This window comes from Sporothrix brasiliensis (assembly GCF_000820605.1).
Source record: "Sporothrix brasiliensis 5110 chromosome Unknown Cont15, whole genome shotgun sequence".
NCBI classification, from domain to species: Eukaryota; Fungi; Ascomycota; class Sordariomycetes; order Ophiostomatales; family Ophiostomataceae; genus Sporothrix; species Sporothrix brasiliensis.
In genome coordinates, this window is record NW_024467134.1 from 795,072 (window position 1) to 1,038,294 (window position 243,223).

The window sequence follows — 243,223 nt, forward strand, 5'->3', positions numbered from 1 at the left end:
TCTGCTATCCTGCTCGTCGCTTTCCGAGGCGAGTGGTACCTTTGCCCACGGCAAACAACGCCTAGCCTCGCTTTTTGCACGCTCTGTAGCCGAACTTTCGTGGGGTAAGATTACAGACGTACCCGTGCCGCCAGGCAGTTGATTGGATGGCGGCCAATTGGGTAGGCAGGTACGCATGAGTGATGGTCTCGGTCGGTCTTGCCTGTGATCGACAGGCCGCAAACGGTTGGGGAAAGGGCGACCAAGACATCTCTCACTTCTTATATCAGATCAGAGCATCTCGCACCAGAATGAGTACAAGGTCAACATTTTGAAGCAGAAGTCAATTGATAATAGGGAGAGGGAGTACATCGTATTACGACGGAAAATATAAAGATATAGACTGAAGGACGAAAATATGTGGTGCTCCGCGAAAAGGCTAGCCAACCCCACCAAAACTCTGAGCTGCCCACATGCATCGAAGCTCTGCGAACTCTGACACGCCGTCATTCTGTCCTGCACGCTATTGAACACTTGCTCCGTAGTCCGTAGTCTCTTGCCATGTGTCTGCTGGACTTCTCTTCCAGGTCCGCGGATGCTCGCTCTCGCCCGGCCTGGCGTTTCAGAGTCTTGTTTTCCGAGCTTCTTGTTTGTTGACGCTTTCTCTTTTCTTTTCGTCCTCCTCCTTTCGTTTGCCTTCTTCTCATTAGGTTCCCGATTGGCTTTACGGTATCTTTACAGTTTCTCTTGAGCCGCCTGCCCGGTCCATCCCGCTGGTATTGCCGCCGCAAAGCGCTCTGCCGCCTTACATCAACAGGTCTTTTTTCCTTTCCTCTTTGTCGATTTCTTTTGGTTTACCATCTCTTTCCATCTTGTTCTTTCTGGTCTGCTGCCGCCTCTCTTTTATACCAGCCAGAAACGCGCATCCGGTCACGAACTCCGTTCCGCCTGCGTGTGTGCATCGGCCTTTGCCTCGCTGTTTTTCTCTCCCAAACCAAAAGGTCAGTCACAAGGCATTGCAGCCACGCGGTCATTTTTATTTGTATTGTTCTCCAGTTCCACCATTCTGCCGTCTGCACGGAGTCCATTACACTGCGTCACATCCCGCGCCGAGACTACGAGCGATCCCATCAATGAGAGCGAGCCGAAAAAGGAGGGACGAACTTAAGAACCAAAAAAAGGCCGAAAAAGGCAAAATGACCCAAAAAGAATAATACGCGACCCCAGAAGGAGCTCCAGAAAAGTCGACCTCAGAAAATCCCGCGTCCCGTCTCGCAAGTCGCTAAGCAGAGCTAGCCGCCATACCCTCGAATTTGTTGTGGTTGTTTGGTCGAGTGATTGAGCGGCCGAGTGTCTTTTCTGGGGCTTCTTTTTGTGCCTCGTCGCCTCTTTTGTTGCTCGGTCTCTGTTGCTCATGTCGTCTATGTCTCTCGCGAGACCATGTCTGTCTCCTCTCCACTCTCTCGTGCGCTTTCGCTCCTTCTGTTTCGCCACACAAAGCATAATTTAGTACCTCACGCCCATGGTTAATTCCCTCGTCGCTTTTGCCCGTCACAAAAAGTCTTGGCTCGCTTTGCAGTTGGTCTTTTATTTCACTATTTTCACTGGGATTTTTGGAGCCGGTACCAGTGAAACAGTTGGCTTTTTTTTGGTCATCTTGTCCGTTTTTTGTTGGCCCGGCGTTCTGGCTTCTGGGTTTTTTTATTGGCGTGACTCTTCGCCTTTGTCCCGCGACTGTCTGGTCTGCATTCCCTTTGGGAAGCTTGCCCCAAACGAGAGCTTATCTGGTCGCACTTGTGTCGTATTAGCTCCCCCTCTTTCGATTACTTTTTTAGTTTTCACCTCTCCTGCTGCTCTTATCCGTTTACCTTTTTCTCTTTTTCCTTTTTGTTTCTTTCCTTTTCCCGCTTTCTTTCCCCAGCTTCGTTTTAACCATTCCACCTTTCGTTTTACTTACAAATACCTAACAGAGCGCTCCTCTGTTCCCACTGAGCTCGGAGCTTCGTCCAGCGCGAAACCCCGCCGCTCGACCTTACTCGTTTTTTTCCCTTCCCGCAGCGAGCCGTATCGCCAAATCGCAACTATGGCTACCGCACCGGTTCTCGACAGCGCCGCCCACAAGGAGGCCTTTGCGGAAGTCTTTGACGACGATGCCCCGCCCAAGGAGGGCGCCTCCATCCAGCGCATCCGCGCCAACTCCAGCATCATGAAGCTGCGGAAGCTGCTGGTCGCCAACCGTGGCGAGATTCGTGAGTTGCGGCCCGTTCCCAGGCGTGATTAAGTGACAATTGACGGCAATGACTTGCTAACTGTTTTGTAGCTATCCGTGTACGTGTGAACCCGGCGACAACGTCTTTGATCGTGCTGGAAGCTTCACATGTAAAAATCAGATGAGAAACTAACGCGATCCTCTTTTCCCTCGTTTGCAGATCTTCAGAACCGTGAGTAACTGCCTCCTCCCCAGCTCCCACTGCCCGTTACGATGTAGCTGACCATGCCACAGGCCCACGAGCTGTCTCTCCACACCGTGGCCGTCTACAGGTAACGCACCGCCTCTGCAACCCCGCGCTGTGTTCACCGCCGCCTGTGTCCCTTCAGCATGCTAATTGTGTAGTTACGAGGATCGCCTGAGCATGCACAGACAGAGTACGGCCCTCCCTGCTCTACACATCGTATACGTTTCTCACGGGGGCTCTCGCTAACAAAAACAGAGGCCGATGAGGCGTATGTCATTGGCAAGCGCGGCCAGTACACCCCCGTCGGAGCGTACCTGGCCGGCGACGAGATCATCAAGATTGCCGTTCAGCACGACGTCCAGATGATCCACCCCGGCTACGGTTTCCTGTCTGAGAATGCCGAATTCGCCCGCAATGTCGAGAAAGCCGGCCTTATCGTATGTTCACTTGCCGTGTCGCTCTTTCCAGTTTTATTGTGTTTCTGTCGCCTCCGTCGCTCTTTCCTAACTCGCTTAGTTCGTCGGCCCGAGCCCCGACGTCATTGACGCCCTTGGCGACAAGGTGTCTGCTCGCAAGCTCGCCATCGCCGCCAACGTCCCCGTCGTCCCCGGTACCGAGGGCGCCATCGCGACGTTCGAGGAGGCCAAGACCTTCACTGACGAGTACGGCTTCCCCATCATCATCAAGGCTGCCTACGGCGGTGGCGGCCGCGGCATGCGTGTCGTTCGCGAGCAGAGCGAGCTCCAGGAGGCCTTTGAGCGTGCCACGTCCGAGGCCAAGTCCGCCTTTGGCAACGGCACCTGCTTCGTCGAGCGCTTCCTCGACAAGCCCAAGCACATTGAGGTCCAGCTGCTCGGTGACAACCACGGCAACATGGTCCACCTCTACGAGCGCGACTGCTCCGTCCAGCGCCGCCACCAAAAGGTCGTCGAGATCGCCCCCGCCAAGGACCTGCCCGCCGAGACCCGCGACGCCCTCCTGGCCGATGCCGTCCGCCTCGCCAAGTCCGTCAACTACCGCAACGCCGGCACCGCCGAGTTCCTCGTCGACCAGCAGAACCGCTACTACTTCATCGAGATCAACCCCCGCATCCAGGTCGAGCACACCATCACCGAGGAGATTACCGGCATCGACATTGTCGCCGCCCAGATCCAGATCGCCGCCGGCGCCACGCTCGAGCAGCTCGGCCTCACCCAGGACCGCATCTCCACCCGCGGCTTCGCCATCCAGTGCCGTCTCACCACAGAGGACCCGGCCAAGGGTTTCCAGCCCGACACCGGCAAGATCGAGGTCTACCGCTCGGCTGGCGGTAACGGTGTGCGTCTCGACGGTGGCAACGGCTTCGCCGGTGCTGTCATTACGCGTAAGTCTGACAATCGGGCCCCTTTGTCCCCCCTTCGCACCTTCTTCCCTTTGACTTATTGGCTCCTTCCCTTTTTTTATTTGCCATCCTCGGCGCTCCTTCCGTCCACGGTTTTGTTCTGGGCACTCCCGGCCAAAAGACCCACAATTTCCTAGATGCCCCACCTCAAACCGCAGCCGTTCTTTCCACTGCGCAGAATGGCATCGAAGTCGCGATATCTGGGACGTTTTGATTTCTTTCACATCGCGAACCTTCTAGCTAACTCTGATACTAAATGGTAGCTTTCTATGATAGCCTCTTAACCAAATTAATTTGCCACGGGTCTACGTACGAGATTGCGCGCCGCAAGATCCTGCGTGCGCTCGTCGAGTTCCGTATCCGCGGCGTCAAGACCAACATCCCCTTCCTGGCTTCGCTCCTTACGCACCCGAAGTTCATTGATGGCAACTGCTGGACGACCTTCATCGATGATACTCCTGCGCTGTTCGACCTGGTCGGAAGCCAGAACCGTGCCCAGAAGCTCCTGCAGTACCTCGGCGACCTGGCCGTCAACGGCAGCAGCATCAAGGGCCAGGTCGGCGAGCCCAAGCTCAAGTCGGAGATCATCCAGCCAACGCTGCTTGACGACGCCGGAAACGCCATCGACGTGTCGCAGCCTTGCACCAAGGGTTGGCGCCAGATCATTGTCGAGCAGGGCCCCAAGGCCTTCGCCGAGGCCGTCCGCGCCAACAAGGGCTGTCTGATCATGGATACTACCTGGCGCGACGCCCACCAGTCGCTGCTGGCCACGCGCGTGCGCACCGTCGACCTGCTCAACATTGCCAGGGAGACCAGCCACGCGCTGCACAACCTGTACAGTCTGGAGTGCTGGGGCGGCGCCACCTTTGACGTTGCCATGCGCTTCCTGTACGAGGATCCCTGGGACCGCCTGCGCGCCATGCGCAAGCTGATCCCCAACATTCCTTTCCAGATGCTGCTGCGCGGCGCCAACGGCGTCGCCTACTCGTCGCTGCCCGACAACGCCATTGAGCACTTTGTCGAGCACGCCAAAAAGAATGGCGTCGACGTCTTCCGTGTCTTTGACGCGCTCAACGACGTCGACCAGCTCGAGGTCGGCATCAAGGCTGTGCACAAGGCCGGTGGTGTCGTCGAGGGTACCGTGTGTATCTCGGGCGACATGCTCAACCCCAGCAAGAAGTACAACCTGCAGTACTACCTGGCGCTCGTCGACAAGCTCGTCAAGCTCGACATCCACGTCCTGGGCATCAAGGACATGGCGGGTGTGCTCAAGCCCCAGGCCGCCCGTCAGCTGATCGGCTCCATCCGCAAGAACTACCCCGACCTGCCCATCCACGTGCACACCCACGACTCGGCCGGCACCGGTGTCGCCTCCATGGTGGCCTGCGCCGAGGCTGGCGCCGACGCCGTCGACGCTGCCTCCGACAGCCTGTCGGGCATGACGTCGCAGCCCAGCATCAACGCCATCCTGGCGTCGCTCGAGGGCACCGGCCTGGAGCCCGGCCTCAACGTGCACCACGTGCGCGCGCTCGACACCTACTGGGCCCAGCTGCGCCTGCTGTACTCGCCCTTCGAGGCGCACCTGGCCGGCCCCGACCCGGAGGTCTACGAGCACGAGATCCCCGGCGGCCAGCTGACCAACATGATGTTCCAGGCGTCGCAGCTCGGCCTCGGCTCCCAGTGGGCCGAGACCAAGAAGGCTTACGAGCACGCCAACGAGCTGCTCGGCGACATTGTCAAGGTCACGCCCACGTCCAAGGTGGTGGGCGACCTGGCCCAGTTCATGGTCTCCAACAAGCTCGGGCCCGAGGACGTCAAGGCCCGTGCCTCGGAGCTCGACTTCCCCGGCTCGGTCCTCGAGTTCTTTGAGGGCCTCATGGGCCAGCCGTACGGCGGCTTCCCCGAGCCGCTGCGCACGGACGCCCTGCGCGGCCGCCGCAAGCTCGAGAAGCGCCCCGGCCTGTACCTGGAGCCGGTGGACTTTGCCAAGGTGCGCAAGGACCTCGGCAAGAAGTACGGCCCCGTCTCGGAGACGGACGTGGCCTCGTGGGTCATGTACCCCAAGGTCTTTGAGGACTACAAGAAGTTCACCGACAAGTACGGCGACCTGTCGGTGCTGCCGACCAAGTACTTCTTGTCCAAGCCCAGCATTGGCGAGGAGTTCCACGTCGAGCTCGAGCGCGGCAAGGTGCTGATCCTCAAGCTCCTGGCCATTGGCCCCCTGTCTGAGAACACGGGCCAGCGCGAGGTCTTTTACGAGATGAACGGCGAGGTGCGCCAGGTCACCATTGACGACAAGCAGGCCTCGGTCGAAAACGTCAGCCGGCCCAAGGCCGACCCCACGGACTCGAGCCAGGTCGGCGCCCCCATGGCCGGCGTGCTGGTCGAGCTGCGCGTCAAGGAGGGCTCCGAGGTCAAGAAGGGCGACCCGCTCGCCGTCCTCAGCGCCATGAAGATGGTAGGTTGCCCACCCAGACAATCTGTCTTGTCAATTCGCCCCGCTAACAATCCAGGAAATGGTCATCTCTGCGCCGCACAACGGTGCCGTTGCTGGTCTGGTCGTCAAGGAGGGCGACTCCGTCGACGGCTCCGACCTAGTCTGCCGGATAACCAAGGCGTAAGTTCTTGGCTGACGACGGCGGCTTGCGTCCATTTGGGAGGAAAAGTCTATTTAGAGCATACGGCGCTGTGCTGCAGACGGGCTGCAGCAACCATCAGGTAAGGCACCGGGTAGCAGCTACACGCGATGGAGGAAGGCCGCTGGAGGACACCCGCGGGCTACACAATACTTTTGTTCGTTTGATTTTATATGTATTCGCTTTGCGTAGTTTTACCCTGCAATTGATTGCAGTACCATGATTGTCCTAGACGGTGACTGATGCAGAGTAGTAAAGAGAGAAGTCGGGTGGAGCCGCGATAGTTGCATATAAGTCCGACTCGGTACATGCATACGAAGCGTTAAAGTAAAGTGGACCCAATTCTTATCGCTTATCGCTTCCAAAATTTTTGGACGGCAGAAAAAAGCTTCAACGGCAGGCACTAAGAAGAAAAAGTAGCAGGAGCCACCCGCACCACAGGCAGATCGCTCCTGCCCGTTCATCACCAACCGACACCTGCCATGCCTGCCTTTAGAAGAAGCTGAACCACCGCGGCGGCAGCAATTACCCCTGAATAGCTTCATTATCCCCCTTTCCCCCTTCTCCCTTTCTCACCAAACAATCCAACACAACGGGGAGACTCACCGACCACATCGCCCACCATGCCGTCCAAAACGGCGGGCCGCATCGCGAAGGCGCAGCGGACAAAAAAGCCGCCCGGCCAGCAACACCAGAAGAACCATCGCTGGGAGTCCTTCAGCAGCAAAATTGCTCAGCTGCATTCTCTCGATCCGCTCCACAAGGTCCGCCGCCATGACCTCGACGCCGACGCCGCTGGCGACCTGTCCGCGACCACCTCCTACTTCCGCAACGGCCTCGAGCGATGGACCGACCTCAACCTCTCGCGCGGCTTCACGGCCTTCCGCCGCGCGGTGTCGCCCCTCTGCGATAGCCTCGCCCAGATTCTGCACTTTGAGGACCGCATCATGGACCACCTCGCGGCGGCCATTCGTGGAAGCCAAGGCCAGGACGACGGCCGCGAGGCTCTGGAGCCCCTCCTCGACCTGCTGGCCGCGTTCGCGCACGACCTGGGCAGCCGCTTTGTCGCTCGCGGCTACGATGCTCGCGCCTTTGCTCTGCTGGTCGACGTGGCACGGCACAATACTGGCGCCGGAATTGCGCGGTCACACCACCAGCAGAACCACGAACTCGACGCCGCCGTCATCGAGTGGACGTTTACGTGCCTCACGTTTCTGTTCAAGTACCTCTCCAAGCTGCTCGTTGCGGACCTGCGCCCGACCTACGACATCCTGTCTCCTCTCCTTGGACGGCCCGACCTCCGACCTCCGACTGACATGACCTCCTCGTCTACTCCTTCCGAAGCCGCTTCTACGCCGGCTCCATCCTTACCACGAGTGCCCGGGCACATTGCACGGTTCACGGCCGAGGCCCTCAGTTTCCTTGTCCGCATGACGGCGAACCCGTCGCGACGTGACTCGGCAATGCCGTTTATCGTCAACCACATCCGCGACGACTTGCTGCGCGCGACCGAGGCCGCCGCCAGCCAGACCAAACACAGCAACAAGAAGGTCAACACTGTTCAGCTCTACACGCAGGGCATCATGACCCTCTTTGCAGAGTCCACCAAGGGACCTAGTATGACACTGCGGCTGTCTTCGGCCGAATTGTTCGTCGGCATGATTCGTGCCGTCCCCGAGAACGAGCTGGATCCGCAGCAGGCGGCCCGTGGCACGCCCTGGAGCGATGTGTGCTGTGGTGTTCTCACCAGCATCATCCACCATGCAAACCACGATGCCCTGCGGCCCGTGGTTGACGCCATCTTGGCCGATGCAGCGTCGGAAACAAAAAAGGTCGAGGCAGCAGCAAAGTCGAAAAAGGCGACAGTTGTTGCTGCTGCGGGCCCATGGAGACTGTCCATCTTCATTCGCCTATTTGGGATTCTTGCCGGTGTGCGTGGTGGCGCCAAGATCCACGACTGGACAGCCCTCGTTCCTGCTCTGGCCGAGACGCTCGAGGCCATGGCTGTAGCACCCGAATCGCAATGGCCGCCGTCTACGCCGCTGACTGCTGACGAGTCAGCATCGCCCGCCTGGCGCTACATTGTTGCCAATGTCGCCATTGTTTGGAACCACGCACCACCCTCCGACCTCCGTCCCCAGCTCCCCTCTCTCACAAAGTCGCTGCAGCGCGAGCCGCTCGCCCGCTGGTTTGTTCCCTTCTGTGCCTATGCCGCTGAGCTCAATGCCACCAAATTCCACAGCACGTTACAGACACCGTTTCAGGCGTTTGTGTCGGCGCACTGGGCGCATGACGGCAACGAGGACGTCCTCTGCGCCGTCTTGGCCGATATGGTCAACGTCGGTGCCTTCCCCGTCGACCGCGAGCGCCTGCGTCTGCCCCAGTCGTGGCAGGACAGCATTGTGCGCAAGTTTGAGCAGCTCGAGGCCACGCCGTTCCCCGAGCGTGGTGTTTATGGCAAGGACCCGGCCACGTGGCGCGACCACTGCCTGCCCAAGTACGCTGCACTACTGGGCGTGCTCGACACGACGATTGTGCACCCCTCGACGCCCGCGCGCATCTCCGAACTGCTCCTGCGCAAACTTAAGCTGGCACTACGGCCTACCTCTCCACAGCTCGCCAACAACGACGAGACGACGTTTATTGTCACGCAAGGCTTCCGTGCTTACCTGCGCATGGCCAAGACCTTGGCTGGAAAGCCGGATGCCGGTCTGCGGCCATTGTTGCGGGCGGCTGCGCCGCGCTTTGCCCGTCGGACAGGCTTCCTTGAGGCCCTGCTGCAGTACGAACAGCTGGTCCCTGAAGAGCCTGCGGCTCAGGATGAGACAAAGAAGGACAAGAAAAAGTCAGATACGGGGGACGACCAAGTGGAAGAGGATCCCTTCGTCAAGGTCTTGGTTAGTAACCTGTCGGCACCCTCGCACGCGCTGCGCCTGGTCTCGCTTAAGATCCTTGAGCGCATTGGTGACAGCAACACCGCGACCGACTTGGCCACCTTTCCGGAACACGCCAATGCGCTCGCCAACATGTTACAAACCGAGGACGTTGGATTCGCTCCGCACAACGTCCGCAACATCGCCGCCCACCTGCGCAAACTGGCCCAGGTCTACGCCCACGTCACGCCCGGCTCCTGGATCCAAGCTGCCATCCCTGCCTTCCTCTTTGGCATGCTGTCTGTGCCCCTTGCGCCAGTCTGGGACGACGCCGTCAAAGCCATGAAGCAGGTCGCCGAGACCAACAAGGCCGGCGAGGAGGCCATTGCTACGCTCGCCTTTGACTGGCTTGAGGTTGCGTCGTCTTCGTCACGTCGCTCCTCTTACAACGGCCAGGCCGAGAGCAGCAGCAGCACCCACGACAACCATGGTACCCGAAAGGGCACTGCGCCGCGCGCCCCGCCTACCGACTTTGAGTGCTTCAAGCTGGAAAAGCTCAATGACTTGGCGCAGCAGACCGAGACGGTCGTCGCGGACCCCTCGGCTGTTATGCTTCAGGCGTTCCAGGCCAAGCAGGAGGCTGTCCCAGCCTATGCAGGCTATGAGCGCGGCAAGGCCCTCAAGGTCCTTGCCGCATTGCCAGGTGTGGCCGAGAAGCGGTCCCGCAAGCTGGTGCCACACCTCTTGTCTTGGACCGAGGACGTGGGCCCTCGCATCGACGCGACCACGGAAGACGACCACGAAGAGGAAGAGGACGGCAATGCTGAGGATGATGCCGTCTCTGAGGAAGAGAACCAACAAAACGGCACAAACGACGAAGAGATGGACGATGCCGACGACGTGCATGCCGATGTTGACGCCGAGGCCGCCAATAGCGAACTCGGCAGCTGGTCATTCCCCGACAAGAAGGCTCTGATCGTTGTCTTCTCCCTCTTTACCAACTCCCAGGTGCTCTACCAGCACGAAAAGGCCTACGATGCTCTTCTCAAGCTGCTGGCCAACGGCGATATTGAAATCCAGCGTCTTGCCCTCAAAGCCCTTCTCGCTTGGCGCCAGGACAGCGTTGTCAAGTACAAGGAGCAGCTCGACAACCTGCTAGACGAGAGCAAGTTCAAGAACGAGCTGACGCTGCTGATGCAGTCTGACGATGAGAACAGCGCCAATGGCATCTTGCCGGAGCACCGTGCTGACCTGATGCCTGTGCTGCTGCGCTTGCTCTACGGCCGCACGATCTCCAAGAAGGGCGCTGCCAGCGGCCGCCAGGGCCTCCATGCTACGCGTCTATTTGTTATCCGCAACCTGGACGTTGCTGGTGTTGGTGGCTTCCTGCAGGTCGCTCTCGGCAACCTCCACGGTGTGCGCATCCTGGACGGCGAAGGGGAAGAGGCCAACCTCCGTGAAAACATTTTCCCTAGCGCGGGTGGTGTCTCGAGTTTTGACAGCGAGGACGATGCGCTCTTGTCTGCTCGCAAGCAGGTCGGCGTACTTAACATGCTTGAACCTATTATCAACGAGTTGGGCAGCAACGCGACGCCCTTCCTCGATTCACTCGTCAACGCCACGCTCTACTGTTTGATCTGTGCTTGTCGTGGGTTGCAGAATGCGACGTTGGCTGCTGCCGAACAAAACGGTGGCAACGCCGTCGATCTAGACGAGGACGAGGATTCTGCCAAGTCGTCGGCCAACACGTCGCTCATGCGCGCCGCCAAGACAGCTGCACTCCGCTGCCTCTGCGCCCTCTTCCGCAACGCGCCCGACTACAACTGGGTCCCCTTCCGGAACACCATCGTGACCGAGGTCATTAGCCCCGTTATTGACCGCCTGCCACAGGAGACCACTCAGGGCGTGTCGTGGACCTGGAAGCTGCTGTCCACCTGGGCGCAGCTGCCACAGTGCGTCCTGTTCCTGTCGGTTGACGCTCGCGTGCTCCCCAAAATTCTCGAGAGTCTGGCTGCCAAGGCCAAGGATCCTGTCAAGATCCACGCCCTCAGCATCGTAAACAGCCTTGTCCAGCTGGCCGCCACGAACGAGGCCGTCTCCACCGACCTGCTCATGCTCAACATGGACACGGCGCTCATGCGCCTCAGCGCCGTGCTCCGGTCCACGGCCGATGGCGGCACCACAGGCGGCAGCGAGATCAGCCGGGGCCTGCTCGAGGCCTGTGTCGACACCGTCGTCGCACTAGCCCCGATGGTCCAAGCCACGACGCACGTCCGCAGCCTCGTCGACATTGCCACCTGGCTTCTTAACCAACCTTCGCGGCGCGTCAACCCGCGCGTCAAGGGCTCGCTGCTCTTGCTGCTGGAGCGCTTCATCCAGCTGGACAGCGAGAACGGCGCCGAGCCCGACACGACCCTCCAGGACAAGGTCTACGCGACCATCTCTTCGCTCTTTTCCTTCTTCAAGGACCGCGAGAATCGCCAGACGCTGTGCCGCGTGCTGTCCGTCTTTGCTGCCGCACAAACCGGTAAAGGCAAGGCGGCCGTGGCGTACCACCAGCAGCTCCAGACCGTGGCCGACCTGTGCTTTGACCTCAACTCGTACACCGAGAGCCAGCTCGACGAGCCCAACTACGATCGTCGTCTGGCCGCGTTTGGTACCATTGCTCGGCCTGCCGATGGTGCTGTGCCCTTGACCGCGCAGCAATGGCTGCCGATCCTGCACAACATGTTGTTCTTTGTGCGCGTCGACGAGGAGTACGGCATTCTGTCATCCAATGCGGCGGACGGCCTGTGTAAGCTGGTCTCGGATGCTGCGAACATCAAGACGCACCTGCCGAAGGAGGACACCGAGGACGCCAAGGCCCTGACAGGCTATCTGACGTCGCTTGTCCTACCGGCCATCTATGCAGGTGCGCGAGACGCCTCGGAGACCGTTCGCCGCGAGATTGCGCGCACCTTTGGCTTTGTCATTGCGACGTTGCGTGCTTGGCCTCCGGTCGCGGACCTCGCTCCGCTAGTCCCGCTTGGCTCAACCGCGGAAGGCGACGAGGTGGACGGAGCGGAGGGCGACGACGCCAACATGGAGGACACGAGCGACGCTGAGGACGACAAGGAGACCAACCGTGCCTTCTTCAGCAACATCTTGAACCCCACCATCGCCAAGCAGATCCAGGCCATGCAGGTGCTCGAGGGCATCAACACACGTCTGCCGCTGAGCAGCAAGAATGTCAGCCAGTTTTTCATCCCCTTCCTCGAGCACTTTATCTTTGGCCGCGAAGACGGTGTCGACGATCGGGGTCTCGGCGCGCAGGCCACGAATACGATTGCAATGTTGGCCTACTCGCTGGAGTGGAATCAGTACCGCGCGATGTTACGGCGCTTTATCACGTTCATCGAGACCAAGCCTGAACTGCAGAAGCAGGTTGTGCGCCTGCTCGACAAGGTTGTCGACGCAGTGGCTCAGTCTGCGGAGAAGAAGAAGAACGGCGAAGATACGGATACCGCCATGGATGGCGCATCACCGACCACACCGACCGCACGGACTGCCCCTGTTACGCCGATTGTCAAGTGCCGTCTCGCCGCCACTCTCCCCGACGCTCCGAAGCTCTCCGACGATATCCTCAACAACCTCACGCCGTCCCTCGTGGAACACTTGCACGATAAAGATGAGGAGACTGTCAGTGCGCGTGTTCCGGCCGCTATCATTCTTGTCAAGCTGCTCAACCTGCTCCCGTCCGAGACGCGCGATCAGCGGCTGGCTGGTGTGCTAACCGACGTGTGCCACATTCTTCGTAGCAAGAACTGGGACTCGCGCGAAATGGCGCGTGAGACGCTGTCGCGTATTTCCACGATCCTGGGATCTGGCGCTTTTGGGTTCGTGCTCAAGGAGCTGCGCGGCGCCCTCACCCGTGGCTACCAGCTGCACGTGCTTTCGTACACGGTGCACACGCTCCTGCTGGCGGTGATTCCGCAGTTTGCGCAGGGCGATCTCGACTACTGCATCGAGCCCCTCATGGCTGTCATCATGGACGACGTATTTGGCGCTGTCGGCGAGGAGAAGGACGCGGACGAGTACGTCAGCAAGATGAAGGAGGTCAAGAAGAGCAAGAGCCAGGACTCGCTCGAGCTCATTGCCAAGAATACATCCGTCAGCCAACTCGGCGTGCTGGTACAGCCCTTGCACATGCTGATGCTGGAGCGCATCACCAAGCACGTTGCCACCAAGATCGACACGCTGCTGGCGCGCATTGCTGCTGGCCTGGCCCAAAACCCGGCGGTGGCCGAGACGCGCGAGACACTCGTGTTCTGCTACGAGATCGTCCAGGACGTGTACCGCAGCCGCACGCCGGCGGCCCAGGCACAAAAGATTGACCCGCGCATCAAAAAGTTCTTATTCCAGAAGACGGAGCGCAACAATGCGGGCCAGCGCAAGGGGGGCAAGTTCACGTACAAGCTGATCCAGTTTGCCCTCGACGTGCTGCGGACGGTGCTGCGCAAGTACGATTCGCTGCGCACGCCCGAGAACGTATCGGGGTTCATTCCGGTGCTGGGCGACGCGGTCCTTGTCGGCGAGGAGGAGGTCAAGATTGCGGCGTACAAGTTGCTTGTGGTGCTCGTCAAGGTGCCGTTCCCGGACATGACGGCGTTCTCGGGGCTGTACCAGGTGTGCACCAAGGAGGCGATCAAGACGATCAGCACGGCCACGACGACGTCGGGCGACCTCGCCCAGTCGGCACTCAAGCTCGTGTCGGTGGTGCTGCGCAGCCGGCACGACGACGTGCCTGTGCGCAGCGTGTCGGTCGATGCGTTGCTCACGAAACTCAAAGACGACCTGACGAACCCGCTGTACCGCCACGTGACGTTCAACTTTGTGCGCGCCGTGCTCGACCGCAAGATCGAGTCGGCGGTTGTGTACGACACTCTCGACTACATTGGCACCGTGATGATTACCAACGACGACCAGGACACGCGGGATCTGGCGCGGCGGGCCTTCTTCCAGTTCTTGCGCGAGTACCCGCAGCGGCGCAAGCGCTGGGAGCGACAGCTCGAGTTCATCGTGGCCAACTTCAAGTACGAGCGCGAGGGCGGCCGGCTGTCGGCCATGGAGATTGTGTACATGCTGCTCCTCAAGGCCACGGCGGCGCTCGACACACCCGCGGCAGCGGCCAGCGATCCCTTTGTACAGGACATTGTGGGCGCCAGCTTCCTTCCGCTGGTCATGGTGCTTGCCAACGACGAGAGCGCCAAGTGCCGGCGCGTGGCAGGCGCGCAGCTCACAGCGATGCTGTCCATGGCCAAGCGCGACTACGTCAACGAGTTCCTCAAATTGTTCCGCACCTGGCTGGCGGCCGACGCGCGCGCCGACCTGGGCTCGCTCAAGATGGGTCTCGAGCTGTTTGGCGTGTACTTTGCGTCGTTTGGCCAGGACGGCGCCAACAGCGCCAACGGTGACAATAGTGACGGGTCGGGCATCCCGGTGACGGCCCTGCCGTCGCCGGCGCTGTCGACGACGCAGGTGCAGGATATCCAGGCGGTCATTGCGCGCATCACGGCGCTGCTGGCGTCCGACAAGGTGCGCCGCGGCGAGGTGTACAGCAAGCTGCTGACGACGGCGCTCGAGACGGTGCAGACCATGGTGACCAAGTTCCCCGTGCTGGCGCTGGACCGGGCGCTGGCCGAGGATATGTGGAATGGCATTGAGCAGTGCCTGTGGCACGGCACGCACGCGGTACGCATGGCTGCCATGCGGCTGGTCGGGCTGTACCTGGCAGACTTCGCACGGGCCGACAAGGCCGGGGTGGACGTCGAGCCCGGCTCGGCGTTTGCTGGCACCTACGGCATGACCCTAGACGACGAGACCGTGTCACGGCTTGTGCGCGGCAGTCTGAGTGTGCTGTCGGGCAGCAGCGGGGACGATGTGGATCCTGTGGAAGCCGAAGAGGCGGCCAAGATGTTGGTGCGTCTGGGACAGTACCTTCGCCCCGAGGCGGAGGACGATGACGAGAGCGATGCGAGTGACGACGAGGCGGAGGAGGACGACGAGGAGGAGGAGGCTGGTGAGGAAGAGGCCGAGGACGACTCTGATGATGATGAGGGCGAGGTTGTGGGCGACGACGAGGCCGAAGACAAAGAAGAGCAGGCCGCAGCCGCTTCCCAAAAGAGGCGACCCATTGACCGACGCTACGTGCTACTGCGCCTCGCGCGCATTGTCCGCCGCGAGACACCGCCCAAGCTCGCGTCGCTTGTGCCCAAGGCGGCCGCCATGGCTGTGCTGGAAGCCTTCTGCAGCGTGCCGGGACGCAAGGCCAGCCACCCGGCCCACTTCGCGTCGCTGTCGCCCGTCAGTGTGCGGGCGGTCCTGCGGCCGCTGCGCAACCTCACCGACACGTCCATCCCGCCGCCCTTCTCGGCGGACCCGCAGTTTGCGCCCCGCTACGACGACCTCAAGCTGCGCGCGCAGTCGCTCATGGACGCGCTGCAGACACGCCTGGGCACGGCCGCGTACACGCAGCACCTGCTGGCCGTGGGCGCGGCGACGCGCGACCGGCGGCAGCACCGGGCGACGAAGCGCAAGATCGAGGCGGTGGCGCAGCCGGAAAAGCACGGGCGGGACAAGCGCAAGAAGCTGGACAAGAAAAAGGAGCGGCGCAAGGTGCGCAGCCTGGAGCACCGCGGTATGCGGCGAGGTTACTAGATGTGAGACGGCGGCACTATTGACTGGTTTGTGCTTTAACGGCGTTGGGATACCAAAAGGGGATCAAAAGCATATTGGGCATCTTTTTGGTTCTGTTTGCATATAGATTCTAAGACATATATAATTCATCAGCATATTTGCTTTTTCTTTGAGTCGTTGTCAGCTTCATCTGCGTTTTTCTTGCGTCTACACTGCAGAAAGAATTGTGACAGTCTACGTGATAGGTTTTACAAACGAACTGGTGGAGTCGTGATACAAGTTGAGAGGTGTGGCCAATGTGAGGCCGTTCCCTTTGTTGTCTTCACCCGTAGGACATGTCGACACGGCCGTTTTCCTTGCCACAACTGCCGGTAAGTTGTACTGTCTCTTTTCATTTAGATTACGTTCGTCTGTTATTGCTCCGACGGATGAATGGATTTAACAAAAACTGAGAATGCTGGCTATGATACACACCACTTGCAACCCCCATCTGATCACTGCATGGGCGTGGCCATCTTGCTGCTGCTGATGCCTGGCAGCTCAGTGAGCCCTGTGTCGTTAGTAACTGAAAACAAACAAAAAGCAAACAAAAGCAAATACCGACCACATCACTTACATCCATCAATGTGCTCCTGGACGATATCGGGCGCCGAGCACTTGTTCTGCTCCGCAATGGACTGCGTCGTGACGTTCTGGCAGTTGATGTAGCACGGCTCGTCCATGGCCCGCTGCAGCGCGTCGCCTTTCCAGCCAAACATGTAGTCGCCGTGGGTCGCGTAGCCGGTGCGGTCGCCCATGGACCAGACAAAGGGCTGCGGCTCGGTCGCGTTGGCGGGCGGCCAGAGGTCCGGGTCGTTGAAGGCGGACGTGTCCCAGATGGTCTCGTACATGAGCTGGGGGATGCGCACGGGATGGGTGTCGGGGCAGAGGGAGAGAAGAGCGAGCGAGCGGGAGAAAGAAAACATACTCGGCTAAAGCACTCGATTTCCGGGTGCGCATTAAGCATGCTGGCCGGGCCGGGGATAAAGGCTCTTAGTGCGTCGACTTAAAAGAACTAGTGCCACTGAGGAAAGCTTTAATAAAGCAAAATCTTTATAAGAAGTTGTAGCCGGGGATATAATATGCCGGTGTAGACTCGCGCAGATGTAGTCTTTCTGTCCGTCACTAAGTTGATAAGATGCCTTAAGTTGAGTCGTCGTCCTTTTAAAATGGGGGTGTTGAATGTTGAAATGTAGTAGCCTTCGTCTGTCAAAGAGGAAGGAGAGCGGAAGGAGTGCGAGGAAAAAAAGGAACGACAGGGACACACACATACACCTTATCTAAGATGTTTCTCAGTAAAAAGGGGTTGGCTACAATTGCATGTTTTGTTTATTTTTGTGGTACTTTCCGCGTCTTCGTCAGTAACTGCATCCCTCTCGATCCTGCTCGGCTCACTTAAGCTCGGCCCAGCCGGACAATGTACAAATGCCGATAAAAGAAAACCGACGTGACCGCTCGTTTATACAGCAAAGATGAAAAAATGTGTTGATTCTTGCATTTCATTTTACTACATTGTATTTCCACGGCTATGAAATACCAGTTCCGGATGCTTCTCTAAAAATTCTTGCTCTGAGGATAGAAGCTTATGTCCCCACTTCTGTCTCTGTTCAATCCTTCCGAGAATCAGTTCACAGAACTTCTCCTCACCAAACTTTTCTTTATATTCGTCATCGGTATAGCCTCTTGGTGTGGCCTCGGTAACATTGAACGGGTATTGCTGGAGAAAGCTCATGATTGTAGGGTTGAGTTGCATCGAAATACTACTTTTCGATTAGCAAAGTCGGTCAGACACGAAACAGGGAAGTTGCTTACAGCTTGCCCCCATCCCATCGATACATAGACGTAGACACTTCTTGGGAATCAGGTTCGCCGTTGTCTATCAAGACGTAAACTCTGTCGTTGTCGGAACGAAATTGACCAGAAGATCGGATACGGTCCTGGTCTTTGTCAAAAGGACGGTTCCATATGTGAGTACAAATTATATTCGCCAAGGTCAGTCGTCTTTTATCAGGTTCGCCGGGGATAGTCTGAGAACGACATTGTACAAGAATGCGCATCGCCATAGTGGTGTTTTATGGTGTGGAGGAGGTAAAGAAGAAAACGAAACGAAGATTTAAGCGGGGTATGATATTCGCTGATAGGCAGAGAGGTACGTTTTGCCTTAGGCATTATGTTTAAGGAGCTGTGAATGGGCCAATTAGAGACCTCTACTCTTTCTGTAGTGTGACGCATTTTAATATACACTCACGTGACGTAGTGGCTCGACGAGACTTCATGGATTTATGAAGAATTCTATCATATTATACAGCAAGCAATACACCTTCACTTTCGGTCGTTCATTCGACAACGCTCTATTCGCCTCCATGTCGACAGACCATTGATAATACGTCACTGACTCTCTGGGGTGGGGTATGCACGCGTCGGGCACTTCCCATTCATACTTTCTGTGCGGGTAGCCCCATTGCCGCAATTGTCCAAGCCATGCTCGTCGCACTCCTCCCAGTCCTGAAACTCAATGTGGCCACATGTAAGGTATTGAAACCAGACCTGGATGCACATGTTTGCACGAATCTAATTTTTGCTTAGCACGTTGCCTTATTGTATGTATGAACTAAAAAGCTAACACTAGCTTACAATTGGAAGTCTTCGGTGACCACGGACACGAGCAGGTTTGTTTTCTATTCAGGTGCAAGTGAGATGCAAAGATAGAGGCATGGCAACTTTGAGATAGAGAAAACTAGGCGAGATAGGTGTAATAACGCTGTACATATGCTGATAGTTGCAGAAAAAGTTGGATGAAGGTGAAGCCGTTGCGGTGCCTTTACCTTTGCTTATAGGATTTGAAAAGGGATTTGGTGAGTGCCTTTTGGGCTATGCGGGGTTCCTCCCGTTCTAAAAATAGTCTGACCGATGGAAGCTTGCAGAAAGTCATGGAAGTTTTTGACGTCATTTGAAAAATGGCATCTCTCGCCACGTCATCGAAGTCGCAGCTCCTCCTTAAGGGCGCGCCTATCAAGGTGCGCCCATCGACGGTCGCTAGCTCTCGACTGAAAAGTCATATTTCCCCGTTCTGCTGACAATGTGCAAAAGAACGGGCAATTAATTAGCTTGTAGTTTGTTCGGCCGGTCACAACAGCAATCACAAGGCCAACGGACGACGGTTATTGCGATAGAAAACGTTTAATTGCCCTCTTGTTAGTGGGAAGGAGGTACAAAGCCTTCCGCCACCTCTCCTACTCCATATGAGAGCTTTCTCGTTTCTCAGGCTCCAAACTGTGTAAAATAAATATGTATCAGGCCCCAAACTGGGGAGTAAGGCCCATATTACTTGTACGGCGGCAAATGGTTGGCTGGCAAGTCTCGGAGAAATAAGTCGCCGACCCCCTCTTGTTTTGTCTGCCCAATCAAATGTCCTGTTCTCGACAGCCAAAGCGCGGACGAAAACGCGAATAAGAGTGGTAGTTGGCGCTTCACACTACCTTCCTTGAAACGTGAATATTTCTTTCCCACTCCCTTTTCTTATCCCACAATGTACACTCCATCTTGTTTCTTAGCGACGATTCATTTATAGTAAGACGACTACGAAAACGACAGTATCTCGACGACGGGTTACAAGCCGACGCCGAACCCCCAATAAAAAAGACTAAGTGTTATGAGTGATTGTAGGATAGGTCTTCACAATAGATTAGTTGATGAAAAGTATTGGTTTCGAGGGCGAAGGTAGGTGTGTATTGTAACAGAGACTAATTCTTACCCCTTCTTCTTAAAGGGAAGAAGGGAGTCCTCTTATTTAAGGAGAAAGGCTTTTCACTAGCGTGGCGCTAGCGTGTGGCTGGGGACCAGCCACACCGCGCCCCATTATGTAAGCCTAGTCACCTGATTCGTGGCCTTCGGCCACGAATCGATCATGACACTTTCAAGAATCATAATTAAATCGATCTTTTTCGATATCTATAGAACCCGTCATCGACTTGGCATTGTCTTCCGCTATGTATTCCGAATCGACGCGCATTGCCTATCTGGAAACTGCATGTTACCTGCAAAGTCATCTACCATGGTTAGATTAGGGCCAGCGCGTTGCACACTCCCACAGACGGTATCTGGCAGAGTTCCCGCTTTTCTCTCACACAGTCCTTATCTTGTAAATTCGGGATTTCGGCCTGCATGTAGCGTCGGCTGCGAATCTGGGGAAATTCTCCGAGCGTCGAAACAAGGCGAGATAGAGCTGACGGCAGTCGGCATGCCAAGGCCATAATGTTCCTAGTGACACGACGCTGCCGTCGCTTCCGCCATCTGTGCCGAGATCTGCCTCTTGGCACGACGGCCTGCAACGTCAACTTTGATTGTTGCAGTCTGTTTTCCATATGGCCGAGGCACGTTTTGCGCTTTGTCTCACTTTTCTGGTGTCTGCTCTTATCTCTTTCCAGGAGGGCTCCTAGACACTGGTTGAAGCACCCGCCCCCGGCCTTTTGAGCTGACAGTGACATCTCCCAACGGAGACTGTGCAGCCGCGCTCTTCTTGTATCTTTGCATATTTGCCAGTGGGCATGCTCGTCCCGCTGACCAGCCGCTATTGGAATATTTGTTTATTGTTCTGCTATTCAATTGTTGCGGTATATTCGCAGATGCTATTACACGCAATTTGAAAGCCGTTAATCCGGTACACTCTGATGTCCCCTTTTCCCGGCGCAAACCAGCTTGTCAGGTTGTGCGTTGCATCTCTTCCAACCGTTTAGCCGCCAAGCCTGGATACGAGTCGTGCTGAGTACATGAGTGTGTTGTGTACATTGAGGACGGTATTGTTTGCATCATGACATGCGACAGCCATTTTTCTCGCACAATGTGATTCCGAAAATACGTTCCGACATTAAGACACACAGCGCTGTCAACACGGCCCCGGACCATTATCATGACGTGGGTGGTTAAGGGAAGCAACAAGTAGTCCATCGTTATTCCTGCCCACGACATCCATGGATTGCCTGCAGATACTTGCGTGGCATGACTCGTTTGCATGACCACGTAGACGTTCCCTGTGAAACATGACCCAGTGTTTATCTCTTGTTTCCTCCCTAGATTGATAACTGGTAGAATATGCTATTGTCCATGCTATTCTTTTTTAGGCATATCGCCAGCGCCGCTGATCCTCCGCTCTCAGCCGCGTTTTGTTTCCGCGTGTGGTCCTGTCGTCTCAGTGTTTGTCTCTTTCGTCTCTGTTTCTGCTTGGGCTTCCTTATTGCTTCCATGTTTCCCATACACTGCTCCCTAGCTTCCCCTCAGCCAAGTCGCCGAGTACGTCGTTCCTCTTTCATCGAGAGGGGCTTATGAGAGATTGCGGCTCGGTACTTTTACACCATGTCACGTCGATAGTATTCCCTGGACCATCGTTTAGATGCTATGTAGAACCCAGAGGGAGCCGCGCGTCGTTGTCTGTTGCTTGTCTTGAATGGTATTGATTTCATCTCGTCCGGCAGCTCCATCTGGAGATTAATATCGCGACATGGAAAGGCGAACCGTCTGGATGCGGAGGCTGGAAACGGAACGACGGGGTGGTGCGGCTCGAACGAACTTTGTGGGGAAGTCAATGGAGGAGAAACATATTTAGACGTCGATAGACGTAGATACATGTCTGCGAAGGAAAGAATAATACGATGAAAAATAAAAATAAAAATAAAAATAAAAACAATCAACACAACCTACGATATCAGGTTTCTTTTGTTCATCCGCCTGTATTTTAGTATACACACATCCTTCGCCCAACATGGGCTCGCACGAGATCAATGGCCCGCCCCACGAGCCGACCGACGTCTCTCTACCGTCGTCGCTGACTGACTTGTCGGAGAAGAAGGCGGCACAGACGACGGCGGTCGAAGTTGAGGCCGACGGGGACGTCGACGAAGCCGCGGTTGACCATCTAGAGAACGAGCTGTAAGTCGGTGCTACACAACGAACACCAGCAATCCACCACGGACATGGACATCATTTAACACAATGTGCCGCAGGGCCTCGTATGGCGTCAACGAAGACCAGTACGCCGAGGTCAAGCGGCTGGCCGAGTCCTACTCGCTGGAAGACACGCGCGAGCGCATCGTCAAAATCATCCAGATCCACGAGCACGACCCCAACTTCCGGCACGACCTGATTGAGGCGTTCAAGGCGTTTGTCCAGGCGGACGCGCAGCCGCTCGCGCCCTCGCCCTCGCCCTCGCCCTCGCTCTCGCTCTCGCAGATCAAGCTCGAAGTGGCCCTCATCACGTACAACAGCCCGTACCCGCAGGTGCGGGCGGTCGTGGCCAACGAGGACGACCCCAGCATGCCGTCGTCGACGGTGCGCGCGTGGGCCATCGGGCTGTCGTTTGCGGTGCTGCTGGCGTTTGTGAACCAGCTCTTCTCGATCCGGCAGCCGGCCATTGTCGTCGGCGCCACCATTGCGCAGATGCTGGCGTACCCGCTGGGCACGGCGGCGGCGCGCGTGCTGCCGGACTGGGGCGTGGCGGTGGCCGGATCGCGCGTCAGCCTCAACCCGGGGCCGTTCTCGCCCAAGGAGCACATGCTCATCACCATCATGGCGAGCGTCGGCGGTGCGCCGCCCTTTACCGGCCTCATCATCTGGACGCAGTACCTGCCGCAGTTCTTCAACCAGCGGTACGCCGGGCGCTTCGCGTACCAGATCCTGATCGGCCTGGGCACCAACTTTATCGGCTACGGCCTGGCGGGCATCTGCCGGCGCTTCCTCGTGTACCCGAGCTACTGCGTGTGGCCGACGAGCCTCGTGACGATTGCGCTCAACACGGCCTTCCACGGCGACCCAAACCGGAGGGTGCGCCACCGCGGGCCCTGGGGATGGGTGGCGACGGCGTCGCGGCTGCGCGTTTTCTGCGCGGCCTTTGGCTGCATGTTTGCCTACTTTTGGCTGCCCAACGTGCTGTTCCAGGCGCTCAGCGTCTTCAACTGGCTCTCGTGGATCGCGCCCGGCAGCGTGCGCCTCAACAGCGTCGTCGGCTTCAACAACGGCCTCGGCCTCAACCCGTGGCCCACGTTTGACTGGAACATCCTGCACGCCGGCAGCGACCCGCTGGTGCTGCCCTTCTTCACGACGCTCAACAAGTTTGCCGGCAGCTTCGCCTCGCTCTTTGTCATCCTGGGCCTCTGGTACGCCAACGCCTTCAGCGCCGCGTATCTGCCGCTCAACTCGAACCGCGTCTTCGACCACCACGGCGCGCTCTACAACGTGTCGCGCGCCGTCGACGCCGACGGCCTGTTTGACGCCGCCAAGTACGCCGCCTACAGCCCGGCCTTTCTGTCCGCCGGCAACATCAACGTCTACGTCTTCTCGTTTGCCATCTACACCGCCACCCTCGCCTACGCCGTGCTCTACCAGTGGCACGAGATCCGCCTGGGCTTTGCCGCCGTCTTTGACAGCCTCGTCGGCTTCGTCCGCCCGCGCCGCGCCCGCGCCCGCGCCTTCTCCCGCGCCGCGCACTACGAGGACGTCCACAACCGCCTGATGGCCCGCTACCCCGAAGTCCCCGCGTGGTGGTTCGCCGCCGTGCTCGTCCTGGCCACCGTCTGCGGCATCGCCGGCGTCGCCCTGTGGCCCACGCACACGTCGCCCGGCGTCGTCTTCTACGGCCTCGGCCTCTGCGTCGTCTTCATCGTCCCCATCGGCGTCATCCGCGCCATGACCGGCATCGACGTCAGCCTCGGCATCCTCGCCGAGTTCATCGGCGGCGCCCTCGTCCCGGGCAACCAGCTCGCCATGAACTACCTCAAGGCCTACGGCATGGTCACCGCGTCGCACGCCCTCTCCTTTACCAACGACCTCAAGCTCGCCCACTACGTCAAGATCCCGCCGCGCCAGACCTTTTCCGTGCAGATGGCCGCCACGCTCGTGTCTACTTTTGTCTGCACCGCCGTCTTGAACTTTCAGGTACGTTTTTTTGGTCCTCGCCGCGCTCGCTTTCTTTCTTTCCTCGCTGCGCTCGCTTCCTTTCTTTCTTTCATCGCTGCGCTCGCTTCCTTTCTTTCTTTCCTCGCTGCGCTCGCTTTCTTTCTTTCCTCGCTGTGCTCGCTTCCTAGTCATTCCTCGCTACGCTCGTGCTTCGCTCGTGCTTCGCTCGTTCGCTTCGCTCACTCACTCGCCACTCGCTCTAGATGAACAACATCCCCGGCGTCTGCACCATGGACGCCCCCAACCGCTTCACCTGCCCCTGGGTCAACTCCTTCTTCACCGCCTCCGTCCTCTGGGGCACCATCGGCCCCCGCAAAATCTTCGGCCCCGCCGGCCAGTACACCCTGCTGCTGCTCGGCTTCCCCCTCGGCCTCGCCATCGCCCTCGCCTTCTGGGCCGCCAAGCGCCGCTTCCCCCGCCACTCCTGGCTGCGCCAGGCCCACCCCGTCGTCCTGCTGTCCGGCGCCATCCACTGGGCCCCCTTCAACCTCAGCTACGTCTGGCCCGCCGTGCCCTTTGCCTACCTGTCTTGGCAGCACGTCAAGCGCAAGTGGCCCGGCCTCTGGGCCGAGTACAACTTTGTGCTGTCGTCGGCCCTGTCCAGCGGCATCGCCGTCGCCGGCCTCGTCATCTTCTTTGCCATCCAGTGGCCCGGCATCCAGATTTCGTGGTGGGGCAACACCGTCTCCTACCAGGGCTGCGAGAGCAAGCTGGACCCGTGCCGGCTGCGGTACCTGGACAAGGACAAGGCCGACTACTTTGGTCCACGGATCGGGGAGTTCCATTAGGGGGGGAGTTTGTGAAGTTGTCTGTTTTTGATTTTATTTGAATCTTGCACAACACTGATGTATATTTGCTGCATTTTTGCCTCGGTTGGTTGGTCTCTGCTCGGTCTTGTGTGTTTAGTTGTCAATTCTGGATTGTATTGCTCGGAAAAGGTCGTTTTTTTGGTGTCTTGTCTTGTGATATTCCGATTCCCTGTCGTTACAGCCATTGTCTGTATGTTCATTGCCTATAAGCGTACTACTAACAGTGGTTGCATCAACACAATCTCCAGCCCCAAGGCAGCAACAAAAGTGATTGTGCGCACGAATGATGGCTTTGAGGCCGTCCATGCCAAACTCCTCTCAATTTTGATTCTGCATTTCTGCACATTCCCGATTCCGTTTGTTGCATCGCCACGTGATGTGCTGTTTGGAGGGGTTTATTCTGTCTTGGATGCCAGCCCCTCGCTCTGGCATTCATGTTTTGCCCTCCTCTTTCTCTGTTATGAGCTCGCCCTCTTCTTCGCCGAAAGAAATTTTGCATGCAAGGCGAAAACAACAGTTCTTTTTGAGGATTGACTTTACCTAATATCAACTATCACGGCCGGCATATCAACATCCACAATCGGCACTAGGGGACTCAACACCATGTCTGCCTGGTCCTGGCTTTACCTATACCCGGTGGTACGTCTGTGCAGGATCTTTTCTATCCTTGGTGATGCCGTACAGACGATGCTGACTTTGACAGCTTCTCATTCTTCTCTTTGGCGTCGCCATGTAAGTTGCAGCGGCCCATTGTTCTTGACGCATTGACAATACAGTGACTGAGTCTATGCCCCAGCTACGAACATGTCCATGCCACGGCCCTCGCGCTGCCCCTCTCCCCAGCCGTGACCGTCCTCGCCATCGTTCTCCCCGTCGTCAGCTTTGCCAGCACAATCGTTCTGCCGGCGGCCTTGACTGCCGATGACGGGAGCAATAACAACAACAGCAGCAGCGGCCGAGTCCTCGTTTTCGCCCGGCGTCGACCTCTGCTCGTCGCCAGCCTCGTGCAGGCCCTAAATGCCGGCCAGGTTTTGTTGGCGGTTGTCCTGGCCGTCTTGTTCTTGGAGCGCACGGCCCCGTCGGCGGTCCGCGCGTGTGTGGTGGGCACCGCCTGGCAGCACCTGTTTGCCACCAAGAACGCAGCCGTCGTGCGCCGCATCCAGGACGCCCTCGACTGCTGCGGGTTCAACTCGGTGCGGGACCGCGCGTGGCCGTTTGCCGAAGACATTGGCCGCGGCGGCGGAGGAGGTGGCGGCGGCGCGGCGTGTGCCGAGCGCTTTGGTCGGACGCAGGCGTGCGCGGCACCGTGGACGGCGGCTCTAGAGAGAACGTCGGGCGTCGAGGGCGGCGTGGCAGCGGGCGTGCTGCTGCTGCAGGCGGTGCTGTACTTTGCGGCGCCGTGGGTGGCTGCCGCGCTTCGGCAGCGGCAGCGGCAGCAGCAACAGAGCCAGCGACACCGAAACACACAGTCATCGCCGTCGGAGAGCGGCTGGACGCGGCTCTTGCTGCCGTTTGCGGCCGGCGAAGCCTTGCAAAGGGGAAGGAACAACAACGACAACAACGACGGCATTCGCCGGCCGCTCCTGGGCACTGGGCATGGCGACAATGGCCCAGGAGACGGCCACGGCGCACACCCTCCGCCGAATGGAGGTTACGTCTACGACGAAGACAACAACGCGGATGAACAGCCGAATGGGGACGGAGGCGACGCCGGCAATGGCCACGAGAACAACCGCAACGGCGAGACTGTGGACGAAGAGCAAGCTCGTCCGGCTGGCCAAAATGAACAGTCGCCCAGCCAATATGGCAGCATTGCACCGCACGATGCGTGGGGTGCGGAGTGAGTGGTGGGTGGGTATATGTACCAACTCGGAGAGAATGGAAAAGACTGAACGTAGTTTGTAGGATATCATAGGCACAAGTGTGAATTGAGTAGATGGAAACAACGCATTACGGTCGTATGGCCGTATTGACCGTATCAACCGTATAAGCATCTATTGAGGTTATTTATGTGGATGTTTTGCAAATACTACCTTGTCTCAAGCGGCAGTTTATAGTCACTTCCGGCGTCCTTTTTTATTCAGTCTTATTCAATCCACATTTCCTCCCTTCAATAGTTACCACAAACATCACTCCGCCGTAAACAAGCAGCGTTTTTTGTTCTTTCGCGTCTTGTAAAACATTGATTATTATGAGCGCTTAAGCAATATTATACACGACACGCTATATACATTTGCGGACCTTGGCAGTTTCCAAGACGACGACTTGTCCAAATTCATCATCCTGATTCGACAATTCTCCAGCCATTTTCCGAATATTTTCCGCCTCCTTCTTACAGGACAGCAGCAGCACCCAGGACAATCACTAGGGCCGCCGCACTGATGCCCGTCAGGGGCACGTTGTGGCCGCCGGCGTTCTTGTCCGTGCCTGTCGTCGTGGGCGACGCACCGGCCGACGTGCGCGAGCTGGTGTTGTTCGCGCCAGCGCCCGTGGCCGTGGTGCTGCCGTTGCCCGAGACGCCCGTGGCGCTCTTGCGTGCCGCGCTGGCGCGCGACTCGACGCCGCTGGCAATGTCCGTGGCGACGGAGTGCGCAGCCGAGGTGATGTCGCCAAAGACGGAGGTGGCACGGCTGGCGGCGTCGTTGCCGGCCGAGACGGCGTGGCTGGCGACGTCGGTGGCGGCCGAGACAACGCCGTGGGTGATGTCAGTCACGGCCGACGCGACGCCTTTGGTGATGTCGCCGATAATGTCAGCCTGGGCGCCGGAGGCAGCGGCGAGGGCGAAGACGAAGGTGGTGGCGGCACGCATGATGGCGGTTGTGTGGTGAGTGGAGAGGAATTAGAAGTGGTTTGTATTGGAGAGGGTTGGTGTATTCTGTAGACGGAAGAGTCTGAAAAGGTTGTATAGGAGTTGGGCTGGGTATCTTGGTGAAGAGAAAGATGAGAACGCCAAGTTCTGGACAACAGGACGGCCTGTTTATATAGACACGACAATACGGAGTATGCTGTGCTCAACACTGCCAAGTACAGAGATCGGCATAAGAACCATAACGCAAACAAAGTTAAACCACCAGCAGTCCCCCTAATTTCAACAAACAGGGGATCCTTCCGGGGCTTCTCTTGGTTTCCTGGTTTCTGGTTTCTGGTTTCCTGGTTTCTGGTTTCTGGTTTCTGGTTTCCGTCTTTCCGGGTTTCCGGGTTCCTGCTTTCATCTTAGTGCACGGTCTCCTGTTCCTTCTCACCAGTTCCAGGCGGTCTAGGCTGCCTCTGAAACACAACGTCCCGGGGCCTTTTTCTTTTCTTTTTTGGAGACTGTTCCTGCTGTACGACGCCAAGCAGGTTCTTGGAATGAAGTCATATCATTGCTTATTCGTTGCATGGTTTACACTCCAGAAGGCACTGCCAAGGGTCCTTCCCCCCATAATTACCACGTCGCCTGCACGCTAATCTCGCGCGACCACGCTGGAAAGAGTCAAGCTCCAACACGCTGGAGCAGAGCTCGGGTCAATTCAGTGGAGATCGTTTGCAGGGAGTGGGACAGGTGGACACTGTCGAAAAGGAACAACTGCTGGCCTGCGCCTCTTGGCGTGGCTGAGGCAGGAGGGAGACGAAGACATTCACGTACTTCGTAATTCGTAGCACGACCATGTCTGGCAGTGCATCCCAAAATACTCCGTACGACGTATTTCCTCTGCACACTGGCAGAGGACGTGATAACACCACCGACAATATGACTTGTGGCTGAAATTGTACATCGCACGCCGTACGTCGTCTTGCCAAGGACCAACAGTGATGTTGGAGCTGAAGTAATTTGTAGGAAACGGACCCTTGCGAGAGCCAGCACAATGAACTACAGGACGCCTCCTTTCATTACGACGTTGACAGACTTTAGCAGCATGGTGTTGCAGTCCCCAGAGCGTGCAATTGCATCCACGTTGCAGTGAAATCCGCAAGGAACAGAAGGATGCAGAGGGGGAATCGTAGTGCCTCCGTCGTCGTGGCGATCGTTTTGTGTTGTGGATAGTCCTTATTTCACAGTACCAGGTATTGTTCCCAAAACCAGAAAAAAGTGAAAAGTAAAAAAGGTCCGAAAAAGGTCTCTGTGCTGACTTGAAGAGGATGAGACAACAAAGCCCACCGCGTTCAATGCGTGTAAGCTGAGCATCTCACGGTCTCTGGTGAGATAACCTGCAACCCGTAATTACGTAGTAATTACAGCTGTGCACGTCCTTCTGCCGACAGATGTAAGTCTTACTTTTGTTCTGAATGGAAGCAAGACTGCCAAAGACAAAAAGAAAAGAAGAAGCCTCCCACGCAAGCTGCTATTTTTACCGTTTTGATGTCGGACAAGGCTCTCTCAGCTGTTGCTGCATACGCCGACCCAACGGCCTATTATTAGCAAATGTCGGTGCCTGGACTGCCGTTACGCCACAGTCTGCGCCAGCGTCTGCGCTACAGCTGTAGTGGCCGGGCAGTGCTGGTATTACATTTCGCCACAGGGCACTGGCACAAGCCCAGGGCGGTGTCGATGTACACACTGTCATGCGCCTTGGACGACACCATCAGTCCAACGTGGCAACATAACGTGGCCCGAAATGGCCCGAAAACGCGGACTCCATATTTTTTTGCTCCCTGGCTCCCTCGCAGTCCCTACTCGTAGTTTTCGGAGTATCGTCGGCGAGTGATCACGGCGCACTACCGATGAACGAAGTCGAACGTATCGCATCCAACATTTCAACGATGCGTGATAAAATTGCATCGTCTCAAAAGTATGGGCATACACACAAGGGGGACGTGTCCGTGTATCCATGGCAGGTTCAAATAATGCAACAAAATGAACTGCCCGTAGACATTCGCTTGCTGCACAGCGACATCGGCCACGGGGACGTGCGAACAGCGACGTACTCGAGAGTAATGACGATATACTCATCATGTGCTGCTCACACTTCTCTACCACGATGTCTGAATAATGACCTCCACGTTGGCATGGGGGGCCTTCCGACATACAACTGTCATGACAGCCACTCACATCGACGTCGTCAAATGCAAGCCGGAACCAGCCTGGCGCCATTGCCGCTGCTGCCGACGTGCAGACACGCCGATGGTTACGAGGGGGGTCCTGCAGAGACGCATGCTGGGCGCTGCTGCATGGCCGGACCAAGAAACACAGCAAGTATTTTGTGTAAAGACTGCATCGTACAACTGTGGGCACGAGAAGGCTTATGAGTGAGCTGGCCCGGCCGCTAATGCAGCACGATCCTTCATGCCTCTTCCAAATCCTGCATCAACGTCTCGGTCGGATGTCTGTTCGGGCGGGCCCTGGTGCATGATGTCGCGATAGGTTCTCATGGCAATTCAACGTGGCCGAACGCGTTTCAAATGGCTGCCAAAGCTTGTCGACGTCTATGCTTGCATGAATGTGCCATGTCGTCACTTGCGCTGAACAGAGCATGGGTCTGAGGACCGCGTGCATAGTAAGACTTGAACACTTTACTAGTGACGTACGGTGTGTATAGTTTTGGTCTTTATTGGGCAACATGCCTCGGAGTATACTTTGTCGACTTATCCTCGAGTGCCTTTCCAAAACATCTCGTGGATCGTTATCATACGACACAGTCACATCACATGCAGTGTTGACGCGTAAATAGAGTGAATTAAAAGTATTAATCCGACATGTTCATTGCATTCGGAGATGGAAGAGAAGATGGACGAAAGTGAAGCTCCCTTTGATCGTTTATAAACAGGGACACAGACCTGCAGAGGTCTGCCAGGTCTGCCAGGTCCGTCCCTGTTGGGCCCTCTTTGGACATCCGCCCCGTCACAATCTGAAACAATTCGCAAAAAAGACAACCATTACCGGTGGAGGAACAGCAGCGCGGCGCCCAGCAGGACCCAGAGGACCTTGGCCGACACAGCGTCCGCCTTGGTCGCTGCGGCCGTCACGACGGCGGACGGCGACGACTCGGTGGGCACCGTCACAGGGGTCGTGTGTTCGGTCGTCGGCAGAAGCGTCGGGCTTGTGTTGGCAGGCGGCGCCGACTCGTGGGGCTGCGACTCGTGGGGCTGTGACTGCTGCGGCTGCGACTGCTGCGGCTGCGACTCCCCAGGCGGCGGTGGTGCCGACGGGGTCGTTGTCGTTTCGGGGCAGACGGTGGTCGTCGTGACGGTCACGCCGCTGATGACGGTGGTGATGGTGCTGACGCTGCTCGCCGGCGGCGGCGGCGCAAATGCACTCACCGTGGTGTCCGTTTCGGGGCACCACGTCGTGGTGATGGTGACGCCGCTAATCACAGTGGTAATGGTGCTCACACCGGACGTCGGCGGCGGCGGCGGCGCGTTCGTCTCGCTGACAGGGCACGTCGTGATGGTCGTCGTCACGCCGCTGATGACCGTCACAATCGTGACCGTGCTGCTGCTGCTGCTGCCACTGCCGCTGTGCGACGCCGACGAGGTCGGCGGCGGCGTGGCCGTGCCGGGGCTGCCCGACGAGAACGGCGGCGTGTCGCCAACGGCCTCGACGGACCACGACTCGACGGACAGGTCGCCGGCGGTGGTCTCGGCAATGAGGGCGGCCGAGTAGCCGTAATCGTCGAGCACGGCCGTGAACCGGTACGTGGAGCCAGACGTCGGGGATGTTTGCCTGTGCGGATGATTAGCGAGAGAACCGAGAAAAGAAGTGGACATTCATTATAGGTCCCTACACGCTGTACTCGTTTCCGAGATTGTCGCCAATGAGGACGCGCGAGACGACGGCGTTGGGAGGGAAGGTGACTTCGACCGAGTAACTAGAAACGTCAGTAAACGGCAACGAAAGCAACAAGACAACACTTTAACTCAACACAACGGACCTTCCCTCGTCAATGTCGCCGAGCGGAATGATGAGAGTACCCGGCGAGCCATTGTAGGAATCGTAAAAGACGCCGTCGGCCGACGCCGTCGCCGACAGCTCGAGCTGCCGCCGGGTCCGCTTGTTGCAGCCCGGGATGGAGCTCGCCTGCACCTGGGCGCAGCTGTAGTCCGGGTCGATTTGCATAATGTACGGGCAGCCCTTTGTGTAGTGGAGCTCGTCGCGCAAAAAGTTCTTGAGATAGACAAAGCCGCCGGCCGTGTTCTGGAAGCCGAGGATGCAGCCGACGTGCGACTTGGCGCTGCTCTGCGTCGTCGAGGCAAAGGGGTACTCATCGCACGTCAGCTTGGCGCCCTGGTTGACGCCGGAGGCTTTCTTCTGGCCTGGGATGTGTGAGTGGCGATGCTGGTCAAAAGGGAAACGGAAAAAGGAGACGGGAAAACAGAAAACAGAAAACAGAAAACAGAAAACAGAAAACAGAAAACAGAAAACAGAAAACAGAAAACAGAAAACAGAAAACAGAAAACAGAAAACAGAAGCAGAGACGACCTACCCTTGCAGCACTTTCCATCGCCGCAGTCGGTCAGCTTCCGGTTCTTGGCGCCTTGGCCGGGTCCGGCGTAGTTGAGCAGCTGGTGGTCGGTGAGTCCCTGTTTCCGGAGGCCTGCACTTGTCAGCGTTGATCGTACCCATCTGCTCTGCAGTCTGCAGCCTACATACCGACGCAAATGTTGTTGATGAGCTGTTTGTGTCAGTCTGTGGACAAACAAAATGACAAAGTAACAGAATAAAAAAACCAAAGGAGGACAGAACGCACCTCATCCGTCTTGTCCTGAATAAAGGGCATCACGAGAGTCGGCGTGCCCGAGGGGCAGGACAGCGTGCTCGACGACCCGCTGGACACGGTCGAGCTTGACGCGGGGGGGCTCGATACGGGCGGCGACGACGCGGACGGCGAGGACGCGGGGGGCGAGGACGGGGGCGAGGACGGGGGCGAGGACGAGGGGGAAGACGATGACCCGGGGGGAGACGAAGATCCAGCCGGTGACGACGACCCGGGGGGAGACGAAGACGCGGGAGGGGGAGAGGACTCTGGCGGCGGCGACGACTCGGGGGGAGGAGAGGACTCGGGCGGCGGCGACGACGCCGGGGGAGGCGAAGACTCTGGAGGGGGCGAAGACTCGGGAGGAGGGGACGATTCAGGCGGAGGACTTGACTCAGGAGGAGGCGATGACTGCGGCGGGGGAGACGACTCAGGCGGGGGACTCGACTCCGGCGGCGGGTTGGACGACGGCGGCGCCTGCGAGGTCGAAAAGCGAATCGACGACTGCTGGGTCTGGCCGGGCGGCTCCCCGGACGACGTGCTTCCCGTGTCCAGCTCGCAGAAGCCCGGCGCGTCGCTGCAGTCGGAGCCAATGGGGCAGCACCAGTCGTCGCACGACTTCCAGCCGGGCAGGCAGCAGACGCTCTCGTCCAGGCACAGGTAGCCGTCCTCGCAGCAGGCTTCCTCGCCGCAGCACGTCGTGCCGTCGGGGCACGCCGTGGTCGACGGCTCCGGGCAGCAGATGGAGCCCGGGTAGTGGCAGTAGAGCGGGTTGTCGGGGCCGCAGGCCGTGGTGTCGACGGGGCAGCACAGGTCGGGCTGGCAGACGGGCTTGTCCAGCTCGCAGCAGCCGAACTCGGCCTCGCACTGGGGGTGTTAGTCGACGTGGTGTGCGAGAAAGGGGAAGCAACAAAATAGACGACTGCAACAAAGACAACAAAACGGCAAAGACAACGTACGCAAACCGTGTCAATCAGACAGCAGAATTCTCCGCAGAGCTCTAAAGATTTTCGTCAGCAGTCCGTGCCGTTCACATCACTGTTGGGCGTTTGTGTATGCCGCCACACCTTCACCAGGGGGACAGGTCAGTTGACGTGGTGCAAAGCGTCCGGCCGGCGAGCTCGGGTCGCGTATGCTCCCAAACATGTTGGTCCCCTTCCGGCCACCGCCGAGCGGCAGCGTTGCGTTCCGGGGCCTGGCACCGGCCGCGTCTCCCTTGTGGCGGAGGGCGAGGCCATGGCTGGCGAGCAGCAGCAGGGACAAAAAGGACAAAACGAGTGACTTTGCCATGGTGGCGAGTTGGGTTGAACGAGGTGATGTTGACGGCAAGCGTCTGGATATTTCGATATCTCGATATCTCAGCTCAGATACCTCAGATATCTCAGTTCAGACATCTCGGACATCTCAGATATCTGCGATTATGTCGACGGGCAGGCTGCTCTTTTATCTTTGAAACGGGCCTCGGCGGCTGAACGTCTTGCCATTTCTGACAGAGACGAATGCCTCCAAAGTATCCTGTACGATACAAGACACCAGTGTCTCTCATACCCAACGGCACCGCACGATGCTGCACAATGCGCTGTAGATGTTACCCAGCGCAGCGGCAGCGTCTTCTGCCCCAGTCTGCAGCCTTACGCTTAAGGAAAACGAGAGATGGGATCGGCAGACCGTGCAGGTCGACGTAGAACGCGAGAAATACGACAGAGAACAGTCCTGGTCAGCCCTGGATCGACCCTTGCACAACCTTGAGCAACCTCCAACGACCTAGAACAGCCCTGAGTCGACCAGACGAATCCCTGCCATTGTTTTGCCATTGTTTGCTGAGCCCCAGAATGTTCGACGGTCGATGGGCGATCGCGGCGGTTGAATGGTTGCATTTTCTACTTTTCCCCTCTCCACCCCGGCAAGCTGAAAGTTAAAATCTGCCTTGTACCTTGTAACACTCGGTTTATCAAGAACTCTAAATTCCAAGTGCGGCATACGACGGGGCGAATACAGTCATGTGTGGTGAAGAAGAGAAGAAGAGAAGAAGAGAAGAAAAAGAGAAGAAGAGAAGAAAAAGAGAAGAAAAGAAGAACAAAAACAAGGACAGAAAAGCGCTCACGTCCTCTGGCTTCTCAACAAGACCACATCCAAGACAAAACCACATCCAAAAAAACTTGTTCTGCTGCAAAACAACTTGACGTCGCACTGGAACGAGCTGATCCGTCTCGGCACTCTCCCTCTTCCATTCTCGTGTTCCTGGCCGGCCCTGCGCCACATTGCGCCGAACCAGTCAAACTGTCGAGACAACAAGCCCATCGTCTCTCGTGCGTTAGGCCAGAAACAGCTCTCGCTCTTTCACCTCCTTTTCGTCCTTCCCCGCCATGCAGAATGCACCATACGGAGTACACACTACACCATCATGTCCTGTAACCGTCAAATGTTGTCCGTTCGCTTGGCGATGCTGATCTCCACAAAGTCGTCTGCGTGCCCAGCTGCGCTTTGCCTGTCCAGGAAATGGCCGACTGGTCTAAACCAGACGCCCTGGGCCTTGGGTCCAAGACTTTTTGGACTTTTTCGTCTTTCGTATGGGCCAACCAAATCACTCGAAGCTCTGTTTTAGTGGGTGGTCAGACGGCATGCCCCCTGCAACCTTAAATGCGCCTTCCATTGGCCAACATGCAACATGGGACGAGTCATAATGCCCGCAGTTCGTCAACCTTGGTTCAGAAAGGTTGCGGCTCAAGCTGAGAGGAGACTGTCGAAAATGACATTAAAAAAAGGAGTCGGGTCTTGGCTGCACACCTGCAGTGCCAGATCGTCGAAAGTAGAAGTAGAAACAAAAGTTCGTCGTCGCTTCTTTTTTTCTTTCTTCGAATTCTTATTCGACTTCTGTTCGGCTTGGCGTGGCTTTCCACAGACAAGGTCACAGTGCATTCGCCTTGGTTGCCTATTGTGGTATCTTCGCCGTGCCGGCCGACAAACCAGACAAACCTTGGAAGCCTTGTCTGTGAGTCTGTGTTGTCCCTGTCTGCCTGTCGTCCTTGTCCCTTGTCTTGCAAACTCAGCGGACGCGTTCCCAACTGCGCCGCCTTTACGTCTACTTTCTCCTTGTCGACTCGTCTCTGATGTGGCCGTGCATGACACGTCGAGTTCCAAGTTGTGCCCGGCGTTCGTGTCGTGGCTGCACGCAACTGGTCTGGCCTAGATCGGAAATGAAAGGGGAAGCTCTCGCTCAACTTTCGACCGCTGCTGCCTGACTGCGCGACTGCGTGAATGTGGTAAACTAACTGATACCAGGCCACGTAAACTCCAAGAGGTGTTTGTACTCAAGCTAGGTTAGAACACGAGGCGACCTCGATATAAAAGAGTAAAAACGAAGTGAATTTGTGCGTATATTTTAAAACCACCAGAGGGGGAAATAATAACATAAAACAAAAACATAAGCCATAAAATTCAGCCATTTTTAAAAGAATATGAACTAAATGAGGTCTTACTGTGAACATTTACTTCATTTAATAGGTGACTGTGCGGGCTGACGACGTCGCCGTCGCGGTAGGCGTACAGGAAGACGCTGACAGGTGCCGTACTGTTTGCGAAAAGTGAACACATACACCCATACACCCATACACCACCACGACCAGCCAATCGCCCTTACAAAGCATATCGAAAGTCTGCATTGTCGAGCTCCGTGATGTCGCGCATGCCCTTTTCGACGGCGCTCTGCGCGCGTTCTTCGGGCGAGCGCGGGTCGTCGGCGGCGGCGCGGTCGCGTTTCCGGTTGACGGCCCACATGTAGGCATAGAGGACGAGGCCGAAGATGGTCTTGAACGAGAAGCCAATGAGGATCCTGGGGAGGGGGGGGGGGGTTAGCTGGGCGGCACGAGCACGCGGTCTGACACAACAACGAGCAAAAGACAAAAGGGGTGAAGCGAGGGGACGCACGCAATATAGGCCGAGCGGTACAGCGGCGCCTCGGAGGCGCGAAAGGTCTGGGGCCCAATAATGTTGCCGACGCAGTAGCCGACAAAGACAAAGGCGCCCGTCAGCTGCTTCTTGGTGTAGCCGGCGACGTTGCTGCTGACCATGGTGAGGCTGAGGCTGAAGCCGACGGAGATGAACGACAGCAGCCAGACGGCGACGAGGCGGCCCCATTTGTTGCCTGTGCCGTCCGGGCCGGGATCGAGCCCGACCAAGACGCCGGCGGCAACAACGCACACGAGATTGCCAGACAGCATGGCGAGGCAGCGCATGTTGGGCCAGCGGCTGCAGACGTAGCCCGAGGCCAGCAGGGACACAATCTGGACGACGTTGCCGGGGATCTGCATGTACTGCGTCTGCAGCGTGGTGAAGCCAAACGTCTGGAGGACAATGGACGTAAAGGACGACTGGGCCGCGTTGGGGATCTGCGCGGCCACGGACATGAAGAAGAGGATCCACGTCTTGGGGTCGCGCAGCGTCTGCCACAGCTGGTACGCCTTGAAGTGGTGGTTCTTGACGCCCTGGTGGTTGGCGGCGACGCGCTCGACGGCGACGACGGCGGCGCGCCGGTCGAGGAAGCGCGCCGTCGTCGGCAGGTCGGGCATGGCCGCCAGGAACACGACGGCCCAGACGAACGAGACGGCCCCGAAAATCAGAAACACGTACTGCCACTGCGCCAGCCCCGTCGTGATGTGGCCGATGGCGTAGCCCAGCAGCCCGCCGAAGATGCCCGCGACGCCGTTCATGCAGTAGTAGGCCACCAGCCGCAGCGGCTGCTCGTCGCGCGTGTACCACATGGACAGGATGAGCACAAACCCGAGATTGACGACGGCCTCGGTGACGCCCAGCAGAAACCGGTTGGTCGCGATGCCTGTAAAGTTGCGGCACGCCGGCGTCGTGAGCAGCAAAACACTCCAGCCGAGCATGCTGGCGCCGAGGAAGCGGCCGGCCGGGTAGCGCTGGAGAAGGTAGCCGGCCGGATATTGCGCGACCAAGTAGCCTGGCACGTTAGACGAACTCTAGTATAAAAAAAAAAAAACATGAGACCATCAAGGGTAGCGGACCAAAATAGAAAATGGACGCCAGCCACGAATACTGCTGGCCGTGCAGGTGCGTGCCGGCCTGCAGCCCGTAGACGCTGGCAAAGTTGATGCTCGACTTGTCCAGGTACTGCAGCATGTACGAGCCCATGAGCAGCGGCAGGATGTGCCAGTCAATCGCCCGCAGCACGCGCCGCGCCTCGGCCGGATCGACAGACGCCGCGTGTTGCTGGGCGTAGACATCGTATGTCTCGTCAAATTCGTTGGACGACGCGGTGCCAGTGTCGCCGATGGTCTTGCCGCGGTTGACCGTCTCGTCGGGGACGTGGCCGTCGATGACGGTCTCCTTTTTCTCGTCGGCCATGATGTCGGGTGAAGGAGTATGCAGCACTTTTTTTTTTTGCTTTTTACTCTTCATACTTCGTTCCCTTCTTTCATCTTCATCGCCGGGAGGACACACAATATAAACATTGTGGCGTCTGTTCGTCCCGCGACAGTCCCCGCGTGCTGCCAGACTCCTTGGGAATGCAACGTGCACATCGCATGCCGTGATGATGCCATGGCGATAGTTGGACGATTGTGCAGGGCATCCGCCAATGAGACACGCCCGCGATGCCGTGACGGTCTTGGACCCCTGCTCGAGGGCTATCTCCGAGCATCCTACCGACAATACGGAATACGGGATGGGCCTTAGTCTGGACAGGTCGTTATGTAGGCAAGTCGTTGTACCGTATGCCGCTGACAACCCAACTGCCTTATCAACCTGTTGGATGTAAAATGGATTCCATGTTTCAATCAGAGTCATCGACTTGCAAAGTAATTAGACTCGCACCATGGCACGCAAACATAGGGTTGCAGTATGGAAAGATACGACACGGGAATAACACTTTGTTATATGCTCGTGTGGAATTGAGATTTCTTTTTTGGGACTCCGGTAGGTCCCGGTGGCTTAATTTACACGACTTTAAAATAGCAACCAATTTCGGCTTATCTTTGCTACTCATCGGAAATGGGAAGTCGGATGTGCATTCTCAGATATTATTAACCGAGCCTTGTAATGAGACGCATTTGAGACTCTGAAGATACCCAATGGCCGGTCGCGGGCTTTTACTGGACTGCAATTGTTGGTTTCTCTATAGTTTTCTTTTCTTTTTCAATTCATTTATGTTTCGGTCTCGTGAGAATCCCCATTTATATATATATAATTCCAGTGTATTACAGTGCCACTCCATACGCTCCGTTACACAAATGATCGTCAGCTTTCCATCTCATATAATTATGTTCTGTCCATTATAAAAGGTCCACTCTACCATCAACACCTGTCCTGTCGCGTCCCAGTCACCCTTCGGCACGCAGAGTCCTTCAAATCACAGGCGTTGGGTCAGTGCTACTCTCTAGGGAACTTTTGCATCGGCGCCTTTACGCTCGGTCATTTGGAGGACCTCTGTAAGTTTCTTCCCGCCTGCTGGCCACTTGCCTGCTCCATCTTGAGCTGGAATTTCGCCATTCAAGATTTGTGCGCTGGTGAGTTTCGCTCCGTAGAAGTCGGCATTGACGTCGGGTCGTTCCTTGATCACAGTGCCGTCCAGGGTCAGGCCACCGTAGAGGCCCCGTGACTTCGTATATGTCCAGACCGGCTTGATTTCCTTCATGTCTGCTGTGCCACCAATGGGTCCAGCGGCGAGGGCCACCACGCCACCAAAAGACATTTCCGGGTTTGTGTACGCGTCGACGGCGGCGTGTGTGTTCAGCACACACACGCAGTCGTATACATCCACGCCGTACGCGAGACCGACGCCGCCGGACCGCACCGAGAAGGCAGACGGAGGCGACCAGGTCCCGTCTGGAAGACGCGCAAGAACGATGCCCGAGCCCCCAGAACCGGCGAGGTACATGGCGGCCCGGAAGCCTGTGAAGATAGCTAGGCCCTTTGCATTTGCGATAACGTCTGCGGGTATCTTGCCTTTGTCTACCGTCCGCATGGGTTAGTTACAGGATGAGGAAGAAGTCGCTTGAAAGCAGAAGAGTACGTACCAAGAAAGTCATGCAGTATCCGAGCTGCCTTGTCGCACTCTTTTTCGAATCCTGTTGCTTTGAAAACCCCCATGTTGGATGTTGGATGTGTTGTGTCTCGCAAGAAAGGGGTGCGCATGAAGCAAGTTTAGGATGTAGGTAAAATGTATAAGTAAGCTGCATAGTCAATACTGACTTTCGTTGTTGCATGACTACTTAAGAAAAATTAAATGTTATGCATTGCACAGGGTTTTTATATTACTGGTCAACCTCTAAAGAGAGAGCATTGAGAGGCGTATTTGGGTGGGGGATATTGAGGAATGATTCCAAACTCATTGCAATATCTCAATTATGGGTAGCTCTATGTGCGACGGTGACATAACCTTGCATGAACAACCGGCCTGATTCCAAATTGATTATGGTTCATGATTTGTCTGCTTACTTCACGTGACGGTGTCCATTACCAGACTATGGCTATAGAAGGCGGACAGCGGGTCCTCTCTGCCCAATGTGCAGCCTGTTTTTGTTTCTTCTTTGTTAGTTTTTGTCTCTGGTGTGGTTGTTTTGGTGAAAAGAGAATCGGAGATCCATAATGTCGAATAGCTGTTGGACTGTAGTACCAACGTAATTAAGCATTGGACTGTTATTCCTATTGTTGTCTATGTGCTACAGGAAGTATAAAGTTATAGACCCAAACAACCAATTCTATACGTGAGAACCAAAAGCAACTCTAGACTCATCCTGGCGGAGTGAAGCTGAAAAAGAAGGCTGATGCTCACATGTAGAGCGTACAATGACCCCAAACATCAGAGCTACCCCAAATCCGTAACGCGTTATAGCATGCTTGCTCCACCGTCGTCTGAGTCTGACGATTCATCTGATGCACTGCCAGTAACGTGGCGTCCTTCCACGGTGCTCCAAATTTCCTCGTCGTCGTTATAATACGGGCAGAGATGTTCTCGCCCAACCCAAAGTTTTTCAAAGTCGCGCCTGGTATAAAACCGAGAGTAGCGAGCCACACGGGGGTGTTCCCGGCGAAAATCTGCAACGCCTAACCCAAAATCCGCCAGTACAGCATCCCACACGTCTCCCATACGACTGGTTCCAAAATCCGGGTCCAAATAGGCCGCTTCGGAAACGGACACGCCCATGTCATCAGTGGCGAAGGGATTAGCACCGTGGTCAATAAGATACGTCAGGGCAGCCTGCGCCCGCTGCTCATATCCTCCATCCGGATACCAGGAACGTCCAAAGCATGCATGTAGACATGTTCTACCCAACGAATCGCGAGCGGAAAGTTTAGCACCTCTGTCTACCAGGAGCGACAGGCATGCAACGTTGAAATGCCAGGAAGAACAGTGCGCGAGTAAGGGTGTGAAATGGTAGTCGTGCATGCCAACATCGCTCTCGATTGTGAAGAAGCCAGAAGAATTGTCCAAGACAATCTTCATCGATTCCTAAATCGTGCTGTTAGCGCTGGTTACGATGCAGTCTGGCTGAATGCATAGGATTGAGTTACCGGAACGCCTAGTTCCAATACTTCAGCGACGAAATTTCGCTCGCCCCGTCCTTGCTTGTCGACCAGCGGAATCGTGGGATCACAACCAGCCTCCAGAAGCAATTTTCGACATGCTAGAATCGGTCCCAACACGTCATCTCCTATTTCATCATCACTGTAGTCTGTCAATAGTGCTGTTCCTGAACAGTCCCATAGAAAACCTGACGGCCCTGTTCTGCTGGCAACATGATCTATGTCTGCTCCATGTTGGAGCAGAAAGCGACACATTTCTGGCTGGCAGTTTGCATACTTGATCGAGTCAGTACGAATGACATACGCTGGTATCATGTTCAAGAACGCACATGTAAAAGAGAAGCGCCAAATTCGTCCTGATCCCTAAGTGAGGCTGTTCCGAGACGCAACATCTCTTGAAATTCTGCCATGCGGCCTTGGTGTACGAGAGAGAAGACACGGGAGGTACAAGGAAGAATATTGTTGACGAAAAGCCTGGGTATAGCATTGAAGGTTCCTCGGTCGTCGCTGTACTGTCGCACGATTACCTGAAATCCCTGTCGAGGCAGCTCGGATTGGGGAATGAAGCAGATTCGAGTCTCAGTATCTCTGTCGGCAAGAGACGCTCGCCGTCTTGGCTTCTTCCGCTGTCTCAGTTGTCTCTGTTGTTTTTGCCGTGATCTCTCAAGCGACATGATCGATACATTGCCGAGAGAGAGATTGCATGTCCGCATCCTCATATGAACACTGGTGACCGTTCCTGCCCTGTGTGTTGGTTTTCCTAAACGTTCGTTAACATAATTTTACATGAAACACTTCGTCATCATTGTTTATGGCAGCAAGATACTCACCTTTTTCATTGACAGAAACTTTCTGCGAGGAGAGAGCGATTCCCTGGACCGTCTTCAAGTTCTTTCGCAATTGCGCAAGGTCACGCTTGGTGCCTGTCTCGCACCAGTGTTGATATGTCGACACGGACGTCGCAGCCGACGCGAGAAATGCGTCAGACGCCATCGTTTGGAGAAGAGCAACCAAGGCATCGCCAATGTCTGCGGCTTCGTCGAGAGAAAAGACGCCTTGCTTGTTGTGAAGAGCCGTCAAGATGGATGTTATGCTATCCTTTAGCATGGCATACGGCAGGACGTCCTCGGCGGGCATGTCATCAATTGACTGCATGTCCTTTTGGGCGTCGTCGTTTCCTTGGACGTCGTCGGATTGCTGGTTTCCCTGTTCGTCTCGGAGTTCCTCGACACGCGCGCCAACGTCGCGCTCGACAGACAAACGAGAGAGTTGCTCCAGAATCTGGTTGAGCATGTCAATCATCTGATCTCCTTGGACTTTTGATCCCAAACCCAACAAAGCAGCACGAAATGCCTGTCCATTACTGCGCGTCTCGTCTGTCACTTGCGCCATTGTATCGTGAAGGGTTGTCGTCACTGTTTCGCGAACCGTTGCCGCCATGCTCGTGTGGTGCTCAATCACAGCAGCTCGGCTCTCTCCGATGGCCTTCTGTATTGTGCGCCCTTCTCGTTCCACGATGGCAAGCTGATCCCGCACCTCGAACAGCATATCGCTGTAGCACATAGACGGCATCAGCAAAGTTGATCTCTCCATTTTATCGCCCCGGTTTGAGAAAAGACGTACCTTTCTATGGCGTTCAGGTGAAGGCTCAATGCTCCTCTGTGCTCAGCCAATGCCGTACTCATTTTTTCCAAGTCTTTGATTTTGAAGGAAGCCTTGAGCGTCTTCCATTGCCTCTTGACCATTTTCTCCGCACCGCCCACTGCCATCGCCTTGAGCATTTTGTCGTAGGCTTCAATGTCCTTCGCGCATGCTTTGATCTTCATTGCGAGAGTTTCATCTCTCTCATCACTTATGGCGCGAGACCTCGAAAGCCTCTCCAGCGTAGAGAGTAGGCTCTCGATGTGCTTGAGAAGGCGGTTGACCTGTTCTTTTGTGTCTTTGTACGTCGACAGGACGCCACAGCTGAGCTTGATACTCTGGAGAAACAGAACAGCGAGAGGAATGGCGGCCGCCGCGGTGCTGAAGGGATCCATGGCCAAATGAACTGCTGATACGGTCGGTTAGAACTCTTTCAACTTGCGAGTGATAGCAGGGGAGAAGAAAACATTTGATTTCGACGACAGAAGGGATGTCCTCGAAGGACGTGAGTCGCCTTGGTCGGGCGGGGCTTCTTTTGGCCCCCAATGTATTTCTCTCAGCTGGGTCTGCCTTGCAAGGCTCACCGCCAACTTGTATTCTTTCATTTTTGTTATGTTTACAGGGTTTTATGTTTTATTGCATAACTGCAGTTTGGTTGGCTGCGCATGTGACATTCAAGCAGCAATATTGATTGTACAATGGGGCATGGACCTTGTGCAATCTTTGCGCTCTGAAGCGTAGACAGCAGTGACCGCGTCACACTGTGACATTACAAAATATACATATTTCGCAGGCAGCCACTCAATGTGCATGTAGACAACATGTGCCAAATTGCAAAAGTGCATGTCTAAATGATTCGGATGGGAGTCCAAGGCGTGCGGCTATGGACAGGATTGTCGTTTTAAAATTCACGCGCGGGACAACTTTAACTGCACGCAACATTGAGGGTGTACAGAAGTCTGTTGTCACTCATCAGAAGCTTAGGGTCTGGCTGCCTATCACAGTAACATTGTGCCGATTTCCTCAGGCGCATTTGAGCAATATCAGCCAATACATCGTCGCATGCGCTTCTCCCAGTCATGTACTTTATGCTTTCGGGCGCTGCTGGCTACTGTTTGCATCTTCTGGTTCTATTGCATGAGGCTCTTTAATGTTTTTTTCCGAGTAAACTAAAATCAACGTCGAAAGGCACTGTATAAAGGTTGCTATCTTTCCGTAGCTTTCAGCATGGCCCCATGGGTCTATTATTTTCTTCTGCCTGTTGACACACAGCAGATCACATTGCATTTTTTTTCTTTACTTTTGACATACAATCGTTTATGATGACAACCTCGTCTGGAGAGAAGGGATTTTGCATGCACTGTGGCCATTCTATGAACAGTCACACCAGTGCGCGAGATTCGAAATGTAAGAAGTGCAAAAAGCGAATCATCATCTGTCAGACCAACTCCCACGGCACTGGTAATGATACACTTGGTTACCGCATCTGTTTCTTGCCATGCCATTGCGGCGCCGACTTTTATCCGGCCAAGGCTCGGGCCGCTACCCTGTTGCAGCCACACGAGCACCAAGTGGATCATCCAGGGTACCGGCCGCTTGAGAACGAGTCATCCGAAATTTACGATTACGAGGAGAGCTCGGTTACAGGTGCTAGTTTTGTTGGCGGTTCTGGAGCCATGTCAAGTGCGAATGCCTATGACCGCAACGTACGTTTATTTTCTTTCTTTCTTTCTTTCTTTCTTAGGGATAACGGGGATTCGTTGATTAAAAGGAGAGTCTTACAGCATTCTTGAGCGGGCCTGCTGACTGATTATAATTGGTCGTCACACAGGAAATACTACGGGCCCATCGTAAACATCCATCTGACCTGTCTGACGACCCCATTACGACTCATGACAACACTGCTTTACTTTCGACCGCTGAAAGTAAAGGGAAAGAAAAGGTACCGAGCCAAAACGCGTTACAGCATATCCGCCACTTGTCGCACGAATCCATCGACCCGATCTCGCTGGAGGCGATGACGCACGGTTCGGTACCGGAACTAACTAGCTTAATGGCGGAAGCTAGTCTCGGAGACAATACTGGACAAGTTGACGCGATGCCTCAACTATATCCTGACATTGGACAGAGTAGTCCATTTGTGGGCGATTTACCGTACGTGGAGGCCGACAACGACGGGGAGCACATCCGGTTTAGCCTTGCCAGCGGAGAGAAGTACAAGACAAGGCTGGAAAACTGGGAGGAGCGTGTTATGGGTGAAGACATCTACTACTTGTACACGTCCAAGTCAGGCTGGCAAGTTTGGACGGACGATGTCACATATCATCCGATGGAGTCAGGTAGTAAGGACAAGAACAAAGTGCGCAAGGGAAAACACGGAGGAAGAAATTGGAAAAAATGGATCTCGTAACGAGAAAACATCAGAGGCTTTCTTTTGCTAGCATATCAGTTCTTGCAATTTCCATACGTTAGTCAAAGCCTCCCCATCCGCGAATCCACATATGCGACTGGATTCCATTGAAAACCGCCAAGCTCATGTCGTGTTCGCCGCGCATGTCGACCATACAAAAGCTAACCATACGCCGCGTTGCTTCCAAGGACGGCTCAAGCTTAACGACTGCGTTTACTGACCGTGTTGTAATGGTACGGCTCTCCTTTATACACATATCAAGCTGATCCGGCACGTCCTTGACGGTGCGGCCTGTGTCGGCCTGGAAGCCGCGCTGCTCGCTGCATGTGACGCTGTTGTTTTCCTTGATCCACCATACCCATGCGACGTACTGGCGCTGGCAGCCGCGTTCGAGCCAAGGCCAAATGTCCGGTTCGATACATGATTTGCGAACGTGTCCAAAGGGACGCCACGCAAGAGGGATCGAGGCTCTGTCTTGGAGGTTGAAGTTCATCCGGTGCCACAACAGGTCGCTTCTCGCAATCGGCTGCGATGTCGCCTCATCGCCTTCAGCCGTGTCTGTGTCTTCGTAGGGGTCCGGTGGCGGAGCGTGGGAAAAGGCGTGCGGGACGCCGGACCAGGCGAACGCAGTGAGGTCGGGCGTGGCCAGCGAACCGCATCCTTCCTGCTCCTCCAGCCTCTCCAGGTACCGCTCCACCCAGTCGAGGATGTGCGAGTTGCCCAGCATGCTCATGCCCAACCACCAAAGAGCCACGCGCGGCCTACGCAGGGCAAAGACCTGCACGAGCTTCAAGGCGCTGCGTGACGCCAGAACGGGGCGCAGGGCATCCAGCGTGCCGGCCAGCCAGGGACTGACCAGGCGGGCATCGACGCCGGGCTGCCAGAAGACGCTCCAGACGATGGAAGCGACCAACCGCGGGCTGCTACTGAGCGTCATAAAGTAGTTCAAGTCGGTGACATACCGTTGAATGCTTGGCAAGCACGGCACCGACCCCTCGTCTCGGCCGTATCGGTAGTTCTTACGCCTCCGCAGATGTGGCAACGGAAACTGTGGCTGTAGGCCGTAGAGTCTATACAAAGGCAGTGTGAGTGCAGCCATGAATGACGCGGTAATGGGCGAAACCGTCACCACATCATTCGCCTCATCCACCGCGTCAAACCCATAGAGAGCACAAAACTCGGCAAGCAGGATCGAAGCACCGGCTGACGACGGCGGCGCGGTCTCTTGGATGTCGTCGTTGGCGACCACGGCGAAGACGGCATCCCCCGTCCACAACGACGCCCACGGCGGCACCATACGAGCGCCTCTGGCGCGCCAGCCAGGCTGTGGCGACAGAAGTGCACACAGCCATCGGACCAGCTGTGGCGAGACGCTGTCGCCCGTCAGGTTGAGGACCAGCCTGCCCTGCTGTCGCAAGCGCGCCGCGTTGTCCGCACTCTGTGGCTGCAGCGCCTCGGGCGTATACACGACCGTCCGACGCTGAATTTCAAGGAGACGCACCGACAAGATGTACGCCCAGCCGAGTGTAAGGATCAGATGGCCGCGTGACGGTGCAGCCGGTGTATGTGCATGTGCGTCTGCATCGATATCCGACGGGCGGGCCGGTGCAGGCAAGGTACCGAATGTAATGGCCCTCTTGTACCACAAGACAACTTCTTCACGCCGGCCTGCCACCGTTTGCAGGTCCACAGCACTGCCCCGGTCTTTCGTGTCGCGTATGCCCGTTGCGCCGTTTGTTGCGCCCTGGTCCTGTAGGGGGTCCGATATGTGCCACATCGGCTGGCCGGCCAAGAGCAATGTAGACGGCATCTGTCTGGGCAGCGGCGGCACGTCTTGTAGCAAGATGTACGGGTCGTTGAGATGGCACGGGACCGAGCCCGGTGGCAACGCGTCGGCTTCGCAGACAAAACGCTGCCACGTTGCACGGGCCTCGTGAAACATGCGGTCGATGACGGCCGGCGTGGGGATCAATGGATCGCCTTCGGCGCCGATCAGCTCGGTCGGCAGGGAGGACAAGTCCGAACCGACCTCTTCCACGCCATGGTTGTACGCAAAGTCAAACTTGTCTTCCGTCGTCTTGGGCGGCGCCTCATTGGACGCGTCGCCGTCGACCTTGGGCAGAAACGCACCGGTGCGTGTCCAGTGCTCAACTTGGCAGCCGCCCATTCCGTGGAGTTCTTTTCGCTGCATCGCGTATCGCTATATCGATACGAAGGATCTTCAGACGGGCGCCTTGTCGCTGTTAGCATACTTGAGGCAAGAGCCGCCAGATACACCGCCGGATGCACAACAGGGCCGCGTATGGCCGGCTGTCGGCCAAAGTGAGGGCGGATCTGGTTTGTTTGCAAGACGGTTTTTGCACAAAAAATCCCAACTTCTTGCGAGTCAAAATATACATCACGTGATATATCATATGACTTTTCCTGTCGTCACGACATAACATGGACAACGTCCAAGGACAACATTCGTAAATTCGCCAGGAGTCTCAACGGCTTGTATTATGTTTCAAATGTCGTTGGTTACATCAAAACGCAAACTCTACACATTGTACAAATTCCCATCGATCGGCCATTTTGTCAGCTATTGAGCTCATCGCCCTCTGAATTATTGTATTGTTGCATTGTAGTGTATTTTGATCCGAATTTGGTAGAGCACACCTCATATTATTCAATCACTCGTCCTCCATCACATGGGTATTCTTAATGGTACGCTCCTCCGGCACGTTCATGCCTTCCGTGCCCGTGATGCGGCGGTTGACATAATTGTTCAGCAGGGCGTCAATGTCGGTACTGAAGTAGGCCGCGATGATGCCGAGCCCGGAAAAGGCTAGTGAGGCATAGTACACGGTGGAAAAGGTGTCGGCCCAGGCGGTCTTGATGCCGCCGGCAACGGCGTCCTCAATGGCAGCGTTCATGCCGGGCACGGCTTCCAATGCAGGGATGGTGCCGTTGGCGACGGCGGCCAAGGTGGCCTCCAGGGAGCTCGCGGGCAGACCGGCGCCGAGAGCTGCTTCCGTCACGGCCCTGGGCAAGTTGGCGGCCTGGCGGTTGGACAAGATGGCGACATAAACGCTCGCTGTGGGGGAGAGCGTTAGCAGGAAGCAAGAAGAGAGAACAAGAAAAAGGGGGACCGAGGGGTGACGTACTCGCGACGGTGCCAATGAGCTGCTTCATGGACCCGAGGAAGCCGTTGGCCAAGCCGAGGTCGCCAGGCTCTGTAACAAGGCCGTTGGCGACGGCGGCGATGATGTCCATCCATCCGGCGAAAAATGCGGCCATGGTTGTAAACTGGCGAAGGGGGTAGATGTTAGATCGTTGCCAGAGGTAGGAACAGAGTTTACGGACAACCCGCGACGTACCGCAATGGCGTAGTTGTCGCCTTTATGGGTGGTGCCACCAAGGGCAGCAAGGAACGCGAACAACACCGACGTCGAGATGAGGAGCTGCAGTCTCGTGTTTCCAAAGAATCTCAACAGGATACCAAAGAAGGCCATGCCGACAATCAAGCCCAAGCCAGACGTGAGCTGCAATGGTCAGTAATAACGTAAGAGTCGGTGTAAAGTAGATCATGGAATGGACGGCTACGTACCGACATCCATCCGATTTTGATATTGTCCGTCGTAAACGTGTATTGGATTTGCTGAGGCCAGAGAATCGCCAGAGCAAAGTAGGCCATCTGCCCAACACAAGCGACACCCACCATGGCGAGGTAGTTGCGGTTTTTCAAGAGCTTGATGGGCAGGATTGGCTGTTCCAGGGGCATATACGTTTCTTTAACGGGGGTGTCAGTTCCAAATGCCCACCAACTTGATATGTTCCTACCGTTGTTTTGTACGTAACCTACCATAAAGGGCAAAGACGATAATCAACACGCAGCCAACGACCAGAGGCCCCAAAACATGGGCGTCGGACCACGGGTACGTGCTGCCGCCCCAGTTCAGACCCAGCAGGATCAGGACGCACAGGCCGGTGAAGATGAAGATGCCGCCGTAGTCGAGCTTGCGGAGCTCCGTTTTCCAGGTCCAGTTCGTGTGCAAATGCGTCAAGGCCGGCGGGAAGTAGCAGACGGCCAGGAGGAGGAGCGTGGTCGCGTTGAAGACGACGTTGATCATGTACACCCAGCGCCAGCCCCAGGCGCTGTACTGGACCAAGTGGCGGGCAATGACCGACCCGAAGCCGGCAAACGGCAGTGTCAAGACGGTAATGCACGCCTGCGCGACGCCGCGGTGCTTGTTCGGCACCAGCTCGTGGATGAGAAAGGGGAACGAGAGCTGCGTGGTCGTGGCGACGCCGTAGAGGGTGGCGCCGGCCACGAGCACGTGGATGGACGAGGCCGTGGCGCACACGGCCGACCCCACGACGCCAAACACCTGGCCGCCGATCAAGAAGTGGCGGCGGCCCAGGATGTCGCTGAGGCGGCCCATGACGAGCACGCCGACGCAGCTCACGACCGTGCTGGCATGGCTGATCCAGATGTAGGCCGGCGAGTGGCCGAGGTCCTCGTTGATGACGGTAAGTGCGCTGGCCTAGAGCGAATGCGACTTAGATAGCGAACAATAAAACGAAAAAAAAAGGAGCGTCGACAACGTACCGGCAAGTTAAAGTTTGTAAAGAGCGACGACGCGAGGAGGACGACACTAAAGGCAGAGCCCAGGAAGCGGTAGGACAGCCAGTACTTGGCCGGGATGTCGTCGAACTGGACACCGCGAGCGGCTGGTGCTTCGTGGTCGCCGTCAGACGATGCAATCTTGCTCTTGTCCATGTCGATGTTGTCGTGGCCCGCGGCCTTTTCGCCTATTTCGACCTGCGCAGGATCCGTCGTCATGATTGTGTGGCTCGTCTCTGCGGCATGCTTCTTTTGTGAACGGTTGCCGTCTCTGGAGTTCGAGACACCGGACGTGCAAAAGGAGAAAATGGTCAACGGATGAATGCCAATCTCCTATATACCTGCAAAGAGTCGGGTAAGGGGCACCAACGCAGTGGATGTGTAATTACGGCGTACGGAGTGCTCGGTAGCGTTGCTCAACTAAACACATCCCCAAATTCCTCAACTCCTGACCTCCTGAAAGCGTCGACGCAACACCTGCCCAACACGGAGGAAAGAATGGAAGTGGACGGGCGGAGTTGACTTACCCCAGTCGATGCCCAGTCTTGCCCAGCGTTGCCCAGACATGCCCAGACATGCCCAGACCTCAAGACGTGCCCAGAATTATCCAAATGTGCTCACACCACAGCAAGCGAGAAAACAAGCCTGCGGCGCGGCTGTTGACTCCCGATGGTGTTGAATGGAATTTCTTGACTCTGTGCAAGCTTTCGCGGGGCCTAAAATACGTCGACAAAGTTGACATAGGCAGTTTATATGCGCCGACCATCGACGTTAGCGTGCTTAGTATGTTGAACGAGACAACACGAACAGGAGACCACAAGGCTACGAGGCCACCATACGGCTGGTATTGTTGATGCACGCGGTAAAGACTGCACAAAACTGTGCGTCAGCTCTGCCGCCGTCTTCCTGTGACCCGTTTCCCGGTAATGAACTTGACGAGGGTGCGACTCACCGTTATGACTATTCCCTACTTGCCGACGTTGTTGTCTCTCAGACGCGTCTCGTGTGTAATTTGATTCTGCACGTTAACGTTTGCTGCTAGAAGAGAAGCATATAACTTTCATACACCAAATTACCAGGCAATGGGCTTCATTGCCGTAACGGCGGATGATGGACTCTAGCCATCATCATCTCGATTATGAACCATGTCCTCGAGTCGCTTTTCGACGACAGCGATCCACGGGTAGTTTTCCCTATCTTTCTCGCTGATGGTGGCACCTTTCTCCAGTAATTGCAGCGCGATATCATCATACTCCGCCACTGTGGCCCAAAACAGCGCCGTGTGGCCGTCCTTGCCTTTCACCTCGGTGTCGGCCCCTCTCTCGAGCAACAGCTGTGTCACAGCAGGATGATTATTTATGACAGCCAAGCACAGCGCCGTCTGGCTCTGCACGGTTATCCCGTTGATGTCGGCACCTTTCTCCAGCAGCAGTCGCGCGAGAACTTCCTTCCCTTTCCTGGAGGCGATTATCAAAGGTGTCGAGCCATGTACGTCCTTCGCCTTGACGTTGACGCCATTCTCGAGCAACAGCCGCACCGCCTCCTCGGACCCACACAAAATCGCTTCCATTAATGGCGTAAACTTTGTGGTGTTGTCTGGCTTATCGATGTCGGCGCCCTTCTCAAGCAGGAAACGGATCATGTCCGCGTGCCCAGACCTGGCCGCCAACAATAGCGGCGTTCGCCCATATTGGTCCCAGGCGTTCACGTCACCTCCCTGGTCGACAAGCAGCTGTACAACCGAAGGATGCCCCAGCTGCGATGCTAATAGAATGCCACTGACCGTATCAATCGTCAAGCCAAGGCCAAGCCAGTCCGCGAACGGATCAAAGATTTCGGTCCAGATCGTACGGCTCCTTGACTTTTCGCCACAAACAGCCGCAGCGAGCAGCACGATGGCCGCATCGTCGGCGGCATCGGCATTGCGGAAGTGGCCCGGCCAGTTCTCCGCCGCGTAAGTTAAGAAAGTGATGCGGGCCGGAATCAATTTTGACGTTTCGCGCTCTACAAAGTTGAAAATGTTGAGAAACTGCAGACAAATCTCGGCAAGTACCATGTGTGCCTGGCGCATAGTGATCGAATGCTGCCACTGTAGCCCCGGCACGGTCGGTACAGGTACAGACGACGACACGGACAGGAGAAACTCCCGGGCGGTTTGGTGGAGGAAATTCACGCGGCCATGGTGAATGGAGACAAACAGGCCACACCAATCGCGGAGACGTGATTGGAAGTCCGCTTCGGTCTCCAGCTCCAAGTCGGCGAGCGCCGTCTCCTGGCCGGTGGTGTTCATGGCAACGTTCATTTCGGCGAGCGTCAGGGGCCGGACCGCGGCCAGGATGACGCTCAGGGCCTTTCTCACCATCGGCTCGTCCTTGGACTTGTTGAGAATCTGCTCGTAGGCCTGGTTGACGCTCTCGGGCAGCTCCTGCAGCGCAGCGACGACGCCGCGCGACGTCCTCTTGAACCCGGCCTCGAGGCTGTCAAAGGCAAGATGCACCCAGAGATAGGTGCGGTGCTCGATGCTGAGCAATCGTGTCTCCAGCGCCGACTTGACGTCGGGGGACAGCTGCTTCTTTTTGGCCAGCTGCTCGACGCGGTAGTGGATGACGTGGTTGACCTCGTGGCTGATGGTTTCCGACGCCTCCTCGCCCGGGATGCGAATGTGCGGGAACGCGTCCGACAGGCTCCAAAATTCGTCGACAATCTGGTCGTAGGGGCGGCTGGTCAAGAGCATCTTGAACTTGGCATGGGACGACTGGGTATCGTGTAGCAGAGTCTCCAAACTCCGCATCAGGCCGTCGAACTGGGACGCGGCACATTCATCCAACGCATCGAGAACAACAATGACCGGCCCGGCGTGTGGGTCGCGTACCGCGTTTCCCAGGATCGCCCAAAGATCCTTCTCAAACTTGTTCAGATGGTGGCCGTGTATTCTGTACAGCGGTATGGCATGCAGCAGAAGATGTGGCTTCTGGGAGAAGAGCTGGTACAGAAGAGCACAGAGGGCCTGGCGGGACGTGTTCTGGTCTTGGTCTTTGAAGAAATAGTAGCAGATTGTACTGTTCACGCTGTTCGCGGCGTCCGGGGACTGCACGTTCTGCAATTGCTCTGCCAGCCCCCGGTCAATCAGATACTTGGCGAGCACCGACTTGCCGCACCCGGGATCGGCCGAGACGAGCAGCGGGCCAGAATCTTGCGCCAGCCACTGCCGGAAGTGCTCGTGCTGGAGGACCCACTGACACGTGCCCTCGACCAGGTCTTCCACGCGGTCCTTGTACCACTCGTACGTCGCATCGTCGGCGTTGGTGAGGCAAAACAGCTCACGGCACGCAATCTGCTCGTCCGACAGCCGCTGGCGCACGGTGTCCTCCCGGATGTCCGTCTCGAGCTGCAGCTGCTGCTGCAAGACAGAGAGTTGCTCCGACAGAAGCGAGCCCATCACGTCGAGGGCCTGTCGACTTGTCTCGTTGAGTGCGGCCAGCTCGCTTTGTGTCGCCTCTGCGTCCTGGTGTCCCACCAATTCCGTGATCTGGCTCACGTCTTTGCGGATCGTCTCGCCGCGCGCCTCGATGTCGAGCATCATCTGCGTCCAGTCTTGGGGCAGAACCATGTCTTTGGCGTAGGTCTTGAGGTGGTTGGCGTAGAACCGCAGCACGCTGCTGATTTGGAACTCGAGAATCTGCCGGTACAGGTCGACGATGTTGCTGTCCACCTGCTGCATTAACCCACGCATATCAACATCGCCCCGTGCGTTGGCAGCCAGGCGGTGTACCAGAGGCTCCAGCTCGACATAGTACCGCATACGGGCGGTGACTGTCTTGAATCCGTGCTGGTTGGCCTCTGCAGCTGTTGTGGGGTTTGTGAGGAGCGGGAGAACGAGGCAGACGGCCGCCCACGCAATAGATGCCTGCGGTGATGCCTGGACGGCCTCGCCCACCCAGTCTTTGGCCCACAGCAAGAACTTGGAGGCCTGGGCAATCTGCTCTTTGAGGACAAAGTCATGACCGGCAATCGTGTATTTCGTAGTCTTCTCGTCCATACGCTTTAGGCCTCCATCAATAACGGTGGTCAGTTGGGCTTGGCGCAGAGAACGCGAACTGTCTTGTGGGGCAGCATCCGATGCAAGATCTGTACACATCGATAAGTCAATTTGTACGACACACGGCGACTCCCAGCGTATGTGGTGAAACGTACTCGCTGTCTGTACCTCCTTGGCGAGGAGCTTCTCATACTCCGTGACCAATTGTTGCTTGTCTTTTTTGAGGACTTCGTACGCGCGATCCCAAAGCGATTGTGATCGGCAGTTCGTTTCCGTCGCTTGGATTGCGGGTGTAGCGTGCAGTTCCTCATGATGAACAGCAGAGGTCAGCTTGTCTTCGTTGCCGTTGACGGGAAAAGTGGAGACAGCGGGTGCGGCATCGGCTTCCGGTCGAGCTAACCGACCGTGGTGTTCGGGCCGGTCCCGCTGTTCCCGCTCGCCGTCCTTTCGGTGCCGCCACCAGCCTCGCACCTTCTTGCGAAACCCTAAAGGTTCCACGGTCTTTTCGTCCGAGTTTGCATTTGCGTCCGCAGGCTTGAGCTGATGCGCGGGACCTGGCTCGTGGCGGTCGTCGTTTTTGGAAGATGGCATGTCAAGTGTGTTTTGTTGGTTTGAGACCTCCACTACTTGTGGAACATTTCACAATCGCCGCTTCGCCGCCCTGGGAGAGAGAAGGCAAATCCCGCCTTTGGATGCAAGTGCGACAATGCGCCATATGCCTAATTCCGCTGGCGATTAATGCTGTGACCTGCCGAGAGGCAAAAATGCGCGCAAGATGAGATCTCGGGCGGCTACCCTTGACGAGGGGAAGTTTGTGGCTACGAGAGGTGGGGCATTGTTAGGGACCGTTCCGTTGCGGCTGTGCCCAGCAAATGGGAGCTCATTCAGCTTGTGGAGAGTAGGAGACTTTGCAAGAAGCACTTCCATAGCATTTTCCATGAAAGACTCCTTTGATGCATCTATTTCAAATTTCCGTTTTACAATGAACAATATATAAGGATGATGACTCTGTATTTTTTTATGTATTTTGTAAATATTCAAACCGAAACCAAAAAGAACGAGTGAAGAATAAAATATGCCCTAATTTCCTTCCACTGCCAAGAGTCGGTTCATCCTTGCTGGTATAGTTCTATCTCTGAAAATTAATTAGGTCCCTGGGGTCAATAATAGACAAAAACAACTCATAGACTTCACTTACAAAATTTTGATGCCGTCTTTTATGTCAGCTGTGTTTGGTGGGTGGGTTGGAGTCCTGCCACCATTGCGAGACCGTGGTAATGTTGACTAGACAATGGCAAGATGCGTCATCCATCATTTGGTTTTTCCGCTGCCGCCGCATGCGTGACATTCAACGGTCGTTTTGCCATCACAGTCATCACAACGGCGGTCGGGGTCGTCACCATCCTCCCCTGATCCATGACAACGAGAACACTCTATTATTTTGTGTCCATTACAGAGGCGGCATTCATCGCCCTCATCGTCGCCCTCGTTCATGACGCAACTGCCGTACAGAGCTCACAACGCCGGCCATTGTTTGGTGGGTGGTTGATAAAGGTATTTATCAGAAGGTGTTTCACTATCGATGTCGTACTGCTGGATCGGTTTTGAGATGTGGTGGGAGAAGTTGATGTGTGTGGACAGGACCAAAACACATCATCGACGATGGAATGATACAGTATCTTATACACAGAATCTGCGGTCACTGATTTCATTCTTGTTTTACAGTCAGTCGGAGCTTTACATAGCAAATACGCCTCGAAATAGAACTCATTGATCATAATAGGAACAGGTTTGATGTCTATTTCCGAATATGGAAGTGGACAATCAGCTCATATTTACATCTCAAATGTCATGGACATGTGGCCACAGTGTCGTCGTTTCTTGATATCCCGTTCCCATTTTAGACCTCTGTCAAAGGAGTAGCATGCAGTGCGCTTCTACACGTAACCAATTCCGTCAGCCCCCCAAGGGTCGGGCCCTAAAACCGTACCGAGCCGCGCGTTGTTGTGACTATTCATAAGTCGGGTGAAAGCGTTGCTCATCTCCCTGACACGACAGCAAGGTGAACTATGAAAAACGGCCATCAAAGATCTTCCAAAATTATATACAAAACCTATGTCACAACAAACAAGGCAAGGGGGTCTTCACCACCAAGAAAGACGTCTCTGTGAGTACCCCATTGCGTCATAATTTATTCTTGACAGGCAACTATGCCCAAGTCAGACTTGTCCAGCACCCACATGCATTAATGTACGTCTTAGGTCTCGTACATCTACAAATACCATCGTAAAGCAGCCGATAAATCCATCTAGATATCATCACTGGACGCCACGTACCAACGGCGGCGGTCTGGGCCCAGCCACCGTAGACAACTGCCCACCAGCGCCGGCTCAGAACTAGATCCGGCCCCTCGGGGTCTTGGCCTCGAGACATGCGGTGAGGGCCACTTCCTCGTCAGCGTGGACACCGAGGCTCAGCTGTATTTCGGCGCCAAAGCCAGTGCCCAGCGGCCGAGGTTACGATCCGTAATGCTCCGTACCTCATGCCGCGACCAAGGCCTTGATCTTGTCAGCGTTTCTGTCGACATGTACCGCGCCTTGGTTTCGTTTGCAATGCTGAAAGTCAAGTTGTCGAACATTGATTGCGTTGACTCAAGAAAGCATTCAGTAAACAAACCAAATAAGGCCGCGGGGGGGTATTCAATGATTGTAGTGGGGGAAACTGTAGCTAGGCTAGGCCTAGGCAGGGCATTCCCTTGTAAGTCGGATGTGTAGGCTATGACTGTGTGTGCAGTGGAAAAATGAAATGTGGCGGGCGGTTCGCCAAGGGCTTTAACTGCCGACCTGGAGCGAAACAACACGGTTTGAATTGCTTCCCCATTTTAACTTATGCTTTTTATATGTTTTAGTATTATTTTTATTCTTGCCATCTTCAAACACCACGGTGAGCAATTAGATCGGCGATTCGCAAACAAACGATCCATTTGCAGGTTCATACAGAACGAGTAGCCATTTCACATACAGAGCTCACGGTATTTCATCGTCGGCAGCCGGAGCAGCCCCGTCCAACACAAATCAATGGCACCTTGGCTTCCCATTATTGCCTATTGAGCCTGGGTTGGGCAGTGGCACAATGGGCTTCGGTGGTGGCGGCGGCGGCTTGGACGGAGCGGTCATTTTGTCTGTTTCGGATAGTTTGACAGATTGGTCGTTTTTCGGGGAGGCAGACAATGCAATTTTGACGGTGTTAAACTTACCAAATACGAAAGGCAATGTAATACGAAGATTCAAGAAAACTAATGAGACGCATGTATCGAATTTGGAAAGTCCTAGGTCCTCGCTATGATTATGATCCATCACCTTGAGTGAATCATCAAATGTGCCACCAGATTGTGAGTTGAGTGAATGAATAATTTTACGATAAACACGGATAACACTACGGTACCTCCTTTCTATTAAGGAGCAAAGTCCAGAGTGATACAACGAAAATAAAGCGTGAGTTTACATGATTCACATTACTTGTTACGGCATATGGATCCAATCAGCCAAACACAGTTTGAAAAAATAAAACAGAAATTGTTGAAAATCGATTTTTTTGACAATTAATTATATAAATATCTACTACGTATACTGCCGACGACCACGACTTGTGTACCGGTGAAGCTAATGACACGTTACTCGAAGCCCGAATCGACGGTGGTGACATGGTTGCCCACTCCACCACCGTCAGTCACTCGGACACCTCGTCGCCCGTCTGCAATGGAAGACTGGTCCAGCGATCCCACGGCGGTCCATCGCCAGGCCAGAGGTCCTGGAACATGGCTTCGTAATTGTCAACGTGCTGCCTCGGGTAGGACCAGTCCGCCTCTAGACATTCCTCGCGTGCGGCTCGCGCCTCCCGCGCTTGGTATTCCCGCACAACAACGTTATTGCTACTCTGGTCGTTTTGGTCCTTTGTTGGCTGGCACACCCACTGTCGCCCGAGGGAATGCAAGGCGTCGTAAAAGAGGGTGTTGAAAATGTGCACCTCCGTCACAAACTGCGGCTCAATGCGGAGATAGCTCAACCGGCGGCGGCCTGGGCCGTGGCCCGCAGGCGGCGAAACGATGTTATAAATGGCCCTCGCGAGCGCCGCGTCCGTGGCGTGGTTGCAGAATATCTCCTTGAGCGACTCGTATGTTGCCAGTTCCCGGGGCGGATGCACGTCGTCGTTGGTCGGCAGGGAGCACCGGAGGTGCAGCAACACGCGCTCCAACCGGGTCAACCTGCCGAGGGCGCGGTAGATGGCCACCTCACGGGGGTCGCCACGCGTGCGCTGTATCTCGACGTAGACCTCCTCCAGGGCCGGGCAGCGGTCCGCTATCAACTCGACAGCGTCTCGTGAAAATGCAAACAGGTCGCGCGCATCGTATGCCCCGTGTGGTGTCACATAATACCCAGCGGCATATGGATGCAGAGAGAGGGTGCGCAGCGAGGAGCCGTGGTGCCGCGTCACAATCTCCACCGTCTCTCTAGTGAAGTGGCCCGACAGACACAGGTAGCGCAGCGGCTTCGCGTGGCTCAAAATCTGGTTGATGGCTGCTTGGTGGGGCCTTGTCGACGAGTGAATACGCATGAGCGACAACATATCGAGGCGTGGGAGGCTTCCGGCCGTGACAAGATTGGCAAGGGCCAGGGTCCTCTCTTCGCTCCAGTCGAGAAGCAGGCACCGCAGGCTGGCCATGTTCTGCGCGCTAAAGATGCTGGGCTCGGCATTGTACTGACAAAGGACGTTTCGGAGAGAGCCCGTGCCGCCCGTGAGCTTCGTCTCCTCGTCTGTTGGGCCCTCCAAGAAAAATCCCCGCCACGCGGGCCGGCCGAGTGCAACGGATTGGTTGAGAGAGAGCCCAGCACCGAGGACCTGCGTTTCGAGCCAGACATTGGCGAGGTTCGGCGCCAGCCCCTGCAGCATCAGGGACACGACCTCGGGCGAGTAGTCCACGGCGCCGTGTGCATCGTATCGACAGAGAGGCGCTCGGATGCTGTAGAGTGCGGGCGACGTCACGAGGGCGAAGTCGTCTGGGCTGATGGCGCGAGGAGTCTCCCTGTCGTACACCAGACTCGGGAGACGAAATCCCAGCACGTGCAGCCGGCAGGGCCGTCTCGCGTCATGCAGTGCGTCCAGGACGCTCCGCGGCACTCTACCGTTCCAGACAAGATCCTTCAGTGCCGGGAGCTCGCGGAGAAACGCCGCCAACGGCAGCCAGTCGTCGTCGTCGTCGTCGTCGTCGTGGTGGATGCCGGGGCCGCGACGAGACGAGAGTGGCGTCCAGCGACAGGGCTGTGCAAAGTGACAGAAAGGAGGGCCGTCGAAGTTGCGCTCGGTGAGCTGCAAATTGGCATCGTCTTCGGCGTGCTTTTGCTCGCTTTGGTCGCTTTGGTCGCTTTGGTCGCTTTGGTCGCTTTGGTCGCTTTGGTCGCTTTGGTCGCTTTGGTCGCCTTCCTCGTCCCCCGGGCGAGTCGTCTCCCGCGGCAGCGCGCCGTCGAATAGAACGCCCCCTACTTTCAATCGATGCACCAGGGCGTAGCGCTCGCCGTGGCCCAGCACAGCTCTGAGGTCCGCCAAGATCGCTTCGAGGTCGTCGAGGTTCGGCACAACGAGCACAATCTGGCTGAATCGTCGCGTTTTCGCCACATCACAGCAGCGGTGGCTGGTGAGAGAAAACGCGCACAGGTCGGATCGATGGTCGGACTCGTCGTCGAGGTAGCCGCAGATGATGTCGAGGATCACGTGCGGGAGGCGCTCAAAGGGCGACAAAGTTGTGCCGGACATTTTGACTCGTCTTGAATTGTTACGCAAAAGATGAAACAAAAAGACATTGGTGGCTGGGTGCACAGTTTTCCCGGTATGTCATTGCACAAACAGCGTCGCATTCGAGGGATCAGGATCCTCTCCGTTTGTCCAAATCCAGACTCGCCAAGACCAAGCGCGTGCTGCATGGATATCATTGGGAAAAGATGAATATAAATAAAAATAAATAAATAATAAGAAATGAATAATAAGAAATAAATAATAAGAAATAAATAATAAGAAATAAATGATAAGAAATAAATAATAAGAAATAAATAATAAGAAATGAATAATAAGAAATAAAATAAAAATATAGACTAATAATACACATACTCCGTATATTAAGAAATATATAATACGTCACCTTTCTCACGTGCAAACGCTTACCAAATCACATCGTACGCATCTATGATGACAGTCGGGGTCGTCCATCAAAAACGTTTTATCAGAACGGCGCAATTTGGGCGCTTCCATGGAATGTGTTATCAGCCTGGTGACAGGACGACGCCGGCCATAGCAGTTGTTACCGAACCGAAGAATAACGAGGAGCGCCAGTAAAGTCCGTGACGGGACTGTTTGGAGCTCCGAAACGGCGGTGACACTGACAGTCGGCGGTGGCGTATGGTGAGAACTTTATTTTTGCTTGGGTGAGGCCAAGAACCAAAGAAAACCAACGCCCCCATACTCTTGCGGCAACCTGCCCAGTCGATCGTCGGCGGCCTTTCCGGTCCAAACTGTCGTTTCACGGTGACTGGTGGACGCATATCTTATGCAGACGCCAATAACGAGGAAACAAAATAAAAGGACATATTCAGTGTCACCAATGTCTTAAAAAACGGAGATAAAAGATAAACGATAAAACTGATCTCCAGGAGATTTGCAACCATGCAGCTGCACGGTTTACGCGAGTGGGCGGTTGCCAAAACGAGAAATTGCCGTAGCTGGCAGGTCGTAATTTATGTGTGAGAGTGGGAGCTTGGGCCCTAGAATGAACAAGGCCCAGCCCAGCGCCACTGCAGCACGTTTCTTGGGTCGTGCAGACGTGTCACTTTGCATTTGTCGGGCCTGTAGCCGCTGTGATGCTGAGATTGATATTTCTGGCACGCTCCCAGTTTTGTCACCGTATCCGCCTACTCCTTTCCTTTATTTCTTCACCCTTGACATATTACCGCGCACCTGTTCGGACCTGCTACGAGCCCGTGGCCCCGAGTGCCCACAACGACGAAAATAAAATAAACACAAACGAACGAAAGAAACAAAAGTCTCCGGAGTACGACAGAAGTCTTACAGCGAGTGCGAACAATTTTGAGGCTGGACTCGACCTGTCAGATCGTGCTTGGATCTTCGTTCCGCCGTCGAGACGCCAAATCTCGACAAGATCGCCCGTTGAACGAGACGAGTAGTTTCACATGCTTCGCGAAGACGCGGCACAAAAGCTAAACGAACGCAAACTGTTTCAGGCCAGATCACAGCCAGTTTGGACCGGCCACGCGGTAACAGCGACCCTAAAAACAAGCCACATACTATTTCGTGCTATCCAGGCCTCTGGTTAGGGGCGGAAACGTGGCGGACATGCGTGGTTGTGGTGTAAGGGGGAAGGACCCGCTGGCAGGCAAGAAAGGGGAAATATAAAATGGAAAAAGGAACATTAACGATCCTGAAAGGCAAAGGTGTCTGGAATCTGGCGTCTGGATCCCATCCAAAACCACAAAATAAAAGACGCCTATTGGCCGGCTCCGACCTGCGACATGCATCGATTGCAGCAAGGAGGCTGCAGTGTAAGCGAACATCGACGTTTGAGGCAATTGTTTGCAGTCGTGTTGTTCAAGACCAGCCTCTAAAGTTTCCGAGTACAAGAAAGCCAACAAGTGGTTGCGGCCATAAGCAGGTCAAGTACGGAGTACCTTTCGTCGAACGCGGAGACATGTTTGCAGAATCAACTGGTATCACATTGTCAGACTGCCGTTGCATTGTTCTATCCTGCGTGATTGACGACGAGACAGGGGTCTTGACATATCAGCTTGGACAAACAACACTCGGGCCGTGGTGTTGTCGCCGTCGTTGATGTTGGTTGTTTGCGTTTGGATTCCGTTTCTCGATTTACCTGATGTCGCCAGGTCTTGGCCGCGTCGTTGGTGAGGCTGCCTTTGGGCCAATTTGGCCGACCGTGGTTCAAACGGCTACTGAAAAGCCAGGCGGAGACCGGGTCTTAATCAGGCCGACTTTGGCAACCCAATTGCAGACGAAGTGCGCCAAAAACGGTATCTTTAGATATGAGCTAACAAGCGTCGCGAACTGACGCGGAACGACACCCAGAACCCGTTTTGTCGCTGGACTGCGGCAGCCGGGTAAAGTAGCCGTCGCTTGGGCAGGGCGGCTGACAGTCGTGCAGTGACCCGGTAAAAAGCACGACTGCGGCAACATACTTGATTCGGGAAACGTACACAATGTCTGTTCGGGAAATCTACACAATGGCTGACATGTCCAGTCACTACATGGCGACAGTTGCAGCTTCGAGACGGTGAAACACGCCCTCAGACCCAAGGCGCAAAGGCACGCGCATAGCAGTGGTTGCGGGAGGAACCGGCTGGTCTTGATGGCACTGCCAGACAACATTGCTTCAGGCTACGAAACACGGCGCAAACAGACACGTTGTGAATAGTTGTAAATAATGCTCAAGGCTCAAGCGCAGCAGCCCCTATAGCGCATAACAACCCATCCCGACGGTCCTATGTTTGGAAGAAGTTTTTTCTTGCAGTCAGCATTCCCTGGGTTTCCGTTTCTCGTCTTTTTCTCGTCCTTTTCTCGTCCTTTTCTCGTCCCTTTTTCGTCCCGTCTTGCCCTTCTCGTTCTCCACGACATCACCCGCATTTTATTCCTCTTTTCCCCCCTTCGCGTAGGTCGATCGCGGGCGCCTTCCCGTGCTTACTTTCTTTTCATTCTCACGATGCATCGTACTTTTTACTCTGCAGTGCTTTTGTATTTTCGTTCGTTTTCTTTCATACTATAGCCATCTGACGGACAGGAATGTTCATCCGTTCCTCTCGCTCAGGCCTTGGCAACGCGCCCGTCCTTGTGTCGCTTTCTGTCGCTCGCTGTCCGTGTCTCACCATTACCAAATATAGGGACGTTGATTCTTTTTAAACTCGCAACCCGTGCAGTGAAATTCCAAAACGACGGGACACCGTCTCGGTCGTGACGTTGGGCCCTGTCTCTGTCTGCTGGCCCTGTCTGCTGGCCCTGTCTTTCGCGCACCTCCCTCTCGGCGACTTTTCTTGTTCTGTCTAGGTCCCTCTGACCACCCTTTGTTCTTTTCGTCTGGTATTCGCTAGCTCGTTTGTCCGGTACCAGAACAACGCCATAATTTGATTTTTGACGGCTGACGGCTGTCCGCCCGTCCAATCAAAGCGGCGGTCACGCATTTGCCTAGCTGGCAACTGGTCGCGCCTCGTCTCGTTCACGGACTTCTACAACTCCCCGATTTCCCATCCAAGCACACGGGCAGTGTTGACTGTCCGACATTCGACCCGCCCCGACGTAGTTCTCTTCCCGCTATCCTTTGGCTGCCTGCCTTGACTTGGCAGCGTGCTTTTCCTGGCCATCGTCCTTCTGACTTTGTCTTCTTCTCCACAGCTCCAGAATTCTCTCGCTTGGCTACCCGTCCGCCACCCCGTCCAGGTCCTAAAAATCTTATTTTTGCAAGTCGGGTCCCCTTTTCCAGGGAACGTGTCGAACTTTGTAGTTCTGGTCAGTGAATGGCCAAGCCGACGTAGAGAACCAGGTTCCCTCCCGCCCTGCAAGATGTGACCGTAATTATGAGTCCAAATGAGTGTTTGCTAGTGAATAGTGACTTGAAACAGCGGCGGCCTGGATTGCAATATGCGCGGAAGCACCGATACACACCTCCAGAGAACTTCAATGGACCCCAACCAGGCACGCGGGACGGACCAACTCAACCAGATCGTCGTAGCGCAACGGAGTCTTATTTTTTTTCTCTTTCTTTTGTTGTCCGTCGCTTTTTCGCTGCCCCCGTTTTGGATGCCCCCCCTAATTATCGGTTTTCATTTCTTCTTTGTTGCGATTGCTTTTATTTATTAAGGGCCACACCCACATCCCCTCATAGTGTCGTGCTTTTGGTCTGTTCTCGTTCGTTCCTCTTTTTTTCCTTGTTCTTCACTTCCTCGCAGTTATTTAATATTGCCCAATACTCAACGGCGTCGCTCTCTCCTTCTTTGTCGCAGTCTGAGCACATCTACGCCAGCGTTGGACAACGCGAACCAGCGTTTCACAAAGTCAACCCATACCAAACCGCGACGCCACGACATGTCCGATAATCTCAAGGCCGCGCCGGCCGCCACGGTCGCCGGCGCTGCCTCGCCGTCCAACTCCCGCGCGCCCTCGACCCTCGCCCCCAGCCGCGCCTCCGTCGACAAGGAGCTCCGCGACGAGAAGCTGCCCCCCACCAGTGGCTCGGGCAGCGCCGACGAGGACGAGGCTGAGGTTGACACCGAGGACCGGGAGTCGGAGAATGTCAATGTCGCGGCCATCCGCGCTGCCGCAGACGCAGACGACGTCGGCAATGCCAACGCCAACGCCCTCAGCAAGGTCGAGACGTCCAAGTCCCACACCGAAGGCGGCCTCGCCGTCGCCAAGACGGTCACCCGCGAAGACGGCTCCGAGTACCCGACCGGCGCGCGTCTCAGCCTGATCATGCTCGCCCTGTGCCTGGCCGTCTTCCTCATGGCCCTCGACAACTCCATCATCGCCACGGCCATTCCCAAGATCACGGACCAGTTCCACTCGCTCAACGACGTCGGCTGGTACGGCTCGGGTAAGTTTCTTTTTTTGTCCTCGCTGCGCTCGCTGTTCCTTTTCTTTTTTTCCTCGCTTCGCTCGCTTTTTTTGTCCTCGCTTCGCTCGCTCTCACTAACAATCCAGCCTACCTCCTGACCACGGCCGCCCTCCAGCTCCTCTTTGGCAAGTTCTACACCTACTTCAGCATCAAGTGGATCTTCCTCGGCGCCATCTTCGTCTTCGAGGTCGGCTCCCTCATCTGCGGCGTCGCCCAGAACTCCGTCACCCTCATCATCGGCCGTGCCGTCGCCGGCCTCGGCTCCTCCGGCATCTTCTCCGGCGCCCTCATCATCCTCGCCTACTCCGTCACCCTCGACAAGCGCCCCATGTACTCGGGCATGATCGGCTCCATGTACGGCATCGCCTCCGTGGCCGGCCCCCTGCTGGGCGGCGTCTTCACCGACAAGGTCACCTGGCGCTGGTGCTTCCTGATCAACCTGCCCATCGGCGCCATCACCCTCGTCGTCATTGGCGTCTTCTTCACCGACCCCGACCGCAAGAACGGCCAGCCCACCGCCGCCCGCGTCTCGACGGCCGACGCCGCCGCTGCCGCCGACGCCCGCGCCAACCGCACCCTGTGGGAGAAGATCCGGCCCTTTGACCCCATCGGCTCCGCCATCTTCATGCCCGCCATCATCTGCCTGCTGCTGGCCCTGCAGTGGGGCGGCACCACCTACGCCTGGAAGAGCGGCCGCATCATTGCGCTGTTTGTCGTCTTTGGCGTGCTGATCCTGGCCTTTTTGGTCGTGCAGTACCGCCAGCAGGACGACGCCACCGTCCCGCCGCGCATCATCAAGAAGCGCTCCGTCTGGGCCGCCGGCTGGTACTCCTTCGCCACCGGCGCTGCCTTCCTGGCGTCCATCTACTACCTGCCCATCTGGTTCCAGGCCGTCCGCGGCGCCTCGGCCGTCAGCTCGGGTCTCATGAACCTGCCCATGCTCATCTCGCTCGTGCTCATGTCCATTGTCGCCGGCGGCGTCGTCACCGTCGTCGGCTACTACACGCCCTTTATGCTGGCCGGCACCGTCCTCATGCCCATCGGCTACGGCCTCATCACCACCTTTGCCCCCGGCATCTCCACCGGCAAGTGGATCGGCTACCAGATCATTGCCGGCGCCGGCGTCGGTCTCGGCATGCAGCAGCCCCTCATGGCCGTCCAGACCGTCCTCGACCTCAAGGACGTCCCCACCGGCACCTCTGTCATTGTCTTTCTGCAGACGCTCGGCGGCGCCCTCTTTGTCTCCATCTGCCAAAACATCTTCACCAACAAGCTCCAGGCCAACGTCCTCCGGCTCGTGCCCGGCCTCGACCCGGCCACCGTCCTGGCCGCCGGCGCCACCGGCATCCAAAAGGTCATTGACCCGGCACAGCTGCCCGGCGTCAAACTGGCCTACAGCGAGGCCCTGACCCAGACCTTTGTCGTCAGCACGGCGCTGGCGGCCATGACGGTGATCGGTTCCGCCGTCATTGAGTGGAAGTCGGTCAAGGGCAAGGCCATCGAGGTCGGCATGGCATAAGTCTGCCCAAAGCCGGTGACGTCTTGACCCTCGTTGTCGTCGTTGTTATGACCTTGCACCAAATACCCCCCTCAAAATTTTTGACTACTTTGTTGTAATTATTATCATGTCTGGCGGTTTCATTATAGAGCGCGTCTACATCTATTTTTGTTCTTCTGTCCTTTATCATAGACCAGGCCTAGGAGCGGGCTGTCAATATTGTTGTTGACCATTTTGCTGCCTTTTTTTCTTTGTTTTCCTTGTTCTTCTGGCGTTGCTGCATACAGGCTTATGGTGGCTCATCTTTGAAGACTGTCCACTTTCTTTTCATTTCTTTTGTTTATTCCGTTTGCTAGTACGTCGTTTGCTCCTGCATTTACTATACAGAGCCGAAAGTAATTGTGAAATTTAACAAATATTACGAAAAAATCAAATGTCAATTCGCCGTGCGGTGAAATCAAAACACGTAATATTTTATTATTTAAAGGAGTGTAATCCAACTATTGTAAGTTCCATAATCGTTATCGTATCCTAATAGGAGTCGTGTCGGCAGTGTGGCCAGTGTCGTGTATATCCATGGGACGTGTACTATTTCATATCCCGAGACCCATCGTATTTCATTGCGTGCCACTCGATGGACACTGGAGTGCGTGTTGTGCTGTTGTACTCCGTGGTTTGGTCGTGGCGTGTTGCTGGATGGTTTTGTTTTGTTTGTAATTTGTGAAACGCCTCAAATGCAGTCGTGAAAGAAAAGAAAACATTAAGTAAATAAACAGAGAAAGAAAGGGAAAAATGAGGAAAGCGTGGGAAAATAAGGGGTGATAAGGTCTTCCAGCCAAGAACCGTCATCGCCAACGAAGAGTAAGAAAGGTGAGATGGAGATGTCCCCCCATCCATCAGGATACGTGATACGAAGGAGCTGCTCAGCCGGTTCACGCCCGCTGGCCCTGCTTCAGGACGTCGGCCGCGATGGCCACGCCGTCCGCCAGCGTGTAGTCCTGCAGCTGCACCCCGGCGCCCAACGAGGCGCCCGTGCCGACGTACACACCGCTGAGATCGGTGTCGGCGTACGAGCCGCCGTGGACGATGCTCGCTCTCTGCACGTAGCCCACGCCGGACACGGTGACGTTGCTGAGCACGGCGCCCTGGGCGTACACGTCGTAACCGGATACATTGACCAGCTCGGCGCCCTGCACGCCGACCTCATACAACACGCTGTCGGCGACGGTCACGTTTTGGAGAAGGGCGAGCTGGACATACGAGTCTTTGACGGAGCCGCCCGTGAAGCGGACGCCGCGGAGGACAGAGCCGCCCTTGACGGTGGCGTCCACCAGCACGGAGTCGGTAATGTTGGCGTCGACAACCGTGACGCCGACCAGCAGACAGTCCGCCACGGCCGTAGCCTGGACGGTCTGGCCGACAATGACACATGCGGTGGACGTGAAGCAGGCGCAGGCCGTGGTCGTTGTGGGCGAGCTGCCGCCGCCGCCGCCACTACCACCACCACCACCACCACCACCACCACCACCGTGGGCTGTGGTCGTCGTGTAAGAACCACCTCCACCGCCACCGCCACCGCCACCGCCACCACCACCGAGGGTAATGGTCGTGGTGTACGTGTGGCCGCTGGAGGTATACGTCGACGTGATGCAGCTCTCCGTCACAGTGCTCGTGCGGATGACAGTTGTGTAGGTCGCGCCACCGGACGTGTATGTCTTGGTGGTGCAGTGGTGGCAGGGGATGGTGAGCGTGGTGGTGTGCGTCTCCGTGTATGTCTGGCCGCCCGACGTGTAGGTCGTGGTGTCGCAGCTGACCGTGGTCTCAATGGTCTCTGTGTTGGTCACGGTTGTGGTCGGTGGAGGGGGCGCCGGAGTGGAGCTGACGGAGACAGACGAGCTGTTGTGGTAGCGCGACGAGATGGAAGAAAACGAGGAAGACGAAACGGACGCCGATGACACCGACGAGGCCGAAGACGCTGAAGAGGCTGACGCCGACGAGCTCGACGCAGAGGCCGAGCCAGAGAGGGAGCTGCTGGCCGACGGCGCGGACGAAGAGCCCGAGACGGACAAAGCCGACGAGGAAGAGGACGCCGGGGCAGAGGAGATGGAGGCAGAGGAGCCGCTGGAGATGCTGCTGGAGATGCTGCTGGCGATGCTGCTGATGATGCTGCTCACCGACGAGGAAACCGAAGAGACGGAAGCCGACGACGCGGAGCTGACAGAGCTGGCAGAGCTGCTGGAGACCACGCTCGAGACACTGCTGGCCGCGCTGGAGATGCTGGCCGCGCTGGAGATGCTCGACACGCTGGCACTGCTGGCCGGCGCTGAGGAAGAAGCTGCGGAGGACGAAGCTGCAGAGGAAGAAGCAGGGGCCGACGACACAGAAGAGGAAGAGGAAGGAGCGGACAACGCAGGGGACGAAGACGAGGCAGGTGCGGACCAGGCCGAAGACGACGACGAGGCAGGAGCAGACCACACTGAACTGCTGCTGGGCGGATGGGGATGGTGATGTTCGGCACCGCGCTTCTCTTGCTCGCCGTAGTAGTTGCTGTACTCCTGGTTGGCTGGGCCGGCGACGGCAACCGCGCCGAAAGCGGCCGAGCTGACCGCGAGGATGGCGGACCAACGCATGCTGAGTGCTGTCAGAGAAGTAGAAAGAGGTATAAAGAGGTTATGAATAGTAAAGGTAGGCGAACGAAGGACGAAACGAGTGTCTTGGAGAACGGAGGATAGACGTAGGAAGATGAGGATGGGGGAATTCCTCTTCCCAGTCACGTCAGAAGGGAAAGGAGGAAGATGAACGAATGGTCATGGGGATGGAGAGAAGACGAGGACAGGAAGAGATCGAGAGGCCGGAACGCACGGAACTCTTATACGTCAGGAGGCATCAAAGATGACTGGAGTATGAATCGTAAGACTGGCCATAGCGAGAGACAACTGGTGTTAACTGGTTTGCATCTAAAAAAAGACACAGAGCAAGGTATGGCGGAGGCCAGAAGATGGAGACGGAGGCTGGACGGTGAGGCTAGAAAGGACGTGCACGAAGGTGCAGAAGACTGGGTTGGAAGCCGTAGAGTCGATGCCAATTGGATACGGCCGATGTCTGCATGTCGTATTCGAAAGAGGAGGCTACTACAGGAAAAAAAAAGAAAAAAGAGAGAAAAAAAAAAGACATCAACCAAGGTCAAACGACATCGGTGCATCCACGTCTCTCCACTTTCACGCAATCCAAAGGTTGTCACCAACAAGCGTTGATGTGTCCCACTCTTTCAGTATGCTCGTATGCTCGTATGCTCGTATGTTCGTATGTATTGAGAACAGAAGCTCAGCTCGCCTTGTATCGTGTTCACCTGGCCTCGTAAAGGCTGTATTTCGGTGAGTTTGATTTTGGGCTGAAATGTAAACTGGTTTCTCTCTACATGAAAAGTCCTCCGAAGACCTGACCTCGTTCTATCGTCGCCACCAAGAACAGCTCCTCCGGTGCATAGGCGTATCATCTTTTTGGACATTCAGAAGTTGGCAAAAGGAACAAGACGACGGAAGTGCTCGTGTCGTAACGGCGATGGTGTCGATGGACTAGATGGGTTACGTAAGAGTGTTGAGTACATATGGATGAGAAGTGCTCTCGGTGGGCAGTGACGGCGGTCAGAAACAAGTAAACAAGACCTTAGACTGGGCAGAGGACATCCGGTGTGGTGAAAGGATCAACCACCGTCGAAGAGGTACCTTTTCTGTTAACCGGCACCCGTTGACAGCACATCATCCAACCCCCACCTCCAACTACTTCCAATGCCAGTCTGCCGTTGCCCGACGAGTCTGATCAACCGACTGGCACCTCTCAACGCTCGTCCGGTAAACAACCTGGTCTGGTACGTGAACATCCTAGTCAGACGTTTGTGGGTTGCGTGAGGTTGGTCATAGATCCAGTGCTCCGTAATGGCCAGCTCCCAACGGCCAGGTTCCAGCGTAAAGTGTGGGCCAGCCACCAGCCCTTTTGTTTTCTTATTCGCCTTGTCTTCTCGATCGCCGCCCTTCCGTCTGTGGGAAGAGAGACGAGAAGCACGGAAGTGGAGACAAACTCGTATCGATCACCGCCTGGGCAGTCCACACTCACAACTACGCAAACTGACAGAGATGGAGAAAAGACATAGGACCTATTTCATCCCGTCGTCTCGTCCTGTCGTCTCGCCAACCGACGTTGAGGAGCTGGCCAATGCCGAAACGGGGACGTTCACTGGCAGTACGACTGTTTATTGTGGAGGTAATGGTGTCTCTCATGGCCGTGCGTTATGATCGTTGGGCGTGGATAGGAAGTGATTTGTTCTCATTTTTCCTTTTTTATTCAGTTGCGTTATGGAGCACGCTCTCCCGAGCGATTCTCACAAGAGCATGTTCCAACGAACGACTGCAGTACTCTGTGTCAGTGTACTTAGGACGACGTACCCAGTACTAAAGTGTCGTGGCAATGACATCTGTCAATCAACGCTTGTCGGCCACGTTGCCGTGTGCACAAAAGTACGCCTTATTACTCCACAAAAGGTCATCAATACGACTGGTATGGGAGGCGACAACGGGACAAAGTACTGGCAGACATCCGTACAAGCTCTCCAGCGTTTTCTACCCGTCAACCCAGAACGCCATAAGCTGAGATGCATGGAATCGGCGATTTTTGCCACTACATTTCTGATTTTCTATTTCTGCTCTCCACCCCCAGTGACATGCGCAGTGTGGGCTGCAATTGCCCGGCCTCTTTCTTGCCTTTTTTTTTTTTTTGGCACAATTCTCCATTACGAGGAAAGCTACTGCACCCTTGGTGGTTTTTCTGCAGCTACTGAGTGGCGGGTGTGATGCTATGGGTTGTTTCTGCGTGCTGACTGGCCGGAACGCCAGGAACAGCTCTGCTGCAGCCACAGCCTGCAGAAGAAGTCGCTGCGTCGATACGAGAAACTCGGAGGTGTCTAGCACACAAGCAGCGTAAAAAATAGAGACAAGAAAAAGAGGCCAGGAAATAGAACAAAAAAGAGGTAAAAGAAACAAGATGTCGGTCTACTAGAGTGTTTGGTAGCCCTTCCAGTGGTTAGATATAAAAGGACGAGCTATTAGGTCTGACAGCCATTCGGCTTGGAGTCAGAAAAGAGACGCTGACAAACCAGTAGCAGAAAGAAACCTCGCAAATCTAGATACCGGTGCAAGTGAGACGCGTAGCAGGGATTATGCCTTAAAGCAAGAGACATGACCTGGTTATGAAGAAGCTGACATTGTCATCGTAATCACAACCAGTGAATAGACCAAAGATAAAAGAAAGTAAACAGGGTCGGACGTGAAATGTCCATTTCCACAATGCGTCGTAAGGCTCTCTGGGCTCCGCGGCTCTTCTCTTTCTCGGCAGAAGAAGTTTTTTTTTTCTTTTTTCTTTTTTTTCGGTTTTCAGCTTCAGCTGGGCTGGGCGTTCTCGTATTTCACACGATGACAGGCCTTCACCTTTGTTTTTAGGTTTGTGCGGGAGAGACATGCATAAAGCGGCGATCCACAGCGCATATCCACCCACCTTGGACAATCTTAGGCCGTGACGACAACACGTCAACCCGTAAATACGACAAGAGACGAGAAAGTCAGTGGGAACTACGAAGTAAACCACAACGCAAAGATACACCAAAACCAGGCCAAGTGGTGAGAATTGGACGATGAGATGGTGGATACGAAAGAAACCACTCAGCGTGTAAGCCTGTGGTTGCATACCGCAGACTACTGACTACAGATGCCATACTGGAGAAAAAAGCTCACAGCCTGGACAATACAGAGTGCAAGATGGACAGGACGGCCGGGAAGAGTGTCTGAAAGACCCTGCCTTGTCTTACACACAACGTTATGCCAACCCCAAGGCACGGTCGGGATCGTCTCCGGAACCGAAAAGGGCTCGTGTTCTTTGGGTTTTCTTCGGATCGAGATTGTTGCGAGCCTGCCACATCTAGCCACGATCTTCACAAGAAGTCAACGACGTAGGTCCAAAATTACTCGACACTCTCACTTACAAAACGGCCAGTAAGATGCTGTTCTCACGCACGCACCCGCGCATTCATCGTCGTTGGTCAGCAGATCTGAGTACCATCCAGACCCAAAAGATGGTGGATGTTGTTTCGTGAGAGTAACGTCGTTCATACTGATGGTACTTTATAACGTCCTGTGACGTCGCGTACAAGGGCTTACCTTTGTGGAATAAATGAAATGGCACACTTTCCCTTATGTAACGGTAGACTTGTGTTGTGCGGCACGGCAGACGACAATTTCGACAGGGCTCCAAGCCACATTTCTTCTCCTACCAGTTGCGGGTATTCTTCTACGGTATGAAGTATTAGATTTGTTTGACGTTGTGACAAACTCTTCATGCTTACGGCACCAGAGAACTGCTGCGTTGGTGTGAAAGGGTGCAACTGTGGATGAAGCAATTAAATTAGAGATGAATTGTTTTTGCAAACCGAGAACGCCAATCTTCCCACCCGTCCGTTTTGGTGTCCCACTAAACCATCGTACAAGAAAGGAAAAAAGAAAACAAAACAAGTACAACCAAAACGTCCATGAGACTATGCCATCAAATCGAACAGAAAACGAGTATGAAACAATGAAAATAGAAAGACACACGCCAAAGTACCCAATCCAGAATCCAAACCCCCCCAGAATATGTTATGTGCCGTACATGCAATGGCAACCGCGGGTGTGCGCGCCGTGCCTTGGGTCTACCGCTTGCGCGTGTCTTTGCCCCGCTTCTTCTTGCTCTTCTTGCGGTCTTTGGGCAGCTCCAGCGCCGTGCCCTCGAGCATCACGCTCATCCACCCTAGCATGTAGTCGTCCACGGTGTGCATGACGCCGCCCCAGGCATTGTTTTCGACGGGCGCGGGTGGCGGCGCCACGATCTTGGCACCCGTGATGGGATCGAACAGCGGGCCGCCGAGACCGAGACCCGCGGGTGTCGCCTGGCGGGCGCTGGAGATGCCCGACGTAGGCACGGGCGTACCAGCGGTCGCGGTCGCGGTCGCTGTGCCTGCGCCGGCCGCGCCGGCCGCGCCGGCTGGTTTCTCGGAGAAGTCGGCGTCGTCTTGCAGAATCTCCTTCTCGGCCAGCCGTGCGGCCGCCACGTCTTCGGTGTCCTCGGCCTGCTCCAGCACGCGGCCCGGCATGGCACCCGCACCCACACCCGCACCCGCACCCGCACCCGCACTCGCGTCGTTGTTGACACCGCCCAGCACGCGGTCCATGGCCGCATTGGCCGCCGCGTTGCTCTCGTGGAACCGCCCGATGATGCCGTCCGTGGTCTCGTTTTGGGCCACGAGCGTCGTGCCGTCCTCCAGGGCGTGCTCCACCACGTCGCCGGCCATGTCCTTGACGGACATCTTGTTGAAGTAGTCGGTGGTGAACTCGCCCTCTTGGATGACGACGTCGTCGAGCATCTGTTTCTGGGAGGCCTTGCGCAAAATGTTGGCCTCGATCGTGTGCTCGCTGATGAGCCGGTAGATGTGCACGTCGCGCGTCTGGCCGATGCGGTGGCAGCGGTCCTGGCACTGCTTGTCCATGGCCGGGTTCCAGTCCTGGTCGTAAAAGATGACGGTGTCGGCGCCCGTCAGGTTGATGCCCAGGCCGCCCGAGCGCGTCGACAAGATAAAGCACAGGATGCGGTTGTCGTGGTTGAAGCGGTCCGTCAGGATCTGGCGCTGCTCGATGCGCGTGGCGCCGTCCAGCCGCAGGTACTTGTGGCCGTGGATGTTGAGGAACTGCTCCAGAATGTCGAGCACCTTGGTCATCTGCGTAAAGATGAGCGCGCGGTGGCCGCCGGCCTGCAGGCGCCGCAGCAGCCGGTCGAGCGCCTGCAGCTTGCCGCAGTCGTACTGCAGGAGCCGCTTGTCCGGGAACTGGATCGTCAGGCGCATGCGGGCCTCGTGCCAGGGGTCCCGCGGCGGCTGGCGCTCCATGAACGGCAGGCGCTTGACGGGCGCCGAGAGCACGAGGTCGTGCTCGGCAAAGGCCGCGGCGCCGCGGCGCCCGAGGAGCACGCCGTTCATGTCGCAGGTGACGACGGCCGGCGTGACGCAGGCAAACTTGGTGATGAGCATCTCCATGGCGGAGGACCGGCGCTCGAGCGGCTGCACCAGATTGTGGAGCAGGAACGAGTCGTTTTCGAACCACGCCATGATCTGTGCCGGGACGCGCGGGCGCGGCCGGAAGGGCCGGCTCTGCACGTCGAGCGTCAGCATGTCCAGGAGAGACTGGCCATACACGGGCCGCTGCTGGCGCCGGAGCGCGTTGACGTAGGCCCCGTGCTGCAGCTCCTCGTAGCGGCGCCAGCGGACGGCGTTTTCGAGGTAGGCAAGGTTCGACTGCACGGTCGCGCCGTCGAGGGCTGGGTACGGCTGCGGCAGGCGTGCGCGCTGGGCCTCCTTGAGGTCCGCCAGCACGCGGTTCGCGGCCAGCTGGTGGATGCGGGCGGCCGTGCCGCCCGAGAGGCTGGTCTCGTGCAGCGTCGGCACCAGGTTGAGAAACTGCAGGCTGACCCGTGCCAGCAGGTGCTGGGCGGTGTCGCGGGGCGGCACATACGCGCGGCGCACCACCTGCTCCGTGGTCGTCTCGTAGGAGGCAGGGATCGAGCGCTGCATGCGGAAGGACGTCATGATGGGCCGGTCGACAAACAGGTCGGGGTGGTTGCACACCTTGCGCAGCTGCATCAGACAGTTGATAATGGACAGGTAGTTGCCCGAGGCGAGGGAGGCGCGCGTGTCGCTGCGGGCCAGGAACCCGTCGTACAGCTCGCGCTGGCGCTTGGACAGGCGGCACAGCTCGACGTGCTCGTACTTGGCCGGCATTTGCTTCTCGACGTCCGCCTTGAGACGCCGCAGCAGATAGGGCCGCAGCACCTTGTGCAGCTTGGCGATGATGGCGCGTGCTTCCTCGTCCATTTCTTCGCGGCCGCTCTCGAGAATCTGCGACTCGGGCTTGTGGAACCAGTCGTGGAACTCGGACAGATCGGCGAAGCCGCCCATGCCGTTCTCGGGCGGCATCAAGAAGAAGAGCAGCGACCAGAGCTCCGTCAGGTTGTTCTGGAGAGGCGTGCCCGTGAGCAGGAGGCGCGCCTGCGTGTTGAATCCCAGCAGAGACTGCCAGCGCTGCGACTTGAAGTTCTTGATGTTGTGGGCTTCGTCCAGGATCATGTAGTGCCAGCGACGGCGCTTGAAGACCTGCTGGTCCTGCACGACGATTTGGTACGACGTGATGCACACGTTCCAGATGTCGTTGTTGTTCCAGCCGATGCGCTTGCGCTTGCGTTCGTCTTGCGAGCCGTAGTACGTGAGGATCTTGAAGGCCGGGCACCACTTTTTGAACTCCATCTCCCAGTTGAGGATGACACTCGTGGGGACAATCACGAGGTGCGGGCCCCACACTTCGTGGTGGCAGGCCAGGTGGGCGAGCAACGCAATGGTCTGGATCGTCTTGCCGAGGCCCATTTCGTCGGCGAGGATGCCGTTGGTGCGGTTGGCGTAGAGGCCGGCGAGCCAGTCGAGGCCGTAGTGCTGGTATTCGCGCAGGTTGCCGCGCAAAAGGAAAGGGATTTCGGTCTTGGGTGCCGCGCCAGAGGCCGTCGGTGCGAGGGACACGCTTCGGCTGACGGCTGATTCTTTGCTATTCAAAGGGGGCGCGTCGGCGTCGGCGTCGGCGTCGGAGTCGGCATCGGCCATGTCCATGTCCATATCCTCGACAGCATCCTTGACAACATCCTCCTCGGGCGTTTTGCTAGCTTCTGCGTCCACCGTCGCGTCCGCGACCGCGTCGGCATCTGTGGACATGGGCGTGTCAAGATCCGACGGCTTCGTGTCGAGCGTACGTGGCGATTGGCTGCGCTCGAAGCTGACAGCCGTTGTCACGGCGTCAGTCTCGGGGCTGGCGGCGGCGGCAGGTTCCGTATCGGCCGGTGCGGGTGCAGGTGCAGGTGCAGGTTCAGGTGCAGGTACAGGTACAGGTTCAGACACCGCAGGCTCTACAGTGTCCACCGTTTCAGAGTCTACCTTGCTGGCGACCGCCGGCGCTTCGTCGTCCGACGACGGCATGTCCACCATGGCGACATCGTCGTCGTCGTCGTCGGCAAACTCGTCAACGGCCTCGTACAGCGGGGCAACAACAGGATGGGTGTCCTCTGTGGCATGTGTGTCGCCGTTGGTGAGAGTCGCAGTGGTGTCGTCGTCTTTGCGCTCCGGCGCTTCTGGCATCCGAGGCACGTCGACCTCCTCTTCTTTGACGGTCGTCGGCTCGGCCTTGAGCTTCTGCAGCTCCGACTTGCCAAACAGCATGCCCAACAGCCCACCTGCCTGCTCGTCCTCATCGGACTCGGTCTCGTTGTCACCGTCGGAACCGCTGGCGCCGTCGCTCTCATCGCCGCCGTCGTCGTCGTCGTCGTCGTCGCTGTCCATCTCGGAGGAGCCAAGATCGTCGTCCATGTCAACAGACTCGTCGCTGGTTTCGTCGTCGTGTATGGAAGCATGGGCGGTGCCGGCGTCGACTTTTGCCGGTTCGTCGGATGCGTCGAGGTCGGGCAGATTGGCGTACTTTTGTCGCAACTGTTCCTGTGTGAGGCCCTCGTCGGAGACATTTGCGTCGTCCTTTCCTTTCGCGTCTGCTCCGGGTTTTTGGTCCTCGTCACCCTCGTCGTCGTCCGATGACGACATATTGCTCTCATCGTCTTCGTCTTCGTCATCCTCGTCGTCGGAGCCAGAGGCAGAGCCGTCCGCGTCGCCCAGTTCAGAGAGCGATCCGAGGGCGTCAAGGTCGTCGTCCAGCATATCGTCGTCGTCGGACAGGGCCTCCGAGTCGTGCTGGGTGCGCCGCGCCTGCAGCTTCTGCTCGGACAGGGCGACGGCCTCTTGCAGCGCCGCCTTGACGCGCCGCTGCTCCTCGGCCTCCCACTCGCGCACGCGGCGCCGGTTGATCTCGAGGCGGACATTCTCCCACGTGCCAAACAGGGCCTTCATGACAATGCGGTACCGCCCCAGCCACATGGCCCGCGCCTCTGCCTCGATCTGCTCGGCCGACTTGGGCTGCCGCCGCACCCACTCGTCGCGGCAGGCCTCCGCGAGGCGCTTGGCCACCGCACGGTGGCGCTGCTGCTCGAGGCTCAGGAGACGGCGGAAGTTGGCGACGGCCTTGACCATGTGGTCGTTGTGCGCCCACTGGCGCGGCGGCTCCTCGGCAGCCTCGGGCTCAAACGCGACGCAGCGCGGCTCCGTGAGGATGCCGCCCGCTTCCGTCTCGCGCTCGATGCGCGCAATGATGGCCGCCTCGCTGGCGGCCATCTCGTCGGTCATGCGGGGATCGTCTTCGGAGGCGAACTGGCCGCCGTCTTCGACGGGGATGGCGTCCGCTGTGGCAAAGTATTCAGGAAGGGTCGGCGCAAGACGCGGCCGCATCTTGGTCTGGTCGGGGTGCACAATGGGGATGGTGAGGGTCCGTGTTCGGAGACGGATGCGGGGCGTCGTGCGTGTGGGCATCTCGAGGGCCGCGGCGTCGCGCTGTGGCCGGGCCTGTCGGCTCGACCGCGAGGGCTGTGTGCGTGTGCCGGCGGCGGCCGGTGCACGCCGTGCATTCGGCGTGGGAGAAGAGCGTCGTGCGCTCCGGGAGGACGTTCGGGGCTCAGCAGCGCGGCGGGAGGACGGCGGTCGAGACGGGGCGGAGGACGGTGTTTGTTGTGATGGGTGTGATCGTGCGGAAGCGGCGGCGGAGGCACGTGTCGTAGTAGAGGGGCGTCGAGATGCTGCCGCAGTCCCCGAAGGCGATGCAGAATTCTGGGAGGACGAGGACGCAGCGTGTCTTGTCGCGTGTCCGTTGGCGGAAGACGATGCGGCTCGTCTGGCTGGAGGGCTTGTTTGGTGGGACTGCACGGCACGGCGCGTGATACGCTTGTCACCGGACTGCAGCTCCAGCGGCACCGTGTTGATGCGGCCCGACTTGCGGCGGCCGCCCTCCTTAAAGGAGGTCACGCCCTCGGCCCCAATCTTCTTCCATGGCGGCGAGATGGGCTTTGGCTTGCGTCCGCCGTTGGTGGCGGGGGCGGCGTGGAGGCGCGTGTCCGCTGGCGTTTGGCGGGGCGTTCATCGCCGTTGGCCTCGGGCGTGTCGTCGGCATCCTCAGAGGCCTTGGCCGGCCCGTTGTCGTTGCCGTGGCCGTTGGTCAGGGGCGATGCGGATGTCCCGTTGCTGCCGTCATGTTGTCCATTGGTTTGGGGAGACCGGGCACTCTTCGCAGGTGCCGGCGTTTCCGGGGCGCCCGACAACGACTCCTCGCCGTCCGATGGTGTCGAGCTCAGGTCGTCAAGTGGGCTGTCGTCGCTGTCGTCGAATTTGAGGATCGGACGGTCGGGGAGCGTTGCTGTCGGGCCCGGCGACGCGGTCTCCTTCATCGTCTGGAAAGGGGCCGAGCCGGGGCGAGGGTCCGCGATCTCGGCCAAAGGGGCATCGATGGCAGAAAAAATGGCGTCTCAGGAAAGCTACGGTGCCATGGAGTCTTGTGTCGAAGCCAGAGCGTTGCAGCGACGTTGTGGCGATGGCACCGCGCGAAAACGTGTACAAATCGAGGTGCGTCTGCAAAAAAAAATCCGAAGCTCAAAAAACGCCAAAACGGCACGAGATGCAGGTGGTGACTTTCGGCCAGGTGCGTCGTTGCTGCGAAAATACAGCCCTTGGCCGCTAAATTATTTGCACTCAGAGCATTCAGAGGGGGACCAGCTAGGGGCTACACGTAAATTTGCTGCTGTGGGGAGGCGCGTTGGGGCTGGACGTGTGAGGGGCGACGAGCTGTCCTGACGCCTGAAGCGTGAGGCGACACGCTGATTGGGCGCGATTCTTATGTAAGCCACCTACAGTCACGCCGTATTTCTCAGGCAGCAAGTTCGTAGCGCACGGACCATCAGAGCCGTCCAAACACTGCACTGGAAGAGTCGATGACCTTGAGCCGAAAACGAGCATCACGGCTTTGCTACGTCTGTAGAGCTTCACACACCAACGACCAGCCAGTTCGATCCCCAGCATTCGGACGAGGTGTGTACTGTTCGAGGCGATACTGGATTACGCAATTGGTTGCCACCGAAGCGGCACGACGGACCAAGGCCGACTCTGCTAACCATCTTTTCGATATTTGCGATATTTGCTCACCAGATGCTGCCCCGTCGAATTGTTCCGGCCACGCCCCTGCGCAGGGCCGCCCTCGCGGCCGCACGGCGCACACTTCTTCCCGCTGTGCAGCAGCGCACCTTTATTCCCGAATCCATCAACGGCCGCCGCGTCATCGATGAAAAGTACCCGGAGCCGCCGCGCCTGACCGAGGCCGAGGACCCGCTGATGAACGGCGGTTTCGTGCAGCCGGCGCCCGTCAAGCGGCAGTTCCGCGACCCGCACGGCGACTGGTGGGACAAGCAGGAGCGCCGCAACTACAACGAGCCGGTGCACGAGGACTACGACCAGCTGGGCATGTTCACGCCCTACGAGTACACGTGGACGACGACGGGCAAGGGCCTGGCACAGATTGGCGCGTTTCTCGCCGTGTTCCTGGCCGTGGTCTACACCGTGAAAGAGACGTACCCGGACCGCGTGACGGTGCCGCGGACGTTTGAGGGTGGTCTGGAGCGGGAGCTGGGCGGCTCCGGTGCCTTGCGGGTAGGTACCGTTCCTGGCTGGTGGCATAGTCGCAACAGCTAACAGAATACAGGCGCGGAGTCCCGAGGACGAGGCGGCGGAGGAGGTATAAAGGAACGAGGATTGCGTCACAACCGACCGACGGCCAACGACTGAGACGTACCGACATCAAGGCTGCGACCACGGATGACTGGACGACCGGACCACGGACGACTCTACAGCGGCAAGGAGGCATTGGCAGGGCAGGCCATACTGTATATACCTGTCATAGATACAGTGATACTGAAAAAGAACAAAAGACTTTTGAAACTGCCGACTGGCCCAGAAGGTGACTTGACTACATGTTGGACACATGCACAAGATGAAAACAGGATGTGGCCGGGAAACCGGACGACTCGAGGACAAAGCTCTTCGGATTGGATTACGCAGTGGGGTAACGGTGAGACGGATGGCGGCCCTAGCTTAGGGTATTCCTATCACTCTGGAGCGAAACCATGGATATGCCGATGATGCCGATGATATGCCGATGATACTACAGCTAGCCACGTGTGCAGATAATACGGCCCCGGACATGACACCCACTTGGGCCGTCATCTTCCGGCACCCGGAGAGAAACGTTTCTGATCTGCTCAACTCTTGCATCTAAGTCTGGGGAAATGGCCACGTCTAGACACTGCCGGGCGTCCGTCTGTCTCTACCCTTGGCTCATTCAGCTGGCATTCCCGGGATCTACTCGACATCGGCATTCTGTTACGACTGTGTTTCCGCCCGCCTTTGTCAACTTTTGCATGTCGTCCTTTTTTTCTCTTGTATGAGTTCTCGTTTCCCCCCTTTCTTGCAGCAACGACGCGACCGGGTTTCCATTATGACCTCTCGTCTCTTGGTCGACCTCGCTTTTTTATTTTATTTTTCGTACTGTTTATCCCGGCAAATTAAGGGGCCAGACCGGGCCTTTTTTTCGCCAACTGCATGCTGGCCTTTGGCTCAGGTGCTTCGTCAACGTTTGTATTTGTGGGTACGAGACAAGAACAAAAGCAGCAAATAAATGTATGGAAAGCACTATAGCAGCAATCTGATAGCCGACACACATTCGTGGAAAAACAAGCCGGCGGCTCGACCAGCCCTCGACAGACCAAAACTCGGCTCGGCAGTGCTCCAGCGCGGGCAATGTCACTCGGATCACCATGTGCCTCTGCCAAGGCCTGGTTGTTTGCTGTGCATGGCATGCATGGCATCCCCGGATCCTTTTCCCCGTATCACACGCAATGGGGTCTCCATGGACTCTCTGCGGACTCGGGACTTTTGTCGTGCATATCCCGCGCGATTTTTGTCCATTTGTTCCTTTCCTTTCCCTGCCCGTGCTTGCTTCCAAAAATACGTCTGACCCACGGCAAGACGATGGAACATCACATGGTGCTATTTTGTTGAAAGTTGACGTAGAGCCGTGTTTGCGACTGTATCTCTTCGAATACGTCAATGACGCTCTGTGGCGTCCCATATCATCGTCACCGCCGATGCTGAGATTTCGTATTGTTTCTGCCATTCATGTGTCTCACATTTTGTATACGTGCAGTTCAGCTAGACAAGAATGAAGTATTCGTCTCTGAAATTTACCAGCACCGTCTGCCATGACGACTCCGAGTGCCGCTCTCGACACAAAATAACTCTCGTGACTGTGCCTTATTTCACCCACTTGTCCTGTCTTCACGCTTTTTATTTTCCCTTGGCCTTGTTTGGACGAGCGGTCAATATAGATTGTTTAGATTATGGGGATGAATGGGGGAATTGGGGGTCGCCACCATTGGTGGACATACGTCCCTCGTTTTTGCCGGTGTGGCTAAAGTAAACAGTCCTCCCTCTCTCTCTCCACGGGGAAGGCAGATGATAGGCAGATCCAAATCGTTGATACCAGAAACGGCCATGTTTACTATGCACCGTCCACGATGCTCTCGCCTGTCTGGCACCACCACGGACATGGCCACCATGCGTGTTCCTTGTGGCCAGGCCTCTTTCATCTATTTTGTTTCCGCCCTTCTTCCCTTTCTCCTTGCCTTCGTCTACGCACCCAATCCTTTGCTTGTTTTGTGCCCGCCCGACAGTGAGCCAATGGGAACAGCAGTAAGTGGACCTCAGACTCTGGCCGGGGTTTCGGCAGTTTGACTACGTCGTGGCAGGGAGAGCAGTGACCGTTGCCTTCTGCTATATTTGCGCATGCCGGCAGTTAGTAGGAGTGAGAGCGTGTCCAAGATGTGCGTCTCTTTCCGAAAACAAGAATAAATGAGATGTGGCAATACGTGACACCAGTATAGCTGTGAAAGACCAGACGAACAAGCAGTCTACTGTACAGGGAAACCAGTATATGTAGACGTATAACAAGAAGAATCCCGCACTTCCCTGCTTTGGTCTTTTTGGCTTCCCTTCTCTCGTTGTTCTGTTGACCCTCGTCTCTCCAACCTCGTCCGTTGTCCGCCAGCGTCATTTTGTCGACACTCCGGTATTATCTTTATTCTTTACTGTCGTTTTGTCTGTCCTTATCACACCCCCGCCTCCATCCGCCATCATGAAGTCGGCTGCCATCACTGCCGTCGTCGGCCTGCTGGCCCAGTCGGCCGCCGCCCAGAACATGCTGCGGTTCGCCTGCTCGCAGCTCGTCGTCGAGCGCACCGACCCCATTGTCAACCCCGGCGAGATCTACACGCCGCACCTGCACCAGATTGTCGGCGGCAACTCGTTCAACGTCACCATGGACCCGGCCAGCCACGATCTGCCGGGCCTGTCGACGTGCACGTCGTGCAACTTCAAGGAGGACCTGTCCAACTACTGGACGGCGGTGCTCTTCTTCAAGGCCAAGAACGGCACGTTCCGGCGGGTGCCGCAGGTGGGCAACGGGGGGCCGCAGGGGCAGCTCGTCAACAAGGGCGGGCTGGACGTGTACTACATTCCGTCGGGCAAGGTGACGGCGTTCAAGCCCGGGTTCCGCATGATTGCGGGCAAGGCGTCCAACACGGACACGAGCAAGGTCAACAAGGGCAACATCTGCCACCGCTGCTGGAAGTCAACCAACGACAACCAGTTCACGGGCGGCGCGCCCTGCACGGGCGCGGACACGGTGGACGTGCCCACGGACCAGTCGTGCAAGATGGTGCGGCAGACCATCATCTTCCCGACGTGCTGGGACGGCAAGAACCTCGACTCGCCCGACCACCAGAGCCACGTCGCCTACAGCGGCGCCGGCGCGTCGGGCGGCGGCGCCTGCCCCAGCTCGCACCCGACCAAGCTGCCGCAGATCATGTACGAGCTCATGTGGAACACGTCGAGCTTCATGGACAAGAGCATCTGGCCCGCGGACGGCTCGAACCCCTTCATCTACTCGATGAACATTGGCGGCGCGGCCGCGCACGGCGACTACGTCTTTGGCTGGAAGGACAAGTCGCTGCAGCTGGCCATGGACCACAACTGCAACCTCAACAAGGACTGCTCCGCCGCCGGCCTGCACGCGCTGTCGCCCGACGTCTACAACGCCTGCACGAAGAAGCAGCAGGCGCCCGAGGACGTCGACGGCTGGCTCAAGGCGCTGCCCATGGGCGAGATGGCGATGAAAGCATGAGCGGAGAGTCTGGAAAGCCGGATCTGGCTCGCGGGTGTAATGGGTTTGATTCTCGGCGAGATCGTTCTGTTGGCGACATCGATTGTGCGTATGTTGTCGAATTTCCTTTTCATTTGTAGCCCATGTTAACAGCACGTCTGGTCATCCTTGTGCATGGACGCCAGATTTCTAGTTAAATATAACTTATCTACGTATGTTCTTGTGTATGATGAATCATTATTTTGTAATCTTGATTATTATTATTTTTCATTTTTGAATTATTACGCTCCCAAAGTCAAAAATAGTTTTCCTTTTTATAAATAAATAAATGGGAGATAACTTGCGAAAGATGGGATTCGTAAACTCTCGTTCTATGTTCCACAGCTGCATGTCTTATTCACATCGTACTACGGTTGCATATGTTCTTATTCATATCGTACTCTCACTAATTATATCCTGTCGTATTGACTGGCAGCTTGCTGGTCTTCCTCTCGCCTCGTTGTTTCCGTCTTGCCAAAACCTCCTTTTTCCCGCCCGCCAATCAATTTACACGGTTAAAGGCGGCACCACCATCGCCACCCATTCTCGAAGCGAAGACACAGATTACTTCCCAATCCGTTATATGCTATTCATTGTCCGCTTCACGTCCATTTGCAGACGGAGCAATGGCTCCATGATTATATTTGGAAGTCGCCGGGGAAGGACACCTTTGCGGTCTCTCCTAGAATTCCTCTTTTTACGTCTTGTTCACACCAAGGCTGCTTCCTCTTGGCAATGAAAGCCAAGATTCTTCTCATTCTTCTCTTCCTTTTTTTGTATGTTGCCTCTTCTGTGCCCGCGGGTTCAGACATCGTGACTTTGGTCCGGCTCGATGCGTCGACGCGTGTGGGGACATCTATACCTGTAATTTGTCTCCTTACGTAGCCCTTTCTTTCGGCTCGCAGTCGGTTCTCGTCCTCTGCCCGTTCATCTATTTGTTCCTCTCTATTTCTTCTACATCTCCACACCACCGCCGGAGTCTGTCGTGTTTTGTCACATGGGACGTCTCCAGCGGCGCAGTCTTTCCTCTCCCCATGTTTTGTCCGCATCTTCCACCTAGTCTACCAATTTGTTGAATCACACCCTCACGACATATGCTCTTACCTTTCATCAGCCAACCCGGTATGTGGCGGGGCGGAGAGCCGCCCGTTCCTATTCGTGAAGTGTACAATGGGTAGTCCGTGGATGTCCGCGTAGGAGCAACGCTGGCGAGGCCTCAAGTCCAATCGTATCCTTATTCGTCCCCTCCATCGTCGCCTCTCGCGTCGATCCGTGTCCGGGATCACGTTGCCTGGGCCGTCCGTTGTGTTCTGTCCTTCCTCTCCTGGTTCGTGGGATTGGCCGTCGTCTCCCCGGACCGCCAAGCTAATAAACCGAGATGAATAAAGAATAAAAGGGCGTCCTCCAGTAGTTGGCGCTGCACTGTTGAATGGTCTTCTTCCTCCCCTGGCTGGGTTCACTAGGCCGACTTGGCTCAACGTTGTCTTCCCACATTAGTGTCATTGAATTGTCTTTACCCGCACTCAATCCACGTCTTTAACCATTTTCATTCAGGTTTTGAGCATAGGACGAGTCCATTCAACCTTTCGTCTTCCTTGTGGTTGTTTCCCTGTGGTTGTCTCCTTGTCTCCTTGTCACCTTGTCACCCTGTATCCTTTCCCTCCCCTCCGTCCATCGTCTCCAACTCTCGTCCCATCTTGTCTGTACCGACAAGATGAAGTTGCGCTTCTGGGGCGTCGCGGCATGCGTGGCCGCATTGCTGTGTGGTATGTAGTCATGCAACAGACACGAGGCGCTCCGTATGCTTACGCTGTTCCCAGACGCCTCTGCTGCCGGCACGACGGCCTACCACGACCCGCAGACCGGTCTCACGTTTGCCGAGTACGCCATGCAGTACAAGATCGGCCACACGCTCGTGTTTCGCGTCGCCGTGCCGACGCAAGTCACGAGTCTGACGGCGTACGACGCCGTCCTGCAGGTCGTCGCGCCCATCGACGCCGGCTGGATCGGGTTTGCCTGGGGCGGCCGCATGATTGGCGACCCGCTGGCCGTGGCCTGGTCCAGCGGCAACGCGGTCGTGCTGTCGTCCCGCCGCGCGAGCGACCACACGGCCGTGCCGGGCGTGTGGACGGGCGCGCAGTACACGGAGCTGAAGGCGGGCACGCACGTCAACGGCACGCACTGGCAGTACACGGCCAAGTGCACGGGGTGCACGTACTACACGAACTCGATGGGCAGCAAGAGCTGGGTGTATGCGACGGGCACGAACCACCTGGCGTTTGCGTATTCGGCCACGCGGCCGGCGAACCCGTCGAGCGCGGGATCGAGCCTGACGATCCACGACGTGACGAACAACTGGGAGCACGACTTTTCGGTGGGCCAGAATGCCGACTTTGCGGATCTGGTGACGAAGAATTCGTAGTCGGCGGCGGTTGGATGGGACTGTACATAAGCAGCGACAGCATTAGAGTATGTGCATTTTGGTTTCTCTGCATTTTTTATTTTATTTCTATTTCTATTTCTATTTCCACCTCCTCTGGTTAAACGATTACCATCGACATATACAATTGGCCGACTCGGCTGCACTGCCGTCGTCTAGCGGCGCTGTTGACTTCAGCTTAGCGGCGAGGAGCGTACATCTGCTCTCCGACCGTCGGACTTCCTCGTCCTCGTCACGTCATTCTCGTCACGTCGTCTCCTCGCTTCCCCTTTTCTTCCTCCCACTTTGTCCCAGCTACCTCTCAGCCTCTCACTTTAACCACCAGCACCGCACCCGCACCCCCCAGCACCGCACCCCAGCTACACCATGTCCATCACCGGCATCATCCACGTCAACCTCGTCGTCCCCCGCGACACCCTCGACGCCGCCCACGCCTTCTACGGCGACACCCTCGGCTTCACCTCCGTGCCCGTCCCGGCCCTCCAGCGCGGCCGCCTGGCGTGGTTCAACATTGTCGACCAGCCGGGCTCGCAGCAGATCCACATTGCCTTTGGCCGCGACGCTGACTTTGAGGGCGACGCCACGGCGTCCTCGCGGCACCCGTGCTTCCAGCTGCCGTCCCAGGAGGCCCTGCAGCAGCTGCAGCAGCGCGTGTGGGCGCACCACCAGGCGGGCACAGCCGGCGCCCCAAAGGCCTGCGACCAGCCGGGCGGCGAGTCATCTGGTAGGCCTGTCCTGTCTGTGGTTCCAGATGTGTGTATTGTTTTATTTCGTATCTTACTAACAAGGACCAGGCGCCAAAGGCGTCGAGTATCCCACGCGGTTCTTTGCGCGCGACTACGCCGGCAACCGGTTGGAATTTAGTCTGTAGACGACGGTTGGAAGAAGCAAATAAAACATTCCAGAATTCAGAGTACTTGTGTCTGTTTTCGTTTCGCTTTCGCTGTTGTCTCGACACAGTGTAATTACAGAGGAATGAATGCGCCGCTGGCACTGTAGCTGAGGCGTGCCGATGCTGGCCGCCTGATTGGCGAACAGGCCCTGTAACGCGCTGTAGTTTGGGGGTTGATTTTGTTTTCTGTACAGTATCCATTGATTCCACCCGCTCCAACAACGACCATCTCTGGCCACAACACCCACGACAACCGCGACCGCCTCGGGTCTTTGGCCACCGACAGTTCCTCTGGACGATCGATCCGACGATCCTAGTCTCCCCGTCTGTTGCTGCCATGCGTCTACGCCTCATCCAGCTGCCGCCGCTGCCGTCGTACCGTTTGGCGGCGGCTGTCCAGGAACTCGTCCGGCGGCAGTTTTTGCATGCAAAGGAGAGTGCAGGAAAGAGGGCGACGCCATCGTCGTCGTCTTCGGCAGAGTCCTCCTCCTCCTCCTCCTCCTCCTCCTCCTCCTCCTCCTCCTCCTCCTCCTCCTCCTCCTCGACCCTCCTCTCCCTCCTTGTCCAACCGCCGCCGCCGACCGTCATCGCCTTTACGCCCCTGCCCACCTACACACTCGGCCGCCGCCAGTCCGAAGCCCAGCTGGAACCGGCCGAGCGCGACCGCCTCACGGCTCCCTTGCGCGTGGACGTGGACGTGGACGCGGACGCGGACGCAGATGCAGACGCGGACGACGGCCGCACATACACCCCCGCCCTCGTCTCGACGCTCCGCGGCGGCCTGACGACCTACCACGGCCCCGGGCAGGCGGTGCTGTGGCCCGTGCTCGACCTCAAGTCGACGCTGTTGGCCGCGCCGCTGACGGTCCGCGCGTACAGTCGGCTGCTGGAGACGACGACGGCGACGGTCTTGAAGCGGCGGTTTGGACTGGAGGCGTACACGACGGGGGACCCGGGGCTGTGGGTGGCGTCGAGACGCGCGGCACGAGACGGCGCGGACGGCGCGGACGAGGCGGACGACACGCACACAGAGGAACGAAAGGTGGCCGCGCTGGGCGTGCACCTTCGCAGGCACATCAGCGCGCTGGGCGTGGCCGTCAACTTGGACACGCCCGTGACGTGGGCGCCGTCGCCGTCGCCGTCGTCGTCGCCCCCTCCATCGTCGTCTCTGTCCTCGGCGGACGCCTCGTCCTCGACGAACCCCTGGACCCGCTTCGACCCCTGTGGCCTCTCCGGCAAAGGCGTCGCCTCCGTCGCCGACGAAGCACGTCTCCGCTTCGGCAGCGTCCCGGCCGCCTGGGACTTGCGGCCGGCGCCCTTTGCGGCGAAATGGGCGGCGGCGCTGGCGATGCAGCTGGGTCTACGGGACCCCGAGGTCGACGTGGCGGACGCTGCTACGGTGCAGCGCATGCTGAGAGATGCACAAGAACTGCTTGCGAGGGGCGTCACCGACGACGAGACATAGACATAGACTGGCGTTGCATTACTTTTGTTTAATTGACATGATACCACTTTCTGTCCATCGATCGTCCTAATCCTCCGCGCGCTCAACTGTCCGGACCTTCTTCGTCGCCTGTTCGGCGGACCCTCCCCGTCGCCTGTCGGCGGACCTTTCCCGTCGCCTGCCCCGGTCGCCTGCTCTGCGGCCTCACTCCCGGCAGGCGCGCCCTGCCATCGCGGCCATCAGCCCGTCCCAGTCCAGCCGCCCCTGCGCCCGCTGCGCCACCAGCGTCCCGTGCCAGCGCCGGTGCGCGTCCTTGAGGCCGGCCAGGGCCACCCACACGGCAAATCCGTCGCCCGGGTCGGCGCCCAGCCGCGCCAGCCGCCGGCGCGTGTCCATCAGCAGGTGCTGGTACGCGGCCAGGCTGTCGCAGGCGGCGCGGTCGGCCGTGCCGAAGCGGGCGACGAGGGCGGCGACGTGCCCTGTCAGGCACGCGCGGCGGGCCATGAAGGCGACGGCGGCGTCGTAGTGGTGGCGGGGGTTTTTGATTTTGGGGTTGTAGCCGGCTGGGGTGGCGCTCTCCGTGGGCGGCGTGGGCGGCGTGGGTGGCGTGGGCGGCGGGCCCTCGCTCTGCGCCGACGGGCTGCTGCGCGGACTCGCTGGCAGACGACCGCTGGCGTCCACATTGTCCCCGGCCGCCGTCGCCCGCTTCCGCTTCTGCTTGTGTTTGCGTTTGCGCTCCTCCTTTGTCGCCTTCCGCTTCCGCTTTCTGTCGTTGCCGGGGGGCCACATGCTGCCCTGCATCGCCAGCAGCCCCGTCAGCACCTCCTCGGCCGAGCACTGGATAATCCCCTTGGCCAGCCTGCGCCGCTCGTCCTACTGAGCATAGGCAAGGCTGTCCGGGTGCGTGGGCTTGACGTCGCCGCCGCCCCCCTCTTCGAGAAATCCGGCCAGACCGTGGTACCGCAGGTTGGCCTGCAGACTGGTCTCCCAGGCGTCCAAAGAGTCGAGGTCGCGCAGCGGCGTGACAAGCGGAACGGTGCCGGCGGCGTTGGAGGCAGGCGTTGGGGGCGACGGTTGCTGCCGGTCGGCGGAGGACGTCGAGCGGGGGGGCGACGAGGACAGCGAGTGCTGCGAAGGCGACGCCACAGAGCGTTGTGCCGACGAATGCTGCGACGAACCGTCCGACTCGCCCGCTCCGCTGGCCGGCGACGACGACGATGACGACGACGACGTCCCGTTGTCCGAACAGACCGACATCACGCTGGGTGGTCTGTCTCCGCTGATCGATTGGTGCGTATTGGGTGGGCTATTTGTTAGCAGCGTACAAGGCAGATGCTGACACGGTCAGGTCAAATACCTCTCCCATGCACTGGGTTTTTCATCGTCGCTTTCGGGCTCCATCTTGACTTTGACGGGCAGCGTAGGTCGAGGTCGATGAGGCCGCACGGGCCGAACGTGCACAACGCGCGGCGAAGACGAGACGGGCAGACCAGGGGCTGTTCCGTACCACTGCTCCATTGAGAATGGTCTGTCTCGCGGTCAAGGAGATGATTAATGTTGTGATGGCGATGGCAGGGAAAGAGAAGGAGCCGTTTTTGATGATTGCGTTGGAGACGAAGCCAAACAGAAATGGGATGTAGAAGAAGAGCGAGTTACCACGAGGAGTGAAATTACATAGTCACGAATGGTTTTGCATTTGTATGCATTTGTATGCATTTGTATGCATTTGTATGCATTTGTATTGCCTGTGCGTCTGTGCTATTGTGCTACTCCTCTTTGGTGTATTCACGCACGTGAAAAATACGCAATTAAATCGCCGTGAAATCAGACACGCCTCAGATTTCACTCAGTTTCACGCGAGAAATACAACTTTCAGGAGAGTCCATCATGTGTAGACGGAATTCGACGGGAACCGTGACTGTAGGTTTTCAGTCGATGCAATCTCAACATGAAATCCGGTACTTTAACACACTTTGTGGTCGTTGGACAAACACATGACATTGTCACGAGTTGTTTTGCCTGAAGTCCTCTTTCTTCTTTTTCTTCTTTTTCTTCTTTTTCTTCCTTTTCTTCTTTTTCTTTTCTTTTTTTTCTTTTTTTTTTTTCGTTCCTTTTCTGCCGACTGTAGGCAGTCGTGCTGTCACCCACATTTCGCTTTACGCCTGCTGGATTTCACTTTACGCCTGGTGGCCTCGCCGCACATGCCTTGCTGCGCCGTACGCCGTCAAGCTCGTTGTCGACGTTTTGTTCATCGCGAGTCACAGGACAGATTTTCCTTTAATGAAATTTGCTGGCTCTGTCTCGCTGTGTTTGCCTCTTCGGGATAGACGCAAGTGGAGCCCATCCGTGTTTTGGGAACGATACTTTAAGTGCTCCGCAAAGGAAGGATCACAACAAAACGAGACTTTCATTTTGCCATACTTTGTATGCATGTTGCCACCGCAGCGTCCGACAAGACCAGGACAACGGGCGCCGTGTGACGTCGAGTTGGATGAGCATGGCAATCGACCTGACCTGTGAGTCTGCGGCTTGAGGCCGGCATTCGAAGCCGACGAAGCGAATTCTTTGCCTCCAGTGTTCAGAGCCCCAAATGCAGCAAGGCCGGAGCCTTATCAAAATGGGTAAGGCAAAGGAACAAGCGAGATGCGCCAAGCGACAAGGGGCCTAGCGCAACGGGTCTCAACTGCAATCTAGCACGTCCGACGCGGTTCGAGCCACCCGAGTCCAGCAGACACGGTGAGGCGCAGTGCACTAACGTCCCCTGGCGCCCCTGGCGTCCACTGAAAGCATGAAAAATTTGCGTGTCATTTGCAAGTCGTCGTAGTTTAAATCTAAAAAAAGGACAGGGGACGGAGAGGACATGTAAGTGAGTGCCTTCTATTTCAGCCCACCACCCATTTCCGCCCGGTACATAATGTACCTTTACTTAACAATCGCATACAAAATGTACATTGAGCCACAACTTAATATCTCCACGACGAAAAGTATGAAAAATATAAAGAAAATAAGAAAATAATATTAAATAAAAACAAAATATTATTACCGATTTTTATATTTTTTAACTTTTTTTAAACAGTTATTTTTAATACTTTATATTAAAAAGTTTTAAATTTTAAATTTTAATCCTTGTCGTACATATAAAAATTTTGTAACTAGTGTAAATTCGCTCCGTTTTACAAATATACTGTAAGTTACACTGTATATTTTTTTACTTTTTAAAATATTAAGACGAATATAAAGGATAATAAAAAATAAAAAATACTATAAATTATAAAATAAATAAACTATTAATATTATATTTAATAAATAATTTTAAGACTTAATAGTGTTGTTATATAAGGAATTTAAAATAAGTACTATTAGTATGTGATTGACACACTAAAGATACTTTGCGTCATGGGCGGTAAGGGGTGGTGGGCTGAAATAGAAGGCACTCACTTACTTTGTGACAAGGGAAAATCCGAGAAAAGAAAACGAGGTTTAAGCTTGTTTACGCCGGGCCCGCTACGATGTGAGAACAGACGAAATACAATAAGCACATGGCAAACTACAGGACAAAATACTTTGCAAGTACGGCTACGGCCATCTCGTATTCGTGGAGGTCGTGGATCTCGTTGCCTCTGCTGCCTCGCCTCGCAGCGCTCAATGCATTGCGAGCCGAGCATCTTTGGCATCGTGGACGCATCGGGAATCCTTTGCGTCGAGGCCGCATCCTGTGGCAAGTGGTCGCGCGGAGATCTCTTTTCACGTCGAATGCCGACATCCGACGAGAAACAGGCAACGGGAGACTGCTGATCGAAGCATGCGACAGGCCGAGACGGCACAGTTGGGTCCTGAAATTAACAGGTCCAGGCAGGCCCAGGCAGGTCCAGGGCAAGGCTAGGCTGGCAGGCAGGTCGACGAGAGCCAAGAACTTGGCGGCCACCGCCTGTGGTATTAGTGCAATTTGGCGACTTTGGCGCTTGTAGGTGCTTGGCGGCCTAGACATGCCCTTTTTTTTCAACCCCTGTCAGTTTTTATCTGCGTTTGATGTCCCCCCTTTTCACCACCTTGTGTGGGCGGCCTTCCTCGTGGTCTTCATAAGATCCTGGCCGTGCGCCTCTGTTTTTCCTTTTCGAGTTTTGATTTTTTCTGGTCTTCTTCCTTCTCGCTTCGTTGTTCGCGTGCTCGTTTCATTTTGATAGTCTTTGTTCGTTTGTTGACATTGTGAACTCTCCGTCACGCGTCCAGTCACTCGCTTTTTGTTTTCCTTCGTTGTTTTGTTTCTTTTCTTTCCCTCTCCGTATTTGTGCAGCCCGCTGCGTCCATTCGCTCGTCGGATCCCGATCTCACTACTTTGTTTTTCTCTTCATCAGCCTTGTCCCTCGCGGTCTACTTCTAACGTTCCACATTCCTGACATCACTGATCCCTGCTCTCGCCATGCCCGACCGCCCGCAGCCGTCCGCCGAGGACATTGCTGGGCCTGCCGGGCCTACCATGCCGCCTCGTACCACGCCCTCGCCCGCGACCACGCCGGCCGGCTCTGTGCCGGCCACGTCGCCGTCGCCCGTCCCTGTCCACCCCGACCTGGAGACGGTGCGCGATGAGGCGCAACCAGCAGGTGAACAGCAGCAGCGGCCCGTCCCCGAGGTCACTGTCGCCGGGCCCTCGTCCGGACCGCAATACGCCACCGCCGGCGGCCGCATCCAGCAGCCGCCACGCAGCTTCAGCCCCGCTGGCGTCAGCGAGAACACGCCCTTTACGGCGTCGTATCCGCCGCACCAGGGGCAGCCATACCAGACATACTACCCGCCCGCAGGTGGCTACTACCCTCCCCAGGCGACCGGTGGCTACCCCTACACGGGTGCCGCTGGTGTCGCTCCCGGCGCAGCAGATGCTGCTCTGGCGGGCGGCGCTGCCGGTGCGGCGGCGGCGGCGGCAGCGGGCGACAACAAGCCCAAGACGTTCACGCAGCGCATGGCCGGCAGCGACGAGCACTGGCAGTGGAAGCTGGCCCTGCGCCTGGTCCTGATTGTCCTCGACATCATCGCCATTGGCGCCGCCGCTGCCGTCACCGCGAGCAACAGCAGCAACGCGTATTACAACTGGTTCTACATTGACGACTCGTACGTCGTGCCGTTCACGCTGATCCCGCTGGGCCTGTCGCTGATCTGGTGCGTCGTGGTGGTGCTGGTGCTGCTGCTGCGCCGCCCGCCGCGCGCCGTGCACCCGGGCATCGCCGTCGGCCTGGACCTGGTCCTGTGGCTGGCCCTCATCTTCACGCTGCTCTTCACCGTGGCCGCGGCGCTGTCCCTGTCCGCGTTCGGCGAGAGCAGCGCGCCGTACATTTATTATGGCTCGAGCGGCGGGTACTCGCTGGCGCCCAACAACTCGTGGGTGTGGACGACGAGCAGCAACTACTACAACTACAACAACCTGGCGCAGGAGACGGGGGATGTTGCCACGGTATCGTTGGTGTCGTTGGTGTCGTCGGCCGCGGCCACGACGTCGGCGGCCTCGGCCGTGTCCGCCGCCGTGTCCGCCGCTGTGTCGGCCACTGCTGCTGCTGCCGCTGCTGCCGCCGCCGTCACGGCCGCGCCTGTCCTGTCGGAGCATGCCAAGCGCCAGCTCGGCCTCTCGTCGTCGGTCTCGTCCGTGTCCGACCCGTTCTCGTATTCGTACGATGACCCCTACACGCATTCCAGCTACGACGACCCCTACACCTACGACGACCCCTACACCTACGACGACCCCTACACCCGCTCCGACTACTACAACCCGTACGGCCCCGACTACACGACCGACTCGGACGGCTACTACATTTATGCCACCGCCACCACCAGCACCGCCACCGCCGCCCGCTACACCCGCACCCGCGACTGCACCCCCGAGTTCACCTCGTGCGCCCAGCAGGACGCCCTCGTCAACAAGCTCTGGCACGACAAGCCGCGCCGCTACGCGCTCGACCTCCTGCTCTGCATCCTCCAGGCCCTCGCCATCGTCCTCCACTTTGCCCTCTTTGTCTGGGCCTGCGTCGACACCCACCGCCGCAACCGCATGCGCCGCACCGACGCCATGACCATGGACGTGCTGCAGGACATGCGCCAGCGGGGCTACGTCATGGTGCCGGCGGCCGACGGCGCGGCCATGGGCGCAGCAGCCGCACCGCCGGCACCGCCGGCACCGGTCGGCGGTCTGCCCGGCCACGACAGCATGTACTACCCGCAGCAGCCTGGTCAGCCTGGGCCACCGGGCCAGCTGGGTGGCTGGCCGTCGTCGCCGCGTGTCGCCGAGAAAACACCAATGTCGCCGACGCGGTATGCCTAGGAGAGAGGGGGAAGAGGACGAGGAGATTTTGTCAGCGATGACGACTACTAATATTTAATTTGCATCTACGTCTATACGGCCGGTTTTCTTGGTTTTTGTGTTCCCGCCTTACTTTTCCTCGTTGATACCATTTTCTAGTATGGTTGTTTGTATTTAGACATGTTGTCTTACGTTCTTTTCTTTTCTACCGTAATGAACAGCGCAGTTCAGCGTTTCTTTGATGTTGTTACTTATCCTCTCCGTGATGTTGTCTGCTGTCCATTTCTTTCTGTTTGCAGGACTCTCGCCCTGTACGCAGCCTCATCTGCGTCATTTGTACTGACTCTGACGGCACGTCAGACAGCCTTGTCGAGATTGGTAAGCGTATTGTGCCGTCGTCAATACAGTCAAGCTTTTCTTCATCTGCCAATTCCGTATCTTACACGTAGACACGGGCTAGAACACTGCCGATCAGCAATTGAGTCACTGGCCGACGCCCTGAACGCCCTAGACGACGCCATTACAGCGCAGCAACAATGCGCCATCGTGAAGGAGCCTGGGGCCTGCAGCGAAGCCCTGATTAGGCAAGTGAAAATTGACGGAAGTGTCTCAAAAGGGAAGGTCCACCAAACAATGAGATCGCCACACTTTGACAATTGGAAGCTGCCCTCCTGCCCTTTCATTCATCCGTATTACGGCCCTTACACCTGTCTTACTAAGCCAAAATGCGACGGAGCTGTGCCCGAAGCTCGAACTGTAGCTTTGGAGGTTTAAGCCTGGAGATGCAATTGTTCTCCGTCGCCGTTCCTGTGTTGTCCGCCCCTCACCAGGTCTGCCGTTGTCATCAACTCGTATTGTTCCTCCCGTCATATCGTCACATTGTCACATTATCCCATTTGCATCCAATCTTGAGCCATTCCGTCTGGGCATAAAAGCCGGCAGTTCCCCCAGACTTGGCAATCGTCGGCACTTTGTAGATACACGCACCCACATTTGCACCAGACCCCACTTCCAACATGTCCGAACAGCTCTTCACCCTCCCCGACGGTCGCACGATTGCCTACCGCGTCTCCGGCGCGCCTGACGGCTATCCCCTCGTCTGGTTCCACGGCACGCCGTCCAGCACGGAACCCCCACCGGCTCTGGAAGCGGCCGCCAAGAAGCAGGGCATCCGCATCATTGCAGCTGCCCGCCCCGGCTACGGCGGTTCCGGCCGCCACCCCGGCCGTCGCGTCGTCGACGCCGTGGCCGACACCCAGGCCCTCAACGACTTCTTGGGCGTCCGGGAGTGCCTGCTCATGGGCTGGAGCGGCGGCGGACCGCATGCGCTCGCCTGTGCGGCGCGTCTCCCGGGCGCCCGGGCCGCCCTGACGATTGCCGGCGTGGGCCCCGCCGACGCGCCGGACCTGGACTTTCTCGCGGGCCAAGGCGACGACAACGTCGAGGAGTTTCGCGCGGCGGCGGCGGGCGAGCCCGCCCTGCGCGCCTTCTGCGACACCATGCGCAGCGAGATCCGCGCCGGCGGGCCCGAGGGCGTGGTGGCCGCGTTCGACACGATCCTGAGCGACGTCGACAAGGCCGCGGCCCAGGACCCGGCCAACGGGCTGCGCGACTACCTCTTCCACGTGCTGAACGACGGCCTCGGCGCCGGCGTCGACGGCTGGATCGACGACGACTTGGAGTTTACGCGGCCCTGGGGCTTTGACCTCGCCGAGATCGACGTCCCCGTCCTGTTGTACCAGGGCAGCGACGACAAGATGGTGCCGTACGCGCACGGCCAGTGGTTTGCCAAGCACCTGCCCGCCGCGTCGCTGCGGGCACACCTGATTGAGGGCGAGGGCCACGTGAGCCTCGTGGCCAAGGGGGCGGAGCTGCTGACGGAGCTGGTCGCGGCGGGAGACGTGAAAGTAGAGCAGTAGGCGGGAGTGAGTGTCGACGATGTGTTGTTTGGACATGCGTCATTCTTCAATGCAAACAAAGATATCTTGCTACACCTCATCAAGGGCCAGGTAATGAAAGTGACATTGCACAAGCTTTGTACAAGCTGGGGGTTTTTGACTACGGGTAGTGACCGTGTTGGCGTCGCTGCAGGTGACATACCAAACGATCGTCCAGTATTTATTTAAAGCGTACATAGATGTGATGCAGCTGGCGCTTCCGGTTGGCAAGCCTGCCGGCTACGCCAAGCTACAGCTCCGGCGTGTCGGCAAAGTGGATGGCCACGTGCTCCGGCCGGGACTCCCCGCCCGCCACCTGCTTACCCAGCGTGCCCAGTGTCTCCTGCTCTTCGGCCGTCAGCTCGACACGGAGCGCGGCCAGGTTCTCCTGCAAGCGCTCCGCCTTGCGCGTGCCGGGGATGGCAAACACGTCGTCGCCCTGCGCCAGCAGCCACGCGAGGCACAGCTGCGCCGTCGTCACGCCCTTTTGCTTGGCCAGCGCGCCCATCTGGGCCACCGTGGCCACGTTCGCGTCGAGGTTCCCCTCCTGGAACCAGGGCAGGCCAAACGCGCGGCGCAGGTCGCCAGCCGCGGCCGAGCGGGCTGGACGCGACGACGGCCACGCCCAGCGCGCGGGGCCGCCGCCAGGATGCCCCGCTTGGGGTCATCGACGGCCTCGATGGCGCGGGCAAACACCGAGTACTCCGTCTGGACGGCCGCGATGGGGTGGACGGCGTGGGCGCGGCGCAGCGAGGCGGCGCTGCAGGCGCCCAGGCCAATGTGCTTGATCTTGCCCTCGTTCTTCAGCGCCACCAGCGCCGCCATCGTTGTTTCAATGGGCGTCTTGCCGTCGAGGCGGTGCACGTAGTACAGATCAATGTACGCCACACCGAGCCTCGTCAGCGACCTGGCCAGCTGCTGCCGCGCGTACGCGGGTGACGAGTCGAAAATGATGTCGGTCGGCACCGTCATGTCGATGCTAAACTTGGTCGCTAGGAAGACGTGGGCGCGCTTCTCGGGGTTGCGCGCGAACCACTGGCCCGGCAGGTCCTCCGAGTCCAGGTACATGTCGGCCGTGTCCCAGAAGCGCTCGCCCATGGCGTAGGCCCGGTCCAAGAAGCCAAGGCGCTCTTCGTCGGAGCCGACGGCGTTGTAGGCGCCGCTGTTGTTCATGCGGCCGAGGCCGAGGCGTGGCAGCATGGGGCCATTCTTGCCAAGCGGACGGGAGGTAATAGATGAAGTCATAGCGTAGGAGAGGATGCAGATTCTGGTTTAAAGGGCAATGGAAGATGTCATTGGTGATGTAGAAGATTGATGGGACGCCCTGGGCTGGACAGCAACGCCATCGACCTTTATATCTCGACCTACCGCTCCTGTTAGTTTCCATTCTCTGCGTCGGCCACATTGTCAGTCTTCTAAGCACATGCTAACGGCCTCCCGGACACGACACAGTTCGATGGGTGCCTGGTCGGTCGTGAGACGTCCGGTGATGGACGTACGTTGACGTCCAGTATCGTGTAAGTGAAGTGTACGCACAGTGATACTGTGTACCGAACACACACGTTAAATATGGTTGACAGCAAGTACTTGTACAGTCCAATACAGTGCATATTGACAATATCCACTACTAACACTGTCCACTTACACTGCACCGAAAAGTCCGGATGCCGTCGTGGCAGTGAACAGCAGCACACCTCTCGACCGCCGATAAATCCGCCGATATGTCCAACTCGAGGAATACGTGGTAGGGGGATACGGTAGGGGATAATGGAGGATGCATACGAAATGGAGAGGGCATAGCGAGAGTGTTTTCGTTGTCATCACCCAAAAGAGGAGCCGCCAACGGCCACCGACTCTTGCCGCCTTGGAATTGAATGGCCAGGCCTGGGTTGACTATGAAACAAACATGGAAAGCATATATGGAGCCGGTTCAACGGATGTTTCTCCGTCTAAAAGCAGACTGGGGGCCTGCATCGCCAACTGCCTCTCATTTCTGTCAGAGCAGCCGCCGTGGAGTGCATGTAGAGTGCTGGGTGTGCTGAACGCGCTGAATGCACTAAACCAACAACCCACTGTAAATGGTGAGCCAGGGGTCGATTGGTTCACAATTGTCCCTGACGAGAAAACGGTAGTGGACCACAGCCCTGGACGGCCCTGGACGGCCCTGGACGGCCCTGACAGTAGGCGACCTGGTGTGAGTGGGGGCGTGAGGCAAGCCAATCAGCACGCCAGCGGCCCTGAGAGACAAAGAGCCGCGGGCGGTCTTCTGGACAGGTCTGTTCTCGATTGTTGCAAACAAACGACCTTGTTCACACTCTGAAGCAGCGACGGCACCGTCGGCGGCAATCGAGACAATGGGAACGCTGTCCGTGAGGATGTCAGCTGTTTTTAGCGTGGGCCTTTGTTTGGGTCACACGAGCAGGAGAAGGAGTGTTTGGACCAGAATCGACGTTGGAAGAAAAAAAAAAAAAGGAAGGGAATAAGAAAGAGGAGGAAGAGACAACACAAAGGCCATGACATGGTCGGCGGCAATGGTGCCTGTCACAAAAGAGAGTCATGGCAGTATGGCAGACAACGAGATATAAAGATAGAAGACCCGTCATTTGAAAAGAGAGACGTCGTACATACAACTCAATCTTTGAATTTCAGTCTAATCCATTTTCCTTTTCTTTCCTTTCTTTACGTCTTCATTTCCTTCTGTCGACATCAATCTGCTGGTCATTTTGATACCACTCGCTTCACGACTCCCGTCCTCGTTTTCAATCACGCTCACAATCACACAATCACACGATCACTCTCATTTCTTTACTGTTTGTTTCCATTGCTACTTTTTTCTAATTCATAATGCTGGCTCGCAAAGGTATGGCATCGGTCCTCTCTTCCCATCCCCCCTCCCATCCCCCTTCCCATTCCCTCCCCATCCATCTGCCTCTCACCGCTAACACGTCCCAGACTTCCGCCAGGGCATCGCCGCCCTCCTCGCCATCTGCATCGTCGTCTTCTACATTCTCGTTCTCGTCGGCTGCATCTCCACCTCGCCCGGTATTCCCGGCCTCTACGTCGTCCGACTCGCCAACAACGCCTCCAAGGCCGAGGTCCACGTCGGCCTCTTTGGCCTCTGCGCCGGCACCGACCCCGCCAACCTGACCTGCTCCGGCACCGTCGCCCAGGCCATCGCCGTCAACGCCTCCTCGCCCTCCACCAAGTTCTTCTTGCCCGGCACCGCCACCGTCGCGCCCAGCGCGCTCCAGCCCCTGCTCACCCTGGCGGCCGGCATCCAGAGCGGCAGCACCGGCCCCGGCGGCGTCCTGGCCATTGTCTACGTCCCGCTCTTCCTCAGCGCCCTCTGCTTTGTCGGCGCCGCCGGCAGCCTGCTAACCCACCGTCTCGCCTCCCGCGGCGCCGACTCGGCCGACCCGGCCGACTACGCCGACGAAAAGGAGTTCGTGCACACTCGCAACGCCTGGCATGCGGCCGTCCTGCTGACCACGGGCGCCATCATGTCCGCCCTGGCCGCGGCCATTGCCACCACCGTCGCGGTCCGGGCCCTCCTGTTTGCGGGCACGTCGCTGCCCGGCAGCGACATCTCCAACGCCGCGACGGCCATTGACGTCTCGGGCGGCAAGTCGATCCAGGTGCTGGAGTGGCTGATTGTCGTGCTGACCATGCTGTGGCACCCGGTGCTCGAGTCTGTCTGGCGCCGGATCCTGTGAGGGTGCTGTAGTTGATGGACAACGTTGTTTACAGCATCTTCCTCTCCCTTATTATCTTTCTCCCCTTTCCTTTGTTTGGGACAATGCACACTCGTGTAGATAGCGGCCGTGCTGTACAGAGGCGTCATTGTTTCCTGGGTGGTTTTTTGATCTTGTTGCTTGTCTCCTTTTGTTGTTGGTTTTCTCCTTTGTTCTGTTTGTTTCAACATACAATAATTCTCAGATACTTTTCGGATTGTCTTTTTGCATTTATGAATTTTGAATGACAACCTATTCAGTGCATTTACGTCAACGTGTCATTTTGGTTTTATAAATTTATCAAATACTTGTTTACTGCCCTTGGATTTTAGACTGCATTTAAACTCATCTCGCAATGAAACTGTCGTCACGCAGGACTCAGTACAACAGCATCTACCACTTACAGTCTTCGTCTCAAGTCTCCTACCACGTTCGTGTCATGACTACCTCACCGTAGATTGACCGGCACCCCGTTCCTGCAAGGCATTAAAGTGTAGCCACAACAAATGCTATCTGACAAAAGACAGCGTATATTGTTCGCCCGTAGCTGCTCTTTTGTGCAGCCCCTTACTGTTTTGTTTACACAACCCCATCACCTCGCGGCCAACTCTGCCTCACTTTTACTTTGTTTGAGCACTTGCACATCCACGCACTCACACCCTCCGCACGCCGTCAACAGCGCTTCACATGTCGTTTGATCTCTGCTCACTTGTCGTTTGTCACTCCCCTGCCCTCTGTTTGTCATGGCTGATTGCGCGGACCTCCTGCCTCCGTGTCCGCCTGCCGCTGGGGTATAAATATCTGGCGTCGCCCACCTCCCCTCGCACTCTCTCGACCCTCCTCTCTCCTCTTTCATCAACCAACTTCGCTCTTCGCCAGTGTTGGTGATCTGCCAATTATAGTTTCACACTCTACGTTCATACTTCCCTCTTACACTTTTCTGTGTGTATTTCCTCCTACAATATATTTGTTCACTTGAATGCTTACACCTTGCTCGCCTTTACATGTATCATGTCGCACACCCACAGTCATGTGGCATACTGAATGCTGCAGTTGCGTTTCACTTGATGGGCACAACGAGGAAGACGCTACACAGTGGCCGAGCCCAATTCCAGTGAGTCCACAGCCATTTAGCCATTGGCAGCTTACGTTGTACTGAAGCGTGCCACTAGGTATATATTGCAGTGAAAATCGTCCCCCTAGTGATCAACTTACACTGTTGCCGTTTTTCAGGACGTCAACCTCAGGACATCAACCAGATGGCGAAGAATTGCCCGTTTATTCGTGCTTACGTCCCATGTACATTGTCCGACCCCAGGAGGTGCTGTCAACCGCCATCATTTGCGTTGTATTCGGGGACTCGCAACACCTCACAGACGTGGAACACGAGACCGCAATCGACAGGGCTACCATTTACGCCAATGAAGCAGGACTCAAAATGGTTGTTCCTTCCGTCCACTCGCAAGAGAACAGTGCCATCTTCATGGCAAACTTCGACTTGACGTCACGTCACGTCCTGTTCCACTTCATGATGCAAATGCATCGCATCGACAAGGGCACTGTGGAAGAGAGACGCGGCGTCACCTTTACCGGCTTCATGTGGAACCAAATAGAAACTGGCGCTCTGTGACACTACGCCGGCCGTTCTCGTCGACGAACTGAGCCATCGGCACAGTCTCATCGAGGCCAGCGACACGAAACAACAAACCCCGATCCAACAAATACTCCCGGCCTTGTCCGATCAGGCGACCAGTAACACCGCAGCACTACCTCGCATGGCACGGGACATATCAGGCATCCATGCCACGGTCCAAACCCTACAAGAGAATGTTTACGCCGACCACCGGACAACTCCCGCGGCCATGCCAGCCAGTGCCATGGCACTCTCAAGCCCCATGGCACAACATCCGGGTACGCAGCTCGGCTCACGGCTCTCAGCACACCACATCCTCCCTCGGCCGCCTCGCGTACTAACTAGCCGAGCCGGCCCAGTCACAACCACTCCGTCACGGCGTCGCGTGACCACATCGGCGCCTCTCGCCCGGGACACAGGCTATGGTGCACCGTACAACGGAGTCGTCCCCAGAAAAACAAGACTCGGTACATGACGTGGGACCAATCGCATGAAAATATCCACTATGGCCCGCACGTCCTCATGTACCCATGAAGAAATGCAGCATGTCTGTCAGCGAACGGCAATGAAGTGAACCCGGCTGGCATAATCCATTGCAGAGCCGAAACTCGCCCAATCGGGACTTGGATGAAGCAAGCACCCGGAGTCAGAGATATGTGACAGTGACGTCAACGGCCATGTGCGTCTGCTGACCGACATGCCACGTTTTACCCCCGCCATTATTTCCTCCGGTTACAGAGACTATGAGTATGCTCGGACTAGCATTCGGCGGTGAGCCCCGATTCGCCACGACATGAGATTCTGCAGACGAATACATAAGGACGATGAAGCCGGCTTTGTGCACCTTTTTGTCTTGAAAATCGCCCTGAAACACCACAATCAACACCCTGGTGGAATGGAAACCTCTCCAGCACCACAGTTTCTCGATCTCGCCTTAATCCTTGCGTCCCTACGCCCAGCCTTGTCGTAAGCGGAACCCAAGACGCTATGAACAGCTACCGACATGACCTGGAATACTGGTTGCGAATAGTGGCCAAACGTCCACGACGTCGAGGTGTTCGCCCCGGATGGCTTTGAAAAGACGAAACGAAGATAAACGAAAATAGCGAGGCATACACATGAGAAGATACAACACCGAGGAACAGACGGAACTTTAATGACTCGAGTGTGTCCTGCCTTGGAAAAGAAGACAGCCAGGGTTTCAGATATTATGTCGAAATATCTACAGCGGCTCTGAAACTTGGGACGACATTCTGTTGGTGCCGTCGCAGGGAGACTGTTGGACCAGCAGACGAGAACAAAGACCAAGACAGCCAAGGCAATTGTACCTTATGCAGTGATGATGCCCATACTCGCAATGGTTGCACTGGTGCCAAATTTGACACAAACGTCCACAAACCGCATGAGAAGGGCCATATGGGCGGTGCTGTCGTATCTCGTCAACCCCAATTATCCGGAGGAAGCATGAAATTATTGCCAGCGCTACTTGGGAGGCAGTGAAAGTCATCTCCCATTACGGTTCATACAACAAGGACAAACCGGCTATCAAGTAATCCCAAGACCTTATGATGAGAGTCATACTCCTCAAAATGAAATTTCCTGCGTTGATTGGGTGCGGAATCAAAGGGAAGGAATTGAGATGGTGGCTTCGTCCATCAAAGCAAGTAAAAACCTGTCATCCTCACTTGATTTTGCATCCGCCCACCTGTCACAATGTCAGCGTGAAACAGCTGCTGCGGTGGTTACATGCCAGTGATCTTTTTATCTGCGATACAGTCGGATATCAAGAAGCCCGACTTAGAGAGTTGTGTTCAAAAGTACAGCTTGTTTTCTTCCCATCCCTCACAAGCGCTTCCTGCAACTCGACCCGTTTTCACAGTCTACTCGCAAGATAGTTGCTATTCAACTCATCACAATCACCATGCCTCCCTCCACGCCTGGCCGGCCTGCCGTCGACTCACTCCATGGCTCGCCCACTCCTCCATACACCAGCCAGGTGACGGTGTCGGAGGCGGGTGAGCGATCTCGTGCCCGCACTGCTGTACTCCACGGGCGACGCTGCGCCCCAGATAGACGCGACCCCAGGTACGTAAAAACAAACGCCCCGTCAAACGAGACACACAAACTCATCTTCAAGTAGTCGTATCCGCCGGACGCGAGACGCAAACGAGCGCGACCATCGTACGCAGCCAGGTCATTACAAGTATAGACGTCTTATCGTGGGAGCCGGCGACTATGGGGGGGCTACGGGCCTTTTTAGAGGCCGGACACGCCGATGATAGAAGAGCTCGGTATGAAAAGATCCGCGACGAGTTGATTTGGCTGAACACCAACTGCGACATGTGGATAGCCCACTTTGACGCCCTTCTTTGTGAACAAAAACTGGTACCAAGATGTGCGGAAAGCAGTCCTCGCTTTGAAGACAATGGAACAGGCAGACCCGTACGCCGATAAATGGCGTCTTTTTATACAAATGGCCGACGGGCCTGGCCCGCGCCGACAAGGCATGTTGGCAACGTTACGACGAACCAGGTCTATGGACGTCGTCTCGCTTCCTGTCTCCATGTCTGGGAATACTCGTTAGATATGCCACGAAGCGGGAGATATCTCATCCAGAACGAAAAAGTCGGATGTTAACAATGGAGCATTTCTTCACCAATGTGTTCTGTTCTTTCCACCCCCAGAAGTGTATCTCACGATGACATGGTCGTCCGAGGTGATGATACGGACATCCACGGCCGTCGCCAGACCTCCGATAACGCCGACGCGCCAGCCACGCCAACCAAATGCAAAGCGAAGCAGCCGTTCCCCGACGCCGCATCACATGATGCCTCCGCCTACCATTTGTCCAATTATGAGGACCTCCAAGCCAATGGCAAGCGGCTCGAGCAAGTCATGGACCGTATCCAAAAGGACCACGCGGTTCCCAGAAGCCGCACAGCAGTGCGCTCCGCCAACTTGAACGTGCATCGCAAACAACACGCTGCCGAGTTTCTAATGCGGGCCCCGATTCTCCGAGCGTGCAGAGCGAGACCGGACTCACAAGTGAGAACCGTACACCGGCCAGCTGAGCGGGCCTTGCACGCGCAGCGATGTCGAGCCGACGTCCCGGAAAGTCCCGAAAACATTGACATATCCACAAAGTCTGGATATTCTCATCTTGACACGGTGGCTTATATTGCATCAAAGCACGCCTGCAAGACGTCGGGTCTTTTCTGAAAGCGGGACATCCAACCTGGATTGCAGTCCACGCCCTTTTCTTGCGTTCTGTTAAAGATGAGCAAGCAGTTCTCTGCATTCCCAAGAAACCGTATACGGAACACGGAGTAGGATGTTTTCCTCAGCACGTCAGCACTGGATAGCATTATCTGGAATGCTGCAGTTTACCATTGATACAGACAGCGCCGCATTCTGCCTCAGTGGGAGTGCTGTTCGTCAAGCGAAGGGCCACGAGTGGACAAAGCCACAGTGCTGCGACAGTCCAGCCATGGCTTCAGAATACATCCACGACATAGCTTCTGGAAGTGAGTTGCCAGTCCCTGTTCTGACACACGATAAATTCAGGCGTGCAAGTTCAACGTGGATATTCTGTGCCGTATTCTGGGCCTTCACCAAGTGCCTCGAGGACCTGTCCCACAGCCCCAGGTCGTCGACAACCACTCTGAATTTGATGTTGAATACTTGACTTGGTGCCAGGGCAAGACCCAGATTCTGGCCAAGCTCACTCGAACCAGAGCCACTGGGCAAAACGGATGGCATATACCCGAATTGAAATCATCGTGGAGACTATATTCAAACTGAAAGACGTACTTGCATCGTCACGCCCCCCGCCACTCACAAGTTGGCCATCAGCCTCTCCAATGTCAAACACCAGGCGAGTCCAGTTATCTTGGGTAGACCAGCTCGTCGTATCAAGGCGGTCAACCTAACATGAACGTCTCTATGGACATGTGCCTGGTCATACAAGTTCTGTGTTCAGCCTATCCACCACTCTGATGTCTTGTTACCAAATGGTGGCAACATCCATAGGCCTAGCTCATCGTGCCGGCCTCCAGTGGAAATCCATCGTCACAACGCAGTGGACCGTCACGGAAAGCATCGACTTCTATATTGGGCATAGAACGTTTGGACGACAAGCACCGCCAGGTCACACACTTCCTCTATCGCCTTCATGAGTCAGAGTGTCAGTCTGTGGTAGATTCACAGCTTCGTCGGTCTTTTTTAATTTTGAGGATTTGAGCGGCTGGATCGATCCGCTGTCGGCCAAGAGACAGATTTGCAGTGAAGAAACAATGTCTTCCCTGGAAACATGACTGGTACAATTCACAACAGTGGCAGCGGCCATCCGCCTCATGCACAAGTGGCTTGTCATGATTTGATTGTGGACAGGCTTGATATAGCAGCAACTCAACATGATGCTAACTTCTGATGACGACCCAACCACCCAATTCGTCCACCTCTCCACCTCTTCCGGAAACTTCGACTCTGACGCCGTTTCGACCAGAGCAGGCATGTGGGTATTCTTTTACCGCTGTCAACGGCTTAATGTGGGCGCCGAGCAGTCTTGTACTGCTCGGCGCCCACATTAAGCCGTTGACAGCGGTAAAAGAATACCCACATGCCTGCACTATGCCAGGCGCAGGTCAACCCCAGGATCTCCTTTTGTCAGTTTCCTGTCAGTTTCCTGTCGATCGGAGGACGATCAAAGTGCACCCTTTTCACAAATGGCGTGCTCTCATCACCAAACATTGACAGCCCAGAGACGACAACGCAGTGGAATGGGCTGACCTGTGGCGGTTGTATTAAATAGAGACTGCAAAGCCGGTCAAGTCAATATAAACCGCACCACGAGCCATGCCACCATCGGCATCTTCCAAAGCGCGTTCGTTGAGAGAACAGAGATATCGCACGCTTCGATGTACTTTGGTAGAGCTGGAAAACGTTGTGCATTTTGACCTGCCTGAATTATTCGTGTCGTGAAAGCCAAGGATATAGCCGAAAGAACAGAACCCTGACTCTGACCCTGACCTGAAAAATGCACAGCTTCACAGGTCCGTTGGTGCAGCGGGATAAAAGCAGTGGATTGACGGTACCAGTATCAAATGTGCGGAGACCCGGTTCATGAGACGTCTGCGCATCGACTCTAAAGTCCTGTTGACGAGGGCGATATTCACTGCGAAAGACGGACAGCGCATTTCGTCCGGATTCAAAGACAGGTACGGCACAGGAACATGATCTGCAAATCCAAGATGAAGGTCCGTTGTTTGGCCGACGCCCAAGTCTTGCATGCAGTTGCACACTACGCGGAGGGCAAGCCAACCAGCAGGACATGAACACGAACCCCATGAAAGCAAACTGGTGGTTTATCTCACTCATAGTGTGGTACATGAGGTCGACCAGACTCATCGACGCAGTTGACAGAGAACCTCCAATGAAAGTCATCAGTCGGCAGAGTAGCCTCGTTGGAATGGCATGGGTTAAGGCACAAGGCACAACAGCACTTGCAACAACATCAACTCTACCAAAATGAATTTGGGAATCCTGGGAAATCACAGGATCATCTGGTTTCGTACTTTGGCGAGCACGGCTACCTGATCTTGTGGCTTTATTGGCGTTTTGACATCACCCGTTACTCCTGGTTAGACAAGCTTGCGTCTTGGTCGTTTGGGTGCGATTAGACACTCTCCAAAAATAGGGTAAATCGATTTGTTTGCAGTGACAAAACATGGAATATGGCCACTTCCGTGAGACGCAGTCTCAGACAAGATCCTTCCCACAACGTCCAAGTTAAAATGTCAACAAGTCCGCGTCTACAACAATCCAGTGGTGCTGCGATCACGGCCCTACCATTCTTGGCCATTGTCTAGAAGCATGCCTCCAAGTTTGACAGTTGCACGAGATGCACGGTCGAGCAGGTGTGCTTCAAGTAATGACGTCATGTACTTTATGAACGACTTTCGGGAAGACTCACTATACTAACAGCATTCCTATGTTGTGAACTCTGTTCCCATCACCACATCCAATTCCATCCCCGACGGACCCGGGACACAAATGCGGTTGCTTGCATATTCGACCAGACATCAGGAGTGCGACAGCGCCCGCAACATAACCGCGAGCAGATAAAACAAAGAGAGCCTGCCATCGTCACTCCTCGCACATGACTACAAACGAACAGACGATTGTGAATGATGTGCCGTTGAACCGCGGACATGTGACCCCGGATCCATAGTCTTAGCCGCCGCCTGCCACCTGTTGACAGAGGGCAACGCTGCACAGCGGACAGACATCAGATCAGCTATTGATCCGTTCAGCTCCTCAGACTTATTGTTCTTGTTGTTCTTGCATCGCGTAGACTAGTCATGAAGATGGAACAATCAAGCCGTTTCTATCCACATGTTTACCATGAGGTTACATTAGTTCACCTAGCTTCTTAGTCTCATTTATACAATTCTGTGTTATTGTTATTGTTGTTACGCGTCGCGATGTTTTAGGTGACACATACTATCAATGCAGTCAATCTTGCATGAAATCCCTTACTACCCTTGCTTCTCCATACGAATCACCATAAATCGTGTGATACATGGTACCAATGAGCTCGTTCGTCACCCGACGCACCAGGTCCTTCAGTGCGACCAGCAGCAGATACCATGGGATTGGTCTCACGGAGCCGGACGAGATCTGCCAGTTGCGAGGCATGCTTGTAAAGAACCGGCAGCTCATGATCGTCTCTATCCTGGTGAATTCGAACACCTACAAAATCAACCCGGACAGCCATTCGAACCATATAACAAAGACCTGATTCTCCGGACAAGATCCCTCACCGCAACACGACGCCGTTGGGGTGTCGTGTACGTCGCATACTATGATTCCACCACCGGAAGCTGAGTGATGTGCCATGCAAAGGATCAACCGTGAAAGGCAGTGTATTTCTGACCACGTTCATGCGATTGTGATTTGATACGTCCGGTGGGTGCACCTAACAACACGCAAACGCAATAGTATCGCGGCAGACGGGTTCAGCGTTCAGAGGCGTGAATTGGGCCGCTCACTGCAGTGCCACTTTACGCTGTTACTCGATGACCACAACGCACAGCAACGACTACCAGCGCCCGGTGGACGGTGATGGAATTTGGACTGCACAATTGATGCGGCTCTGCAACAGGCAGCAGCCAGCAGCCGCGGGGGAAATCGAGTGAAAATGTGCGTTGCGTCGCGGGCAACACCTGCACGTCGAGGCAACATCGACGCAAGACGAATTGGGGGCGGGAAACGAGGTGTCATTTGGCGTCAGGAAATGCTTCCTCCAAACAGCACAAAACATAAATAGGCAGCCTTCTCTTGCTTTGTCAAAGGGAAGAAGTCGAATCGTCCTTTCCTACCGTGCTTTTCCCGGCTATTCGTTTTGCAAAATCGAACGGAATACTCGTTTGCAATACGCTTTTCTGAAACACTCGTCCTTCTGTCGTTCTTGGGCTGTCTCGCACGACTACCATTCCCCGGTCTTGCCGCACCATATCCGACCAACGCCAGGATAAGCACCACACCGAAACAACGGTACGTACGAAACAGTCTTGTTCTCGCTTGTTTTATGTATGTCCTGGCTGACAATCGGAATGGGCTAATAGTGCAGAGACATGCGCCGGATGCGATGCCGAAGATGCGACGTGGCCTACAGACACGACATCATAAATGGATGCCCGGATGGCGTTGTGCATCCCATCGGCCACGCACTCTCTGTCCTCATGCTTGTCAGAGGCTATTGTCCTGAACACAGCCTGCCTACTCCGGACACAACTGACGAATCCGCATCGGCTAGTGAGTAGATACGGGTACCGCGCTGGTGGAGAAATGAAGGGCGCCATCGACATCGTCTCCTAGGGAAGATTCTCAGGTCAAAGTTCAATTTGATATTTACTCTAATTTAATATTTCCTCTTGTGTTTGCAATCCATGTACCTTGATCAAGACACTCGTGAATGAAGGGGAGAGGACACGGCTTGTTGCATCTTTCTGCTCCCCTCCGCCTATTGATCGAATCGCTGTTCGTCCTCTCGTCCGGGGTACCGTGAATATGTGACATCAACGGCCGGCCAAGATGTACGGTCGCGTCCCAGCGCCCGCGGTGCGTAGTACGCTGGGCACATGCCGTCTTTGTGGTCAATCTTAAAGGGAGGGTGGAGTCGCCAACCATGCAGCTCGTGCGCCTCCTGCAGACTCTTGTTCACCAAGTTCTCCAACAAACCCCCGGGTGCGCCTGGATCTTGCTTGAAGGGGTGGTTGTCGCTGTGGCGCGAACGTAGGACAACAACAGGCAGCTTGTTCCGCTTGTCGTCCAAATGTGCCGTGTCAAAGTCGTAGTCGTCGTGAAACAGGTCGCACACCACAAACGTGTACGGGTTCCAGCGCTCAACCGCCATCAGGCGACAGTCTTCGCGCGTGAGCGTCGGAAGAGACGTGCGTTGAAGGTAGCTGACAGCACGATCCAACAGAGCGTCGGGGTTGTCCCACGCGTCCGCCGCGGCGTTTGCATGCCGGGTCTTGACGAGGATTAGGAGTCGTCGAGCCGGTGGCCGTGCATACGCCTCCTGTGTCGTCTGTTCAAGTCCTGTCTCGTGTTGTGCCTGCTCCTCTTGCTGTTTCTGATCTGGATCTGGAGCTGTGTGCCCGTGCGGCTGCTGCTGGCTCTCCGCGACCATCTCGACAGCGCCGGTGTCAGAGGGTGCCATGTTCGCGTCGAGCGCACGTGTTGGTGCGCAAGAAGAGCAGATGTGGCCATGGTCCTACTGGTGTTCAACTATTTGTGATGTGACTTGTGTGTGCGGACGCACCATGTCATGGTTGACGTATCTTGTACTTCTGTAGGCTGAATAGGTATGAGGCGCCCAGGCATCAGACGTCTGAAACCACGCTAGCCGTATTGGGCGATGACTAATCTCATATGGCATTTGTACGCCGTCCCAAGTGCGATGGACAATAGAAGTCTATAATTCTCTATTTGTTTATAAGTTCGCTACCCTGGATTATATTTCTGGTCCTTATATATACAGGCGCCCAGCCGGACCAAGGAATTCCTCAAATCTTTCAGCTGAAAACGCTTCCCATCAACCTGCCGTCTACAGTGGAAGACAGTGGGAGCTCAAAACTGGGTGAGAAACCCCAGAATGCTCCTGGTCGTTAATGGCATCAATTTCAAAGGTATCCTGGTAAACAAAGATGTTCAGGCCCCCGTCGTCGTTTTGGACAAGTTCAAAATCCTGGCAAGTAACGCACGTTCAGAGTACACAGCAATTCACGTTTTCGAAATTATATTGTGCCGAAAGAGTACCAGAGCTACCTTTTTGATAGCCGTGAGAGTAAATATGCAAGAAGCTCCGTGTACATGATGAAATAATAAAATTAAAACACAATTGCAACTCATGAACGCGAACGCCGTGTCCCCAAATGGCCCCATTTCCCCAAACCACCGCATCTATGGCCACATCATGTCCATTGTCTGGCCGTGCAAGCCGCAAATGACGCTCGACAGGTTGTCCCGGTGCATCTCAAAGCTCGCATTGGTAAACGGCCGCCATGGATTGACCTGGTTCGGCCCCGCATCGGGCATGGACGACCGCCGCAGCGCCAGGGTCATGCTGAAGGTGCTCTGACCGAAGCCGGTGAAGTAGCTGGAATACAACAAGACCTGGAAATCGATGACGGCATGGCCGTCCCAGGTCAGCGTCAGGTACGCGGCCACGTCGTCATCGTCGGTCAGTACGTCTTCTTTGGTGTAGACAGTCACGTTGTGTGGGGCGGCGTCGGCCTTGAATTTGGCGACGGACGCGGGCGTGCCGGCGGCCAGGTAGATGGTGGACAGATTGCGCTGGACGGCCTCGTGGAGGTAGACCGGCGCCTGCGCGTCGTAGCCCGGCCAGTGCATCTTGGCGGCGTCGCTGTCGGTGCGCAGGTGGGCGCCCATAAACGCGTGGGGCAGCACGCGGCCGGGCTCGAGGTGGTTGATGAGCGAGACGTTGGCTCGCTGTGGCGGAGGGCGCGTTGGCCCGAACAGGGGCTGGCGGGCGGGCGGCCCGTAGACGTCGGCGTACAGGTCCGGAAACAGAATGGCGTCCGAGACGATTGGATGGCCCGTCTTTTGCTCCAGGCCCCAGAGCGCCGCGGCCCCCAGCCGCCGCAGGCTCGGCTTGAAGCGGAACATGCGCGTAAAGGCAAACGCAAACTGCTGGTCCATGGACGCGCGGTGCCACGCAAACAACAGGCCCTTGCCGAGCACGCGCAGCGGCCTGTCCGGCGACAGGGCCGCCAGGTCCTCGGGCTTTGTGTGGTTCGCCAGCCAGTCCTCGAACAGGACGCGCCAGGAGCCAATGTCGACGACGGTCAGACGCACAATTTCAAGACCGGGAATCTGGTGCGGCGTCAGGACGCGGCCGCCCTCGAGGTTGGGCACCTCGTCGGCCGAGTGGACGACGCGGACTTGCGGGCAGGCCTCCCGCCACGTCTCCATAAAGTAGTCCAGGTCGTACAGCAAGGACATGTCGGTGGTGTTGCCCCGGTTGCCGTTGTTGATGAGGTTGTTGTCGTCGCGCATGCCGACCCGAGGGAGGATAATCGTCGTGGCTTGCCGGTCAGCGTCTCTGCAAAGGCAAAATGTTGTGCCCGTACCACAATTCACCCCCCCCTCCCCCGCGTATTCTCGTACTCACCTCCCGATTCAATGCCAAACAACATGCACCCGACCCAAAAGTTGCCCAAGTTTCCGAGACCACCCTGGGTGTAATCGCATTGCCACACCAGCCCGGGCTTCTGGACCACCATCCGGCACCGGTTCTGGATCGGCGCGACGTCGACGAGCCCCTCGACCGGGTTCCGCATCACGGCATCAATGTATTCGTCCTTTGTCAGCCGGCGTCGTGCTTCGGCAAACGGATCCGTGTGCAGCTTTCGTCCCACAAAGACGCCCGTGGCCCAGCACATCAGCAGCAAGGCCACGGCCATCGACGTCAGCGCCAGCCATCGGCGGCGGTGTGTTGCCAGGCGGAGGAATGGCTTCTCCTTCCGGCTTCTGGCTGCATAACTCTCGCGTTGTGCGCTGTCTGATGGCGACGGCGGCGAGTCTTGTGCGAGGCGCTGGTAGGAGAAGGAAGAGGCGTGGGTTCGGACGAGGTCGTAGGCCCAGCTGGCCCCGAGGGCAATCTGTGCCGTGACTGCGTCGACCGTCTCCATCGAGAGTGTCTTCGTGTGGTAGGTATTTTCAGAGGTCCCTAAAGAATGAAGAGACGGAAGAAAGAGTTGGACAGTAGAGCACACAATCACAAGAAAAAAAGCCGACTGAGCAGCACAGTCGTTTCATTTCCTACCTCATGTCCTCATTTCCACATTTCTCCCTCCCCCTATGCATACACCACGTCCTTTCTCGCCCTCTGGCAAACGCCATGCATTTCGTATATGCTTTCTGGGATATGAGAATCCAGCGCGTCGTTCACTGCCGATAGCCGTCGGCTCGGCCAATATTTTGCGGCGGTTGGGCTTTCCCCTTAACTGGGTTGGGGGCGTAGAGTGGCTGCAATCGACGAGAATCATTCGTCGTCTGCGGCACAACTGGCCCATGAATCCACTCCTCCCTGACAGAAACTATTGATCGATATCCCGAATAATCTGTACCGTTGTGGTATATTGGCGGCCACTACTGGCTCGGCCGAGCGCTAACTAGGCAGCTTATTCAGCTCCGAGAAGGGGCAGGAACGTGGCGTTACAGGGGTGGGCCATTTTTAGCCATTCGAGAGATTCGAGACCCTGTCGGGCCAGGGCGGGCCGGTTCAGAGACAAGACAACCAATACGAATCGTACAACATACAATATTGGCAGCCCTGTGCTCGGAAGCGAGGGCAAAGAAAATATGCCGTTGAGAATTGTGACCAAACGTGGCCTAGTCTTTCATGCACAGGAATGCCCAGGGCCAGGCCCAATCATATGCATCAGAAGCACAGCTGAGAAATTATTTGGGCGCAATGCGCCTCCCTGTGTTTTCTTTTAACTTTTCTTTTTTCCTCTTCGAAAAGAAACAAACGTGACCCACAGAAGGGCCACACGAGGGCGAGAAAAGAAGTTAGGGTTATCGAGATCAGACCCAGGCATTGTCCGGAAAATGCATTCTGCGGCACCATTCTCATTCGATGAGGCTGGCGATGAGGCTGGCGATGACGCTGGCGATGACGCTGGCGATGACGCTGTACGAAATAGATTTGTCCCCATCGGCCGATAGGGAATGGACGCCAAGAACGTAGGTCGATAGGTCGGACAAACGTGAAAGGGCGGGTTAGTACGTACTTCCCTCGTCTGACTTTTGTCTCCTGGTACTTTTACAGGCGTCTCACATCAGCCGTTTACTTCTCTCTTTTGATTTTGTGTCATTAATGGTCATCCCTTATATTGGTCTCTCCATGCCACTCTCTCTCGACTCCAATCGTGTTGAGCGCAGCACAATCGCCTTTCCATTTTCCCGGACGTTCGATTATACCCAGGTAAGCAGCGGCATTGGTTAGCATCAATAACGACCGGCAGCATGACACAAGATGGCGGCAAGATCGGACGGTGTAACGTAGAGTAGATACGCCCGGTGCTGTACCATCTTGCCATGAATCCGAATGCAGGCATTCCTGTCGATTAAGGTGTAGACCGTATGGTCTCTTCAACCGGCATATGTTGCAAACTGCGACGAAGCGATGGCAAAATTACGTGCTAAAAAGGGAACGAATCGCACATTATAAAATAGAAAGAGAGAGCAAAGACTAGATCACCCATCCGTACTAACCGCTGCACGTGCAGGCGACAACATCGGCGTCGCCATCTATCCTTCCCAATGTTACTGGCTGATCGAAATCAAGGAGACTGCCTCTGCTGTATCGTTCTCGTTCGCTGGCGATTAAGAGCCGTTCGCACTTTCGCCTTCCACTGCTGGTCCCGTGTCTTCTTCAAACCATTCGCGATATCGTTGTCTGCTACTTTAGGCCGATGATGACTCCTCCGGCACCGGTTGGTACACAGCCGTCAAGTTGTCGTGCGGTCGGGGGCCCGGCATCACACGCGTGGCCTGGTATTGTACCTCTCGGCTCTTGTGGTGTCCCTTTGTCAAAGCAAGATGTGTGGCAGCTGCCGCAAAATGGTTTATTTTTCTGTTTTATATTGTGCCTCAGGATGCCACGTCCCTTGCTGGTTTGCTGGTTTTCCACAATTCGTCGCCTTGACACCATGTTGTGACAAGATGTTCAAATCGATTGTCTGCAAACAGTTTACTGCCGGCGTCAGGACCGCTGAGATCGACAATGCCAGTGACAACGGCCAGACCGGTTTTCTCGGTCCGTCTGCCGCTCATTCATCACAGAGCAGAAGCGGTATTGCCCGATATTCTCTCCACTAGGGCCGTGACAGTCTCCCAATCAGTCGACTCCTCTTCACCGCGGACAGAGTCGCAACAGCTTGACAAGTACCCGCAAAGACCAAGACGGCCATAGCATGCGCGTCTGATGCCTGTCACGCCGAAGCCAGGAGTCCAAATCTGCGACACAGGGTTCGAACGGTACGCCCGTGTGGAGGAGTCGGACACCCGGCCGGGGCTCGCGTCTTTATTAGTAGCACGTCCTTCGGGCATAAGTCATTGCGTCATATATTTGATGCGCTATACATAGTTTGTACATTACCAATGGGTCCTAATGGACGGCATATCACTGCACCGAGAATGTCACGATTCAAATCACGATTCTGATATAGGATAAAAGGACGGAAACATTGCCACTGGAAGACCAGCAGACAACACAAACTGACGCAAGATCAACAGGCGCCTGTTGAGGTGCATGTTCTCGTTAAGTGAATATTTACCCTACGTAAACCAGCGGTGGTTAAGGTTCACTTTGGTGGTACGAGCTTGGAAACGGCCTTCTTTGATTTCAAACTCACAAACTAGGCATTGTCACAGCTGTAGTGATCTGCCCCTAGTTTTAAAAACTGTTTTTCTTTTTCATTTTTTTTTCATTCCTGGTTTGTACATCAAACTTGATGTCAAGTGTGCCGTTTTGCACAATACTTTTGGCGCTGCTGTTAGCAAATCCTCACAAGTCAAAGTATGCGCGGATAGTCTTCCGTGTTTTCTTCGCTTGTGCTACTCCCACTGCAGACAAATATGCTAATACATGCATTTAAATGTCCACGATCAGTGACAAAGCTATGATACTTTCGAGAGGCTGTATACTCATTCTGCACATGTTGGTGCTGATGCCCGAGGTCTTTTGACGCACGTGAAGAATATAGGCCATGTACGGGAAATACGGGCGCCGGGTACGGAAATACATACGTCGTATGGTTAGTCATTTGGTACACTCACCCTCACCATCGGCAAGCACGTCAGAATTACGTTCCCGATAAAGGGGTGCGAAGCAAGCCAAACGCCAAAACATGCCCGTCGTCGGGAACGAAATCGCACAGCCAATCATAAGGACCGACGTTTTTTTCTCTCGCCTTCTGCTTTACTGTTATACGTAGTCTCGTAGTAGGCTTTTCAACGTCAACGTGGCCGACAGGGACCAAGACAATCCAAGCAAAAAAGCCAAGAATCATCAAAGTGGAAAAGGCGGGCGATACCCAACCAGAGAGAACGTGTCATTCCTCCGCGGTCAGGACGATGGGGGTGTGACTGCCACACCGCAAAATGGATAAACTGACAATGAAGCAGGTGAAGGCTCAGGCAACACAGCGGTAATAACACAATGACGATGATTTTCACTCGAGGGTGAGGGACCGAGAAATGTAACGGAAAAAGAATTAATAATATACTGTGTAAAGGTGTGACACAGTAAACCTGTTTCTTGTGTTTGGAGAACGAGGCCCGGTGCCCGGCTGCAGAACCCGGAGCAAGGAGGAAGCCGGTCAGCCAACTGGAAGACAGTGCTGTGCCGCTGGAACATGCCGATCTGTTAACTGCCCGAGGGTACTGCAGTGTGGACGCTTCGTCTCGTGAGAGACTACTGTAAACCAGTCTACAGAAACCAGTCCTGTACCAGGCCTGACGTCTCAGATGTCAGACCCAAGTGCACGCGTGGGCGTCTTGGCAGAGCTCGCACTGTGGGCGAGCCAGCAGTGACGATCATGACACCATAGGGACAAGGGTAAGGCACACTGGCTTGTGGGCAAGAAGGCTTGTTCGTTTGTTTTGTTTCATCGTCTATGCCGTGCGAATGTACTGCTGTTTTGCATTGCCGGTACTAGTTTTTCGTCTTCTTTCGTTCTTTTGTGTCAACGGTGGACCAGTTCAAATAACCAGGGAGCCAGGCGGACTTGTGAACTAACTTTGGCGCCAGTCCTGTCAAACAAAAGTGCCACAGGCTCCCGCGGCTCCCCTTGAAGCCAATACTCAAGCCCTGTTTTTCTCGTATTGTCTCCATCTTGTTTCTCCTCTGTTTCAAGATCACTCGCCATGAAGAAGGCAAACGGATGAGAGCAAAATGAGGGTATTCCCAACGCGGAGTTTTAAAAATAAACATCATGGGTACAGACGTGCGGGCTCCGGCATTGTGTGGGGGTAAGAAAGGATGTGGCAGTCGGAGGGAGACATTGCCTGCCTGCGTCTGAATGCGTCATCTCGGTCATGTTCCAAGAGCCACCCTCAAAGTACACGGCTCGGAGGCTTTGCTGCCTTGCCGTTGAAGGTCGTCATCCGGACGACCAGCGTACGTAAAGGATTTGTCGGAGAGGAGTACGGCGTGCACACTCCGACACTGTACTACGTACGTCGTACTGCTTCTTCGAGACAGCGCATAAAGTAACGATGTCATGCACAGCGTATCCGTAATAGTAAGGCGACGGAAACTCGACGGAACAGGGATGGCTGAATACTCCGTCGAGGACGACAACCCCACCTCCCCCTGGACAAAAAAAGGCGTACACACAAAATGTTCTAGCAGTCTTTCAGTGCAAGAAATCTTTAATTTAGCACTGTAACAGTGCGGACATCTCCACCAAAAAGCGTTTGTGTGTACGCGTTTTTTTGGCCAGGTGGAGCCCACATAAAGGGCATTTTCGAGAAGGCGTACAGGGATCATGTTCCGTGAGACCAATGACGGTGGACAGGAAAGGTGACGGAAGAAGCAGGCCCGACTTTCAGTGTTTTTTGTCTCTTTTGTCGTCTGCCATGGAATGTTGGGCGCTCCTTCCTCTGAAGTCAGTAGTATATGATCTCGCGGCAGTTGCATGATAATTCCTCGTGTTGTTCGCTCCTTCTCGCCGCGGACTCGTAAAGACGAGTTGTAATCTCCTTGCGCAGGCAGCCACAGCAAGACAAGAAGGAACGATGCCGTGACCGGCCAATTTGGCAATGTTGACCGAAGAAGACACTCCTGCCCACTGAGCCACTCTCCCACTCTACGGCTGCCTCTGCCCGGCATCGTCCCTTTTGCCTTTTGTCTTTTACTATGTAATTTCGACATTCTTATTTCGCTCTCCTTGATTGAAAAGCAGGGAAAAACTTGGCCACGGATCTTCCCCCCCCCCAAGATTCCCATCCAGTGGCGTCACTTGATTTGCGCCGATCTCTTTTTGGGCGGCCGGCGACTGCAGGAGCGGGCCACAGCACCCACCGGCGGAGGCTTCCCCGCTTATGTCAACACAACAGTTTCCTAGTTCGTACACCGTGTAGGACAGTGCGGTGAGACTTGCAAGTCCCTTGTCAGTTGCACTTGCCCTACTCCTTTCCAGCGTTCGTCGTCTGGACAAGGCTCACCATCGAATCCGGTCCGTTATTAGGCAGTTGGACTGGACAACGGGAGTCGCAATGGCCCCAGGCCCCTAGGTCCCTGAAAATACTTCATAGCAAAACACGCTGTCGGCTCACAATTCCCCAGATCCTTGAACAGATTGCGATCGGCTTTAGCGCGCTTGAGCCGTTGTTCTTCGCCTACCCACAGGCGACCCCATTCTCTCCTTCCGGATGTCGAGAATTACGATATTTGCTCCTTCCTTGGCTCCTTGGATGGCAAAATAAGCTCTTTCCAGAAATCGTGAAGTCTGCACCCCGAGTCCCCCTCCCCCTCTCCCCCCACCCTCTGTGGCCGCGCCGGTTAAGTGCGCTTTCCTCGTCCACCGCCGCGACTATGGAGGCTCCGATCCTCATATGTGGCCCACAGTGCTCCTTCCCTTTCCCACTGATGCCATTCTTGCCTCAGCGCCTTACCCACATTAGGGGTATGTGTACCACACGATGTTGCTCCTGGCCTCGGCGCCCCTATTCTTAACAATGTACGAAGTACGGAGCATCTGACAAAGGCACGCCTTCTATCCAATACCTGCCTAACCGGCGTTCCTTGTCTGTCGAGTGGCTTGCGGGTGCGAGCCGTCACGACAGATTGCAACGGTATACCTCTGAGCCTCTCTGCCTCTGCCACTCCGAGCTCCTACAACACTGCCACAGTAGTATCCGTTTGCTACGCGACCTGCAACGGCTTCAAGGGCTTCCAACTTTCGCGCCGTCAGAAAAGTTCATGAGAGCCGAGTCCTGGTAGCACCGAAACACAACAGTCGACTGTACGAGACGGACACGGTGAACAGAAGGAAACAGGATCGGCAGGCTCGGCTGGCCAACACACGGCAAAAGACGAGGGTCGAATCAAGTGGGAACAAGAAAAGAAGACGGGACATCCAAGAAGACTGGACGACCAGGTCTGCATTCGACCCTTGGAAACGCACAAAACGACTACGAAGCAGAACCAGAGCCGCCTGGCAAGGAACAGGCCTGCAGTCGGTCGTCCAAGGAGCAAGGGTCTCTTTGGTGTATGTCTCCATTGTCGTGAGCAACACCGTCATTTTCTACTCTCCACAAGCAACCCACACACTTGATTTGCTGTCGACAAGAGGGTCCACACCTCCCCCTTTTTCGTCGCGACTGGAAGATACTGTGGCTCTATGGTCTATGCAGTGCTTGTTGACAGGCACCACTACGAAAAGCCACAGATTCTCTCCCGGAAGTCACTTAAGTCACCTGCATGCTGTCCGCAGCCTGTCTGCCTCATCCCGCGTCCGTTTTGGTGGCAATCCAATCGTCGTTCTTTGCGGTCTGTCTCGCAAGCCAGCAACCCGAAAATATCGGCTCGGTGACCCTCCCGCCTTGAGATTCCACCCTAGCAATAACAAGACACCCACCTGACACGCTCCGCCGCCCCACCGATAATAGCGGCTAGTCTGGCGTCATTTTGCAGTCAACGAGAATTCAAGCTCAGCCAGTGCCAGTGAACCCACAGAAGCCACCCTCCCTCCTCCCACAGAGACACAGCACTGACACACTGAGTCTGGCGCTTGACCTTACGATGACCCTGCAGCACTAGTGGACCCTGCCACTGTCAACCCGACCCAAAACCCCAGCGGGCCAGCAAACTCCTCAGAATTCAACACAACAGCGACCAAACACCGCTACTAAGATACGTTTGGCGCCGAAGAAAGAGACGTTCTGATCGCCAAAACGTCGCACTGTCCAGCCGAGCAGCTTCGTTTCCGTCGGTATTCCTTCGTGCCTTCTTTTTTCAAGGTTCAACTTTCTTTTTTGGTGATCTCGCTGCCTTTTGCAACTGTTGTGCTTCAGATTTCCACGTACCACGCGTCAAATACTCGCCTCGCCTCTTTTGTCATCTATTTCCACGTTTTCCCAGTGCACCGCTTCCCGTGCGTGAGCGTGTTTCCTGTTTGGTGGTGGCGAACCCAGCGCCTGGCACTCGGCAGCTGACGAAATCGCTGGACCCTGTTTTGTCTGTTTCAGGCCCACGACGCCCATCAATTTCTGCGCTGTTTCTCCCTCTTTTTTTAATCCTCCATCCTCTTGTTTTTGCTCCCTAGTCTGTTGATTTTGCCCTCCCATCTCTGTCCCATTTCGGTGCCTTTCTTCAGCTACTTCTTCGATCCATTCCTCTTTTCTTCTTTTTCGTCCTCGCGTCCTGGCCCCAGCTTCTTCGCATCGCCCTTTGTTTTTCTTCGTCGACTCTCACAGCACGTCACCGCCCACATTCGCTTGACCAACCCACTAAGCAACACCGAACACACTGTTCCGAAAGCAGCGAGCTCGTCGCCGCTTCCGAACAACGAACAACGTCGCCTCACATTTCTTCCTGTACCTGCTCCCACCGATTTCCAACATACACGTCAACATGGACGATGAACAGCCTCCCACCTCGCACATTACGATACCCGAAGAGGAGGCCCAGGGCACCGATTCCCAAACTGCGTCGCGCCCGACAGCACCCGCGATCGAACGCAGCGACTCTTCATCTACCTCCTCCGATGGCAACACTACACACGCCAACACCATTCATGCTCCGGTACCAACAAGACCTCGGTTGCCGAACCGCAAGAGCAGCGGTACCATCATCGTGCCCCGCGACTCCGAAGAAGCGTCACGACCAATCGAGACGAGATTAGATCCCGGCGACGTGCGCGCAATGAGTCCACGGCGGACGAGCGAAGACCTCGAGCAGCTTGGCCGTCAAACACGCGCAGAAGTCCGAAAGTGCGTAGCCACCTACCGATGCAGTCGTTTTGCCGTTGACTTTGTATATCAGACGACTGACACTGACACTCTTCTAAACAGGCACGCAAAGATGCTCCAAGACTCGCTGCTCATGATTTTCCACCGAATCCAGGCCGTCAAGGAAGAACACGACAAGCTCGACAACAACAACAAATTCCTCCAGAAATACATCGGCGACCTCATGACGACAAGCAAGATCACATCAACAGGAGGCGGCCGCGGCAAGAAATGACAGACACGAGGTCCCGGCGGTTTGCAGCAGGTACGAAGTAGAGGTTGATGGCGGCAGTAAAGGCGAGCCGGTGCCTAGGGCTCTTCACATTGGACGATACGATACGGCGGCGGTAATACGACAAACGCTTACTGCTTCCACGCAGGCGGAAGAATGGCTACGGTTCCACAATCTTACGGTGGCAACCGCTCTGCATCCATCTTGGGCAAACCGGCTGCAATGACGTCAACTGCGAACACAGCTTTCCGCCTGCGCCTGCGCAGTAGCACGTCCAACCATCGCTGTGCGTATCGTGGGGACCCCGTTACAAGTCGACGAATCGCACGGCCGGCCCATCGTTTGCTCCGCCATGAGTCTCCCGCTCCGACTGCTGTACTTTGCCTCGATGTACCGATACGAATTTTTTTTGTCTTTTTGGGTCATTACTCGGCGCCTTCGATACACTTTTGGCTTTTACTATTGCGATTTTTTGGGGGAACGGTCCCCGTTTTGCGTTGATATCTTCATATTACAGCCTTTCCTTATTGTCTTTCCTTTAGGGTTCGTCATATTTCTACAAGGTGTTTTGTGGAATTCTTTGCATGTCGACTCTACGTCAAAACGACGCGGCATGACCACTTGACAAATTTCCATCCACGGTTTATTACAACACATTCCCTCGCAGCATCTCGAGAGACGATACACATGCGCTCGAGCCATTATCCCCCCCTCCCCCCCCGTGTCATCTTCCAACTTTCCTGTCTCGGTCTTACTGGATGATGATACGATTCGGAACACTTTATACCCACACGTTTTGGTTATGGACGCGGAGGGTTCCTTTTTTTACTTGCAATTTAGCGATCATTACGCAAGCAATCGACCTCGGTGAAGACGGCAAGATGTCGACCCAATTGCGCTCCGGTTCCATATACCGATTTTTCTCTACGGATGACGACCAGGGATCGTCGACGACCAGTGATGGCGGCCTCAGAAGCCTTTTGGTCATTTCTGATACCCGGCTACCCAGCCTCTCCCCGTGGATGTTACCTTGGCCACTCATGTCGGAATAGGAGAGATTTGTTCAAGCGTCCATTGCCGTTGCTTTTGCTACAAGTTCCTTCAAAATTGCCTTGCCGTTTTATGTGTTGTTACTTTAGCGACTCTCACAGCATAGCACTGCATTCACACGACTGCGTTTTATCTGCGGTGCGTTTTGTTCATTCCCTTACCGACTGTTTTCTTGATGCGTGACATTAGTTGCGCTCGTTCTCGTTGGTTCCTCTCCCTCCTGTGCGGAGTACGCCGTATATTGAGACTCTTTCAAAACTACGTTTTATATGTATACGAAGGACGGCCGTGACCGTGACTCCTGACTAAATTGTGTGTGTGACCGTGTGGATTGCCGTTTCACACCAACATGTTCTATGGGAATACAGAATGGTCCATGAACGTGATGGTGGTTTGTGAAAGGCAGCATGCATACGAATTACGAATGTATGCAAATGCAGAATGCGGCCGGCCGCCATGGAACAGCCATTGCGTGGGGTTGGTTTGTTCTGTGGATCGATTTGCTGGTTGGCGGGCGTTGATTGGCGCGGGCACTTTGGGGGGGCTAAACAGGAGGCTTTTGCAAGGATTATTTCTTGTTGAGAGGCAATGACGTCACTGGACCCCTGAAGCCGAAAAGAACAAAGGACGGCAGGGTGGAAAAAACAAACTCGTTATTATTTTTTCGCTCGGGTCCCGTTTGTACCCAAGCTGCCAAAGAGTTCTGTGGCGCGTGTGGTTCCCCCAGCGCCCCCTAAGAAGTGCTTGTCTTGAGCTACAGCCGGAGACAGCGCAATTGCTTTGCCTCACGCCAAGAACGGCCGCCACTTTTCCTCTTCTTTTTTCTTTTGCTATCTTTTATCACGAGCCTGCCAAGCCTGCCTCGCCATACAGGCAAAGGCAGAGGAATGAGGCTTGTCTAAAAAAAAGCAAATACTAAAGGATCGTGTTCGTCACCTCTGGTGACAAAGCATCGTGTCCATTTGTGTTTCGCCTACGAAATACTTCGTATTCTTCCCCCGCCTGCGGCCAATTCAGCATCTTCTTCACCTTGCTTCGGTTTGTCTGTTTTTCATGTTCACACGCCCCATCTCTCTCCAGGCAATGAAAGAAAAATTGCGACTTGTACAAAAAAAGTGTACGATATTCTTAAAAGACGGAGGAGTCTGACGAATGAGGTCACCTTACAGCAGTACAACAAGGACTGTGCAGTTGGCAAGTTCTCCTGTCCAACGTAGACTGCCCAATACGCATATCAATATCCTCCCTCAAATCGCTGGCCCTCCTGGCGCTGCACATCTCATCTGCTGCGCGTACCCCTGAGTAAGACAAAACTCATTGCAGCCTCAGCCTTTTGTGTGGCACGAGGTAACGTGACAGAGCTTGCCAATGATATGACATGACTCTGACATAATACTTCGTATTCACCTGAGCAAGATACATGCACGTCATAGGCGGCCGTACTTTTCAAGCGAATATTTCTATTTCTATTATTTCTATTTCTATTTTATGGCTAATTGAAGCTTCGCTCTACGTTTTGTCGTCTTTTAAAAAGTAGCGACAATGAAAGAAGTCGCTAATGATAACAAAATGTATATATATACAAAACCATACATCCTTCAATATTGAATAATGGAGCAGCAATATTCTGATGCCCAAGACGAGCCAAACAAAAGTCTACGATTGTCAAAACAAGGACAGCACCCAGTCAATATTTTCCTAAATCCGTCAATTACTTTTCACTTCCCCTCCGGGTAAAACGAGGGGAAAACGTGCACGGCAGACATATTTATGACCTGATCCAACCGGCTATATTTACGGCATCCAATAACGTGACATGAGTGAGACGTTTTCTGGAACACGTCTTCTGGCATGCACTTGCATCTGTCGGTCGACCATCTTCATTTGACCGGAAATCGCGAGCCGTCGATAGTACCTTTTGTATTGCCCAATCTGACAATCTGACAACGAGTGAGGGACTATATTGACAATAAGCGGGTTGTGTCTTTTTCTTATTATTTTTCTCTTTTCCCTCTCCTTCCTGTCACGTTTTTTTTTTTTTTTTTTTTTTTCATCTCCGCCTCGCTTCGCTTTGGTTATAGTTCCAGGTACAACCGAAAGCTTGTGTTGTCTTCTCACCTGTCAATATAAAATACAGGTCCCCCGCCTCGTCTAGACTTTCACTCCGTGTGTCCATAATCTCCCGTCTGTTTCTCCGCGAGAATAACCGCCGTAAAGGCTGGGACCGACAGTGGGTCGGCTTTTTTTACCTCAATCTGATGATTGCAATTCATTTACTAGACGACATCACGGCATCTGTCGAGGAAACGGAATATAGGGCCACGGGATATAGAGCCGAAGCTATTCTTAGTTGCGTCTTCGGGACGTCGTATATTGGGAGGTATTTTTGGCTCCCTGTTGCATCCTGTTCCTGTTTTTGTTCTCGGGAGGCGGAGAATGAAGAAAAAGCTTGGTCAACCTCTTTGCCCCGAAGCATGTCCGTCTGAACTTTCTTATATGAAGGGGTGGTGACCCGGCGCCCTGTTGGCTGCCAAGCACATTTCGTCTCCTTGTTGGGCAAGTGTAGTCGAATCCGACGCCTCTGTTGACCAGGATCTACATCAGCCAACTGTCGCTGACTCTACACTGTCTGTCTTTTTGAGTCCTGCACTCTACTGCAACATGACTTCACTCAAAGCCATTGGCCTCTTGGCCCTGGCCGTGGGCAGCATGGCCGGCCCTGTGCAGCGCCGCGCGGACGAGGACCCGGCCGCGTCGACCACCGAAACGGCCGTCGTGACAGCGCCCGCGGCGCCGTCCGTGGAGGTCGTGACGGTGACGAGCACGATTGTCCGCACGCGCTGGACATCGACGCAGATTGTCGAGGCGACGCTCAACTGCACGGGGTACGTGTATGCGACGGCGGCGGCCACGTCGCCCGCCGCGCCGCCTGTGGTCGTGACGACGTCGGCGTCGGCGGCCGCGCACAACAAGAACAAGCGCCAGGCGGCGTCGGGTCCGTCCTCGCCGCTGGTGACGCCGACACCGGTCGCACCCACGAGTGCGCCGGCCGTCCGCACGCGCACACGCACCGTCTACGCCGTGAAAACAGAGACGGCGGCTACGCCGTATCTGCGCACACGCTACGGCTGCAGCACGACGCTGGCGTACGCCTTCACGGTGGACACGACGACGACCGTGGTGATCCCCAAGACGGTGTATGCGTCGACGGCGACGGCCGCGGCCCAGATTACGTGCCCTGGTGTGGGCGGCTTCCCGTACGGCGTCGGCGGTGGGTTCGGCGGCGGGTTTGGCGGCGGATTTGGTGGCGGATTTGGCGGTGGATTCGGTGGTGGTGCTGGTGCTCCGGCGCCTGCGCCTGCGCCTGCGCCTGCGCCGACTGCCGCCCCAAAGAAAGAGGACCTGGAGATACTCCCAGCGCCCGAGACGGTGTACGTGCCCGCGGACAACTCGTCCTCTGCCGCCGCGCCGCCAGCGACAACGTCTGCGCCTGCGGCCGGTTCCGTGGTGGTCTCGACGACGACGGTCCACCTCACCAACACGGCCTACACCCAGGCGGTCGTCAGCGACACGGCCGTCGCGACGGTCACGTCGTACGCGTGCATCCAGCTGCCGTTTGACGCCACAGTGACGCGCGCCGCGACCGTGACGTCGTGGTCGTCGACGACGACAGTCACCAGCCTCATCAGCTGCGCGCAGCGGGCGGTGCCGGCGGGCCCGCCGGGCGCGAAGCCGACGGCGAGCACCCTGGCTGGACCGGCGGGTGCGCCGCACAAGCGGCAGGCCGCGGAAGCCCCCTCGAAGCCGGCCCCCACGTCGTCCGAGACAGCGACACCGGCTCCGGCCGCGCCGACAACACCAACGTACCACCGCACGACGTACGTCGTGTCGACGGCGACGGTCGTCCCGACGGGCGTGTCCACGCACGTGGTGTACAACTGCGCGCCGGCGAGCGAGACGACGGTGGCACCCGCGAAGCCGACGTCGGCGCCGGCGCCCGCATCCGCTCCCGAGTCGGAATCGTCGTAAGAGGACGGGAGGTGTCGAGGGAGAGTGGGTTTTTGGGTGGGTGTCTGTGTCTGTCTTATCGGCTTGCCTTCAATTCTTACCACATTTTTTACCTTTTGATTCATCCCAGTCTGCGTCCGCTTCGGCAGTTGACAGAGATACGAATAAAAGAAGATACAGCATGTGAGACAGAAGACGTGACAAGGAAGACGTAAGAAGAAAGTTGAGGCAAAGGGGAGAGCGCCTCTTTTCGAAGAATTCTGCAAGGTAAAGAGAGCTGCGACGGCTCAAGCCACAGCCATGTCTACGATAGACGACGTATTGTACGAAGTATCGTGCACAGTTGCAGATCATCCAATCATTGGACTTGTACTTCGTAGAGAGCGAAGCTGGCATTCCTTTGCCTGCCCAACTCGTTTGCGGTAGTGTTCTATTTTTGGCTCAGCCACTGCAACAGGGTCTTCAGCCCCCTTACGAGGCCATACGACTGCTGGTGCCGCACTTACAGTGGCTGGAGGGACCAGGCCATTCTTCCGGCTATTTACCTGCTGTATTACGGCGTTGTAGGGCCATTCTTTGTTCTTTGGTAGCGCCAATTCTCCCTGTAATTGCATCGTAGGCCTGCTGTGGAAATAAGCTTTTGCATCGATCACGACTTTGCTCTCTCATTTCTCAATTGTCTCAGCCAATCCCAGATGTTGTCGCTTTACGCGGTAGCCTCGTCTCATCTTTTTACACATTCCATTGTCCTTTTCTGCGCTTCAATCCTCCATGGGTTTGCATGGTTTGTCCAGCAGCGCTACGCTTGTGTCCCGGAATAGTACCAATAATTTGGCTGCCTGAAAAGGATGGCCCCATCCGCGGCTTTTTGCTCCGTCTTCTCCGTCTTCTCTTTTCCCTTTCCGTATCCTCTCGTCTCACCGTGGCCTCTCCGGTTTCTGAAACTCTGCTGCCTTGCGCTTGTCGTCGCACGTGGTGAGACGATGCCCGCAATCTGGTCCCAGTCTGCTCCAGTCTTTCCCGTCTTCAGCCCTGTTTATTTTTATGTGTTGTGGTTGATTGTCGATTGTTAAACAATGGCATCGGATTAGGATTAGGAGCGCTTGAGCGCGTCTACTGACTGCTAATCCGTGGCGGGCTAATAGCAGCTTGGAAACTGACAAGGATAAAAACAGAATTGCAGCATCGCCATGGAGATCGTCATGGCACCAGCAATGAAATTCCAGCCTCTTGTTTCTGCCTCCTCCTCTCTGCGAGCACCGCACTCTCCAAAGACAATCGCGTCAGCCCGTCCACAAAAGGGTTGGGAGTGCTGGGCATTGCTGGCGAGAAGGATCAGCGACAAGTGGTCGGAGTCGAATTCGGCGTCGAATTCGGAGCCAAATCTCTCGCCATTTTGGCTCCGATGACCCTGACTCCCGCCCTTGCAAAATACCAAACACGGAGAGCATTGGGCGGCCAAGTAAATTGTAAACGCGGATGGACTACGAATTATAGGGGGCAGTACATGTAAACGTAGGGCCATCGCGGCTGTCAAAGACGGAACTGCTCAATCGTCACGACCACACATCCAGACAAGCGCGGCTGAGACTGTTGATCGACGCCAGCGTAGTTTTGTGCACGGATAGGCTTATGCTGCTAAATTAGGTTTATTCGTCTGCCTGGCGACCAGCGGCAGGGGCAGTCACCCAACGACCTCGCCGGTGAAGGATCACGAAGGATCAAGGCCAGCCAATGAGACGGGCGAGTTTTGCGGATTGAAAACAGAAACTGGCCATGCATGTCGTTGGTCCTTGGTCCTTTTCTCGTACGGTTGTTTCTGTCGACATATTTCAAGTCTTGCTGGACAATATCCATCTCAACAAGCGAACGTCTGCAAGATGGATATAAACCGTTGTTGTCATCCACCCTTCTTCTTTTTCTGTTCCATATCTCATCTCTTCACACTCGCACATCACCAAACACAACTCAACACAACTCAACACATTTACCAGTCTCATCACAGCCCTGCTTCACTTGAACATCCCATTCTCTCCCCTCTCCTTTTCCCTGCCTTTCCTTCTTTTCTCCTTTCCCTTCTTGTCCCCCCCCATCTTCACAATGTCCGCCACACCTTCGCCAACAGTCGCCTCGACGGCCTCCTCCACATCCGCATCCGCATCGCCTTCCTGCACAACCGCCGTCCCCGGCAAGTACGGCTACGTGCCCATCGACGCCTGCAACTCCTACTACAACTTCGACCCCGGCTTCGCCCCCGCCGTCGCCACCGCCGCCATCTTCGGCCTCCTCACCCTCACCCACCTCGTCCAGGCCATCGTCTACAAGAAGCGCTATGCCTGGGTCATCGTCATGGCCGCCTCCTGGGAAACCCTTGCGTTCGTGCTGCACGCCCTCGGCGCTCACGACCAGCAGAACGCGGCCTATTCCACGGCCTACACGCTGCTGTTCCTGCTCGCCCCGCTCTGGATCAACGGCTTCGTCTACATGTCCTTTGCGCGCACCGTCTATTGCTACGAGCCCGACCACACCGTATGGAAGATCAAGGCCGTCGGCATGAGCAAGATCTTTGTCTGGGCCGACGTCGTCACCTTTATCATCCAGGCCGCCGGCGGCGTCATGATCACGCCCGGCGCCTCGGCCAGCGTCATCAAGATCGGCATCGACATCTACATGGCCGGCCTCGGCTGCCAGGAGTTTTGCATTCTCGTCTTTGTCGGCCTCATGGTCGTCTTCCAGCGCGACTGCCTGCGCCTGGAGCGCCTCGGCGTCGAGGCGCCCGCCGGCGTCCTGCGCGGCTGGCGCGGCATGCTCTACACGCTCTACGTCGTCCTGGGCCTCATCTCCTTCCGCCTCTTTTACCGCATTGCCGAGTTCGCCGGCGGCATCCAGCCCTCCAACCCCGTGCCCTTCCACGAGGCCTACGCCTACTTTCTCGACGCCTTCCCCATGGCCCTGTGCCTCGTCCTCCTCGCCCTCATGCACCCCGGCCGTCTCCTGCGCGGGCCCAACGCCGACCTCCCCCGCATCTCGCGCAAGGAGCGCAAGGCCGCCAAGGCCGCCAAGAAGGCCGCGCGGAAGGACGAGAAGGCCCAGCGCAAGGCCGAGAAGCAGCAGCTGGGCACCGGCAAGGGCCACGTCGAGCTGCAGCAGATGGTGCCACAGGGCCCGCCGCAGCAGGCCTACCAGGGCTACCAGGGCTACCACGAGCAGAACGACAACAGCAGCTCCGAGAGCGTGCACATTCCTTCTCACTATGTGTGAGAAAGCAGGTCGTGGGTGACGAGGAGGTAGTGAATATCGCTGGTCGAGGGATGTTGCGAGAGGCCTTTGCATTGACGGGATATACATGATGTTTTGATTGCTTGGCATGGCGTTTGATGGTTGCTTGGGTTTCTTCGCTTGGGTTCTTTTGGTTCTCCTAGACTGAGTGCGCTTCATTTGATTTCTTCGTCTGGTGTTCTGGCATTGGCTGTTTTCCTCTGTTTCGTTTGTACGAATCGATTGCAACAATATATACCCAACACATACTTTTCAGCCACCTGTGATAATGTAATATACTCCACCCAAGTAGTAGCAAATCTATAGTAAATACCAGTAACCCAGTAACACTCTCCCATCTTGCCTGTCTCCATACTAATGAATATTCATCTCCCGCGCACAACAACCAACCTAAGCGGATGGCACGAGGACACCACGGTAGGTCATCTTGCCGGCCTCCAGCTTGCCAATCGCTTCCGTGATGCCCTGCTCCGTCATCGAGAACGTCTCCGTGATGGGCTTGACGCCATGAAGCGCCGCAAACTTGAGCATCTCCCGGTGCACCACCCGGTCCGCGACGAGAGAGCCCTGGACCCGGATGCCCTGGCTAATGAGCGGCATGTACGGAATCACTAGGTCGCCCGCCGACACCGACAGCGGGTAGACCTGCGACCGCATGCTCAGCATCGGAAGCAGCGTCTCCCACTTGGGCTGCGCCGACGACGTCACCAGCAGCCGGTCAATCGTCCAGCCCTCGCCGTCGTCGCCCAGCGTCTGGCCCTCGTTGGTCGCCACAAACTTGTGCGCGCCCAGCTGCCGCGCCTGCGCGCGCTTGGCGCTCGACCCGGACAGCACCACCACGCGGCAGCCCATCTTGGCGGCGAACTGGACCGCCAGGTGACCGAGGCCGCCGACGCCCAGCACGCCGACCGTGGCGCCCGGCGCGAGGCCCTGGAGGGCCGCAAACACAGTCGCGCCGCCGCACTGGAGCGGCGCCGCGTGCTCGTCGCTGAGGCCCTCCGGCAGCTTGTGCAAGAAGGCCTCGTGCCACACCGCGTGCGACGCGAAGCTGCCCTGGTCCGGGTTGGCGGAGCCGTACATCTGGCGGCGGGCGCAGTACGTCTCGTGGCCGCTCAGGCACTCCTGGCACCGGCCGCAGGCACCCGTCTGGTAGCCCCAGCCGACACGGTCGCCCTTGGCCAGCGTCTGGACATCCGGGCCCACGGCCTCGACGACGCCAGAGCCCTCGTGGCCGAGGACCATGTCCTTGTGTGTCTAGAGAAGGAGTGTTAGTGGACAGTAACACGAGCCGTGAGAGATTGGTGAAAAGACAACGCGGGGCGGACGAACGTAGTGGAGATCTGCATCGTGTCAGTAAACGTCTGCTCGTCAAACATGTGCATCGTATCCAGTTGAAAAGCCAGAAAACGTCGGGTAGGCCAACTCACCAGTGCCGCACAGGCCAGACGCAGTCACGCGCAGCAGCACCTCGTCGCCGCGGAGCTCATCCGGCTTGGTCGTCGTGCTCTTCTTGATGGCGCCCTCCTTGGAGCCCTTGTAAACGGTGAATGAAGGCATGATGGAAGTTGGGTGGGATGGTTTTGTATGCGAATAAAAGAAGACACTATGAGAGAATACTGGAATGCGAGTTGAGGTGTTGAGGAGACTGATGAGTGATTGCTTGGTATTGTATTGTTGTTGGTGATGTCGATATCCTACATCTACTTCTCGAGAGGTGGGCTCGAGGTCTTTTATATCCATCATGAATTCTACAAAGTTCCACAATAGGTAATCGAAAACTAACAGACGAAATCTGTCAGCTCGGCCCCATCTGCTACAACGTGGCCGCGTCTTGATTTTTTTTTGTCTCAACGTTTCCCGTCTGATCCGAATTTGTTCCTGTTTGTTACAACGCCCCTGGACCTTCAAGTGGAACATCCAATTAGGCTGCTGCAGTGAGTGGTTGATTACTGAAGACCACCTCCTTAAAGTGGAACATGCCAACAGGATTCGGACAACTCCGCACGGTAATAAACTGGAGTTGCTCCGCGCCCACGCACGTTTCCGAAAACAACGTTAGTCCAAACATTTGCTCTCCATCCAATGGGAGAGCCTCCAATAGTCCTAAAATGGGTCACGGAGATCTCCTCAATCATGATGGCCAAGCTTTTCAACTACGATTTTAATTACGAAGTACTACTGCTCCGTCGATTAGTTAAAGTTTGAACGAGCCCGGAGTTGATCCGGGAAGCCAAAAGCAACAAGAAGGACATCACGTGATTGTAAACAGCAACCATTGATTGGTCATCGTGCTTCGGCCGCCGCTTCGTACCCCACACTCCTGGGGACGTCACCCCCAACGTATGGAACAGGCGTTGACCAGCAGCCGATCAACGGGCATACTCGCCAAGAGCCGCTCAGCTCCTTTGCTTCCGGAGTGGACATGGACCCATCCTCACCTTCTTCTCATCCACCTGGTCTGTCGGGGGCGTCTGTGACCTCAGAGACGTCCAGCGCCCAGCCGCCGCCCGCGAAGCGGGCCAAGCGACGCCAAGTATCACGGGCCTGCGACTGGTGCCGCCAGCACCGCATCAAGTGCGACACCAGTGTGCCGTGTGCCAATTGCAAGACCCGCGGCGGCCACTGCAGCAGCGAAGACGTTCTCAATGCCACGTCGCTGCCGGAAGCGCACCGCGAGATCGACCGTCTTCGGCGGCACGTTGCTCAGCTGGAGCAAGAGCTGAACGCAGCAAGGCTGGCCAGTCGCCATGCAGCTCCCTACACGGGCGCCAGCGCCGGATCCGTATCGGAGGTGTCACCCTACTCCGACGGTCCGGATTCGACTGCGGCAACGCCGACCGGGACGGCCACCACCCATATAACGGTACCGCCCTCGACCATGCCCTTCCCATCTGACGCACTACTGCCACCGTCCGCTACACCACGGGACATCGCAAGCCGGGTGGCCACGGACACGGGCATTGCACACGCCTTTTGGGGTGGCGTGCATGTCGGCACCGCCCGGTCACCCAACAAGACGTGGTACGGGCCGTCATCGCTGTTTTATTTCATCAGTCGAACAGCCGCATATCTGGACGACTCGTTCCAGTTTCATCATCCGGACGGGGGCGACAACAGCAGTGGCCACGCAAACCAAAAAAGCAATAAGGCGAGCATCGACAACTTGCTGGACGTGAACCCGGCGGGAATGCTGGTGGACGGCCCAGCACCGTCGTCTTCATCGACGTCAACATCCAGAACCAGACCAACAGATGCCCAAAAGCAGGCACAAGCCCACGTGCACGACAGTACATCACGGCCGCATGCGAGCATACAAGATCCCCTGGCGGGCGCTCGCTTTCTCACGCTCACCCAGGAGGAGTACTTCCTCGACCTCTACTGGCACTCCTACCATGCAGCACTGTTCCCCGTCCTCGACGAAGCCGGCTTCCGCCAGCACTATCGGTCGCTGTGGGCCACGTCCGGCCAGGACCGTGCCCCGTCTGCCCTGGTCGACATCGTCCTGGCCCTCTGCCTCCAGATCGGCGTGTCCACCATGGCCCCTGGCATGCGCCAAAAGCTCATCGTCGACAACGACGACACCTCTGTGGCCGGCCGCTGGTACTACCGCCGCTGCCAGGCGCTGCTCGAGTACGAGCTCGAGAGCCCGTCGCTGTCGACGCTGCAGTGCCACATCTTGTGCGGTGTCTACCTGTGCAACGGCACCTTCCAGAACATGAGCGACAGCTCCTGTGCGCTGGCCGTGCGCGAGGCCTACATGCTGGGACTCCACCTGGCGCCGCCGGCCGACATGACCGTGCGCCAGCGCGAGCTGCGCATACGCATCTGGTGGGCGCTCTACGTGCTGGACAGCAAGATTGGCATGAAGCTGGGCCGCCCGTTCCTGTTGCCCCTGGCCGGTGCCACCACGCCGCCACAGCCCGACGACAGCGTCGCCGTCGCCGCCCTGTCGGGCTCGTCCTTTGCACCGCTCGGCGACAACCGCAGCTGGCTCAGCTTTCACTTGTACCACAGCGCGCTCTTTCAGGTGGCACGGGCAGCGCATGTCGCCTTTTACAGCGGCCACCAGACACCCCTACCCGTGCGTCCTGGCCAAACCTTGTGGGACCACCCAGAGGCACTCGAGATGCACGCGCGAATCGCCTTGGCGCACGGTGACGCCTTTGCACAGTGGGTCAGGAGCGTGCCCCCCGCCTTGACCACCGCGCGCGTGGGCGGCGGCGCCCGTGCCGGCGGCGACGGCCGGCCGTTCTCCACGGACGGCTCGCCGCTCGACATCGAGCCCTTTGCGCCGCTCTGGGTGCAGCGCCAGCGTCTCTTGCTGGAGCTCATGTACCACAATCTCTGCGTCAACCTGTACCGTCCCCTCATCAGCTTCGAGGCCCCTGCCTTTTCGGCGGCCCCCGTCCGCCAGTGCGCCGACGCCTGCGCCCACCACGCCATCACCCTCACCCAGATCGTCCACCAGGTGCTGTCCACGACCAGCATCCTGGCCGGCTGGAGCGAGGTCTTCCAGTGGCAGTGGAACGCCGCCATGACGCTGGTCGGCTTCTTGCTGGCTATGCACGAGCAGACACGCGGCATCCACCGCTCCGACGACATCTGCGAGGTGCCCATTGTCTGCAAAGCACATGCCGCCGTCGAGCTGGCCATTGCCGTGTTTGACATGTTTGGCCGCAACTTTGCCGTTGCCACCAGCGCGGCCGCTGTCATCCGCACGCTGCGTGACAAGGTCAACTACCTGGCGCAGCAGAACGCACGCGCACAGAGACAGCAGATCCCGGCGCCTGCACAAGGGCACGCAGGCCATGTCGTGCAGGTGCAAGCGTCTCCCGTTTGTGTGCAAAGCCGGCCCGTTGCCATGAACGGTGCCGCTCGGCCGCCGGCCAATGGCATCCCAGACCTACTAAACACGGACCCCGACAAGCAGCCCGAGGTGACGTTCTCGGGCCTGGATGCGTCTGTCCTCCAAGACACGATGCTCATGGCGTTTGATGTGGATCAGTGGCTGGACCTAAATGCGCTCTGGCCCGATTCCGAAGGAGTCTTATTCTCCATGTGAGAGGGCGTGTACTTGGACTGATCGGTATCACGTTTGGACAGAATTATGGCCCACAGTGCGCCGGCGTTTATTTATGACGATACTCATCACGTGGGATTACTTTGCTATTTTCCTTCATACTGACAAGCCACCACAACACGAGCAAGACGCATCTTTGATTCGACATATTCAATGAATTTTCCTATGAAAACCAATCGTGACGAACGTATACAGATTATCATTAGAGCCACATTGGGACTTCGTTCTAGGCTTTTTTCCCCTATTCCCGTTCCATTAAATACAAATGACCCTCAACTGAGACACAGGAATGAAGGGAATCCAAGTAATTTTGCATATTTGAAGATGTTCGCAGATGCGACATTGTTAACATAAAAATAACATATCATCAAGGACATCACTTTTGTTTTACAGACGTTAAGCGAGCGCTGGGAGGACAGTAGGCTTTAACGACGATTGTTTAACATAGTGAGAGCGTGCGTAATTAAGCTATGAGTAATGCGGCCGACATTTTAGTGGTGGCCGGCAGTTTGTTGTTTTCAAACCACCACTCACGCTGTGTAAGCCCTGGCTTCTGTGGCTCATTCAGCCACAATTTAAAGTTCAACCGCAAAGTCTGCCGCGTATATAAAGACGCGCTTCCATCCCAGACTGATATAGCGGTCCCTCAACCTTCTCTTGAAATAAATGCATTTTTCGGTGGGTGCGCGGCATAGTATCGCCTTCCAAAATGTCACCTTTCAACCTGGCAGAGAAAAACGCAATGATTTGATTTTGCTGTCTGGGGGAGTACCAAAAGCCAACCCGTTCCACCGTTCCTCCGTTCCACCGTTCCGTCCCAAGCTAACATTAAGTCTCCATGACAAAGAGTCTATGTACTCTCTCCCTCCCACTGATGATTAGGCGGCAGCAACATGGGGGCTGCTGCAAGCCAGCCGCTACAGGCTGTGGTGCACTGCCCTCATTAAAACCCAGTGGGAAAAAGAGTAGCAGCGGTGGATCACCAACAGGCGAACTGCAGCAGCGATTTGTGTCCTTCATCTTCCTCCCTCTGTGTATGTCGGTATTGGTATGGTGCAGCACTGCCCATGGGCGCTGCTTGTCTTGGCCAGCATGGCAATGTGCTCAGCTTGTCTTGATGCGCGTGTCGTTCTTGGCGGACAGTTGCCGCCTGCGCCTGCTTGATGTGAGAGCAGAGCTCCATCACATGGACATCTCGAGATGCCAGACGATGCGAAAGTCGCTGGACAGCGCGTCCATCTGTCAATAGGTGTCAGCAAAATAACGTCATCGTCTGCCACGCACCAACGGGGAAACTGACCACCTCCCGAGAAACATAGACTTGAGAAAATGTCGTCTTAAGGATGCATCGACTTGAGAGCGTGTTGACTCAAAGGAGTGTTGATGTCGGGCCAGCATTGGCGGCTTTGGACGTCTCGGCTTGTGTCGTGGTGCCAAATGTTGTCGGTGCAAAAGGTCTGTGGAGAGTTGTTGGCTTTGTGATGTCGATGAAGAAGAAATGCTGGTCGATGCGTTGGTGCATATGATGATCTCCCAGTAAGTTGATGCACAACCACCCTTCACCCTGTCATAACCCTCTGGGTCCCGTCATGACACCCGAGTGTCGAACTTGAGCCCACTGATCCCACCGGTTTCCAAAGAGTCTCACTGAGCCCCCAGATTCCACAGATCCCCCAGTTCCACAGATTCCACTGAGCCCCCAGATTTCACGGATCCCACTGAGCCCCCAGATTCCATAATGACAGCCAATTGTCTGCCAACAGCCCCCTGCTGACCATTTACAGCTCTCATCCGTCATCCCCCCTGTGTCGGTGCCTGTCATCAGTGTGAAGAGATCAATATGAATGTCCCACCCACATAGGAGAACCAGAAGGGCACGGAGAAAAAAGCCAATCTGACACACAAGACTTTGTTCCTTTGAAGTCAGATTGCGAAGTCGAAGCGGGTAGAGTCTGCACTGCGGGATCTTGTTCTAGCGTTTAAGGAAACGGTCCCCTTCAACCGATCCTTTCTGAAGCCGACGCACTTTACGGCTAGGTATGTCGTAATGGTATCTCCCTAAATGAGAGATCTTGTTGGCCATATTTACCGTTCTTTTTGAAAGACTAGTTTGAGGAGAAGAAAAAGGAAAAAAAGAAGGTAAAGAATGGACGGACGGAAGCGATGGGAATATTTAGCCCTTCGTCTCCCTTGTCTTTTGCTTTCCATCGTACCTTCTATATCGGTGCAGGTTCCGTTACCTGAGGGCTCGTTGTTAGGACATGCGCAGAGTTCTTTCCTGAACGTCAATCGCGGCCAAGAGTAAATGAAAAGAGGAAGTAGCTATGGGCCAAAACCGTCATATGACTAGGGGAAGGTGGGAAGAAGATGTTCGCTCGGGAAGGTGTCAGGGGTTTATTTGGCGTCGCTTCCGTTGCGTCCTCGGTGGTTCTTTCTATTCGTGAAGTCTCGCGGTTGCTGCTTCTACTTTGAGTGGCCTTTGCGTAAGCAGAGAAAGAGTGGCTCCAGGGGGTTCGAATTTGGAAAGCGCGAGGGGTTTTCTTTTCGGTGCTGGTCCTGTTGAATTGTCGGTGGTTCTTTCCAATCGCGATATTTTGCGCTTACGACTTCCGCTTCGAGGACTTCGCGCCAGTAGAGAGCGGTGCAAATCTGTACGGTTGTGACTAAGGATAGTTGCTGGGCTTTCTTGGTTCTTTCCAAGAACGACGACTGGCGGTTGCTACTTCTACTTTAGGAGACTTTTGCGTACGAGAAGAGAGAGCGACTCTGAGGGGATCTCGATGACAAGTTGTGTGAGAGTGTTAGGTTTTTCGGTGCTATTTCCGATGGATTGTCCGTGGTAACATTCCTCTTATGATATTTGGCGAAGAAAGAAGGACTCCGTGAGAGGGGGGAAAAGATTGGGTTTGGAGAGGTGTAGGAAGTTTTCTTTGCCCTTTTCGTCCTCGTCGTTTGGCTGTTGCTACTTCCGTTTTGGGGCATTTTGCGTAAACAGAAGGAGCGACCCAGGGGAGGTTGGCGGAGTGGGTTGCTTTTCTTTTGACTTATTCTTGAGGTAAATGATGAACCCACGGCGTCTCCTTCTCCATTCAGAAAAACGAACAGGCTCGCTCCTTGCTCGTGAGGAGTTGTTTCCTGTTTTACATTTTATCTTGTGGCGAAGAAAGAGCGCGTCTGATACCCAGTCACTGAGAAGAGAGGACGACCGCCCCCATTGTAGGCGACAATCGAAAAACTGCCATTTTTGGTATCCGCGAATGCTTTTCGTTTTAGGAAAGAGCGAGACATAGGGAAAGGGATTAGGGAGAGGGAAGTGGCGTACCTCGATTCAACGATGATTTTCGAGAGTGAAATGAAGTATATGGGTAAGACCTGTCAAGGACATATGCTCTTTCCTCTTTTTGTTACATTCTTTATGGCCGAATTTATATTTTGCTGGTATCTCAAGTTGTCGAACAGAAGTGCCACAATACTTCTATGACAGACGTTATGTATGTATTTGTCCTTTGTTACGAAATCTACTACGTGTAAACTTAGACTGTATGTGTTAAAAAAGAGATAAAAATAATAGGAAGGTGTTTAATAAAGAACACTTTTCACTGTTTTGGCAACCACAGCCGGTAACTTTCTTAATCAGGAAGTAGTATTAGAGACAGGTCGTAAAGGCTCCGGAGGAAATACGTTTAAATCGTCACCTTGAGGTTGTAAGCTTTTGTGATATAAATCACTCTCTTTTTTACATTAAATTTAACTTATTACTAAAAGTTCGTGATGAGAACATGAAAAGAATCGATGCATTGACGATTTGTAAGGTCTATTTGGAAGAAAATTACTAATAAAATAGGTAGAAACGATGGTGTCGCTTCGGAGTTGAAAACATGAATACAAAATGGACAACTCTGGACAACTCCGATAAAAGTGGGACTGGCCAATGGGAAAACCACCAGTGACTTATCGCTACTCTTAGTCAGGTTAGGAAGCAGCCTCTCGGAGTTCGTTCGAATTCGTCAACTGGCTGACATATCCGGAAGCGCTCCGGCTTGTAACTCTTTGTCGCCTGGAAATGTCAGCAAAATGCAACACCGGACAAGTCCGGCGTGCGTATCATGGCCTTGCATCATGGACTTGTATCATGATGGTGATGCTTCCGCGGCCACTCGAAGATGAATGTATCCTGCGGACAACGTCTATATATACGGCCTAACCTCCCCAGATTAAAGACGTTTGTTTTGTCCTCATCTCATCACAATCATCATCCACTCTCCAGCAATTCAATCACAACCTCATCTCACTTACTACGCCTTCACTCACACTCATAAACAATCCATTATATTCACACTACAATTACCTAGCCATATCCACCTTGTCAATCTATTCTCAACACCAAACATCTATCGAAATGTCTGCCGCTACGCTTCCCCGCCGCGCCCTCATCGCCGTCACTTCGGCCCACGCCCCGCTCATGAACGGAGAGACCACGGGCCTCTTTATCGGCGAGGCACTTCACCCATTCAACGTCCTGACCGCTGCTGGATTCGAGGTCGACCTGGCCTCGGAGACGGGCACCTACACCCCGGACTGGCTTTCCCTGCAGCCGGATTTCTTGTCCGGCGACGACCTGAAGGCCTGGCAGGACGAGACAAGCGCGTTCCGCCAGAAGCTGGACAACATGCCCAAGGCAGCCGACCTCGACGCCAGCCGCTACGGCCTCTTTTACGCGTCGGCCGGCCATGCCGCACTGATTGACTACCCGACGGCGTCGGGCCTCCAGGCCGTCGCCACGCAGGTCTGGGCCAACGGCGGTGTTGTTTCGTCTGTCTGCCACGGCCCGGCCATCTTTGCCAACCTGCTCGACACGGCGACGGGCGCGCCGCTTATCCAGGGCAAGACCATCACGGGCTTTACCAGCGAGGCCGAGGACGTCTTGGGCATTACGGCAGTGCTCAAGACGTGGGGCCAGCCTCTGGTGGAGGAGCTTGCCGAGACGCTGGGTGCCAAGTATGTGCGGTCTGCGGGAATCTGGGACGACTACCACGTTGTGGACGGCCGTCTGGTGACGGGCCAGAACCCGGCCAGTGCTTCATCGACTGCGCGCGCGGCTGTGGAGGTGTTCAACAAGCTGTGAGGAGTGGTAGCGGTGTGAGAAGTAGTGCTTGGCATATGTGCACGATCAGGTATTCGGTAGTCTTCAGTAGCTTCGCTTTGCATGGTTTACCTTTTAGTATTTTCTTCCGCGTTTAATTTTGAAATTCAATACTATATTGTTGCGAATTCTGTTTGACTCCACATTCGAAGAGGCCTGAAGATAACGCCATAGAGCATAGCCAACACATTTCCAATGCCAATAAAAATACAAAAGCGGCCCGGCATAAGAATCAAACGGTATGCTGCACGGAGTTTCCGTCAAACAAGTGGACGTCGCGCCGCTTCTCACTGAGGCTGTCAGCACTAACAGCCCGAGCCACGCGTGATAACGGCCCATTACCTCTCATCATTTCCTCCAACAGGACGTCCGCCGGCCTCTTCGTCGTCTACCTCGTCGGCCTTGGCATCTACCGTCTCTTCTTCCACCCGCTTGCCAAAGTACCCGGGCCTAGGATCGCGGCGCTCACGTCTTGGTACTGCGCCTACTATGATGTCCACCTGGGCGGTCAGTACATTTGGAAAATCAAGCAACTCCATGAGCAGTATGGTCCCGTGCTGCGCATCATGCCCGACGTCGTCCACGTCAACGACCCGGGGTTTATCGACAAGCTCTACACCCAATCGCCCAAGGTCCGGCGCGAGCGCGCGCCCACAGTGCTCGCCATGTTTGCCAAGCAGTTTTCCATGCTGCCGACAAAAGACCACGACCTTCACCGGAGGCGGCGGGCCGTGCTGAGCCTCTTCTTTTCGCACCAGAGCGTACGGCGCCTGGTACCGGCGATCAACGACACGCTGGCCGCACTTCTGGGGCGGCTGCAGGCGCTCGCCGGGTCAGGTGAGCCGGTGCGGCTCAGCCCCTACTTCAAGGCCACTACCAAGGACGTGATCCAGTCGTACGCATTTGGCGGTGGCCAGCTGTGCCTCGAGATGGACGACCTGAACGAGCCGTTCTTCGCCGTGCTCACCTCCGGCCGGCTTTCGCACCTTGCCGTCCACTTCCACTCGCTCATGGGCAATATGGCGCGCCTACCCCCGGTCATTCTCGTGAAGCTACAGCCGTCGATACTGGCCATGCTCGAATTCGTGGACGGTTTGACAGAAACGATCGACGCAATTCGGGCTCAGTCGCCCAAAGCTGGCGACGAGCTGTCCGAGAAGGGTAGCATCTTCCGCGAGGTGCTCGACGGCGACATTGACGAATCAGACAAGCGCACCGAGCGCCTGGTCGACGAGGCCATGATACTGGCCATTGCCGGCGCCGACACCACTGCGTGGTCTCTCGCAGCTGTCTGCTACCGCGTGCTCAGCAACCCGACCATCTTCCGCCGTCTACGCGCCGAGCTCGATTCGGCTATGCCGGACCCAACGCTGCCACCGGATCCGGCCAAGTTGGACGGTTTGCGCTTCCTCAACGCCCTGATCGAAGAGGTGCTGCGCATGCACCCGAGCGCAACCCATCGCCAAGATCGCGTGGCCCCGGATGACGATCTCGTGTATGTCTACGACGACGGCAGCTCCATCGTCCTGCCTCGCGGCTCGTCCATCGGCATGGCTGCGCCGCTCCTCAACCGGTCGCCCAGACTCTACCGTGACCCAGACACATTCGACCCGGACCGCTTCCTCGAGGACCCCACACTCGCCCGCCGCAGCATGACATTTTCGCGCGGCGCTCGCCAGTGCATCGGCATCAACCTGGCCTACCAGGAGCTGCAGACCTTTACCGCCGGTATTTTCCGCAAGTATTCGCCGTATGATCCCACCCAAAAGGTGCAAAATGGGCCGACAATGGAGCTGTACGAGACGACAGTGGCGGACATTGAGCTGCACTCTGACTATGTCGCAGCCCATGCCTACCCGGGCAGCAAGGGCGTGCGTGTGCGTATTCGGGACTAGGCTGTGGCTGGTGAATGCGTAGAGGCGACGCCTTGTTGTGCAAGCGACAAGTAATCAATTTACGCTTTAAATTAACCAGTATTGGTTGATGAACCCTGTCCGGCGTTTGAAAGGCCCCCGTTAGTTTTCGAATAGGTCATTGGGTGAAGACCTGAAATCGATGGCGGTGATGAATATTAGATGTTTAAAACTTACGTGAAGGTTAGGTCGTAAAAGGATATTTGTCACACGATATGCTTTAACGAGAAGCGAGACAAAGAAATAATGATGATGTGTATTAGGTTGTTGGACGCAAAACCGGTCTTTTGCTTTTCTGCCAAATCTGGCCACTTCATTCGTCACTCTCCCGCAACTACTTCTGCAATGTCTTGGCCGTTGCGCCAATCTTGTTCAGATCTTCCGCCATGGAAACACTGCTGCGGTATCTGACCCAAGCGCTCCGATCTACGCCCTTGTGCTCCAAATTCCAGTCGAGCAGCTGTTGTACAACTCCATCAAGCGTTGTGATCAGGCCGCGGTATCCCAGCCCGCCCTCCTTGACCGACTTGCTGACGGGGTCGTTGGTTGCGTACAAGTGCGTCACAACAGAGAACAGTGCCGGCTGTAGGTGCTTAATGTCACCAGTCAGGGCCGGCAGGATAGTTTTCAAGACGGGGAAACGCTGGGGCAGCTTGATGTACGCCTCCACGGCATACGACATCAACAACATCTGCACCGGAAGCAGCGCGATTGTGCGGAATGGCGTGATGCTGAGCTTCTCAATCGCAAACCACAGGTCTTGGAACTGGATGGGGCCGTTGGGGTCCGTCACCGAGAACGGGCGACCGGCCTGGGGCATTGTCGATGAACGAGGGTCTGCCAGAACAGCTTCAAAGTTCAGATGCGCCACAGCGCAGTTCATGCCGTGCAGAAACGAGTTTACGATATTAAATGACCACGTCGGCTGCACAGAACCGTTGAGCGGTTGACCCACAGTGTTGTCCGTCGGGTGGCCATAGATGCCGTTGGCCGGTCGGATCGAGCCCGTGCGCAGAGTCTCGCAATTGGCATCGCAGACGATGCGCTCTGCGGCAGCCTTGGACGCTGCGTAGGCCGAGAAAAACTGGCTGAACGGACGCAGGGGGTGGAAAAAGTCGTCCTCGTTGAGTTGCTGCACAAAGTGCTTGGGCCAGCCCGTGAGCAGGCGCCACGGTGCCAAAAAGAACTCGACAAAGCGAATGGCAATCGATGCCGAAGCTGTATACACCAGCACGTCGGCGCCTGCGCGACGAGACGAAGCCAGCACGTTCTTGGTACCTTCGATATTTATGCGCTCCAAGAACCGGTAGGCGGACTGCGTACGGTCAGACGGCACAATAACAGCAGCGGTGTGGAAGACGGTCAGCGGCAGCTTTGCCACAGACTTGGGCCACGGCTTGCCAAACGCGGCGTCGGTGGAGGCAGGCGACGAGACGTCGGTGTGAATGACTTCAACATGGCGTGCGGGGCCGTCGAGCATGTCTCGGCGATGCATCCCCTGGAAATCGACAATGCGGATGCTCTCCGGAGGCTGGCCGCGTGCCAACAGTTGCAGGACGAGATAACCACCGACGAGGCCTTCGTTGTTGTTGTCAGCAAGGTTTCCAAATACAACGGTGGAATTCTGTGAGCACGTACCGCAGCCACCAGTTACAATGTAGCGGCGCTCCAGCTTCGGCGGCAGACCGGCCTTTGTTGTCTCGACATTGATGGGATTTTCTTCCAATCGGGCGTAGGTCTCGTGCAATACCTGGGCGGTCCAGCTCGGCTGCTTCACCTTCATGGCGTCGTCGGGGACGCCGCGCATCCGTCTGTTAACAAGCGCGAGGTAGAGCACGAGTCCAATGACGACAATAGCAGCACCGCCGAGCAGCGGCCTCTGTACCAGACCACGCAAGAGACCGTCCATGGTCACGAAACAGCCGGAACGACAATGCACAAGAAACCAAAGGTCGCCGTAAGAGGGCTAGAGAAGGGCATACCAGAGACCAGCCAGCAGGAAGGAATAACAGCTTGGCAAGAGGATGGAGAGAGGAGAGCCCGTCCTTTAAGTATGTTGCAAATTCAAATTTCGTGCGAGGTGGAGGAGATGGCAGCGGGGAAAAGTTGAAAAAAAGAGCGTGTGCAGTCGAGCCGGCCCAAGTCACATATTCACAACACATCTCAGCGTGTCTGGCAGGGGATGGCACAGAGGGAAATTGATGGGGGTTCCGTCAAAGTTTTGGGGCGCACAGGAAAGCGCGATCCCGACCACCACACCGGCAAGGGACAATTCAACTCCGTCCTTCGTTCCTGCTTGAACCGGTGCAAGGAAGAACAACATTACCCATTTGGGCAAAGCTCCAGGATTGCCCCCGACTTGGTTAAGGAAGGAGCAACCTCCAGCGGACATTCCCTCTCCACAGAAATGCCGTCCTGGACAAGAGACACGTTTTGAGGCTGATTTAAGCGGATCCAGCAGTCCTAGCGTTAGCAATTGGCAACGGGCAGAACTTGTAAATAGCAGCCGCATACGAATTATCGTCGTTCCACAGGTCCTAGTGAATCAGTCTCGCGTGACGTCGAATCTGCCAAATGCCACTATGCTCCTTCTCAATTGGGCCATCTTGGGCTGCACTTAGACTTAGGGTGTCAGAAAGCTAAAAAGGAAGGACCAATCTCAGCTTCCGCGTCAACCTCACAACAGATGCCAACGCAAGTCGGGCTTTCCTTTTTCACCGTTCGTGATTCCGATTCAGTGGGCTGTGCACTGTAAAACTGGAAACAAAGCCGTTGTGGACTACTACAAGCCACTAAAAGCTTAGCCCTAGGTGCCCCGCAAACCCAACCCAAATGCGACCCACCAAGTCAGCCGGGTTTCCCTGATCCAGGTCAGCCCCGACGGCGTCTGTGACTGTGATTCCTCAAATCTACCTTACCTTTCAACCAAGGTCAGCGCACGACGCGGAGCGCCACACCCAGCAAAACGAACGTGCTGGTACGTTTGAATATTCGCTCTGCCCCGTTTTTTCCAGATGGCTGGCCAGCCTTCAGAGCAATGCATTCTCTCCAGATAGCAGAGTAGCGCAACATCTGCAAAGGCCTGGAAATGGTAAAGTTTGGGTGGAAAAGACGCAGAATCAGCAAACATGACCGGTATGTCATTCTCGACAGAAGACTGAAGAGGCCCTCCGGCAATTGGTTGTGCTGGACGACTTCTGCACAGAGCCTCAAGACGCCAACTAGCTCAGTAAAGCATGGCCGTTTCGCATCCTTCCGGCCTAGGCTAACAAGTTATTGGGTAGCTCCATGCAGGAAGAGCCAGGGGATCAAGTTTGCGACGATGAGGCGGTCAACATAACCTCAATCGAAGGTCCTGTGAGCAACATGCCAAGAGCACGAGACCAATCGACAAGAGCGCGCCGTGCCGGACACCACGATGGATATCGGTGCTGCAAAAACCGTCTGCCAAGGCTGCCATATCTACTGGTTCAAGCTCAAGATGTGGCACATGGGGTCAAGTACCACCGAGACGACCACCGTCGACCGCATCCAGGCGGCCGCCGCCGCTGGATGCCCGTGCTGCCGCGTCGTGGCGGACGGTCTCGCCGTTGTGACACCGGCGTGGGCAGCCAAAGTGCGGAGCCATACGATGTCGGTGCTCTTGTGCCCAAACAGCCTTGCCATCCGCCTCCGCGGCCGTGACAGTACGGGCGTGCTCAACATCTACGGTCACGCTGACGGCCCGAGTTTCAACAACCAGTTCGCTTTTGCTCTCCGTTCCAAAGTGGTGGCCAATACCAAGAGCGAAGATGCATTTCGCTCGGCCAACAAGTGGTTAGAAGCCTGTGTGAAGAACCACACGGGCTGCGCGCAGCCGTTCTTTTCCGCGACGCCAAATTCGAAAGCGACGTCGTCACCAGCAGACGCATTTGTACCGACACGCGTGCTTGACGTTGGCGGCAGCGACAGCGCCCGCATTTCTCTTGTCCAAAATGCCCCAGCCGGTTCGCCGTACATTGCGCTCAGTTATTGCTGGGGTCCAGACCCGAGCGGCACCGTCACTACGAAGAAGGGCAATGTGGCCGCCCACATGGACCCCCAGCGCGGCATCGAGTTGCCGACACTGCCGCGGACCATCCAGGATGCTGTGCTGGTATGCCGGCGTCTACATGTGCGCTATTTGTGGATTGATGCGCTCTGCATCGTGCAAGACGACGGCGACGATTGGCGCCGCGAGGCTGCTCAGATGTGCAACGTCTACCAACGGTCGCACGTGACGATTGCCGCACACCGGGCATCTGCTTGCCAGCATGGTTTTCTGGGGCCGCAAGAGTTTGGCAAAGACGAGCACCAGCGCGTCTTCTGGACCGAGGAGATTGGTCGCGAGAACGGGGACGCCACGGCGCGTCGAAAAGCAAAGATGATTCTCCGTGCGGAATACAAACAGATCCGCTCGCTCCCTACGGCACCGCTTGGGTCGCGTGGCTGGACGCTGCAAGAAGTTGTGCTGCCGCGACGGATCCTGCACTTTTTCGAGTACGAAATGGCTTGGGAATGCCAGACGACGCACCACTGCGAATGTGGTGAGACCACTGGTTTCGAAGCGCCGCATCTGCCCATGCTGGGCCGCAGCCTGCGTTCTCTCGACGACGACATAACTAAGAAGACATCTAGCAGCAGCAGCGACGGTGGTCGTAGCGTGATCGCGAAGCTGAACTGGATGTCGCTTGTGGAGCAATATTCACGACGCAGTTTGACACGCCTCTCGGACAAGCTTATCGCCATGGACGGCTTGGCCCGCATGGTGGAAGGGACCATCATGTCCAGCCAAGGTGGTGCGCCCGTGTCTCGCCTTCCGCCACTCAGCCTCGACAACACCGTGATCCGGACAGCCTATGTCGAAGGCCTCTTTGTCGCCGACTTCGCCCAGCAGCTGATGTGGGGGGTGTCGCAAAACAGCCTTGCGTCGTCAACACCACCACCATCACCACCATCTAGTCCGCCACAGCCGACCACGCGACGGCAGTCTCGAGACTTGCACGCCCCATCATGGTCTTGGGCCTCGATTGATGCACCTGTGGGCTATTCCATGATCTACTCGGAAGATACGGAGAGCTTGCTCCATGTCCACGACTTCAGACCGCACACCATCGTGAACCCAAATGCCAATGTCACTGGCGTGACGCTGACGGCAACTGTTGTGCCGGCTGCCGTGCGCACAATGGCACCTGCGGACACAATAACTGGTCAGGGCGGTCCAGCAAGTCGTGCCCGGCCCCTCGTGTTCCGGCCCAACATTGTGCGGGCATGCAATGGCTTTTCATACAGCGTCTTTTGCGATGACGTGCAGACGCCAGACCTGTTCATGGAAAGCCCTGATTTGCCGTGCTGGGTTGCAGATGATTCAATGCACAACACCCGCGTGCGGCAGCGGTGGCTAATCACGAACGGCAGCGCCACAGATGTCGACACAGACAATGGGTTGACCCGCAGCTGCCAACACAACCGAGGTCGACACATCCGCCAGATCGTCGACGAGGAAGACGAACCTGGCCGAACCACCAAGGAAAGATGGTGCAGCACGTGCCGGGTGTGGCCAAGCGACGACGTGGCATGGCAAGATATTGACTCCAACATTATGGCGAAAGCCAAACCGCACACGACACTCGTCCCCCGTCTTTCTATGCTCATGCAAGTGTTCCGCAGACGCGAGGCTGGCTCGCACACCGTGTATTTTTTGGCCCTACGGCCGTCAGCAAAAGTGCCAGGTGCCTGGGAGCGATTTGGCCATGGGCACTACGTAACATGGGACAAAGCATCGCCGCACGTCGACCTGTTCTGGGGCAGCAAAGTAAGGGACCTACTTCTCGTGTAACGCTGTCCACATGTTTGATACCGTTCAAATATCCCCTTTATTTCTAGCCTACTCTCGCATGTGCAGCTGCAGCTGCTCAAACCACAAGGGTCCCTTCCAGACGACGATCACTCCCAGACGACAGCTGTTCCATGGGCTGCAACTCGAGATCAGACCCAAAATCGCCATCACCACTCCCCATCCAACGGTGGCCACCGCATTCTTGGTTCTGGCTGCTTTCTTCTGTACCTCTGCCCTCCCCAGGCTGTGCGCCTGTCTGCACCGACGATGGCAACCGTCCTGGCTTGGCTGCGGCAGCCGACTCGCCGCCCGTGCGCGACGTCGCATACGTCGCTGAAAAGAACTTTATCTTGCGGAACAGCGGCGTCAGCGTGGCCAGCGACGATGCAGTGAGGGCGATGCCGATCTCGAGCGTGCTCCAGATGGCGAGGTCGGTAAAGTTGTACAGGAAATCCGGTTGGTCCAAGATCCCGCTGGCATAGGGAATGCGGACAATCGTGGCGACGGACGCCACGGAGCCCAGGGCGAGGACGCAGCAAACCGAAAGCCTCTTGCGGAGCTCCATCTTGGCCTGCCACACAAGGTAGCACGGCAGGATGGCGAGGATCCAGTCGGCCACGACGTTGAGAAAGGCGGAGACATAGGCGGTGCCCATGGCAAAGGAGGTGGCATGGCAGTCGGCGCCGGTCGCCGGACGCGGCGGTTCGGCGTAGCGGGTCCATTCATACGCGATGGGGTGGCAGGCGAAGACATCGAAGAAGAAGTACATGACGTTGAAGACGCCGACGACGGCCAGGAGGATCAAAATGGTCCAGCGCTGCCAGCGGCAGTGGGAGCAGATGCGCAGCAAAAAGAGGCCGACGACGTACTTGGACAGGGTGGAGATGGCAATGTACAGCAGCGAGCCGACCCAGCGCCAGAGCACGGCGTTCACGCGGGATTCGGGCGGGACATTGGCGACGTGTTGGCCGATGCCGAAATGGACACAGAGAAGGCCAGCAGCGGTGAACACGCAGTAGAGGCACTACGCGAAGTGTGAGTGTGACGGGCGCCAATACGGCTCGAACATCTTGACAGCAAACGGACGTACCAACGAAAGAACAGCCAACCAGTCTTCAAGGTAGAAGCGCTTGAGGAGGACGGCCATGGAGTAGCAGCGCAGGATGGTCGACACGATGGTCAGTGCGAGACAGGCAACAAGGACAGCTGCGAGCTGCGGCCCACGGTTGTCCATGACGACGGTAGCACACGGGCGTGTAGTCAAAAGAGAGAGGATTCATGTGCGAACGGAGGCGACACACTGATGTAGGCGAAGTGCGGCCAGCGACATCGACGACCGAAGAAAGCAGACTGCCAAGGACGAAGAAGGACAGCATCCTCACTTCTATATACGACGACCAGACGGGAAAAGACAAACGCCAGCCGCGGAGCATGAACTGCTTCCGCCACCCCTGAATGCCGACCATGCGGTCAGGTAGCAAGTCGTTCGTACGATGATAAAATACAGTCCACGGCCGGACGTGCACAGACCCCTCAGTTATCCATTTTCCAGAGGATGAGAGGCAATGCGATGGGTGGTGGGCACATGCCCTCTCGACTTGACTCCGGTGAGGCTTTTGCAGGAAACGTCCAGGCATCTTCACAGGCAATGTAATTACGGGTCCAGGGGGTGGAGGTGTCAAGTGTGCAGTAGTTTGTGGTGTTTTGTATCTTCTATTGTGTGTGTGTGTTATTTCTGTATTTTGTTATTGATTTTTCTTCTCAAGTACGTCGCGGCCTGACTTTCACATGCTCGCTATACCTACAAGCCCCTTTGCATTGGCAAAGACGCACCAACTGCCCTACGCCCTATTTTCCTATTTTCACGGAGACGAAGTCTATGCAACGGTCTCCACCCGTTTTAAGTCACCGAACTGGGCCTTGACGGCCTGCAAGTTGTTGAGAACGTTTTCGATACTTTGAGGAACCCTGTGAGCCTGTTTGAAAACTCGACCTGTACGGAGCTTCCTGTTTAGGAAGGGCGAACAGCGCACGAACCACCACGCCACAGGAAGAAGAAAAGAGCCAAGGCGTATTATGGCGATGTGCCCCAGTTTTGGCGCAGAACCGTGTACCGATACAACGCTAACGCCAGGTACAGCGGGTGGGCCCGCAAACTGCAGAACAGCTGAAGAAGCAGCCTGAAAGAGGCAGCTGGTCGGCCTTGGGCAGATGCAGCAGCGCGGAGCAGTGTGCGGCATGGAAGCAATGGAAGGACGAACACGGAGCCAAGGCCGTCTCAGATTGTGAAAAACAGACACCGACAAGCTGGAAAGGGCTGAACAGCGTGACAACGAGACTCTGAGCGGGTGTCGAAGGTCCCACCTTGAGGCAAAAGAGAAAAACGACCCCAAGCGGAACGTTTGTGCGAGATATGCATATATACAAAAATAAAGGAAAACGAACAAAAGCAGGTCCATCAATCGTGGTGCCATATTGCGTGTTGCAGCGGAGACGTGGAAACGGGCCTTTTCGTCAGGTGGATTTGTTTTGAGCTCAGACGGACGTGGTTCGCAGGTTCTCGACTCAACGCCTTTGTGTAAGTGAAAAATGCGAGAGCGCCAAGCCCGCCATGGCCTTATGTCGTCCGAGGCTCCATACGTATTGTGTGGTTAGTTCTATTCTCCCCAATTGCATAGCATATACACCGTACATGCTATCTGCACTGCCAGTGACTGTGCACAAAGCGCTCGTTGCACAGGACTGTACCACAAATAAGTACTCTATCAATAAATAGCTGCGCTTTACAGTCATGCTTCTTACTTCTGTAAACAGCTTTGGCAGGTGTTGGCGTTGAAAGGCTTCACCCTGAATGATGCCGCTCGACGAGAGCTTACGTAATAACCAATGCATGGCCCCACATTTATTATATGCTATGCTAGCTGCCTACCGAACTGACGTATGGCCTAACGGTCGTCTTCCGCTACTGAAAGAAACGACCGCATACTTTTCGACCACACGGGCGCCATCAATGCCGACAAATACTGCGAGTTGAAGGCCCAAACTGTGCACCTCGGATGCGACAAACTCGGACCGGGCGCGGACACTATCAAGAAGTGCGAAACGAGCGGAGAGACCTCCCGTTGACTGTCACTCCTCCATCGCATCCGATCGCCAACGTCAACAGCGCCCGTGACGCATGACAATGGACGGACCTGCCGGACGGCGGGCCGCCAAGGTGGGCCACCGCAAGTCACGAAACGGCTGCACCAAATGCAAGACGCGGCGGGTCAAGTGCGACGAGGTCCGGCCGGTGTGCAGCAACTGCTCCCGCCTCGGCCTCGACTGCGCCTGGCCCACGGCTGATGCGCCCGGCCGCTGCTCGCCGCCAGGCCAGCTCCCATCCCCGGCAGCCACGCGCCGCCCCGGGCCGCATGCCGCCCCGATGTCTGTCTCCCAGATCTCGCCCTCCCTGACACCCACGTCGGCCGCATCGGCGGCATCGACCACGTCTCACCCGCAGTCGCATCCACAGCCACAGCCACAGCCGCACGGGCATTCCCACGCACACTCTCAGTCCCATCCCTTGCACTCGCCCGGCGCCTCCGCCGCCGGCACCGACTTTGGCGACGCCAGCTCCGGCAACGGCCAGAGTCCCCAGGAGCACGACGCGCACAACTTCTCGGCCATGCTGCAGCTGTGGTCCAATGCCGAAGAGGCGTCCTCGTCCTCGTCCTCGTCCTTGTCCTCGTCGTCGTCGGCAGCGCCGTCCGCCGTGGCCACCGACGCCGAAAACGACTGCCTCCTGCCCGAGTCGCGCACCCGCCGCCTGCTCGAGCACCGCCTCATGCAAAACTACCTCTACAACCTCGGCGTGCAGTCCCCCGCCTCGCCGTCGCAGGACTGGAACGACCTGTGGACCAAGACCGTGCCGCCGCTGGCCCTGCGCTACGACAACATCCTGTACGCCATCCTGTCCCTCTCGGCCACGCACATGCTGCGCAGCGAGCCGCGCAACCACACCCTGTTCCGCGCGCGCCAGGCGTACCTGGTCGCCGCCATGCGCGTCCAGCGCCGCATGGTCGACACGCTGACGCTCGACAGCGCCGACGCCGTCTGCCTGGCCTCGCTCGTCATGCTCGCCCAGTCCTTTGCCATGCTCGACGAGCGCGCCATCGACACCTACGCGCCGCCCATGGACTGGCTGCGCCTCGGCCGCGGCGCCGGCGCCGTCATCTGGACGAGCATCGAGGCCATCCTCCAGACGGGCGAGGCGTCCAAGTCCGTCATGCTCACCATTGCCAACGCCCAGCCGCGCATGGGCTTTGACGAGTCCTACTTTGACGCCAGCAACCGCGCGCCCTTTCGCGCCGTCCTGGCCCAGGACCTGCCCTCCGGCGACGACTGGGCCGACGCCGCCACCCGCGACGCCTACGAAAAGACGCTCAGCTACGTCGGCTCGCTGCAGCTGTCCATGCGCCGCGGCGAGCCCGTCTACGTCCTGTGCCGCCGCGTCCAGGGCTTCACCATGGTCATGCCGCCGCGCTTTGTCGACTTTGTCAGCGAGCGCCGCCCGCGCGCCCTCGTCGTCCTGGCCCACTTCTTTGCCGCCGTCAGCAAAATCTCCAAGCTCTCCAAGGCCTCCGGCGGCGTCTGGTGGCTGGGCGGCGAGGACGGCCGCGAGCCCATTGCCACGCGCGAGCTGCGCGGCATTCGCTCCATTATGCCCGCGGAGTGGATGGCACACATGATCTGGCCCATGGAGGCCGCGGGGCTGTCCTGAACGAAGCACAGGAGCGGGTCGACGAGCGCAATTGGAACGACACCTGTGTACAGCCTACCCGGTTATGACAACCACGCATCCGCATTGGACTCTGCACGACCAAATGCTCATTCAGCGGAATCCCCTGCCAAAACTTGCGTTGCGGCAGAGACGTAGACCGGCCTTGGACGGGCTCTTTGTGGTACGTTGTTCCCGGCATCCCGACTCGCCCGAGGTACGGCGTCGGCGACAAGCGTCTTGCGATGTTTGGCGCCTTCTATCAGATACGCAAAGAAAAGCCCGGCCAGCCGTCACGATGCACGTCAGCGTGCTTTCACTGAGAGACGCAAGCCGATGCAAGACTGGGAAGGGTCGCATTGTCCTACCAGCAATCTAGAACAACAGAACAAAGCCATGGCACCGAGCGATAACATGGATAAGATCACGTTCGTGGCACGAAAGCTTGGTCTCTGTACACAGAAGAAGGAAGCGGAAAATATGAAAATAAAGTGTGAACATACGACAGTATGAAAATACGACAACGTAAGTCCCAAACTCGAATGCAATAAAAGACAATGGGTACATCCCTCTCTTGCCCAAGGCAAAACAGCCATGGGCTCCTCGCCTCACGCAAGCCACTCGCTTCCCGTGATTTTCTTGGACTCGGCCATGACAATGTCCCACAACTTGGTCGCCGTGCCGTCGTTCCGGTGCCCAGCCAGGACCTCTTCCACACGAGGCGGCGAAGGTTCCCCCTTGGTGTTGATCGTGTACACGCCGCTGCCCGTTTTGCCGATGCTGCCCCGAGCTGTGCCAAGGCCGTTTTGCAGGGCGACGCCGTCGCTCGCCACACCACCCGCGTACGAGGCAAAGCGCGCGCTCGTCGCGTAGAAGAGATGCATCTCGGCACACTCGTCAATGGGTGTCCGAATCAGCGGGCCCAGCAAGCTGGTCACGCCAATGAGCACCTTCATGCCAACGCCCTCGGCGTCGCGCGTGATGCCGCTTTGTACGACGCCCGGCACGTCATGCACAAACCCGACAGGGGCTGCGCCCGCGACCGTCTCCTGGACCTTCTCCAGCAGAAGCGTCTGCACGGCGGCAAGCTGGTCGCGGCGCCGGAACAGCGAAAAGCCGACGCCGCCGAGGTTGTCGAGGTCGATGGGCCCCTCGCACGTCGCCGCCATAACGCAGACCACGCGCTTCAGGGCCGTGGCGCGCTGGAGGAGGGGCAGCAGGTTGAGAAGGAAGCGGGTGCGAGAGTGTATGCCCAGCGCAGCGGCTAGCGAGAGACCTTCGGGGGTGACTGAGAACAGAATATTAGAAGGCAGCCGAGGGGCCACGCAAGGCAAATCAATACAAAGCGAAAGGCACCCACCTGCATGAAACGCCATCGATCCCTGGGTTTGGAACAGAATGTTGATCGCCGTCTCTTTCGCGCGAATTTGCCTGCAAACGTCGTCAACGGTCTTCAGCAGGCTGATGTCGGCCTGGATGAACTCAAACGAGTTGCTGGGCCCCAAGGCACGGCACTCGGCCACGATGCGTGTGGCGCTGGGCTTCGAGCGGCCGATGATGTAGGCCCGCGAGTTGCTGGTGTACTTGGCAAACGCCTTGACCGTGTACTCGCCAACACCACTTGTGCCTCCGACAAACACAGCCACCAGCCCCTTGGGAAACGTCGCAGCAATGCGCTGGTTGGAGGCAACAGCCTCACGAAGGGCAACCATTGTGTCGAGGTCGCCAAGTCAGTCCGGTGAGGTGGTGTTGGCTGTATATCCGTATTGAGACTTGACTTGTGTCATTCACAGTGTCATGCAGAGTCGAATTTTGGAACGAACGACAGCTTTATATACAAGCATCGGGGCGACGTGCCAAAGGACAGTCCTCCGTTCTTCGGTATGCTCCGTCTTGTTGTCGCTTGTTGTCGCTCGTTGCTCTTTTCCGTGTCAGATGAAAAGACGCTAGTCCGAAAATAGCGATACGAGCTTCTTTCAACGATGCGATGCCGCTAAAAGGACTCCTGATTGCACCAGCTCCAGGGAGACATTGTGTTTGTGTCGGCGGAGAAAAAAGTAAACTCCTCAACGCTATGCACACACACACTCACGTGGCCTCCAACCAGTCGTGCAGCGCCTGTTCCATAATGACAGCACGTCCGTGGGCCCACCAGCATGTTGGCTCTGGGAGGATCAGGCGCGCGGTGCGGTAGAAATGGTAGAGCACAAAGAGCGCATCCGCATCGTTCTTGCGCAGCAGAGACACGAATGTGCCGCGGCACAGGATGGGGAAGGAGAAGACACATCGTGCAAGGTCGGCCTGTAGAGGGGCAGATGGTGGTTCAGGGGTTGTAGCATCTGGTTGGCAGGACGGGTTCTCTGGAAGAAACGACATAAGAAGACACAGACCGTCAAGCACGTGTGCGTAGCCACCGTCATCGGCCGAGACTGCGGTGTTGGTGGTGCCGGGGTCGTTTCTTGGTGTCCATGGGGACGCCGCAGATGCGTTTTTCCGTCGCACGAGCCGAGGCAGTGTCTCCTCGAGGCGCTCCTTCATCGATCCAAGGCGCTTTTCTGGCAAACGCCGCGCGAAGAAGGCACGGTACGCGTCTGCCGTGTCGTCACTGATACGGGTATGCTCGTTCAAGGCCGTAGCCGGATTGCGCTGGATGTACGGCATGAACACAGAGTCGGGCTGGTGACGCAGCGCTTCGGGCACGTTCTGCAGAAAGACTTGCTTGAGGCTGGCGCTGAAGGCGAACAGCCGGTCCCGTTCCATGTCCAAACCCGCTCGGCGGCCGTGGTTCGACGGCGCGACGTCCGTGCTCGACCACAGTTCGAACTGGAGCAAGGTCGACGTCGCAATGAAGGCGTCGAGATGGGTTGCGGTGAAAAAGTCCTTTGTCTGCAGCTCCTGGCGAAGCCCGGCAAGGGCGCGGCAGAGGTGGCTGGCAGCGGCTGCGGCGTAGGCGGCCGCATCGGGGGCAGCAGTTGGACCGGAGAGCGACGCCAGATGCCGCGCCGACACACAGAGAACGGCGTTTGCGAGAAACTCGAAGCGAACGCTGAGCTGCAGGGCGGCGGTCCAGGCAGATGCGTCAAAGACAAGTGTCGCGGCCGTGTGTGCCTGGAAGTGGTGGAACAGCTTGAGATGCAGCAGATTGACGACCGCGTCCGATGCCCGTGCCGACGCAGTGGACGGCGCCATGGCCGCCATGCTTTTGGGGACGGTTTGCTGCCGTCTCTTTTCGAGCACCGGCTTCGCCTTCTCCGGCCGCTCGCACCGTTCGCCACGGCGCCGGCAGCTCGCACACGGCACCTCCTCGTTGCACTGGAAGGTCTCGTTAGCCACCGCCCTTTGACGGTTTGCCAGCATGGGGGGGTTCATGATTGGGGGGAGTGGCTCGCCTTCACTCGTCGCCGTTTGCAATTGTCGCAGCCCAACGTCGACTTGCGGTGGCCCTGTCGTTGGCGGGCGGGGTCCATCGGCAGGCCCTTGGGCAGCTCCGCCAGAACAGCCGTGGCATTGCGCGGACCGGCCGCAAAGACAAAGGTGCTCGTCAGGTCTTCAAATTCGGGTGCCATTGTTCATGTAGTCATGGCTATAGGAATGTGTTTTGGTGATGTCGAGAGTTGACGTGAAAATTACCGTTTACGGGTTTAGTGGGCTGGGGCAGTAGCGTTGAGCTCCCCAAAAATGGAAGTCGCGATCCATATCATCACGTGGGGGTTCAACAACGTGATGACCAAATTTTACATACACTTTCCATCGCTCCCTATTTATGGCAATATGTCACAATCTATGTATTGCTTTTGAATGGCTATCATAACATATGTTCACTTGCAAGCTTTCAAGAGCGGTTCCTTGCTTGCGCGTCCGCGGGACGCCCTTCCAACAGGGTATATATACAAAACGCATCCGGACATTTTCTTTTGCATCCGATGCCGCGCCTCGACGCCGCAACACATCTACAGCCGCGCATCGGCGCGGCCGTTGGCCTCCTCGATCATCATCTCCGCGCACCGCTCCGCCACGCCGAGCACCGTCAGCATCGGGTTGATGGAGGGGATCGTCGGGAAGACGCCGGCGTCGGCAATGCGCACGCGCCGCATGCCCCGCACGCGCAGGCGCTCGTCGACCACGGCCAGCGCGTCGTCGCCCATGCGGGTGGTGCCCACGGGGTGGTAGACGGTGTGGGCGGCGCGGCGGGCGTACTCGCTAATGTCCTCGTCGGTCTGGACCTGGGGGCCGGGCGCGACCTCGCGCAGGATCCAGTCCTTGAAGGGCGCCTGCTCGGCAATCTTGCGCGCGGCGCGGATGCCGTGCACGAACGTGGCGGCATCGTAGCCCTCCGGGTCGGTGAAGTAGCCAAAGTCGAGCGCGGGCTTGACGCTGGGGTCGGCGCTCGTGAGGTAGAGGGTGCCGCGCGAGCGGGGCCGCGGGATGTTGGGCGTCATGCAGAAGGCGTAGCCGTCCTTGGGCACGTCGTAGCCCAGGCGCTCGGTGTTGAGCGTAAAGGGGATCTGGTAGCAGTGCATCATGACGTCGGCGATGTCGCCGTCGGGCAGGCCGGCCGGGTTGGCCGCGCTCGCGCGGCCCTGGTCGGCGTTGGGCGGCTCGCGGCGCAAGAAGATGCCGGCGTCCGAGTCCATGGTGGTCTGGTTTGCGGGGACGGGCTTGTTGAGCTCAAAGATGATGATGGTCTCGGGGTGGTCGCCGAGGTTCTTGCCGACGCCCTGGATGTCGCGGACGACCGGGATGCCGAGGGGCGCGAGCTGCTCGCGCGGGCCGAGGCCGGACAGGAGCATCAGCCGCGGCGTGTCGACAGCGCCGGCGCACAAGACGGTCTCGACCCGCGCGCGCAGCGTCCGCAGAGAGCCGTCCTTGAGCCGGACGTCCACGCCGAGCACCTCGTCGCCGCCCGCGACGTTGATCTTGGAGACCCAGGCCTCGGTCAGGATGGTCAGGTTGGGCCGCGGCTCCTCGCCGCGCAGGATGGGGTGGATGTAGGCGACGGAGGCGCTCGAGCGGTGGCCGGTGTCGGGGTTGTAGCTGACGGAGAAGAAGCCCACGCCCTGGCGCAGGGCACCGCTGCTCTTGATCTCGCGGTTGAAGTCGTGGATGACGGGGATGTCGAGGGCGGCGCTGCAGGAGGCGACCCAGTCCTTGCACAGCTGGTTCTGGTGGTTGGCGTGGACGACCTGGACGGTGTTGCGCAGCTTGTCGAGGGCGCGCATGAAGACGGGGAAGGTCCAGCCCTTGGCGCCCATGGACTGCCAGATCTGGAGATCGAAGGCAAAGGGGCGGAAGGAGATGAGGGTGTTGTGCGAGGAGCAGCCGCCGAGGACCTTGGCGCGCGAGTGGCGGATGTGCGAGTTGCCCATGGGCTGCTCCGTGGTGCCGTAGTCGTAGTCGAGCTCGCCGCCGAGCAGGGCCAGCCACTGGCGCAGGTCGAGGACGCGGTTGTCCATGAAGTCGCTGGGGCCGGCCTCGATGAGCAGGATCTTCTTCTGGGGCAGGGCAGCGGCGAGGCGCGAGGCAATGACGCAGCCCGCAGTGCCGCCACCGACGAGGACATAGTCAAAGTCGTCGACCTGCGACGGGGCAACGTAGGTGGTCGTCATGATGGGTGATGGGTGGGTGAGGGAGGCAGACGCTCTTGGCTGTCGTGCTATCGAAAGGAAGGCGGGCAGAGCAGGTAGACGGACGAGTCGAGGACGCCGAGGAGGGGTCCGATCACGTCAGTTCAGGGTCCAGGCGGCACGGGAAGCGGCACGGGAAGAAGATGTGAAGGAACGCAATGTGAAGCTTGTCTACGACAGACAAACCGGTCAAACGAAGAACAGACAGAAAAAGAATGGCAGGACAAAAGAAAAGAAGAACAAGAAAGCGAAGCAAACGCTGTGAAATGACAGCAAAACCCGGAACTTTAAAAGGTACGAGTCGAGTGGAAAACAAAGACTAAAATAAAGACTAAAGAAAAAACGAAAAAAAGAAGAAAAAAAATTGACAGGTACAAAGGTCCCCTGCTCGCTGATCTCTGTGAACTCAAACTCGCGCACACTAACACTTACACAAACCACACACATTCCCAATGAAGAACTCAAAAATCTCGGTCAACATTGGTCCAAGACACGCGACAGGTGACAGCAGGTACATTGACGCTAATATTACACCGAACCACCCTGCCTGCAGCGTCTCCTCTCCTTTCCCTCCGCTTCGTATCGGCAATGATGTCCCCGCAAGGAAGAGACGGTTGGTTGTTGGGTTGTGGGTTTGTCGTTTCTTGGTTTGGCCCGTTCTTTTGCGTCCTTTCTTGGCTCACCGTTCAAGCTTTTCTGGCATCACCACTTGACCTCCTCTGATCGCCGACTGGACAGCATCTGCAACCGTGCTGCAGAACGGGACTATGCTAGCTATCTCAGGCCGGCTTTTATCTTTTATCTCTGTCCAGCACGCCGTCGTCTCACGGTGTTTGCCGTTTGGGCGTCTCGGCGTGTCTTGTAAGGGTGTCGAGGCAGTTGTACCAGGTGCGTCGCCGCCATCCTTTGTAAGTGGAGAGCCTTGCAAAGGGTCTTCGGTCCAAATAGCGGCCCCGCCGCCGCCCCATGGTACTTCGTACGTTTTAGCCCCATTTCTGCAGCACAACAATGCTACGAAACACCCTGTAACTCCGTACTGCAGACTTTTTTTGCTCTCTAGCGCGCTGTGACGTCACTGCGCCCGCTCTCTCGGCCGCCTGCCCCTCACTGTTTGCGTATTCGTAGAGTGATGTTCTCTCTTTCCCCTCTGCCTCGCAAAAGCGCCTGTGTAATCCTCGTATCTCCTGTAATTGCTGCGGAGGATACGACACCAAATTTTCGTATTGGAATAAGCGCCACTCGCTGTTGGTGACAATCTTTCTTCCCGCCACGGAAATTATCTGCGGTCTCCGATACGGATCCTGTCTTTTCTTTGGCAGTTGTCCATCGTTTCTGATTGCCTTTTTCGGACAGTATCCTTGCTGATCTCGACTTGAACGCCGTCTTATTTTTATTTTTATTTTTATTTTTTCTTATTTTTTTTCCTTGAACGTTGTCGACGATCCGCATGAAACTGCCTTCGACTGCCTCCCCGACCGTCTCGACCGTCTCGACCGTCTCCTCGACCGCTCCCATCACGCACAGGAAACTCACAATGTCCCAGCCTCAAGAACCTGACCGACACACCTTCTACGACGGCAAGCCCCAGCCGTCTTCGTCCACGTCCTCCTTCGCCTCCATCTACCCCGGCACGAACAAGCCCATCGCCCGCATCCACACGTCGTCTCCCGCTGCCATCGACGCTGCTGTCGCCAGCGCCCAGGCTGCTTTCCCGGGCTGGTCAGCCACCCCTCCGATCGAACGCTCCCGCATCCTTCTCCGCGCCGTCGCCCTTTTGCGCAGCCGCAACGATGCCCTCGCCCGCGTCGAGACCCTGGACTCGGGCAAGCCCTACAGCGAGACGTCCACGGTCGACGTCGTCACGGGCGCCGATGTGCTCGAGTACTACGCGGGCCTGATTGCGTCCGGCGGCCTCAACGGCGAGCACTTTGCGCTGCGGCCAGGGGCCGGCGGTGCCGTTGTGCAGACCTCCAAAGAGCCGCTGGGCGTGTGTGTGGCCATTGGCGCGTGGAACTACCCGCTGCAGATTGCCCTCTGGAAGTCGGCGCCGTGCCTGGCCGCCGGCAACACGCTCGTCTACAAGCCGAGCGAGTTCACGCCGCTGCACGCGCAGTCGCTCGCCGGCATCTACAAGGAGGCCGGCGTGCCGGACGGCGTGTTCAACGTCGTCTACGGCGCCGGCGAGGTGGGCGCGGCCCTGGCCGCCCACCCGGCCATTGCCAAGGTCAGCTTCACGGGGCAGGTGAGCACCGGCCGGCGGGTTGCGGGCGCGGCGGCCGGCCACCTCAAGTACGTCACGATGGAGCTGGGCGGCAAGAGCCCGCTGGTCGTGCTGCCGGACGCCGACATGGGCCAGGCCGCCGACGGCGCCATGATGGCCAACTTTTACAGCTCGGGCCAGGTGTGCACCAACGGCACGCGCGTGTTCGTGCCGGCGGCGCGCAAGGCCGAATTCGAGACGGCCCTGCTGCAGCGGATGCAGCACGTGCGCGCGGGCGACCCGTTCGACCCGGCCACCAACTTTGGCCCGCTCAGCAGCCAGACGCACCGCGACAAGGTCCTGGCGTACATCCGCCACGGCATCGAGACGGACAAGGCCACGCTGCTGCACGGCGGCCTGGGCCGCCCGGACACGATCCCCCGGGTCCCCCGCGACCTGCAGGACGGGTTCTGGGTGCAGCCGACCGTGTTCACCGACTGCACCGACGACATGAAGATTGTGCGGGAGGAGATTTTTGGCCCCGTGCTGTGCATCCTGCCCTACGACACCGTCGACGAGGCCGTGCAGCGGGCCAACGCCACCGAGCTGGGCCTGGCCGCCGGCGTCTTTGGCCGCGACCTCAACCAGTGCCAGCAGGTCGTCGGCGCCCTGCAAGCCGGCATCACCTGGGTCAACACGTGGGGCGAGTCGCCGGCCGAGATGGCCGTGGGTGGCTGGAAGCAGAGCGGCCTGGGTGTCGAGAACGGCCGCCGCGGCCTGGAGGCCTGGCTGCGCAACAAGAGCACCCTCATTGAGATGAGTGGCAGTGTGGCGACGGTGTTCTCAAAGTTGTGAGAGGCCGTGCCATCCCGCGTTGTGAAGGGAGAGTAAAAGTGATTTAGTTTGGACATAGCCCGCAATGATACACCTTTCGAGCGTAATGCAGCACGGACTTGACGCAATGTACACATAGGGAGATCGAATACGGAGATCGACCTCGGCCCCGTTACCACCGAAACTCTGGTACTGCTGGTATCTCTAGCCGCCACAACAGCCACGGAGCCATTTTGTGTGTGTTTTGGGCATGGTGAAGGGCGATGGAACTGTGGGTGATTCATCCCCAGCCAACAGGAGCTATCTTGGCAGTGGTGGCGTGCAGATCTGCGTCGCCGAGTGCGTCTTGGGCTGCTCAAACCCGGATGAGGCGTAACTCTGTTGCTCTAATTCCGACCACCAAACGCGCCAATCCGTCCAGCTCCGACAAACATCTCTGCGCAAGTCTCGGCCGGTACTGTAGATCTTAGCTTTTCTGCTAATGTGCCGCACCTTTCTTTCGAGCGGATGTGAGTAGCTCCGACTCAATTGGGCGAAAAAGATGCCATACGTGCGCGCTGAGAAGCGCAAAGTGCCAGGCTACATGACGTCTATTACGCAATGTCTTGTACTCTCGCAGTATAAAAGCGCCTTTGTCCACTCGCACCCGTCAATCGTCAAATGAGGAGTGTCTTTGCATTTCCATCTCTTCCATCTCCATCGCGACATTGAACATCCTGCATCGGCAATTGCTGTTTAAATAACCTCATCCAAGACATCCTTCGCGATCATCGAACCCCACAAACAATCCCACCCGAATCTCACCAAACTCCATCACCACCCTGCATTCACCATGTCTCTAAAGGGAAAGGTTGCCTTCATCACCGGTGGCGGCAAGAACCTGGGTGCCGACATCGCCCGTGAGCTCGCGCCTCTCGGTGCCAGCCTGGCGCTCCACTACAACTCGCCCGGCTCCCAGGCGGAATCCGAAAAGACCCGGAAAGATCTCGCCGCCGCCTTCCCCGACATCAAGATCAAGCTCTACCAGGCCGACCTGACCACGGCCTCTGCCGTCACGGACATTTTTGCGGCCGTCCTCAAGGACTTTGGCCGCATCGACATCGTCGTCAACACCATCGGCAAGGTCCTCAAGAAGCCCATTGTCGACATCTCCGAGAAGGAATACGACGACATGTTTGCCATCAACAGCAAGGCCGCCTTCTTTATCCTCAAAGAGTCCGCCAAGCACGTGTCCGACGGCGGCAAGGTTGTCACCATTGTCACGTCGCTGCTCGCCGCCTTCACCGGCCTCTACACGTCCTATGCCGGCTCCAAGGCCCCCGTCGAGCACTTCACCCGCGGCGTCGCCAAGGAGCTGCAGCCGCGCGGCATCAGTGTCGTCGCTGTCGGGCCGGGCCCGATGGATACCCCCTTCTTTTATTCTTCGCCCCCCCAGGAGTCGCCTGAGGCCGTAGAGTTCCACAAGAGCCAGGCTATGGGCGGCCGCCTGACCGATACAAAGGACATCTCTCCCATTATCCGCTTCCTCGTCACAGAGGGCGGCTGGATCACCGGCCAGACCATCTTCCCGAACGGCGGCTACACGACACGCTAGGCGTATTGTTTTGATGGACTTGGACTACATGAAGGTTGTGGGTTTCGTACATGGAATAAGAAATATGCCTTAAATAAAAACTGGAAATAATATTATATTTTTCAGACAATAACAAAGACTTGACGCATGATTGTGGTATGTCAACTGTTCGTTTTATTGTTTATCAACGTTGTTTTTTTTTAAAAAAAATAATAATGATAAGTTAATAAATGAAAAGAAAAAAAATAAGAATAAATAGAATATTAACGTAAACTTAAAGTGGGACAAGTATTCCGTATCTAACAACAAAGAAAACCGAACAACATCGCCACCCGGTTGAAGTGCTATTCCGCAGGCTGCCTTTGTTTACACAACATCATGATCACCCTCTTCTCTATCTGCTTTCCACCTCAAACACTCTTGACATCAGTTGTCCGTTGTTGACCAGACCCGTTTCCAGCTGCATTACCACAAAGGCTGCACGTGACATCATGGCGGCGCCAAATCTGACGCCTCCTTTGCTAGCCAGGCCTAATCGACCAGGGTGACATGACCGTGCTTTCTGCCTTGCCTTGCTTCCCTGGGAAACACGTCGCCTTGTTGGGATTGTCGCCAGGTTTGATGGAATTGGATAGACGCTTTTCATTTCTCGCATCTTGTATCAAATTGCATTCTCTCTCTCTCTCTCTCTCTCTCTCCCCCTCCCGACTTGCCATTCTCGTCCTTGGCGACCCTCCTCTCCAGTGCCATGGATAAGCTCAGCTTCGAGCTCCTTGAGCAGATCATCGGCCACCTCAGCGCCGGCGATGCACTGAGCCTGGCCAAGATGTCCCGCCGCATTCGGGCGGCCTGCCACTCGCGGCTCGACCCCGAGCGGTACTTGCAGCCCACCTTCAAATATGCGCGGTATCTGCTGGCCGCCATGACCGACTTTGGCTGTGTTCTGTCCGGGTCTCGCGCGCTGGAGTATTTTGTGCCCGGGTCCATCGAGCATCCGAGACAGTCCATCGGCGGCCCCGTCTCGGACTGGGACTTTTTGGTGCCGTGCCACAAAGGCAGCGTCTTTGGCATGATGGACGCCCTCGCCCGTTGCGGCGTGCGGTGGCAGGACCCAATGGCCGAACTGTTTGCCCTGGTCGGCAAGCCGGCCGGGTCGTCGGCAGTCATTCGGGCGCAGTCCGTGATGCGTATTTTGCCATCGCACCTAGCCAGCGACGCGCCGGAGGCACCGTCCGCCGAGGCCCTCGCGCTGTACCGGCGACTGCACAGTTTCGTCTATGTGCACACGGATGCGGCGGCCCGGTCGTGGGTCAGCGTGGAAGTCGTACAGGACCATCCTCCTGCCTCGAGTGAGCCGGGGTCGAACTATGCCTTTGAAGAGATCCTGCTACAGGACATGCAGTACCGCGGCTTCCACCCCCACACAGGGCGTCCTCTGACCAGCGAGGAGGTCGACGGCGCCGACATTGTCCCTACCGGGCCCGAGGCCTACCACGACTACGGCTACGCGCCGAACAACACAGTGCACTTGATCAACGGCTTCATCACACCGCCGGGCGGCCTGCGCCAAAAGGTGCAGCTGTTTCAGTGCCACCATGACAAGCACAAGGCATCGACGCCGCTGGAGTACATTGTCGACACGTATTATGCGACGCATGTGCAATGCTTCATCAGTGGCTGGGCGGCTGGCCACTTCTACTACGACCTGGCTCGGCAAAAGATGTCGCTGGCCTGGCATGTGCCGTTTGGAAAGGCAGAAAAAGCAGAAAAAGAACTCAAAACATGCATCCAGAAATACCGTGCGCGCGGCTACCGTTTCTTCCGGCCCGACGTCGGTGAGCTGGAGATGGACCGCACCTACTGCGCCGAGTACGATGACGATCTTGGGTGTGTGAGGCACGACGACAGCAACCCACTTTTTCGCAACGCTGTTTACACTCCCAAACACACATCCTTTGCCACAGCGGCCACTCCGGCTGATGTCACTCGCGCGTTCGAGAACATACACATCAAGCCAGGCCCAGTCGGTGCCGGCGAGGGGCCACGGCGGTGGCCATCACCACCGCCGCCGTCACCCCCGCGCCGCTCCGATACGGTCCTGGTCGGGGGGACCAACCCTGCCCCGCTGACGACTGTCAAGACCGGCCGTCTGAGCCACGAGGGTTACGCGACCTTGAAGCGGGATGGTGGCCGTATCAGCAGCGGCAAACTCGGCAAGACGGGCACGAAACTGGTCCGGTTCCACCGTCTGCAGGCCGGCCTTCGCGAGGCGACCCGGACGGACATTGAGGCAGCACGAGCAGCGCCCAAGTTGCAGGATTTTTACAAAACGCTCGAGTACCTGCTTTGCCGGTTCCAATTTGTGACGCTGGAGCGACCCGTCGCGGCCAAGTTGAAGCTTGCCCGCGCCGTCCCTTGGGGCGCCAACGACTCGTTCGGGTCCCCCAAGGCAGCGCCCAGCCTGTCCCAGGCGCTGGCGTGTGCCTCCGTCGGTGATGACGGCGACGACCTGGGCGCGCGCGGTGCGCCTCCCGGCACGCCAACCACACGCTTTGACAGCGCACGCAAAGAGTGGAGCAGCTATGAGCTGCTTCTCCTGATGACACCCACGGCCTGCAACTGGAACGACTGCCATGCCAGTCTCGGGTTCTCCTTGCCGCCGCAAATATGAGTTGTGACGGTGGCTGTTGTGACGGTGGCTGTCGATTGGTGTTTCGTGGTCTGATTGTTAAGAGATCTCCCGTGGATGTGTGCGCGTCGAGGTTACTGGTGTTTGTTAGACAAATTAAATGTACAGCGTATTCCCTAAACATCATGATACTGGTGGCCATTTTGAACATCTGGAAGAAATGCCTTCCTTCGCAGTTGTGGTGGTCGCTCAGGTCGTCTCAGTGCCACGACGCACGTGCGCCCTGCTCTTACCACTTTCGGTCGCTCAGCCAACCGATCGTCACCTACACCCACTCTCCCCTGTTTTAGCGCACGTCCAGTTGCTAAATTGGGCTGTACCAAATTAGTCATGTACTGATACGCATTGAACCGCTGTGTATACACATACCAAAAGGTATCGGTACTCTGCGATATGACCGCAGCCGCTTTCAGCCGCTGCGCCGGACACTGATCTGATGGCTCCAGGGGCCTTTCTTTCTGCCTCGAGCATTCTTCCACTGCCAGGAGACGCACGACGTCAGTTCCCTTGCGTGTCGCCCGTCGCTCTGGCAGCCACGAGGCTCAGCATTCCTCCGGGCGGCGATCATGCCCACCCAGCCTTTGTATTTCCTCAGGTGGCTTGGGCTTGGTCTTCGAGATGTCATCGAGGGCGTAATTACGACGTAAAAAGCGTAAAGCATGCCACTCCTCGGCGTGCGTTCACTGTTCAGTCGTTCTTTCCTGCGTTTTTGCCCTCGCAGCAGTCGTGTTCCTTCCTCTTGGCCAAGCCCTCCAATCCCCCTCGTCGCTGAAACAGACAGGAACGATCCTCTCGTTATTTGCTCTCCAAAAAGGCGTTGGTCGTAATTTTACGCACATTACGGACAGTACGGTTTACGAGGCGCTCCTTCCAACAGCGACCTTTTCTGGACGCTGTCAGCCTCGGGGCGGCGTTCTTGCCTTGCGAGCTTGCCAAAGTCGACATTCTGCAATACCCAGCCCTTTTGCCCCGATTTCTTTTTTTGGTCCTTTTCGCCTTTTCGTACTCTGCACAGCCTCATCGCACATCAAGGACCCAGGGACCCCAGCACCACCAAAACACAGTCGCACGAACCAAGGTTGCATCTGTCCAGGGTCTGAAGCAGGTCGAGGAGAGCCTCGTCCATCGCCCTAAACGGTCCCCCTTTCCCGGGGCAACACCAGGAAACAAGGGAAGTGGATTCGCAACCCAAAAGTTCAAGCTTCACGATTTTCCTCACGATTTTCCTCACGCCGCACACTCGCAGTCGCTCTTCGTCCTTGCGCATCAAACTTTGAAAGCATCCAAGAACCCAGGCCACAACCCAGCGCTGGTCCAGGATTGCAACGTCGCCCGAAACACTAGCCGTCCGCTAGCAGCGAGAGGCTCAACTAGTGACAATACGAGACGACAAACCCCCATCCCAGCGCCGCTCGAAAGTTGTAAACACGAGCGCTCCCCAGTCCTCCCCCAGTCATCCGCACAGTCTGGACACAGCAAGGTAAGCTCGTGGTCCTGGTGTTCATTACTTTCTTTTGCGGCCGTTGTCTCATCCGCCCTGCAGCTCCAGTCGACTTCACCCACTTTCTCTTTCTCTCTCTCCTCGTCCTTTCGACGGCCTGTCATTTCTCCTCTTGCAGTTTTTTGGTCTTGTCTTGTCTCGTCTCTCATTATCTGTCGCGAGTGTCTTGCTCGTTCCCATCGTTCGCTTCCCCTTTCTCCTGCTTCGACACCACCCCCCCTTGGGCACTTCTATTTTTTCTTTTCATTTCGTTTCTACTCACGCCACATCAGCCTCGTATTTCGCCCGTTTCCGCCGCGCCCGCCATCGTAGGTGGTAAGAGCTCACTCGTCCTGCCGTTGGCGGGCTCTCTCTCTCTGCCTCAAACAGCCGCATCGATCTTTTTACGAGCGCATTAACCCACGCTGTTCCGTTGCTCGTCCCGGCCGTTTTGCCAAGCCTTAACACGACCCTCGTTAAGGTTTGAGAACCTGGCAGTTGTATGCTGTCATTCTTGTCGCCCTGGCAGACGTTTCCGTACGACTCGTGTGCTTCGTACAACAGGACTGCCAGCTCGTCCCATGACAGCGCCAGAAAGGGGAATGCGGATATGACCCTCCTCGCCTGCGACTAGATTTGCTGTCTCTCGGTACGTCTCGCCCGCCTGCGCTCCATTTGGCGGTGTCGTGCGACCTGTCTCAAAGTATTTTTGCTTTTTGCATGCACCGTTCAGCCAGACTTTGATGCTAACAGACTGGACCGTTCAGCCAAACAGCCCGCCTGGGCAACCCCCCCCCCCCCCCCCCTCGACTTAACTCTCCTGCCGCCTCGTACACAGGCAGTGTTGATCGGTTGAGCCGACTGTCTCGCCATTTACCTTGTGGCGTTGTCTCCATTTGGCCGCCGCGTCCGCGTCCATCTATTTTCCTCCTGTCTTCCTCTACTTGTCATATTTAATTTGCTGCGGAGCAGCCTGATCACTGAAACCGGTTTTCTCTTCCGCTTTGGGACCTACTACCCCCTACCCCCTCCTCGCCCTCGTCCTCTTTCCTTTTTAACACCAACATGCCTCGCAAATATTCCTTCGAGTCCTCTGGACCGGATGAACAGGAGCCTCTCGACAATACCAGTACCCAGCGCTCCCCAGGATCTCGCCGCCTGCAAACAGCACAACCGCACCAACAGCACATCGAACTGGAACAGCACGAACCTTACTACGACGAACCACCGCAGGCGCCTGTCTACCAACAACCAGCGCAGGCGTCTCCACGGCAAGACCGTCAACAACATAACCACTACCCGCCGTCCAGTTCTCGCACGCCCCGTAACCCGGTCTTCCACCCGGACAGCGCCTACCACCAGCTCGCCGCCCAACGTCAGCTCGGCGCAGCCGCGCCTCTCCGAACGACAGCAATCGCTGGCGGAGCGGCAGACATCGTCTCCCCCATTTCGCCTCCTGCACCTCCGCCGCACGGCGGCACGCGCCAGCCCCTGGCCACGCCGCTCCCGCCGCCGTCAAACATCACACCCGGAGCCGACAACTTTAGCGAGTCTGCCGCGGGTGGCATGGCTGGTATTGCCTACAGCGTCGCCGATCGTAACCCAAGAGAGAGCGGAGTCGCGGCCATGAGAGGCATTCAGCAGCCGCAGCAGCAAGAGCAGCAGCAAGAGCAGCAGCAAATGCAGCAAAACTACCAGGGCTCCCCGCCACCGGGGTATCCTCAACACACATACCAGGCTGGACCCTACCCGTCGCAACAGCAACAGCAACAGCAACAGCAACAATACCGCGGATACAATGGCCCATACGACCAGCCGGAGCAAAGTCAGCCGTCACCACAGATGCTCCGCCCGGCGTACGGAGGCTCAGGTGGGCGCAACGTTGACAGGGACTCGAGGTCAAGCCTCCAAGGCCTTGGCGGTGCGGCGTACCCTCCGGGAGCTGGGACACCGGGAACGCGCACACCGTCACGGAGCCCTCACGGCAATTTCGGTGGCGACGTTTACACGGACAACCCGTACAACCGGTACTCCATGCACGACACGTCACTTGGTTATGTCAACCCCAATGAGATTGAAGACGATGGCGACGACGGTCTGGAGTACGGCCGCAGTCGCAATGCAAGAACGTCCATGCTGAGCTTGGCTGGCTACAGCACCAAAAGCAGCCGTAGCGGGACTGCCAGTGGTGCGGTTGGTCCGGCGGCTGTTGGTGCTGCCGCTGTCGGTGCTGCCGCTGTCGGGGCGGCAGCTGCAGGGCCTACAGCGACTGCGGCTCTCGCACACGGCAATGCAGGCGAGTATTCGCATGCACCAGGGATGGGGGGTTCTCCGGATGGCATCATGGGCGATCGCGTTGCGTCGTCAAATGGTGCACGCTACAATGCCTTGAACAACGGCCATTCTTACTACGCAGGTGGCGGTGGCAGTGGCGGTGGATATGACAGCGGCGCATATAACAACCTTGGTCGCAGCGGTGGCGCCCCCGAAAAGTCCGAATGGCTCACCAAACAAAGTCACAGCAAGAAGATTTGGAAGTGGGCCATTATCATTGGTATCGCGCTCGCCGTCATTGCCGGCGTTGTCCTGGGCGTTGTCTTTGGCGTTGTCCTGAAGAAGAAGGACGGCAGCAGCGGCGGTAACGATTCGTCTGGCACTGCTTCTGGTGACACCAACAAGAACGGCGATCTCGACATCAACAGCCCCGAGATCCAGAAGCTGCTCAACAACAAGAACCTGCACAAGATCTTCCCCGGCGTCGATTACACGCCCATCAACACGCAGTTCCCAGACTGTCTCGCCAACCCTCCGTCGCAAAACAACGTGACACGGGATATCGCCGTCCTGTCGCAGCTGACCAACACGATCCGCCTGTACGGCACGGACTGCAACCAGACGGAGATGGCGATCCACGCCATCAACCAGCTGAAGTTGCAGGACACAGTCAAGATCTGGATGGGCGTGTGGCAGGACAACAACCAGACGACGAACGCGCGGCAGCTGGCGCAGATGTGGGACATTCTCGACAAGTACGGCGCCGACCCGTTCAAGGGCGTCATTGTCGCCAACGAAATTCTGTTCCGGCAGCAGATGACGACGAGCCAGCTGTCGACGCTGCTGCAGTCGGTGCGCACGAACATGTCGTCGATGAGCATCAGCCTCCCCGTCGCGACGTCGGATCTCGGCACGGTGTGGGATGCCGAGCTGGCGCAGGCGTCCGACTATGTCATGGCCAACATCCACCCGTTCTTTGGCGGTGTGAACGCCAATGATGCAGCCGCCTGGACGTGGAACTTTTGGGAGACGAATAACGGTCAATTCTTCAAGTCCGACAAGAGCAAGAACATCATCAGCGAGACGGGGTGGCCGAGCGAGGGCGGCACCGACTGCGGATCCGGGTCCACGTTGACTGTGTGCCCCGATGCGGCCGTGGCCGGCATCTCCCAGATCAACAAGTTTTTGTCGACGTGGGTGTGCGACGCACTGACGAACGGGACCGAATACTTTTGGTTCGAGGCGTTTGACGAGCCGTGGAAGATCCAGTACAACTCGGGCGACCAGAACTGGGAGGATCACTGGGGCATCATGGACGTCAACCGCAACCTCAAGCCGGGCATCGTCATCCCCGACTGCGGCGGGACGACGGTATGAAAGCAGCCATCGAGGTCGAGGCTCGAGACTCGAGGCTCGAGGCTTGCTATATACTATGTGAGCAGCACACACAGCACATACTGGTACATGTAATGCGAGAGATGGGACGTTGTGCATTTGTATAAAACCGTTTATTTCTAGTTTACGTTGGGCTATGGCCTACTTTTTTAGCTTTGCGTTTGGTTGTCTTTCCCTTTATCTATTTTCTTTGCGCCTTTTCTTTGCTTGCCGTTTGCATGCATTCTCTCACCATTGGGGTTTTTGATATTTTTTGGGTTTTTGGTATTTTGTGGTAGGAAAGAGCTGGACAAGCATTTGGTTTTGTCTTAAAATGCTAGCAGGCGACATGAAGGTCACATCTTGTTTTCGCATCCTGTACATAGGTTTCTTGACAATGGGTCACTTGGACTCCTACTTTCAAATGCAACTGCGTCCAATAAGACGACAGACTACAGAATACTTTAGACGGCGTGGAAGACGGCATACTCAGCAGTCGATTTTGGTGCAAGATTTACCTGCATCTTCGGCTTCATTTATGTCCGAGAGTGACGTCACAAAGTCGATGACAGCGACATTTTATCCTGCGTCCTATGTCCATTAATTAGTGTACATTATCATTGATGGTCAGTTGTCTCGATTCCCAGATTGACTTCATTCAGGACTTTATTTCGCTTTACGTTCCATGTTGTCGCCGACCCATATCATCTTCCGCGAAACCAAAAACAGCAATCCACAATGGTTGAGACAAGACACGGCACTCAAACGACGAATGCGCCAGGCAAGGCAGTGAGCAGCAAGCCTGAGACAGACAGAGGCTCCAAGGACGGCGCGACCAAGTCCAGTGGCGCGAAGGTCAAGAATGAGCCAAGCGAGAAGCCAAGCGAGAAGCCCAGCGACAATGCCCGTGCCGGCGACAAGCACCAGCCGGCCGACCGCAGCCAGTCGCCCAAAGACGGTCGCAAACGGCACAAGACGGCACACGAGCAGGGCGGGGCGGATGCAGACGCAGACGCCGGCCCGGACGACAACGAGAATGACAACGCGCCCACCATTCTCGAAAAAGGCAACATCTACTTTTTCTTCCGCGCCCGCGTCGACATGGACGACCCCAGCAGCCTCGACGACGTCGCGCGCACGTACCTCGTCCTGCGGCCGCAGGCCAACGACGACACGGGTGGTGGTGACGGTGGTCCGCCAGGCGGTGACGGCAAAGGCCACACGCGGCTGCTGGCGCTGCCCAAAAAGGTGCTGCCGCGCACCGGGCGCGACCGCTTCATGGCGTTTGTGCTCGCGGCCGACGCGTCGTATGACAAGTTGCAAACGGAGTTTTTGTCCGGAAGCCGGGAGGGCGATGGCGACAAGGAACGGCATGTCCCGGCCGCCACAGCGTTCGGCGAGGGCATCTACGCCATCATCAGCACCGGCCGCGAGAGCCACCTGGCCTACGTCCTGACGGTGCCCGAGACGCTCGGTGCCGTCCAGCAGCAGATCGGCCTGGCCGCGAAGCAGGGCTGCTTCATCGTGAGCACCAAGAATCCGGCGTACCCGATGCCAGGCGGCGGCTCGATGGTCGGCGGCGGGCCAGACTATCCGAAAGCGTATGTATTTTGTACATCTGCACAATCTGTTCCACATGCAGTTCGTTTCTAACAAAACAGCATCAGCGAGTCCTTCCGGGCGCGGCGATGGACGCCCCTCCGTCCCGAGCACCTCGACTACGTCCACAGCCATGTGCTTCTCATCGGCGAGAGCAAGGGCACGGACAGCATCGTGAGCGACGAACACAGCGGCCGTGCGCTGGCGGCAGAGCTGGAGGAGCTGGCGGACGACGACCTCAACCGAATGCGCCGTCTGGGCCGCACGGAAGCCGAGGCGGTGTTTGCCAGTCTCCACGCAAAAGGACAGGCCAAAGGCCAGCCGGAACTGTCCCAAGTTTTTGACTACAAGTCATTGTAATAAAATAATGTAAAAATAGAAATCGGCATGACAAAGGTGCGCGTAAAAAGCTGTTGCAATATTACAAACCTAGTGACCCAGAAACAAGACACCAAAACCCGCTTTCCCATCATGTCCATGTAACGCGGCCAGAAACCTGTGCAATCACCGAGCATTCAGATGCTGGATTGCCGTGAGCCACTTCTTCTCGTCCGCCCTATAATTGTTTTGTTAGATGCAACATGAAAGGCCACCAGAGCGATCATCAAGCGGGGCGAAAGGCACTCACTGGTCAAAACGCAGCAACTTCCCCAGCACAGGCACCAGTTGGGCCCGCAGTTTGTTGTCCTTTTGCTCCAGGAACTGCAGCAGGATCGTCTTGAGGTACATGGCATCGGCACCGGCCGCGGCGGGTGTGCCATTAGACGACCGCGCCGATTCCATCGAGTGCCGCGCTCCGTCCGCACCGGCCGCCACACTCGAGCTGCGCGCGCCGCCCGGCGACGACGGCGACGGCGACGGCGACGGCGAGCTCGCGTGCAGGCGGCCCTGCTGGCCCTTGGCGTCGCGCAAGAGCTTCTCGTAGCGCTGGCGCTGCTCGTCGAGGACGCGGCGCTGGTCGCTGTTCTTCTTTTCGACGTCGCGCACCTGCTGCTCCGAGGCATCCAGCGCGGTGCGGAGGCTCGCGACCGTGGCGCGCATGTCCTCGACCTCGGCCGCCGCCTTGGCCTCCACCTGCTCGAGCTCCTCGCGCCGCCGCCGCCAGTCCTTTTCGCGCTGCTCGGCGTCGTCGCGCTCGTTGGTGAGGGCCCTGACCTGCCGCTCCAGGTCGCGCACCTTGCCGCGCAGGTCCTCGGCCTCGCGCGCGCGCCGCCGCGCCAGCGTGTTGGCCTCGTCCTCGACGCGGTCGCGCTCCTCCAGCGCGGCGTCCATGCGCGCGCGCATGTCGCGCACCTTGCTGTCGGTCTGCTCGTTCACGCCGGCCAGCAGCTGCCGCATGCTCTCGGCCGCGCGCGTGCGCTCCGCCAGCAGCGTCTGGCACTCGGCCAGCTCCTCGTCGCGCGCCTCCGCCTGCGCCTGCGCCTCGCGCAGCTGCACGGACAGCTCCGCCGTCTGGTCGCGCATGCTGCCCAGCAGGTGCTGCGCGTTGGTGTACTGCGACGTCTTGAGGGCCGCCTCCGCGCGCAGCGCCTCCTGCTCGCGCCGCAGCTGGCCGACCTCGTCGTCCAGCGCCCGCAGCCGCGGCTGCACCGCGGCCAGCTCCTCCTGCAGCCGCTGCAGCGCGCGCGTCGCCTTCTCCTCCTTGGCGCTGAGCTCGATCTTGTCCGCCTCGGCACGCCGCAGGTCCCGGCCGGCCACGCGCTTCTCGTCCTCGAGGCGCAGCTTCGCGTTCGTCTCGGCCGCCAGCTTGTCGCGCAGCGCTTTGAGCTCGGCGTCGCGGTCCGCCGCCAGTCGTTGCGCCCGCGCCGTGTCGAGCTTGGCCTCCCGCTCCCGCTTTTCCAGGGCACGCATCTCCGCCGTCTTGGTCGCCAGCTCCTCCTGGGTCGTCTTCAGCGTCGCGGCGTCGGCGCGCAGGCTCTTCAGCTCGGGCTGCGCCTTTTGCAAGATCTCGCGCAGACTCGCGAGCTCCTTGTACCGCGTCTGTGACAGCTGCTGCGCGGCGCCCAGGTCGGCCTGCAGCGTCGTCGCCTTGGCTTTGGCGTCGTCGTGCTCCTTCTGGAGCGACGCGAGCGCCGCCTGCAGCTGGGTCGACTGGGTCTGGGACGTCGACGACGACGACGCGATCTGCTTCTCCAGCTCCGCAATTTGCTTCACCAGCGCGGCCTTTTCGCTCTCGAGGCTCTTGATCGTTTCCTTGTCCTGGACGTGGTCCTGGCCAATGGTCACCAGGTTCTCCCGCAGGGTCTCAATCTCCTCGCGCAGGTCCTCCTCCGTCTTCCGCTGTTTCGACAGCCGCTGGATCCGTTCGTCCTTGGCCTCGACGTCCTTGAGCAGCCGCGCCACCTCCGCCTGCAGCTCGGCAGCGTCCGGACCGTCGCTGGCGCCACCCACGAGCGTGCGCTCGGATGTTTCAGACAGCGCAGGCTCGTCGGCCGCAGCCAACGACGCGGCAGCAGTTGCCGCTGTCGTAGCAGCAGCAGCAGCGCCACCAGCAGCTCCGCCGGCATTCTTCTTCTTCTTGTTCTTCTTCTTGTTTTTGCCAGAGCCGCCGCCGGTCTGCTGCTCTGTGCTCGGTTCCGGGGCAGCTGCAGCGGCCGCGGGCGTGGCATTGGCAGGTGATGCAGTGGCAGCGCTCCTCCTGCTCAGTTCCGCCACCTTGGCAGCCTGCTCGGCGTTTTGTTTTGTGAGGGACGCAATTTCGGAGGTCTGGTCGGCAATCGTCTTGTCCAGTTTCGCCGTGGCCGCGGTAAGCGTCTCAACTTGGCGCGCCAGCTCGCTGTTGCGCGTCTCCGAGGCCTTGCGCTTCTCCTTCTCCGCGTGCAGCTCTTTCTCCGATGTGGATTGGGCGTCGGCGGACTGGTCTTCCAGGGCCTTGAGCTTGGACTCGGTGTCTTGGAGGCGGTCGGCCAAGGCGGCATGCGACATGCTACCTGCCTTGGATGCGTCCAGCTCCTTCGTCGTGCTCTGCACACGCTCCGCCAGCTCCGCGTTGGCTTCCTTGGCGGCCGACAGGTCCTCATTCAGCTGCTGGACTGTGTCTTGCAGCTTCTCGATCTCGGCCGTCTTCTCGGCCGTCTCGGCCTGCAGTCGTGGCAGCTCGCTGTCGATGGAGAAAAACTCCTCGCCCCTGGTCTCTTCTGGCCCCTTTGCGACGTCCTTGGCATCGGCCTTGGACGACTTCACTGCGTCCAGCTCGTCTTTCGTCAAGCCGAGCTGCTTCTTCAAGTCGTCCCGGTCGGATGTCACGCGCTTCAGCTCGTCCAGGATCATCTCGCTCTTCAAGCTCAGCTGGTTGAGGTACTCGATGAGGGCGGTCGGGTCGCGGATGGACGTCAGAGGTGTGTTTTCGCGGAGGGCCCGTTCAAAGGGCTCAATCGCCGACACGCGGCCATGTGCTATCCGGTACGACCGCAGGAGCTCTGGGTACGTCTTTTCGAGCTTGTCAAGCTTCCGCAGTCGCGCCTGGACGTCCGGAGTGAGCTCGGCTTTTGGTCTGGGCGCCACGGCCGCTGGTGCGCCTTTCGGCGTGTCGGTCGCAGAGGGCGGCGACGTGTCGCCTGGCAAGCCGGCTGTCGCAGCACTCGCAGCACTCGCAGTCTGGTCATCTTCATCGCTGCGCCTCTCTACCGACTTTCCCTTGTCCTTGCCGCCCGCCTTGCCTTCCGCCTCGCCCCCTTCCTTAGCCTCGTCTTCGTCGTCGTCGTCCGCTCCCTCGGCGGCGGGCGTTCCTGGCGTCGCTGAGCGCGCCGGCTCGTCGTTGTCCTCGAGGGCAAAGGCATCTTCAAAGACGCTTGGGTCCACATTGGGCACACCGTCGTTTGTGCTGGTGTCTTGGCTGGGCTTCTTCGGGCGCGTGCGTCGTGCCGCTTGTCCGTCGCCGCGTGCGCTGCCGGTCCGAGAGACGGATGTTGATCGGCGGCTGGGCGATGCGGAGCCTGGCGATGCCACCCCCTCGGAGGCTCTCTGCTGGCGGGCCTGCTCCTCGGCAATGGTCCGATCGATGGCGCCACGGATTCTCTACTCAACGGTCAAAGGTACCCAGTCAGCAAAGCAAAACAAAAATACAAGCAACGGACGCCGTCCCCCAGGATCGGGACATTGTCAATGCCCTACCTGAAACATGATGGGTGTTCGTCCCTCGGTCTGTGTTGCCGATCCCGGTTCTCGTCAACTCGCCGTCCCGTCGTCCTGTCGTCCTGTCGTCCTTCTCAAGCGTCCGTCAGGGAATGCGACTTGCGATCCTCACGATTCCATGTGACAGTTCAATGTTCGAGCCGTCGTCGGGTCAGGTACAAGTCGAAAAGGATATTTCGGTCGACAAAATAGTCTGTTCTGGGACTGTCTATTCGGTAACAAAATCTGTGGATATTCGTGTCCTGGTATGGCTCCGTGACCTTGGAACAAAGACAGTTGTGGCCAGGTTTGCATTTACGGCGATGCCCTCAGCCCGTATTGTCGTCTCGTTGCTAGGACCCTCGTCCGGCAGCCATCCTTGGGGGGGTTTCACTGCTCAGCTTTAGGTGGACACTAGACCCAAAAGGAGCTCAGGGCGCTGTGCAAGGTCCCCAGGTCCCCCCTGCCACTAAAGCACAGTGCTTAGTCATTTTACCATGTTGCGGCAAGGCAGCTTCGCGTTTCGCTCCAGTCCACGCAACCAAATCGTCATCCAAAAGCAAGCTTCCATCTTCACCAACCCTTGTCTCTGTAGACTTCCCACTCGCCACCGCGCACTGCATACGCTCTACGGCATCGGAGACGCTACACGCCCACACTGGCCGTCTGACTTTGTGGGCATTTTTATTTGTTTATCACAGACGAGTGGTTTTCGATATTGCACATCTCACGCCGGCAAAATGGTGTCAATATGGCCGTGGAAGGTAACCTCATCTTGGAGTCGAGCTTGTCGGACGCTCTGTTGAGCAAAGTAGCTAACGAAGCTGCCTTGGCACCCCTAGAGAGCCGATGATTCTCCCGCGTCGTTTGAGAAAGTGCTCTCCGCACTGGCGACCAAGATCGCCAACACCCAAGCGAAGCTCGACCGGACGCGGTCCAGCTCGAGGCGCGCACGCGTGCTCAGCACCCTCTACCTGACCTTTGGCTACCTCGTGTACGCCATTGTGCTCGCGCTTGTCGTGGGATGGAAGAATATGGGGCGCTGGGAGTGGTCTGGTGTCGCCGGAGGGCCGGTCCTGTACGTGAGCCGCAGCACGACGAGCCCATTGTGGCCACAAATCTGTATCTAACGAAACACAGCATCTACGCCACGCGCAAAGCCCTCGCCTCCGTGTTTAGCATCCGAATCGACTCTCTTGCATCGACGCTCAAACAGCAGCAGGAGGAGCGGGCCAAGACGATTCAGAAACTCAAAGACGCCACCAAATACGACTCGACCTTGCAGCTGCTGGAGAAGTACGGGGGCGGCGGCGAGACCAAACCGTGCAAAGGCAACGGCGAAGGCAAGGCGCAGCAGAGTGACAAGCGCGGCAAGGGCGGTCCAGGCGGTCCAGGCGGCGGCGCGCAGGACGAAAGGAATCGCTCGACGCCCAACCGGACGCGTCTGCCGCCACCGCCCACGGCCAACATCCCATCGGGCAGCCATGTCCCGGCGGCGTCGTTGGCGTCGTCCAAGCCGAACTCGCCGCGTGCGGGAGCGGGGGGACACACCCCCGGTGTGACGGACCTGAGCGCCACAGCCGAATTTGCGCCGAATGCCTTTGGTCCCGACGAGGTCCAGGTCCAGGTCCAGGTCCCTGCGCAGACGCGCCCGCCCGACGTCGCCGGCGGCCCGTATGCGCATGCGGCGGCCGCGTCCAGCAGTGGTGCTGCCGCCGTTGGCGAGTCCCACTGGTACGATCGCCTCCTCGACCTGCTGATGGGCGACGACGAGACCGCGGCCAAAAACCGCTTCGTGCTCATCTGCCGCGCGTGCCGTCTCGTGAATGGACAGGCGCCGCCGGGCACGCACAGCCTGGCCGACGTCGGCCGCTGGCGCTGCATGGGCTGCGGTGCGTTGAACGGCGAGGACGGCGAGGACGGCGAGGACGGCGAGGCGGCAAAGATTGTGAGCCAGGTGCTGCAGCGCACGGTCACGGAAGTGGCCGACAGCGAGGCCGAGAGCGAGGACGACGAGGTCGACGAGGTCGACGAGGTCGTCGAGGTCGAGATCCAACCAGAATCCGTCAATGCAGAGGACGAAGAAGTCGATCTGGTTGCCACGGGCAAGGACAACGCCGACAGAAAAAGCGTTCGGAAACGCAGCAAGAAGACGAAATAGGTCCGGAAGGAAGAATGGGGTGCGGCGCATAGGTTGACCCTCTTTTTCGACAGCAACTGGTTCACAGCAAGCGTTCAGGGCTACAATCGCCATAATAATGGTCATAATTCTTGTTTCAGTTTCTTCGATTCAATTTATGCACGTCATTATGCAGGGTTTTATGTCACGCGAATGTGGAATGAGGACAATCGTGTTCACGAGACAAAGTGTATGCGTTCGTACGTCAGATTGCACGTTACTGCAGAAACAAAAGACGTGGAGCTGCGAGTTAAACTGTCCCGAGTACTGCGCCAGAAAATGCAACGAGGAGCAAACTATAGAGAAACAATGCCCAAAAACGTATACAACGCCGCGGTCCAGTCATGACGCCCAAATACACTCTCGAGATGGCGTGGACAGTCGTCGCGTCCTTCCAGCCCAAGTACTAATAGTTATAACGCAATAGATACTGTACAAAGAAACGACAGAACAACGTTGGACCAACACGGCGCTCTGAAGACGGCACATGTGGCCTCCGGCTCGAATGTGGCAGGACGAGGAGAGGACGGGAAGAGAAGAGAAGAAAACGATCGGCGAGGTCAGCACCACACGCCGTTCTGGCCGCCGCGGCTCGTCATCAGCGCTTCAAAGCCGTCGACCTTGCCGCGCAGGGCCGTGTTTTCGCGGGCCAGAGCGTCGTTGCGGCGCTCGAGGTGTGCAATGTACTCGGTGGCTTTGCTGAGGATGGTGGCCTTGTTCAGCTTGTGGGCCGGGGCCAGGCTGCCCAGATCTCTGCCGTCCACAGCGGCCAGCGTGCTGTTGTTGTCGTTGTTGTTGTCATTGTCCTCGTCGTCCGAGCCGCACGTGGAGTCGTTGCGACGACGACGAGCGACGACGCGCAGGGACGGGACGGCGTCTCGCAGGGCCACAATCTTGTCGTTGAGGTTGGTGCGGTACCGCTTCTCGATGAGGTTGTGCGCCGTCTTCTTGGGCCGCTGGGTCGAAGTGGTTTGCCGGTGCGTTGCCGAAGGAGAAGGGGACTGTCGTGGCGAGCGCGACTGGGCCGACGTGGCACGGGAATGCTTGCGCTTCAGATGGCTGCTGGCGGTTGCCGAGGTGCTGCTCCGCGAGGCGGTAGACGGCTTGCGAACGGCAGAGCGATGGCCCCGGGCCGGCACGGTGGCAGGGCTCATGGCGGTGTCTGATGTGGAGGCCGATGGACAACCGGAGACCTGTTGCTCGTTGTCTGCGTCGTCGTCGTCGTCGTCGTCGTTGTCGTCTTGCGGTAGTTGCTCCTCTGGGACCGACAGAGCAAAATCGTCTGCCACGGTGTCGTGGGACAGCTGGAGAGGGTCAATGGCGGCGCTCGCGACAAGGTCCCGGCCGAGAGACGCGACCGTGGAGGCAAAGAGAAGGGGGCTGTTGCCGGGCTCGGGCTTGAAGGAAAACCCGTCGGGGTCGTCCGACTCAGTCTTGTTCCAAGAGTCGAAGTCGTCGGGAGCCACGGATGGTGCAAACGGGTTGGCCGTGGGGGGCGAAACGGGGGACCCAGGGGAGAGCGGCGAGTCGGCACTGAAGTCTGTGCCGTAGCTGTTGTTTGCAAAGTTGGTATACTCGTCAAACGAGTAGCTGTAGAGCGAGTCTGGCGAGACGGAGAACGACTCTTGTGCATGCTGTTGTTGCTGTTGCTGTTGCTGTTGGAGCTGGAGCTGGAGCTGCTGCTGTCGTTGTTTTTGTTGCAGCTTCTGGTTCTGCCGTCTCTGGAGAGGCGTCTGCTGTTCTTCACGATTCTGAAGCTGCATCTTCATCTTCATAGGACATGCAATGGCAGAGGACGACGGCACCGAAGACATGGGCTGGCAGACGTGCATGATCGTGTGTGGGCGCTGGCTGAAGGTGGTGAGTGGGCCGGGGAAGAGTTGGGCAGGGATCAAAAATGAAGATGAAGTGTACAGAGGTACAGAGTGTACAGAGGTACAGAGTGTACAGATTACAGATGAAAGTGTGTAGACTTGACGCAGAGGTCAGAGACTTGGATTTGGCGATCTGGTGGAGCTTGGGTTCGGAGGTGGCACCTGCCCAAAATGAAAAGGCATCGCGGACATTTCATATAAGTAGGCAGAGGAAGGCGCGAAGCGCGCCCCTGCCACACCCGTCCAAAGCCGTGCCTGCCCTTTCCGTCTGGCGGTGCTCAGCCGGAGCATCGACCTGTGCGCGAACGTCAGACTGGCCTGTTTGTGTGCTGTTGTGTGCGTGGTGTGCGTGGTGTGCGTGGTGTGCGTGGTGTGCTGTCGGTTCTCCGCTCCTGTTTCTGTCTCCGTTTTGTTCCTGGCCCTGCCTGAGCGTGTGGGCTTAATGCTGGCCGAGTGACGGTTCTCTCTGTGGCTGAAGTGTGGTGTCAGTGCTCGTTTCGGAAGGAAGGCGTTGTGCTACTGGAGGAAGGACGAGCCCACTAGCACCACTGGCACCACTGGCACCACCAACCCCACAACAGCAGGCCTAGCCAGGCCTGGCCCACCATCCAGGCCAGCGGCGGGCATATGCGCAAAACCGAACCATCGGCAAGCTCCAGTCTTACGATGCTCGGTGGGACAGGCCAATCCAATGGGCCTGGGACGGTACGATACAAGGCGATGGGGTGCAGTCACACGGCCTCTCGAAATTTGCTAGCGGTGGCACTCTGTATGGGCGAGGGCGATGCGCCCGAGGTGGAATGGAAATGGACATGGAAATGGAAATGGAAATGGAAATGGACGCAATCACCACATCCGCTGATACAAGATAAAGAAGGCATCTTGTTGCGTGGCATCTGGTACGTGTTGCGGGAGGTTGTATGTCCTTGGCCAGCGGAGCAGAGCATGCCGCAGATGAAACGTGCGCAGAGTACGATGCGGTACGCAACAAGAAGCATCGCGAGAGTCGTTCAGACTGCCGTTGGAGCGGCATCGCGAGAGCCTCTGATCGCGGCGGCAAGAAGAGACATAAAAAGAGACGAACAAGACTATAGAGGTCACCGTCTGCTTCAAGCTTCACCGCAACGGGAATCAGTCAAATCCCCTCCAAATCCCGAATGAGGTTGAGAAGTGGTCCACAAAAGGGTGGTGTGCTTTTCCGATGTGAAAGAGGATGTGCGGAGAAACGAGAAACGAGAAACGAGAAACGAGAAACGAATGTCACACACGCCGAGGATTCTCCAGCTGCAAAAGCTGGGCCTACGGAAGCTCCCGGGGGCCAATCACAGCTGGCACCGGCAAAATGGCCTGATTTTATCAGGTGTTCTTCGTCTTCCCATTTTGTCGCCTCTTCCCCTCGATGGGTCGTTGTTTCTCGGAACTGGCCGGCTGCGGCCATCGTTTCGCAATGGTTGTGTTACTGTCGCAGCGATTTAGGGTCTTGAGCTATCGAGGGCAGTGCCAAGAGGCATGATTCCCATCGGCGTCTCGGGACGTGATTGGACGATGCGCCATCACGAAAACAGTCAACTGCTTCACTCTCATTCTTCTTTGTTCAGTGAGGACAGGCTCTGTCCAACGTACGAAAGTACTGCCAATGTGAAAAACATCGGCCTATGGTTTCTTGGTTGCCGGTATTCTGTACAATGGCGTTTTTCGCATCTTCCATCACTCCCTAGCGTCCAGTGGTTGCCTCCCAGCTCTTTTCCGCATCCCAGATTCAGTCATCGCCATTGTCTCCAAAGCCGCCGCCGAAACCACCGCCAAAGCCGCCGCCGCCGCCGCCGCCTCCACGCCCACCGCCAAAGCCACCGCCCCGGCCACCGCCAAAACCGCCGCCGCCACCGCGTCCGCCGCCAAAGCCGCCGCCGTCACCGCCGCCAAAAATACCGCCACCGCCGCCGAAGCCCGAGTCGCCGCCATCGTCATTGTCACCGTCGTCGCCATTGTCGCCGCCACCATACGGCGGCTGTGTGCAGGACCGGCCGCCGCCGAAGCCGCCGAAGCCGCCGAAGCCACCCCGGTTGCACGGTGTCGGCGCGGGTGTGCCCCCGCCGCCGCCCCTCGGGGGCGAGGTCACCGTCACCGTCACCGTCACCCCCGTGGACCGCGCGGGCGTGCCGACAATGGTGGTCGGCGCGTAGCTGGGGCCAATGGTGGTGTGGCGCACGGATGTCGTCTTGGCCGGCTGGCCGGGCGGTGTCTGGGGCATGCCGATGGTGGTCGTGGGAATGTTCTTGGGGAGGGTCGGCACCGGCGCCTCCGCCGACGCGCCACCATCACCACCGTCGCCGTCGCCTGCGCCTGCCGAGTCCGACGGGTTGCTCGACAGGTACAGCAGGTAGCGCTTGAACGTGTTGGAGTCCACCTTGCCGACGCTGAGGTCCAGCGGCGCGACGCCCTTCTCCGAGTGAATGGCAATGGTGCTCAAGTTGCTGCCGGGCGTCGTGGGCGCCGTCTTGCTCGTGGCGTACCCGATCCGGTTGACGCCGCTGGGGTTCAGCGACGTGTTGTTGGTGCCCCACGCGCTGCAGCCGTGGCACACCGCGTCCATGGTCCAGTGCGTGGCGTTGGCCGCCGCGCTGAGCACGTCGTACGACGCGCCGTTGTACGAGGTGGGCGGCGTGTGCCCGCTGGACCAGCGCGACGAGGCCACGCCGTGGCCCTGGCCCTGACCTTTGCCGTCGACCCACAGCACCGCGAGCGGGTTCTGCACCATGGACCCGCCAAAGGCCAGGCCCGCCCAGCCCACCGCCGCGGGCGCCACGACCTGCACCAGCGTGTCAAACGGCGCCTTTTGCACCTCGGGAATGGCAAAGCGGAACACGGTCCCCGACGTGGCGGCCGTGAACTCGGCAAAGCACACCGTGGCGCCGAGCGAGTTGTCGCAGTACTTTGCCGTCTTGGGCGCGGCGGCCGCCTGGCGAGGGCCGTGGATCGCCGCCGCCGATGCCAGTGTGGCCTGGCTGGCAAGTGCAAGCGCCGCCAGCCCGGCGGTGTGGATGTTCAGGTGGCCCATTGTGCTTGTTAAACGTTCAGACCGCGCAGAAGTCGATGCAGTGTCCGAGTCGACGAGTCTAGAACAATGCGTGGAGATGCGACAAAGGTGCATGGGAGAGAGGCCACTGGGCAGGAGAGGGGATCGCAACGGGATATACCCTTTATGCTCTCATGCTTGGTTCTCGACCCTCTCCACCTCGCGCTGATGTTGAGGCTTTCCTGACACTCTTTTTTCTGCAGCCGCAAGGCCATAGTTTGCGAAACGGCAATAAAGTCCTGAAAGGGTTTATATTGCGTGTTGATCGGCTACATAGTGCGGCAAGAGACGGGGGATATGAAGCTGACGTGGTATTCGACTGTCGCGCTGGTGAGTGCAAAACCCTCACCTCGTCTTGCACATAATAGGAACCTGTTGCGTTTGCTCTTCCTCTTCACGGCCAAGCGTTCTGGTTGCTATTTACAACCTTCGTCACAGATGAGGCTGTTGAGCCACGACCAATCGGGAGAATTGGATCTGTAAATCGCCAAGTTCGTCCAAAGTAGCCAAGAGTCTGTCAAGGGACGGGCAAGACCAGCCGTATTTGTGTGTTAATTCTTTGTGTTATTTCTTTTCTCGGTCGGTCTCCAAATATGCCACCAAACCTGTCAGGGGTGATCAGGCATAATGGCACCCCGGGAAAAGGGAATAGAGTACAATGACAAGCAGCCAATGACGGTTCTTCCATATCACAAAGAGAATGTGGAGATTTCGAGACAATGTCAAAATTCAACGTTACAGAACAATCAATCGACACCGCAGACGCTCTAGTTTAGGCAGAATGGAGTGGCCAGCAGCAAATTGAAAAGTCGACTGCCGTGCCAAGGCTCGCCTCTGCAAGCCACATCGGGCTGCATTGAAGGAAATGGTCGTGGCTGTCCACCGGGAGAAGCGAATCAGTTGACAGCTGATTCTGCCTTCGCTTCGTCTCGTCCTTCCCCAAGGAGCTGCGCTTTGAGAAACGCCACAGCGTCGTCGATGCCTTGTGGCGCGTTGAACCAATGTCCGCCGTCCGGATACTCCTTCCACGTCACCTGCGCCCCGAAGCGGACCATCGTGTCCCGCAGGGCATGCCCCGTACCGACTGGCACGAGGTCGTCGTCCGTGCAGTGCTCGAGCAACATGGGCGTGTTGCAAAGGACACCCGCGTCGTCCGGGACATCGGCGAGGTGGAGGATGGCGCGCAGCTCCGCGAGTGGACGGCCGACATAGGGACAGCGCGACGAAAAGGTCATCAACGCGCCCAGTCGGCCCGGCGGCGGTATGGCCAGGTTGAACATTGTGTGCGCGCTCGTCGCGCCCCCCATGCTGATGCCCGCGAGCACCACCTTGTCCCAGCGGCCGCCCAGCTTGTCTGCCTCGGCGGCGAGCAGCTGTCGGATCGCGGGTACGATCTCTTGCAGCCCGGGGACCTGTACCTCCTCGCGCTCGGAGAAGTCGGCCGAGCTCCACGTGTCAAACCACTGGTGCATGATGCCGTAACCATTCGCGGACCGACGCACGGGTGCCTGTGGAAAGACCCAGCGGAACGAGGGAAAGGCACCGTAGAGCGGCTTGTCATCGGAACCCCATGAGTAGCCGAGCGTTCGAGCGAAATTCTTTGCGGTGTCCCCGCGGCCGTGCAGGAAGACGACGGTGTGCGTATGCGGCGCCGAGGGCTCACGGACAACAGTGGGCAGCTCCATGGATGCGGAGTGTGGCGTGTTGGAGACGATGCTCGTGAGGAGCGATGCAATGTGACTCTGTGGATAAACACGACGCTGCATGTTTTTGTACCACTGTTGCCTAACGCCCACCGGCACAAACGCAGCATTATGTCAGCAACGACATGCTAGTAGCATCGTCTGCATGAAATGCATTCCTCTTGTGTCCAAAACGAGCCCTCCTAAAAAGCTACAAAACCACTACAGCCAAGTTTTGAAGAGACGCGACGGGTTCGAATTAATAAGAAAAGAAAGGAAGAAAATAAGAAAAGGGGCGAATGGACAACTTCCCGAAGAATACCATGATGCGTTGAGTAAGCCCATTGCAATCACTTATTTCTAGCGACAGTACAATCACAGTACAATATAAATGATTGCTTCCCGGCTGGCTGTTATCTCATATTAACCTGATATTGCCATTCGACGGCAAACTGAACCGATCCCACTCGAGCAAAAAGACAATCAGAGCGGCAAACGAGCTCCCCTCGGTCGTGTCTCTTCGCCACAACGAGATCCCGTGTCATGAACGTCCGTGGCAGCTTTGGACTGCTGCACACTGTCCACGAAGAATGCGACGTCCGCTGTGGGCAACATACATAGCTAGAGTCGCATTTTTAGATACAAGCCGCGTCCTGGTTATGGCGATAACCACCGCAAGCCGTCTGCCATTGGCATTAGGTTCATGGGCAGACGAGCCGAGATGGACATACGCACATTCACAAGGCGGGGAAGAGTGCAGAGACAGCTGTTGGCTGGGCCCAGAAGCAGTACCAAAGTACACAGAGAAAAGAGGAGAGAGGATGGCAGAGGATGCGGTCTACGCAGCAATATCGCACCGTACTATACAACATGGACACGGCCAGAGGACAGAGGAGGGCTGAACTTTTCCGTGCATCCATTTTCCAGACTGTTCCGGCGACGAACAAACGCAGACCAACGTACCACTTCCTGTTTGCAAGACAACGACCACATTTATTTCTCTGACGGCACGGTTTGCCCATAACGTACATCGACAGCACACACAACATACCACACGCTCAGTATGGCCGGCAACTCGACGACGCCGCTGCCCGAAGACGACATCGTCCACGAGACGAAGAGCCGCGGCCGCGCAGTCGCCGGGGGCGAGGGGGCCGTCGCGTCCGTGTCTGAGGCGCTCGCCGAGGCCATTCGTCGCGAGCACGAGCTGACGTTCCGCGACGCCGTCCGCCTGTACCCTGCGGCCATTGGCTGGTCGGCGTTTGTGTCCATCGGCGTGATTATGCTCGCGTTCGACCCGCAGATCCTCGGCGGCTTCTTTGCGACGCCGCGCTTCGAGCAGGACTTTGGCTACCTGTACGCGCCCGACGACGAGTACATCATCAGCGCCCCGTGGCAGAGCGGCCTCTCGCTGGGCAACCCCATCGGCCAGGTCTTTGGCGCGCTGTTTGCCAGCTACCCGATGGACCGCTTCGGGCGCAAGCGGACGTTTGGCGCCTGCGTCGCCCTGACCGGCGGCCTCGTCTTCATCCAGTTTTTCTCGCGCGCGCTCAGCACGCTGCTCGTGGGCGAGCTGCTCGGCGGGCTCGTGCTCGGCTGCTACGTCGTCATCGCCCCGGCCTACGCCTCCGAGGTCTGCCCGCTGGCCCTGCGCGGCCACCTGACGTCCTACGTGAACCTGTGCTTTGTCATTGGCCAGCTGCTCGGCAGCGGCGTCACGGCCGCCACCGAGCACCTCGACAGCCGCTGGGCCTACTCGATCCCCTTTGCCCTGCAGTGGTTCTGGGTCGCCGTCATCCTGCCGGGCCTGTTCTTTGTGCCCGAGAGCCCGTGGTGGCTCGTGCGCCAGGGCCGCACCGCCGACGCCGAGGCCGTGCTGCGCCGCCTGGCGGCGTCCAAGTCGGCGTCGGTCGACATTGCCGCCTCCCTGGCGGCCATCACCGAGACCGACCGGCTGGAGCAGGCGCTCGAGGCCGGCAGCACGTACCGGGACTGCTTCCGCGGCGTCAACCTGCGGCGCACCGAGATTGCCACGGGCGTGTACTGCACGCAGGTGCTCAGCGGCATCTACATGATCAACTTCATCACCGTCTTCTTCAGCCACGGCGGCCTGTCCACGACGACGGCCTTTGACATGAGCATCGGGTTTCTGGCGACGGGGTTTGTCGGCACGCTCGTCTCGTGGTTCCTCATTCTGCGCTGGGGGCGCCGCACCCTCTTTGTGGCCGGCCTCGTCGGCCTCGCCGTCCTCATGCTCCTCGTGGCCGTCCTCGACTGCGTCCCGCGCCCGGCCAGCGGCGGCGACCGCCTGGACTGGGCCGAGGCCGCCCTGCTTCTCGTGTGGAATTTCGTGTACGACCTCTCCATCGGGCCCGTGTGCTTTGTCATCATCTCCGAGTGCTCCGCAACACGCGTGCGCGCCAAGAGCATCGCCGTCTGCACGGCCGCACAGGGCGTCCTGGGCATTGTCATGACCGTGGCCATCCCCTACCTGATCAACCCCGACCAGGCCGATGCGCGCGGCAAGGTCGGCTTCTTTTTTGGCGGCCTGACCCTGTTTTGCCTGGCGTGGACATACTTTCGCGTGCCTGAAACGGCCGGACGCACATACGAAGAGCTGGATCTTCTCTTTGATCAACGGGTGCCAGCTCGCCGGTTTAAAGGGTACCAGTTGGACAGGCTGGCAGGAGAGTAAATCGTGGAGACACCGGAGGTGGACGCGTTTTGAAACCAGACGCTGAAGGGCAGCTGAAGGGCAGCTGAAGGGCACGGCCAGGCAGTGTGACGCAAACAAGTTAATCAAATTCACGCAAACGAAGCAACCGGTGGAAGACAAAAAGCTGCAGTAGTGGCGATTGTTGGTTTGGTGTTCTTTTTCTGTACGTATTTCTGTACGTATTCAGCATATCCTTTGTATAGAGATGATGAGCGGCCTATGATGAGACGTTCTTTGCAGCATGTAGTATCACAAAGCATTGAGAAAGAGTGCCAGCAAAACGCAACCAGGACAGGAAAGGAGTGGTGACCCCCATCTCACGAATCAAACAGCCGTACTCTTTGCTCTTGCAATAACCCCAGCCACCAAGATCCAGGAGCAACTTAGTCACGCTTGTCGTCGGTCAGGGCGACGTTGGTCTCGGGCCACAAATGGCTCAGGTCACCGACGGGGAGCGGCAAGGGGAAGCGCATTTCGCCGGCAATGATGATTGTCGTAATGTACCAGCCCAAGGCAGCCGCCGCGAAGAGCAGCGCGCCGCCGGCCTTTTGGAGCTTGGCGGCGCCGTGGACATCGCCATGGGACAGGCGCCAGTAGCAGCCGGACATGACAAACGAGAAGGCGATGAGAATGCAGTAGATGACGACGAAGACGACGTTGATCTTGAGCGTGAAGATGGTCAGCGTGAGGATGACAAAGCCCCAGACGATCAGGAACAGGGCCAGGCCGGCGTTCCAGGCAGGCGACGCCAGGCCGGTCGGGTCGTCTGCGGTAATGTAGGGAGCGGTGAGGTTCAGCGTCGGGAACAGGAGAATGCCAAAGGACAGCCAGAAGACGCCAAAGACACCCATGGTCAGCATGGAGAAAAAGTTGCCCATGATCCACTCGAAGATGGAAGCGACAATGAGAAGCATGGCGCCGAAAAAGAAGATGCCGCTGAGTCGATTGTTAGATGTACCGTCTTCCCAAGCACACAACAAAGCCATCAAGACACGGCAAGCACTTACACAATGGGCTGCGCGCCCGATGAGCCACCCCAGCCCATGAGAATCATGCTGAAAGAGAAACCGGCGATGACGAAACTAGGCCCGTGTTAGACGCTCAGGGTTCTCGGTAAACACACGTGGCGATACGCCAACGACCTATCCGGGCCGACGGATGTTGAATGGCTTACCCCATGAAACCCAGCGGAGTCGGGTTGGCGAACCGCTTGATGTTGTTGCCGGCGTGCGGCACCTTTGGTGTGAGATAGAGCTGGACGGACACGTTCAGTATAAGAAGACCACCCATTGTCCATTGGGGACTGGACTGCGTTGTTCGTTCCAGTGTCAACAAACCTTCTCAAACAACTCCGGAGACATGGTGACGGCCGTTTGGGTCCGGTTAAGGCCCTTCTCCTCGTCCATGACAGATGAACCGTTTAATTGAGACATGATGACAATCGTGATACCGCAAGGCTGTAGATGAGTTGGGAGGGGAGGGGGGGTCGGTGGCAAGGTGATGGGTGTAATAACAGAAAGCACAACGGGACAACGGGACAACGGGGATATCGTCAAGTTCTAGTTCACCGAGAAGAAGCAAAAGAAGAAAGAGAAAGAAAAGGAAAGTCCAGATAGCTCAAGCGTATATTCAAGAACACAATCGACGAAAATGACAGCCAGCAAACGTTGGAGTCCTGGGTCAACGCAGCTACTTATACTCCAGTCGAGGAATGCCTTCCCGAGAAAAGTACAGGACCCAGCAGAATGGAAATGGGTTTGCCTCCACGTCTCCGGTTTCCACAGATGCAAAAGGGAAAATAAAAATAAAGAATGAATGAAACAAACCAGACAAAGTCTATTACGGCTTACGGCGTACCCAATGCTCCGCAGCTCATCTCCGCGCAGGCCGCGGTCAAGGCGGGTGGATGTGGAAGCAGATGGCAGGTCCAGCAATGGCCAGGGAGGACAGTACGAGTATGGGCAGATGAGGAGTGAGAGGAACTGGGTAAAAGGACTGGAGGGATAGAGGAGTCGAAAAACACCGTGGGCGAACACACGGCCACCTACAGACGATTGGCAAAATTCACGACATTGGAGGACCATAGAACAGGGCAATCAAGCAAAACGTACGCCGAAACAAAGCCAGAACAGCGATCGCATCGCTGCATCGTTGAATCGCTGGCCGGCGAGCACATCCTGGGCCAGCGAGGCGTGTGTTACGTCCCGGTTCGTGAGATGTAGGTCCAGATGCAAGATGAGGCAGATGCGGCAGATGCGGCTCCGCTCGATCTGCCCGTGGAGACTCCGTACAGCCGATATCAACAACCACAACACGCAACGTACGCCAGTGTAGTCAGCCTCACAATGACGGGCAGGGAAGCGTTGTCCCCCCTTTCCACCGCTCACTATATACTCCCAGATTTGGGGAAACAGTGGGAGGCGGAGGTGAGGGGCGGAGAAGTTGTGAGAAGCAGATGAGAATGAAGAGGCTGGCGTTGATGCTGCAATATACAGCTAGGGACACGGTCAACGGCGAACCGGCATACATTTACACGTTTAATCGCGTGATGTAGCCCACTACGAGCACATAACACAAAGACGGCGGTTACGATGTGGACTTTGACATAGTATCGTATGAGTCGCACATTCTTTATGATTTGTCGGCAGAGATACAGGCCGCCACTGTCGTCCCACATTACCCCAGACCTGACCGGCTTGTCGCACACCAAAAAGGGACTTGGGCAGTTGTTTTGCAGACCCACCTCCACATTCGACGGCGGCGGGCAAACGGCAGCACCCCAGAACATTCCAGTCGGGAGACGAACCAAACAATGGGGACCATCTTGACACCGAAATAATGAAAGTAAATAAAAGTATAAAAATAATAATAATAATAGAATAATAATGCAAGAGGACAAACGACGCCACATACGCGTCGGCCTCGTGATGGTGACAGCTACATTAAAGACAGTTGTGCGCAGACAACTGGCTAAAACAAACGCACAATAATTGTGTGCCGCCAGCACTGTACATTGTAAACGTTTCGTAGGGTGTGGAAGACCTTGGCAATCCTTTTCTTTAAAATTATATGTCATCCATCTCAGCTTTTGGAAGTATATAACTCGGCTGGTGACAAAGTCACAACCACGGCATTGAAAACTGTGGCAAGAGGAGCAGGCACCTGTCAAGGGAAGGGACAGCAGAGTCGGATGCGTCCATTGCTTTTGAATGTATCTTGTTATGCCATCAGTTCGAGCTTAGTGAGCATTCTTCATTTCTTGCCCCATGGTACACAAGAAACATAAAAGCACCAAGGAGCAGCGTCTCGCTATCGATTAGTAAATAAACTACAGCGACGAGTCATCAATAGAAAAAGATGTACTTTTGACGTAAAAGAAAAGGTAAAATGCCAAACAAACGCAATACGACTGGCGTACTCTGGTCTCTTAACTCAGATATGGGTCCTAACACCCTTCAATATTTTAGCTAGTTGGTTTTGTTCGAATTCAATACGGCTCGACCCTTGTATTGTTTCTCCTCGTAGCTTTTCACGTTTCTTCTGTCTCCGGGAAATCGGTTGCAGTCTCGTTCTGGCGTGGCAAAAATTGCATTGCATAATCTACAAGAATCTAGGACAAGCAAAACAACGCGCAAAGACTGGACGGTGAGTCATCCAGTGCATCGTGTTAGACTATGGCCAACGTGACCTTCATAATAAAATCAAACATCAAGTAAACTCTTACCGAATGGTGTCTCGTTGCTTACCCTATGTACATGTCGTCCAGTTTTATAGCAATTTGGTAGCATGTGCCATCTAAGCCTCCATCTACGCCCTGGGCGTATTTCTTCATGACATATCGAGAACCCCATTCCCAACTCATCTTTTTGCTCTCTTGTTCGTAGCGGGCTACTTTTACTGATAACAGCATCACCAGGAGTCATGTGTAAAGTATCTCATGCTATTGCATGCAACATGATATGATCATATCCACTTTTGTCCTCATTTCCGCTGTTCATGGGGCAGCCTCGTGGGTGTCGTATGCCGTTTGGAGCGTTCAGTCTCTGGCCGTCATCGGCCTCTCCTTGCTTACAATATCTTTATTGTACTTGTATTCTCTGATATGGATGGTGACGGTGTCCCGGTTCACAAACAAACTCGTGTTTTAAGCTTACACGGGTCCCCTTTCAAGGGTTTGGTCGCGTTTGACGCACGCTTCTACGAGATGTAGCAGAACGGAGCATTCAGCTGTTGCCAATGAGGCATCTCAGTGCCAAACAATGCAGTCGGTTGGTGATATCACCTTTAAAAGGCCATGATCGAACTGCTGTCGGAGAATAGTGCAAAGCGAGCAACGAACTCTCTCGACAAACTGTTATTAGCATCACAAACAACTCTCGCCAGGTCGCGGATGATCAAATGATGGCCACTGCGTTTTAATGAGATACTAGACGGAGAGCATACAAGAACGACTTTGAAGGTAAAACCTATGCTCTACTCACCATCTTCCATGGAAACGCTATGCCGAGTTTGTCAAAGTATAGAATTTTTGCTTTATTCTACGTCTCCTCCTTGCTCGTAATGGGCTTCGCACAGGGAAGCATAGGTCAATGTCCAGTTCTCAAGGTTGAAGCAAGGCGGATGCAGTCATGTTCTCACCGTGGCAACCCGATCAGAAGATCACAATCACCACTCATGGTCGTGACAAAGTCCCGTAGGGATCCAGACTCAGTTTAAGGTCGGAAGAGTAGTAGATGTACTTGTCTTGACTATCAGAATAGCAAAGGTGCTCCAAGACGTCTCTTTCACATTAGAAAAACAGCTCGATATCTACAAAGGCATTTTTCTCTACAATATATATCCCATACTTGGTCTTTCTACAGTTTGGAATCATCACCATACACTCTGACCGGTAGCATACCGTGGCGGCATGAACTGCCTGCTTCCTCAAAAACGATATTCGTCAAAGGCGATGCTCTTTCACGACCCACGCGGTCGGGCTGTGACATCCTCCGCTCAAGCGCATGGCATCAGATCTGAAGACAATGAGAACGTACCCAATTCGTTGGGCGGAAATGTTCTACAGGAAACAGCCAGAAAAAATACTAGGAACGTGGTGAAAATACGGCTTGCAAACGAGCGTCTGTCGCTGCTTCGATATGATCAGTAGGCATTGAATCGTGTTGCTTCTGCATGATACTGCCACTGCATCGGACCTTCAGCGCCGGAGACAGAATGTACGACCGAGCGCAAGGCTGGCAAATGGTCGTCTTTGTACACGACACCAGGCCAGATGCTGATTCGCCATTTGGCATCAACAGTTTCAAATTCTTGTCGTGTACGGTAGGTCATGACGGCAGAACAAAGTGGCGCAAGTGAGATCTGGTGACTATTGTAGTGGGTGCTGTGTCTCAGACGATGTGCGTCTTTAAACAAGGAATGCGGTTCAGCGGTCTGCCAACGTATCCATGGCGAGAACGATAGCGAAGACACTGCACCATTCGGACCACACAGGTGTGTGGAGGGAGATGCACAATTGTTGGCCACGTTGTGCAAAGAGCGTTGAACCGGAAATGGAAGCAATCGCCATCCAGCTTCCAACCAACGGCCAACGAGCAAAGGGAGACAACATGGACCGAGTCCCTCTGCAGGGGACCAACGCCAACGCTCTTTGTCGCAACATGTCGGCGCCGGATCCGTCAGGTCCAAGCCACCTCGACGAATCCAAGCAAAGACGGCCGTCGCCCCGTACAGCACACGGTATGCGGCAGCATCGCGAACGGCGATCTCCCCTGCAGGGGCAGCTACGGTAGTATTGGCGCAATGGATGAACCCCACAGTAGCAACAGGGTCGTCCACATCTCCAGTACTCTGTACAGGCGGGCAAGATGCAATGGCAGCACGCGTTGGCAATGCGTAAATTACCTTGTACGAGGGGACGTGGCCCTATCTGGGCAGGTGATAAGCAGATAGCTGAGAAGCAGTTACGCTCGGTCATGGGGCATCGTGTTGGCGGTGGGATGTCCAGGAATAGAACACAAGAGGGGAGTGTGAAGGGAGTGAGCGCAACGGGGCGCGATTGGCGTATCGGCTGACCTGTATGCTGTACATAGGGAGGCTGGCTCGGGACGCTTTCGTAAGACCTCTGAGGGGGCGCAGGCTCTGATGGTGTGCAGTCACCGCACGTGCTTGATCTACCCAGTATAAACGTAGCTACGGAGAGAAGGTGATTCGCGTAGAGACAGCAAGGCTGCTCTTCAACGACAGCACACAGGTTCGGCGCAACGGGTCCGCCATTCCCCTCTCTTCCAGAATCCTTCGTATACTACGTTTACGGGACGACATTGAAGCATCATCAGCAGGTGATGGTCGTCGGCAGCTCTGCATGGCGGTAAGTCCGGCCACTGAGACACTGAGCAGCCGGCGAGAGGACCATCAGCATGCTGGAAAGAAATGCCGATGCTGGACCTTGCCGCCTGGAGTTTGGAGATTAGCATCGGAGTCCGAGCAGGCCGGCTTTCAGTCGCCCAAGGTGCCATAACGACAAATCGTAGCGTTATGTTTCCGGCGGAGCAGTGTGAACAGCGAGAAAGGGACCTCTTCAGTGAACCCTAGACCCTCTCGACCCTCTCGACCCTCTCGACCCTCTATCGATATAAGAGCGGGGTGCGCACGCTAAGCCGTAAGAAGATACGTTGTTTCGGATTTATACGACATCCACCGAATGACAGGTTGAGAAGGTTCGTTCTAGAGCGACTTGCTCGGGGTGGCGCTCAGAGTGGCCGTTTTGTGTTAAGACTCCATTTGTATGTCTGGGTAGCTGTGACGGCTGTTGGTCGCTCTCTTACGGCAACTTTGTTATTTCCTCTCTCTCGTCTGTGTTCTCTCATTCGTATTCTCTCATTCGTATGTTCCTCAGCAATCTTGTTCACTCAGCGTCTCAATTTCTCTTCCTTTTGTCGCTCTTGCATCGACCTATGACTCACAAAAGACTCATAAGACTCACAGTTAAATAAAGTACGAGAATATGTCATAGCTCATACTCTTCGCGGCGTTCAACAGGGCTTGGAACATTGTTGCAGCACAAGGCCCTGTTGCCCTGGCCAGACCTAGGCTGGCCAATGGTTTCGTCATTGGCCAATTTACTTGCCGTCGCTGACGATTGAGTGGCACTGCAGATTGTCTGGTGTTGGCCCGTTGGCGTGGGAAGCTGTGCAGGATCGCGCTTCGTGGCTGTAGGCTGCTGTCGTCGTCCGTGGACGTATGCATCTCGTGCTGGAAATGGGGGGAGAGGGGGAGGGCCCATGAATGAGAAGTTAATGTCTTTTTCTTCCTCCTTTTTCTTGGTGTTTGGGCGCTGTTCTCCGCTCGTTCTGTGTTCTGTTTTCTGCTTTCTGTTTTGGCCTTGTCTCGATTTTGCGATGAACTTGGGACACTTCACATGAGATTGCCCGTCTTCCGCGTCTCCCACCAGTCCCATCTTGCTTGTGCCAAAACCAAATCCTTTAATTTGGACACTCTACAATTTGGAACATACTGCCACAACGCTCACGGAACTCCAGCGACAGCACATTGAGACCAGGCCCAATGCCCGCTGGGAGGATCGTCTGAATGGTTGGCCTCGCGGCACCCATGACTGCACTGCATCGCATTCACATAACGTAGCCTAATGCTGTCCGTCATGTCACCATCTTCTCGAATCAGCCAAACACAACCCAATAAACCTCCACCTAGTACCAAAAATGGCCCTGTCGGCCTACGCCGCAATGCTGTTCACGGCTGTTTATCTTGCCGGTGATCGGGAAAGGCACAGCGAACGCAGAGCATCCCCCCCAAGTGCGTGCGATCTCCCGATGCCGTATCTGTCAGTGACGGCGAACGCCTACGTCGACACGCCCTTGTGGACATGCGACGCGGCTTGCGGGGTTGAGGCGCGACGATGATTGCCATCGTTGCCTCCTGTTCCTCATTGTCCAGTCGATGCCCTTGATCATGGCAACGCGCTTGGTCAATTGCGCCCATCGCCCTACCGCGGACTCTGTTGCCTCCATCTCAGTGGCCTTTGTCGCTCCGGGCGTCTTGAGTCTTGACCACCCAAGTCGGCTTTTCCAATCGCAACCCCTCTCCCCTCCTCCTTCTCGCCTCATCGCATGCGGCGCCATTTCTTGAAATTAAGGCAAAACGCTGTATCTTATCTCACATGCCGCACCTCCCTGGCACACGGTGTTTGGTGAATGCCAGAAGACAGGATCAGCAATGGGTCTTTTGCCTGACAGGTCGGCCGAGATGGGGTGGCTGCCATTGACCAGTGGGAGAGACCAGTGCTGGTGACCAGCCCGAATGACTATTACATGATTCTACCAATGGGACAACCTCGACAGGAAAAGAAACCCCGTTCGAGGAGGGGGGTGCAGTTAGCATCACATCCACGGAGGACAGGATGCGACACTCGCCCTTCGGCCTCTCTCTCCCAGACCTGACAGCCTGCCAGACGAGAAAATAGTCACAGAAGAGTCCCGGGCGTATTGTAAATCGTACTGGGCCACCGTTTGTCCTGTCCCTCCTTGTACTTGTACTTGACCTGCGGGTTGTCTGCGATCAAGAGCGGATGACAGGAGTGTAAAGGGCCGGCGCAGCTCGCGCAGCGCGCGCGACTAAAGCACGGCGCCTCGTCTGCTCTGGTACCGCCGCCATGCGTCGCATACTGTCATCACGAAAGGTACCCCGTACGAACAAGTCAACCCCATGCGCCTCCTCCTGTGACTCCTCGGGAAGAAAAGAGGGGTGGGGTGTACATAGCATGCCTGTTGGTACACAAAGAACCCTTCCGAGCCTTCCTACGCGCCTTCCTCCCTGTCGCTGAAAACGACAACCCAACTTGGTGCTGTTCAGAAGCATGGAAACTTGGAAACCGCCATATTTATCCTGTCGTGGTACCGTTCGCTGTCGAGGGCATTCTCACAGTCCGCCGACGGTGGTGGGTGCTGCCGGACGCTTTACTCTATCCACACCCCCTCCTTCCCATTTCACTCATCCTCTCAATCCCCCTGACCAACTCACTGTGCCCAAACCCCGCGCTAATCACTTTGGCCCCCCAGGGCCCTATCAATAACACAGAACAGGCAAGAACGCAAGGAATAGGCAACAGCGCTCTTCTGTCATGCGACGCTCACCCTGACAGGTCGATTCGTACGAATTAGTTTGCGCTGCAAAAGATGGGCATGTAGCCTCTCGTTCCTCCGTATCAGGCCCTGTATGTCTGTATTTCTGTCAAAGCCGTAGCGCTGGTCGAACGCTGTTCTGTTTGGATGCCTCCTTATATCATTTCGCGCCCTCATGGGCGCCTTGCTCGTGCGGCTCTTCTTCTTTCCCTTTATTCTCTACGCTTTTGGATTCGTCGTTGCCTTTCCTTCTTCTCTCGTCCTCTCACTCGTCTTTTGCCACGTTGACAGTCTCTCCGCTTGCAGCAGAAAAGAAACTGTAAATACCCGATTGACAAGACCGGCCACTCCATTGTGCTGGCTGGTCCCTTCCTCGCTGTTTCCCGCCCCCCACTAGGCTCGTCGCCACTTTGGCTGTCATCGTCCCTTCCCAACTTGGAAACCGCCCAAGTCGCATCCGCGCCTGCCAACAACAGGGCGTCAGAACAACGCACTAGAAATACGCAACTGCACTTCTTCATTTCCATCCGTCTCGACATTCTTCCTTGCTTCTTAACCTCCGTCTTCTCGTTTCCGGGAACCTGGACTCTTTCTCCCACTCTCGTCGCCATTCTCGCCCGTCGAGCGCCACGCCAATGCCCGCGCTCGCAAGTTCCGTCCATTTCTTGCCAACTGACAAATCCACATTCTCCCAGCTGCTGCCTGCTTCCCTCGCCACGCATCGTCTCACCCACCAATCCCCTGGGAACACTGACGAGACAACCTGAGGCTCGTTCCGATCGAGAGCTTTCGCTCGCCCGGAAAAGGCCACCGAGTCGGTTTATCTCCGTGACAATTGTTTGCCCTGCGGCTTTCACCCACTGCACTGTTCTCCTCTTCACGTTCGTCGGCCATCGCTTGTACTCGCTCTCTCATCACCTCCTTTTTTTTCAGCAATTGCGCGCCGATTTGAACTCAATTTTGCTTCCAACCAACAGCGATTTGCCAACTACCAACACACGCTTTCTTTTTGCCATGGCCATGGCCGATTTTCGCTATCCGACCTCGCCCCCGCAGAACTTAAAATCGGCTGGTTCTGGCTCGGCTTCGCAGACCGATATGAATGCCATCGACAGCGACAGGAGCATTGCCATGGAGCCGTCCGCCTCCTCTTCGTCCATATCCTCTTCCGCTTCCTCGCTTCTCACGGCATCGTCCACCACATCCTTCCAGACCTCGCCCTACCTACCGGTCACACCGAAACACACATTCCATTCTTTTGATCCTGCGTACAGCCCAGTTGTCCACTCCGACATGGACGCCTGCGCAGCCAGGGATCGCAACCCTGCCGGTCCGTCGATGACCACGAAGACTCTTGGCGTCAGCAACTTGATCTCGCCCCCAGAGGCCGAACATTTGGACAGCTTTGATGTCCACAGCAACGTCCTAGACAGCAAGGCCAAAAACCCCCACCCGGAATTGTACTCACCTCCCATCACGCCCCATGTTCAAAAGATCGATACTGTTGTACAGGGCAACCAGGACCCTATCCTCTTCCCGGCCGCAAGCGACACGGCGACCTCTGCCTTGCAGTCTCGCCCCCTCTTCTCAGACAAAGAAGACGGACATCGCAATGTCCCCAGAGACAACAACCTCGCACTTTTCGAGCTCGTCCCTGCCCCGCCTCACAGCTCTGAGATGCCTGCGCTCTTCATGGTGTCCAATGTCATGAGCCATTTCCAGGCGGACCCGCGCAGTTGGCTCAAGGTGCAGAGGGAGCAGCTGAAGAAAGACGACCAGCTCCGACGTGCGGCCATGCGCTCCCTGTCCCGCACCCCCGCCGCATCGAAGCCAGCGACGTCTTCGTCGGTGCGCCGGACTTTCGCTTCCCGTGTTCCACGGGCTCGCCCAGCATCGCAGCCGTCCCACACCGCATATTCCCAGCGCGAGGAGATGGCGCTTCTCCAACCGGTCCAGAGCATCGACCATCGCGTTGCAAAACGGACCATCCGCACCGCTACCATGCCGCATGGGAATCCCCCAACACACATTGCCCCCCTGCTCAATGGGACGCCGCGTCCTGCATCGAGCGGCGGCGGCCAGGGCGGGAAGCGTGTGCCCGGCGCCTCCCCGGAGCCACGAATCCGGACGTCGGCGCCAAATCGCGAGGACAAGGACTTCATGGCGCTCGAGGACTACTGCCCCCCGCTGTCCACGCTTCCCGAGCGGACAAACAATCTCAAAGTCGACTGGAAGGGCACCCCGCTCGATCTGTCGCGCGACCCCCTCGTGCACCTGCTGCACCGGGACGAGGTCGGCCTTGCCGCGAGCCTCCGCCTGGACTGTGCCACCTATCTCACGAGCAAGCGCCGCATCTTCATACGGCGTCTGGAGTGTGCGCGCACGCCCAAGGAGTTTCGCAAGACCGATGCCCAGCAGGCCTGCAAAATCGACGTGAACAAGGCCTCCAAGCTCTGGACGGCCTACGAAAAAGTAGGCTGGCTAAAGCTGGAGCACATTGCCCGTTTCATCTAGTCGGGGCATCTAGTCGGGGCACGTCTGCACGCGGTCTTTTTCCGTTTCTGAACAGATTCGTCCTTTCTCTCTCCCCATTGTCTCGATTTGTTTTCCTTTCTTACCTGCGTTTGCCTTTTTGTTTGGGCTAGCTCACGTTTGGTTTTTGTCGGTTTCTTGTTTGTATTTTTCTTGTCTTGTTTTGGATCGTACAGGCAGCATACCACGGAACGAGCACGCTCTCCACTGGCTGCTTACTACACGTGTTGGGAACGGACGATTTTCACGATTGATACCCCTACGAGCCCAGTTAGTTGCTCAGAACACAACGATACCCGTCTCCATCTACCTCTTATATGCATTTCATTCGTCCTTGTATGGCTTTTTATTTTATTCTTGGTTGTTATTTTTCGCAGATACTGTTTCAAGGTAATCGCACTTCGGCTACTAGCTTTTTTTTTTTCTTTTTTCTCTTTCTCTTTTCCTGATAATATCCTACTCGGAATATCCTGCTCGGTATCCCAGACCTGAGCATATGTCTCCCGTTGTACGCCTTGTTTGGCCCCAAGTTGCAAACTGTTCTTGTCGAGCTTTTGCTGTCATGGTGTCTTTCGGGCCTCCAGTTTGTCCAAATCCCAGCTTGTATTTCCTGTCTGTTTTAATTCTGCTCACGTCTCGATTCAGTACACATCGCTGATTTGCGCTACCCTCTTACCAGGTCTTTCCACCTTTCTGATTCCTTTTGTCTGGGGCTTGTTTGTTTATTCTTTGTCACACACAAATTGTACCTAGAAACTGAATTACACATCTCTTCTATTGAAAGGACATCTCGTTGAGGCTCTGATCCGAAGGACTCTTCCATGCCGTTCGTACGTCGTAGTTGCATATTAGCTTCACATTCGACCTTCCATGAAGCCCCCCCACCGTCGCGTTCGCCGAGCTGAAGGCGGTGAAGTTGGCAGAACAGTCTGCACGAATGCAAATTGTCTAGTTTCAGCCCTATCCTATCTTATCGACAAGTAGCCGTGCCGCATGCCTTCCCGCCCGCTTTACCGCTTTGGTATAGCGATCGCCCTCCGAAATGCACATGTACGGCCCGGAGCAAAGAGTAAGCATCATGCGACGTGGTCTTGGTCGCATCCATCCCTAGCGAACTCGTTACTTCAATGACGCGGGCCAGCACAACACAGCGGGCGACAGAGTAGGTGCGCAGAGTGTTCCATTTATGACTTTGCACAGGCACAGCTGTCGTAAAAAAAAAAAAAAAAAAAAAAAAAAACAGAAAGAAAGAAAGAAAGAATAGAAAATGGTATATGCTGGCGTCAATCGCACAGTTTCAGATACTCTTGTATATTATCGAAGCCGGTATCTTTCCAAGTGCGTGAAGCAATCCAAATGCTGTCATTCGCTCTAGCAGTAGAATGGAAATTACATGGTTCACGTAAAATCGTACATCAATAGCGTTTCTCTGCCACCGCGCGACTGCTTCAGTACGATGACCATCTCATCATCAAACCCAACCCAATTACGGCGTTCGTCCCAGTCGCGCGTCGATGACTCTCTACCGTCGTCATCACTGCTCCAACGACTCGACGCCACGTCGCGTAGATGTGGCCGTATGGCCACGCTGCGGCCGCGTTCGGCAGCGGGCCGCCCTTCAAGCTCCCAGACACGCATCTCCTCACCCCGCAAGCTCACCGAGACAGCCTTCCCGCGCGCCGTTATTTCGGCATCACTGATCCCGGACGTGTGGCCCCATAGCCGAATGCCAGCCGATATGGTCAGCGTCGAAGCATTTGACGTGCAGAGATGGAGAATCAGTGTGTTGTCAGGCATGCTGGCCAGCAGATAGGGGTGCGAGTAGCAGAGGGTGGTGGGTCCGCCATCGACCTCATCTTCATGCCGAACCGGACTTTCCCGATGTATCTGTCTTTGCCCGGATGGAGGCACAGGCGCTGCTGCTTTCATAGGAGCAAGCCCGACGGAGGAACGATGGGTTGTTTCGGAGTGAAGAGGACTGGACGACGGCGTTCCTGTCCTTCGTAGCCCTGTGCGTGCATGCGAAGAGGCTCGCTCATGGGTACGGACCGGCAATGTGCTGGCCAAGCGTGTTGCAACAACGGTAGGCAGTCGAAAGCCACCCGCTTCTTTCCCCTCACCATCTCCAAGCCCGTCCGTCTTCACGTGTAGATCTTGGATACCGATTGACCATCCTTGGCGAGTCGAAAACGTGTACACAATTGATGCAACCGTCACGAGTGCCAGTTTTCGGATAGACAAAGCGAGAGGGGCTCTTGACGTGTGCGACCGCAACGACGTCAGGAGGTGCGGTGCGCTGAGTCCCAGGTCGCTGGGCACGCTAGACGATCCAACCACCCGTTGTGCAGCGTTTTGTTTGGCCTCAGGCGCAAATGCATACAGCGAGATGAGTCCGGAGTCGGTTGCGGTGAGCACAAAGGGGTGCGAGTAGGCAATGCCCGCCAGCGGGCCGCTGCTCGATGCAGGATGTGAAAAGCGCCGCGTCAGCGCTTTCTTTGCAAGATCAAATTGCCATATATCGAAGCCTCCATCCAGCAATCCGACGGCAATGTCCAGGACATTGGTACCGACATCCACTGCCAAGGATCTCGGCGTCAAAAATGTAACGTCGTCCCTGCCATGGCTTCTGGTTTCATCACGCGACTGATCTGCACCGTATTCTTCAGAGTGGCCTCCATTGCGTGCTTTGCTGAACGTTTCTGCCGCGGTCGCAGAACTACTTCGCTGCGAGAAGTCGCTTGTCGCGACCAGGCTGCGAGATTTCAGTTCCCACACGCGCAAGCCACGCTGCCGGTCTGCGGTCACGGCGATGCCATCTATCACCTTGAGCAGCATCTGATGAAACCCACCGCCTGGAGCATCAACGTCACCGCCACCATCCCCTCCATCTCGTGACGCAGACGGGCCGTCGTACGCCGCGCCGTAATCGGGACGTAGTTCCTCCACAGCACATTTCCCCCTTGCCCAGTTATGCCGGAGTTTGAATTTTTGCTTCCAACTGGTTGCCACGCTTCGATTCCAGCTTCCAAAGCGGTCACGAACTGCGCTTGATGGTGTTCGCGTTTGACGGCCGTCTTTGGTACCATGGCCAAAGCCCGACCCAGGGCCTGGCGTTTGGGACAGCGAGAAAAGCTGACCCGCGTCGGCTGTCTCACCGGCTGTTCCTTTTGTAGAAATCAAAGAGCCGGCCCGAAATCCCGGGATCGCCAGAGCGCGTGGAAGAACATATCGCTCGTAGTAGATTGCTTTCCACAGTTGTGAATCATCTGCAAGCCAGTGGAACCGACGCGAGACAGAAGCCAGGGAGAGGAGATCCGTCATGTCAAGGTTGCCGAGAATGCGAATGAGCAGTTCGTCGGAGAGCGGTGAAAGGCAGTCTGTGCCTGGCGAGAGAAAGGAACTTGTAGAGGCAACTTGAGAGCCTCGCCGCCCCGTGGCGCGGACGCTCCTGGCCTGCGATGCCGGGTACAGCTTTGGTCTCTTTGTCGTGGCTGCATGCGTATCTTGTTTTCCGGATGCTTGGACGGGTATACTGCTTGCACCACCGTCGTGGGCGTCGAAGCTATAATCGTATTGTTCATCGCGACGTCGTTTGCCGCCGGCCATCACAGAACGAGCCCTGCCGCGTCACCGCCGCGGTCCTCCAAAGGTAAAAGGTATGTTTGTCCGTAGGCCTGTCGTTGGAATATGCCTCTGTGGTGTAAATCATGTCAACGAGGTGTGTCTTGGCTACGTTTTGCAAGCCCTTCGTATCGTCGCGAGTTGGCAAAAGAAAAAGTAAGATTTAGTGGCGGGATGTTGCCTAAACGTGAACTAACTCCGGCCGCACTAGGCGCTGCAACGGTACGAATAGGCCTAGACAACGACTGTCCTCGCTTCACCAACCCCCCTCTAAACCAAAACTTGCCTTATGCGACATATTCCTCCAAACATTCCTATTTAACTCATCCCCAAACGAAAGAACGGGGTATTTAATGTCAGTATTCGATCATATAATGCAATCCGACCGGGATGCGACTGGAACAGAAGGGTCAAACAATGACAAGTTAAAGAGAAAGCTACGGAAAGAAGTGCAGCAAAAAGTTTGCTTAGCAATTGCGATTGCGAAGAATAGCCCCGTTTACCTTGCAAGTGAGTAGAAACAGTCTGTCATAGATCAAACAACACAGAAGCACAACTGTGCCAACTGCGCCGCACAGATGTCGAGACGCACTGAAAACAATGCTCGTTCAAGTTCACAAAATGCTTAATGGATATTCCATTTGTGTTGGAAGAGTAGCCTGCCCTACGCGTACTCAACATGGTAGGTTTGTGACCAGCTGCAAGAAACCCAAATCTCTCACAGATCTATGCGTTCAACTCCGCGCCACCTCCCATGACGAAGTCGCACACCATTCGCCTATTTTCCTGCCCGCTCAGCCTCCAGCTCCCGCTCTGCTTGCTGGTAATACTTTGCGGTGTCGACACCATGCTGGTTGTGGTTGACAAAGTTGAACCACGGCACCACATGCATAAACAGCGCCGAATACCTCGACTGGCGCGCTGCGACACCCTGCATGTTTGTCGACAGCCGGCTCTCGCCGTACAGAGGCTCGCCCGCCTTGACCTTGGCCACCATTTCCCGCATATCCATGTCGACTTCGCGCGCGTTCTCCGACATACCGTAAAACCGTACTGGGTAAAGCACAAAGAATGTCAGTTTGCAGTTTGCATTGCAGATTCGCCGCCTTTATAAACGCCTCGTTCGTAAAAGGCGACAATTGAGTCACGAGAAATCGCAAAGGGGGGGGGGGGGGGGGCACGAAAAGCGTACAGCAAGATCGTTGGTAGAAGTAGATAAAACCGCCCGCAAGACCAAGGAAGCCACCGAGTCTCATGGCCTGTGCAAAGCCGCCCTTTCCGACATAGGACGGCGCGAATCTCTCCATGGCCAGGAGCAGGCCGGGCCCTGCCGCTGCCGCAACTGCGCCGTGAGCGTAGTCGGACGGGCGGGCATACCGTATCACCCGCTTGAAGTGTCTAGACAAGATAGGCAGGTTAGCACCGGAACCGCCAAGGGTCGCAAAGCGCCGCGCGATGAAAGCAAGGACTGTCATTGTCGTCGAATACGAGGGACGGATCGGTGTAGGGAAGCTCTTACGGGTCATTGTCGATGAGCTATGAGAAAGATCGCGATATGTTAGTACCAAGCAGAAAGAGTTTTTATAGGCAATAGCCAGAGGCGGGCGGTCTCACAGGATAGTCGGACTGGACCACCCTGCTTGGGATGTATGTCGGTGTTGCGTTCGCCATGGTTTGGCCAGAGAAAAGCGATGATGCACTGTCAATTGGCTCTGCTTCGTTGTCGTTGGGATCATTCGAGGATGAAAATAACCGAAGATTGGTGCCTCAGGCCGAGATGCAGCATTTACGTAATTATTTTTCTCAAAAAAAGAACTACGAAAATCAATACACTTAGCCAATCATATTCCATCAAATGTCAGTGGATTAGTCATTTGAGGCCTCTCTTTGAACGATAGCTTACTCCCAAAAATCAATTAGTACCAGACGCGACAACAAGACGCGTCGTCCCTCGCCGCTACCACCGTCTCCACAAGTGCAATACATATCGAAACAGAATCCAGTTACGGCATCCTGCTTGTTCATTTTGCAGTCTTTCGACCGTACTCTGGGTTCTGTTTTTTTGGAGGGTTTTTTTATTTATTTTTACATCCGGTATCACAATGGCCTCCCCAAGTGTCCGACGACCGCCTCAACGGGCCGCAGAAACGTATGGTGATTACATACCAGATGACTTTGCTGATTTTGGCGGCCTGATCTCGGACGACGAACAATCTGGACCCAGCTCCAAGTCAAAAGCTGCAGGGACGCAGCAGACGAAGAGCAACGGTACTGCCGGTCTTGGCATCGACGAAGAGGTTTCTGTCAAGAAACGGGCCAGAGAACCTCGTGTGAAGCTCGACGAGTCCCGGTATGTACAGTTCCATTTGCTGACCCCGTGACTGCACCCGCCTCAGAAGCCCGGACTGACATCATGTCAGGCTTCTTTCTTCAAAAGGCATTCCAGCTTTACGCAAACAAGCGCGCGTTCTGAAGCTTAAAGGCAAGGGACATGAAGTGAGTTACCTCGTTGCCGGCTACTATTTTCACACCCGTCTGGAAGACTCGTCAGGGGACACGAATGCTGACTACGAAATGCTCTAGTTCTCGAATGCCTCGAGGCTTCTTTCCATGTACCAGCTGTGGCTAGACGACTTGTTCCCGAAGGCTCGGTTTGCCGATGCTCTCGCCATGGTAGAGAAGGAGGGTCACAAAGCGAGCATGGGCAAAATGCGCATGGAATGGATCAACGAATCGAAGCCCAAGGATGCGCAGGATGAACTGGACGGTGAGCCAGTCCTGCCTTCGACCGAGCTAGATGAAGGCGCCGAACAACAACACCATCCGCAACAGCAACCACAAGCGAGACCAACGAACGCAGAAATGGAAGGGTCAGATGCGGTCCCATATGACCTATTGGACGAGGACCTGTACGATTCTTTGCAGCCAGCCCCTCAAATACAGAGCGCAGGAGACGGAGGTCGTGAACAAATACCAGACGAGAGCGAACTCGACGCCCTCATGGCTGACGCCATGGAGATTCACGGGCCCCAAGAGTATCTGCCGCCGCGGATACCGGTACCGGAGGACGATATCGATGACTTGGATGCCCTAATTGCTGAAGCAGAGGCGGCATCATGATTTTTATCGTAATATTGAGGATGGAGGCGCGAACCGCCGTGTAACGGCTTATGACATTAAGCGATTATTTAGTTAGCGTGCATACGAATTGAGCGATTGGCTTTCTAACTGCAGCTAAACAGCCTTGTGGAACTTGGCACCCTAAACAGCATCGATCCCGTCGCAGCATCTTACCCCACTATTTACTTTGCGACGAGAGACGAAAAATGCCATTAGAGCTGCCACCTCATACATATATTGGTTCTTTACCGGCACGGAGCTGCAAGTATGGAGACCATTCATTGTCGAGCCGAGGACGAAGAATTTAAAAGCATAGACAATGTTTTGTTTACGCGTCGACCTAAGCGGCGTCGGGCATTGAGCTCGGCAGAACGAAAGAAACAGCTAGAAACAGCTTTTCTACAACCGCCAAAAGAAATCCCAGAGAAGCTTGTTGAAAGAACCCAACAGTACGTCTACCTCCTTTCCGTACCAACGAACATGCACGAACCCTATCTTCTCCCCTCTAACTGTTTACCAGGCGCTGGGACCTGGCGGTGGACAAATCGCTCCTGTTCGAAATCGACGCCCCCGACATCGGTACCCAGACACTCTTTTACCGAGGAGGCAGGAACTTCCAAATCATCGCCTACGAAGAGGTCGCAGCGCCCAGGGATATAGGCGGCGATAACCAGGACGTCAACCCTAACGCTGCACTCTCGATTGGCAGCGGCAGTGCCAACGGCGCTGGTGCCGATGCCGAAGAGCAATGGCTTCAAAAATCCATTCTTGCCAGGGAAAGCACCAGGACCGATGCGTCTGGGTTGCAGAGGGTCGTTCAGGCAGGCTCGGGTGGCCTCCTAGCCGTGGCACCGGGGCTTCAGCGCGGCATCCGGTTCTCGGACGAGCGGCCAAGGCCGAAGGCAAAACCTGGAAAGATGCCTATACACGACGCAGACACGACGAAAGAGATTGAAGGTGATCTTGAGCGATCCTCAGTGAAGGATGATGCAGCCGCTATCGAAACTGGAGTCGCCGACGCGTCAAACAACACGACGCAGGTCAAAAATAATGTTGATGACCAGGACGTTGACGGTGACGTCGACGAAAGTATTGCTCGGTTTGATGCCGATGTAGATGAGCTCTTGCCTGTCGAATTTCCCTCCTTGCAAACAAGCGAGCCACTTGGCACAATGGCAGCAAAGAAATCCCGAAGGGAATGGGCTCATATGGTTGATCTCGAGGCCGAATCGTCGAATTTCCGCAGCCTCATTCCTGGCCAGATGGCACGCGAGTGGCCATTTGAGCTGGATCCGTTTCAGAAAGAGGCAATCTACCATCTCGAGTCTGGCGATTCTGTTTTCGTGGCCGCCCATACGTCGGCTGGCAAAACAGTCGTTGCCGAATATGCCATCGCCCTGGCTCAGAAGCACCAGACAAAGGCCATCTACACGTCCCCAATCAAGGCTCTGAGCAACCAAAAGTTCCGAGACTTCAAGACCATATTCGACGATGTAGGCATCTTAACTGGCGATGTGCAGATCAACCAAGAAGCTAAATGTCTCATCATGACAACGGAAATTTTGCGCAGCAAACTTTACAGCCAGTCCGATCTGCTACGGGAGGTGGAGTTTGTTATTTTCGACGAGGTACACTACGTGAGTGACTCGGAACGTGGTGTGGTGTGGGAAGAGGTCATCATCATGCTTCCGGAGCAGGTTTCGCTCATCTTGCTGTCAGCCACCGTGCCGAACACGTATGAGTTTGCTTCTTGGGTCGGTCGCACCAAGAAACGAGACGTGTATGTCATAAACACCCCAAAGCGGCCGGTACCCCTCGAGCACTACTTATGGAGCGGGAAAACGACCCAAAAAATTGTTGATTCCGACAGGAAATGGGTAGAAAAGGGCTACCGGGAGGCAAAGATGATCGCCTCCGGAGAGACAACGGCAGGTGGCGGTGGCAGTACCGGCGGTGGAAGCAGTTCGGGCCGTGGCATCCCTGTGCGTGGCGGAAACAGCCAGCAACGGGGGGGAAGCGGCCGTGGGGGAGGCGGCCGTGGCGGCCGCGGCGGAAATGCACGAGGCGGTGGCAACGGCCCCCCTCGAGCGTCACACAATCCTGGACATATGGGCCGCGCCGGCCGGGCCACCGGAGGTTCCTCCATTGCGCAGGAAAAAACTCTATGGCTTGACGTTGTCCGGTACCTACGCAAGGCGTCACTGCTGCCGGCCTGTATATTTGTCTTCTCCCGAACACGGTGCGAAGAATACGCCATGTCGCTCAGCAACCTGGACTTTTGTGATGCGGGAGAAAAGACACGTATTCACTCAATCTACGCCAAGTCCATTGCTCGTCTGACCAAAGAAGACCAGGAGCTGCCACAGATTACGCGCCTGCGCGACATGGCCACACGGGGCATTGCCGTCCACCATGGCGGCCTTCTGCCCATCGTGAAGGAGATTGTGGAGCTGTTGTTTGCGCAGTCGCTGGTCAAAGTTCTCTTTGCTACCGAAACCTTTGCTGTTGGCCTGAACTTGCCCACACGCACGGTTGTGTTCTCCGACCACCGCAAATTTGACGGTACGAGGCGCCGCATACTCTCGCCTGGCGAGTACACGCAGATGGCCGGCCGGGCAGGTCGCCGCGGCCTCGACACTGTGGGCACCGCGATCATCGTATCGACCAGCGAAAACCGCGACGTTCCTGCGGCCGAGACACTCAAAGGATTGATTCTGGGTCAACCCACACGCCTTACGTCGCAGTTTCGCTTGACGTACAACATGATCCTTAGCCTCCACCGTGTCGAGACACTCAAGGTCGAGGACATGATGAAGCGTTCCTTCTCCGAGCATGCGACCCAAAATGGTCGCTCCGAGCACGAGGAGCAGATTCGGCTGTTGGAGAAGGACCTTGCGACACAGGTTCAGTCGCGGGAGTTTTGTGAAGCATGTGGGAACACGATGGGTTCCTGCCATCTCGCAGCAGAAACGTATCGGCAGGACACAGCACAGATGTACCAGAAGCTGCTCAAGACTCCAGTCATTGGGCCATCCGTCTTTTGCCAGGGCCGCGTTGCCGTGTTTGTCAACGAACAGGGCGTGCATGCCATTGGCGTAATCACAGACGGCCTGTCAAAACCGGCGATGGAAAGTGAAACACCATCCGTGGGCATGGCTGAGATTGTGCCCCCAAGAATGGCCCCAGATGAAACAGACAAGCTTTCTTTCGTCCCTCCGCTCCGGGAATATTGGCGGCCGGTCCTTGCTCCGGGTGCTTCCAAGCTGCGAATGCGCAGAGTGCAGGTGCCATTGGGAAAAATTGAGCATCTCTCTCATCACGTGGTATCCATTGGACGGCGGCCCGACGAGCTTCTGACAGACATCGAGGCCCAGCTTACTGGTTTGGACTTATCATGGTCTTCTGCTGTGTGGGACGAGGTCAGCCTTGAAAAGGTTCGGGACGTTGACGTGGTTTGGTACATGGATGACCGTGTGGCCAAGGCAAGGGCGGTTGCAGAGTCTCCTGCGCTCGACTGTCCTAACTTTGTTGAGCATGTAAGTCGCTCCCTCTTTCTCGCGCTCTCTCTCTCGCTCTCTCTCTCTTCTATCCCACTTCCAGACAGAGGTATTCGAAAACTGACCGGACGTAGTATGCAGCGCGCCATGACGAGTGGCTGATCCGGGACAAGCTCGCAGACATGCGGAGAGCCGTGGACGACTCGAATCTCGCTTTGCTGCCCGAATACCAGAGCCGCATAGCGGTTTTAAAGCACCTTGGCTTTGTCAACGACAGCTCCGTGGTCCTCCTTAAAGGCCGCGTGGCGTGCGAGATTCGCACAGCAGATGAACTGGTACTCACCGAGGTGATCCTGAACAACCTGCTTGCCGGGTTGGAGCCAGCGGAGATTGCTGCGCTGCTCTCCATCTTCGTTTACCAAGGCAAAGACGACCAAGAACTCGAGACTGCGCCGTTCATCTCAAACGGCCTAACAAAAAGCCTGTCAGAAGTGTATCGCATATGGAAGGAAGTCATCCGCACCCAGGAGCAGCTCCACGTCATCTCTGCTGGTGACGATTCAGAACGGTCGTCAAAGCTACACTTTGGCCTTATGGAGGTTGTATACGAGTGGGCGAGCGGCAGCCCCTTCAAGACCATCGCCGGCATGACAGCAGAGCAAGAGGGTACCATTGTCCGCACGATCACGCGCCTTGAAGAGACATGCCGCGAGGTTAGAAACATTGGACGGATTGTCGGCGACACAACGCTGGAAACGAAGATGAATGGTGTCAAGGAATCCATCATGAGGAACATTACAACGGTTCCTAGTTTGTATCTGTAGACGTGGTCATCCTTACGTAAAGGCATGGTGGTTATTGGATGCAAGTCATCTTATTTCGCAAAGTCCTTGATACATACGGAATAACGGTCACAAGAAACGACAAAAGGAACGAACGAAAACCATGGGCATTCCAGGCAGTAAAAACGCAAAAATAGTCGATGTACGAAAGTCGCCGATAAAAGGGACAGAAAAGAAAATCAGAAAAACACCCAACAACGCCAGAATGCAAATCTCAATCCTCGTCCAGATGTCGCCACGGAATGCAGCATGTCGAGTGTCGCAGCGAACGTGCATACATCATGCTATATCATGCCCGAAGCGCCCGCAGTCTCTGCTGAAGAGCGTCCTCTTCCTCCGCTGTAGGCTCCGTGGTGGCCGACTCACGAACAGGCTCTGTCTTGCTGACTTGGGCCGAATTGAGTTCCTGGGACAGTTCAACGCCGGCGTCGTCTGCCAGCTTCCCCAAAAGCTCGTGCACCGCGTCGTCCGAGACCTGGACAGACGTGTTCTGGGTCATCGCGTCTGTGTAGATGGTGTTGGACATGGCGTATTCCTCGTTCTGCGTGCGGTACTGTTCCATGGTCACCATGGTCTTTTCGGGGTTGACACTGCGCTGGGCGCGGCTCATGGTGCGCGACGACTGGGCCATCATGTTGGTCATGCGGTTCATGGCGTTGTTGGCCTGGATCTGGGCGACAGACAGCTCCGCCATGTCGGCAGCCTGGTCCATCTGGGTGGCAATGGCCTGCTTTGCTAAGAGCATGCGTGCCTTTTGCGCGGCCTGCTGGGTCTCACCCTTTTTCAGGAGCTACAAAGCCACAAGTGTCAGAAGAAACGAACATCAACAGCACAATCGTTTGAAACGCAAAATTGGAAGATCTCATAGCGCAAGATACCGGCAGGGAGCACGTACGGTCTGGATTTGCTTTCGCAGCTCACCGTCCTGTTTGGCAGCCTTTTGGGCCTCGCGCCGGGCCTGCTTGGCGTTGAACTGCAATAAGCGACAGTTAGCAAATGCGCGCGACTGTATGGGCAGTACCTGCGAACTCTCAGACTCTCATAGTCGGATCGACACGTACCCGAGCCTGGAACTCGACCTGCATGTCTCGTGCAAGTTGTCGTTGCGACATTGTGAAATCTGGTGGTAGAAACGCCTTGAACGTGCGACGAGAAATGGGATGTCCAAGTGTTGCAGTGTGGGGATGAAAGGGCGTGTGAAGGGCGAGGTTGTGATAGATGTCGTCGGGAGCACTGTCGATGTGGGGGAGAGAAGAAGCGCAATCGGATAGTCGATTAGGCGACATTGATGTAGGCGAGCCCCTCATGGCCCCTGCAAACTACGTAGCCAGTCGAGTTCAGGGCCCCAGGCTACAAGGTTACTGGTACTTAGGCGGTTGGACGGCTCCGGGTGGGGCGAAGTTATGCTCTCTACGACATACTCTGGTCTGTGCAATCTGTGCAAATAGGCAGCTATTTAATGTTCGCCACCTAGCGCTAAATCACATGGCTCCAGTGAATTCGGTGGCCTTCTTTGACTACACAGTGCAGAATATCTGCGTGAGCCTTAATTGCGCTATGATTTCAGTGCATTCTCAGCGCTGAACATGTACGCCGTAGATGCGCTGTGCTATCAAAACAACTCGTCCCTCGAACCACCACCAGTGACGAATCAGTTACAGTAAGCGAGATAATAACGGGACGGCTGGAGTCCATCTATGTCCTCATGAGCGACCGGACTGTTTCTTTACGCAGTCGGAGTTGCCGCTGCAGGGGTCTTGTACGTCGTCGACCACTCGGCCGTGTACACTTCCGTGCTTAGCACATTGACATCGCTCCCTTCATACGAGGCATAGGTAACGACCGACTTCTGGATCCAGCTGGACCAAAGGGTGGCAGTTGTCGGCCCAGATACGGGACCAACGACAACGGCGGATGTTGTTGGCCAAGCGCCCGACCAGACAGTCGGCCCCGGAATCTCATAGGTGGTTGCACACGGCGTTGTCGGCAGGGGGCTCGTCTGTGTCGAGCAGTATATCTGGATTGTTTTGTCAGCGATGAGGCCGCATGCGCTGCCAAACTGAACGACAAGGATGTCCGGGAGCAAGGTGGCAAGGTGGCAAGGTGGCAAGGCGACAAGCTCACATCAAAGACGACGCCGGGGTCTGAATAGTCGTAGGCGCCCGGAAAGGAGACGCCCTTGGGCAGTTCGACTGTGCCGTCACCGATCACCTCGATCTGGACGCAGTTGGGGTAAAACTGCGCGCCACGGAAGGCGTTGTCCAAGTACGACGCGTCGCCCTCGTGGAGCCCAATCATCTCGGCGCGGATTAGGTAGCTTGAGAAACACACTCCGTCAGCAAGAATGGCCGGACGCACGGTCGGCAGGGTTTGCATGTTTGCATGTGCAGGCATACTGTCCAGGTTTGAGGCCGTCCGGCACGCGCACGTTCATATGGCCATGGTTGGCTGCAATATCGGCGGTCGTTGCCCATTTGCCCGCTCCGAACGGTACGTCGCTCATCTCGTACAGGCCCTCCTCCCAGATCTTAACAAACGAGTCGTCCGTTGGCGGATCTGGCGACAAGTAGACGAGCGCCGGGCCTAACGTACGAGACGACGTGCACTGTTAGCTGCCAGCCGCGATCATGTACAGGTCGCACGCAAGTCGCGCACAGCGCAGTTGTAAAAATGTGCCATGATCACATACCGTGATGAGAACTGGCAATGACATCGTCTGTGTCAGTGCGCTTGTCATGGTGCCTGCGCCTCCTGGTCAGCAGAGGATGCCTTGGAAACTGGGACACGCCGGGGCGGCCTACCAGTCAAACGTCAAGTTGTCCCCGGGCCGGACTTGGATTGTGTAATCGGCTTGCTTGTCTCCCAGCACGTTGCAGCGGAGGTCGATGGATGTCAGATTCTTCACAGGGGAGTTTGCATAGCCGTGCGGGCTTGGCCCGTTGTACGCCGGTGTCCTGACGGCGCGAAAGGTGCCTGGAGTGCCACTGGTGAGCGTTGGGGATCTTGCTTGGTGCGCTGGTATATTCCCTCGCTGTTCTCGCCAAGCAGGCACACACCTTGATCAATGCCGTTTACAAAGACGCCCTGTTACACGGAGTGTGAGCATTTGTTAGCATGCCCGGTTCAAACCTGCTACCATGCCGCCCCAAGTGTTCGTTTGCACACCCAGATATAGCAGTGAGCGTTGGCCACGCTCGCGGTGGAAGCCGCTGCTGCGACGATTGCGGTCAGTCTCATTATTGCGCAAGGCGTCTGGTGATTGCAAAGCTGTCAAGGGCTATGTCTTTACGGTCGTTGGATCTGCTCGGTATGGGACTTTGTTTTGGTGGGAACCAAAGAGGCATCGTCTGGTATTTGTCTTCCTCGACCTGCCGCATCCGTCTGCAGCCAGCCTCCTGGCCACACACACGACTGGTGGAAACTCGGTGCTGCGTGTGTCTGGCAGCTGTGGTGTAATATCCATTGTCTGGAGAGACTGCCCTGGCTTCCGACAGCACTTTACCTGGCCCTGGTTAGACCAGACGTGCACGCTTCCGGTATATTGCAGGTGCGGGCAAGGAGCCGGAGCGCAGCGGCGAGAAGACGCTGCGTCCCAAAGGAGTAACAAAACATAAATGAACATTCACATTGGTGACAGGACATCCCAAAAACCCGCAACGCGTATGCTTTTGTAATTTAACCGAGTTATGGTGGCGGGATCAAGGCATTCGCAGTCGACGGGTGGCATCCGCCCTATATTACTAATAAGTGCGCATGCACACGACGCGGGTTACATCCGGAAGTGCAAAAGTGTGTACAAAGTTCATTTCGAGGTTATTGAAAGACATGGGTTGGTCCTAACATGTACTCGTTGAATGCGTTCTCGTTGAGATGTAACAACTGTATCGCCTCGTCAAGGCCGCAAAGTTAGTGTCATGTGCACCATCACATGACCATGACTCTTCGACACCTGCTCCTTTGCCGAGGCAAGTAATTACCTACCTCCAGCTAAGCCGCCCTGATCAAATCCCCCCTTTCAATCCCGACGCGCTTTGAGCGCCCAACTTCTTCCAACTTTCTCCACCACGTTGCTCGACGGCATCCGATGCCGACAGGTGCTATTTCCTTGGCTATTCAACACCGGGCCGTTCTTTTCGGGCGTTGACAGAATGGTGTCTTCGCAAACATCCCCGGCCGGCCCGGCGACCTCGACAGGCACGCGGTTGTCGCCGGCAAAATGGCTGGCCGCCTACGACAATTTTATCGCGAAGAATCTCGGGCAGGTTTCGCAAATCGAATCGACCCTGCGGTCGCTGACCTACATCATCCCTGGACGCTTCCGTGACGCTGAGATTGCCTCAGAAGCCATCCACTCGGGCGTGCAGCTGCTGTCTCTTTACCACGACCTTTTGCTGCTCCGTACACCCTCTGCCTCAACACCACCTACTCCGTCGGGTCACGCATCGACAAACGCTCCCAAGCTTCCGCCGGGGCCTGCACAGCCTCCTTCACATCATACACGCTACACGCGGTTTTGGATTCAGAAAAGCACCTTCTACAGGCGCGTTGCCATTGTGCTGCAGGTCGTGCGCTACACCGAGCTGCTGTGTGAAATGGCCGCCAAACGCCGCGGAGAGCGCCTGCGCTGGCGCGTGGTGATCTTGATCGAGGCCATCAAGGCCGTCTGCCAGCTTCTGTTGTTCCGCATCACGCGTGGGCGCATTTTGCTTACGCCTGCCTTGCCTGTGCGGCAACCGCTTCCGGAGAACGAAGAGGACGACGATGACGTTGACGAAAACGGTCTCCCTCAAACATACGCTGGCGAAGAGGCCGGAAGCAAGGCTGCTGCAGACAGCACCGCGAACGAAGACGGCCAGCCAACTGGCACGGCGCCATCCCAGAAGGCGGCTCTCTCGCCGCAGCCGCCTCTGTCACCACCACCATCGCCACGCCAGGCATCTGCAGACCCTGTTGTCGAAGCCGCCGGGCAGCCTTCAGGTCGTGCCCTACTGTCGCCGTCGCCGACAGAGATACAAGCATTGCCTCCCTCGCACACAAAGGGCTGGACGATGCCACGAACGCAGATGTCGATGCCACCGCTGCCGCAGCCAGGCGACATCTCGTCCTACCTCTTGTCCCGTGTTCTGACGGCCGATGACATCAAGCCCGCAACCAAGCTGCTGAACCAGCTTCGAGGCTCTGCCCAGGTTGCTGAAATCATACACATCCTCACGCCGCTTGTATACGCCGTTGCGCTGGCTCGGACGCACCGCAAAGGGCGCACGTCCTGGGCGCCGTGGCTCGCCGGGCTGGCGATGGAATGTGCCGCGCGGCAGCTGCGGGACCACAGCCTTCGCACACCGTCGTTGGAACGCGAAGAGTGGGGTCGCCGCGGCTGGGCCATGGGCTGGTGGACGATGCGCGGAGCCTTCTACGAGCACGTTATGAAGGGTGTTGTCGGCGGTGTACGATCCAGGGTCCCAGGCTTTATCGGGGGGATTATCGAGGATTACGAGTATCTTTGGGAGAACTACTATTTCAGCACAAGCCCACAGTGAGCTTTTTGGGGGGCTGTATTTTCTTTGTCACATTTCTGTATTATTGCTCGCAATTCTTATTTATTTCCAGTCTATCTGACTTTGGGGCTTAACATGGCCCTTTGAATTGGTTCATAGCGAGCCTCATAATAACGGTTTCGTCCAGCCGTGTGCCGCGAGGACACATACAAGCTACAGCCGCTGCATCCCTAGCTAGTGCATCTGCAAGAAGGTTAGCAGAGACACAATTCGAAACAAAATCAACATATTATACAGGTGCCCAGAAACAAAAGCCAAAAATGCGTTGCCTGGTTCGAATGATTCATGAAAATGTAGTATCTGTTGTTTCAAAAAGTAAACAAAACAAATTCCAGGTCGTGGAGGAAAGATATGATATGGATACATATATTTATAGCAGAGATGGCAAAATAAGCCTCACCATTGCACAATAAGAAAATCGTTAAAAAGCGTAAGGAAAGACAAAAGAAAATAGTCTCCAAAACCGGCAAAGCTGTCCAGCAAAGATTGCGACGGCAGTGCCATCCGCCCATAAGACGCCGTCATCCCGTAAAGTTTTAATAGATTCACCACCTCTTCATATTCATATTCCCAAGCCCCTTGACTGGTGCACGAAGCAAGCCAGAACGAAATCGCGGGGGCGACATCGACGCCTTGCTCCTGACAGGTATTGACATCCGTTGCTCTTCGACTTGCAATGCCCACAATAATGTGAGCAACGCCTCTTTGGACGGCCGTGTAGCCGCGTTACGCCACGCACCATCTGGGGTGATACCAGTCTCCGACCATGGTACGTACCGGGACACACCCGGGCGGGACGGCCCACCAGCTGAGACGCACTCGAGACGCTCCTCAGAACAAACAGACCGCAGTACCCGCATCGTCGCATCCCTAATAGGACGCGCCAGCATGGGGTTGCTGGTCAGGATCTTCCGAAGCATCTTGAGCCGCAGAGTGGTGGACGCCCGGCCCGGCCGCGTCGAGGCCGCCATCGCCGAAGAAAAAATCGCCCTTGGATGGCTGGTGAGCGCCGTCGGCGTTGAGAAAGTCCTCAATGTCGAATTCTGGGCCATGGACCGCCGAGACGGGGTCGTGATCAGCCAGATAATGGAAGTCAGAATTGCCGGACTCGGGGGAATCGAGATACCCGCTTTCAAGAACAAAGCGATCTGGGTCACCGGCCGAGAGCAGATTGAAATCACCGTGGAAGAGAGCATGAGAAGCAAAGTCGTCTGGTAGAACAAAGCCGCCATCAACGGAGGCGAGTTCGGAGGGACGGTCCACGCTTGAGGCTCCTCCGCCGACAGACACTGCAGGTCAGGGCACAGCGTCGCAGCAGGACGATGTGTCGTGTCGGGAGAGGGCTCAAGTTCAGACGGTACCAACGAACCGCGGGCGCTGGAAGCGGCCGGTTCAGATCGCTCTTGCTCGCCGGGGGCTTGCGCAATGCGTTGTTGCTGCTCAGTCGTGTTGGACGTTTGTTCCGAGGAGGCGAGTTTGTCCTCGGGAATCGTCTCCTCGTCGCCGTTCGCGTCCGGTACTGGGGGGAGCGCAGGGGAGAGTGACACAGGGTCGATCGTGCCCGAGCTCAGAAACGGACCAAGTGCCGCGTCGGACTCGGACACAAATGAGTGGCCGTTTTGGGAGCGGAAAAGCTCTTGTGAAAGGGTCACAGGGGGGTTCGCCGTGGAAACCACAGCCGATTTGCCTTGCACCTGGGTCAAGCGCTCATACAGCAGCATGTTCTCTCTCCTGACTTTTGCCAGCTGTTCTTCGAGCTCTCGATTCCGGATCTCCAAAGCCTCGACCTCGAGGCGCTTCCGTTCTCGAGACGACTGTGCTGCCCGGCGATTACGCAGAACGCGCTCGACACGGCGTTGCTCCTTCTCGTCTTCCGTTTTCGCGCGTTTGCTAAACAATTGGTCAGCGTTAGCATAAAGCTACATGGCAAACAAGATTGTGACCGGTGATACGACAGGGCCGGCAAAAATCAACATGCCGGAAGCAAGGTAGACTGGACATACCGAGGAGGGAGGTTGGTCTTTGGCTCGGGGAGTATCTGGCCCCACGACTTCCGCTTTTTTGTTTGCTTTTTGTCCGATGCAGCCGCGTCGGCGTCAACCGTGGCTTGTGAGGCCTCTTGTAAAGCATCCGAGATGCTGTCGCCTTCTTCGGCGACGGAGGCCAGACTGGATTGGAAAGAAGGTCCCTTTAATACCATGTCCATGTCGTCGGCGGAGACGATTAACTGAGTTGCTGCGGCACTGGAGTCCGTGGGTGTGGCAGCTGTCGAGGACGCAACAGTCGAGCCAGAGAACAGTGATGGGTAGACACAGCCAGGATCCGACAGAAGAGAGCCAGTCGGCGACGTCTCGGCATTATTGCGAGGTGTCGCTGATGCGATTAACGTCTCCCAGGTGGTCTCCATCGTGACGCGTTTAACCGCAGCAACAGGATTGTTGTGGGAATGTATTGAATAGAAGCTGGGTTGGCAGGAAAATGTGCAGATATGTTCTGAATCTTTGGATTGGGGCGTTTGTGACGTGTGTTGAGGTGAAAGATGGCGATTCCAGGACTGCACAAGGCGAGGGTCCCGGACGAAATCAAGAGATCATAGTCTTAGGCCGGCGGTTGCCTGCAAGTCGTTGCCTGCAAGTCGTTGCCTGCGCCCGTCTGGTAATGAGTGGGGTTCGGTGGTTGACTGTTTCCTCTGTGGTTGTTGATGCAAGTTAGTGCTGTTCTTGTGATGAGCAGAGGGCGACCTTATGTAGAGGACACGTCGACAAGAAAAGGGGATTGATGCCTCAGGCATGAGGAGGCGAGGAGGTAGGGGTGGGGCACCATTCAGGGGATATAGAGTGGGTGGCTTTTAGGGGGCTTTGGTGGACGATGTAAGTACATGTACAAAATGAGTGGGTCACACATTGCACGCTCCAAAAATATATTGGCACGGCTCGCAAAAAAAGTACAGCTGTCTGGGGCAAAAGAGTGTACGAAGTATGACACACAGCGGAAGGCCAACATAAGCGTACCATACAGTTTGATACTGGGCGCCGAGAAATAAGACCATACAAGTACCGCCGTACTGTGCTTTGTACATATAATCACGTACCTTGCGCTTTTGAAAAACAAAAAAGACGGGATTGAGTGAAAACCCGTGAGGGTTAATATGTCGTAATTACACCGTGCACAGTACTAGATCATGAACGGGGATGAAAGCTAGGTACAGATTACGTGCTGTGCACTCCGTTAAGTATCGAGAATAAGATGCAGGGGACGGGCGTGCAAAACGCAGCGAAACCAGACGTCTCCCTGCGTTAGCGTATGATTCCATTTGCAGCGCAAAAGGGGCTGAAAAGGGGCGCCCCGCTGACGTGGACAAGGGAGAAGGGAGACTGCGACGAGAGCACAGGAAGGCCAGCTCGTATTCATCCAACGACAGACAGAGAACATGAGAGGCGGTAGACATAAAACGCCATGAGAGTACGGAGTACGGAAGGAGACTGAGGGACGAAGCAGAGCGCAAAATGTTGGGAAAAGGGTGGCGGACCAAGTGTTGTTGGCATTTGGGCGTTCACGGAGACGGGCACGACCTAAAACGCTGCCGATGGCTCGTATTTATTGTCTGTTAATACGGAAGAGGGCAAATGACTTGGCAATAACGCCCAGCCCACACAGCCTGAAAACGGGTGCATGATGCATTTATTGGTGACGGAAGCGTCTGGAATAGAGCCTATTCTGGCATAGCTTGTTTTACGAGTTTGAGCCCGCAACGAACTGTCCCGTCGGGCTGACATTTGCAAAGGAATAATTAGTGGTCCATACGAATAGCGAATCTCACTCATACGCCCGACAACACTACTCCTTCCAAATTATTATCCTTAAACGACATACGATGTATGTCATTGGTTCAAGCAAGTATTCTCAAGCCACGCCACGGAATTCTCAACCAGTATGTCGTGAGATACAAGGTGATACAAAGTCATAACACCGTAGCAGCCATTCCTGTTCGAGGACCAACACAGCCTACATCGTACTATTCTGTCAAGGCAAGGCCACAAAAGGCATCGTTGGTTACGCCTGCACTATGATCCTCCATCGTCATTCTGCCTTCCCGTCACATACCATGCGAAAGGTCGCGTGCCAGCACTGCAAGTTCCGCCGGCGATGCATCATCCGAGCAATATAGTGTCCGTAAAATGTCCGGCCATCCAAGCAACTTTGCCCGCAACTGCGTCCCGGTAAGTTGCACAAATATTGGTCGGCACCTGCACATTATATAGCTAGTCAGGCCGTGCTAGTCGTTTCATGCCGCCCTTTCTCTTTGAAGTTCTTCTTCCAAAGGTCTGCTTTTGAGTAACTCGGTGACCCACCGCCGAGCCGTATCGTGTCGCAGCGGTGGGCCGGTCGATAATTTTGCTACGGAGCCTCTGCCCGCTGTAACCGTACCTTATCGAAACCGTGCTTTGAGAGACCAAGCATAATTGAGGCCGCCTCAAGTAGACAATATCCCGTCACCGCGTACATATCCATGTCCTACAGGGCGATCATACAAAATCTTTGGAAGTTATGCTACGGCAAGGACCCAACTGTATTTTCAGATCGTCCGTGCGGGCAAACCCGTCAAAGGTTACCAGTCGTCAAGCCGTTCGCTCTCCAGTAAGCTCGTCGGGAGACAAAATCAACATCCACAAGTTGCGACTCCTTCATAATGTCTTAAGAGTCTCAGAAAAGACCAAGAGCAAGGCATATCCGCCATGTCGTGCGGTAAGAAGCTATTCGACTAGTCCCGTGACCAAAATCGACCATGCTTGTCGTATGACTAATCTCATCACGTGGAATGAAGCACTGCACCATAAACCATAATCGTACAACAAAAAACTCGGATCATGTGACTAAAACGCCATCCTTTTAGGGACTAGCGGGTCCGCTTTTCTCGTGACCACGTCGAAAACGCGCCGCGCCCTCTTTTTTGTTTACTTTTGCCCGCATCCATCACCATAATCCTCCGCTTGTATAATCTACACGTTCTTTTACCCCTATCGTTTTTCGGTAATTAAACTACTATGGAAGACGGTATGTAGATTATTTTTATGTTATTTTTTCGACCGTCTTTTTATATATATGGTTAACTTTTCTTTTCTTTTTTAGGATATTATGACGTCTTACCGTCGTTAGAAATCGGCACCTCTTTAGAACCTTAACCGTCTCTCGACCCCCTTTTGTCTCTCGACCCTCTCCTTTTACCTTTGGACCCTTCCCCCTTATCTCTCGACCCTCCCTCCTTACCTCTCGACTCTCCTTTCGGTAGTCTTGTTAAAAGGTACTGTTCGAAATATTAAATAATACGAGATATCACTAAATTCGGGTTTTTATAAAATAGTAAATAAAAAAGGACTTATATAAGGTATAAAAAAAACGTTTTACTTTTAAATTAAACGTTTAAAAGGTTTTTTATTAAGAGTTATAAATGTAAAAGTTATTAATATACTTTTTTTACTTAATTATTTATTTCTTTTTTATTTTTTTTATAATTAATATAATTAAAAGAATAATAAACTTACGTTTATTAATATATTATTTATTATCGACCGTTTATTTATCCCCTTCCTTTTTTTCTCGTTAAATTAATAAAATTTAAAAGAAAAAAAAGAGACACTCGAAAATAACGTCTCGTAAACTATTTTAATTTTAATCGACACTATTTAATAAGTTAATAATTATCGTTTTTTTTAAAAAATAACTTATAAAACTTATATTTCGTTTACGTTTTATTTTTATTATTATTAAAACGTAAATATAAAATAGAAAAATAAAAACGAAAATTAACGAAATAAAAGAAACTTTAAACGTTACGATTATAATAACCGTTTAACGATTAAAGTATATTATATTAAATACACGTTTATACTCTCTCTTTACTACCGTTATTATAAGATATATATAAATGTTAATCTTAAGTTAAAAGTTTTAAAGTATATCGATATACGGTTTAACTTTTATACTCTTATAAAGATTTACCGTAACCTTATTATTAATAAAGTATTTAACGTAAACCGTATAACCCTTTTTTAAGTTTATTACTAATAAAAAAAGGTTAATAAAAATCTTTAAGTATAAGATTAAAATTAATACGTCTTTATATTATTACTTTTATTAAAAAAAACCGATAAATTTACCTTTAAAGAGTACGTTTATAATAATATAAAAGGGTTTACTTTTTTTATAAAGAAATAATATAACCGTTTACTTTTATTATAAAAGAGTTTTTTATCGACGTCACTTTTAATATAAATAACGTTAATATAAATTTATTTATTATTTTTACGGAGGTTAACGGGATTAACGTCCTTTTTATATACCTTTTTTTCGAAATAATAAAAATAACGTTTAACGTTAAAAAGACCGACGTTAACGTTATAAGGGTTACGATAATCTCTTTTTTAACTTTTATACGAGATAATAGTTTTACACCTTCGTTTTTTAATTATAATAAAGATTAGTTTAAAATTACGACTATTCGTTACGTTTTCCCGGTTATTAAAGTATAATTATATATTTAATATATAAAACGTATAATAAAAACGAGGTTAATAAATACTAAAATAACGAGTTTATTATAATACTACCCTTTTAAAACTTTATAACTCGTCCTTAGTTTAAAACCTTACTAAAGATCTTTATTAATACGACGGTTTAAAGGACCATATCGTAAAAGGATATATAGTTACACGTAACGTATTATTAACATATTAAAAAACGCCTCGTTAAAGTCTTTATTTTTAAACGAGAAAAAGACTATACTTAAAATATTTATACGTTACTTTAACGTACACCCGTTAATATTAAACGATAACGGGACTCGTTATAACGTAAAGTCTATTTATAAGGTATACGTAAACGAGATATACGAGTAGTGTCGAACTTATAACTACTTATTATAAGTGATTATAGGATAGGTCTTTATAATAGATTAGTTGATAAAAAACATTAGTTTCGAGGGCGAAGGTAGGTGTATATTATAACAAAGACTAATTCTTACCCCTTCTTCCCAAAGGGAAGAAAGGAGTCCTCTTATTTAAAAAGAAAGGCTTTTTCACTAACGTGGCGTTAACGTATAGTTAAGGACTAGTTACACTACGCCTTATTATATAAGCCTAGTCACTTAATTCGTAGTCTTCGACTACGAATCGATTATAATAATTATCCTCTTCTTTCGATAAATTAAACTTTAGTTTTTTTCGTAACCTTTTTTAATCTCTTTACTCTTATCCGGGTAAAGAGTATCGGAAGTTATAGTTAGTCCTTTAACTACACACGATAGTCTGTTAATTCGTATACGAGTTATCTTATAATCTTTTATATCGTATAGTAGTCCGGTCTATCGGCCACCGACGTAATACGAGGTTTAAAAGTGTTAAACGCGTTTAAACTATTTATCGTTAAACGCCGATGTTTAAATAAATATTTTTATTTATAATTAAAATAAAGATATTATTTAACGTCGTAGTTTTCGTAAAGTATACGTATAGTTATACGGTAAATAAGTAACGACGAGTATTCGTAAACGGTTTTTATTCGAAACGTTTATTTATAAATATCGTTCTTTTTATAAACGTTATTCACTTTTATTACTCCTTCTTCGTATATAAGTATAAAGATAGTTACTCGGTTAAGTCTTTATTATAACTCGTTTTTACCTTTTTACTCTTTACCCGTCTTTAATTTAATAAACGTTTTTTAAGTAAATTATTTTTCACTCGTAAAAGAATTATAACTCGTTTTCTTTCCCCCTTTCTTTTAACACTTCGTAAGATTATCGACTATTTATCGTTTATAAATCGTTAGTCGAACTTCTTTAATAACTCTTTTTTATTCGTTAATATATCGTAGTTTATTCGTTTAAGAGTCGTTTTTAATTAGTATTTTTTAATATATCTTTTAAAACTCTTTAACGTTATAAACACGACGGGGATAAGTCTTTAAACGATATTATAATAAGAATTTCGTAGTCTTCGTCTTTTATCTCTTCGTTTTTATATAGTAACGTAAGTAATTTAAGTTTAACTATTTAACGTTTATCGACCGTACTAAACCGTACGTTTATTCGACGTACCGTAAACTCGTTTCGTCGTTCGTTTACCCTTTTTTACACTAGTTAACTCGTAGTATCGGAGGTTAAAGAATACGTTTACGTTTATATTATCGTCCGACGTATTAACGTTAATTCGTTTACGAGTCGTTTAATAATCGTTAAACCTTTTTAACCTCGGTTTAATATATTACGGTTTATTTAATAAGTGGTTTTACTACTTATAAAAGAATTTTAACTACGTCCGTTTTTTTCGGGTTTATCGTTTAATTCGTTTATAGTTCCGTTTATTCCGTCTTTTAAAGTTATTTCTTTTACGTCTCGTTTTTAAGTCGTAAACCTTTTAAACTCGAACCGTCTTTAATCGTTTAATAACTTTACGTTTTACGACGTAGTCGTAAACCCTTCGAGTATTAATCGTTCTCGGTCTATTATAACTCTCGTTACTTTTACGACTCGACCGTATATTATTAACGATACTACTCCCGTTTTCTTTATAGTATAAACCTCGTTTACGACTTTTTAACGTTTTATTCGTAAAACGTCGGACTACGATACCTTTAACGATATACACTTAAACGAGGATAGTAATATAATAAATAATAAATCCGACGACGAGTTATTAAGGATTTAAAATAACGACGACCCCGAGTCGGAGTTTACTACCGACCTTTAAGTTTATACGTCTATTATTTATCTCTTTAATACGGTTAATAACCTTTAAAACGTTAACCCTCGTTAAACTTTACGTTACGTACGTAAAGTAACGACGAGATGTTAACGATACGAGGTTCGTTATTATTTTTATAAAGAGGTTTTTACGTTACTTATAAGAAATATTTACGTTACTTTTCGTGTTATTATTAAAGTAATCGACCTTTCGTTAAGGTCGGACGAGGAAACGTTTTTAACCTTATTATATATCGTAAACGAATTTATATACCGGTTAATAGTACTCGTATAAGGTTATAAAAAAGTTTACCGGTTAATTACTAACTTTAATAAGGTAGTAAGTCGGGCCGTTTATAAAAGAATCGTAATAAAGTCGTAGGTTATTTACGACCGTATCCTTTTCGTTATTAATAATAATAAGTCGGACCTTAAACGGTTTTACTTACGACTCGGACCCGGGGATCTTTTATATTAAAAGTGGTTAAAGAATCGTCGTATCTTTTTTAACTTAATCGACCGGAACGTAACCGAGAAGGGCCTTTTTTTCGTTTACGTAAAACGTCGTAAACGTCGTTTTAACCCCTCTTTTTTTTAAAACGTCTTCGTCGTATATCACTCGTTTATCTTTATTAAGTTATATTAAGTATTAGTAATAGTTTTTTTTCCGGGTTAAACGTTACGAGTATATAGTTAGGTCGTTTACGTACTAAGTCGTTCTTTATATTCTTTTAATTAAGTAAGCGTCTTTAACGTATAACGTTTATATATCGTTGTAAAGTCGTTATTTAAATCTTTCCTTATTAAGTAAGCGTTTTTAACGTACGCCGTACTTACGTTTTACCGTAAAGTCGTTAGTCGAATTTAAATAGTAATTTTATAAATCTACTTTCTTTTTCGTAAAGTAATTTTTCTATGTTTTTTCTCGTAATTTTAAATAACCTCTTTAGTATATTTTATATCCTTTTTAAGTACCTATTAGTTATATTTTACGGACTATCTTACTTATTTTATTAAATAGTAGACCTTTTTATTACGTTTCGTTTTATCCTTAACTACTTTTACCTTTTATTCCTTTTAGTCTTTTTCGAGTACGAGTAACGGTATTTTTTTTACCGGCTCCCCTTTTCGGGACTTTTAAGATTTTAATAAGGAGACCGAGAATATATTATAAATACGGTTATATATTTATAATAACGTTAATTTATATACTTATAAACTAATTTCTTTAATAACCTTAAAGGGTTTAATAAATTTCGGTGTTATTTTCTTTTTAGTTACTTATAGTTTAAGATTTTACGTCGATAATACGACGAGATCTTTTACTTTAAAAGTTTTTAGTTAGTGTTTTTTATTATAGTATTTTTTATACGTTTTTTAAGTTTTTCTTTAATAATTCTTTACCTTTTTTTTAAAGGTATAAATTTTCTTAATCTTATTTATAATAACTAATACCCCTCTTTCGTAAACGTCGGCCTCGACGTTAATATATATATCTAAATTATATCCGTATAATATATTAAAAGGTGTAACCTTAATAGTTACGTTAATAGTATTATTAACCGTAAACTCTACGTTTTATAAAAGTAACGGTTAATTCGACTATTCGTCGTTAAAGAATACCCTTAAATAATATTTTAAGGTTTAGTTTATACGTTTAGTCTATTTATCGGTTTAAAGGTAGTATATTATTAAAAGTCTTCGACGAATTAATAACGTTATATATATTTCTAGTTAAAATTAACTTGTAAATACACTTCCTTTATTAAAGACAATTCCTTTAAGTGTCCCGTACTAGTTTTTAATCTTACTATATATTATTCGTACTAGTCTTTCGAACGTAATAGTAGTTAAAACTAAAAAGAAACGATATATCTTCGTATATTAGTCGATTACTATTAAGATACTATTTATTAGTTCTTTTTAATAGTAAACGATAAATAATCCTATAATAAAATTTATAAAAATCTTTTATTAAGGTCTTTATAAAATTAATAAGGGTTATAACTTTTTATATAGTTTATATTTTCTCGTAACGATTCGTTAATAAATCGGATACGAATCGATAAATTTATATATATCTTTAATTATATTTAATTAATAAAATTTTCTTTTATTATTTCTTTTATTCTAACCTTTTTAAAGTAACCCGTTAAAGGTTTATTATAGTGTCGGTTAAGTATCTTTTAACGTACCGAACTTTTTACCGGGATATAAATATAGTAACGGTACCTTAGTAATCCGTCCTAGTCTAGTCTTTATCGAGAGTCTCGTAACTTTCCCGTTTACGTAACGTTTCGTTTCGTTGTATAAAACGAATCGTTAGTTTATAAGGTTAATAATAAGTCTTATAACGGAGTAGAAGGATTTATTAACGTAACCTTTTTTTATATAGTTATAAACTATATTAAAGTCTTTAAAATATATTACGTTATAAGTGGTTTCGGTTAAAAGTCGTAAGTTAACGACGAGGCTCTCGAACTCCTCGTTCGAACCTAGTTTTTTTAAGGACGAGTTTAAATCTATTAGACTTATAAAGGCTTCTCGTTTAACTTTTATTATAAAGGCGCGACCTTTTCCCTTTAATTTTAATTATAAACCTATTAGTACTTTTATTATAAGATTAATACTTATTACGTTACCGTTAACCTTTATTATAATATAAGTAAAAGGTCTTTATAGTTATAATCTTCGTTACTAAACTTATAATTCGAACGATACGACGGTACGTCGACGGGGTTTCTTTTCCTTACTTAATATTTAATCTTAAAATTAAATAGTATTAAAAATATATATTATTTAGTTTACCGACCATTTAACTTTTACTAACTTATAAACGCTTTTAAATTAACGTGGTCCGACAAAACTTCGACTCTTTAATAACTTTTATTTAAGTATTATCGTTAATATTTAAAACTCTTTATAATTACTATTATTTTTTAATTAAAGGTGTTATAGTTTAACTTTAACCCTTTTTATTTCCTTAACTAAAAGACGATTAAGTGGTATTTACCTTATTCGTTTAGTTAAGATAGTACTCCGGAGCCACCCTCCTTTAACACGTCCGTCTTAAGTCGGGTTTATAACTTAAAATTAAAGTACTTTAATAACGGTGTTTTTTTAAAATAAGTTTTAAGTTCGTCGAAAGTTTCTCGTTCGTAAGTCGAAAACGTAACTATTCCCGGTTTCTTTTTATTTTATATACCCTTTAAAAGGTTATTAAGTAGAGTTATAATTTACGAATACGTAAGGATAAATCGTTTATAAAAGTTGTAAAATCTTAAAAATACTTGTATATTACGGTAAGACTTCGATTTTAACCACTTTATAATAATAGTTATTCGTTCCGGGTTTATTTTAACTTTATAACGTATAAAGATAAATCTTAAAAATTCCACCTTATTTATAAAAAATTTACACTTATATAGATTAGTATATAGTTAGGCTCGTTTAAGTCTTTTTAACACTTCGTATAAATATCGTACGTATTACTCTCGGGATTAAAAGAATACTAAAACGTTATTTATATATACTATATATATAATATTAATTAACCCTTATAAGGTTATATAAATATAGTATTAAAAGGTAGTAAAAACGTTAGTTAAGTCGAAAGGAAGAACTATATACTCGAAGTAGTTATATTACGTACGAAATACTGAGTCGGGGCGGAATACCCAGGATTAGTTAAGCACGTGATTAAATAAGCCGCCCCTTTTATTATATGACTGGGTGAGCTTTTGTTCGAAAGTCCGTACGTGATAGGAAATAATAAAAGGGAATAAAGGAAGAAAAAGGGAGATAAAAGAAATTTAAGCAACTTTAAAAGAAGAAAAGGAGAGGTAGGTTAATAAGAGTTTCGTTTAAAACTCTTGTCGCCATTCATCGAATCTATCCTTCCGTAAGTAAATTTATCTTGTAAAAACACGTGAGATGTTCTAGTCTTAAGTATAAACCTACTTCGTTATTTTATTAGTTAGGTTTTATATTCTTAAGGTAAGTATTTTATTTAGTTTTAAGTAGTGATTTAAGTAAAGAGTCTCGATATATTTTTTATATATATATAAACGTTTTAAACTTCCGATCGGAGGTTTTTATATTACGTAAGAAACCGAGACTTTATAAACGAAGGACGAGATAAATACTTTTTTCGGTTAAGGACGAAAAATAAAGTAGTCTTGGGCGTTAAAAATACGGTGTATATGTTGTATCGAGATAAACGAAGTAGTTAGGGTTATCCTCGACTTATATAATTTCTTACGAATTTACGATTATATAATAAAATAACGAATTTTAACGGCGTGTTTAATTAATAATACGGTTAAAAACGATTAAACCTTTAAAGTTTATAAAACGGTCGAAGATAATAAGAAAAAGGGTAATAAGATTCGTATATTACGGTATATCGTTAAAAAAGTGGAAATATACCCGTAAACCTCTCTTTAATACACCGTAGTAGATACGGTTAAAATAACACTATAAAAGACGGTAAAGGCGTTCCGATCGGACTTCCGATCGAAGTATTAACGATAAATAAGGAAATCCTTACGAAGGATACACTTTTAAGAAAGAAGAACGATATAACTACGAAACTAAAATAAAAGGAGGGGGAAGAAAAAGACTTAAGTAACCTCTTTTTTTATTAAACTAAAATACTAAATATTAATATATAAAAGAGTTTAAGTCTTTTCGATCAAAGGTCCTTTTAAAAAAGTACTAAGGTAAAAGAATCTTACGGTTTTTTAAGTTAAAAACTTTTAAAAAAGATACGACCTTACTATATCGACCTTCCTTCTACTTAATAAAGTATAAACGATAATTTTATATCTTTAATCGAAGATTCTACTTTAAATACTAATAACGAAATCCGATAAACCCGTATCCTTAGTTATTTACGTAATAAATCCTTAAGTATACGTTTCGTTATTAAAAACGAGACGATTAGTCTCCGGTTCTTTTAAAAAAACCGACCGACGTTTATCACCGTTATAAAAAGTAATAACTTGTTTTTTAATACGGAGAGTAGTGTTTTTAAAAAAAGGTTTATCTTTAACTCTTCTCGTTTTACGTTTACAACTTCTTCGATCGAAATATCGACTTTATTTAAAAACACTTAGTTTAAAAACGGAGAAAGAATTAATAGGTTTTTTATATCCGGTTCGAAAGAGATATAATACTTTACTAATAGTAATATTACCGAATACTTCGAGATATTCGACTTTTACGTTAATTAAGTTAAGATATTAAATAAAAAACGGTTAAAGTCGTTCTTTTACTATTACGATAAAAAGATTCGAACGTTAATTAAAAGATATACCGAGGATATTAAAGATAATAAAAGTTGGGTAAACTTCGAAAAAGTTATTAAGTTAAAGTTTTAAAAAGAAGATTTTAAATAAACTAAGTAAGTTACTAAACGACTTACGAAATAGTTTAACCGACTACGTTTTTCGTTTAATAAAGTTACGTTTAAAAAATAAAGACGTAAGTTCGAAAACCTTTTCTTAAAGACCGGTAAAAATATCGATACTACTTAGTATATTAAAAACCTTATAACTACCTTGTTTAAAGATATCCGATCGGTTATCTTTTAACGTTTTAAGAAAAGTCTTCGTAACATCGACACGGTACGTTATAAGGATATAGTTACTTAATTAAACGAGTATATACGTAAGTAAGTTATAAACGAGAATATCGACGAACCCGTACTCGAAGGAGATCGTACTTTTGTTCGGTCGTTTAAACGTACTTAAACTATTAAAACTCGGCGTACTAAACCCGAGGAAACGTTTAAGGCTTCGATCGAAATCTTTAAACGGGACCTTATTTAAAACGATATTAATACGTTAATTAATTAAGTTATTTAATTAATAATTTAATTAAATTAACTCGTTAATAAGCCGGTTATTATTCCGATTTTAACGTATAACTAGTATAGATCTTCGTTAAGACCTTAAAATAAGGACGTAGGACTTTAATATCCGACGTACTTTTAAAATATTAAATAAAACTACCGATCGTCGGTTCGGGGACGGGGAAAAGGAGGTATATAAAAAGGTAATTACTATAGTAATAGTAAGGGTTAAGGATATAATGTCCTCGACCGGGACCTTAACTATTACTATTATAGTATAAAAGGTTATATTTTATATAACTATTCGGATATAAATTGGGATTCCGATCGTAGAATCGTTTATATTAACCCGAATATAAACATTATTTACTTCGGAGGAAATTACGAGACTAAAGGTCCGATCCCGAATAATATCTTTTATTTCTTTAAAAACGTAAGTGTTATTCGACGAGTTATTTAGTCGTTTTTTAAAAGGTACTTTAATCGTATCGGTGTCGTTATTATACGTAATTATATAAAATACTTAAAGGAGAAGGTCGACACGGGTATATAGTATACTATTAACGTTTACACCACTTTTAGGTCGATTATCTTTATAAAAGGGATTAAAGACCCGTCCGTCGGTGATATGTTAAACGACGGCCCGGTAAAGAGTAATCTATTAATAATTTATAATAACGAGAGTTTTACGACTTAATAAAACCTTTTAAGTGAAGATACCGAGGATCTCTCGGTGATTAAGTTTAAAGATAAAGTTATATATAATACGTTACTTAACGGGATTAAAAGAAGTCGAGTAACCTTTTTATTTAATAAAGATAACTTCGAAGTTACGATCTTAATCCTTACGTTTAGTTAAACTACGTCTTTACCGGTAACTTAAACGTTTATTCTTAATATTACTCTTAAGGTTTATAAAAATAAGGGAGTCTTCGAGTCTTTAATCGAAACTACGGTCCGAGAAGTTATAAGTTTTAAAATAAAGTTGACTTTACGGTAAGTTAGTTAACTTAACTCGATAATTACTCGTTATTTAACCGACACTTTTTTTAATATAACGGACTCGGTCGAGACCACTGTGTACGTCGACTTTAATAGTAAGGTGGTTAAGGAAGTATAAAGGTAAGTTACGACGTCGTGGAAAAAAGTTAAGGTTACGTATAAAACTTCCGATTAAACGTTAAAAAAGATCCCGATTAATCTATATTAAGTTCTTAAAGTCCGGAGTTTAACTAATAACCTAGTTAATATTTTAAGTTAGTTTCGAGTAATTGTAAAGAATACGATATTTAAGGGAACTACGTTATCGGTTATTATCGATAATAGTTTAACCGTTAATATTATTAACGAAAATAACGCGTTTAAGGTTAAACTTACGATCGTTTTTACGACTACGGTGTCTCGAAGTTTTTATAGGACGTTTTCTCGGTTCCGTAGAACGGTTACTACTCCGGTATAAATTAACGGTTATACGATTATTATACGGTTTTTTATAAACGAAACTTTTTTAAGTAAACGAGAGGAAGATAGGCCGTTATTCGGTATACCTTTCCTTTATTAAATACGATTTACGTTTTCGTATAGTGATTAAGGAGAACTATTCGGAAAGTTAGTGGTCGGTAGTATTAGGATTATTATACCGATGATCGTTAATTAATTACTCCTTTTTAATAATCTCGTTAAACGTGTAAGAAACGAATAAACGGGACACGTACTAAGGCGTGTACTATAAAGTTAATACTAACTTTAATAAAGAAGGAAGTGGATACTTTTATATTATATTTAATCCTCGATTAAAAGTTTATATTAATCGATATCGACGAGGACTTACCTTTAGTCGTAATGGTTATTAACGAGGAGAGTACTAAGGTGTATAATGTTTTTACTCTTTATAAAAGGTAGATTAATAAAGTTTATTTTATAAACGATACCCCGTTTAACGGTTTTACGTCGGGAGGAGATCTTGGGTGAAAGGTTAAAAAGTGGGTTATCGTGTAAAAGTACGTCGTTATTAAGGGACTATTTACACTCGATAGTTTTATTACACCGAGATTTTTTTAAAAACTTGTAGAACACCGTTTAACTTTCGATCGAAAAACGGTTATAATTATTTAATTACTTAACTTTTTATTACTACTAAAGAAGGAGTTGTTTTTACAAATCTTGTAAAACTAAAAAGGAGTCTTAGTTTAAGATTTTAATAATATCGGATATATAAATCTTAAGATTTTCCTATCGTAAGAAATTCGAACGATACTTTATAAAACCTAATAAGTTAAGGTTATATCGGTTTTTAAGAGTTTACGAAAGGAAGTTAATAGGATTTTTAAAGAAAAATTAAAAAATAAGTTATTAAAACGAAGTTATAAGTTTTACCGAAATCCGTGGTTTTTAATAGTTAAAAAGAATAAGAAGTACCGTTTTATTAATAACGTTATAAAGATTAACGTAGTTACGATTAAAGATATATTTACTATTTTAACGGTTAACGAGTTTATTAAGGACTTCGTCGAGTAAAAACTATATATTATAATGGACTTCTTCTTAAGATACGATTAAATATCCTTACACTTCGAGAGTCGAGACTTAACGGCCTTTAAAACGACGTTAGGCCTACTATATAGTATAACTCTACTTTAAAGAACCACGAACTTAATCGTTTAGTTTTAAAAAAGGGTGGTAATAATCTTAAGTAATTTAATCTTGTACGTAGTTCGGTCGTTTATCGACGACGTCGCGATTAAAGGTCCGTGTATCGACTACGACGGGGAGGAAGTTGCCCCTAGTTTACACCGGTTTATCGTAAAGTATATACGGAATATTAATTAAGTACTTTTTAACTTCGAGTTTGTCGAAGTTACGGTTGTTATCGAAAAGTCGTAGTAGTGTTAAAAAAAGGTTAACTTAATCGGTTTTATTTATACGTTTAAAGGCCGTTTTCTTTAATAAAGTAATATATAGAAGATCGAGAACTGGTTTATTTGTACGAGTATTAAAAAAGTTCGATCGTTTATTAGTCTCGTTACCTTTTACCGTTTATAGATTATTATATTTACGTTTTTTACCCGACCACTTTATAATTTACTTAAAAAAGATACTCGTTTCGTTTAAACTTCCGTTTAATAGTCCGCGTTTAACACCCTTAAGGTTACCGTTACTACGTCCCCGGTGTTAATTAACCTCACTTACGGATCGACGGTTAACTTAATTATTTTAACCGTCGACGTTAGTTTATTTAAATAAAACGTTATTTTATTTTAAGTCGTAGGTTTTAATCGGAAACCCGTTAAATATAAAAGTAGTACGTAAACACCGGTTAAAATAAAATATAATACGATAAAACGAGAATATAAGGGAGTTGTTTACGCGTTTCGTAAGATACGTAGTTTTTTATACGGAGTTTATTTTGTTTTAAAAATAAATATTATAATTTTAGTTTACTAGTTAAATAATACCTTTAATAACGTACCGGGATCGATCTTACTTCGGTGGGTGATATAAATCCGATCGTTTAACTTCGAGGTACGTTATATATTTAGTTCGAAGAATGTTATAATAAATGTACTCTTTTAACGGTTTATCGTTAAGAGTTTCGATCGAGAATTAAACGGTGACGTTTAATTAAAGGACTTTATCGAGACGCGAATTTTTACTTAAACTATATAAGACTTAGAATCGGATCTCTTTAGTTTTAATAAGACTTGGACGTCGGAGAGCGAGTATATAACCCTTTATCTCGTAAAAGGCCGTATCTTTAACGAACTTAATCTTAAGAATCGTCGACGGTTTATTATTAAGGTAACGTATTATACTTATAAGAATCGTTACTTTTAACGTTTTCCGTAAAACTACGAAAAGAACTTAATAAGAGTGGTCGACGATTATAATAAACGATCGGAAATTATTAAAGTGGTATATTTTAAATGTGTTTACCGTGGCCGTAAGGTAATTATTGGTGTTATTAAAAAGAATTATTAGTAATTTAGGTTAAACGTTATAATTATAACTATTATACGCGCGTGTATAGATTATACGAAGTGGTCTTTAAGGAAGTTCGTGGATACGGTTTAATTTTAAACTCCGTCCGTTACGTTATTTTAAAAGTTATATTTAAACTATTAAGGGATACCGTCGTTTACGGGAGGTGGTAAGTTTTTAATTAAAGTCCGTTATAGTTTAATAAGATTTGTGGAAGTTGTTATTTTAACGAGTATTAAAACCGTTAGGGTCACTCGTTTTTTACGAAAGGGTATTATTTACCGATACGGAGTCCCGAACGAGGTTGTAGTGGATAAAGGAAGTGAATTTAAGAAGGAGTTTAAGGCTTTTTATAAGTAATTGGGTATTACTTATATCCCGACGGCGTTATATAATTTAAAAGTTAACGGGATCGTAGAAAACGGTCACTATTTTATTACGTCCTCGTTCGTTAAGTTTACGTACGGGATAGGTAAGAACTAACGATCGTATCTTTAATTAGTTTTATTTATAAACCGTACTTCCGTTCGGACCTTTTATAAATAAACTTTATTTTATTTTATTTATAGTTATAACCCCGTTATTACTTTTAAATCTCGAACGTTTACTTAACGTATTTTTAATTAGACGGTTAATATAAACCCCGACGAGCTTTTAACGACCCGTGTTAAAACCCTCGAGTTACGTGTTACCGATGTTATTACGGTAGTCGTTATTATATTTATCTTTAAAGAAAAGTAAACTTCCGATCGTAACTACGTTAACCGGTTTAAAAGGTGTGTTAATAGTAACGAAATCCGTGTAAACGACGTAGTGTTAATTTAAGATAGTCTTTAAACGTTAAATATATTATATAATACGAAACTTTTTTATCGTTAAAAAGGCCCTTTCGTAGTAAAAAAGATCGGGTTTTATAATAACTACCGATTTATATAACCCGACGGGGCCGTCCTCGTTCGTACTTTTAACCGGGACCTCCTTTATAAGGTTATTAAAGACGACGATAGTGTATAGTAGGACGTTAAAGAGAAGTGGTGGTAAGACGAGACTAAAGTAAGAAGGGGAGGGAGTAAAAAGGTCGTCGTTAGTACTTAACTACGACTTTAGTTACGACCTTAATTACGATCTTAACTACGATCTTAATTACGATTTTAACTACGACCTTAAACTTTCGATCGTATCTTTAAATTTATACTTTAACCTACGACTAACGATATTAACGATAGTAATAATTTAATAAAAAACGACGAGAACGAAAGTAAAGAAGAATAGTTATTCGTTAAAAGTATAAAAAAGAAACTCGAAATTATTTTACTACCGTTACCGAATAAGTATAAAAATGTTCTTATATTATAAACCTTTAACTTTTCGATTAAAAGTTTAAAAAAAAAAAAAAAAATTTTTTACTTAAGTCTTTCTTTCCTTACTCTTCTCTCGTCTTTTATTATAATTATAAAAATACTACGTATAAATAAAAGAAAAGAGAAAAGATTCCCGATCGGGTTTTAATCGAAGTTATTAAACGCCTTTATAACCCTTTTAGTCGTCGTTGGTGTATTATAGTTTATTTACTACGTTTTAGTCGGTAACTATCCCGTTAACGTATTCTTTTCCGACTTTTCGTCGACCGTCGGTTAGTTTATCTTTATAATATCCCTTCGTATTTAAACTACCGAGGTTAATAAGTCCGACTTTTTTACCGTTTTATTAAAGAGAGCGTTTACTAATTATATCGTGTAATATTTATTTAAAATAATTTATATTCGAAAACCTATTTATATTCCGTTTAAAAAAAGAAAACGAGACGTTATAATACTATTAACGCCGTAAACCTATTATTAACGACTTTACCACCTTTTTAATCCTTTCTTAACCACCGTCCTTCCACTTTAATAGTACCGATCAAAGAAGATATAAACTCCTCGTCCCTTTTATATTTAATCGAGTATTTAAACGTCGTTACTATTCTCGGATATACGATCGGGATCTTTAAATATAATAAAAAGGTCACTTATTTTTTCTTCGAGATTAGAGTTTATATATCCGTCGGTGGAGTTTTTAAAAGATAATCCGTCGGAGTTTTTAATAGTTAAACTTTTACCGGACTTTTAATCGGTAATACCGTTTAAAAAAGGATTATTAAAAGTAATAAGGGTAATAAAAAAGGATCTTTTTCTTTTAGTAAGGGTTTTCGACGGAGTCGTAGAAACGGACTTCGACTTTAAAGGAGTGGTGTTAAAAGTGTTAAATATTTAATTAAAAGTCCCGATCGAAGTATTAGACGTTTCTTTTTTTTAGTCGATAAAGTGACCGAACGAAGTTTAATTCTTTATTTACGAGCGGCCTTTAACGTTTATAGTCTTTTAGTGTAAGATTAGTACGTTTAGTTCCGTACTTATAATCGGACTTGTCGTTAAAAAGAGACGACGAAGAGGTAAATAAACCTCGACTTTAAAAGACGTATACTTAGTTACGATTTATTTAGTCGGTGTATAACTTAAAGGTTTATAATAAAAGTTATAAGTATTACTTACGACGTTATATAAGTAATTATTATATATACCGTAAAAAAATCCGGGTAAAAAGATATATTCGAAAAAGGGTGTTATAACCCGTACGGGGTTTTAATCGGAGTTACCTACTATAGTGTTAACGTTAACATTACGACGGTAGTTATATTCGTAAGTCTCGTAAGGGATAACGTTACATTACCCGTATATTTAAACGAAAAGAGTAAGGATACGACGTTTATTATTTATTAAAACGTTAGTATAAGAGTTAAAAGGACCTCCGTTTAGTTTTTCGATATATACGGGTTAAGTAGTTAAGGATAAATACGATAGTCGGTAACCTTAAAAGTTAAAAAGAGTAGAGTCGGATTAAATACTCCGTTAAAAAGAGTTTTATTTTATAATAGTACGAAGAACTTAGTAAAGATAAAGACGGTTATAAAAACCTTCGATTTTAAATACACCGATATAATAAAGGAGAGTAGTCTACGTATTATTAAAAGGATATTTAACCGTATTTATAACGGCGTTATAAGATTTAACTTTAACGGTTTAATTATCGGAGTCCCGTTCGAAGGTTAAAGAGAAGTTAACCGTTATACCGTATATTAAAACGAGACGAGGAACTATAAAGTCGTTATTAAACTAAGTTATATTCTTATTTAATAATACGTAATACTTTAAGAAAACGGTGTCGCGTTCGTAAGTAGTACGACGACGACGAGTAACGAGAGACTTTAATTATTAAATACTAGAACGAACGACGGTAGTAACGGGCTTTTAATCGAAAACGGTTATATCGTTTTTAATAACTTCGTCGGTAAAAAAAGAGGAAAGGTTAGTATCCTCGGTTATAGTATTACCCGTCGTTAAAGATAATAGTAGTACTATTTTCGGAGGCTCGGGATTATTACTTATAATAATGTCGTTAAGGATACGTTCGAAGTCGTCGAGCTTTTTTTAAAGGTTACGATAAAAGCGTTAAAGTTTTAAATCGTTAATATTTATAACGAAAAAGAAAGAGAGAAAAACGGTAAAGAATACGTATAAAAGAAAAAAGAAGACGTAAAAAAATGTTTTTTAAAAAAAAAAAAAAAAAAGTGAAAAGAAAAATAAAAGGAAAGGGGCGGTTTTATAAAAAAAGTAAGTTAATACTTATATTCGGAAGTGAACGTAAAATAATAATAAAAAAACCTAAGCTTTTAAATAAAAAGTAAGTTAAAAGGGAGAAAGAGGAAGAATAACGAAAAAGTTTAAAAAAAAAGGGAATAAATAACTACTTTTATAAAGTCCGGCGATCTTTACTTTAAATTCTTTAGACTTTCGATCGGAAGTTTAAATAAGGTTAATAAAGTATTATAAGTTTACTTTTACTTTTATTTCACTTTATTCTCGTTTTTAAAACTATTACGTGTAAAACTTTAACCACTTCGTTGTAAAGCCTTTACGACTACGTAACTATTATTTATTTTTATTACTTTTATCGATATATCGTTATTTCGTTTATTTACCTTTTTTTCTTTCTTTTTTTTATTCTTAAACCTTTTATAAATACGTTAGTTGTTACTTATCGTTAATGTTTATAAACGGAGTCTTTAAATAATCTTTTAAACCTTGAATAACGGAGTCGACGACTACGATTATAAATACGTAGTCGGTCCTTATTTATAAACTTATATTTTTATTTTTTATTTAAAATACTTAAAATATTATCACCGTCGTCCTTTTACCTTTACGAACTCTCGACTTAAACCTTCTTTTTATTTATAATCGAAAAGCCTCTTTTAAAAAGTATATAAAATACTTCGTGTGGTTTCTTTTATATTTACTATTAAATCTTTAAGATCCGTAGTTTCGACTAAAAGTGTTAAAAGACAACTCCTTTAGTCGGAGAATACGTTACTTAATTAATTCTTTATAAAACGACTGGCTTTAAAAACCACCTATCCTATTCCGACCCTTTACGTAATTATATTCGAACGTCCTCCGTTTATTATTAACGAGGTTAAGGTTAAACTCCGGGGTTATATTAAGAAGTGGTTCTTTAGTTTAAAGCCTCGATCGGTCTTTTTAAGTAACTAGGATCGTCGCGTTTACGGTTTAACGTTTAGTAAATACTTCGTTTCTCTTTTTAATTTAAAAAGAGTAATCTTAAAAGAGGAATAGTTATTAAACGATATATTAACGGTTAGGTTATTATTAATATTATAAGATACGTTAAAAGACGTATAGTTCCTTACATTTATTATACTTTATAAGGGTTTAACTTCGATACTTTACCCGAGGTAAAGAGAAGCGATCGGTTTTAAGTTATATTTTATAATATCGTGTTTAATCGATAAGAATCACTAAGTGGTTGTTATATACGATCGAAAGTTTAAAGTTAACTTTTAGTTTAATACTTTAACTAGGTGTTCGGATAACGTTAGTCGTAACACTTTCGTTAAGTAACTTTCGGTTTATAATATCGAGATAAACGAAATTAAGTATTAAATAGTACTTTACGAGTAATAAACTTTTACGTAAAAGTACGGGCTTTTAATCTTAAAAAATATCTGTTAATTTTTTCGTAAACCTTCGATTTATAACCGTATTAACGTTCGGAACTAAAAAGGTAGTTTATTAATACGTCACCGTTTACTTATTATCGAGTAACTCGACACGACCGTAAAAAAAAGAGACTAGTTTAATATAATATATGTCGAATGGATTAAGGTTAAATTAAGATTTAAAACCTTTACGGTTATTCGAGTACTAGTTGTTTTTATTACGAGTTAGACCGAGTATAAAGATCGGATCGAAAACTTAAGGTTACTTAATAGATTTTATAACCGACTTAACGACTACGATACCGTCGAGGAATATATTAAGGGTAAAGTCGGGTTAAAAGTATAAATCGTAAATGTGAGTAATAAACCGATAAAGATACTCACTTACGTATAATTAAATAAGGTTTTTTATATTTAAGTTAATAAAGAAGTTAAGTTATTTATATAAAAATACTTAAAAGTATTAAATAGTATATAAACTTACACCCCGTATATTATAACTTCGATCGAAGTCCTTTACTACTATCGAATTCCGATCTTAATCCTTATTATTAGTTACGTTAACTTTAACGACGGAGAAGACGGAGATATAAGATTCGACGAAAATAAGGAGGATAAAAAGGCCTTTAATAAAGAAGTAGTATTCGATTAGTTTAATAACGCGGGTATAGTTACGAACACCGTAAATAATAGTAAGGACGAGGATTATAAAGACGAGTTAAACGTGGTTACGATCGGAAGTGTATCGGATATTACTAAAAAGGATATAGTGATTAACGGTGAGACGTTTTAAAAGAAGTTTAAAAAGTATAAGAAAACGTCGTAGAAACTACGTATTTATAAAAAGGGCGCGTGTGTTAAGTTTAAAAAGTTTAAGATAGTTAAGAAATAAGTTAATATATATATACGTACGGATACCGGATCGGAAGAGTAAGAACGAGCTTTTAAAAAGTACGGACGTATATTAAAACGTTAACTTTACGATTATAACCACTCGTTAATAGGACATTTATCCCCGTTTTATAAGTTTAATTAACGTGGATGACCGGTGAAAAGAGTTATAAGAAACGAGGACCGTTACCGGGTTAATAATAGTGGAGATAAGGAAATTACTATTAAGGAGGAAATATCGTTGGTTTAGATTTAAATCTTATATATTAATTAATATTTCCTTTATTTACCGTTAATTCTCTTTTATTTCTTTCCTTTATCTTTTCCTTTATTTTCTTTTAAATTAATATTTACGTAAATAACGGGTTTTAAATTAAAAACTTAAAGAAGGTTTAAGTCGGGGTAGAATACTTAAAATTAGTTAAGTACACGATTAAATAAACCGCCCTCTTTATTATATAACTAGGTGAGTTTTTATTCGAAAGTCCGTACGTAGTAGGAAATAATAAAAGGGAATAAGGGAAGAAAAAGGGAGATAAAAGAAATTCAAGTAACTTTAAAAGAAAAAAAAGAGAGGTAGGTTAACAAGAGTTTCGTTTAAGACTCTTGTCGCCATTCATCGAATCCATCCTTCCGTAAGTGAATTTATCCTATAAAAACACGTGAGATATTTTAGTCTTAAGTATAGACCTACTTCGTTATTTTATTGGTTAGGTTTTGTATTTTTAGGGTAGGTATCTTATTTAGTTTTAATACGGTCTTTTACTTATCACCCTTTTTAATCCGGATTCGATAATAAGTATCTTTAATATCGAGTTTAAAAAAGAACTAAGTTTTATTTATCCGATTTAAAATCTCGGAAATTAATAAGAAAGTATACCGGTTTTTTACGGTAACTTTATTTAACCTACGATAATCGACGTAAAGTCGTAACGTATTATTCTTTTTTAATATAAATAATATAAGTACGTCGGTTAACGACTTAAAAGGGCGGATACGTCCGTTTTATAAGTTCTTTTCGATATAAAGTCGTAACTTTTATAATTCCCGTTTAAATAACGGATAAATCGTCTTATATAAGGGTTACGTGTTCGGTAAAAGATTTATAGTATAATTAGTCTATTTAAACGACGGGATAATTATTATTTTAAATATATTAAAGATATTCGTAAAGTCTTTTAACTCGGTAGGTAGTACGACTTTTCCGTAAGTCTTTTACTCTTTTATATCGAAAGGATAGTCTTTATAAAGGCGTTTACCCGAAACTACCGGGAGCGTTATAACCGTATATATTACCGTTTCGTTTCGTATAATTTTTATAAACTTTCTTAAGGCCTTAATATAAATCTTTAAGGTTTTATATACGAAACGTTATAGTGTTTTTATTAAAATATTAATATTTAACGTTTTTAAGTTTATAATACTTAATAAAATAAGGTTAATATCCGGACTCTTCGACTTATCGAGTACGATATAAGGACGGATCGCCTTTTTAGTCCTTTTACGGAAATCCGTAAAAGTAATAAGGATATCTTAAATTTTAAATATTTAAGTTTTAAAGACGTTTATTAAACGCGTTACCGAATCGAGATATCTCGTTTTTCGTAGTTAAAGTCGTTTTACGAATTAAATATTTACGATATTTAACCCCGTAGTAGTGTTTAAAGTAATAGTCGTTTTTTCCTCGACTCTCCCGTAATATATCATTAACGCGTTCTTTAATAGTTTATATTTTATTTTTATCGTCTTTTTTTCGGACTCGAGAAAAGTAATTAAAGGTTTTTTAACTTAACGGGTTTTTTAATAATAGTATTTTAAATAAGTACGTTTTTTAAGTAGTTATTTACGTAGTATTTTACTTTATTATACTTAAAGTAAGTAACCGAAGGTTTCTTTTACGACTCCTTTTTATTTTATAAACGAGAAGGTTAAAAACCCGTTATATTTCTCTCTCTTTTATTTTTACGATTTTTATAGTCGTTCGAACGGTATTAACGTTTCCTTTTTTAAAATACGTCTTTTTACGGTTTATTACCGAGTTATTTACGACTTTTTTACGAATTACGGACGTTATTAGTAAAACGATTTCCTACTCGTTATATAAATAATAATTCGGTTTTTACGTATAAGTCTCGAAGGTTAATCTTTTTATAATCGATAGTTTCGTTTAACGTATACTTAAGTTAATTATTTAACTTAAAATAAAAAGCCTTTTTTTTAAATTTATTAAAAAAAGGTGTTATTTACTCTTTTAAAAAACGTAAGTAGTTTAAAAACTCGGATAACGGTTAGTTAAATCGAAAACGTACCTTTTTATATAACTTATAGGTTTATATCGACGGGTCACTCGTAGTAAGAACGAGTATCGTTATTTACTCTTTAAATTTATTTTAAAAACGTTCGAGTCGTTAACGTTCCTCGAGATTTTTAACGTTACGTATATACTAGTTTTATTACCTTTTAAACGGTTTATTTATATAGTTATAAGTAACGACGACTCGATTATAAGAATTCGAGAATTCGTACGGTTTAACTTTAAATATTATTTTTAATTTTAAAATTTAAAATTCCTAGTCTTTAAAAGTAGAATAATTTTTATAAACTTTAAACGATAGTCGTATTTTTAAATCTTTTAACTTATAACCTTTTTATACTTTTTCGTTAACTTTCGAGTTATTATTCGGTTTAAAAGAATTT

At 53.9% G+C, this 243,223-nt stretch overlaps 64 protein-coding genes across 64 annotated transcripts; 30 read left to right on the forward strand and 34 right to left on the reverse strand.

Annotated features, from left to right (window-relative positions):
• Nucleotides 1-2,062: 2,062 nt before the first annotated feature.
• On the forward strand, nucleotides 2,063-6,437 carry SPBR_05495 (pyruvate carboxylase; the record flags this gene model as incomplete). The annotated part of the gene is made up of 8 exons (XM_040763759.1): nucleotides 2,063-2,228; nucleotides 2,300-2,307; nucleotides 2,483-2,520; nucleotides 2,594-2,625; nucleotides 2,691-2,872; nucleotides 2,952-3,798; nucleotides 4,080-6,274; nucleotides 6,330-6,437. The coding sequence occupies 8 exons, from the start codon at nucleotides 2,063-2,065 to the stop codon at nucleotides 6,435-6,437; spliced, it is 3,576 nt and encodes a 1,191-aa protein (XP_040622031.1).
• A 617-nt stretch (nucleotides 6,438-7,054) lies between these two features.
• SPBR_05535 (uncharacterized protein) lies at nucleotides 7,055-10,657 on the reverse strand (the record flags this gene model as incomplete). Its single annotated transcript, XM_040763798.1, has 10 exons — nucleotides 7,055-7,577; nucleotides 7,769-8,009; nucleotides 8,067-8,529; nucleotides 8,735-8,941; nucleotides 9,122-9,226; nucleotides 9,377-9,447; nucleotides 9,490-9,733; nucleotides 9,773-10,272; nucleotides 10,324-10,477; nucleotides 10,532-10,657. The coding sequence occupies 10 exons, from the start codon at nucleotides 10,655-10,657 to the stop codon at nucleotides 7,055-7,057; spliced, it is 2,634 nt and encodes an 877-aa protein (XP_040622032.1).
• Nucleotides 10,658-16,494: 5,837 nt separating this feature from the next.
• Nucleotides 16,495-17,006, reverse strand: SPBR_06240 (uncharacterized protein; the record flags this gene model as incomplete). The annotated part of the gene is made up of 3 exons (XM_040764502.1): nucleotides 16,495-16,550; nucleotides 16,617-16,893; nucleotides 16,968-17,006. The coding sequence occupies 3 exons, from the start codon at nucleotides 17,004-17,006 to the stop codon at nucleotides 16,495-16,497; spliced, it is 372 nt and encodes a 123-aa protein (XP_040622033.1).
• Nucleotides 17,007-21,797: 4,791 nt separating this feature from the next.
• Nucleotides 21,798-24,774, forward strand: SPBR_05582 (uncharacterized protein; the record flags this gene model as incomplete). The annotated part of the gene is made up of 3 exons (XM_040763845.1): nucleotides 21,798-21,964; nucleotides 22,039-23,965; nucleotides 24,190-24,774. The coding sequence occupies 3 exons, from the start codon at nucleotides 21,798-21,800 to the stop codon at nucleotides 24,772-24,774; spliced, it is 2,679 nt and encodes an 892-aa protein (XP_040622034.1).
• Nucleotides 24,775-25,398: 624 nt separating this feature from the next.
• SPBR_05980 (uncharacterized protein) lies at nucleotides 25,399-26,639 on the forward strand (the record flags this gene model as incomplete). The annotated part of the gene is made up of 2 exons (XM_040764242.1): nucleotides 25,399-25,438; nucleotides 25,639-26,639. 2 exons carry the CDS (start codon nucleotides 25,399-25,401, stop codon nucleotides 26,637-26,639), a joined length of 1,041 nt encoding a protein of 346 aa, XP_040622035.1.
• A 488-nt stretch (nucleotides 26,640-27,127) lies between these two features.
• On the reverse strand, nucleotides 27,128-27,604 carry SPBR_06252 (uncharacterized protein; the record flags this gene model as incomplete). Its single annotated transcript, XM_040764514.1, has 1 exon — nucleotides 27,128-27,604. The coding sequence occupies one exon, from the start codon at nucleotides 27,602-27,604 to the stop codon at nucleotides 27,128-27,130; it is 477 nt and encodes a 158-aa protein (XP_040622036.1).
• Nucleotides 27,605-30,648: 3,044 nt separating this feature from the next.
• SPBR_05574 (uncharacterized protein) lies at nucleotides 30,649-33,755 on the reverse strand (the record flags this gene model as incomplete). Its single annotated transcript, XM_040763837.1, has 8 exons — nucleotides 30,649-31,435; nucleotides 31,497-31,580; nucleotides 31,644-32,025; nucleotides 32,196-32,306; nucleotides 32,363-32,384; nucleotides 32,460-33,332; nucleotides 33,425-33,465; nucleotides 33,533-33,755. The coding sequence occupies 8 exons, from the start codon at nucleotides 33,753-33,755 to the stop codon at nucleotides 30,649-30,651; spliced, it is 2,523 nt and encodes an 840-aa protein (XP_040622037.1).
• A 2,346-nt stretch (nucleotides 33,756-36,101) lies between these two features.
• SPBR_05799 (MFS transporter) lies at nucleotides 36,102-37,832 on the reverse strand (the record flags this gene model as incomplete). Its single annotated transcript, XM_040764062.1, has 3 exons — nucleotides 36,102-36,297; nucleotides 36,393-37,428; nucleotides 37,493-37,832. The coding sequence occupies 3 exons, from the start codon at nucleotides 37,830-37,832 to the stop codon at nucleotides 36,102-36,104; spliced, it is 1,572 nt and encodes a 523-aa protein (XP_040622038.1).
• A 1,030-nt stretch (nucleotides 37,833-38,862) lies between these two features.
• On the reverse strand, nucleotides 38,863-39,575 carry SPBR_06179 (uncharacterized protein; the record flags this gene model as incomplete). Its single annotated transcript, XM_040764441.1, has 2 exons — nucleotides 38,863-39,377; nucleotides 39,503-39,575. 2 exons carry the CDS (start codon nucleotides 39,573-39,575, stop codon nucleotides 38,863-38,865), a joined length of 588 nt encoding a protein of 195 aa, XP_040622039.1.
• Nucleotides 39,576-41,727: 2,152 nt separating this feature from the next.
• SPBR_05949 (uncharacterized protein) lies at nucleotides 41,728-43,048 on the reverse strand (the record flags this gene model as incomplete). Its single annotated transcript, XM_040764212.1, has 3 exons — nucleotides 41,728-41,756; nucleotides 41,843-42,564; nucleotides 42,636-43,048. 3 exons carry the CDS (start codon nucleotides 43,046-43,048, stop codon nucleotides 41,728-41,730), a joined length of 1,164 nt encoding a protein of 387 aa, XP_040622040.1.
• Nucleotides 43,049-45,121: 2,073 nt separating this feature from the next.
• On the reverse strand, nucleotides 45,122-47,230 carry SPBR_05697 (uncharacterized protein; the record flags this gene model as incomplete). The annotated part of the gene is made up of 1 exon (XM_040763960.1): nucleotides 45,122-47,230. The coding sequence occupies one exon, from the start codon at nucleotides 47,228-47,230 to the stop codon at nucleotides 45,122-45,124; it is 2,109 nt and encodes a 702-aa protein (XP_040622041.1).
• A 505-nt stretch (nucleotides 47,231-47,735) lies between these two features.
• Nucleotides 47,736-49,888, reverse strand: SPBR_05687 (siderophore iron transporter; the record flags this gene model as incomplete). The annotated part of the gene is made up of 6 exons (XM_040763950.1): nucleotides 47,736-48,139; nucleotides 48,210-48,351; nucleotides 48,423-48,587; nucleotides 48,653-48,834; nucleotides 48,908-49,589; nucleotides 49,655-49,888. The coding sequence occupies 6 exons, from the start codon at nucleotides 49,886-49,888 to the stop codon at nucleotides 47,736-47,738; spliced, it is 1,809 nt and encodes a 602-aa protein (XP_040622042.1).
• An 898-nt stretch (nucleotides 49,889-50,786) lies between these two features.
• On the reverse strand, nucleotides 50,787-54,299 carry SPBR_05540 (ankyrin repeat protein; the record flags this gene model as incomplete). Its single annotated transcript, XM_040763803.1, has 1 exon — nucleotides 50,787-54,299. One exon carries the CDS (start codon nucleotides 54,297-54,299, stop codon nucleotides 50,787-50,789), a length of 3,513 nt encoding a protein of 1,170 aa, XP_040622043.1.
• Nucleotides 54,300-57,437: 3,138 nt separating this feature from the next.
• SPBR_05704 (uncharacterized protein) lies at nucleotides 57,438-59,519 on the reverse strand (the record flags this gene model as incomplete). The annotated part of the gene is made up of 1 exon (XM_040763967.1): nucleotides 57,438-59,519. One exon carries the CDS (start codon nucleotides 59,517-59,519, stop codon nucleotides 57,438-57,440), a length of 2,082 nt encoding a protein of 693 aa, XP_040622044.1.
• A 4,341-nt stretch (nucleotides 59,520-63,860) lies between these two features.
• On the forward strand, nucleotides 63,861-65,908 carry SPBR_05711 (uncharacterized protein; the record flags this gene model as incomplete). The annotated part of the gene is made up of 2 exons (XM_040763974.1): nucleotides 63,861-64,368; nucleotides 64,476-65,908. The coding sequence occupies 2 exons, from the start codon at nucleotides 63,861-63,863 to the stop codon at nucleotides 65,906-65,908; spliced, it is 1,941 nt and encodes a 646-aa protein (XP_040622045.1).
• Nucleotides 65,909-66,819: 911 nt separating this feature from the next.
• Nucleotides 66,820-68,517, reverse strand: SPBR_05810 (uncharacterized protein; the record flags this gene model as incomplete). The annotated part of the gene is made up of 1 exon (XM_040764073.1): nucleotides 66,820-68,517. The coding sequence occupies one exon, from the start codon at nucleotides 68,515-68,517 to the stop codon at nucleotides 66,820-66,822; it is 1,698 nt and encodes a 565-aa protein (XP_040622046.1).
• Nucleotides 68,518-72,620: 4,103 nt separating this feature from the next.
• SPBR_05472 (helicase SWR1) lies at nucleotides 72,621-78,319 on the reverse strand (the record flags this gene model as incomplete). The annotated part of the gene is made up of 2 exons (XM_040763736.1): nucleotides 72,621-77,992; nucleotides 78,157-78,319. 2 exons carry the CDS (start codon nucleotides 78,317-78,319, stop codon nucleotides 72,621-72,623), a joined length of 5,535 nt encoding a protein of 1,844 aa, XP_040622047.1.
• A 754-nt stretch (nucleotides 78,320-79,073) lies between these two features.
• SPBR_06213 (NADH dehydrogenase (ubiquinone) 1 beta subcomplex 8) lies at nucleotides 79,074-79,662 on the forward strand (the record flags this gene model as incomplete). Its single annotated transcript, XM_040764475.1, has 2 exons — nucleotides 79,074-79,571; nucleotides 79,624-79,662. The coding sequence occupies 2 exons, from the start codon at nucleotides 79,074-79,076 to the stop codon at nucleotides 79,660-79,662; spliced, it is 537 nt and encodes a 178-aa protein (XP_040622048.1).
• A 2,448-nt stretch (nucleotides 79,663-82,110) lies between these two features.
• SPBR_06060 (uncharacterized protein) lies at nucleotides 82,111-83,157 on the forward strand (the record flags this gene model as incomplete). The annotated part of the gene is made up of 1 exon (XM_040764322.1): nucleotides 82,111-83,157. One exon carries the CDS (start codon nucleotides 82,111-82,113, stop codon nucleotides 83,155-83,157), a length of 1,047 nt encoding a protein of 348 aa, XP_040622049.1.
• Nucleotides 83,158-84,889: 1,732 nt separating this feature from the next.
• SPBR_09223 (uncharacterized protein) lies at nucleotides 84,890-85,597 on the forward strand (the record flags this gene model as incomplete). The annotated part of the gene is made up of 2 exons (XM_040767349.1): nucleotides 84,890-84,941; nucleotides 84,996-85,597. The coding sequence occupies 2 exons, from the start codon at nucleotides 84,890-84,892 to the stop codon at nucleotides 85,595-85,597; spliced, it is 654 nt and encodes a 217-aa protein (XP_040622050.1).
• A 384-nt stretch (nucleotides 85,598-85,981) lies between these two features.
• SPBR_09202 (biotin/lipoate A/B protein ligase) lies at nucleotides 85,982-87,972 on the forward strand (the record flags this gene model as incomplete). The annotated part of the gene is made up of 3 exons (XM_040767328.1): nucleotides 85,982-86,339; nucleotides 86,410-86,478; nucleotides 86,702-87,972. The coding sequence occupies 3 exons, from the start codon at nucleotides 85,982-85,984 to the stop codon at nucleotides 87,970-87,972; spliced, it is 1,698 nt and encodes a 565-aa protein (XP_040622051.1).
• Nucleotides 87,973-88,155: 183 nt separating this feature from the next.
• On the reverse strand, nucleotides 88,156-89,469 carry SPBR_09209 (uncharacterized protein; the record flags this gene model as incomplete). Its single annotated transcript, XM_040767335.1, has 3 exons — nucleotides 88,156-88,717; nucleotides 88,829-89,257; nucleotides 89,309-89,469. The coding sequence occupies 3 exons, from the start codon at nucleotides 89,467-89,469 to the stop codon at nucleotides 88,156-88,158; spliced, it is 1,152 nt and encodes a 383-aa protein (XP_040622052.1).
• A 2,902-nt stretch (nucleotides 89,470-92,371) lies between these two features.
• SPBR_05749 (uncharacterized protein) lies at nucleotides 92,372-94,258 on the forward strand (the record flags this gene model as incomplete). Its single annotated transcript, XM_040764012.1, has 1 exon — nucleotides 92,372-94,258. One exon carries the CDS (start codon nucleotides 92,372-92,374, stop codon nucleotides 94,256-94,258), a length of 1,887 nt encoding a protein of 628 aa, XP_040622053.1.
• A 995-nt stretch (nucleotides 94,259-95,253) lies between these two features.
• Nucleotides 95,254-96,156, forward strand: SPBR_06119 (uncharacterized protein; the record flags this gene model as incomplete). Its single annotated transcript, XM_040764381.1, has 1 exon — nucleotides 95,254-96,156. One exon carries the CDS (start codon nucleotides 95,254-95,256, stop codon nucleotides 96,154-96,156), a length of 903 nt encoding a protein of 300 aa, XP_040622054.1.
• Nucleotides 96,157-96,424: 268 nt separating this feature from the next.
• SPBR_09213 (putative aldo-keto reductase (AKR13)) lies at nucleotides 96,425-97,419 on the reverse strand (the record flags this gene model as incomplete). The annotated part of the gene is made up of 2 exons (XM_040767339.1): nucleotides 96,425-96,721; nucleotides 96,784-97,419. The coding sequence occupies 2 exons, from the start codon at nucleotides 97,417-97,419 to the stop codon at nucleotides 96,425-96,427; spliced, it is 933 nt and encodes a 310-aa protein (XP_040622055.1).
• Nucleotides 97,420-99,018: 1,599 nt separating this feature from the next.
• SPBR_06127 (uncharacterized protein) lies at nucleotides 99,019-99,887 on the forward strand (the record flags this gene model as incomplete). Its single annotated transcript, XM_040764389.1, has 2 exons — nucleotides 99,019-99,034; nucleotides 99,127-99,887. The coding sequence occupies 2 exons, from the start codon at nucleotides 99,019-99,021 to the stop codon at nucleotides 99,885-99,887; spliced, it is 777 nt and encodes a 258-aa protein (XP_040622056.1).
• A 1,456-nt stretch (nucleotides 99,888-101,343) lies between these two features.
• On the forward strand, nucleotides 101,344-102,013 carry SPBR_09224 (uncharacterized protein; the record flags this gene model as incomplete). Its single annotated transcript, XM_040767350.1, has 2 exons — nucleotides 101,344-101,504; nucleotides 101,581-102,013. The coding sequence occupies 2 exons, from the start codon at nucleotides 101,344-101,346 to the stop codon at nucleotides 102,011-102,013; spliced, it is 594 nt and encodes a 197-aa protein (XP_040622057.1).
• Nucleotides 102,014-103,440: 1,427 nt separating this feature from the next.
• SPBR_06302 (uncharacterized protein) lies at nucleotides 103,441-103,668 on the reverse strand (the record flags this gene model as incomplete). Its single annotated transcript, XM_040764562.1, has 1 exon — nucleotides 103,441-103,668. The coding sequence occupies one exon, from the start codon at nucleotides 103,666-103,668 to the stop codon at nucleotides 103,441-103,443; it is 228 nt and encodes a 75-aa protein (XP_040622058.1).
• A 573-nt stretch (nucleotides 103,669-104,241) lies between these two features.
• SPBR_06273 (uncharacterized protein) lies at nucleotides 104,242-104,609 on the forward strand (the record flags this gene model as incomplete). Its single annotated transcript, XM_040764535.1, has 2 exons — nucleotides 104,242-104,502; nucleotides 104,565-104,609. 2 exons carry the CDS (start codon nucleotides 104,242-104,244, stop codon nucleotides 104,607-104,609), a joined length of 306 nt encoding a protein of 101 aa, XP_040622059.1.
• Nucleotides 104,610-109,561: 4,952 nt separating this feature from the next.
• SPBR_06184 (uncharacterized protein) lies at nucleotides 109,562-110,263 on the reverse strand (the record flags this gene model as incomplete). Its single annotated transcript, XM_040764446.1, has 1 exon — nucleotides 109,562-110,263. One exon carries the CDS (start codon nucleotides 110,261-110,263, stop codon nucleotides 109,562-109,564), a length of 702 nt encoding a protein of 233 aa, XP_040622060.1.
• Nucleotides 110,264-111,006: 743 nt separating this feature from the next.
• On the reverse strand, nucleotides 111,007-112,757 carry SPBR_05790 (uncharacterized protein; the record flags this gene model as incomplete). The annotated part of the gene is made up of 2 exons (XM_040764053.1): nucleotides 111,007-112,151; nucleotides 112,238-112,757. 2 exons carry the CDS (start codon nucleotides 112,755-112,757, stop codon nucleotides 111,007-111,009), a joined length of 1,665 nt encoding a protein of 554 aa, XP_040622061.1.
• Nucleotides 112,758-120,712: 7,955 nt separating this feature from the next.
• Nucleotides 120,713-121,324, forward strand: SPBR_06206 (bzip transcription factor; the record flags this gene model as incomplete). The annotated part of the gene is made up of 2 exons (XM_040764468.1): nucleotides 120,713-121,071; nucleotides 121,153-121,324. The coding sequence occupies 2 exons, from the start codon at nucleotides 120,713-120,715 to the stop codon at nucleotides 121,322-121,324; spliced, it is 531 nt and encodes a 176-aa protein (XP_040622062.1).
• A 3,708-nt stretch (nucleotides 121,325-125,032) lies between these two features.
• On the forward strand, nucleotides 125,033-126,400 carry SPBR_05935 (uncharacterized protein; the record flags this gene model as incomplete). Its single annotated transcript, XM_040764198.1, has 1 exon — nucleotides 125,033-126,400. The coding sequence occupies one exon, from the start codon at nucleotides 125,033-125,035 to the stop codon at nucleotides 126,398-126,400; it is 1,368 nt and encodes a 455-aa protein (XP_040622063.1).
• A 2,079-nt stretch (nucleotides 126,401-128,479) lies between these two features.
• SPBR_06007 (RTA1 domain protein) lies at nucleotides 128,480-129,640 on the forward strand (the record flags this gene model as incomplete). Its single annotated transcript, XM_040764269.1, has 1 exon — nucleotides 128,480-129,640. One exon carries the CDS (start codon nucleotides 128,480-128,482, stop codon nucleotides 129,638-129,640), a length of 1,161 nt encoding a protein of 386 aa, XP_040622064.1.
• Nucleotides 129,641-130,048: 408 nt separating this feature from the next.
• SPBR_06003 (NADP-dependent alcohol dehydrogenase) lies at nucleotides 130,049-131,215 on the reverse strand (the record flags this gene model as incomplete). Its single annotated transcript, XM_040764265.1, has 2 exons — nucleotides 130,049-130,912; nucleotides 131,033-131,215. 2 exons carry the CDS (start codon nucleotides 131,213-131,215, stop codon nucleotides 130,049-130,051), a joined length of 1,047 nt encoding a protein of 348 aa, XP_040622065.1.
• Nucleotides 131,216-132,080: 865 nt separating this feature from the next.
• On the forward strand, nucleotides 132,081-134,720 carry SPBR_05622 (uncharacterized protein; the record flags this gene model as incomplete). Its single annotated transcript, XM_040763885.1, has 1 exon — nucleotides 132,081-134,720. One exon carries the CDS (start codon nucleotides 132,081-132,083, stop codon nucleotides 134,718-134,720), a length of 2,640 nt encoding a protein of 879 aa, XP_040622066.1.
• Nucleotides 134,721-139,137: 4,417 nt separating this feature from the next.
• On the forward strand, nucleotides 139,138-139,863 carry SPBR_06177 (chaperone protein HSP31; the record flags this gene model as incomplete). The annotated part of the gene is made up of 1 exon (XM_040764439.1): nucleotides 139,138-139,863. The coding sequence occupies one exon, from the start codon at nucleotides 139,138-139,140 to the stop codon at nucleotides 139,861-139,863; it is 726 nt and encodes a 241-aa protein (XP_040622067.1).
• A 259-nt stretch (nucleotides 139,864-140,122) lies between these two features.
• On the forward strand, nucleotides 140,123-141,776 carry SPBR_05829 (uncharacterized protein; the record flags this gene model as incomplete). Its single annotated transcript, XM_040764092.1, has 2 exons — nucleotides 140,123-140,205; nucleotides 140,246-141,776. 2 exons carry the CDS (start codon nucleotides 140,123-140,125, stop codon nucleotides 141,774-141,776), a joined length of 1,614 nt encoding a protein of 537 aa, XP_040622068.1.
• A 352-nt stretch (nucleotides 141,777-142,128) lies between these two features.
• SPBR_05867 (uncharacterized protein) lies at nucleotides 142,129-143,703 on the reverse strand (the record flags this gene model as incomplete). The annotated part of the gene is made up of 1 exon (XM_040764130.1): nucleotides 142,129-143,703. One exon carries the CDS (start codon nucleotides 143,701-143,703, stop codon nucleotides 142,129-142,131), a length of 1,575 nt encoding a protein of 524 aa, XP_040622069.1.
• Nucleotides 143,704-145,212: 1,509 nt separating this feature from the next.
• Nucleotides 145,213-147,651, forward strand: SPBR_05652 (uncharacterized protein; the record flags this gene model as incomplete). Its single annotated transcript, XM_040763915.1, has 1 exon — nucleotides 145,213-147,651. The coding sequence occupies one exon, from the start codon at nucleotides 145,213-145,215 to the stop codon at nucleotides 147,649-147,651; it is 2,439 nt and encodes an 812-aa protein (XP_040622070.1).
• A 76-nt stretch (nucleotides 147,652-147,727) lies between these two features.
• On the reverse strand, nucleotides 147,728-148,885 carry SPBR_06010 (uncharacterized protein; the record flags this gene model as incomplete). The annotated part of the gene is made up of 2 exons (XM_040764272.1): nucleotides 147,728-148,675; nucleotides 148,742-148,885. 2 exons carry the CDS (start codon nucleotides 148,883-148,885, stop codon nucleotides 147,728-147,730), a joined length of 1,092 nt encoding a protein of 363 aa, XP_040622071.1.
• Nucleotides 148,886-150,835: 1,950 nt separating this feature from the next.
• SPBR_05866 (c6 zinc finger domain containing protein) lies at nucleotides 150,836-152,413 on the forward strand (the record flags this gene model as incomplete). The annotated part of the gene is made up of 1 exon (XM_040764129.1): nucleotides 150,836-152,413. The coding sequence occupies one exon, from the start codon at nucleotides 150,836-150,838 to the stop codon at nucleotides 152,411-152,413; it is 1,578 nt and encodes a 525-aa protein (XP_040622072.1).
• A 605-nt stretch (nucleotides 152,414-153,018) lies between these two features.
• On the reverse strand, nucleotides 153,019-154,122 carry SPBR_06035 (uncharacterized protein; the record flags this gene model as incomplete). The annotated part of the gene is made up of 2 exons (XM_040764297.1): nucleotides 153,019-153,698; nucleotides 153,771-154,122. The coding sequence occupies 2 exons, from the start codon at nucleotides 154,120-154,122 to the stop codon at nucleotides 153,019-153,021; spliced, it is 1,032 nt and encodes a 343-aa protein (XP_040622073.1).
• A 376-nt stretch (nucleotides 154,123-154,498) lies between these two features.
• On the reverse strand, nucleotides 154,499-155,767 carry SPBR_05970 (uncharacterized protein; the record flags this gene model as incomplete). Its single annotated transcript, XM_040764232.1, has 1 exon — nucleotides 154,499-155,767. The coding sequence occupies one exon, from the start codon at nucleotides 155,765-155,767 to the stop codon at nucleotides 154,499-154,501; it is 1,269 nt and encodes a 422-aa protein (XP_040622074.1).
• Nucleotides 155,768-156,360: 593 nt separating this feature from the next.
• On the reverse strand, nucleotides 156,361-158,016 carry SPBR_05828 (GMC oxidoreductase; the record flags this gene model as incomplete). The annotated part of the gene is made up of 1 exon (XM_040764091.1): nucleotides 156,361-158,016. The coding sequence occupies one exon, from the start codon at nucleotides 158,014-158,016 to the stop codon at nucleotides 156,361-156,363; it is 1,656 nt and encodes a 551-aa protein (XP_040622075.1).
• Nucleotides 158,017-159,568: 1,552 nt separating this feature from the next.
• On the forward strand, nucleotides 159,569-161,089 carry SPBR_05887 (betaine-aldehyde dehydrogenase; the record flags this gene model as incomplete). Its single annotated transcript, XM_040764150.1, has 1 exon — nucleotides 159,569-161,089. The coding sequence occupies one exon, from the start codon at nucleotides 159,569-159,571 to the stop codon at nucleotides 161,087-161,089; it is 1,521 nt and encodes a 506-aa protein (XP_040622076.1).
• Nucleotides 161,090-161,900: 811 nt separating this feature from the next.
• SPBR_06167 (short chain dehydrogenase) lies at nucleotides 161,901-162,662 on the forward strand (the record flags this gene model as incomplete). Its single annotated transcript, XM_040764429.1, has 1 exon — nucleotides 161,901-162,662. The coding sequence occupies one exon, from the start codon at nucleotides 161,901-161,903 to the stop codon at nucleotides 162,660-162,662; it is 762 nt and encodes a 253-aa protein (XP_040622077.1).
• A 727-nt stretch (nucleotides 162,663-163,389) lies between these two features.
• Nucleotides 163,390-165,312, forward strand: SPBR_05739 (uncharacterized protein; the record flags this gene model as incomplete). Its single annotated transcript, XM_040764002.1, has 1 exon — nucleotides 163,390-165,312. The coding sequence occupies one exon, from the start codon at nucleotides 163,390-163,392 to the stop codon at nucleotides 165,310-165,312; it is 1,923 nt and encodes a 640-aa protein (XP_040622078.1).
• A 2,563-nt stretch (nucleotides 165,313-167,875) lies between these two features.
• Nucleotides 167,876-170,461, forward strand: SPBR_05627 (O-glycosyl hydrolase; the record flags this gene model as incomplete). The annotated part of the gene is made up of 1 exon (XM_040763890.1): nucleotides 167,876-170,461. One exon carries the CDS (start codon nucleotides 167,876-167,878, stop codon nucleotides 170,459-170,461), a length of 2,586 nt encoding a protein of 861 aa, XP_040622079.1.
• A 663-nt stretch (nucleotides 170,462-171,124) lies between these two features.
• Nucleotides 171,125-176,179, reverse strand: SPBR_05482 (uncharacterized protein; the record flags this gene model as incomplete). The annotated part of the gene is made up of 4 exons (XM_040763746.1): nucleotides 171,125-172,047; nucleotides 172,153-172,384; nucleotides 172,721-176,074; nucleotides 176,171-176,179. 4 exons carry the CDS (start codon nucleotides 176,177-176,179, stop codon nucleotides 171,125-171,127), a joined length of 4,518 nt encoding a protein of 1,505 aa, XP_040622080.1.
• A 731-nt stretch (nucleotides 176,180-176,910) lies between these two features.
• Nucleotides 176,911-178,331, forward strand: SPBR_09205 (uncharacterized protein; the record flags this gene model as incomplete). The annotated part of the gene is made up of 3 exons (XM_040767331.1): nucleotides 176,911-176,934; nucleotides 177,013-177,248; nucleotides 177,311-178,331. 3 exons carry the CDS (start codon nucleotides 176,911-176,913, stop codon nucleotides 178,329-178,331), a joined length of 1,281 nt encoding a protein of 426 aa, XP_040622081.1.
• Nucleotides 178,332-178,909: 578 nt separating this feature from the next.
• On the reverse strand, nucleotides 178,910-180,181 carry SPBR_05968 (sterol regulatory element-binding protein sre1; the record flags this gene model as incomplete). The annotated part of the gene is made up of 1 exon (XM_040764230.1): nucleotides 178,910-180,181. The coding sequence occupies one exon, from the start codon at nucleotides 180,179-180,181 to the stop codon at nucleotides 178,910-178,912; it is 1,272 nt and encodes a 423-aa protein (XP_040622082.1).
• A 1,801-nt stretch (nucleotides 180,182-181,982) lies between these two features.
• SPBR_05956 (uncharacterized protein) lies at nucleotides 181,983-183,281 on the reverse strand (the record flags this gene model as incomplete). Its single annotated transcript, XM_040764218.1, has 1 exon — nucleotides 181,983-183,281. One exon carries the CDS (start codon nucleotides 183,279-183,281, stop codon nucleotides 181,983-181,985), a length of 1,299 nt encoding a protein of 432 aa, XP_040622083.1.
• Nucleotides 183,282-184,195: 914 nt separating this feature from the next.
• Nucleotides 184,196-185,065, reverse strand: SPBR_06124 (acyl-protein thioesterase; the record flags this gene model as incomplete). The annotated part of the gene is made up of 1 exon (XM_040764386.1): nucleotides 184,196-185,065. The coding sequence occupies one exon, from the start codon at nucleotides 185,063-185,065 to the stop codon at nucleotides 184,196-184,198; it is 870 nt and encodes a 289-aa protein (XP_040622084.1).
• A 979-nt stretch (nucleotides 185,066-186,044) lies between these two features.
• On the forward strand, nucleotides 186,045-187,676 carry SPBR_05837 (Sugar transporter family protein; the record flags this gene model as incomplete). Its single annotated transcript, XM_040764100.1, has 1 exon — nucleotides 186,045-187,676. One exon carries the CDS (start codon nucleotides 186,045-186,047, stop codon nucleotides 187,674-187,676), a length of 1,632 nt encoding a protein of 543 aa, XP_040622085.1.
• A 404-nt stretch (nucleotides 187,677-188,080) lies between these two features.
• On the reverse strand, nucleotides 188,081-189,130 carry SPBR_09212 (uncharacterized protein; the record flags this gene model as incomplete). Its single annotated transcript, XM_040767338.1, has 4 exons — nucleotides 188,081-188,633; nucleotides 188,705-188,779; nucleotides 188,872-188,951; nucleotides 189,035-189,130. The coding sequence occupies 4 exons, from the start codon at nucleotides 189,128-189,130 to the stop codon at nucleotides 188,081-188,083; spliced, it is 804 nt and encodes a 267-aa protein (XP_040622086.1).
• An 8,721-nt stretch (nucleotides 189,131-197,851) lies between these two features.
• Nucleotides 197,852-199,351, forward strand: SPBR_05896 (swirm domain containing protein; the record flags this gene model as incomplete). The annotated part of the gene is made up of 1 exon (XM_040764159.1): nucleotides 197,852-199,351. The coding sequence occupies one exon, from the start codon at nucleotides 197,852-197,854 to the stop codon at nucleotides 199,349-199,351; it is 1,500 nt and encodes a 499-aa protein (XP_040622087.1).
• Nucleotides 199,352-200,767: 1,416 nt separating this feature from the next.
• Nucleotides 200,768-202,975, reverse strand: SPBR_05681 (f-box domain containing protein; the record flags this gene model as incomplete). The annotated part of the gene is made up of 2 exons (XM_040763944.1): nucleotides 200,768-201,285; nucleotides 201,490-202,975. 2 exons carry the CDS (start codon nucleotides 202,973-202,975, stop codon nucleotides 200,768-200,770), a joined length of 2,004 nt encoding a protein of 667 aa, XP_040622088.1.
• Nucleotides 202,976-203,768: 793 nt separating this feature from the next.
• On the reverse strand, nucleotides 203,769-204,465 carry SPBR_06185 (NADH dehydrogenase; the record flags this gene model as incomplete). Its single annotated transcript, XM_040764447.1, has 2 exons — nucleotides 203,769-204,043; nucleotides 204,183-204,465. The coding sequence occupies 2 exons, from the start codon at nucleotides 204,463-204,465 to the stop codon at nucleotides 203,769-203,771; spliced, it is 558 nt and encodes a 185-aa protein (XP_040622089.1).
• A 627-nt stretch (nucleotides 204,466-205,092) lies between these two features.
• SPBR_05478 (antiviral helicase SKI2) lies at nucleotides 205,093-210,431 on the forward strand (the record flags this gene model as incomplete). The annotated part of the gene is made up of 5 exons (XM_040763742.1): nucleotides 205,093-205,340; nucleotides 205,411-205,486; nucleotides 205,574-205,899; nucleotides 206,631-209,646; nucleotides 209,742-210,431. 5 exons carry the CDS (start codon nucleotides 205,093-205,095, stop codon nucleotides 210,429-210,431), a joined length of 4,356 nt encoding a protein of 1,451 aa, XP_040622090.1.
• A 307-nt stretch (nucleotides 210,432-210,738) lies between these two features.
• On the reverse strand, nucleotides 210,739-211,561 carry SPBR_06146 (charged multivesicular body protein 1; the record flags this gene model as incomplete). The annotated part of the gene is made up of 3 exons (XM_040764408.1): nucleotides 210,739-211,239; nucleotides 211,345-211,422; nucleotides 211,511-211,561. The coding sequence occupies 3 exons, from the start codon at nucleotides 211,559-211,561 to the stop codon at nucleotides 210,739-210,741; spliced, it is 630 nt and encodes a 209-aa protein (XP_040622091.1).
• A 614-nt stretch (nucleotides 211,562-212,175) lies between these two features.
• SPBR_05889 (uncharacterized protein) lies at nucleotides 212,176-213,686 on the reverse strand (the record flags this gene model as incomplete). The annotated part of the gene is made up of 7 exons (XM_040764152.1): nucleotides 212,176-212,466; nucleotides 212,574-212,766; nucleotides 212,846-213,032; nucleotides 213,139-213,191; nucleotides 213,251-213,422; nucleotides 213,506-213,533; nucleotides 213,642-213,686. The coding sequence occupies 7 exons, from the start codon at nucleotides 213,684-213,686 to the stop codon at nucleotides 212,176-212,178; spliced, it is 969 nt and encodes a 322-aa protein (XP_040622092.1).
• A 911-nt stretch (nucleotides 213,687-214,597) lies between these two features.
• SPBR_05923 (peroxin-16) lies at nucleotides 214,598-215,986 on the forward strand (the record flags this gene model as incomplete). Its single annotated transcript, XM_040764186.1, has 1 exon — nucleotides 214,598-215,986. The coding sequence occupies one exon, from the start codon at nucleotides 214,598-214,600 to the stop codon at nucleotides 215,984-215,986; it is 1,389 nt and encodes a 462-aa protein (XP_040622093.1).
• Nucleotides 215,987-216,874: 888 nt separating this feature from the next.
• Nucleotides 216,875-218,411, reverse strand: SPBR_05884 (uncharacterized protein; the record flags this gene model as incomplete). The annotated part of the gene is made up of 4 exons (XM_040764147.1): nucleotides 216,875-217,293; nucleotides 217,374-217,894; nucleotides 218,008-218,269; nucleotides 218,318-218,411. 4 exons carry the CDS (start codon nucleotides 218,409-218,411, stop codon nucleotides 216,875-216,877), a joined length of 1,296 nt encoding a protein of 431 aa, XP_040622094.1.
• Between the last annotated feature and the right edge of the window lie 24,812 nt (nucleotides 218,412-243,223).